The 215,727-nt window shown below is 35.9% G+C and overlaps 24 protein-coding genes across 36 annotated transcripts in view; 13 read left to right on the top strand and 11 right to left on the bottom strand.

The window, feature by feature from the left end:
* Positions 1 to 4,683: 4,683 nt before the first annotated feature.
* On the top strand, positions 4,684 to 22,819 carry LOC123317116 (centrosomal protein of 162 kDa). The gene is made up of 4 exons (XM_044903497.1): positions 4,684 to 5,719; positions 20,160 to 21,392; positions 22,021 to 22,278; positions 22,329 to 22,819. Exons 1-4 carry the CDS (start codon positions 4,829 to 4,831, stop codon positions 22,509 to 22,511), a joined length of 2,565 nt encoding a protein of 854 aa, XP_044759432.1. The 5' UTR covers positions 4,684 to 4,828; the 3' UTR covers positions 22,512 to 22,819.
* LOC123317117 (carboxypeptidase B-like) lies at positions 11,160 to 16,396 on the bottom strand. Of its 2 annotated transcripts, XM_044903498.1 has the most exons (6): positions 15,784 to 16,396; positions 13,561 to 13,746; positions 13,323 to 13,391; positions 12,159 to 12,573; positions 11,589 to 11,832; positions 11,160 to 11,532 (listed from the first exon to the last, which is right to left on the bottom strand). In XM_044903498.1, exons 1-6 carry the CDS (start codon positions 16,052 to 16,054, stop codon positions 11,299 to 11,301), a joined length of 1,419 nt encoding a protein of 472 aa, XP_044759433.1. In that variant the 5' UTR covers positions 16,055 to 16,396; the 3' UTR covers positions 11,160 to 11,298. The 2 variants fall into 2 exon arrangements, with proteins under 2 accessions (XP_044759433.1, XP_044759435.1); XM_044903500.1 differs by lacking the exon at positions 13,323 to 13,391 and having other exon boundaries at positions 15,784 to 16,393.
* Positions 22,820 to 24,370: 1,551 nt separating the features above from the next.
* On the top strand, positions 24,371 to 27,556 carry LOC123316287. Its single transcript, XM_044902278.1, has 3 exons — positions 24,371 to 26,596; positions 26,908 to 27,229; positions 27,320 to 27,556. Exons 1-3 carry the CDS (start codon positions 24,661 to 24,663, stop codon positions 27,360 to 27,362), a joined length of 2,301 nt encoding a protein of 766 aa, XP_044758213.1. The 5' UTR covers positions 24,371 to 24,660; the 3' UTR covers positions 27,363 to 27,556.
* Positions 27,557 to 28,110: 554 nt separating this feature from the next.
* LOC123316755 lies at positions 28,111 to 40,713 on the bottom strand. Its single transcript, XM_044902970.1, has 12 exons — positions 40,551 to 40,713; positions 40,239 to 40,457; positions 39,923 to 40,086; positions 38,057 to 38,388; positions 37,333 to 37,789; positions 35,396 to 35,828; positions 34,895 to 34,962; positions 33,888 to 34,113; positions 33,557 to 33,720; positions 31,407 to 31,747; positions 30,952 to 31,348; positions 28,111 to 28,706 (listed from the first exon to the last, which is right to left on the bottom strand). The coding sequence occupies exons 1-12, from the start codon at positions 40,613 to 40,615 to the stop codon at positions 28,261 to 28,263; spliced, it is 3,312 nt and encodes a 1,103-aa protein (XP_044758905.1). The 5' UTR covers positions 40,616 to 40,713; the 3' UTR covers positions 28,111 to 28,260.
* Positions 40,714 to 41,414: 701 nt separating this feature from the next.
* Positions 41,415 to 44,823, top strand: LOC123316288 (GILT-like protein 1). Of its 2 annotated transcripts, XM_044902280.1 has the most exons (5): positions 41,415 to 41,558; positions 41,694 to 41,832; positions 43,260 to 43,397; positions 44,085 to 44,264; positions 44,374 to 44,823. In XM_044902280.1, the coding sequence occupies exons 2-5, from the start codon at positions 41,761 to 41,763 to the stop codon at positions 44,617 to 44,619; spliced, it is 636 nt and encodes a 211-aa protein (XP_044758215.1). In that variant the 5' UTR covers positions 41,415 to 41,558; positions 41,694 to 41,760; the 3' UTR covers positions 44,620 to 44,823. The 2 variants fall into 2 exon arrangements, with proteins under 2 accessions (XP_044758215.1, XP_044758214.1); XM_044902279.1 differs by having other exon boundaries at positions 41,435 to 41,832.
* Positions 44,824 to 51,697: 6,874 nt separating this feature from the next.
* LOC123317248 lies at positions 51,698 to 113,587 on the top strand. Its single transcript, XM_044903681.1, has 3 exons — positions 51,698 to 51,918; positions 111,240 to 111,523; positions 112,953 to 113,587. Exons 1-3 carry the CDS (start codon positions 51,908 to 51,910, stop codon positions 113,273 to 113,275), a joined length of 618 nt encoding a protein of 205 aa, XP_044759616.1. The 5' UTR covers positions 51,698 to 51,907; the 3' UTR covers positions 113,276 to 113,587.
* On the bottom strand, positions 83,420 to 108,169 carry LOC123317247 (sodium/potassium-transporting ATPase subunit alpha-B-like). The gene is made up of 12 exons (XM_044903680.1): positions 107,923 to 108,169; positions 104,132 to 104,373; positions 103,835 to 104,073; positions 103,578 to 103,743; positions 99,750 to 100,153; positions 96,442 to 96,651; positions 95,219 to 95,522; positions 90,061 to 90,379; positions 89,346 to 89,485; positions 87,837 to 88,082; positions 83,947 to 84,162; positions 83,420 to 83,872 (listed from the first exon to the last, which is right to left on the bottom strand). Exons 1-12 carry the CDS (start codon positions 108,087 to 108,089, stop codon positions 83,454 to 83,456), a joined length of 3,072 nt encoding a protein of 1,023 aa, XP_044759615.1. The 5' UTR covers positions 108,090 to 108,169; the 3' UTR covers positions 83,420 to 83,453.
* Positions 113,588 to 115,475: 1,888 nt separating the features above from the next.
* LOC123316914 (cilia- and flagella-associated protein 57) lies at positions 115,476 to 120,683 on the top strand. The gene is made up of 12 exons (XM_044903226.1): positions 115,476 to 115,749; positions 115,810 to 116,089; positions 116,164 to 116,429; positions 116,581 to 116,824; positions 116,881 to 117,094; positions 117,191 to 117,456; positions 117,668 to 118,134; positions 118,204 to 118,783; positions 118,864 to 119,556; positions 119,683 to 119,811; positions 119,870 to 120,115; positions 120,409 to 120,683. The coding sequence occupies exons 1-12, from the start codon at positions 115,535 to 115,537 to the stop codon at positions 120,622 to 120,624; spliced, it is 3,816 nt and encodes a 1,271-aa protein (XP_044759161.1). The 5' UTR covers positions 115,476 to 115,534; the 3' UTR covers positions 120,625 to 120,683.
* Positions 120,684 to 120,982: 299 nt separating this feature from the next.
* Positions 120,983 to 123,336, bottom strand: LOC123316915 (exonuclease 1). Its single transcript, XM_044903227.1, has 6 exons — positions 123,027 to 123,336; positions 122,592 to 122,973; positions 122,320 to 122,535; positions 121,964 to 122,263; positions 121,262 to 121,909; positions 120,983 to 121,207 (listed from the first exon to the last, which is right to left on the bottom strand). Exons 1-6 carry the CDS (start codon positions 123,185 to 123,187, stop codon positions 121,079 to 121,081), a joined length of 1,836 nt encoding a protein of 611 aa, XP_044759162.1. The 5' UTR covers positions 123,188 to 123,336; the 3' UTR covers positions 120,983 to 121,078.
* Positions 123,337 to 123,448: 112 nt separating this feature from the next.
* Positions 123,449 to 124,761, top strand: LOC123316916 (ribosomal L1 domain-containing protein CG13096). The gene is made up of 2 exons (XM_044903228.1): positions 123,449 to 124,488; positions 124,601 to 124,761. Exons 1-2 carry the CDS (start codon positions 123,546 to 123,548, stop codon positions 124,741 to 124,743), a joined length of 1,086 nt encoding a protein of 361 aa, XP_044759163.1. The 5' UTR covers positions 123,449 to 123,545; the 3' UTR covers positions 124,744 to 124,761.
* Positions 124,762 to 124,940: 179 nt separating this feature from the next.
* On the bottom strand, positions 124,941 to 128,158 carry LOC123317272 (ankyrin repeat domain-containing protein 40-like). Its single transcript, XM_044903708.1, has 3 exons — positions 127,903 to 128,158; positions 127,543 to 127,850; positions 124,941 to 125,711 (listed from the first exon to the last, which is right to left on the bottom strand). The coding sequence occupies exons 1-3, from the start codon at positions 128,016 to 128,018 to the stop codon at positions 125,404 to 125,406; spliced, it is 732 nt and encodes a 243-aa protein (XP_044759643.1). The 5' UTR covers positions 128,019 to 128,158; the 3' UTR covers positions 124,941 to 125,403.
* LOC123317265 (lipoyltransferase 1, mitochondrial-like) lies at positions 125,873 to 127,519 on the bottom strand. Its single transcript, XM_044903699.1, has one exon. The coding sequence runs from the start codon at positions 127,495 to 127,497 to the stop codon at positions 126,382 to 126,384; it is 1,116 nt and encodes a 371-aa protein (XP_044759634.1). The 5' UTR covers positions 127,498 to 127,519; the 3' UTR covers positions 125,873 to 126,381.
* Positions 128,159 to 128,228: 70 nt separating the features above from the next.
* Positions 128,229 to 129,224, top strand: LOC123317274 (uracil phosphoribosyltransferase homolog). Its single transcript, XM_044903712.1, has one exon. It carries the CDS (start codon positions 128,341 to 128,343, stop codon positions 128,998 to 129,000), a length of 660 nt encoding a protein of 219 aa, XP_044759647.1. The 5' UTR covers positions 128,229 to 128,340; the 3' UTR covers positions 129,001 to 129,224.
* LOC123317266 (replication factor C subunit 4) lies at positions 129,216 to 130,693 on the bottom strand. The gene is made up of 7 exons (XM_044903700.1): positions 130,551 to 130,693; positions 130,221 to 130,496; positions 129,954 to 130,172; positions 129,723 to 129,897; positions 129,549 to 129,662; positions 129,410 to 129,493; positions 129,216 to 129,355 (listed from the first exon to the last, which is right to left on the bottom strand). Exons 1-7 carry the CDS (start codon positions 130,658 to 130,660, stop codon positions 129,269 to 129,271), a joined length of 1,065 nt encoding a protein of 354 aa, XP_044759635.1. The 5' UTR covers positions 130,661 to 130,693; the 3' UTR covers positions 129,216 to 129,268.
* Positions 130,694 to 130,928: 235 nt separating this feature from the next.
* LOC123317267 (heparan sulfate glucosamine 3-O-sulfotransferase 3A1) lies at positions 130,929 to 132,334 on the top strand. Its single transcript, XM_044903701.1, has 3 exons — positions 130,929 to 131,065; positions 131,122 to 131,386; positions 131,438 to 132,334. Exons 1-3 carry the CDS (start codon positions 130,943 to 130,945, stop codon positions 132,073 to 132,075), a joined length of 1,026 nt encoding a protein of 341 aa, XP_044759636.1. The 5' UTR covers positions 130,929 to 130,942; the 3' UTR covers positions 132,076 to 132,334.
* On the bottom strand, positions 132,326 to 133,906 carry LOC123317270. The gene is made up of 5 exons (XM_044903705.1): positions 133,750 to 133,906; positions 133,529 to 133,687; positions 133,319 to 133,466; positions 132,801 to 133,264; positions 132,326 to 132,466 (listed from the first exon to the last, which is right to left on the bottom strand). Exons 1-5 carry the CDS (start codon positions 133,764 to 133,766, stop codon positions 132,328 to 132,330), a joined length of 927 nt encoding a protein of 308 aa, XP_044759640.1. The 5' UTR covers positions 133,767 to 133,906; the 3' UTR covers positions 132,326 to 132,327.
* Positions 133,907 to 134,070: 164 nt separating this feature from the next.
* LOC123317273 (androgen-induced gene 1 protein-like) lies at positions 134,071 to 143,436 on the bottom strand. Of its 3 annotated transcripts, none has more exons than XM_044903711.1 (3): positions 143,105 to 143,436; positions 134,736 to 134,840; positions 134,071 to 134,578 (listed from the first exon to the last, which is right to left on the bottom strand). In XM_044903711.1, the coding sequence occupies exons 1-3, from the start codon at positions 143,255 to 143,257 to the stop codon at positions 134,126 to 134,128; spliced, it is 711 nt and encodes a 236-aa protein (XP_044759646.1). In that variant the 5' UTR covers positions 143,258 to 143,436; the 3' UTR covers positions 134,071 to 134,125. The 3 variants fall into 3 exon arrangements, with proteins under 3 accessions (XP_044759646.1, XP_044759645.1, XP_044759644.1); XM_044903710.1 differs by lacking the exon at positions 143,105 to 143,436 and adding an exon at positions 139,363 to 139,810; XM_044903709.1 differs by lacking the exon at positions 143,105 to 143,436 and adding an exon at positions 136,335 to 136,786.
* A 3,213-nt stretch (positions 143,437 to 146,649) lies between these two features.
* LOC123317268 (clavesin-1-like) lies at positions 146,650 to 152,786 on the top strand. 3 transcript variants are annotated; one of them, XM_044903703.1, is made up of 2 exons: positions 146,650 to 146,961; positions 151,150 to 152,786. In XM_044903703.1, the coding sequence occupies exon 2, from the start codon at positions 151,168 to 151,170 to the stop codon at positions 151,996 to 151,998; it is 831 nt and encodes a 276-aa protein (XP_044759638.1). In that variant the 5' UTR covers positions 146,650 to 146,961; positions 151,150 to 151,167; the 3' UTR covers positions 151,999 to 152,786. The 3 variants fall into 3 exon arrangements, with proteins under 3 accessions (XP_044759638.1, XP_044759639.1, XP_044759637.1); XM_044903704.1 differs by having other exon boundaries at positions 146,954 to 147,092; XM_044903702.1 differs by lacking the exon at positions 146,650 to 146,961 and adding an exon at positions 150,744 to 151,026.
* Positions 152,787 to 153,654: 868 nt separating this feature from the next.
* Positions 153,655 to 155,075, top strand: LOC123317271 (clavesin-2-like). The gene is made up of 2 exons (XM_044903706.1): positions 153,655 to 154,070; positions 154,288 to 155,075. The coding sequence occupies exons 1-2, from the start codon at positions 153,800 to 153,802 to the stop codon at positions 154,791 to 154,793; spliced, it is 777 nt and encodes a 258-aa protein (XP_044759641.1). The 5' UTR covers positions 153,655 to 153,799; the 3' UTR covers positions 154,794 to 155,075.
* A 195-nt stretch (positions 155,076 to 155,270) lies between these two features.
* LOC123317241 (putative leucine-rich repeat-containing protein DDB_G0290503) lies at positions 155,271 to 164,850 on the top strand. 4 transcript variants are annotated; one of them, XM_044903670.1, is made up of 9 exons: positions 155,271 to 155,517; positions 159,559 to 159,940; positions 161,133 to 161,356; positions 161,634 to 162,051; positions 162,265 to 162,461; positions 162,518 to 162,689; positions 162,852 to 162,947; positions 163,251 to 163,340; positions 163,974 to 164,850. In XM_044903670.1, exons 2-9 carry the CDS (start codon positions 159,581 to 159,583, stop codon positions 164,169 to 164,171), a joined length of 1,755 nt encoding a protein of 584 aa, XP_044759605.1. In that variant the 5' UTR covers positions 155,271 to 155,517; positions 159,559 to 159,580; the 3' UTR covers positions 164,172 to 164,850. The 4 variants fall into 4 exon arrangements, with proteins under 4 accessions (XP_044759605.1, XP_044759602.1, XP_044759606.1 ...); XM_044903667.1 differs by having other exon boundaries at positions 159,511 to 159,940; XM_044903669.1 differs by lacking the exon at positions 155,271 to 155,517 and adding an exon at positions 158,035 to 158,258 and having other exon boundaries at positions 159,511 to 159,940.
* A 240-nt stretch (positions 164,851 to 165,090) lies between these two features.
* Positions 165,091 to 166,191, bottom strand: LOC123316261 (60S ribosomal protein L11). The gene is made up of 3 exons (XM_044902232.1): positions 166,035 to 166,191; positions 165,450 to 165,774; positions 165,091 to 165,393 (listed from the first exon to the last, which is right to left on the bottom strand). The coding sequence occupies exons 1-3, from the start codon at positions 166,038 to 166,040 to the stop codon at positions 165,155 to 165,157; spliced, it is 570 nt and encodes a 189-aa protein (XP_044758167.1). The 5' UTR covers positions 166,041 to 166,191; the 3' UTR covers positions 165,091 to 165,154.
* A 184-nt stretch (positions 166,192 to 166,375) lies between these two features.
* LOC123316260 (dynein regulatory complex protein 1) lies at positions 166,376 to 170,916 on the top strand. Its single transcript, XM_044902231.1, has 9 exons — positions 166,376 to 166,850; positions 167,002 to 167,262; positions 167,672 to 167,879; positions 167,935 to 168,688; positions 168,747 to 169,139; positions 169,865 to 170,111; positions 170,165 to 170,338; positions 170,390 to 170,565; positions 170,699 to 170,916. The coding sequence occupies exons 1-9, from the start codon at positions 166,720 to 166,722 to the stop codon at positions 170,860 to 170,862; spliced, it is 2,508 nt and encodes an 835-aa protein (XP_044758166.1). The 5' UTR covers positions 166,376 to 166,719; the 3' UTR covers positions 170,863 to 170,916.
* Positions 170,917 to 171,027: 111 nt separating this feature from the next.
* Positions 171,028 to 173,958, bottom strand: LOC123316754 (elongation factor-like GTPase 1). Its single transcript, XM_044902969.1, has one exon. The coding sequence runs from the start codon at positions 173,956 to 173,958 to the stop codon at positions 171,028 to 171,030; it is 2,931 nt and encodes a 976-aa protein (XP_044758904.1).
* Positions 173,959 to 205,330: 31,372 nt separating this feature from the next.
* The window catches only part of LOC123317566 (protein drumstick-like), a 15,269-nt gene continuing 4,872 nt past the window's right edge, over positions 205,331 to 215,727 (top strand). Inside the window, exons 1-2 of one of the 4 annotated variants that reach the window (XM_044904153.1) lie at positions 205,331 to 205,476; positions 213,497 to 213,906. In XM_044904153.1, the coding sequence (XP_044760088.1) occupies positions 213,692 to 213,906 (215 nt within the window). In that variant the 5' untranslated portion in view covers positions 205,331 to 205,476; positions 213,497 to 213,691. Of the gene's footprint in view, positions 205,477 to 205,890; positions 206,027 to 207,072; positions 207,228 to 213,496; positions 213,907 to 215,727 lie in introns of those variants that run through there. The other 3 variants (XR_006538183.1, XM_044904155.1, XM_044904154.1) reach the window with 3 other exon arrangements.

Below are 215,727 nucleotides of genomic sequence, written 5' to 3'. Positions count from 1 at the left end.
GAACCATACCAACATGAACATAATGGAACAGCTGAGAGATTCAATAGAACCATACAAGAGAGGGCTCGGGCATTGCTCTTTGATGCAGGTTTTCCAGTAACATTCTGGGGCTTTGCATTTTCAACGGCATGTTATCTGTATAATCGCACACCTCACTATTCAATAGATTTCTTAACCCCGTATGAAAAGCTTTTTGGAAAGCAAGCAAATCTCCAAAATGTAAAAATTTTCGGCTCACAAGCGGAAGTCAAGATCGAAAATATACCCAAGGGCAAAAAGTTAAATCCACGTTCAAGTACAATGTATTTAGTAGGTTACACTGATACAGGCTATTTACTTTATGATCCTGTAACAAAGAAAACTATCACCTCCTGCAATGTGTTGTTTAATGAAAATTTGAATTATAAATCTTGCAAATCAAAATTATCTGTTGTTAGGGAAGAATTAGAAATCATATCAGAAAGTAGGTTAGAAACAATTGTGAATAATGTTGGTGATTCTCAAATGTTTTCTGAAAGTGATGCTGCTTCACAGCAAGATAATAGTCAACATACAAATGAAATAGAAATAGAAGAAATTTCTTATGTTGATAATAGTCAAAGAACAAATGATATAGAGATTGAAGAAATTTCTCAGAGTGTCGATAGTCAAAGGTCAAATGAAATCGAAATAGAAGAAATTTCTCAGATGAGCAGTAGTCAGTGCGATGAACAACTTACTGCACCGGAAATCAATGTCAACACATGTATTTTGAATCCATTCGGCTTTGTCTATGATGATACAATTTATAATACAAGTAACACGCCTCAAAGTTATCATGAAGCCATTACTTGCTCCAATAGCAGTAAATGGATAACAGCAATTCAGTCCGAACTTTCCTCAATGAAACAACACTCAGTATGGGAAATCGTAGAAAGGGATTCTAATATGAAAGTCGTCCCATTAAAATGGGTGTTTAATATAAAAGATGACGGAAGTTATAAAGCTCGTCTAGTTGTTGTAGGTTGTAGAGACAATGAGAATTACACTCCTGAAGAAACGGCGTCTCCCACACCTGCCCTGACGGTTGTAAAATTGCTCTTTGCATTATCAGTTACTAAAAATTGGCACATGGAGCAACTTGATGTAAAAACAGCCTTCCTGTATGGAGATATTGATAGATTAAAGTATGTAACTATTCCAGAAGGTATAAACCTAGATAGAAAGAAACTTGTCTGCAAGTTGCGCAAAGCACTCTATGGGCTGGCAATCGCACCAAAATGTTGGTACAATACCATTGATAAATTTTTAGTAGATCGTGGCTTTGAATCTAATCTGCGTGAACCTTGCCTTTATCTGAAAAAGATAAATAACAATATTATCCTGATTTTAGTATATGTCGATGATTTATTGGTGACTGGAGACAGCTATGAACTTATTCAAGATACAGTAATTATATTGAAGTCTCGTTTTGATGTCAAACAGTTTGGTTTTCCAACAAAGTTTCTTGGTTTAGAGATTACAAAATCTGAAAATTACTTGTTTCTTCATCAAACTCAGTTTGTGGAGAATGTTTTAAAAGAGTTTCGAATGGAAAATTCGAATTCTGTTGAAACTCCGTTGGTACCTCAAGGAAAGCACAAAGCCCCTGAAAGTACTAATGAAGCTAGTTTCCCGTATAAGAAAGCAATAGGCTCTCTATTATATCTAAGTCTTTTTACTAGACCTGATATTTCGTTTGCTGTAAGTTATCTGGCTCGTTTTCAGTCTAATCCGCAGCAGTATCACTGGACACTGGTGAAGAGAGTATTTAGATATTTAAAAGGAACCTCTCATGTAGGTCTAAAATACTCTAAAGGCTCACCCAGTCTATCCTGCTATTGTGACGCGGATTTTGCTGGAGATAAAGCAAGTCAAAAGTCTACAACTGGATTCGTGATTTTTGCATTTGGCAATCCAGTTGTATGGTGCTCGAAGCTTCAAGCTACAATTGCACAAAGTTCAGCAGAAGCGGAATTCATTGCATTAACACATGCTGTTAATGAAGTCTTATTTATAGCCCAGTTGCTAGAAGAATCTGTGAATATTCTTGTCTATCCTGTATCTATTTATGAAGACAATGAAGCCGCTAGACAAAATTGTTTGACTAGCACAAGTAAAAGTAGATTGAAATATATTGAACGAAAATATCTTCTCATTCGTCAACATGTAAGAGAGAAGAAAATTAATATAATCAAAATCAATACGAATGATCAGATAGCCGATATACTAACGAAACCTTTGCTTGCAACAAAGTTTCGTAGTCTACGTGACCGCCTAGTAACAAGCAACTATCTGATGCACAGTTAAGTAAAGTAAAGCATGCACCTGTCAGTAATCTATTGTCTGCCTAAGTGTTTGTCAAAGTTATATTAGAAGGGTCTTCGGTCCCTGGGGATAGGACTTTGGCGAATACTAGTATCTCGAATTAGAAGGGTCTTCGGTCCCTGGTGATGAGAGATGCGCTCTATATGGTATACAGGTTGGTCACACCTGGCCATATATACTAGTACTGTTTGTCTGAATCACTCATCTGATGGTTCAAAAAAAAAAAAATTGAGTTTATTTGCGAGAAGGGTCTTCGGTCCCTGGCCGCAGGTAAGTACTCTTGGTATGTCTACTTTACATTAGTAAAGGACATATACTGTGTCAGTATGTCAGTTTCACATTAGTGAACGGCATAAATAAATTCTGCTTGGTATGTCTACTTTACATTAGTAAAGGACATATACTGTGTCAGTATGTCAGTTTCACATTAGTGAACGGCATAAATAAATTCTGTTTGGTATGTCTACTTTACATTAGTAAAGGACATATACTGTGTCAGTATGTCAGTTTCACATAAGTGAACGACATTAAATGATTTAATTATGTTTGATAACGATATGCATATCAATACTGTTATGAGTAGAGTACGAGAAGGGTCCTCGGTCCCTGGAAGTAAATACTCAAATTAATTCAGAGCAAAAGTTTGGTTCACTTTGAGAAACCCTGTTCGTTTTGATCAGCAGCAACGACTGCCCAATTTTGAAGGTTCACCTGACTATCCAGTTAGATTAAGTATTATACATGTAATATTCCCATAATCCTTGTATATATATTATGTATCTATATTTTTGTATATCTAGTATAGTTTAAGACATAAGTCAGGTAAGCTGAATGTATTTTGTATCTGTTCAGGCTAAGTCGTCAGATGTCCGATTCTCAGTTTGGGAGGGGGTGTTAACGTAAGCAGTGCTGGCCCAGTGTGGCAGCCTGCTCATGGGCGTACCCAGGTAGGGGCAGGGGGGGGCAGCTGCCCCCCCCCTTGAAGGTAAAATAAACGTTAATTTTCCTGGCAAGTGGGAAATAAAACGTGTTACCTACTCTGCGCAAAGTGTTGGAAAGAAATATCTTTACAGTCAGATATTTTGATTTAAATTTTTTTTATCTATAATTAAATATTTTACAACACTCCAGATAGTATACTGTTGGCGACGCAGTATAATTTAAATTTCTCAGAAATGACCGCGAGTTTCCTAATAGAATGAGTGATGAAATGCTTCAAAGAGCCCGAGCTGTTGCAATGGATTTGAACATAGAAATTTCGATTCCACGTCTTGCTCACAAGCAAACACATAGAAGTAATCCGCCATCAGACAATGATAACGAATATTGGCGGCGTTCCCTGATAATACCATACATTGATTCACTCATTTCATCGTTGAATATTCGATTCTCCCAAGAAAATACTCCGGCGTTTGCTTTAAGTAAGCTACATCCCTTGTATATGACCAAAACCAGCATTACAGACTTACACAAGAACGCAGAATCATTCCAAGAATTTTATAACCTGGATATCACCGGAGAACTGAACCTTTGGCATAATTTACGGGTGAAGAAGGCTTCAACAGATGATCAGTTAAGGGACATAGAAGTAGTTGATCTGTTCAACGAAGCCAACATTTTTTACCCTGCTGTCAGAAAGGCATTGATTATTTTAAGCACTATCCCATGCACCACGGCGACCGTAGAACGGTCCTTCAGTACGCTGCGAAGGGTTAAAACGTGGCTCAGAAGCACCATGGGTGAAGAAAGGCTTACAGGTTTATGTCTGATGAGCGTACATCGCAATTATTTAAAAGAAAACAGTGAGTTTATTGAAAAGACCATCATAGACAAGTTTTCGGCAAATCCGAGAAGATTACTGTTAAATTAATATATATATCTAGTCAATTTTGATGATTTTTTGTTTCAATATACCCGACCGACCATCTTCTCAGGTATGAGCTGCCCCCCTCTTGCTGAAATCCTGGGTACGCCCTTGAGCCTGCTACGAAAAATATGGCAACCTCGCTATCGGACAACTGTGCACCTCTTGCGCAGGGGTTACTTAGCGCACTGTTGATGGTGGTAGGTCAGTTCTGTTTGTGACAAAGAACAGATAAGTTACTTACTAAGCTGTCAATAGTATATTCTATTGTTTAGTATATTCCACTATTTCTATCAGTATAATTTCCCTGTGTTCAATTGACATATCAATTTTATTGTGACTGAGCAAATATACGAAGAACGAAGGTGTTATTATTTTAGAACATTACATTTTTCCCCTAAAAAAAGTTAAAACACTCAAATAGATATTTGTGGCATTAGTTCATATTATCGGTAGCGCTGGCGTACGAAAAATGTCAATTCATGATTCCAAATAAACAAACAATAACAATATTCTAGATATCAATCAAACTCAACACCTTTTCGAGCGATTTCTGAATTAAACTTCCGAAGGTAATAATTAGAAGGGTTACTAACACATTGTGGAATCGATATTACCATGGAAGAGAAATCGTCCAATTTCTGGTGGCTAAAAAATAAATCAACACAAGAAATCGAAGAGCCAGATAACACAGTGTACGCTGAGAAGGAATTTAACGTGTCTACGAATTCATTAATGGATATTCTAGAAAAAGAATCTGAAAATTTTAGAGAAAAAGGTGATTTGGATGAAGATGTTGACGTGGGTAGTATAATTGAAGAGATCAATAGAGTGGCTGCTCAGAGTCCTTTGGGACCTTTCGACAATAAGTTGAGTGAAAGAAGTGTTGATGAACTGATGAGAGAGGCTGAGAAAATATATATGGAGAGTTCTAAAAGTTTTGAACAGCTCAGCCAAAGGTCAAAGACATCTCAGAATATTTCTGAGATCTCCTCAGGTTCAGAAAACTCAACTCCGACACCAAAAAGTGTCAGTCCTTTGCCTTTAGATACGAATCCTGATGAAATTTATGCTGACAAAATAATTGCAAAGGATGACCGAGAAGTGTTTTACAGCGAAGATTTTTCTGATGATAGCAAAATTGATTCCTCAGAATCTACTCCATCAGTTGAACAAAATTTGCCTTTACCTTCCAAAAACAATTTTAGTATTAAACAGAGCTTTTCTGAGAGAAACATCAATGGAAAAGTTGATTATTCTATACAAAATTCTCAAAAAAGTGTGACTGGAAATAGTGCCAAGAATTCTAAAATATCTTCTAACAAATTGATTCAAAGTATGAGTGATACTAATTTTCTAGTGAACAGAAATAAGGAAGTTGAAGAGAAATTAGAGTTTGAACTAAAAAGGAGGGACATCGAAATGAAACAAATGGACCTCAAAAATGACCTCATCCAAGCATTGGAAGAGGATAACAGCAGATTAAAAACTGATATGTTTGAAATCAAGGTGAGAGCACAATATATGCACTTGCATTTCAGGTTTTCCATAAGATTTGAAAAAAAAATTTCAAATTCTTCAATACACAACTCGCACATCATTTGGCTAATAATTATTCCTGCTACAGAAATAAGCATGGTGGAAATCTGTATTTTATAGTCAGACCCATGCAAAAAACATTTTTCACTTTAAATGAGATACAAATTACAAAATTTCATCCCATGTATACGAAAAAAAAAAGTTTTAATTCAAAATATAAAATACTGTAATCTGTATTTTATATTTTGAATACACAACTAACAAAAATATATTTTATTTTTTTTTTGTTAAATACTTGCTAGATTGTTATTTCTATTGTACCTATAGTTAGGTGTTAGATTATGTGAATAGAGAAAGACTAATCTAGCCCAGCCTAGTAGTGAGTAAAGCCCGTTTGCAACAGCCGAGAATTCTCTGGAGAATTCTCTACAAAATTCTCGCAAGAAAAGGGCGGAGCCTATTTAGTACGCAACTGAACAGAGAATTCTACCGAAAGTGCGTATGCAACGGTACATAATTCACGGCGCATGAAATCTCGAGTAAATTTTCTAGAGAATTCTCGGCTGTTGCAAACGGGCTTTAAAGGACAAAGTACATTCGTACTAATAAACTTTCAAAATGAAAATAATAATAATTAATAAACAAAAACTTCGTGGAAATAACCGTTCAAGAATGACCATTGTCAAAATACTGGAAAATGCTTATGTGATTATGGCAAATTGCATATGCATTTAGCGCGAGATGTAGCGCATTAGCGGACGCCATTTTGGTTGCGAAAGCTATCGAAATGTACTTCATTATAAATGTATTTTGAAGCTACAGTTAAGTACTGAATACCTCAGCCTGAGGCATTTGAAATACTTAATGTAAATTACATTTGAAGTTACTGAACTACAAATACCAAATATGTGTTTGTATTTCAATCCTGTATTGTAATTACAAGCAATTGAAATACATAGTTGATGATTCTATAGAGAATTGCACTCCAGAGAGCTCTTCGAAGTCAACTCGAAAATGAAAAGTGGAAAAACAAAAAAAATTATTTTCTCCTAAACAGGGCCAGATATTCGGAATTTTGGTATGAAAATATAGGTTTTCGAACACGCTGAATCTATTGCGAACAATTTCGAGAGCCTATCTCCCTTCGTTTAGATTTTCATTTTGAAAATGGCATTTTTCAAAAATTGCAATTTTCAATCTGCGATATCTCCTGTTATATTCGTCTGATCGAATTGGGATTTCCGGTTATATAATCAGCGTTGCCTAGGCTTCCACCCTAGCACAAAAACTCGATTTCTAAAATTTCGATTTTTTGGGTCAAAATCGAGCAAGGGGTTAGACCCCCCTAAAATGACATATTTGCTAGTCTGTCTGAAAATCAGGATGTTCTATTACTGTCTTAGAATATGGAGTGCATAGAATTTGTTTTGAAGATTCTAGAAAACCAAAGAGTTGATGATTCTATAGAGAATTGCACTCCAGACAGCTCTTCGAAGTCAACTCGAAAATGAAAAGTGGAAAAACAAAAAAAATTATTTTCTCCTAAACAGGGCCAGATATTCGGAATTTTGGTATGAAAATATAGGTTTTCGAACACGCTGAATCTATTGCGAACAATTTCGAGAGCCTATCTCCCTTCGTTTAGATTTTCATTTTGAAAATGGCATTTTTCAAAAATTTCAATTTTCAATCTGCGATATCTCCTGTTATATTCGTCTGATCGAATTGGGATTTCCGGTTATATAATCAGCGTTGCCTAAGCTTCCACCCTAGCACAAAAACTCGATTCCGAAATTCTCAATTTTTTGGGTCAAAAATGAGCAAGGGGTTAGACCCCCCTAAAATGACATATTTGCTAGTCTCTCTGAAAATCAGGATGTTCTATTATTGTCTTAGGATATGGAGTGCATAGAATTTGTTTTGAAGATTCTAGAAAACCAAAGAGTTGATGATTCTATAGAGAATTGTACTCCAGACAGCTCTTCGAAGTCAACTCGAAAATGAAAAGTGGAAAAACAAAAAAAATTATTTTCTCCTAAACAGGCCCCGATATTCGAAATTTTGGTATGAAAATATAGGTTTTCGAACACGCTGAATCTATTGCGAACAATTTCGAGAGCCTATCTCCCTTCGTTTAGATTGTCATCCTGAAAATGGCATTTTTCAAAAATTGCAATTTTCAATCAGCGATATCTCCTGTTATATTCGTCTGATCGAATTGGGATTTCCGGTTATATAATCAGCGTTGCCTAGGCTTCCACCCTAGCACAAAAACTCGATTTCGAAAATCTCAATTTTTTGGGTCAAAAATGAGCAAGGGGTTAGACCCCCCTAAAATGACATATTTGCTAGTCTGTCTGAAAATCAGGATGTTCTATTACTGTCTTAGAATATAAAGTGCATAGAATTTGTTTTGAAGATTCTAGAAAACCAAAGAGTTGATGATTCTATAGAGAATTGCATTCCAGAGAGCTCTTCGAAGTCAACTCGAAAATGAAAAGTGGAAAAACAAAAAAAATTATTTTCTCCTAAACAGGGCCAGATATTCGGAATTTTGGTATGAAAATATAGGTTTTCGAACACGCTGAATCTATTGCGAACAATTTCGAGAGCCTATCTCCTTCGTTTAGATTTTCATTTTGAAAATGGCATTTTTCAAAAATTGCAATTTTCAATCTGCGATATCTCCTGTTATATTCGTCTGATCGAATTGGGATTTCCGGTTATATAATCAGCGTTACCTAAGCTTCCACCCTAGCACAAAAACTCGATTCCGAAAATCTCAATTTTTTGGGTCAAAAATGAGCAAGGGGTTAGACCCCCCTAAAATGACATATTTGCTAGTCTCTCTGAAAATCAGGATGTTCTATTATTGCCTTAGGATATGGAGTGCATAGAATTTGTTTTGAAGATTCTAGAAAACCAAAGAGTTGATGATTCTATAGAGAATTGCACTCCAGACAGCTCTTCGAAGTCAACTCGAAAATGAATAGTGGAAAAACAAAAAAAATTATTTTCTCCTAAACAGGCCCCGATATTCGAAATTTTGGTATGAAAATATAGGTTTTCGAACACGCTGAATCTATTGCGAACAATTTCGAGAGCCTATCTCCCTTCGTTTAGATTTTCATCCTGAAAATGGCATTTTTCAAAAATTGCAATTTTCAATCAGCGATATCTCCTGTTATATTCGTCTGATCGAATTGGGATTTCCGGTTATATAATCAGCGTTGCCTAGGCTTCCACCCTAGCACAAAAACTCGATTTCGAAAATCTCAATTTTTTGGGTCAAAAATGAGCAAGGGGTTAGACCCCCCTAAAATGACATATTTGCTAGTCTGTCTGAAAATCAGGATGTTCTATTACTGTCTTAGAATATGGAGTGCATAGAATTTGTTTTGAAGATTCTAGAAAACCAAAGAGTTGATGATTCTATAGAGAATTGCGCTCCAGAGTGCTCTTCGAAGTCAACTCGAAAATGAAAAGTGGAAAAACAAAAAAAATTATTTTCTCCTAAACAGGGCCAGATATTCGGAATTTTGGTATGAAAATATAGGTTTTCGAACACGCTGAATCTATTGCGAACAATTTCGAGAGCCTATCTCCCTTCGTTTAGATTTTCATTTTGAAAATGGCATTTTTCAAAAATTGCAATTTTCAATCTGCGATATCTCCTGTTATATTCGTCTGATCGAATTGGGATTTCCGGTTATATAATCAGCGTTACCTAAGCTTCCACCCTAGCACAAAAACTCGATTCCGAAAATCTCAATTTTTTGGGTCAAAAATGAGCAAGGGGTTAGACCCCCCTAAAATGACATATTTGCTAGTCTCTCTGAAAATCAGGATGTTCTATTATTGCCTTAGGATATGGAGTGCATAGAATTTGTTTTGAAGATTCTAGAAAACCAAAGAGTTGATGATTCTATAGAGAATTGCACTCCAGACAGCTCTTCGAAGTCAACTCGAAAATGAAAAGTGGAAAAACAAAAAAAATTATTTTCTCCTAAACAGGGCCAGATATTCGGAATTTTGGTATGAAAATATAGGTTTTCGAACACGCTGAATCTATTGCGAACAATTTCGAGAGCTAATCTCCCTTCGTTTAGATTTTCATTTTGAAAATGGCATTTTTCAAAAATTGCAATTTTCAATCTGCGATATCTCCTGTTATATTCGTCTGATCGAATTGGGATTTCCGGTTATATAATCAGCGTTGCCTAGGCTTCCACCCTAGCACAAAAACTCGATTTCGAAAATCTCAATTTTTGGGTCAAAAATGAGCAAGGGGTTAGACCCCCCTAAAATAACATATTTGCTAGTCTGTCTGAAAATCAGGATGTTCTATTATTGTCTTAGGATATGGAGTGCATAGAATTTGTTTTGAAGATTCTAGAAAACCAAAGAGTTGATGATTCTATAGAGAATTGCACTCCAGACAGCTCTTCGAAGTCAACTCGAAAATGAAAAGTGGAAAAACAAAAAAAATTATTTTCTCCTAAACAGGCCCCGATATTCGAAATTTTGGTATGAAAATATAGGTTTTCGAACACGCTGAATCTATTGCGAACAATTTCGAGAGCCTATCTCCCTTCGTTTAGATTTTCATCCTGAAAATGGCATTTTTCAAAAATTGCAATTTTCAATCAGCGATATCTCCTGTTATATTCGTCTGATCAAATTGGGATTTCCGGTTATATAATCAGCGTTGCCTAGGCTTCCACCCTAGCACAAAAACTCGATTTCGAAAATCTCAATTTTTTGGGTCAAAAATGAGCAAGGGGTTAGACCCCCCTAAAATGACATATTTGCTAGTCTGTCTGAAAATCAGGATGTTCTATTACTGTCTTAGAATATGGAGTGCATAGAATTTGTTTTGAAGATTCTAGAAAACCAAAGAGTTGATGATTCTATAGAGAATTGCACTCCAGACAGCTCTTCGAAGTCAACTCGAAAATAAAAAGTGGAAAAACAAAAAAAATTATTTTCTCCTAAACAGGCCCCGATATTCGAAATTTTGGTATGAAAATATAGGTTTTCGAACACGCTGAATCTATTGCGAACAATTTCGAGAGCCTATCTCCCTTCGTTTAGCATTTTTCAAAAATTGCAATTTTCAATCTGCGATATCTCCTGTTATATTCGTCTGATCGAATTGGGATTTCCGGTTATATAATCAGCGTTGCCTAGGCTTCCACCCTAGCACAAAAACTCGATTTCGAAAATCTCAATTTTTGGGTCAAAATTGAGCAAGGGGTTAGACCCCCCTAAAATGACATATTTGCTAGTCTGTCTGAAAATCAGGATGTTCTATTACTGTCTTATGATATGGAGTGCATAGAATTTGTTTTGAGGATTCTAAAAAACCAAATACATACTGCCAAATTTAGGGATGGGATAAAAATAATGGTTTGTTTGATTCATTTATTTTCTTGATACAATATCACTTTTAATTATAGAAATAAATAACAATAAATATCTCGATGTACTCAACACGAATATCATGCACTAATAAATCAATATCTCAGAACGAAAAACGAAACTACGTATCAAGCTTCAGATACAATAGCTCTAACAGCTGCATAAGCTTCTTTGGCTGTTGGTTGAATATAAGTCGCAGGTAAAACGAACCCATATCTGCCATTATCTCGTAGCTCTAATGTGTAGGAATATTTTATGCCCATTTTCCCCTTAGCCCAATCATCTGATCCTCCCGATGCAGGATACAGAAGTCTACCAGATGATCCCAAGGAGTACCTAGGCCCTCCTGCTTGTTGAATAGCCTAAAACGATGATTTTTCAGACTTCATGAACTTTCGGCTACAAAATTTCCACTTACCGCTACTGCTTTCTTGCCCACCCTGTCTAGATCTTGGTAGTCAGCCGGTAAGGTTCTGTCGTATCCCCATGGGTAAAGAATATATTGGCCGTATGAGTGGAAAGATATGTATACTTTCCATGGTACCTTATTCTGACTGATAAAATTTCGGATGGCTGACGTTTCTGGCTCCGAGAAGGCAGTGGCTCCCCTGTATGTTTCAGTGCAAGGATTGCCAGAAGCTCCCTGACCTCCCCAACCATGCCTGAAGAGTTTTACAATTTTTAACGGTGCTCTACGAGTCCATCCCTTAATAAAAGTGAAAATTCCCACAAGGTTTGAATTTAGCGCCATTTTGGCAGTAGAGCGTTTGACAACTGACAGTTTTAAGGTTAGAAAAGATGGCGCAATATACCCACTCTCGTTGTTAAACAATATTTCAAGAATAATGGATTAAGTTTGATGGAAGAAATTCGGGAGAAATTGATCACTGAAGATCTGCAATTGGCCTGACTCAGGGAAGAGAGCTTTTGAATGGATTTTTGAACATCAAAAGGCGAATGCGAATTTTTCGAGGAAGCTTGTCCTTACCCGAAGTTCCTGTTCAAGTCTGTGCCAGCGCAAAACCCAGAACCCCTTCTGTTCTTCCTCCAAAGCCTATCCACGTTGTGGGAGTACTCGTAACCGTCAGGATTGACCACGGGTGTGATGTACCAGTCGACTCCTTCTAGAAGGGGGTCGTTATCGTAACTCAGGACTATCTGGTTGATGATGAACGTTACAGTGGCCGGGGATATCCATTCTCTGGCGTGTACTCCGCCGTCTATCCAAACGGCTTTGTTTCCCTGGTTCCCGTTGGATATTTTGAGCAGCTTGATCGGTCTGCCTTGTACCGAAGAACCGATTGTTTTAACCGTGCATAGTTGGGGGTAGGTTTCCGCTAAGTAGTCTAGATAGCCGTGAATATCGTACAGGCGATGGTAGGCCTGCCACGTCAATCTGTGACCTGTAGGAGAATATCTACATACAATTTCTATTATTCTATTCAAAGGTTAGTTTCATGAAAATGAGATTGTTTGAAGGTGGCGAATTTTCAGAGGTTTATATTTTTTCCTGTTACGTCTTATCTCGGTGAAACTGGCCCTAAAATGACAGTAGATGATGCAACTTGCGAAAAGCATGCTGTTGTCAGTTCTATCAAGAGATACTTATGGCCGTATGCACCGCACCGTGTCAATAATCGAGATTCTGAGCTTAATTTTCGTTTAATGAAACGGTGCATATCCATTAGATATTTTCATAATGTTTTGCTGAATTACCAGGTGGTATATGTAGGTTACTTTCGATGAATTATGTTTACGTATTATCTCGTATGCGACCTTAGTTCTTCTTTTGTTCTTCCGTTAGATATAGCTACGATCTCCGCATACAGAAAATCTATTATAGTGCGAAACGTTTCCTATGTTTCTGATAGGAATACTGAGAGGAATACAGGGTTGTACCTCCTCATAATTCAATATAAAATAATGTAGAAGGTCTGCCGCTGCCGGCGATGAAAAATAAATTTTTTAAACATGTTAAAAAATATTTAAGCCATGAAGTTTTGAGGTATTGCTCGTGCTGATGAATTTTAAGTGTTCTGTTTTACTGTGAACTACGCCCAAATTGCGAAAGTGAAATGATAAAATGATATGGGGTGCATTCTTGCAAGTGCACGCCGATAAAGCTACGACATTCAACACACCATGTACAAACCACTGCTTATGACAGGACTCAAGGCAAGTTTTCCGTTCCTTTGGTTTCTCTTATAAACAATTGGCGTTCCTGGAAAACGAGTATATTCAACAATTCAAACGCGAAAATAACAGTACAATTTGATATCCAAACCTTATTTCTTCTCTTACAAAAACGTAACGATGTGTACCAAAATTCTATAAATAATTGGACATTCCGAGATCATTTGTTTCAAAGTTTCCGAAGGGAAGAATCTTACCTTGTCTGTTATCCAATTCAAGAGCCTCCAGGGGTGGATTTTCTTCGTCTATTGCTTTTTGTAAATCTTCTATGATGACACTGTAGTCGACGTTATGACGTGCAAAAGATTCACTCACTTCTTCAATGTGCTGCCCCCTTACCATGATGTCAATGCAGGTAAGATTGCCTCCCCACATTGTTATCCCTGGGGAAATCGATAATTTTAATGTGAAGCAAAGATTCAGCCGAAAATATTTTTTGAGAAATATAACGCATATGAGCAAATTGTTAGAATCACTCTTCCATATCCGCGACATTTGTAGTGTTTACGTTCAACCCTGTATTGTATGACAAACTTCCTCCTTTGTTAAACTAAAGTGGGAAAATTGAAATTTAAAATTGTTTCTTGTCTTCAATAACCATATTTACCTATAATCATTGAGTATTAACCCCCATTTGAATTGGATTGGGTTGAATACTCAAAAGATATTATCAAAATACTGGAATAAGCAGTCATGAATTATTAATGACAGAGTTGTTATTTCAATTATTAATAGCGACCTTTGATGCTTATCCGACCTCAAAAATGCGTTGAAGTAATTGAGGAATACGGTGATTAAAAATCTATTATGAAGAATAAGGAGGATTTGCAAAATCGTTTTCTTCACGATTCATCGTATTATTCGTGAAGATGTAACGCATGCACTATGTGATCAAAAAAGATTGGCACAAATTTCCGGAGCAGCCTGCGATCTTCAGAATTGATATCAATAATCAAAAATATTTTGCTTCATAATTAAAGTTCATCATAAAATTTTCTACAAGGTTTGTCATCCAAATGTTTACTGATTTGTTTTACTCATTTTTCTATAAGCTTCGGTTCTTCAGAAAAATGGAAAAAATTAAGTTCAGTAAAGAGTATGGCCTCTTTGAACTTCAACCACAGCCTGACATTGCCTTTGCCTACTTTCGATTAGATTGTTCAAGTAGCCTTGTTCAATTTTTTTCTAAAGTAAAGCGGTAAAATTCGCTTTTGCACGATTCCAGAAGAACCCAAAGGCTCTCTACTGGCAGACATAGTCGACAACCGATCTTGTGCAGGAGTTGTGGATCTTGGGCGTCCACTTCTCGGTCTTTGAATCACATTAGACGAGCCGCACTAAGTTTATCTCTAGGCATTATTGCAAAACAAATTTTTATATTTTGAATCTTGAATCAATGTTGATCGATTGTAAGAAAAACAAGCAAAACACTAACTGATCCAAAATCAAAGACAAGACAACTTGCCTGGAACTGATGAAGCTATCAAAGAGAAGCAAAGAAACCTTTCAGATAAAAGAAAGTGAACATTTGATTTTGCATGGCTAAGCATTTGGTGGACAATTTCTGAACTTCCTTTTGTGGAGCAGTATATTCAAGTACCTATTGTTGTAGGTCGTAGTGCAGTACTCTAAAGACAGTAGGCGGCTGACCCTATTTTTAGTTGAAAATACTAAATACTATTAACATAACAAAACTTTTAACGAAATATCTCGTGCCTTTTTGTTTTCTGGTGTGAGCTCTGTACAGGGTGGGCGAAATTCGTTGTCCACTCAGGGAATCTCGAGAACTTTAAGAGCTAGAAGGAAAGGGATGACACATTTTCGGGCTCTCTGTCAGAGAAACAGATAATGGTGAAAATCGTAGCCTCCTGCGATTCTTCGTTTTTGAGTTATTAGCAAAATATGAGATTCTGACGATTTCGAAAAGATCTCATAACTTTTTTGTCTTTGAAGTTACAAATCTGAATCTTGAACCTTCCACAGGCACTTTGTACGTAGAATCCATGGACGAGATCAAAATATTCTTTCATTTCGGACCATTAGGCTAACTTTAATTTTTTTAAATGCAAACTTTTATTGAATTTGTTATTTTAGACTTGGAAAGAATCTTTTGTCAGTAGATTCTACGTATGAAAGTGCCTAAGAAGGCTCAAGTTTCAGATCTGTAACTTCAAAGACAAAAAAGTTATGAGAACTTTTCGAAATCGTCAAAACCATAGTTTTTCCTCATTACTCAAAAAGGTAGAAACTTAGGAGGTTACGGTTTTTACCATTCTCTGTTTCTCTGAAAAAGACCTTGGAAATGTGTCTTCTTCTAGCTCTTATAGTTCTCGAGATACCCTCAGTAGACAACGAATTTTGCCCACCCTGTACTTATCCTCTGTATGAATAAAATGATAAATATCCCCATAAAAACTTACTGTTTTCCCTCCGCAAACCGTTCAGCTCGATCAGGAACTTATCGTCCTCGTTGCAAGCCTTCCACACCTGGCTGTTGTTGTACATCACCCTCTCGAATGGCCCCTCGTCCATCGTCTGGTTCAGGTTCTTCGGGGTCGGCCGTGCGCTGAAATCCATCATGAGGTCCAGGTCCGGGTAGACTTGAGACCCCGGATTCGCGATGTTCCTCGGTCGCACTCCGGGAGACGCCACCAGCACCGTCAGTACCAAGGTAACAAGCCGCATCATCATTGTACGGCTGCGTTCGTGAGATTTTTGGTCCTGCGATCCGCGATACCGCGTTTTATAGGCGGCCCCGGTCGCGATTTTGACCTGAAATCGGAAAAGCAACGGGACATGGTCGATTTTTCGTGACCGCTGTGGATATCTGGTACTTGTGGGTGTATATTGTTACGGTTCCGATGCGATACATCGAAAACGCGGTTGTGCCGGGTTCATCCGACAAAACACACACGAATTCCCTGTCAATTTTGATGCCCAACCGTCCTCCTGCTCAACCACGTGGTGGACTTGGCAGTTGCTACCTCAAAGAAGCTGAGATTTTGCTCGAGATAGAAATAATTTACTTGACCCAAATACTGCTCTTATTTTTGGGTGCTACTGCACCAACTTCGTTCGCATGGCTTGAATCTATACAGAAGGGGGCTATTTTTCTTATATGTGACGCCAATATTACCAACGTTTTACTATTCTATAGATATATCGATAGGTTTAACGTTTTGATTTCAACCCAGATGATTAATAATTCAAATACTCCATTCAGTCGTTGCACTTCTGAACGAACCGACCGTTTGAAATATTGGATACTTGAACTACGAGGCATTTTAACTACAGCCTATTGTAGTTAACCTGTATTGGAACCATAGACATAGAGACATGGACTGAGCAATGCCAGCATGAAATTGGCTATTTATTAGAAAGAGAGAAAAGCTCGTCGGGACATACCTTTCTCTTTTTTGTTCACATAGAGGTGAGTGTAGACCAATCAAAATTCTAGAAAAAGACAACTGCATTCCCGACGTGTTTTTCTCTCTGTCACTTTTTTTGACCGTATTTCATGCATAGATATAAAGGGAAGGCACAGTCCATGTCTCTATGTCTATGATTGGAACTACCAGCTACTTAAACCTATCAGCTGTGAAACTTAGGGCTAATTTCAACAATTATTGGTGATTCAATTCCGATTACTTGAACTTAGATTAAAATTCAAAGGAAGTGTTTCAAACATCTACATCTGCTTCGACTAAAAAGTGAAGTAAAAGGGTGGTAGAGAGGCCACAGAACTCTGAGACACTCCATTGAGAAGTTGAGTTGTGTAATCGACTTAAATCTGCTAGGTACTTTCGTCAGTTACGTCTAATCCCGGTGTATATCCTTGAAGCCAATCAATTCTCAGTGTCGAATAACTATATAAGGCAGGTCTAACTCATCAGTCACCTAAGCGAATCCAGCTACTAGGATAGGGAATGAACCATCACATTGGTCTATAATACTTGGAGCGAACCGACCGTTTGAACTATTGGTTACTTGAACTACGTGTCGTTTCAACTACAACCCATAGTAGCTAACTAATATTGGAACTATCAGCTACGTTAACGTACCAACTTTGAGAAACTTAGAGCTAATTTCACCCAACGGTGATTCTACTCCGATTACTTGAAAGTGTTACAATCATCAACACTTACTTTATCTATGAAGTTAAGTGAGTGGTGTAGAGAGACCACAGAACATAGATACACTCAATTTTAATTGAAATTAAGATGCGTAATCTACATAAATCGGCGAGTTACTTTCCTTAACGCTAGTTACGTCTAATCCAAGTGTATATCCTTGGTGAAATTGGCCCTTAGCCGTTACCTTGACCGGTGGGTTAAAATACTGTAGTTAATCAATTAGCAGTGTCGAATTTTCCTGTGAGACAAATCTAATTAGTCACTTAAGGCGTGAAGCCACTAGTTTACTAGGATAGGAAATGAGCCATCCTGTTAGTCTATAATCCTTGGAACGAACCGATCGTTTGAACTATTGGTTACTTGAACTACGAGGCGTTTTAACTACAACCTATAGTATCTAACTAAACTATATTGAAACTACCAGCTACGTAAACCTACTAGCTAAAAAACTTAGACGTTAGACCAAAGGGTTCAAAACTCCCAAACGAAATGATCTAGTATACCGTTAAAATGTCTCATTAATATTTGGATAAAAACTTTTGAACTATTTAATTTCGGAGGTATATGGAATGGAAGCAATGTAGGTACCTTGTGAAGTTTGCAGCGCTTTATAATTCTGCTTTTCGGAATTTTGTTAAAAAAAATGTTTTCCTTCTCGAATCCTTCGGGGTTAGAACCTCTATCAGATTGCTTGAGTGGCTACACCATCGGCAGCTTGTCCTGTATCAGAATTCTTATGAACTACTCATGCACTGGTTTCTACAAGCCCTTTTCTCATTAAGTTGTTCCAGAGGCGGTAATATCCTGTAAAGAAAATGATGGGAGTGGGTAGGGTATTTTTGTATAAGTCCAAATAGTTCTTAGACCCTCTGTCTATATCATTATTCTCAGTTCAGCCTGTATAGTGCAGGCTGCCTCTTCGAATCAAGAGTAAGTAGTTCCAGCACATGAGTCCTGAATTAATTCTTATCTTTCTTTCACATCATGTTCCAGATCGAGACAATAAACCTCAAGGCATTAAAAATATCGTGATTCATATTTATTTCTCTATTTGTACTCGTACGACCCGATTCTTCTTTGTTAAAAGACTTAAAGAGGTCACGAATTGTGAGCTCTGCATTTTTAAAAGAATCGAATAGGGCAGGTAGAGATTTTCGAATCGGAACGAAAAATTCATCGGTAAATATTGGCTCTATTTCATAATGACGACTAGTTGTTTACATTATTTTAACTCTGAAAGCATTTGCAATAATAGTGGGTCATTTGTTCGTATGATCTGGTCCCTACAGACCAGTTTTCAGCTACTGGAACTAAACGTCTTCGCTTGTGCGGTGATTTCTTGTCAAAAAAGTTTTTTTTAGCAGCCTCTGCTCTTGCGAAGATGGCACCTGATAAGAAATAATTAAGTTAAGTAAGAGTTTAGACAAAAGTGAAGCATAAAACTCATATATGCAGTGAAAATGAGAAGTTTGTCATGTACCCTCCACTAGGGGTGGAGAGTTGTTAATTTTTTTTTGGAGTTGTATTTGATAAATTATCTGAAATATATGAACATGGACTTGATATGTTCTTTCATCAATTATCCTGCGGAAAAAGCATATTTTCGATCAAATTTAAAGTTATGTATTTCGTTTCTCATCAAATTTCATGCATTTTGCATTTCGTACAATAGCCTAATTCGCCACATGAAATAAATTTACCTGGAAGTAGTTTTTTCGTGATAATTTGAATACTGCAAATGAATTGGATTCAGAACTCGTAAATATTTTCATTTACTCTATTTTCACTCAGTTGTTACAAAAGAAATGCTCACACTCCTCTCCAATGACCAGAGTTCTTACAGTTCTTTTCTGAATCTTCTTCCGAAACTAGGTTAAAGTCGTGAATCGATGGCAGTTACAGATGTATCTTAAAAATATTATTGCCGCTTCCTAATTGGTCTTTCGGGTTATTTATGATCTACAAGAAGCAATAATGGAATAGAGGAAAGAGAGAATGAGTTTATTATTCCATCTAAAACGGTCTTTGATTTATTTGTTTTTTTTTTTAACTGGTTCTGCTTGTTTTGATTGGAAAGATATTGATGATGGTATGATTCCATAAGTGGTAGACATAGATTATATACTGTTCCACAAATGTTAAGTAAGTTCAGAAATGTTGAGACTAATGCTCCATGTTTTTTGCCAATTTTTTATATATGCAAAATCTAAATATTTTCTCACTTATCGAACTCATTCTTTCTCCAATTTTTTCATAAGTGTCACGGTGAGCAGCACAAAATCAGTTCACTAAAAGTTTGAATAAAGAAAGTGAAGAATATGGTTTCCATGAACATCAACCACAGCCTGACAATACATTTGGTCTAAGTTTACTTATAGGCATTATTGCAAACCAAATCTTTAGATTTTGAATCATAGCTGATCCAAAGTTCTTAGAAACGCAAAACTTGCCTGAAACTGAAAAATTTATCAAACGATGACAACAGATATAAGAGAGTAAACATTTGATTGTTCATAAATGAACATTTGGTGGACAAGAATCAAAAATGAAATCAAAATTTCAGAACACATTTTACGTTTCAGTAAACTAGATAGTTGTAAGAATTTATTTGGGAAAATGTATAAGGATTACTTATAGAAACGAATATTCGTATTTCGTTCCAGAATGAATTGGAAAAGACGCAAATGGCCCTCAAAGAGCTCAGATCATCATCTAAGGCCAGAACACCAGACGTTACTGTCGAACTCGAGAAAACTCTGGACGAGCTTAAAGACACCAAAGAAGTCAACACCGCGCTGCAACTCCAACTGGACACTCTCACGCAAACGCACGTTCTCCTCAAGAACGCTCAAGAAGACCTCCTCAACCAGAATCGAAACCTGGAGAGACGCCTCGCTGACGTCGACACCTCACTTGCCAAATACAAGCACGAGCTGCTCAACGTGCAAAGACACAGGGACAAGCTGATGGAGAATGAACTCAGCCTGAACAAACTGTTGGACATCGAGAAGATCCAGACCAGGAGTTTGAAGGCGCAGAACGAAACCGACGCCAAATGCATCCAGGACTTGAACCGGCAGATCAAAGAGATGGAGAGGATCATCGCCAGAAAACACCCGGACTCTGTTTCTGCCTTGATAATGGCCGCCAAAACTGACGCTACCGATTCCAATTTGACCGCGAGGAAACTGTTAGAAGATCGGATCAAAACTCTTGAGCTTGAATTGCAAGCCAAGGAAAAACAGTCGTCCCAAGTCTTCAACGATATCCAGGAGAAGTTCAACCAAATGAAGGCGAAATACGAGAATCACATCGAAGATTTGGAACTCCACGTGAACGATCTCAAGGACCAGTTGAAGAAGAAGAACAATTGCTTCGATATGTACACGCAGACGCCGCCTATACTCGTGAAAGCCCATGAGATACCTGAGAAAGAAACAACTTCAGTTTCAACCCAAACAGACTCCGTGCCAACAAAACCTCCTAAAGTGATAGCTGTGAAGACGAGCGCCAGGGTTAGCGAGGGTAAAAGCGAATCTCATCTGCTGGCTACCATAAGGGGACTCCAGTCGGATTTGTCGTGCAAAGAGAAAGCCATATTGAAGATGCAGAGGGAGATGGACGAGATCAGGAAGACCAACAAGAGGTTGCAGAAGGAGAGGGAGGGTAGTTTGAAGAGTATCAACGGGGATTTTAAGGCGGGAAAGGATTTTAAGAATTTTCCGGAGAAGTTGGCTGTGGTGGTTGCACGGACTAAATCGCCAACTGATTCTAAGGTGGATGTTACCTCTAGAGAAGAACTGGATTCGACCAAGTCGGATTTTGAGACGGTTAAGCAGCAGCTTTACAGGATAGAAATGGATTATCAGAACCTCAAGAAGAAGAGGATACATGATGTGAGTACAACTTACCTCCTTTTAGAAATTCGATTCTTGCTATTGCTGTAGAGCTCGAAATGTCTGTAATTTCACACAATTTCTGTCTGGAAATGGTGTCAAATTATTGTGGTGTTCAAATTCAATTCTGTCCGTTAACACTGTTACTTCCGACTGAAAAAAGATAGGGGTTTGACATATTTAGTTTAGGTTAGATTTGAATTTATTTCATTAATCAGCATAATCCCACTGGTGGTTTCAAAGTTATAGGCACCTGAAGCCCCATAGGAAGGTGGTGGAGTTCATTGCTGCCCCACTGGTCAACGGCGTAGGGTTTCACAATAGATTTGCAGGTCATGGTGTTTGCTAGGTTTGCACAGCCGTATTGCCCGTATAATTTCATTTAACCTATCCTAGAAACTAATATAATCTAAGAGGCCCTACCACTTCCACTAGTAAAACATGTATGCTGTATTAAATGCACTTTGCGAAATCCTAGCAACTTTTTGTTGAGGTAGACCTTCGCTTAACCCATAACATTGTCGAAGTTGGAAGGCTTTTAAACGCATGTTAAATGAGTAATCCACAATTGGTACTATAGATTACCATGTTCGTTAGCAGGTTTTTGATTCAACATGTCTGTCCGCAGCTTAACGCCTTGCAAGAAGCCCATGAGCGAGAGATAGCCGAATACATAAAAAATCTGCAACCCTTACGAGAGCAACTGGAGCTTCAGCAGCTGTCCATCAATACGCTACAGACCCAGCTCGCCTGCACCAAAGAAGAACTGGCAATAGTGACAGTTGAGCGTGATCATCTCAACGATCAGATGGCCGCAGTCGATAAAAGTGTTTTCTGTACGAGAAACGTTATCTCGGATACTGACGTGGTATCGTTACAGAAAAAAGTATGTCGCCTCACGCTCTTTTGGCGTTGCCTAACGTATATCTTTTTCAGCTTGCTGCTGTTGAGAAGAAGTACGAAGAAAGGGAGCATCGACTGAGAGCTATTGTGAACAGTTTGGCGAAAAGAAGTGTTATGAACGGGAACTGTGAACAGTGCGAGGAAAGGCAGAAACAGTTGATCGCGTACAAGAACGAATTGGACCATATTATGGCGTCTGTGAGAGCTTTAAAATGAAGTGTCAAAAGACGCTGAGTGAATGTTCTAGTCATTTTTCAATGAAATTCCGAGATGCGCTAGTAGGAAATATAAAATTGATGAATTTTTAAGGCGAAAAATTGTATTGTTGATTATTATTGATCTCTTCCATTGTAGTGATTATTATAGTTGTTTAAAATTGGTAAATTTTCTTTAGTACTGGCATCTAGAGATTTAAAGCTCGACTGAAAGGGATAAGTATAATCTGTAATTTAAAAAATTTATATTTAACACTTTTTTTTTATAGATGATTGTTTTTATACCTGAAATAAAGATTTTTATAAGCATTTGTGGATTTGATTTATGACCAACTAACTGCACTCTTTGCAGTACAAATTTTTGTTGAAAGGAACATATCTATGAACTGAATACTGAGAGGGAACTGATAAACTACCATCAATCAAAGTATCAACAGAAATTCCATTTTTTTTTTGAAAAAGCAGAAAATTAAGTAGTATTAATAATGATTTTTCGCAATGCAGTGGCCTTTTAAAGACAATTGAGAACAAAATTTTGCTGTCCTAGTGAAATTAATGTACCAATGTTTTTATAGCCAAAACGGCTCTGTTCCTATTTCATTATGACATCTTTATGCACATATTGTTAATAGTATATTGACTTTCCATCTAGACCTATTAAAGGGTTTTTTCAAGGGAGCTTCAACAACCAAACAAATATTTAAAAATTCACTGTTCAAGGTTCGAAAAATTTTGTTTGTCGATGGCGGTTTGTCGATCTACCCAAGAGACAAATAATCCCGTTCGTAACAAATTCAGGCAGATTTTATTTGCATATAGAAATGGCCATTCGAATGCTAGTATCGATTTTCTCATGACTTTGACGTCATACGTGGGTTTTATAAATGACAGTTGAGTTAGTTGAAGTGCGAAACGGGGTTATGTTCTTCTGTAATGGAAACTTGATGGAACCTGGTTTTGTATTGAATAATGGTCACTTCTTATCAGCTGCGACACTCTTTCCAGTTACGTGAAACGATGGTATATACTGCGCGAACAAGAAATGTGGAAAAGTTTGGGGGATTTGAAAATGAAACATGGTTATTTTTCACTCTGGATGTTATTTTCGAGTTCATGAATAGAATGAGGAGCATCAGCATAAACCTGATTTTCTCCTAACACCATAGAAAAATTCAGAAGCGTTAAATGACTTGATATCAGCGGTCAGTTGTAAACGCCGTTTCGAAAAATAACTCGGCGTGGAAATTGCCTAAAAACGCACTTCCTCAGCTTTTAGTCAATAGGGAATAAAAAAAATTACATCAACATGACTATGGAACCAGTCAATAGTCCGTTACTGTATCAATCAGTTAATCAGTATGAAACGTTTTTCTATATTCAATGAGAAGTGAGAAACTTTTCACAAACGTTGAATACGAAACTATTTAATAACCTGTCACTCCACCTAGATGAAACGTTTTTAACATATACGAACAATTCAACATATCACATCCTCAACATCCAATCGTCAAAGACTCAGTGTTGATGTTTGTTGATAGTTGTCAATATGTCTCTAAACGAAATTCCTCATGCAAAATAGGGCAGATTGAATTCTGGAAACGCTAGCTGACGAGAAATAGCCTCAAGACGCCGATGTGCGAGAAGTCTTCTAACTAAGCTGTTTTAAACGAACTCTTCGCCATTTTGTAGTGGTTGGAGGTTGAAGTTATCGTATCATTTACATAAATGGTATTTTTCCAGACATACTATATTCTAAATCTATGTCGTGATAAGCGAAGTTAACATTTACTCGAAAATAAGAGGCCTATCGTTTTCTTTTGTTTAAAACATTCAACATTTCAAAATCTTCCCATTTTCTCGACTCGCCCAACAATTTTTGAGGGTAGTCTAAACGCCAACGTAAAACACGACCCAAGTTTCATTGATACCCTTAAATTGAATTATGCGTTCCACACTGCCATCTCGAAATCGAATTGCAAGCAATCATATCCGCTCAAGTGCGAAATTGGCCTGTTGAACAACGAATATATAAGACAGAATATCCAGCGGCATCTCCAGACAGCCTCGTTGTCCACAGCGAACACGTTCTTAAACCGACGAACCATACAAGCCATCTCCAACAAGGGAACAAATTTTCATTTTACTCCACCATGTATCCGACAGTGACAGTGAAAGGTTTTTCTGGATTGATAGTGGTATTTTTAGTTGTTTCTGAAGTGAAGAGTTTCATTTTCCAAGACGACGGAGGTACAGATTTCTGTGCCAGAGGAGTTGATTTGCAGGAAGCATCTTGCAACGCCTTACCAAAAACTGAGTTGGCAGCTATTCGGCAGAAGGCTTTGCTCAAAGAAGGCAGAACATTTCAGAATGAACGTTCCAGAGAAGTTCGACAAACACGAATGAATGCTGAAAGATTCAGAAGCAGTTTGGGAAGAGTACGTTCTGATGAAGCTGAAAGGCTCTTCAGAAGAGTTGGGAATAGTAAACATATCGATAATAGAGCTGAAGGATCATTCAATCGACGAACAATAAGATCAGCTGATAGAAAACGTTCATATGAAACTGAAAGGATTATCAGAAGAGAAGAGGGAAGTGGACGCCTCGATAATAGAGCTATAAGATCATTCAATAGAGAAACAATGAGATCAGATGGGAGACGGGATCATCGAGTTAGTGCCAGAACATCTGATATAAGAGTTCGAAGGGTTTATGTTCAAGCTGAGAGATCTGATCAAAAACGAGCAGTAAGAGATATACGAGATGGAAGATCAGTTGGTAGTCAAGGTGAGATGTTCGAAAGAAATTTTGCTGAAAGTAATGGTTATTCTATAAACGGCAACATTCGTTTGAGTATTCAAAGAAAAAGGGATTTAGATACAAGAAACGAAAGAATACCTACAGTTAACAGTGTGAGAATATCTTCAGGTCATATAAGGCAAGGAAAAAGGTTTTCTAGAGGCACCCCATCTCAAAGAGAAAATACTTTGGATACCAGATCTGAGAATTTATCAGCTTCTCGAAGGTATACGGAAAATCATGAAAGAATTTCTAATAAAAGATTATCTAATGCTGGTAGAGAGATCCTAGGAGATACTGCAAGGAACCAAGAATCTACTCGTCGTCTTTTCGATTACGACAAGAATATTGGAAGAATCCGATCTGCTGTGGTGAATATGGATAGAAGGAATTATGCCAAATCAGAACCCGAGTCTCGAGTTAGCAGTATTGCCGCCAGGGGAAATTCGAATGAGAAGAACTTGCGAAGAATTGTTCAAGAACCACGAACTACTGAAGGATCGAGAAGGGAAGGCTACAGCATCCGCAGAATCTATTCATCTTCCAGATCAGGTTATGTTGAGAAAATTCCTCAAAGTTCAAGGCAGGAGCGTCTGAGAAACGTTGAATCAACACCCGAGGAGAGAAGAACAAGAGATTCATCCAGGTCTGAAGTGAATCGAAGGAGTTCCGAAAGGTTACGCGAGTTTGGGAATGATAGAAGGCAACGACAGAACTTTGAGCTCAGGAAAAGGGAAACCAATACTGAATATAGGTATAGGGTAGATTCAACACCATCGAAGACAACTATTATTGCACGAAGATCGCGTTCGATCTCCTCTAGGACTAGGAGAGATGTAGAAGAACGTAGAACAACAAAATCTGCCTCTACCTGGAAAAGAGAAATGGAAGAATCCCAGAGAAATGAAGTTGGTGGTACCAGAATCTCAACAAGTCCTTATAAATCGAGGGAAACTTTGATTAGAGACTTGAAAACCATTTCTCAAGAATCATTTAATTTCAGAAGGATGAATATTTTCTCTGAAAGAGATACGGAAAACGATGAAGCTAGACATAGGTTGAACCGGATTAACTATCGCAGAAATGGAGTATTTGAGGTTAGGAGGTATCCCGGTAGAACCTTCGATTCAAGGACATTGGAATCGTTTAAAAACTTGGAATCTCTCAACAGAATCTCAAGAGAACCACGATCCCAAAGGATGTGGAGTAGCGCAAAGAAACAAACTGAGGAAAAACTAAGAATTGTAACTAGAACTACGAGAAGAGATAACAGGAGTTTGAGAAAAACGAGTAAGCATTTGTAAATTCCACATCTATGAAATGGATTTAAGATAGAGAGTTAACTTCAATGACAGCTCTCGCTATCTCATAATATTCAGTTTTCATTTTGTTTGGCTTCAACTTTGCTGTATCATAGAGATGAGCTCTGTTACTTGTAACCTCATCCATTCTTTGGTTGAAGTTTTCTTTTGCTTGATTGTATAGGAATTGAATATAGTTCAAAGAAAGTTTTCAAGTGATTTCATTAGTATTGAGCTTATCGTAATGCTAATCAAAACGTAAATTTCTTGGTTCATATTTAAGTGCAATAAACTTTTCAGACAACTTCGAAGAAATCAGGCGTTTTAGGATGCAGCAATCTGTAGTTGAAAATCTCCGAAGATCAGATTCTAGAAAAACCCCTCTAAGGAATCTCAAAGTTGTAGCTTCAAGAGATCTATTCAAGGTTGATGGATATACCACGAGTGTTCCAGATACTCAAATGAAAAGACGTATGGCTAGTGACCTTTTTGTTTCAATCCCATCTGGGGAATCCCTTGGCGATAAGGCATTTGGTGATTGGCAAGGCCCTTTCCAACTAACATTAGCGAGCATCTTGGTTGGACAGTTGTTACTCTTCAGTGGCGACAATGGCAAAAAAAGGTGAATAGTTAGTTGAATCTCGAATTCTTCTCACGAAATATTTGAAAGTTTTTCTCTACATTCAATGTTTTTTCTACTTTTATCATACAGGTGTTTACTTGGAAGTTGGATGAGCAAAGTACAAATTTTCTAAACTCTTCTGCAAATGAAGGAATAGGCTACTGGAATTGACCCGGCATCTTTATAGGATTGATAATCAACTGGAACCTATATTATATCATTGTAGATAGTAGGTAATGACGTAATAGTCTGACATGCAAATGAGTTTGTTGTTATAGTTAACAGTTAATGTTATCAAAGAGCGAATAAAGATTAGTTATTGATGAATGTTGATTTTCTTATGTAATACTTCGTTTGTGTTATTGGTATGACATGTTGGTAGAACAATTTTATTCTGAAGACATTTTATATTCTGCTCAGAAACATTTTCTTCTCGAATAAATATACTTAGAGCCGATGCGGTTAGCGAAGAAGATAAAAAAAACTCAAAAAAAGAGGCATTTTTTCGAGATGCATATGAGGGGTTCAAAGCTGAAGTGAACCAAGTCCATTCAGCCTAGTTTTGAGATGAATGGCTTAGAAGTTGTTTATCACTCATTAATTCAAAAGTGACTTCTTTAGATTTTAAAAGGTTAGAATGGAAGCATATGCTTACATAAGAAAAATAATAAATGAAGAAGTCACTTTTAAATTAATGGGTGATAAACAACTTCTAAGCCATTCATCTCAAAATTAGGCCGAATGGACTTGGTTCACTTCAGTTCTGAACCCCTCATATCGAAAACTGCCTCAGAGGTGAAAAAAACTAGTAGCCAGCAATGGAGAATGAGCTGTTCATTCTTTGCATTTTTGACCATAAATTCGTATTGATGAAACAGATATATGTTTAATGGTTTATTCAATAAGAACTTTGGTTTTTCATCACGTGATATGATTATTCCGTCAAGGAAATATAGTTATATCAGTTATGAAACCTTCAGTGACACATTCTCAGGTTAAAATAAACATAAAACCTTCTTCTATCACGGGCTTCATTCTTCGGCGTAGTGCCTCTTCTCGAGGCCAAACTGGAAGCCTTTAGCGCTCGCCAGGCTAAAACTGTGCGACAGAGGAACGAAAGGAATCTCGCTTTTCTTAAGTGGAACAATCCTGAATCTCCTCAAGAGTTCGTAGAATAACACTTTTATCTCCATCTGGGCGAATCTAGCCCCCAGACAGCTTCTTGGGCCCATGCCGAAGGGAATATATGTTCCTTTGTAGATATTACGCTTGTTTTCCTTGGAGAACCTTTCGGGGTCGAAGACTTCTGGATTTTCCCAAAGATTTGGGTCGCGGTGAATGCACCAGACTGGTATCCAGATAAGGGTGTGCCTTTCGATCTCGACAGGACGTTCCCATGGCATCAACGCTTCGATCGTGTATGGACGAACGCACATCCTGTCCATGTTCAACAGCGGGGGCCATTTCCTGAGTGTTTCTGCAAGATGAAAATTGAATTGGTGGAATATCTTCATGAATACATGAGGGCAAGAGACAGAATTAAATATGGTGGCATGTCTTCGATGCAGTATCTAATTTCAACCTTTGATGAGTTGACATAAAAGTCCACTCAGTTTTGACTGAGTGGACCCTTTGTGGTCATAGCAGTTAAACTGTAATATTGTGACAGTCAATTGACATGAGGTTCCATCCAATATATTTTGATTGCGAGCATTTCTACCTGAAAGAGAATATCCAGTGCAAGTCTCTTTCGTTGTTTTGATGGTATTCTTTTTGAGAGCTGGGATTGTAGGTTCCCTTTCCCAGTCCTTTTTTTCTACTATGGTAGTGAAGGTTTTCTCGATGTTAGTTTTTCTTATCATCTCGTCACTGGAAAGGTTTGTTGATGGGATATATTCGATCAGAGATGATCAAGATCTCTGATTGTTAATTCTCTTATGGCCCGTACCTTCCCTGGGTAGTCTTACAGTCTTAGAATGGCCTCATGGGCTGATCTACCTATCACAAGATGCAGAGGAGTGAGATCTTGAACGCCCTTGTTGGGCTTGTTCTCATACAGTGATACAAACACAGGCTTTTACCTTTGTATTCTGTATAGGTCTCTCATCGTATTGTTCTGACTTGCCTTAGCATACCAAACCATTGCCCTATAAGTTATTTTCGTTCCCACAATCATTACATCTCCACATGCTCCACAGAAGCTATCTAGTTATCTAGTATTATTCTCAGATTTTTAACTTCAGATTTCCACTCCATGAAGTCTCCATTTAGAGAGAGGAATTTGATAGCTGGGAGTTCCTTTTTCAGGTAAATGGGGCTACTGTGGTTGAGTTTGGCATTAAAATTAAAAGTACCTACTAGATTCCTCATGTTTAAAGAAGAGTATGCCAAAATTCTGTTCATACTCCTCTACGTTCACCAAAAGCCTCACATGACTTGTGGTCATGTGGTATATGTCAGTCACATTCTGATCTTGATTGAAACAACTAAATTCTTCAGCTGAATGCTGTTTTGTACTGTGGCCCTATATTTCATTTAGAATGTATATCGAAAGACTACCTTATTTCTTAATGAGGTTTTGAAATGACGCGGACTATCATGTTCAGACCACACCAAGATGTGGAGTAAAAATCATGAATATCAACCCTTTTATTCACAGGCTCATTACTTAATCATATAGAGACGAGTTTTTGTTTATTTTACGCTCCACCATAATACATCTTCGATTTTTCTTGGTCTCTAAAACTATACAGGGTGTATTTGAAGGTGAGGCTGTTTTTCAACAGGTAAGACTGGTCAAAATGGAACGTTTGACCAAAAATCACCTATACAAAACTTACAAAATGAAAAAGTTGAAAAAAAAATTAAAAATTATTACTGAAATAGATCCTCATACGACCCTAGACCGTTTGTTAGCTGAATTATCGCAAAGCAATGGGAAAAAACTTAACTCCTGTTTCGACCATGTGGTTTCGTTTAGGATATTGGCTCGTTCGATATTTAGGTAATGAAAATGGAAACTCAGGATTGCCGAATTGTTCTCATTATTTTTTATACTTACATGATTTTAAGAAATGGCTCATTTCGATACCAACTGACAGAAGAGACTTAGGACACAAAAGTGTAAAAAATAGAACAATACTTCAAAATCTCACCGATAAAATTTGTCTAAATTATTCACGAATTTTTCCAAACTGGGTATCACAATCTTCTTCTTCAAACATTCCAACAATCGTCGTAAAAATGGGATGAAATGGGGAAACATCATAGCACTTTTTTAACATAACTAACATAAGCACATTCAAGAAATTTCCTCGAATTTCTTCATTTTTTTTCACCCTAAATTGCACGATAAAACAATTGTAGTTCTCTCAAAAGTGATCTGATGCATCTAATCCGATGAACTTGGTACTGAACCATTCATTGTCCAGCCATATGTTTATGTTTTGTTTCGTTTTTGCGATGCCGGAGTCACCTTCCACAGACCCTTACTTGAAAATCAATGAAATTTTGTCGAATTTCTAGGTGTTGTGTCTTAGCCATCTTGGATATTTTAAATAGACAATTTTTGATAAACGACTTATTTCGATGTCGTTTATCATCAAAAAAGCCTCACCTTTGAAAACACCCTTTATATTTCAGAGGAATAGTGGAACGTAAAAACAAACTTCACAAAAAATATCTGAATGCATGGCTGTTCAGATTCAGAAGGGTGAACTTACCAGATACTACCATATCCAAATAAGGCATCCTCTGGAGACCATCGTAGGTTAAGAGACCAAACTCCTCCTTGTAGGCATCTATCTCCTCAATGAGTTTGGTCTGGATCTTTTCGTTGGTGGCTAACTCGTACGCCATGAAACACATAGCGTTAGACGCAGTTTCGAATCCGCCCAAGAAAAATACGAGTGCTTGAGACGTTATATCATCGTGGTCGAGTTTGAGTTTTCTACGAATTGTGGATTCATCATCCTCAGGATCTGGCTCGTGCGCTCGCATGAGAAGCTGAAGCATGTCCGGTCTCTCGATCTTTGATTCTTGCCGATATTCGATGGCCTTCTTGATGGCATCCCTGAAGAAATCACTGACCTCATCGTCGAAGATATTCGCTCCCAAAATCTGCGAAAAGAATTGGTGAAATACTACAAGAACTAAAGTATTGTAAGGAAACACCTACACGTCCAAATATTGGAAATATTAAAGTCATCTGCAACTTGAAATTTTTCCAGTAGTTGGTGCTCCTCATCGCCTTGTTCACTGTCACGTAAAATTCATTTTCGGGATCGTTCAAAGAATCTATGTTTAGACCGAAGGCAACTGTGGCTATGACGTCTGTGGTGAACCTGGTGAACAGGTCTTTGAGCTCCACCTCGATTAAGTCTTCCTCTATGGCGTTCAGAAACCCGCAGAATTTTTCCGAATATTTTTCGACCAGACCAAATATTGTCCTCATTTTGTTGCCGGTGAAAGACGGGCTGAGTGTGTCGCGCATTTCTCTCCATTCTTCCCCTGAAAATGCTAATGAGCAATAACTATAATTGAGCCTATTTTATTACAATTTTTTCAACTTTTTCACTTTTTCTGGAGGAAATAATCCATACTAGGTGAAGAAACCTTTTTCTAGAGAGTAGGGGGAAATGAAAGAACAAAATGAAGAAAAAGTCGTGTCTCTACTGTTACTAATAGTTAATAGAAATAATTTTTTTTTTCATTCTACAGAAGGTAGAATTCAGATGACACCCCATATCGTCTATTTCTACGATATTGCAACAGAAAATGCTCTAAACTAGTGGTGGAAATGAATATACGAGGATGTATCGATATCTAGTTAGCCTAGACCAGTTCCATGCATAAAAAATATTGCGTTACCATAGCAACGAACAATTACAATTAGAAGTGTCAGTGTGAAGTTTGAGGTCAAAATAGTAAACCAGAGGTACGCAATAAATTAAAAGAAAGAAGATGTCCACCGAAATTGTGAAAATCGAAAAGTTGGAGTATCGAGCCATCATCAAGTACCTGTATTTAAATGAGTTAAGAGGTAAGCAAATTTACGAAGATATATGATTAATTCACTTGGTGATCAATGTCCTTCGTATGCGACCGTGAAAAAGAGGCAAATTTTCCTTTGAAGGTAATGACCGATCGGGAAGGCCAGTTTCTGTGTCAGTCCCCGAAAATATCAATGCAGTTCATGACATGATTTTATCAGAATTGGGCTAAAACGGATATCTGAAGCACTGAATATTTCATACGAACGCGTTCATCATATAGTTCACGTCAATTTGGACATGAAAAAAATTGCAGCAAGATGGATCCCCAAATGTTCGAATGTTGACCAAAAGCGTGCAAGGGTAGAAGCATCGCGTTCGATCTGTGCTCGATTTGAAAACGATGTAGACTTCTTAAACCGAATTGTTATTATGGATGAGACTTGGGTACATTTCTACGATCCGGAAACAAAGCAACAATCGATGGAATGGCGACACTCTGGTTCTCCAAGACCTAAGAAGTTTCGTGTCCAAAAATCTGCTGGAAAAGTTCTTGCTTCAGTTTTTTGGGATTGCCATGGAGTAATCATGATTGATTTTTTGGATAAGGGTAGAACAATATCCGGAGATTAATAATCGACATTACTGACCACTCTTCGGGAAAAAAGTGTTTTGTTTTTGCAGGACAACGCCTCTGCACACAAATATCATGTTGCCATGCAAAATTTCCTGATTTAGGGTTTGAATTACTCGAACACCCCCCTTATTCACCAGATTTGGCTCCATCCGACTATTATCTCTTGTCTCAACTGGAAAAAAGTTTAAAAGGTCGTAAATTTTCTTCTAATGAGGAGGTTATAAAAGCTGTGGAGGTCTGGTTTGCAGAGCAAGAAGAAACATTTTTTTCGAAAGGTCTAGAGACGTTACAGGTTCGCTGTAATAAATGTATCCAATTAAGAGGAGAATATGTTGAGTAATAGAATATTTTGACATTTTGAAATTTTGTTTGGCTTAGAATTTTTCAATATATCCTCGTAATTATAAGATTACCCTGTGAAATCGCCCAGTATTTGAATTTATCATATTATGAATTATATATAAAAAATAAATAATAAAATTAGAACGGCCCAAAAAATCTTGGGCAAAGGTGAATCATATAAGGTGCAAATTGTTGAATCAGTAACAATGTCGCAAAGTACAATTTCAAACTCATCTAGGCTTTCTTCAGCGTCTGGAATTGTCATAAAAAATTGTGAAAAGTGTTCTTTTAATTTTCCTTCATCAAATCTTTGGAAATATATGAACTGCTCGATTTTATAGCTCAATAGCGACTTACCTTGAAGAGCGAATAAATTCTTGTTCCATAATTCATCTGCAGATTTCGGTAAGAAAGATATGCGATCATGAAAGAAATGCTGGTCCCTTATACAAATCCTTTTAATCAGTTCAGGACATCTGATCATCAAGCCTGGTCTTAAGTACTGATAAAACCCCACATACCTGCCAAATTATCGATAATATGATTGAAAAATTAATCTAGTGACAAAACAACCGTAAGATAGGCACTTTAAACTTCTTATTTCACACAAATCTTATTATTCCTCATTCATATCTTCGAGAAATCGAAGCTACTTAAAAGTTCTATGTTAAGAAAGTTAATGGATTACCTTTTAAAACCTTTACTATTGTAAAGGGAAGTTAATACTTCATGATAGGGGCTGAGTCGAAAGAAATGACGAAAATTATCTCCGAATATTGGAAATGGCAATCTTTGTCTCACATTCCTTCTTGTCCAGTAACTATAATGCCAAATATAAAGTACAAAACCGGACAAAAGGACTGAAACTGTCACAACTGTTGAATCCATGTCTTTCCAATAGTAGTACACAAAATCTGAAAATTATTCTTATCAATTTGAATAGCTTCAAACGAGATGTGATATCTCTGAGTTATTTATACCTCGGTTAACATGGAATGAAAAATTAAAAAAATAATTTCGATGATATAAATATCAACAGTGGAAAATAATAAATATTTCTGCACAAAATCCTCTTGAACACAAGAAAAAACAAATCATTTTGTTACTCACCAAACAAACAACAAATGAAGATTCACAATCAATGAACAATTTCACAGAGTCCTGCGTTCATTCAGTAAAAAGACGAAATAGTTATATCGAATAAAATAAAATTGAACATCTGAATTGTTCAAAGACATAAAAGACACTGTTCTTCCCCAAGATGCGGAAGAAAAATTTATAGGCAATTTTTTTCGTCTCCAACATATTGAATGCATCGCCATATGCAATAGTTACATAGATTCCTCCTAATTCTGTTTACAATGATAGGTACAAGGTCGGAGTTATTATAGGAGTGTAGAAATAGATGCAACTGCCCTGAACAAGGATATCAGAGTTCGCTAGATCCTAGAAAAGTTGAAGGATGAATTTGAGGGGATTGAACTCTAGAAGCATCATATTGGATCAAATGATTATTTCTTGTTGACGAAGTTTCAAACTTTTTCGAGATATAAATTTCATCCTAATATCCTCTAATGCATTATTTTCGCCAGGACGTTTATGTACATAGGAATAGATTTGAGGTCATCAGTAGAGTGTCGCCATTCGATCAAAAATAAAATGGCCGCAATGTATACTCAGAAATTCGAGAGGTGCCATAGATCAATGTCATGGTGCATTGTACTGTAATGTTGATGTCATTAACATTCAACTGCAGAATAGCACTAGGTTCAAGGATTTTTTTGATGAAATCATAGGTGTGTAGTTAAAATGCAATTTAACAGAACAATTTGAGAGACAACCAATAATTTGAACGTTAAAAATTATTCACTTCTATCTATGATAATTCTCGATAGGTGAATATACTCATTAAACTCACAATATGAAAGGTGGTTTTATGGGTGTGATAAACCTGAAAACTGACTTAATACCTTTAGTAGATTGAGCATCGACTTATGATGCAGTAGGTAATGAATTTGTAGTTGCTGGGTATGTCGAAAAACTAATTCGAAAAACACTTTATTATATCCATATATTCACATGAATCACCTAATTTTCAATAATATAAATCGATAATCATTGGTTCATATACGTCATTTTCCATATCTGAATTCAAATAATCTTTTCATATTGTCATTCAACAAAACAAAGTTTCACATGAATCTCTTCTTGAGCCCCAACCAGATACCATCTTTGGGGGACAGATTGAAAGTATTATGATCCAGAACTACGTGTTGGGGTGTGTTTTTGACCGGAACCACCTCGAAGATCGTCAAAATTTCGCTCACGATTATTTTGATCTGCATTATGGTGAATTTAGAAGCTAGGCAACCTCTTGGACCAGAACCGAAGGGTATGAAGGTGTGATGGAGTATGGTGTTTTGAGTTTGTGGTATGAACCTATCAGGATCGAAAACCTCTGGGTTCCACCAGTACTTTGGATCTCGGTGAATCGCCCATATGGGTATCCAAACGTTGTCTCCGACAGAAAGGTGGACGTTTTTTTCGTTAGGTGACTGCTTCGTGAAGGTGAAGGATCTGTTGCAGCGTCTCTCAGTGAAGTAAATAGGGGGCCACTTCCTCAAAGTTTCTGTAAAATACAATTTTCAATCGGTTAAAATCTTCACCGAGATTTTCGAATGAATATTCCATGAGAGTGTAGCTAACAAATGTTATGTCACAGATACATCACAAGAAAAGCTTAGATACATCGCTGCGACATAACAGATCTTAAGTTTGCATTGTTGAAAGCTATTTTGAAAGAGCATCAAGGATACATATTTGTAAATTAAGGATATACAGGGATGTATTGATATCTGGTTAGCGTAGACCAGTTCCATGCATAAAAAAAATATTGCGTTACCATAGCAACGAACAATAACTCATTAGAAGAGTCAGTGTGAAGTTTGAGGTCAAAAAAGTAAACCAGAGTTACGCAATAAATTAAAAGAAAGATGTCCACCGAAATTGTGAAAATCGAAAAATTGGAGTATCATCAAGTTCCTGTATTTAAAAAAGTTAAGAGGTAAGCAGATTTACGAAGATATGCTTAATACCCTTGGTGATCAATGTCCTTCGTATGCGACCGTGAAAAATTGGACTGCAAGCTTCAAAAGAGGTAAATTTAGTCAGTCAGTCCCCGAAAATATCGATGAAGTTCATGACATGATTTTATCAGACCGTCGAATTGGGCTAAAACGGATATCTGAAGCACTGGATATTTTATACGAACGCGTTCATCGTATAGTTCACGTTAATTTGGACATGAAAAAAATTGCTGCAAAATGGATCCCCAAATGTTTGACTGTTGACCAAAAGCGTGCAAGGGTAGAAGCATCGCGTTCGATCTGTGCACGATTTGAAAACGATGTAGACTTCCTAAGCCGAATTGTTACTTTGGATGAGACTTAGGTACATTTCTACGATCCAGAAATAAAGCAACAATCGATGGAATGGCGACACTCTGGTTCTCCAAGACCTAAGAAGTTTCGTGTCCAAAAATCTGCTTCAGTTTTTTGAGATTGCTTTGATTGATATTTTGGATAAGGGTAGAACAATAACCGGAGATTACTATTCGACATAACTGACCACTCTACATGAAAAAATTGAAGAGAAAAGACGGGGAAAGCTATGGAAAGGTGTTTTGTTTTTGCAGGACAACGCCCCTGCACACAAATCTTATGTTGCCATGCAAAAAATTCGTGATTTAGGGTTTGAATTACTAGAAAACCCCCCTTATTCACCAGATTTGGCTCCATCCGACTATTATCTCTCTCCTCAACTGAAAAAAAGGTTAAAAGTTCGTAAATTTTCTTCCAACGTAGAGGTTATAAAAGCTGTGGAGGTCTGGTATTAGATATGTGGTAAAATAACGAATGCGAAAGTTTCTTGTTGAATCCTCCTAGGTATTTAAGTGACTATCTGGGCGGGTTGATTTGTGGAAAGGCTAGATATTGCTAATTAAAATGATCAAAAACATTTGCTGAGGGAAAATAAGTGAACTAAAAAACAAATAGCAACAAGGGTTCGTTGTTTTCCAAAGAGTCGAGACTCTTGAACTGAGTTTCACCAAATTTCATTTTTCACGATCTTACCTGATATCACCATGCTGAGGTAGGGCAGCATGAACAAGTCATTGAAAGGAAGCACTCTGTGCTTGGCCCTCAAGTTATCCAAATCCTTAATCAGTCTTTTCTGGATGGAAGGATTTTTGGCCAGTTCATAAAACAAGAAGCACAAGACGGTTGAGATGATGTCGTACCCGAAATAGAAGAATGTCATAGCTGTGGCAACTATAGTTTCCTCAGTTAGATCGATACCAGCTTCTAACATGTCTCGTTCGATCAATTCCTTGGAGATGTCAGCTCCAGGATCGTGTTTCATTATAGTCCTCATGGCGTAACTGTCATTCTCTTTAGTCCTTATATTCGTAAGGAGGGAGATCAAATCTGGCCTTTCAATACCGAACTCTTCTCTGTGGCGGATTATTTTATCTGTTATCTGGCTGAAGAATACGCTCAGATCTTCACTGAAGATACGCGCTTTCAGCAACTAAAATATAAGACGAGACTTTAGTGTGGCATAGGAAGGTTTGTCAATTTTTTATCAGCCAGCACTATCACTCGCTTTGAGAGGCTAATAAATTTATATCAACAATCTGTATAATTCGCTTCGAGAGGATAGAGCATAGTTATTAGCCATCGACGTGGCTATAGGAACTAGCTAGGAACGGCCAATAGAAAATTGTACCTACTAACCACTCAATGTTACTGACTGAATAATTTTCGAGTCCCAAAATGATTGTGGTTTAGTGCTCACCTTCCCAGTGCAGGGAAACGTCTGAACCAGCAGTACTTTGATCAGATTCCAGGTCCCGTAATTTTCACTGGCGTCCCTCAGCTTGGAGTAAAACATGCTGCTGACATTTTTGAACGACTTATTCTGCAGGTCGTAAACTGTTCGAGCCACAACTTCAGTGGCGCATTCCGCGAACAGTTCTTTGAAATTGGCCTCTAAAGTACTACTCTGGATGGGCACCAGTGAGTTGGTTAAGTCGTAGGCGTAGGATCTAGTCACCTCGTATAAATTCCGCATTCGTCCGTCGAGGAAGAAGGGGGTTAAGTGGGAACGAGCCCTAAGCCATCTTTGACCTGAGGAAAAATGAGAAAATCAGTTGAAAAATGAAAGGAACATGCAAAGTTCATGAAATATTGATGAGTACACTTGCTGAAGAAAACCTGGCAGATATATATGAGATAGTTCTGTGATCAACTGTCAACTAGAAGAAACTTCCCTTTCGTTTCTGTGAACCAATGAGCTTGCTTTATATGGCTGACGAAAGTGATTTATCTCAGCGAGGGATATTTCAAATGGATTCCAACTTTGAAATTTTTTCCATGTCAATATCTTAGAACATAAATATGTACATGGAATGGACATTGATGTGCTATGAATGTATTTGTTGTGGTACAAACATTCGATGCTCCTCTGTCTAGCGCGACAGTAAGGCAGTGGCGTAAAACAAATAAATTTATATAGCTCCTAGCATTTTGTACGGAAAATTGACGTGACAATGATTTCAGATTCAACTATCTCAATAGGGAATACTCCATCTGACGAAAATGATGTATTTTTAATGAAATATCTTTGAAAAGTCACATTTTAAAACAACCATTTCAACCGTTTCTCAAAAAAATTATTTTAAGCACTTGAAAATTAAAAATAAATATGGGTATTCAAAATTTAAAGCGTTTTATTTCGATTGCACAAGTTTGCAACATCGACTGATGTTGCAAACTTGACTGATGCAGACTCTGCTTAGAGGAAGACGAAACAATTGAGCATATCCTCTGTGACTGCCCGGCGGCAGACAGGGTCAGACTCGGAGTTTTCGGCTCTCCGAAGATGATCCTAGAGGAACTCAAGAATCACTCCCCCTCCGACATCATCTCCTTTTTGGGTAGGATGGGACTAGAGGGAGAGATTTAGCTCTTTGAGCATGCTTGTGTGCTACAATAGACCGTTGGTCGCGGTGGCAGGTTTGGGTTAGTCCGTCCAACACACCCAGCAATCAGTAATCAGTAATCAGTAACATCGACTGAAATATGCCTTGATAATAAAGGACAACAAATACATTATCTTGATGAGATAGATGGCTGTCTATGAAGTCTGCGACGAACGAGGAAGGTAGTAAAATTTTATGGGATTTTTATGGCCGGTTGCAGTTGAAGCTCGCCAGTAAGTACTGTAAATCAACAGCTGTTATTTTGTAAACAAGCTGATAGGACATTGTTCTTCTCATTGTCTAGTAGGCGCTGTTGCCAAATCGTAAACTCGAAACCAAGCGATTTAAATTTTAAAACCTCATATTTGAAAAATGATTTCGAATAGTTTCCGCGGTGCATTTGAAAAAATCATGAATGAAACTCATAATTATTCAGTTTAAACTTGCATATGCAGTGATAACCCAAATTGAGGAGAGTGATTGGCGACACTAAGCAACTGTCTCACTCCAGTGTTTGGACAACAACAAATGTTTATTTTCCATTCCTTGTATCTATGTTCCAAGCTCGATATCCTGCTGATATATTCTATTTCTGCCCATGACCAGAAAAAAGGCAATTATGAAACAATTTCAAGCATTATATGAGATAGATTGTAGGCTTTGCAGGCTAAAAATATTACCTTTGAGGGCAAAAATTGTCTTGTTCCATAGAGGATCACAGCCTCGTGGTACTAGGTTTGTGTGATCCTGGAAAAAAAGGTTACTTTTCGCGCATACAAATTTAATCAGATCTGGATCCTTCAACATTAGTATTGGCTTATGGAACTGATAAAAACCCACATATCTGCAAAAGGTTATGAAAATGTTGAATTCATAAATTGATCGTCCAAAATATGAAATTAAATGCATTCCATAATCTTTTCTTGCGATAAAATGTCTTGCGAAAAGTTTTTGTTTAACACTTCGGAAAAAATGGACACATAAGTGTACGTTTACCTTGTACCAGAAAACCTATTGTAAATATCCATCAACATATCACCGAATGGTCTTTTTTCGATGATTTTTCTACTCATATCATCCCTGAAAGGCCACGTACATTTCTGTTTCACCCCTCTTCTAGTCCAGTAAGTGAAACGAAGGTGGACCAAAATGGAAAAAAATATCAAAGAAGAAAGAAATAAAATCAAAGTCAGGTGTGGAAGGAGCTCCTTCACCCTGAAAATCATACAAATTTTGAGAAGGAGATAATAATAATAAAGAGTGTATAAAATACACCACAAACAGACGAAAACACAAAATTACACTCACAGTATGTGAGCGACTTGGCATATTTGGATCATTATAAAAGCTAAAAAAACGGTCAGTCCCCCCATTACATCACGAAACAAATATCAACAAAACACACGAACATATATCCAAATTGTGGTTCTTTGAATTTGTTTCGAACTACACTGATGAGAATCGAACACGGACTAAGATTGAGTTGAAGGAAATTAATAAAAAAATTCATATGTGCGAGAAGATACATCTGGCACCAGAAACATTCTATGGATTCGACGCAATACGTTGAAATATTTTGATAATATAGGATTTTTCCAGGAGAAAAATAGGGTATCCTGAGACAAAATTTGGCAATTGGGCACAACATTTGTCCATCCATACAATATTGGCTAGATTAAGAAACTCTTTATTCACTACTGAAATTGTTCCTAAATTTCATATTTGAGGAACTTTTTTTAGATTCATATTTGAGTGACTTGAGCCATTAGACTCTAGTCAAAGTTAGCATTACCACACATTCTTTGTACTTCTATTCGCCGGATAAAAAATTTCCATTTCAAAATCGGAAATAAGTAATTGTTGGTTTCAGTCTCTTGTTGATAGGTACCTGTTTATTCACTCAAGGATTTCCTCTTTCAGCAGCGGACCCCAGTGGCGTAGTAAGCTGTTGCATTACAGGCAGATGAAAATAAAAAAAAACAGATGTTACGGGACAACTGACAATTTAATTCTGCCTTCACTATTCTTAAGCCTATTACTTTTTCGCGCGTTTGATCTCAATGGTTCATTAGTGTAAAAATCCCTCAAAATGTAACCTCCACTTTCCTGACTTTCTATATTCTCTACGCCTCTGCCACAAGCAACGTTCTGATGCATTTGGAAATGGTTAAAACCCAGATATCGTTTATAGCCTCATCATACGCGTGTTACATATATACATTTATTCAACGCTTTGTTTATGATCTGGGGAAATCTGTTACTATCCCATTCAACCAATTCTTACACAATCGTAATTTCACTTTAACCAGATCGCAAGTAAGTACCTATTGCTGGTAATAGTGAGTTAATCCCCCTATGAGGAGAGTCGTATGAAATTATAGAGAGTGCTGTATTAAGATTACGGACTTAATCTTCACATTTTGGTGATAAGATTGTTCGAGTTTATTTCAGTTCATACGAACATTCAAAATTGACAGTAGACATCGAATGTTACACTACTGACGTCTAACTTCTCAGCATGGGTTTCAGCAAACAATATTTTCGAGGTATTTTCGCAGTGATTCTTATAGGATATGCTAGTAGCGAGCCAGTAAGTTCAAACTATGATTTCTACCTTCTTTAAAAATAACATTAACGAATACAATTTAGCTGAATTGACATCAGAAATCTCCATCAAATTTAGTGGACAATCGAATGTTGTAATGCCAGATTTTCTGAAAGAAGAAAATTAGGACATCACTCAGGAAAATTGCCAAAAATTCAATAAAATCGAAAGTTTTGTAACAAGGGAGTTTTTGGTTTGCTTTTTGTAAAAATTTCAAATGATTATACGCGAAAACTATCATGTGGTGAAGAGAAAAACTTTTTGTCCAGTAAATTTAGGATTTTATATTCAAATTTAAATTTTGAAGTTGAAATGTTGATCGCTCCATTAAAAAATGGAGAGGAAATATAAAAATATAATAATATATTGAAATATGAGATTTTATCGAAAACCAGCATAAAATTTATAAGTGATTTCGGTATTGTTTTATTCACAATAGTTTATTTCTCTTCGAAAGCTCCTTGCATTTTTCGCAATACAAATTATACACGAGTCAAATCGTAATCAATTTGGCATCAATTGTGAATTTATCAGTTAAATGAATATTTAAGTGAAGTTATCTATACATACATATCTGGATGGGTTAAACAGAATTCATCAATTCTGGAGTAGGTACTCGAGTACCTACTCCAGTTTGTAGATAAAACAAGACAAATTGGTATTCATACTTTCGAATCAAAAAAGCTACATGACGATAATGACGCTCGTTGAAATAGTTGAAAAATAATTAAATTTTTTCGTTTGGTTTTTGCTATATCGCTGATCCTAAACGATCTCATATACTCAGAATTAAAATCACTACTCAGCTCAAGTGCATGAAATTATAATTTTATATTGAATGGCCCCTTTTTTGCCATTATGTATTATAAATTTTATTTCTTTTATAAAGAAAGATAGAGTCAAAATTTCCATTCAATTAACGATTATCTGTTTACTTAAAATGTTCAACATATTTAAGTCATGGGTAGAATATCATTTACTAAAGTACCAGAGCTGTGAATTTTGAATTCAAATAAAAAGGAAAAAGGAATTATTTTCATTTTTCCAACCGTAACGAATATATATCTATATCTACTTTACGCTGCAAGAAGACGTGCAGACTCAATATCTCCCATGAAAAGATATCAAAAAGAATATTCATAAAAAGTTTAAAAAAAATATATTCAGTATTTTAACATTCTCAAACAAGCCATTTATAAATTCGTAGGTTTACACGAATTATTCATACAGTTGACGAATATGCTCTGATAATGAGGTATTATTAATTGAACTTCCAGTTCCTTAACTCAAACAGAAACAACAACAAACAATGAATCATAACCAATTTCTTGAAGATATCGAATGAAGAAAACTTCCACCATGATATTGGAAATCTTATCTGGAAATTATTAATTCTCAATTATCTTTTCCAGTCACTGACCAAGGTATCAGTTTATTACGAGAGCCTTTGTCCTGATAGTATCAATTTCATAGCTAACGAATTGTTCCCGAACTACGAGAACTTCAAGGGTAGGATTCTGGTGGATTTGGTCCCGTACGGAAAAGCTTCGGTAAGTGAGTAGGTAGCATGTTATCTGTGGTGAGTAGAAGCAGTACACCACAGAACACTAATGGGTATCTAGTATTCTAGTACACTTGTCCGACATATGTTTGAAATATGTAGTACCTATATCGGTATCTTTTACTTTATAACTTTTCTTTACTGCTAAAAACAGTAGCTCTTTCGTTTTTTTGCTTAAATAATTTCTCAAGGTGAATCAAATTTCATCCTGTTTTTATTGATAGGTTACCCAAAATACACGCATGGTGTAACGACTGTTGCGTACTGAAAAATATGCTCTTTGGCTATCCATAATACAGCTTTCATGTATTTTGTATTGCCTGACTAAACAAAGATTGAAAATATACAAAACTCATATCTTTGGTTGTTACTAGTTTGTAGAAAAATGCTCCTGAATTATACATGAAAAATTGAGGAAATTAAAATAAAAATTGACCTGTTGGAGCATTTTTCTACAAAAAAGTAAATACTATAAGATATGACTTTTGTGCGTTACTTTTTACTCACTCTGCATAACAAACCAAAGTTTAATTTTTCATCTTGTAATGAATCTAGTGAGTTCACTCTATTGTCTTCAATAGTTTTGAGTCTATATCTTCAAATCTCAAATAATCATGTTTGAAACTCAAATTACTTGTATATCGTGAATCTGAATTCCAATGATCATTTGTTTTAGCAAAGCAAAGCTGTGTCCGGAGATTGGATTTTTCGATGTCAGCATGGTTCTGACGAGTGCAGAGGCAACAAATATCAGGCCTGTGCCCTGAATCAGAAGAAAGGGCAGGACAACGATGTGAAGTTCGTGAACTGTGCCATGACTCTGGCTGATCCATCTGACCCTTCTGGAATTGAGAATGTGAGTATCTTTCACAGGAACATGAAATTTTTGAAAAGTTTCCAGACAGGATTATTACGTTGAATTCAAGTTCAATTCGTGAAAAATACAGAATTTTCCTCCATTTTAGTGCGCTAATCAAAATGGTTATAACTGGAACACTCTCACTGCTTGTTTTGAAGGAAGACAAGGTGGTGATCTCTTGGCAGCGTATGGAGACAGAACGCACAATTTGAAACCGAAGTTGAGATTCGTACCTACGATAATGTTAGACGACGAATTCGACCAAAGCGTTCAAAACCAGTGTTTGCACGATTTGGCAGGTGCTTTATGCTCAAAAATGTCCGAGCCTAAGCCGAAAGTTTGCGGGAGTTAGTTGTAAGGACCCAAAATGACCACTAGGTATCTTGTGATATTTTTCAGATTTATTTGGAAGAAGCATCCGGTCCTTAGCTAGAAAGAAAACTCATTCGATAAATTTAGCTGTTTTCGTTTTATTCTCTCATGTTTTATTACTGACTTGACGAAAAATGTTCTGATATATCTTAATTTTTTTTTTCAATAAAATTGTACAGAATTATTCTTTGTTATTACAACTACCCTGATTCCTCAACCAGAGTAAAACTGCCTCAACTACAAACTGCCTCAATTGCAATTTAGTAAAATGAGATGAGATTAGAAAATATACTCTTATAAGCATTATAAAAGCAAAAGTTTGTATGAATGTGTGGATGTTTGTTAATATTTCTAAGACAGCTGGATGAATTTGAATGAAGCTACAGTAATATAGCTTATAAATCAGAATAGGACAAAGGCTTCAATTCATGAAGATATTATTGTCTTCATGAGGTATGTGAGATGTATGAGAAAACGAAAAATATCGATTTTTTTATAAATAAGTCGTCAATGAATGAAGTCTTCGATTTCAGGCTTTTATGGCAGACGCTGGGTACAGATAGAGAGAAATGATCAAATACAATTTTGCAGAGCTCGAAAAGTTCTATAAAGAAGTCGGCGAATGCTTAGCCGATTTTAACATTTTCAAGTCAATCCGAAATAACTTAGGGCTTTCACTAGAATTGAATGAATATTGATAGAAGTATGAATATGACCCTTATCTGCAGCATCTGCAGCATTTATTCCTACTGAAAAGTGCTCCTTAGAGATTGGTGTTCTAATGGATATTTGGCGAAATAAACTAAGCAGTATATGAAGTGGGAGCAACTCTCTTAGTAATAAATCTGAAAATTTTATGGAGCTCGATGCAGCCGTTCGGTCTTGACAATTATTCAATTGGAAAATAATTTTATTTTTCGTTTCCGAATGCGGGACATATAGTTGGCTATGCCCAATGAACTACATACATTTTTCATGAAATATCCTTGAAAACCTAGGTATCGATAGGAGGTCTGTAACGAGAGGAAAATGTCATTTAAATTTGAATAGGGTGTAATGTTTTTGACTTTGTCTGATACAGTATACCATTTTTCATTTCTTTTATATCAGGAGGAGGGGTAGGGTTAGAATATGAATGAAAATGAACACTTTTGGCGTGAACATCGTCATATCAAAATTCAATCTGAAATTTTATAGGAAGCTGCGTTACAGATTGTGTTTATACTTCATTCACATTTATTTTAGTAGTCGGTGGGCCATGGAATAATTTTCTCAAGTTTCTGTAACTAGAACGGAGTAAGGTTGGCACTAATGAAATGTCGTTAATTTCATAACGCCGTTGTCACAACTAATCAATTTTTATTACGAAAATGCCGAATGTGATTGAAAAAAGAGACAGGGTTTCAGGAAGTGCTATTTATAATTCAGGTCCGCTCATTCAAATAGTTATACCCTGATATTCTTAAATCCACAATACGTCAGACGGTAGCGAACATATTCAATGTAAGGGAATTTATAGAATGTTTCATGTGAATCTAAACGGCTTATATTTCAGCTGAATATTTCCACAATCAGAAAGATTGTAAATGAAGAGGATGACGAAGAATTTCCTTCTATTGGGAGACCCAAAAAAGTGGTGGCATTTGAGAATTTTATGTTAGGGTGAATTAATGCGAAGAGTTTACTACAGGATTTTCGATGAATGTCATCGTAGAATAAGTTCCCGAATATTGATTTTTCTATTTTTCATTTGACTGGTCCTATAAATTGTAAATGTCTTAAGGTACTAATAAATACCTAATTATTATTATTATATTAATGTATTAAGATGAACAGCCACAAATACGAGCCAGTTGTCCTGTTAATTGTTTATTCATGTGAATTTTTTTTCAAAGGTGAAGTTCATCTTGACTTGAAATTTCCTTTAATTCTCTTGACTTTCATTGATGCGAGATGATTTTTGTTGAAGAATTTAACATTGTTGTATTTATCTGTTAATTCCTTCGAGAGATACCCATTCCCAACCACTGCATCATATGCATTTCATCTCCGGGTTAATATTTTTTAAATCTACAACTGATGTAACGTATTCAAACTTTAGCCAAAGAAGATAACGAACATCAAATCTTCGCAAGCTAGTGCATATTATGATATTATACTGATCTCTTGTATTTTCCATGCAAATAACTGGATTTGGTATGCCTTCAATCAGTTTGTGAAAACTTCAATTATGTTCGTCACATATTTTCCGAAGAGATTCGACATTGTGATAAAATACGTAATAACAGAAACTTTAACGTAGAACGGGCAACATAGCGTTGATTTAAAACCCAAAAATGTTTTGACAAGCGTCATAACCCCAGATTTTCGTACTATACAGAGTGAAATGTGCCAAGTTTCCATGGTCAACCGAGTGCTAAATTAAAAGTGAATGGAGTATAGGTACATGATTGACTATGTCTACGTTGCAATTGCAAACATCATTATTGGCCAGTGAATAATGATGATCAATTGACCAAGGTTTAATCTGGATTGTTATAATCTATTTTTACACCGCAACCACTCCAGAGAATGACTCGTTAAAACCGAGATGGAAGATAATTCAGGATCCCTATCTTCGCCAATCGGTAGAGGATTACACCTCATGGCCAATTTATGCTCAATTTGTATCGGGCGTTAGGAAAAACGACCTCAAAAAATTAATTGCAAACGAGACTTCTAATTAGTACCACGTTCCTCGACGGTTCTGGCCGTAAGGATCTTCGTTTTCTTCGTTCTTCCGGTGTCTTGGAGGAGCGTGCGATTCTTCTGCTGGAGATGCCAACGAAGATGGGCTGATCGGAATGATAGAGACGGAATCACGTGAGCCAGAGCCGAACGGTGAGAGATCGCATGCTGTATAAATATCGACACGAGAGGGGCAGGGGTGGCTTTTAGGGGATTCTTCAATACACTTCTTCATCAAACTCATAATGGGGTTATTACTGCATATGCAAGTTTAAACTGAATAATTATGAGTTTCATTCATGACTTTTTCAAATTCACCTCAGAACTATTCAAAATCATACTCCAAATATGGGGTTTTAAAATTTAAATCGCTTGGTTCCGAGTTTACGATTTGGCAACAGTGCCTACTAGAAAATAAAAAGAACAATGTCCGATCAGCTCGTTTATAAAATAACAGCTGTTGATCTACAGGCGCGTACTTACTGGCGAGCTTCAACTGCAACCGGCCATAAAAATCCCATAAAATTTTACGACCTTCCTCGTTCGTCGCAGACTTCATAGACAGCCATCTTTGTCTATCTCATCAAGATAATGCATTTGTTGTCCTTTATTATAAAGGCATATTTCAGTCGATGTTGCCACTTGTGCAATTCTCACAAAACGCTTTAAACTTTAAATACCCATTTTGATTTTCAATTTTCAGTGCTTAAAATAATTTTTTTGGGAAACGGTTGAAATGGTTATTTCAAAATGTGACGTTTTAAAGATATTTCATAAAAAATACATCATTTTCGTCGGAAGGAGTATTCCCTATTAGTACAAATTAACCGATTAATATTTGTCAACGAGTAATTTTTTTCCAGAAAGATCGGTAATCTCTCACACAAAGTGAACTTATTGCCCAACTGAATACTCATAGTGAACTGAATCTTATACAAATTTTTTGTGGAAAAATGCTCGAACATCAATTTTTCTTTCAAATCAGGCAAATTTTCATATATAAAAGAGGAATTTGTCATACACCTTCTACAAGGGATGAAGAGTGGTTGAGTTTTTCACTTGGCAACCCTTTAACTTTTTGTTACAGAAAAAAAAGGTACCAAGGATGATTTGATCATCACAATATTCGTATTTATATTTCACAAAATCTATTCTCATTTGTAAGATTTTTGAGTTTTCTCCTGAATTAACGACAATTTTTTTATTATGAGTGTAGACCCAATTAACGATGTAAATCTCATATGTTTTTGAACTATAAAAGTTTGCTGACCTCTGAACAATCTGAGAATTCCCACGAGCTGATTTTCGGACAATGGGGTATTTTCCTAAATTTCAAAATATATATCAACGAAATCCTCATATCAGAAATATATGGAAAAGTATTTTTTTTCTATTTTAACAGTTGTATTTTGCCTATTTTTAATTACGGAAATTCACATCGCGGAGGCATTCTCCCAGAAACATTCTACGTCACTTTTACAATCCGGCATCGTTGGAACACTTATCAATGTTTCTCATCAAATTTTCTGATCTCCATATATTATTGCGTCTATGGTTGTGTATTGCCATCAATGACTCTCATCAATGTTTTCTGATCTCCATAGACTTGATAATAACGTGCGTTCAAAAAAATTCGTCGTCAAGTAGGCTATGAAATTTTGAAGGCTGATGTTCGGTGGCTGAACGTATGTCTTTCCTTGAATTACTTCATCTTCCCAAAATGTAAACAATGATGACATTAACCTATATATCGTAATTTTGTACGGAAAGGCACTTTTCAGAAAAGGTTACCTGTAAATTTCACCCAACTTTCGAAAAGCATTTCTTTCATTGAGTAAGATGACAAGAATCCAAACAATCTGAGGCGGTTAGAAAAGTTCTTCGTAAAAATTTTAACCGTCCACTATTTTCATACGTAAGAGACATGAATCTTGAATTGATCGTGGTAGTATGTTTTTTGTAAGAAGGTTCTAGTTACTTCAGTCATATGAATAAATCACAGTAAGATTCTCAATAAAATGTTTATTAATTCTCTATAAATATTGAATTGATTCAGTCATTACTGAACTAAACTAAACTAAAAGAACTGAATTACATGAAAACAGCAATTGGACAATTTATTAAAATTCAATTCAGCTATAAAAAGGCATGATGCTTTCTCCTTCATAACGTTCTGCTATTGTTCCATAAAAGAAAGTAGGTCCACATTTTGCCTTTGACTGATGCATACTGTCAGTATGCATCAGTTCATTCATCAATTTTTCTCGGATGCTACAAGGTTAGGTAATCACAACCTTTTCAGTTTTCTGATAACATGTCATGGAAACAAATGGATATCTTTTTTTCAAAATCGGGTGGCATATGCCAACGGATACTCCATCCACTTGAGATAAAATCTGAAGAGAGGTTTGTCGAGCTTCTGTCACCATGTTTTCGTTATTACTGAACTCTAGAGTTTTCTTTTTTGGTATACCACTTCCTTTTTCGTTTTAACATACCTGTTTCGTCAACACATCGCAAAACAGTACAATGGAAAAATTCATTCTTCATAATCTACAGCAACATAGGCTTCAATGAAGTCGCCGGAACAGAATATTTCCATTTTCCTTCAATTTTCTTTCCAATTTTGAAGTAGAATTCAATAGTAAAAGTCTTTCACACGTCCGTAAAAATCATCTTTATAATTTGCTGATAATTTTAATTCAACAACAACCCAAAATGCTAAAATGACAGTTCACCTGGAAAATAGTAAAGCACGAGCTAAGAATTACGTTTAGACACGAAATATCGACGTTCAAAATTCCATAGCCTACTTGACGACGAATTTTTTTGAACGCACGTTATATTATTGAGTCTATGGTTGTTTATTGTCAGTTAATATTCGATCTTCCTTGGGCTGTTATTGTTGATGAAAGAAGGCTGATATATTTTATAGGTTCCTAAAGTCATCAATATGAAAAAGTAAATTTTCACTGCTTGCTTTTGAAAAATTCGACTCCATTTCCACAAGTTATAACAATCTGACAAGAACGTTTAAATCAATGTCAGAAACTGTCATCGGTTTCAGGAAGATATAATTCTGTATCTTGGAACATAAATACATAAATGCATTTATGTTCCAAGTTCTATATAATATCCTCTTGATCAGTTCCGATGTTGTCGAATTCACAAAAATTACTAGACTCTAGTAAAGGCATTCTACGTCACAAGCTCTCACAAATTTTTTTTCAAAGGCTATATTTTTTTTCCTACTGAATTTTGAGTGGAACCTTTTATGTGGTGACTAACCAATGGAAAATGGTTTCCAAAAATAATTTTTAATTCTTTTTTTGAGTTTTAGGAAAATACCCCATTTCATTCTCAACAATGACACATGTTTCCTTAGTTTTATTGTGTATTGAAAATATGGATTTTTTCAACATATTATTTTGTTTGCTCCCACAGGAGACATCAGGATTCAAGGAATAATTTCTCAAAATGTTGATGTTTCAGGTAGTTAAAATTCTTGAAGTTATAGAAAAGCGTATCTTGAAACATATAAATATAAATAAATTTGTGTGGGAAAAGTGGAATGAATTTTTCGAAATATAATATAAATATTGGATTATTTTGAGCAATTTTCGAGGTAGATATTCTATGATTGATTTGTCACAAAAATGTAGAATTTCTAATATTGGCCAGTAAAACGCTTGGTTCTGTGTAAGTATAGTGAAATTATTTGAAAATATCAAAGAGCGTTAAAATTTATTCGTTTACTCATTTATTTCTTATATAACATTGCGCAAAGAGATGTCTGATAATTGAGATTGTGAAAATTGTGATAGGTAGAAACGCTAATACTTTAGTCAATGACATTTGTGCGGAATTTATTGTACCTATCTGGTATCATTTCAACTTGAAGTTAAAATCAGTTATTTTGAAAAAAAAAACGCTTGAAGGATTGTTTCAACATAGTAAACAAATTTCTGGATATTATTGAGTCGAACCATGCTGAACTTGCCATCATCATCAAGGATCATAAAAGATTCAAATAAGAATGAAAAATAAGGATTAAAAGAAGTATGAAAATTCACCCCTTATGCTCTGTTTCGGATAAAGATAACTTGAGGTTTGCTGGAGTTTTTTTTCAACATTTATAGCACTTCTAAATTGTATTTTCATTTATTTTTTATGTGCTGAGTGTTATATATTTTGACCTCGAATTGACCTCTTGCCAAATACATTATATTTAACTTTTTGGGGATCTTTCCACCCTTCATGCAGAGGAATTCCATCGAATACAGCCCTGAGAGTGTGTCAGTGTGTGTGAAGCGGATTCTCAGAGCTGCATTAGGGACCCCGAGGAGCTTCGCCGGTGAATTTAGACATTCACGTTTCGAACATTGTGTAGTGAACATTGCCAGGGCAGGTGAACGACTGGCGCGAAAAATACGAGCGCGAGCTGTACTCAGAAAAATCTCGTGAGTGCTGTTTTTCTTCTGAATTCAAGGTTTTCCTCGGCTGATACACAGTGATTTTCTTGGGTACTGGTGGCAAAATATATGATGACGAGGTAAGTGTGTTTGATATAATTTTATCATGATCGTCTTCCCCCAAAAATTCTGAAATTGATTTTTGACTCAATTCAACCCATTTTGAGGTGTTAATTAAATGACTTTTTTGAGGTATTTGTACCCTTTCAATAAGAGGTTCACTGAATAAAAAAGAACTATATCTGAGGTTGCAAAATATTAAATTGATATATGCTATAAAAAGTGACAAATTTTTAGTTGATGAATTGTTTCTACTCACTTTGTTGTTGTTGTTTTCAAGGACGTTTTTGAATTTTCTATTTTAGAAAAAATTTGTCGTTTTTATACTTCAAATATTGATAAATATGCATTATGATATGTAATTATAATTTAAACATTCAATACTTTAATTGAATGAACAAGGAGATCAAAAAAATATTCGTTTTTGATTATGGATAATAAATTATTTTCAATGTATCAATTGGAGGATTTTGTAATTTTCCCAAAACTATTTATAATTATAAGTATTTCACTTTCAATATATGTTTTCTCGATTAATTATTCTACACTTATAGGTACCTATAGAATTTGTAAAAATGTCCTTTACCATTTATTGGTGCCTAGAGGTTGTATAAAAATTGTTAATGAATTAAAATATGTAATAATAAGTGAAAAATGAGACGAAATGGAAAAAAATTAAAAAGTTTATTCATCAACCTCATATTAACGATTTCACATCAAATAATTCTACCCCTGCCTTCTCAGGTAATTTTTGTCCCCCCTCAATAAATATTTGTGTAAAAGGTCATTGTTTACAGTATATTAAACGCATCAACCGGATAGATACGCATACGCACAAGTAATCACGTAAAACTGAAATACGATACAACATCAAAGATACAAAGTTCCTTTCAGCTTTGTTTTCAACAGTCACTCCAACAGTCAATTAGTAATTTGACAGGGGTTTAGTGCTGGGTGCCATCGCGTTATTGCGGGCCTTGTTGATTCAAAATTTTATTCCACGTATAAAAATACAGTGGGTGAAGGAATATGTTTCATTCGGACTGATAATTAAAAAAAGGTTGATAAAAAAATTTACAAGTACTTTCTTGTTGTTGTTTTTTTTTCGATCGATTTTATATCTAAGGTAGATTTGAATAAAAATCAACTATTTCTCTTTATTACTTCAATCCAAAATATCTCGTTAAGAAATTATTGATTTCGCTCTTTCATTCAGACATATTTTATTCGATCAGTCACAGATTTTTTTAATTCATAAGGTTCCACATGGAAGGATCTACACATAATTTGATATAATATCATCATGGCCATGAACGTTATTCATCGAAGATGTTACGCTATAAATGTCGATATAAACGTACAGAATAAAACTAAGTTATACGATGTCGATTAAAGGGGATAAAAAAGTAATAGCCATAAAAGCTTGGGGGGGCAATAACCCATTCGCAATAAAACTGTGGGTCTCGGTGATGGAAAAACTTATGAAATGACATGAGTTTGATTTATTGTTTTCAGTAATAACCTTTGAAATTGAAAGAAGTAATATGTGAAACTGGCAACTATACTGAAGCCTGTAGTTTCGTGCATTTGATGAGTGTCATAATTCGATAAGCTTTCAGCAATATGTACATAAAATTTGAATTTAGTCGATATCACTAAAGGTGAGTTCCTTGCAGATCTACAATTCGCAGTATTGTTTCTAGCGTTCTACATTCTTTCTCGGTGTGAGCTGAGTTCAAAAATTTATGGACGCTTGTCGTTTGAGGAGCTGGTTCAGATCAATTCTTTCTCGTACGCGGCATTCTATTTTTCACCGATACCTGTCAAATAATTTAGCCTTATACCGGTCTTGTCGGCGAACTGGTCGTTTTCCAAACATTTCGCATTATTTATTCATTAACTGTATCTAGACATTTATCGATCTGCCTGCACCTCCGTTAACTGAAAATCTAGCCGTAGCTAGCATAGCTAGAATTGAAAAAGCGAAAAGTCCTTAAAAATAATGTATATGAATAAGATTTTGATCAATATAATCAACATGATAGGATAAGATTGAAACTTGCATTATAGTTGGGGAGCCGAAGAGGGAAATTCGGGATTAATATAAGGGAACATACCTTGGACCCTGTAGAGTACCTCTACCAAAAATTAGACCTGTATATAGCGGGAATTGTCTAGGACAGCCTGTCAGAATAGTAAAAAAAAAAACGATCATTGTACATACTCCAGAGTGTCAGATTAAGATATATGTGGTTAATTAGATGCTGAACAGTATATATTCCCTTAATCTGACAATTTAAAGAGTGTCCAAAATGTGTGGGAGGGCGCCAAAGTTGCAAAAAAAAACGCCACGTGTACATTTTCGAGTGCGGGGGCGTTTTTTCTTATTTTGAAGCTAATGATTCAAGAATAACGGAAAAAATATAATCCGACAGTTTTATCAAGCCGAAACAATAAAAATTGGCCATAAAGGTCACAAAAATCAGTTTTTTCGAATTATATCCTCCCCTGGGCTCCAAATTTTTCTCGCATTCATTATGAAAGTTGTAGAGCATAACATTTCCTACAAATTTTGTCCTAAGCAATCTTTTCTGCGTTCAAACGTTTTTGAGATATATGACGATAAATGCGAGGTGTTTAGCGATACATGCTGAAGCGAAAATTCATACTCGTTGGAAAATAGTACATTCTAAGGTTCAGTCACAGACTAATTTCGAAATTGTTATCGTTGAAATACCTTGTCATTTTGACAATTGGATGAATGTAAATTAGTCTGGGATTCTACATTGACCTTGCCCTTTCGCATGTGTGGCTAAGCTCCCCGCCCTTATCGCCCACTGACTCGAGAACGGTTAAGAGTATGTAAAACTGCTTCAGACAAAAGTTTTGTAGAATTTTATTATCTACAACTTTCATGATGAATACAAAAACTATTAGAGGTACAGGATGGGGAATATTCGAAAAAAACGCATTTTTATCATCTTCAAAGTGTCAAAGTATAACTCTGAAACCCAATTTTGCATTACAACTGTATATTACTCCAGACTATCATACCATAAGAACGGCCTCGTGGCAGAATGCTCAATAGACCGTGCATCTTTAACAATTATCTCTTTGACATCGTGAAACGAATGGGCACTTTTTGTACTATCGGTTCCACAAGAGTCTCATCAATGAATGAACTGGAAAAAACTGTCTTTCTGTGTCAGACGACTAGATTACGTTTTGTCTATGAACGCTCCGATACAAAAAAGCAATGGAGCGTGAAATGAGCAAATAATCTCCTAGAATTGAGCGAATGCCAATGACGAAGGCTCAGCATAGCACACTTTTATAATCAGATGAAGAAGTTTCGAAAAACTGCTACCGTTATTTCGGCTATCTCTGAATTTTTCAAGTCCAGAAACTTGACCTGTGCCAAGTGATGAATATCGATATCTTAATCGTACTTTGAACGACAACTCTCTGAGAATTTTGAGTACTCTTGTACACACAAGTTCCTAGCTTTTTCAGATACAGAGCAACTTCGCAAACATGATGTTTTGATCACAAACTCAAGAAAAAACTGTTGAGGAAAAAACTGAGAACTTGAAATGTTGGTAGGTATATACGTTGTTATGAGGATAAGTAGAGAGCTGTCAGTTTGATGAAGTTGTCGAAAGACAGGCCCAATCATTGATGTTGCAAGTAATTGAAATCCACTACCAAGTTAGCAAAAAACTTGTGAATTCTTTGAATGGGAATAAATGTTTTTATCATCACTTCATTCATACATTATTGATGATAAGTGTACTAACGAACAAGCTTAAGGGTTAGCAATGAAGATGTTATTTACGATTTCAGTTTTTTCGTAAAATCTACTGATGAAGAACTGAATTCATTCGTATGATACCGCAATTTTCTAACGGTTGTTGTAAAGGTGGTCAAGTTGATCTTAAACGGTGTCTTATCTAATTTTACAGGTCCATAACAGGTCCTCATCCAACGAAAGTCTTCACTTTAGGAGTACAAATACTACGTAGCTATATTGACTGTTCATAGTTTTAATGATTATTCCTCAACATGCTTACTTGGTCTAGTTCGAAGAAACTACAGTAAAAATGCTTTGATTCCCGAAAGTTTTTCATCACATAGCAAAATTGCTCATGTTCAAAAACATCTTCAAATACTTCCAGTTTCAACACATATCAATATCGCTTTAATTATCTTGGACGTGTAATTTATCGAAATAAGGAATCAACGAACAACAATTTCATATTAAATCAATCAGATCCTACAAATTATGTCGAAGTCATACAGGCAGGTCGGTAATTATTAGCCATTTGATAAAGACACAGATTCCTTTCATTATTGATGGTCGTTCTGATTGATGGCTTTAAAGAAGAAACGTTTAGGCAAATTGTTGTACGCTAGGAAAAGCGGTACTCATAATAATTACGGTAAATTGATTGATGTGTAAGTTATGAACACGAGTATCTAAGTAAAAGGTATAATCGAGATGTAGAAAGATTATGAAAGTCATGAATGTTGAAATGGATGGGAAAAATTGTAAATTATGTATAAATATATAAATAATCTTTATTTGCTTCGATACATATTATACTCCATTCACTTTTATTTTAGCACTCGCTTGGCCATGGAAATTTGACACAACCCACTCTGTATAGTAAGAAAATGTGACGTTATGACGCTTGTCACTTGTCAAAACATTTTTGGGTTTTAAATCAGCGCTATATTGTCTGTTCTAAGTAAAAGTCTCAGTAATTACGTATTTTATCACAATGTCGAATCACTTCAAAGATGATGAAGTCGACAATTATGTGTGACGAACATTGATTGACTGATTGAAGGTATACCAAATCTGGTTATTTGTATAGAAAATAAAAGAGATCAGTTTTTAAATATATTTATTTATTTGCTATGGAAGAAAATTGAACTATAAACATAAAATGTAATAACTTGAGGAGAATTCATGTTGATTATCTCATTTGGTTAAAGGTTGAAGACGTTACATCAATTGTAGATTAAAAAAAAAAATCAACTCCCGAGATGAAATGCAATAATGCAGTACTTGGGAATGGGTATCGCTAGAAGGAATTAACGGATAATTACAAGACTGTTAAATTCTTCAACAGAAATCATCTTGCTTCAATTTGAGTCGAAATAATTGAAGGAAGTTCAATGCAAGTGGAACTTGCTTTGCTGTTTATTTTTAATACTTTGATATAATAATATAAAGTTCATATTTATTGATCCCATAAGACATTTATAATAATATATAGGACAAGTCAAATGAAAAATGGAAAAACTAATTTTCTGGAACTTATTCTACGATGACATTAATCGAAAATCCTGTAGTAATTTTTCGCATTCGTTCACCCTAAAATAAAATTCTCAAATGCCACCACTTTAGGTGTCCAAATAAAAGGAAATTCTTTGTCATCCTCTTCATTCTCAATCTTTCTGATTGTGGAAACATTCAGCTAAAAAATAAGTCGTTTGTATTCAGATGAAACATTATATAAATTCACTTAGTTACATTGAATAATATATGTTCGCTACTGTCTGATTTATTGTAGATATTAGAATATCAAGGGTTACCTACTCGTACCATTTGAATGAGCAGACCTGAATTCTAAATAGCACTTCCTGAAACCCTGTCTTCTCTTTTTTTCAATCACTTTCGGTATTTTTGTAATATTAACTGAAATATTAGTTGTGGCAACGGCTTTATGACATTAACGACATTTCATGAGTGCCAACCTTACTCCGTTCTAGTTACAAAAACATGAGAAAATTATTTCATGACGAACCGAGTGCTAAAATAAAAGTGAATGGAGTATAAATGTTGTGAATGCATACAGAATGTCCTTGAGGGTTTTCGAAAATGGAGTAATGAGAACTTAAATAAGAATAGCATGATATCAGTATCATTCCCAACTCCATAAATTTGTTCGGAATGATTTGTGACACACTGTAAAAGTATAATCCGTGAAATGATGCAGCTTTTAATTCGCTGGGATCCATTATATTCCCATCATCCAGAACACTGTTCTGAAAAAAGGTATAGACATACCTGATTGCTTTCATTACACTCGTGCCTTGTTGAAAAAACCTCAGATATTACACTCGTTTAAGAACTTGATTAACTAGTTGAACTGAACTTTAAAGCAGGCTATGAGGCTGTGGTTGTGAAAGAAGGTGAATTCATTGAGTCCTCCTAGATTATAATTACATCAGCTGAGATAAAATTCTTCCAGCATTTCAATAGATATCTTATTTTTTTGCCATTTGAAATTTTGACCATCATGATATGATATCCTTACAAATTATTTGGGTGGGATGGAGTAAGTTGAAGCCAGAAAAAAGTTCTGATAAGATGCAACGAAATCATGAACCGGTGTTTCGAATTGATTGCTCTTTTAAATTTGTGAAACACTAATTAAATAGCCCTGCATACAATATCACGTACACCAGCCTTTTCCACCGCTGTGGAAATGTTGGTAAAGTATCGTATAACTCAAATTTTCGTGCCTTTTGTATTATGTTTCCAATTATCGGTCTCATTATCCTGCATATGACTATTTACATCATGAAACCAATTCTGCATGGCTGATACCGAGTTTTGGAGTGACATTCCGTTTGATGGTAACGTTCCACGTCAAATTGCAGTCCAATCTGAAACTGAATACCAGAGAGGGACGTCATGCCTGCAGGAGAAAGATAGAATTACGTTAATTTATAGTTTATTGATTTCCGACTTACTTTGCAGTCCAATAATTCAATCCATTTGATTTCTATGTTACTAACAGTAGCCCTGGTCATGTACCTATGGAACAATTCGTTTTTTATTCCATTGGAAATGGAGTTTGGCGAAGTTGTATTCGCATTCGCTGTTTCGGGGATAATTAATGCATTGAAGGCCCTTTCAATCTTCACAAACCCGCGTTGATTTCACAAACACATTCAATCCTATATGACTTTTTCTCTTTCCCTTTCAATTTCATCTACGAAAAAGTTGGTGAAGTTTTTGGACCCCCATGACCCCATAACTCAAGGGGAGTTCCTTCAGGATATGTTTATGTATTCGAAAAAGGAACCAACTCCTGATTTTTGACCTGATCTTTGTTAAACACCTTGTTTATAAGTGGGGAAACTGCTGGTAATTGCCCCCCCCCCCTTAGAAGAGTTTTGCTCACTTAATCTAGTTGAGTTAGAATTTCCCCCCCATCCCCCACTTTCGCCCATTATTTTATAGATAGTTGAGCTCAGTTTCCTCTGATTTTTTCTGAATTTTCAGAAGTTCAACTTCAACACGCTTATCTCCCAGAAAAATAATCTTAGATTCAAAAGTTGTACATATTCTGAAAGAGCAACTCTTCTGGTAACAAATTTCGAAATTTCATGGATCTCAGTGCTGGGGCGCCTCCACGGGGGTACTCGTGGTAATTACCTCTCTACCTAAAAAAAAAGTCTTCACTAAAACAAGGTGACTTAAAATAAATAACCCCACCCTGCTTTCGCTCATTATCTTATGAATAGTTTAGTTCAGTCCCCTTAAGCTTACCCTCCAAAACGCTGACTCTGGATGCGCCACTGGATAATTGCTTGTTACGAAGAGAATAGAATTATTGGCAATCCTGTTATATTTAAAGATTCTTTCTTGTTTTATCAGAAAAAAGTTTACATCGGGCATATTTGCATTCTCCTAGTGTCCCTTCAAATGGCTGATGACAAAATATCAGTTCACTCCTTCCAGTCAATAAAGATCCAAACCCAGGAAATCATCAAAACAATGAATATAATAAAAATTCAAATTGCTCCGAAGTTCTTCGAAATGGAATTTCAAACTCTGATCTCAGTTAAAGTTAATTAATTCGAGGAAAAAACTTCAATAGTTACCATCTAGGTGGTCTGGAACTATTTCCCAAATTATACAATTTTTAATGGCTCTTATTAAGGAATGGGTAGTAATTTACCTCCTCGTTGCTTATATTCAATTCGATTATAACATAAATACTAACCGATCCAATGTGAAAGCTCCAACAAAAAAAGATTCAAAAGAGCCTTTAGGCAGTATAATTATTGACGTTAGAGTTGTATTTTTTCTAGATAGATACAAAAGAACATTTTAGTCGCACATCTTTCTCGCATTTTGGTGAAAAATTTTGATTCTTTTCAACTTCTGATCGTTGAATCTTCTATTCAACTTTCGATTGATAAGCAACCTTCACTGTTGAAATCCTTCTTCCTTATTCGCAAACATTATTCAATGGATATAATCATAAATCTCTGACTTATTACTGAGTGTGTACCTAAATGGACAATTTAACAAGTTCAATTCGATTTATTTTGCATATAAATATACTTAGGAAGGAAGTTGTCAAACCCACATGTTCCCATAATATGTTATATACTTGTATGTGTCGTTTATAAAGGGAAGATATAAAACGAAGGGGTCATAACATATCAGCGTGGGTTCATATATGAGTTATTCCATTACAAGTTCATTTCTCAACTGTATGATGAGAAAATATTATAGGAATGCTGAAGAATGAGGGTATAGCTCAGTTTTTTGATACCTGGGAAGGTGGAAAATGGAGTACCACAAGGTTCTGTTCGGGGTTTCTCATATTTTTATATTAATTTATCGCAGGAAAAAATTCATTCAGACAAAGTGTGTTTGATGATTGTGTCTGATGGATTAGCCCTTAATTCGAGTATTATACGATATTTCACATCGAATACTTGGATGAGTATAATTTTAACGGTTTACTGCGGAATTGCAATATAATTTGTCCGGATCCATCATAATTTATAGGAATGAAGATGCGAATGAGAAACAGGAAATAAACTTACTCTAAAAAAGCTGCAGAATCAATTTGTCTCGAATGAAATGGTCTTGAGAGAGTATTTATGCTGATTCTTTTGCACCATTTCCGCTTCGGTATTTTCATAACGTATTCCATCAATTATCTAGACGTATCCTGTTCTAAAATCCCCCTATAGAAGTGGCTAGAGCAAGATAAGGTGTTGCTGTCTTTCGCCGGATAAGTATGAAATATAATTACACTACTTCACAGAGTTGCTACTAGAAAATTACCCGTACCATTCTGATGATAGTCGCCCAAGCGCTAAAGAACTGTATTATGGCTTTTAATTTGATGTAATTTTTCTTCGATATGATGAGATAATCAAGAACGTCGTGTATCTAACCTTTATTGCCGGAAAAGGGAATGATGAGTGTAATTTTTTCGTCGACCTCAAAAACCTTACCTACTTACTACGTCCTCCCTAGTTGGGGAACCCAAGAGGGGATTTACTCGAGAGTGTCAGATTAATATAAGGGGGGAAACCTTCGACCCTGTAGAGTACCTCTACCAAAAATTAGACCTGTATATATGGGGAATTGTCTAGGACAGCCTGTCAAAATAGTAAAAAAAAATTGTATAATACATACTCGAGCGTGTCAGATTAAGATATATGTGGTTAATTACATGTTGTAAAGTATAAATTCTTTTGAACTGACTATTTCAGCGTGAAATGTGTGGGAGGGCCAGTGGCGTAGCTTGCGTTAGAGGGGCCCTGTATCAAAAAGTGTTGAGGGGCCCTAAGGAAGGGTGAAGTAAAAATAAACGTAGCAAAAAATGTTCGATTTGTATAGAAATAATTATATGTAGGTACTTATAATTAAAAGTTCTAACTCATACTTGATGCGAAAATAGCGAAATAATATGGAAACAACATAAAATGATGAACAAACAGATTATAAACAAATAATACAAACAATAGATACACTTTTCTAGCCTTTATTTCAGCAAATCTATTTATCAAATCAGCCATAGCTGATGATGATTTCAGTTTTTTAAGTTTTTCCCCCTCTGCCTCTATTGACAATAATGACATGAAACTTGGAACATAGATACAAGAAATGGAAAATAAACATTTGTTATTGTCCAAAGACTGGAGTGGGATAGTTGCTTAGTGTCGCCAATCACAATGAAGATAGTCGAATCTGACATCATTGTCACGTCATTTTTCCATACAAAGAGGTAGGAGTTATACAAATTTATTTATTTCACGCCACTGCCTTAGTGTCGCGCTAGACAGAGAAGCATCGAATGTTTGTACAACAACAAATACATTCATAGCACGTCAATGTCCATTCCATGTATTTATGTTCCAAGGTCTGAAAGCCGTTCCTGTCCCATAGAAGTCCTCAGATAATTTTTTATGAGTTTTAATTTTGAAAAACCCCTTTCAGCGGTTGCAGTTGTAACCGGAAGGGTCAAAAACAAAAGACATGCAGTAATAACGTCCGGAAAACTGGATGCAGACTATTGAATTTTATCAGGACAAATTCTAAAAGTTTTTTGATGGCACGAATTTTCTGAATTTCAGATTTTAAGTGTTCTATCTGATTGATCAATTCGGTTTAATGAACGGGATTTTGAAATGAATGGTTGTCCTAGCAGTTATTCTCAAAAATGCTATTGTAAACCTGTAAGAGGTTTTGGATAATATTTTCAGGAATTTTTTGCTTACAGACATTCGGGGGCCCCTAAAGCCTGGGGGCCCCGTATCACTGATACCGCGGTAGCTACGCCCCTGGGGAGGGCTTATTTTGAAGCTAATGATTCAAGAATAACGGAAAAAATATAATCTGGCAGTTTCAGCAAGCCGAAACAAGATAAATTGGCCATAAAAGCCACAAGAACCGTTTTTTTTAATTATCTCCTCTCCTGGAGTTCAAATTGTTTTCGCATTCATTATAAAAGTTGTAGAGCATAACATTTTCTACAAATTTTGTCCGAAGCAATTTTTTCTACGTTTGAACGTTTTTGAGATATATGGTGATCAATGTACATTAGACTGGGTTTCTACGTTGACCTTGGCCTTTCGCATATGTGGCTAGGCTCCCCGTCCTTATCGCCCTCTAACTCGAAAACGGTTTGAAGTATGTAAAATAGCTTCAGACAAAAGTTGTATAGAATTTTATCATCTACAATTTTTATAATGAATACAGAAACGATTAGAGGTACAGGAAAGGAGATATTTCAACAAAATGCCTTGTTATCATCTTTAAACCGTCAGATTAAGAAAACCCCCCCTAATTAGTGTCAGATTAATCGGTCAACACGTCTGCAACACCGAGAGTAACCAACTGTATGAAAATCTGACACGCTCGAGTATGTAAAGCTGACGATTTTTTTTACATCTTTGAGGACCTGCAGTAGTTTTCCTCACCACTGAAAGTGCATACATCATAGAACCTTTTTTTCTTTCTACCATCTAATCTTCCAAATCCACTAGGTCTCCACTACGCTCGAGTAAATCCCGATTCAGCATCGTCGGCTCCCCAACTACTCTCACGATTTAATAAAAAGATGAGTTCCTGTGATTAGAACTGTCATCTACTGTTGTCAAATTAATTCTATACGACATCCGCTAGTTTTGTCGGGTTAATTAAGAACGTGGTAACAGTAACACACTTTCAGGGTTGAGGGAATTGGCAACTACGGCGACGTAGCCGAGGCCAGCAAACAGGCGAGTTTTTACTTTCAAAAAGTGAGTCTGACGAAGAATGTAATGCATCCGCCCAAAAAACTGTTTATTTTCTCCCCTACTTGCTACTTGCACTTTTCAGACTCGACTAAAATAGACAGTTTTTCGTGCTTGGTACATAAATAACTATTTTGACCGGGAATCGGGATTGTTCCATTTGTTTGAGCACCACTTGTAGCTCTGTGAAAAATTCACCTTCTCACTGGACAGCCTGTCAGATTACTGAGTTATTGCATCTCATTTAAAACAACATAAATTCATTATTTGATAAGATCTGCCTCGCGATCTGTCCCCTTCTAACGGTCCGTACTCGAGCATCTAAGAACCTGCAGGGTAAAACTTTATAGTAATCCACTAATTGTCGGTGTCCGACTGATATTCAAGAACTATAATTTAACAAAGTGGCCTGTAGATCCTGATTAAATAAATTTCTACCTATCAGAAGGCATAATAATCCGTTGGCTACGAAATACAGTTGAATGGAAGATTTATTGCTCCATCTCGGATGGGGAAGTGGGGTACTGTGATTATCAGTTTCGGATGTTGGCCTATTGAAAAAAAAAAAAGGTTTTGTCAATATTTGGATTGATTTCTCCGACGGCGTGTAATTATCCTGATTGATGGAGAGCAGTGGGTCGATTTTGGATGCGGCTGACACAAATATGGCTCCCACAATATCAGCATCTAGTTTCACTGAGATTTTTTCTATAGTGATGAAGGCTTCTTCATGGAAGGACCAAAAAAATATGGGTAAATGTTCTAACTTCCACAAAGCTCAACAGTGTAGTAGTTCATTCGTTGATCCTGAAATCCAATAATTGGATTATATAGACCCGTTTGCACCAAACGCACTTAGTGTTAAGTGTCCCTTAAAATGAACCCTTAACTTCAATTACGTTGCACCAACTGTTAAGTGACATTTAAATGGCTAAAGCTAGCCTTAAATTTAAGCGCTCCTGTAATGACCACTTAGGTATTTAAGGGCGGGATTCTAACCTAAAATAATTTGTTGAACTCATAAACTGGCTGCAGAACTGCTGTGGTTTTTCTAATAACGTCAAGTACCTTTTATTTGACAATTCATTTCATTATCAATAATAATGCTAATTCAGCAACAAAAAGTTGTCACTCTTTGATAATAATAAAATATTATAGTTTACTTGACACTGACTGACAGGACAATAAAGTTAATTTAATGAAATGACAACGATCATCGGCAACCGGCCAACCAATGAAAAGGCTTTATTGGACTAGGATGAAGTTGCACCAAAATAAAAAACTGAAATATCACTAGATATAAAAACTTAAGGGCCTCTTACTTAAGATTCTGTTAAGCCGCAGTTGTCCAACTGACAATAAAATTAAGCGTCCATTAACTTTGAGCTACGCTCAGTTAAGTACTCATTTTAAGGGGGATTGGTGCAAACGGGCCTAAAAGTTATAAGTTAAAAAAGATGTAGAGTCAATTATTGCTCAGCAGAGAGACGGAGAAAACATTGATAGAATTTTACATAAATCTGAAGATGCTGAATAATTTCTTCTTGGTGAGTGAATGTGTAATTATACAGGGTGTATTTCAAGGTGAGGTAGAAGGTGAAAGTGAAGGTAGAACTGGTCGAAATGAAACGTTTCACCAAAAATCACTTATTCAAAACATTATTGAAAACACCCTTGAGCCATATTGCAAGAAATGCAAATTCAAAATTTGAAGATTGGCATCTATAAAAAATATATTCTCTACAATGATTAACGAATAGAATAATATAGGTAGATCACTTTTCAGTCAGTAATCATTTTGAACTCAAGAATGTTACCTTTACCACTGAAAAATGAAAATGTCAAGAAAGATGCAAGGTTCCAGAGGATACGGAAATTTCGATATTTTTCCTGAAACTGCAGAAAATAATTCAATTACATTCTCAGCGAAATAAGGGGAGAAAACACTGACCCCTCTACTATTATTGGATAACGACTGACATTTCTCTGTCTAGAGAGCAAACATTATTATAAGTGGTGTGTTGTCTAGAGGGGGAGAAAGATACCATAAGGTTCAGAGTTTTTTCGACATAAATCGTTGTGATCTGACGTATTTTGCAAACGCTGGTTCATGACCAACTTTTTAACTGTCGCGGCACGTGCTCTCATGTGTGCCAGTGATTTTTGGGGATTTAATGGATAGGAAAATCGAAGTTTTAACTTTTTCTTCGAGTATCAATGCTATGAGCTCATACAGAAAATGCAGGATAAATATTGGGAATTTTCCTTTAAAGAGACTGAAGAGAGCAAAATAGTACACTGCTCGAAATTTGAATTTGATTGAACGTGTCTGAACATCAATGTCATAGCAATACACCGCTTAACTGACCCACCGCTGACATAACAACAGCTCGACATTTGTCAAAACATTCCTCAATAGGAAGGAACCTTTTTTAAGCATCCAGATTACACCAGGTAGAATCTTCATTTTATTGGTTTCCTTACAATGTTGTCGATTTAAAGCCTTGTTCAGGGTAGGCTAGTAGTTCAGTAGCTGAAACACCTGCTTCTGTCCTATTCGACCAATTTCTTGAGCAGATGCAGACACGCGCACGACATTTCCTAATAACATTAGTCCCTTTCTTAGGTATTAGTTCTTAGTAACTCTGCATAAACTTCCCATAAATTAATCGCCACTCAAACTCAACTAAACTACTAGCCTAGTCTGAACAAGACTTAAAGCAGTCGTTTCTACTGTTGTAATTTCAGGCAAGTTGGACGTATGTGTATGTAGACACCTAACTTGATACATCGGTAAATATACAAATTGGTTTTTCACTTCTCTTCATAAATTAGGACATTTACTAAAATTATCTACTTTAATTTTGGAGCTGTGTATGGAAAAATAATGATTTCAAATTGTTGTGAGTCATTATTTAGCTAACATTGATACAGAGAAGCTGCGTCATTTGTTGTTTCTTTGGCGTTGGAGTTTTTTCAAATCTGGAGTTTGATCTAATGAAATGAATATACAGGGTTGGGGTAGAGTATGGAACCAAGTAAATAATAAATATTAACATGGTTTAGTGACCGATTCTGATGCAGCGTCATAGCCTTTAGATGAGAAGGCAGTGTCACATCCCTCAGTTTTCAAAACGCCAATTTACCCGTGGATTATCCACTCCAGTCGATCTGATTTACCCCGCCGTCCGTCTACTACAGCCAATGGTCCCATTTTTCCCTCCGTGCCGACTAGAATCGCCCCATGACGTGTCAGGATTGTTCTTCTGATTAATTTCTATGCCCTTCAAATCATCTTCCTCATCCTATCCCCCTGTGTAATCTTATAGGGCCGCGATCCATTTGCGCTTCGATGCAGCTCAATGCCAACGTGGAAATAAATGCGAATCCACATTTGTTGGGGTACACACAGGTTATTAGACGTTGTACGTAGGCAGCACGGGGTGATTCACACATGTTAAGATGATTTACGAGGGGTGGTTCTTCGGCTCGTCTGCCAGGTTGGTTTGCGGTTACGTAAAGATGGGAAAATGAGGAATTAGTCCGATTTCGGGTTGTTATGTTCGGTTAACAGGCAAATTGGGGTCTCTTGTGTGACATAATGGACCAAATTAATCAACTAGTTGTAAAATCACGAAAATACAAATAAGCTACACTGGGATGGGATGAAATATGCAATCGAGCAAAGGACCATAGTTTTCACACTTTGTGGTTAAGTAAATTAGGCATACCTTCATCTGGAATCTACAGAGCAGAGTGATATGTTTTTTAATTTGTATTTTTGTTTTAGCGATTTACACAGGGTCAGTCTTTGACTCGTACGAATATTTCTAATAGTACATTATTGAGGTTAAAAGGAACATTTTTTTCCTTCACCTTTTTTTCCGATTCGGCCCTGATAAAAAGATATAGCCATTTTAATAATTAGCTGTGCCACCCCTAGAAAAATAAAATTCCCTTCAGAAGAACTACACTCCATTCACTTTTATTTTAGCACTCGGTTGGCCATGGAAATTTGACACATTTCACTCTGTATAGTACGAAAATGTGGGGTTATGAAGCTTGTCAAAACATTTTAGGGTTTTAAATCATCGCTATGTTGCTCGTTCTACGTAAAAGTTTCTGTTATTACATATTTCATCACAATGTCGAATCTCTTCGGAAAATATGTGACGAACATAATTGAAGTTTATACAAACTGATTGAAGGCATACCAAATCCATTCATTTGCATGGAAAATACAGGAGATCAGTATAATATCATAATATGCACTAGCTTGAGAAGAGTTAATATTCGTTATCTTTTTTTGGCTAAAGTTTGAATACGTTACATCAGTTGTAGATTTCAAAAATATTAACTCGAAGATTAAATACATATGATGCAGTGGTTGGGAATGGATCTCCCGAAGGTATTAACAGATAATTACAAGAATGTTAAATTCTTCAACAAAAATCATCTTGCATCAATATAAGTGAAAGGAATTAAAGGAAGTTTCAAGTCAAGATGAACTTCACCTTTGAACGAACATTTCACATGAATAAACAATTAACAGGACAACTGGCGCGTATTTGTGGGTGTTCATCTAAATACATTGATATAATAATAATAATTAGGTATTTATTGGCACCTTAAGACATTTCCAATGTATTGGACAAGTCAAATGAAAAATAGAAAAATCAATTTTCAGGAACTTATTTTACTAAATGTGAATGGAGTATAGCCTGCACATCTGTGGATCTTTTAAACAGAGTTGCATTCTGACAAAGTACCCAATTGGTCGAATTTCACAGAAATTTTTTATTTTTGAACATCAAATCACTCGAAAACGGTGCATTATACGAGAAAATATCAGAATACTTTCATTTTACAAAACTTTCAAATATTCATTAGATAGCGTCCAACTTGTTTTCAAGAGTTGGATATTTTGAATTTTTGGTATTTTTATGGTGCGTAATGGTCATATTGAGAAAACTAGAAGACGTGAGTGATATCTTGTGTTCGAAAAAGATTCATCAAATAAACGAAAAACTATATTACGAAATTCATTTCATTCGATAAAACCGTTTCTAAGGTAGAACTAAAAATAACATTTTTTTATGGTTTTGCAACAGCCTGTATCTTTCAAACCGAGCCGACTCGGAAAAAATTGTAAAGGAAAAAAGTATTTCTTTTGACCTCAAAAATCTACTGTTAAAATATTTCTACGAGACCCACCGTGTATATTTTGCCTTCTTCTCATTAACTGATACCATATTATTTCTTGTTACTACTACTTCTAAAGGGTAACGTTAATGAAACTTGACCTATATACTTTTTATTGCAGACCTCCAGCAAAATGAGTTTGTGAGTGTTGAAAGTTCGAATATCATTATGTGGTATTTATACAGTATGTCGATCATACAACACGGTCATAAATCTTTTATGCGTATAATTTTTAGTGTACCTAGTGATAAATGTGCATCATTTTTATACGTTATCCTACACAACGTTCCCCAATAGAAATAATAATTTTAATTTGCTGAAAATTCATGAAGCTCTGTAAATGAAATAACAAATTATGCCTGTGTGAAATAGCTGTCATACGTAAATTGAATAATTCTTGCAGACCCCCTTTTTGAGCCTTCAGGAAAAACCATGATACCTTCAGTTCGTCCCAGGTTATTAAAGCAACAAACTGTAAGACGAATGGAATTCATGAATCATTCCAACATTAAACTGTAGGGGATATGCGAACATTTCCTAGGTAATTTTTGTTGTAAGCCTTGCTGTACGCACATAATATTCGCAAACGGCAAAGTGTCACAGTTTAATTTGAATTTCCGACGATTTAACTGATTTAAATCGGATTTACGAGCGGAGTCGTGAACATATCCTTCGTAGAAAGGAATCTCTCACCCTTCCGCAATATTCAAATACCAAAGAACCTAATTTAATCTGAGGGCATTATACGTAGATTTATTTTTGGTTCGAGTAGTAGTTCTTTGAGCTAGGGAGAGGATTTAGAAGACACAGGATTGCTTGCATCAACTCTTATAAAGCCAATCGTATATTTAAGGCATCTCGCACTGCAAAAATTGATCCTTTCCTCGAAGAAAAAGAAAATACATCAAATCTTCTCCAAGCTACCAGAAAATTTTGTCTGAAATTAAAAAAACAGAAAAATGCTAGGTTATATAAATTCATCAGGTTGGCCTAAAATTCACAACCCAATTCAAAAAAGAATCGAAAACTGCATGAATAGCTCCAAACCCATTCTGAAATTCATAATGACAATGATTAACCACATAATTTATGGTTTCTTTTAGTTCTCCGCATTCAACTGAATTCCACCGGAAAAGCATAATATTGCAACGTCCGTGACCTGTTCTTATACGATTCCGAATACACCTTATTTTCCTGGGAAGATCAAAACCAGGAACTCTATTCGAGGCATCACTAATTAATTCTTGATTGAAAATAGTGCACGTATTCCATTCAGACTGCCAAATGTCCTTGTCCTTTACCTTTGAATTAAGAAAAGAGTTGGGTTTACGGGACTGTATCTCAAGAATTTATAACTGCACTCTGTCTACGAATATGGGGCGGTACAATGTTTGAAAGAACTGGTAACCATTGAATAGGTGGAGATCTAATAGTTCCAGTAATAATTCTCATACAAAGCAGAGATTTAGCTATGCATCAATTTTTTGCACATGAACACTATTAACCCAAACGGGGCAACAATATTCATCAGCCGAAAAAACTAAAGCAAGGACTGCTGCATCAGCACTCCATGAAGTACCGGCTAGTTTATGCAGGATATTATTCCTAGTTTTCAACTTCAGGCGCAAAATTTCCAAATGATCTTTGAAATTCAGCGAGGAATTCAGCTTAACTCCTAGATATTTTGGATTGTTATGTTCGACACAAAAATTACCGAAAAGTATGATCAATTTTCTATATTTTTGATGATTATTTAAATGGAAACACGAAACCTCGGTTTTATTTAGGCTTATTTAGGACGGAAACGTTACTCGAAAAAGTAATTCTTCAAAATTTCTAAATCTGTAAATAGATTATTCTATATGCATCTAAACTCAGAATGAGAAGAGCAATATCATCAGCGTATATAAATTTCTCAGAAGAAGTAGAAGGGATATCACACAGGTATAAATTGAAAAGAAGTGGGGCTAAAACTGATCCTTGTGGAAGACCGCTTTTCAAAGTTTTGAAAAATTGATTTTTCTATTTTTCATTTGACTTGTTCTATACACTGTGAATGTCTCAAGGTACCAATAAATACCTACTTATTATTATTATATCAATGCATTAGGATGAACAGCCACAAATACGCGCCAATTGTCCTGCTAATTGTTTATTCATGTGGAATTTATGTTCAACGGTGAAGTTCATCTTTATTGAAACTTCCTTTAATTCCTTTCACTTATATTGATGCAGGATGATTTTTGTTGAAGAATTTAACATTCTTGTAGTAATTATCCTTCGGGAAATACCCATTCCCAACCACTGCAACATATGCATTTCATCTTCGGGTTAATATTTTTGAAATCTACAACTGATGTAACGTATTCAAACTTTAGCCAAAGAAGATAACGAACATTAACTCTTCTCAAGCTAGTGCATATTATGATATTATACTGATCTCTTGTATTTTCCATGCAAATAACTGGATTCGGTATGCCTTCAATCAGTTTGAATGAACTTGAATTATGTTCGTCACATATTTTCCGAATAGATTCGACATTGTGATAAAACACGTAATAACAGACACTTTTACGTGGAACGGGCAACATAGCGTTGATTTAAAACCCAAAAATGTTTTGACAAACGTCATAACCCCACATTTTCGTACTATACAGAGTGAAATGTGTCAAATTTCCATGGCCCACCGAGTGCTAAAATAAAAGTGATTGGAGTATACTATTAGCATCAACAAAAATACAATCTGACAGCATGTTTTTTAGAAAGCGAACCATCTTTCCACAGATGTGTGTAAAGTTTGCAAATCAAAACGTCCTTCCATACTGTTGCATATGCTCCAGATAAATCCACAAATGCTGTTCATGTCTTTAGTTTATCATTGAAACCTGCCTCAATGAAAGTGGGGAGGCTCAGAACCTGATAACAATTTCTATTTTTCCTGAAACCCCCTTGACGATTTTGGAAAGCCTCCTCTAAATTCGATTCAATCCTAAAAAGAATTAGTCTCTCTAAAATTTTGGAAGGACGCTCAAGAAACTAATGGGTCGATAACTACTAGGATCAGAATAATCCTTTTTAAAATTACCATGACTTTCGCCTTCCATATACAGTCTCGAAGACGGCTGAGGTCTTTCTTGTTAACCTACAATTAAAGATAAGACAAAACAACGTATTCTGCTCTCCCATCTCACAAAGTTAAAGGATAATCCGCAACAGACAGTACTGTTTTTCGTGAACAGCATTCTCGGTGTCTTTTCGCGTATACACGGCTCTCCTTGTATTATTGACAATGATTGATAATATGCCCACTTCCACTCCTACTACTCTTTGTTCCAAGAGATCGCGAATTGTCCCATGGGGATTTCAACACCGGAATAGTCTTTGCGTAGAAGGCATAACACGGTTCGCGTATTTGTTTTATCTCAACATTCTCGTATTCTTCATTCGCAGAATAACGGAGAACCTGTTTCCGAAATGGCATTCCCTACGTTGATTTCATCTTGTCGCAGCCACACGAAAAAATACCATGAGACATCGGTTATGTGCCATAAAAAATTACTCGATGACATCGTGCTAGTCACTGAGAGACACATGCTCTGTTTGGTTCGCTAGTGTTATTTCCAGAAAATGTAGATTTCAACAAAATACACTGCGCAAAAAAATTAACGCACATTCTGAAAATCTCAATTTTAATGGAAGTTAACTCTACATTGACTTTATAACTCATCTCTCGGGAAGGTTTTGAACGAAACAAGACACATTAAATGGAAGAAAAATTCAGGATTTCACCGAATCTTATGTGAAAGAAGAGAAATGAACAATTTTCAAAATACTGAAATGCTGATAAGTGATTTAATACTTGGTATTTCCACCCCTTGCGTTAATTACAGCTCGGCAACGACGGTTCATACTCAAAATGAATGATCTTGAAATGTTCTGATCTAATACTTCCCAGATTTCTCCGAGTTGGATTTCTAAGTCATTAAGAGTAGCTGGATGATTTTCTGAACTTCTCAGCCTTCTATTGAGGTTGTCCCAAACCTGCTCAATCGGATTGAGATCTGGACTTCTTGCTGGCCATTCCATTCGAGAGACTTCAACCTCTTCAAGGTACTCCTGAACGATGCGCGCACGATGGGGTCTGGCATTATCGTCCATAAAAATGAAATTTTCACCAATGTGCGGGGCAAATGGCACTACATGCTCTTCAAGAATGTTCCTTATATACTTATCAGCATTCATAGCTCCATTATCAACGACAACTAGGTCTGTGCGAGCACTCAAAGATATTCCACCCCATACCATAATCGATCCTCCCCCGAAACCAGTAGTATTCAGGAAATTCCCAGTGCATATCCTTCATGTGGACGTCTGTATACAAGGTAACGTCGATCACAATGGTAGAGGCAGAATCTAGACTCATCCGTGAAAAGAACTCTTTCCCAATCGGCCTCTTCCTAATGGATATGCTCTCTCGCAAAATCCAAACGCGCCCTTCGATGGGCTGGGGTAAGAGCTGGGCCTCTTGCCGCGACACGAGGCCTTAAATCATATTCTCTGAGGCGATTTTTTATTGTCTGAGTGCTAATTTGCACCTCATGAGTTTGCTCAAGCTGAATTTGAAGGAGCCGAGCGGTTGCAAACCGTTGTCTCAACGAAGAAACTCTCAGGTAACGTTCTTGAATGGCAGTTGTTACCCGTGGTCTACCTTTTCCTGGTTTTTGGACATTCATACCTGTCTCCCTGAATCGCTGGACTCACTTGTATGGGAACCTCCAAACCTTTCTGCAATTCATGTGTACGTCCACCCTTCTTCTCCCAAAACTACCGCTTGGGCACATTCCTCTTGGGTCAAATTGCATGTTTCGCGTTGCATAGCGATCGAGTGTAGAAAATCAAATGAATTAAAAACTATTGATCACTAGAATTAATCGAGAACAACTGATTTTAGAATGGAGCCAATACATTCAAAATCTGATAATATCATCTTTTTTATTCCTGTTGGAAAAAAATATCTGTATTGAAGAAAACCGTTGAAATTGGATAACATATGCATGCATAATTCTGATAAAAATAATTATCATTGAGAAAACCTTCAGTTGTAGAATAAATTTGAGATTTCCATAATGTGCGCTAATTTTATCATCAGGCTAGCTTAAATGAATGTAATTATAGTTATTTTTCAATTGTCTAGGATCAATTATATGCGATTTTTTCAACTTTTTTCTTTGGAGTTTACCCAACTGGAATTTGACCGAGTTGTTGTCATATTGAGTGATTTCTGCAATTAAAACCCATCAAGAGCATCTCTTATCAAAATTCGCATTTCTACTGCGATGAATGATTTATGAACCATCATCGTCCAATGCAAGATGAATGTTGCAACGGTACCTTTCTCATGACCAGTCATTATTTCATTCCTTATTCATAAACCTTTTCGAATCATCAACTATAAGCAGATACCGTTGTTTCCGATTCTGGATAGTATGGCACGCCACTCCTTCTTCTTAGTACTGTGTAGACGAAAAGGTAATGTTTAATGTAATAATTGTGGTAATACCACCACTGAGAAATCATACGTTATTCATGAAAATACCACGGAAATGAACGTTTTATTCGATTCACTTCTGCTTCATTCTTCCACATGTGAATGCTTCGCAGAATGTCTGATTGACGTAAAAAATTGTACCGTTTCTTGAGGAACAATTCCATAAGCCTTCTCAGAATAATAATTCATATCACTTCTCCTGAGTCTTTCTAAAAAAATACTTCTTTCAACGGCTCCAAATCTCCACTTGAGTTTAAAGTCCTTCTCCAAAATTCTCAAAGTTGATTATTTCATCAATGTCAAGACTGATACAATTCACAGTCTGAAAATAACATCAAATCAGTCTCTCCTTGGTAGTTATACTTTTAATGTTTCAGCCTTAAATAATCCAGTCATCAATCAAGAAATGACGTCCCAAGAGAAATTATACATTATTTATGATCAAACGGCATGTATAATTCATTCGTTATAAAATTATTACAGCCAGACATCATCGACTATCATCGCAAAGCTTCTGCTTCCATTGAAGAAAATGTCAGATGGACAAGGATGGGCATGATTATATCAAGTGTATCAATGCTGATGAATAAGATATTTTTTCTTGTTCATAGTAAGCTTCTAAATCCATTACCTACAATCGCAAGGCACAACAGAACATATAGACCTTATTATCACCGACTTATTTCAATATCATCCCAAGTTTATTGTCGTACACGCATGAAATGTTCCAGAAAAACGTTATGATAGATGGATATATCGAGTTTTAGTGAATTTTTCATTGTTTTTGGACTTTGAGCAGTATAGACGGGCCAAAATTTCACAACCTTCAGCGTTCCTGGTTCTTATAGAGAGATTCTCATTCATACTCTCCAAACGGGCCTTATAATAAAGGGCCCCTACAAACCGAAAGACGCCCCTGGCAAGAATTTGACGTCATTCAGCGTTTCTTAGCAGCCTTCAATCCTGGTACTTATATAGAGATTTCTCATTCATACTCTTCAAATGGGCCTTATACTAAAGGGCCACTACAAACCGAAAGACGGCCCTGGCAAGAACTTGTCTTCATTCAGCGTTTCTTAGCAGCCTTCAATCTTGGTACCTATATCAAGATTTCTCATGCAGACTCTTCAAACGGGCCTTATACTGAAGGACCCTTACAAACCGAAAGACACCTCTGGTAAGAATTTGACATCATTTAGCGTTTCTTAGCAACCTTCAATCCTGGTACTTATATAGAGATTTCTCATTCATACTCTTCAAATGGGCCTTATACTAAAGGGCCCCTACAAACCGAAAGACGGCCCTGCCAAAAGCTTGACATCATTCAGCGTTTCTAGTAGCCTTCAATCCTGGTACCTATATCAAGATTTCCTATTCAGACTCTTCAAACGGGCCTTATACTAAAGGGCCCCTACAAACCGAAAGACGGACCTGGCAAGAACTGACATAATTCAGCGTTTCATAGCAGCCTTCAATACTGGTACTTATGTAGAGAATTCTCATTCATACTCTTCAAACGGGCCTGGTATAAGGGGCCCTTACTTACTTACTTGAATACTTCAAGATCTCGGCACCAAATGTCAGATTTTTCAGACAACGATATCAAGAGAAATAATTTACACATCATGCGAATGATCTCGATCTGTTTATTCTGTCTTCGTCGTTTTAATACCAGTATGGCCCTGCCAAGCATCAGGAGATGATCCAGTCAGATGTACATCTCGCATATAATGCGAATGAAACAGAGATCCTAGAACTGTTTGATTTGTTTTTGTTCCATTTAAAACTTTCGTGAAAATCTATTAGTGAACATCCTGTGCGTTCCCAGCGTAATAGTTTTTTAAATCGAGGTGTCAGGGCTCGCGCTAATGGACCAATTAATTTCAAAAACTCATCAATTATTCTGGTATACATGTGCTGCGAGCGCACTTGGCTATTATTAAAATTAATAGCCGCGGTTTTTCTGATGTCCGATGATTTAACCGTCCGTTTCTTGCCTATAAATTGAATGATTTTTGATGGTGAGAGAATAATAGTTTGTAGAATAATCGGAATCATCGAAATGGGTCCACAGATCATTTTCCTTTGAATGAAGGACATTGAATTTTCTCATCATTAATCTTTCAATGTTTTCTTTGGGATTCTTTTCGGGGTTTCTGCCACACAATCTGAGAGAACTCATTTAATTTCATCAAAAAGTATTTCACAGTGATGTACAAATAATTATAGATATTCTTACCACAACATTATTGAGTCGAAAACTCCTTTTGTTTCTTGTACGTGGAAAAACTTTCCTCGTGACAAGAATTGTTTATTTCCCATTCTTCTTCTACCCTAGTAGTATAGCCGTAAGCTGACCTGAAAACAGATATATAGATAGGGTGGGTTGCCCCACAGTCGGCAGAAATAAAAAGAGAAATCCTAGCCAAACTGTGTTATTTCCGTTTGTGTCCAAACACGTATGGCGGTCTGAACAAATAAGGGAAAACGCCAATAGCTAGTGCAAATAATACCATTTCTAGCTTGTAACGCTTTGATTCCAGAGTTTTATGTTCTCCTCTGCACTTTTGTGACTTCCCGAACACGTCTATGTGTACAGGATACCTAAATTTCTCATCCGATCTGTATTAATGGTCTCATGCTTAGACCTAGACTATCACTTTTTTTGGATACTCAATTTTTTCATTGAACCTTTTATTACCTAACCTAAACGTGACCTGACCATATGGATTGAGTTCTAAGTGAGTTACTCCACTAAAATTCCTATCAAATTCCGTTTCGTTATAAGATGAATCAGTACCATGCTTTACGTGAGAGGAATCTTGGCCACCGGGTATAGGTTTGCTGATAAGAATCGCCCGTTCTTCGAGAACGCTCGGTTGCAGGTTCTCCTCTGTATTTCATAATCAATCAATGAGTTTTTTGTTCCGAGTAATTATAACTTTCTGTTCACGCTCATTGAACAGACCAAACCAGACAACATGATCTTATCGGAGATGGCATTAGGAGAATTTTTCTTTAATTAATTCTTAAAATATGCAGGTCTATGATCTGATAATTCAGTCGGATTTCTTAATATCTGAGGTTTGAGAGGAAATGCGATATTCGAAGAATAAAAGAACTGTGTCTATAAAAATGCTGTGTTTCTAACGTGATGTATCATTAGAAACACTTAGGTTATGCCTTGTCTCAAAATTCTCAAATGAAACTGGATAATAGTAATCATCATGTAAATTTTGATACAGTGCAGTTGTCTTCCACTGAAAAATAAGCACTTCATCCAAAAAAAAATGTTTGCAGAAGGAAGAAAATCTAATGAATTCCTCCAGAGTTTATCATCAAATATATTTTCGTGTCCAATCAAATCGAACAACTCGGGGACGGGTTCAACCCTCCTTCCCTCAGAATTATGACCTCAGGCATATCCTTCAGGAAGACTGGAGAAAGAAGAGTACATAAAAATGATCCCAGAGGATTAATAAACTGGTCCCGGAAAAAGGAAGAAGGGATATTCCAAAGTTGTGGCCAGAATATCCATCCGATTTTGAGGCATCTGATTCAATTGGAAAATGGAGGGTTAAACTTTCGAATCAAAGTACTAGGTATATTCTATCTTCGATAGATCCAAAATGGATCAAAATTTCCTCACATTCCTATTGAGAATCAAGCTGTAAACACAGTGGTTTCCTTGTTGAAATTACACTCCATGTAAATGACTTAATCTAGCTATTTCAAACCGCTGTTGGGAGTGCAAGAAGAGAAATAGTCAGGTTATTCACATGTTCCGAGCGAACTTTGAACGTTGGTTCTATGGAACCATAAAGAATTTCAGCATTTCCATATTGCTAACCGTCCTCGCAGAGAGGTATAGCTCAACTGGTCCACACAGACTTGTTATCTTACGATAATTCTCAATATTTTTGATACAAGGTAACATGTCGACAGAAAGGTAACATGGCCATTCAAAATACGAGCAAACTTCCCTTGATATATGTGCTATAAACTAATGGAAACATGCCAATGCTACGTGCATTTTTTGCGAACATAAAATTATGTTGAGCGAAAAGTTACCATTGAGCTTTACTCGATAAATAGATATATGCCTTGAAATGTAGAAGGACTATGGTGACCAAACGTTCAAAAACTAATCCGAATCCACTCAAATTGAGGTGAAGACAGTTTTATGCAGAAGATACAAACGGTTAACAAGCAATACTATTTGAGCTTTTTGCTGAAACCTCTCTAGCATCTTCTCTCTTCTTCTCCCTTGAAGGATCTTCTAATTTGTGAAATATACAACTCAGCACAATCATCATAATTTCAAAACAACTCATATATACGCCAGACCCATTGTGATCATCCAATTTTTCTGAAATGAAGGTGAAAGTTCTCGAATTCCACTAAATGAATCTTGCTCAATTGATGGTACACCGTAGCTCGTGTGTTGCTCTTCATATACCCAAAGTTTCAACGCTCTTTCAAACCAATCTCAAGAACAATGCCAGTCTCTCCTACGTGTACAGTTATCTGAACTGTTTGTATTTAACGTGGCTGGCAATTAAACAGAAGCTGGATACATAATTGCGATGTCTTCGATAATTGGAAAATTATAGGATGTATCAGTGTATCTCAACTTTCTTCTGCAAGCCTCAACTGGGTTTGTCAAATCCCTTCCATTGAATTTTTCAACACAAGTTTGAGAGAAAAGTGTTCAATACTGTATGGTATAAATACGCAATATTTCATAGTTTATTCTTGTCTTTAGCTCATATTCAAAGTTATACACAATACAAGCAAGGAGCTTAACAATCAGTGCCTTTCTCGCATCCAGGCATATTTCTCGAGCCATTAACACTGAAAATTAAACAGAACCATTCACAAAAAGACCCCCAGGTAAGCAGAATCGCATCAAAGAAAGCCGCAGACCGCAGCAAATTTTCTTTTCATCTAGCAATTCTTCACTCACACTGTTCGTCGTTTGAGCAATTACATTCAGCATTGAGTTATGCATACATTCGTAACCTTTCATTAGTGCGAACTGAACAGGAAATTGTACAAGATATGGACATTTGTCTACGGCTCTCGGAGGATTGAAATTTGCAGACGTTTCATGCCAATTTGAGAAGATTTTGTTGTTTCAGGCTTTGATGTATGGAATATGATTTTTTGGTCAATGAAAGAAAGGTTATTTACGACCCCGTCATTATGGAAAATGATGAACAGTTTTATGCTGCTAAGCATGGGTTGGAACTGTTTTATGGAGATGAGGTGTCAAAACAGATATGCGCTGAAAATTTATCTAGAAGATAAAAGAGGGATAACTCTCTATTTCATTACTACACTACACATATATGTAATTGTAGGTACCTATAGTATAAAACACATAACTTGGGTTGTTTCCAAACTGTTTTCAACGTCGCAATATGTTCATTTCACATACAGATACGAGTATATATTGAGGAATTCTTAGCCCACTATAGAACCAAACAAAATTTCAATATCAGAGTATTTGATTACTCAATATATTCTCCTCCTAATTGCCTACATTCATTACAGCGAACCTGCAACGTCTCTAGACCTTTCAAAAAAAAATGTTTCTTCTTGATCTGCAAACCAGACCTTCACAGCTTTCATTACCTCCTCGTTGGAAGAAAATTTACGACCTATCAAACTTTTTTTCAGTTGAGGAAAGAGATGATAGTCGGATGGAGCCAAATCTGGCGAATAAGGGGGGTGTTCTAGTGATTCAAACCCTAAATCACGAATTTTTTCCATGGAAACATGAGATTTGTGTGCAGGGGCGTTGTCCTGCAAAAACAAAACACCTTTGGATAGCTTTCCGGGTCTTTTCTCTTCAATTTTTTCCCGTAGAGTGGTCAGTAATGTCGAATAGTAATCTCCAGTTATTGTTTTACACTTATCCACGAAATCAATCATGATTACTCCATGGCAATCCCAAAAAAGTGAAGCAAGATCTTTTACAGCAGATTTTTGGACACGAAACTTCTTAGGTCTTGTAGAACCAGAGTGTCGCCATTCCATCGATTGTTGCTTTGTTTATGGATCTTAGAAATGTACCCAAGTCTCATCCATAGTAACAATTCGGTTTAAGAAGTCTACATCGTTTTTAAATCGAACGCGATGCTTCTACCCTTGCACGCTTTTGGTCAACATTCAAACATTTGGGGATCCATTTTGCACCAATTTTTCTCATGTCCAAATTGACTTGAACTATATGATGAACGCGTTCGTATGGAATATTCAGTGCTTCAGATATCCGTTTCAGCCCAATTCGTCGGTCTGATAAAATCATGTCATGAACTGTATCGATATTTTCGGGGACTGACACAGAAACTGGCCTTCCCGATCGGTCATCATCTTCAATGGAAAATTTACCTCTTTTGAAGCTTGCAATCCAATTTTTTACGGTCGCATACGAAGGACATTGATCACCAAGGGTATTGAGCATATCTTCGTAAATCTGCTTACCTCTTAACCCTTTTAAATACAGGTACTTGATGATGTCTCGATACTCCAATTTTTCTATTTTCACAATTTCGGTGGACATCTTCATTATTTTAATTCATTGCGTAACTGTGGTTCACTTTTTTGACCTCAAACTTCACACTGATACTTCTAATGAGTTATTGTTAGTTACTATGGTAACGCAATATTTTTTTATGCATGGAACTAGTCTATGCTAACTTGATATCAATACAAGATGTTATTCTACAGTCATTTTTTATCTTGCTCCGAAGAATACGTCTATTTCCGGTTCAGATTTTCTTTCTATCTATTACCCATTCTCTCGTGGATCTGCTCACCCTAAACATCATTCAATTCTCAACATCCTCAAGTTAAAATCGTTAGAACAGAATGGGCAATTTGCAAAATAGCGTAAAGGCTGTTAATTGATATGTCTCGTCCATCAAAAACGCTCACTTGAGAGCACATTCAATTTTCCATGAATGTGTTGGGAATTATAATAGGATGATCAACTGGTTAAGCTGTCCGACATCTGCATTAATGACTGTCATAAGGAGAAGAAAAATTGCGAGCTTACACTACGGTCGTTAATAATGGATTAATCTTGAAAAGAACGCTGTAAACATGTTAATATCGCTGATGAGTTCAATGAAGTAAGTGCTCTGATTTTGTGACCTGAAAGATGGGCTAAACAACCTTCATCCTTCGTGAAGAAAAAGAGATTGATTGGCGTGGATGTTGATTTCTCGTAAATTCGTTGAAAAATGGGTGTCAAGGTTGAAAGTCATTTCAACGACATACAGCATATCCAACGAATATTTCCTTCGAATGCTGACCTTTCAGGAAAAAAAAAATCATCTCATATAACTTTGGTACCTGTCGATAATGTTGCAGGATATATCTGGCATATCTCATGCCATTTCATATTTCATTCAGTTTCCTTTATAGGGCCGTATATCAGCCAGTAAACGAACCCCGAATATAGGGTTCATTTCCTCCCCTCAACGAGAGGGGTGTCGCGCTTTGAGATCAAGGAGTTTCCATCATTTTCCAGTTTCCGGAAAATCTGAACTTTATTACGATATTGCGCAACAAGCATGGAAGCACCAGATGAAGAGGTTGCTTGGATGGAGTAAAAAATGGACTAGAGATATCGATATTATCCCACTTATTTATTTTCAAATGAAATGTAGAGTTTATGCAGAGTAACTAAGGACTAATACCTAACAAAGAGACCAATCCCTTGGGCAAATGGCAAACACGTGCCCACCATCCGCCAAAACCTCCCTCAGATCTTGGTTCTCAGTAACTCTGCATAAACTCACCATGAGAACATACAATCGCATCCCATATAATCTTTTCAAAAAGTCTTCGGCAGAGAGAGCCACCTTTCGTCTTCGTCTTGAACTGGATGTCTCAAATTAAGTAAAGAAAGCCGAAATCTCCTCAACCCTAGGTGTTGGGGCTGTCACCCCTAAATTCTTAATAGGGAATAGGGGGTGACATTTACCTCAATTGAAAGATCACTTGTCCCTCTACATTAATACTATGGTTTGCAAATTTTTAATGATTCCTTGAAGTAGTTACAGGAGGTGACAATTTGAAAACTTGCCAGGCCCATTATGTTTCGACAATGATGTTTTCAATGAAAAAGCCAAGTTAATTTTTAAAGGGAAGGGGACATATTTTGAGCAAAATTGTAAGCCGAAATCTCCTCAAACCTAGGTGAAGGGTCTCTCCCCCATAAATTCTTCATAGGGAATAGAGGGTGAGCTAAACCTCAATTGGAAGACAATAGTATTATGTAGAGGGATATATTGTCTTCCAATTGAGGTTTATCTCACCCTCTATTCCCTATCAAGAATTTAGAAGTGACAACCCCTACACCTAAGATTGAGGAGATTTTGGCTTACAATTCTGCTAGAAACATATCCCCCTCCGAATAAAAATTGACCTGTTCCGGCGTTTTCTCTTAAAACATCCTTGTCGAGACATAATTGGCCTGGCAAGTTTTCAAATTGTCAGCCCCTGTTACTACTTCAAGGACTCAATAAAAATTTGCAAGCCATAGTATTCATGTAGAGGGTCCAGTGATCTTTCAATTGAGGTATAGCTCACCCCCTATTCCCTATTGAGAATTTAGGGGTGATAGCTCCTACACCTAGGGTTGAGGAGATTTCGGCTTACAATTCTGCTCAAAATACATAATTGAACTGGCAAGTTTTCGAATTGTCACCCTGTATATATTAATATTGATGTCGAAACGCGATTTTTATCTGGAAAGTATTGTTATTTCATTTGCTTTGGCTGTAACAACCCATTCTAATCTACTTTTTTTCTTGCAGGTACATATTACAAAGTATATTTCTGAATTTTCTCTGTATGGTAAGCATTTTTATACTATTTGAAACTCTGATGGTCCATCTGATTTGTGAATTTAGAATAAATATTCTAAAATCCTAATCTACATACCTGAGGTTAGGGATACTTTCATACTTTAATTTTATCTCTACTCTACAATGAACCGAAGGCAATAATACTTGAACTTTGAACTATTCTTTTAAGCCAGTATCCTTTTAATTTTTGTTTCTATATAAATTATTTCAAAAATTTATATATGTGCAAATCAACAAAAGAGTTCTTTTGTTGATTTGCAGTATCATTAATGAGTGAATAAATAAAAAACCAATAAATGAATGGATCTAGCAAGGAAAAAACAACAATCAATATCTATCTTCACTTTATTCAAAAAATATATCAGTAATAAGTTTCTCTATAAGCAAAACCATAGGGATACCTCCTGATTAGCCATTTTCTACACTCATCATAGCCGAAAATAATCAGCACGAATGGGATCGTGAGGATATAGGGCCAATAGTCAACTGGCTCAAACTGGAAGAAATCTCTGATGCCTGGGCAATACACAGCTAAGATCATGACCGACATAGCGAAACAAATGGAATAGTTCAAGGGTCTGTTCGACATCCCCTGCTGGAACAAAGAAAGCCTCCTGGTCTTGCATATCAACAGATCAGTAGTCTGGGTCATCACTATGGACACGAAGAAGCCAGCAACGCATTTTCTCTGCAGGTGCATGCGTTCTGGATAAGTCCATTCCTCGCCGTAAGAGTCTTGGAGGTCATTGATCGTCTCCGAGTCCCAGATAACTCGTATACCTAAACATAAGAAGATTATTGTTCCAAGTATAGACCCTTGAGGAACCCCCCCGAAGATTCAAACAGGGACTCGCCTACAAGTCGATCGAAAAAGAATCCGTGTTGGGCCATTATGAAGAAGTATACGATGAAGGCTCCCACGGACTGTATGAAACCTATCTGGCCATACGCCAGATAGATCAGTCTGGTGTTTATCAGGCGATCTGATACAGGGTCCCTGGGGCTCCTCTTCATGATGTCCGCTTCTGGTTTTTCGTAAGCAAGGCTGATGGCCGGCCAGAGATCCGTCCCTGTTGGGAAAATTTGTAACAATTCAATCATATCCAACTGATGAGCACAAGGTACCTCAGGAATGAGGTGCAGAGTAACCAAATTCTGATCAAACCTAGTTTTTTATGTGTTGATTATGTTGCTTCAGTGTCAGCCTTAGTTTCAAAAAAAGGGCTGCTGAAATGCATCGAATGCTTGTAAGTTGATGGTGACAATGATACAACTGATACATCACGTATACTCCATTCACTTTTATATTCATTTATATATTATATACATTTCACTCTGTATAGTGCGAAAATGTGGGGTAATGACGCTTATCACAACATTTTTGGATTTTAAATCAACGCTATGTTGCCCGTTCTACGTAAAAATTTCTGTTATTACGTATTTTATCACATTGTCGAATCTCTTCAGAAGATATGTGACGAACATAATTGAGGTTTATACAAACTGATTGAAGGCATACCAAATCCAGTTATTTGTATGGAAAATACAAGAGATCAGTATAATATCATAATATGCACTAGCTTGAGGAGAGTTAATGTTCGTTATCTTCTTTGGCTAAAGTTTGAATACGTTACATCAGTTGTAGATTTCCAAATATTAACCTGAATAAGAAATGTATATGATGCAGTGATTGGGAATGGGTATCTCTTGAAGGAATTAACAGATAAATACAAGAATGTTGAATTCTTCGACAAAAATCATCTTCAATCAGTTTAAGAAAAAAGAATTAAAGGAAATTTCAAGTCTAGAACAGCTTTGAACAAAAATTTCACATGAATAAACAATTAACAGGACAACTGGCGCATATTTGTGGCTGTTCATCTCAATACATTGATATAATAATAACAATTAGGTATTTATTGGCACCTTAAGACATTTACAATGTATAGGACAAGTCAAATGAAAAATAGAAAAATCAATTTTCGGGAACTAATTCTACGATGACTTTAATCGAAAATCCTGTAGTAAACTTTTCGCATTAATTCACTCAAATATAAAATTTTCAAATGCCACTACTTTTTTAGGTCCCCCAATAGAAGGAAATTCTTTGTCATCGTCTTCATTCACAATCTTTCTGATTGTGGAAATATTTAGCTGAAATATAAGTCGTTTAGATTCAGATGAAACATTATATGAATTCTCTTACATTGAATATGTTCGCTACCGTCTGACGTATTGTGGATTTCAGAATATCAGGGTATAACTATTTGAATGGACCTGAATTCTAAATAGCACTTCCTGAAACCCTGTCTTTTATTTCAATCACTTTCGGCATTTTCGTAATAAAAATTAGTTGTGGCAACAGCGTTACACATTAACGACATTTCATGAGTGCCAACCTTACTCCGTTCTAGTTACAAAAACTTGAAAAAATTATTTCATGGCCAACCGACAGCTAAATTAATGTGAATGGAGTATATATGGATTGCTTTTGACTTTTCAAGAATGGTGATTTCAGCGTTGAAGACAAACCTCAGCTTGAATAAATGTTGTATGCTTTCATTTGATGTAATGCTGGATTTTCATTAATTGTAGTTAGTTTGATTCTGACCATTCTTAACGTTTATCGGGATATCCTGTTTAGAGGGTTTTTCAAATCGAGAATTTTTTCTTATTCTCTCAACATCTAAGGTATATACTTTCAAAAAAAATGAAAATGCAGCTGTCCATAATGTCCTAACACATTCAAATTTCAGAATGATTTAAGAGGAAAATTCACTGGTGGCCATGTTGATGGTTGAGGCCTTAAAAAAGCATAACAAACCAATTTTATTCAAGTTTCTTTCCAAAACGCCCTGTATATTACACACAAATGAGATCCGCCACCATATATTCACCGTGAACAATCGGGGGTTGACCATAATCAATTAGGGGATAACCGTGAAGTCCATAGCTTCAATATTACCCATAACTAATAAACCATTTTCTTTATTAGTTTCTTTTTTTATTGGTTTCAGAACCTAGATCTGGAAACCGGCAATTAAAGCAGAATCTCAATTCTTTCTCGCCCTTTTTCGCACGGTCAAATTATTTTAAATGTCTTTCCGATAGAAAAAGGGGATTGGCTTCCAACTCCCCCACGCTGAAAATCAATTACAAGCCTGTCAAAACGGTAAAATTACGATAGAAGTTTGCCGGTCGAGAAGCGGGATAGTTCCTTTCTAAAACTCGCAAATTCGAACTGTAATTATTCCGCGTTTATGCCCGACAAAAGAAATTTATACCCGGTGCGCCATAAAATACAGTTCCGGCAAGTGTTTAATGTGGTATTTAGCTTCGTCGAGGTCAGCTTTAGGAAGTGAGTTTTTGAGTGTATAATTTCGTTCTGGATTTTCCTGTGATTATTCTGTGGACACAGAAGTATAAAAAATTTAGATGAGAGAAAGTGGACAAAATAAAGTTTCCCTAAATACGACTTCTTTCAGTTTCAATAATCTGTGGATGAATTGGAAAACTGGCGTAGTAGTCGGTGATTTTTTATACAAGGTGTTTTCTACTGAAGCTGTGGCAAAATTAAGGCTGTTATTACCTGTTTGAAAACATTAATATGGTGTCGAATATGCACCACTGAGATGTGAGGGATGTCAAAAATGGGTTTTCGTTGATTGAATTGAAAGGACTAGGGAGTTTCGGTAAAATTTTTAATAATATGTTGAGTTATTATAAAGAAAAAAAGTTCTATCGACTACTAGATAATTTAGTTCCGATTTTAGAGGTTACCGCCACTTTAAACCACCCTTACTTCACGAATCTGCAGCTAAATACATCATTCCCTGAAACCTGTTGAACATTTTTGTAATATTTTGGTATTTCTTATTCCGGTACATGAATATTTACATTTTTTTCCTGACTCTCTCATTTACATCAAAGGAAAGTTTCATGCCTCAAAAAGGGTGCATCGTATTTCTTATATTAATTATACAGGGTCAGTCTTTGACTCGACAAATATTTTAAGAGTAGATTCTTGAAACACTTTTTTTCCAAATCGGCTGAGTTTAAAAGGTACAGGCTGTTGAAAAATTATGAGAAATGTTATTTGTAGTTCTCTCCTACAAAGAGTTTCATCGAATGAAATGAATATCGGAATATAGTTTTTCATTTATTTGATTAATCTTTTTCGAACCCAAGATATCACGTCTTCCAGTTTTTTCATGATGACCATTACGTACCACAAAAATACCAAAAATTCGAAGAACCCAACTCTCTTGAAACTAAGTTGGAAGGTATATAATGAATATTTGAACGTTTGTAAAATAAAAGTACTCTTCGAGTGATTTGATCTTCATAAATTAAAAAGTGTGTGTGAAATTTGGCTGAATACAACTCTGTTTAAAAGATCCACAGATGTGCAGTGTCATAGATTTGGCTAGTTATTCTGAAGTTAATTTGGTTTTTCCAGGGGTAGCACAGCTCATTATAATAACTTGAAATGGCTATATCTTTTTATCAGGTCCGAATCAGAAAAAGTTGTATGGGAAAAAGTGTTTCTTCTGACCTCAAGAATCTACTGTTGAAATATTTGTACGAGTCAAAGACCTACCCTGTATTGTTTGGTAAAAATTGTTCCTATGTTTCTCTTTTTTTGTCTGTAGCTTATTTACCGAGGTTCTTAGAAATCGGTTTTATAATCTAATAATCATTTTCCAATAAGGAGGAATATATACTGAGAGAGAGCATAACTCACCGATGTCTATGAGCACTATTGCCATCACAGTCAAAGATTGCGGTAAGTTGAAGCCCACAAGTACTATGAAAGGCACAATTTCAGGCACGTTGGAAGTTAATACGTAGGCTATACTCTTCTTGAGGTTATCGAAAATCAAACGACCTTCTTCGATCCCAGTGACGATCGACGAAAAATTGTCGTCCAACAGAATCATATCGGCAGCGTTTTTTGCCACATCGGAACCAGCTATGCCCATAGCAATGCCTGCGGACAGAAGGAAAGATCCTCAAAAAATTCAGTAGTGCATATATGTCTGTAAGTCTCTTAGGCCCGTTTGCATCAATCCCCCTAACCTAACCTAACCTAACCTAACCTAACTTTATTGTCCTGTCAGTCAGTGTCAAGTAAACTATTATATTATTATCAAAGAGTGACAACTTTTTGTAACTGAATTAGCATTATTATTGATAATGAAATGGATTGTCAAATAAAAGGTACTTGACGTTATTAGAAAAACCACAGCAGTTCTGCAGCCAGTTTATGAGTTCAACAAATTATTTTAGGTTAGAATCCCGCCCTTAAATACCTAAGTGGTCATTACAGGAGCGCTTAAATTTAAGGCTAGCTTTAGCCATTTAAATGTCACTTTACAGTTGGTGCAACGTAATTTGAGTTAAGGGTTCATTTTAAGGGAGACACTAAGTGCGTTTGGTGCAAACGGGTCTAAGCAACTTCCATCCAAGCAGATCCATTGTAAGACCGTTTTTTAACTAGATTCTCCAGGTTTTTCGATGGCATCCACCGAAAAATTTAAGAGAATGATTCAGTATGAGAGCAAGTTTCAAAGTTTCAATTGTTAGCTTTTTTTTCTGTAAGAGCATTTTATTATAATAGTAAGACGTGAAAATGGTGATTTAATTACAAAATCCACAATTTTTTCATGCTATAAATGAATAAATGAACATCAAATGATTGATGAATCATAAACCTTCTCTCCTGTATGTACCCAACACAGCAATTCCGAGAAACTAACGATTCATAAGGTCAAAAAACAACAGTGGGGTATAATAAAAAGTCCGCGAAACTGATCTATAACCGTATAGACTTTTTGCTAATGTAATAGCTCGACATAACTCATCTCCTTGATCTCTCCATAGATAAAATTGGATTTAGCAGTCTCATTCATGGAGATTACGGTTTAAATAGGACAATCACACGGGTTTTAGCCGACAAAAGAGTTTGCGGCCAACGTGGATGCTAAAAGGGAATTATGTTTATCGAACGAATTTACATTCGATTCGTGTAAGCGAGGAATAATTCTTATTAATAGGGACCACACAAGGGATCAAACGTGTCGGTTAGAATCGCAAAAGAGACCAGTTTCACACGATCTTCAATCACTTATCCAGATATTTAAATGAGCCTGCATGGTATGTCATAAAACATGTGATTGGACTCTAGGACAAAGTTTTTATTGTATGTTATACGTCTTTCGAAGCAGATCGTCAGATTTATTTTATGATTTACCTATGTCAGCTTTCTTCAAGGCAGGTGAGTCATTTACGCCATCGCCTGTGACTGCCACAATGTTTTTTTGCCTCTGCAAGGCCTCCACTATCTTCAATTTCTGCTGTGGACTCGTCCTGGCAAATATGATCTCTTTGTATCTGGAAACGTACAGAAATATATTGTTTCAAAGGAGAAGTCAACGCTTCACCAGAACTGTAACATGCCAGAAATCTCCAACACTCGATACGCTTAAAAAGATCTTTGGAAGAGAATTCAGGGTTTACATCTATGATATGGAGCCGGTGCTTAGATGGTCCATACCACCAGGACGCTGTCCAAAATATTTATAATCGAAAGATGTGTGGAAAGGAACTATCAGAAATTCAAAATAGCGATACATTCTGACAGTCAGCCAACGGTCAATAAAATATAATAACTCTTCTGGTTGGAGATTGTAAAAAAGATTCTGGCAAAGATGCTGCTCTTGAAATTTCCCATTAGCTATTGGATGTTTTCGTAGGTGTTCCTCGCAACACAAAATTTTAAAAACTGAAAAAGGATGTAAAGCTCAATTTACGGCCACTTCTAGTTTCTTGTCTTCCTCAGGAATATCCTGAATGGTCTGGAAGCAATGTTTGTTGAGTTTGCTTAGCTATACCATAGATCCTCAAAGGTGCGACGCTCCCAACCTTGAACTGTTCAGATAATGTGAAAGTAAAGAACACATATTCACTTCATGAGAGTCATTTCCAGCTCCACCTCTGACATTTCTCTCAAGTCGCCTCCTGTCACCACGCAGGCGATGACCTGGTGCTTGGCTCTTCTGGATTGCCGACTGTCTATAGATTCGTCATCGCCCTTCAAGATGTCCGTGTGCACTATGCTGTCCTCGGAGATGATGCCGACCTTCTTGGCTATCGCCTCAGCTGTCACGGGATGATCTCCGGTTACCATTATCACTCTGATTCCGGCCTCTTTACACATCCTGACTGCTTCTGGTACAGTTGGTCTTGGTGGGTCCATCATGGATAAGAATCCGACGAATCTGTAACCTAATACCGATCAGTTATTTCCAGTTTGGCTTCCACCATTGAAGATTGAATTAATATGCATCAACATCAATCTATAGAAGATAGAGGTTGAACATATTATAAAGTTGAAGATCTGACGAGAATTCCTTTCAATTGAGGTGTATGTATGCAATACTTTCCACATAGAAATCTCGTTTCGAGATCAATATCAATATATACAGGGTGAGAATTTGAAAACTTGCCAGGCCAGGATGATTTCAGAGAAAATGCCGTAACAGGTTCTATTCGTAGGGGGACATATTGAGCAGAATTGTGAGCCGAAATCTCCTCAACCCTAGATGTAAGAGCTATTACCCCAAATTCTCAATAGGGAATAGGGGGTGAGCTATACCTCAATTGAAAGATCACTTGACCCTCTACATGAATACTATAGTTTGCAAATTTTTATTTAGTCCTTGAGTCCTTGAAGTATTTACAGGGGCTGACAATTTGAAAACTTGCCAGGCCAATTATGTCTCGACAAGGATATTTTAAGAGAAAATGCCGGAACAGTTCAATTTATATTCGGAGGGGGACATGTTTCTAGCAGAATTGTAAGCCAAAATCTCCTCAATCTAATCTAATAGGGAATAGAGGGTGAGCTATACCGCAATTGGAAGATCACTTGACCCTCTACATGAATACTATGGTCTTCAAATTTTTATTGATTCCTTGAAGTTGTTACGGGAGGTGACAATTTAAAAACTTGCCAGGCCAATTTTGTCTCGACAAGAATGATTTCAAAGAAAAAGCTGGAACAGGTTGATTTTTAAAGGGAAGGTGAGATATTTTGAGAAAAATTGTAAGCTGAAATCTCCTCAAACCTAGGTGTAGGGGCTATCATAGGGAATAGAATACTAGTATTATGTAGAGGGACATATTGTCTTCCAATTGAGGTTTAGCTCACCCTCTATTCCCTATTAGGAATTTAGGGGTGACAACCCCTACACCTAAGATTGAGGAGATTTTGGCTTACAATTCTGCTAGGAACATGTCCCCCTCCGAATAAAAATGGACCTGTTCCGGCATTTTCTCTGAAAACATCCTTGTCGAGACATAATTGGCCTGGCAAGTTTACAAATTGTCAGCCCCTGTTACTACTTTAAGGACTCAACAAAAATTTGAGAACTATAGTATTCATGTAGAAGGTCAAGTGATCTTTCAATTGAGGTATAGCTCACCCCCTTATCCCTATTGAGAATTTATGGGTGATAGCTCCTACACCTAGGATTGAGGAGATTTTGGCTTACAATTCTGCTAGGAACATGTCCCCCTCCGAATAAAAATTAACCTGTTCCGGCATTTTCTCTGAAAACATCCTTGTCGAGACATAATTGACCTGGCAAGTTTACAAATTGTCAGCCCCTGTTACTACTTTAAGGACTCAACAAAAATTTGCAAACTATAGTATTCATGTAGAAGGTCAAGTGATCTTTCAATTGAGGTATAGCTCATCTCCTAATCCCTATTGAGGATTTAGGGGTGATAGCTCCTACACCTAGGATTGAGGAGATTTTGGCTTACAATTCTGCTAGGAACATGTCCCCCTCCGAATAAAAATTGACCTGTTCCGGCATTTTCTCTGAAAACATCCTTGTCGAGACATACTTGGCCTGGCAAGTTTACAAATTGTCAGCCCCTGTTACTACTTTAAGGACTCAATAAAAATTTGCAAACTATAGTATTCATGTAGAAGGTCAAGTGATCTTTCAATTGAGGTATAGCTCAACCTCTAATCCCTATTGAGAATTTATGGGTGATAGCTCCTACACCTAGGATTGAGGAGATTTTGGCTTACAATTCTGCTAGGAACATGTCCCCCTCCGAATAAAAATTGACCTGTTTCGGCATTTTTTCTGAAAGCATCCTTGTCAAGACATAATTGGCCTGGCAAGTTTACAAATTGTCAGCCCCTGTTACTACTTTAAGGACTCAATAAAAATTTGCAAACTATAGTATTCATGTAGAAGGTCAAGTGATCTTTCAATTGAGGTATAGCTCAACCTCTAATCCCTATTGAGAATTTATGGGTGATAGCTCCTACACCTAGGATTGAGGAGATTTTGGCTTACAATTCTGCTAGGAACATGTCCCCCTCCGAATAAAAATTGACCTGTTTCGGCATTTTTTCTGAAAGCATCCTTGTCAAGACATAATTGGCCTGGCAAGTTTACAAATTGTCAGCCCCTGTTACTACTTTAAGGACTCAATAAAAATTTGCAAACTATAGTATTCATGTAGAAGGTCAAGTGATCTTTCAATTGAGGTATAGCTCACCCTCTAATCCCTATTGAGAATTTATGGGTGATAGCTCCTACACCTAGGATTGAGGAGATTTTGGCTTACAATTCTGCTAGGAACATGTCCCCCCCGAATAAAAATGGACCTGTTCCGGCATTTTCTCTGATTTTCCCTGTCGAGACATAATTGGCCTGGCAAGTTTTCAAATAAAAATAATAAATAAAAAAATATTATGGAATTATGCCCCTCTCTGATAACATAGATTTATGAACGTTCAAGAAGCTATGTGACGTCATAGCAATGCTGAAATAAATAGACTATACAATCTTTACATTCAAATGAACAGTGAACTTTGTGGTGAACTTCAAGTTTCTGGTTCCAAAATTAAATCTAACGAGTTTTAACTATTATTCTCCTAGTACTAGTACTTCGCCCTGTATATCAAAAGCTATTACATCCTATCCCACCTTAACCTACAAGGGAAATTTCATGAATTTTTTAGACAGTCGAGACATTTCGTCTCCACAATAATAGACCATAAATTTTCTATGCATCAAAGCCCTTCATCAGATAACGCGCAATCATTCCTATAAGTTAATTAATTCTCCATTGTCAAACATGGCCTGCGGTCCTGAGATAATCCCCGGGCCATTTAAACATAATGAAGGCCTCATATCTTGTCGGGGAAGACGATTTTTCGTCGAACAATGGCACGCTTACAGAGTGGCCAAGACGCATAACTTCACCCCAGGCCTGGGGTGGTTGAAGTGGCGACGTTTGTACAGGAAGGAAACCGTGAGGGAATGCCGCTAAACTGCTATTTCCAGGTCTTCATCGAGTGATTTACACGCGTCGACAGTAACGTTGAGTCTTACTCGATTTAAAAGGAGGGAAATGAGCTTGAGTAATTTCTTCCTTTGTCGCGGTTGCGATGCTATTTCTGGCATTTCGGGGATGGGATTAGATCTACAATACGAATTGAATAATCTCATTTTATCCAGCCTATCTTGTAGGGATTCCTGACGTTCTAGGGAAAGTTTATTTTGAGATAAATGTGTTCTTGGCACAAACTTTAATGGAACATTAAGTATCAAAGCTGATGTTATTCATATGATGGTTTAAGCAAATCTACTTCGATTTTCAATGATGAGATACCTCAACAGAAACCATAATAATCATAATAATAGAAATATGCGATGTGTTTCTGAATTATTTGTGACGGTTTAATTTTTTTCCAAATTTCGATTGATTACTTGCCAAACCCTAATAGTTGGGGAGCCCAAGAGGCAAATTAGGGAGTTACTCGAGCGTGTCAGATTAATATAAGGGGAGATACCTTGGACCCTGCTCTTCCAAAAATTAGACCTGTATATAGGAGAAATTGTCTAGGACAGCCTGTCAGAATAGTAAAAAAAACGATCATTGTCATACTCGAGGGTGCAAAAAAAGGCAGGTGTTTCTACATTTATGAGAGCGGTGGCTTTTTGGCTTTTTTCTTATTTTGAAGCTGATGATTCCAGAATAACGGAAAAAATATAATTTAATAGTTTCAGTAAGCCGAAACAACAAAAATTGGCCATAAAGGTCACTAAAATCAGTTTATTTTAATTATCTCCTCTCCTGGGCTTCAAATTGTTTTCGCATTCATTATAAAAGTTGTAGAGCATAACATTTTCTACAAATTTTGTAATAAGCAATTTTTTCTACGTTTGAACGTTTTTGAGGTATATGGCGATGAATGTACATTACACAGGGTTTCTACATTGACCTTGGCCTTTCGCATGTGAGGCTAAGCTCATCTCCCTGATCGCCCTCTAACTCTAAAACAGTTAAGAGTATGTAAAATTGCTTCAGACAAAAGTTGTATGGAATTTTATTATCTACAACTTTCATAATGAATATAGAAACGATTAAAAGTACAGAGAGGGAGATATTTCAATAAAATGCCTTGTTGTTATCTTCAGACTGTCAGACTAAGAAAACCCCCCTGATTAGTGTCAGATTAATGAGTCAATAGGTCTGCAACACCAAGATTAACCAACTGTATAAAAATCTGACACGCTCGAGTATGTACAAGTATCGATTTTTTTGCATTTTCACGTCCGAATTGTCAGTCCCTTGAAAAGTAGCTCCCTTTGGGTCCAATTAACATATCCTCTAAAAATCTGACACGCTCGAATATGTACACCCGACGACTCTTTTACATCTTTGGAAACCTGCACACGCTTTACCCACCGCTGAAAGTGCATACATCATAGAACCCTTTTTCTTTCTACCATCTAATCTTCAAAATGCACTAGGTTTCCACTACGCTCAAGTATATCCTGATTTAGCATCGTCGGCTCCCCAACTATAAGATTCATGTGCTCAATTCATCAAAACTGGTTGTTCTGTTCGTGTAAGTACCTAAAGTCTACTTTATCCACCATCTTATCGTCCTAAAACACACAAAACCGTTTAAACACCTCAATAATTGGCATGAACAAGAGGTGAGGAAGTGAACCCAACCAAGTGTATCCAGAAAATCAACCAGATTCACCACCAGCACCCACAGCAGCATCGCACACTCAAATTACTCACCTTCAACCGGAAAATTCTGCTTTTCAGCGTTGAAAACGTAATCTGCGCCGTAGGTTTCAGGTAGATGATAATCTGCAAAAGCCAGCACTCTCTCCCCCCTCCTTCCAAGGTTCAAGATGGCCTCCATCAGTTCGTCGGCAACGTCATCGTCGAGTTCGATGGTTCGGTCGTTCAGCAAGTACTTCTTGCACCTAATGATGATCCTTTCGGGGGCTCCTTTGATCACCAGGAGGTTCCTGCCACCGTCCAGCTTGTGTATGGATATTTGGAACTTATTGTTGGAGTTGAAGGGAATTTCCATTATCTGGAGAAACACAGGAAGAGTGTTTTGGTTGAAGGTGTCAGTGAGAAATGCTTTAGACGGAGTTCTAAAAACTAAAGAGAGTAGCAACGACAATAGGTACTTCATTTTGTTGAAAAAGGGCGATAGGGTTTGATCAAGCAAATCAACATCTCAGAGGATGATAGAAGTTGCAACAACTCCAAGGTATTGACCGCCATATTCACCATGGCAAGAACTGTAGCAATGGAATTCAAATAGACTTGTTGCAACTGTACAGATGAGTGTAAAGGCAGTTGCTAGTTAAGACACTCGGAAGAAGGCAAGAGTGGCAGAGGAAATTTCATCTGGAGAAGCCACCCATAACCCAAAAAGATCCTAAATTTAGTATAACCCTTTCAATCGAAAATTCTGGAAATGGGAAGATTGTTCGATTCAGTCAGGCGAGACAGTGCAGAAGAGCAAGATATTACATTGCTACAGATTTCCTGGAGTCCGTAAGGACCAAGTAGAAGACCTTAAAAGTCACCCGTACATCTGGCGAAGAGAATCTTGGTTGAATAATGGGATTTAGTTATCAAAGTTCGACATTTCTATGGATCCATTATACTGACATATCTCGCCTTTCAATTATAATGACCATTCGTGTATTTTGTGGTCCACTTAGCGGACAACAAGTTAGTATTGAGCTGCAACAATCAGCCGGCTGTGTTATTAGCAACTCCGAAATTTCCTTGAGCCTATAATGCTCGAGTCTCCGTCTTTTAATTGTGGGTATTTGGAAATTGTACTTCATAGCGGCTCTCTGAGCTGAGCGATATAAAAACCAGATGGACTCTCCCTGACAACGACGCAATTATGCACTCAAGAGATTTAGATAGCGCGTTCCTTATCAAACGTTCTCTCGATGTGAAGTGACACGACATGCAATTATTACGTATACCTTCGGCTTCAGTTCCCTCTTCTGGGCGACGTCCCCAATTAGGGCTTCGAGGAATTTCAAGATGGCAGATTCGCTGGCGTCACCTGCGACCGTCCTATTGTTGATTGGTATATTTTTGTCTTTGTCTATGAACGTCGCTCTGCTGCATAGCATTCCGACCTGGACCAGAGCCTGGAAAGCTTCGCTGTCTCTGTTGACCTCGTCCAGAGTCTGTGAACAGTGGATGTTCAGTGAAATGCTGGACCAATTCACATTGCGGGGTTACAATATTCATACAACTTGTTTCTTCAATAGTTAACGATTCCCATAGACGAATTTCTAGGAATAATGTATGGAACTAGTAGAAAATTAATAGCAATATCGACTCAAATGTAGCTACTGCTTCACAGAAGTTGAGTGTCAATTTTAAATTTTTAAGTACCACAATATCGGGTGGAAATTTATTTTTAGAGTTTTTAGTTCAAAAACGTTACTATGAAACTAGAATGGAACATATTTTTTATAGTTGGGGAGCCCATGAAGAAGATTTACTCGAGCGTATCAGATTAATATAAGGGTAGATACCTTGGACCCTGTAGAGTACGTCTACCGAAAATTAGACCTGTATATAGGGAGAATTGTCTGGGACAGCCTGTCAGAATAGTAAATAAAAACGATCATTGTACATTATGGAGCGTGTCAGATTAAAATATATGTGGTTAATTAAACGTTAAAAAGTATATATTCTCTTAATCTGACAATTTAAGCGTGACGAAAATGTGTGGGAAGGTGCCAAACTTGCAAAAAAAAGTGTACATTCTCTAGCGCTGTGGCTTTCTTCCTTAATTTATACTAATGATGCAAGAATAACGGAAAAAATATAATCTGACAGTTTCAGCAAGCCGAAACAATAAAAATTGGCCATTTAGGTCACAAAAATCAGTTTTTATGAAATTTATCCTCTCCTGGGCTTCAAATTGTCTTCGCATTCATAATAAAAGTTGTAGAACATAAGATTTTCTAAAAATTTTTCCCGAAGCAATTTTTTCTACGTTTGAACGTTTTTGAGATATAGGGCGATGAATGTAGATTAGACTGGGTTTCTACAATGACCTTGGCCTTCCGCATGTGCGGCTAAGCTCCTCGCCCTTATTATAACAAATCTGTCAATATTTAAGCACTATCGAAGGGTTCGAAGGAGTATTTACAATTCTTGTATTTATGAGGAGAGTAATTCAATATGATTTTATTAAAACACACTTGGTCAAATATCCAATATATTCAGTTGACGGAAAAGGAATTTCCACTATATCTACTCAGGAAGAAAATTTGAAGAACAGACTCGAATAGATTTATCTATTTCTGATTCATAATACATGCTCACATCACATTACGTATTTCCAACACAGTGCCTTTGATATATTGCTGTAGTTGCCATAAAACTCAGCTATATCCGTCCAGAATGTTCGTTCATCTGATTTGGTTCTGTCTCAAATTCAAACAACACCGAATTCTCAGCTGTGGTTCTTGATTGTCCTTACAGAAAACTGAACGACATGTTGAATAAATGAATGTTCTACACCCCTCCTCGAAACTAATACATTTTCACACACCAATAATCGCTTATAAATACAACATATTCGTAAGTCGTAAGAAAGTATTCAAATTATTTTCAAATATCAATTGACAATGCTCAGTCAAATTCTAAACAGCGCTACCTGCAGTGGGAAAAATGAAACTGATCCGATATCCCCGGCGAAAATTAAACAAAATCGAATCAGTGAGTACACCATAGTTTTAGACATCTTATCTTCAAAATCCACTAGGTCTCCACGACGCTCGAGTAAATCCCGATTTAGCATCGTCGGCTCCCCAACTATTAACGACATTTTGCCGTTCCTTCAGCGATAAATATTAGTAACGTTGTAACGTGGTTTCCTCGGAGAAACTTATATCGAGCGCCAGCTATTCTTTTCACTAGGAAGAATAGCAAACCTACCAGAGTAGCTGCTAGTCGGAGACAAGAGTTCGCTGTTATCTAGGGTGGTAGCGATAACGAAGTAGTCAAAATCAAATTATGTACCAGTTTATTCACACCTTCGGAAACTGATGATATATACAACGGAAATATGTGTAGGCATGAAATATGAGCGAATCGATCAGCAAACATACATTCGGGAAATTCGATCGGATCACGAGCACTTTACAGAGTTTATACCGGGTACAGTGAAAAATCAAAGTTTGTTCAATAAAATGCGCCAACCAGAACTGACGAAATGGACACTAAGGATGACCTCGCGAAGTGAAATGAGTTGCTATACGGTATCGGGATGTAATTAATTGTATTTCTCCAGAAATGAAAGAAACACAACCAGAGCGGATCTACTCGAGACTTTTATTCGCTACCCCAAGGGCTACGCTCCATGACTGATAGCGAAGAAAAGGTCTATTTTGAGCGCAACTATGGGATTTCACTGGCGACGAGCGGTACCTCTGATTCTATACCCCAAGGGCTTACGCACCATGACTGATAGAAAAGAAGAGATTTCTATTTCAAGACTTATGACGCGGGAACGCGAACAGGGGGGTTGACGGGACTTCCTCTTCACTACCCCAAGGGCTTACGCACCATGACTGATAGCGAAGGGAAAAGTCAGACTCGCGAAACAGGGTAAAGCACGATAAAAGATAACAGAAAGCGATACAGTACAGCAGTGTCAAAGAAGTAACCGGCGTATAGTAGGGGACCCACCTCCTTTATTCAAGGCACTCGCGGAAAAAAACGAAAAATAAATAATAATTTCTAAGAGCACTACCTTCGTAACACAAAATTTATTCTAAATTCGCTGATCGGCTCGTCGGGCACACAATCGCAGAGACAAGAGAAAAGAGATTAAAGAGCGTCAAGTGACAAAAGAGATTAAAGAGTAAAAGAGCCGTCGCGGGGGAAAATCTGCTTTTATAGGCAACTCCCCCCACACGTTAAAATTCTGAAAATTCCAGAATGCGACAACATCAGAAAAACGTCAAAACCTTCAACGGCATGCAAGGAAAACAACGTTAACCACAGACAAACGGTTTCTTACATTTACTCTGCCTATCGGAATGAATGTACTGAATATTTGAGAATTAAATATTTTCAAAGGCGGAAGTGTGAAATGAAAGGAATGCACTAAAATGAACTCCAATTTTCCCAGAAAACTGGGATTCATAACAACGTTTCTTGAACGTTTTTTCCACGTAACTGCACCTATTGAACCACCGAGAGTTGCTGAACTTCTCGGAAGACATCAAAATGCCCACGTTTTTCGAAGAACCCCCAATTTAACCTGCAAAACATCCCATTCCCGTCCGTCGAAGTACATATGGGAAACGGTCATCCTGTTCTGAGTCAAGGTGCCAGTCTTGTCCGAGCAGATGACGTTGCAAGCGCCCAGGGTCTCTATGGCCTCTAACTTCTTCACCAGGCAGTTCTTCGAAGCCATCCGCTTGGCCGTCAACGTCATGCAGGCCGTCAGGGTGACCGGAAGGCCTTCCGGCACGTTTGCTATGATCAGGGCTATGAAGAAGCTGAAGCTGACGAAGAAATTGTAGCCGAATTTCAGGCACAAGATGAAGAAGGTGAGACCTATCGCGATGGCCAGGACCGTGATTATCTTGATGAACCTCCGGATCTCCTTGTGTATCGGCGTTTCCTCTTTCTTCAGCGCCGTTGTGAGACCGGCAATATGACCTGCGAGGTGAAAATGTCAGATTAGGCCGTTGGTGAGAGATAAGGCCACAATCCCACGTTGAATCGAACAACGCGAGCTATTATATCCTTGTTTCTTCACACCGAACCAAACAATACAAGTACAGGACGACAAAATTTGCTACAAAATGTTTCTGGTGTTCGAAATAAACTAAATAAAGTCTATTACTCGATATTTTACTGGAAAAATCCACGAAAATGGAAAGAATTGTCTATTACTACTGTATAGGTATCCCAAATTGCTTGATTTTGGCTGTTTCTGGTACTGCTGGGCTGGAAATCTAAAAAATATCAAAATTTGGTAATATCTTCAAGACAAATGAAGATTTAGGCTGAACATACCTGAACCTGCCAAAATCAAGTAAATTGGCAATATTGGCATACCCTGTATCCAAAAAATAAGGTGAGTTTTTCACAGAACCAATGCGGAGAATGTGAAGTCATGCCACTTTGATAAATGGTTGGCATAACGATCTACGATACAGTAGTGTCTTTGTCTATATACGAGGATGTATTGATATCTAGTTAGCCTAGACTACTCCCATGCATAAAAAAAATAATGCTTTACCATAGCAACGAACAATAACTCATTAGAAGTGTCCGTGTGAAGTTTGAGGTCAAAGAATTAAACCAGAGTTGCGCAATGAATTAAAAGAAAGAAGAAGTCCACCGAAATTGTGAAAATCGAAAAATTGGAGTATCGAGCCATCATCAAGTACCTGTATTTGGAAGGGTTAAGAGGTAAGCAGATTTACGAAGATAAGCTTAATACCCTTGGTGATCAATGTCCTTCGTATGCGACCGTAAAAAATTGGATTGCAAGCTTCAAAAGAGGTAAATTTTCCATTGAAGATGATGACCGATCGGGAAGGCCAGTTTCTGTGTCAGTCCCCGAAAATATCTATGCAGTTCATGACATGATTTTATCAGACCGTCGAATTGGGCTGAAACGGATATCTGAAGCACTGAATACTTCATACGAACGCGTTCATCATATAGTTCACGTCAATTTGGACATGAAGAAACTCCTGCAAAATTGATCCCCAAATGTTTGAATGTTGACCAAAAGCGTGCAAGGGTAGAAGCATCGCGTAAACCGAATTGTTACTATGGATGATACTTGGGTACATTTCTAAGATCCAGAAACAAAGCAAAAATCGATGGAATGGCGATACTCTGGTTCTCCAAGACCTAAGAAGTTTCGTGTCCAAAAATGGAAAAATGCTGGAAAAGTTCTTGCTTCAGTTTTTTGGGATTGCCATGGAGTAATCATGATTGATTTTTTGGATAGTAGAACAATAACCGGAGATTACTATTCGACATTACTGACCACTGTACGGGAAAAAATTGAAGATGAAAGAGGCAGAAAGCTATCCAAAGGTGTTTTGTTTTTGCAGAACAACGCCCCTGCACACAAATCTCATGTTGCCATGCAAAAAATTCGTGATTTAGGGTTTGAATTACTAGAACACCCCCTTATTCACCAGATTTGGCTCTATCCGACTATCATCTCTTTCCTCAACTGAAAACAATTTTCTTCCAACGAGGAGGTAATAAAAGCTTTGGAGGTCTGGTTTGCAGAGCAAGAAAAAACATTTTTTTCTGATCGAACCAATATTGAGCCAAATCGCCTTAGTTACCATGTGTCATAACACACTCATATTTCCCTAGGGAAATATGGAATGTCAGTTCATATTTCCCTAGGGAAATATGAAACGTCAAATCATATTTCTTTCAAAACGTCAAATCATATTTTATTTCTTTATTCAGTAACAAAATGGAAACTGCAATTGTTGAAATTTCCACTGAAAGTTTTTCCACCAGATACAAAGGAAGAAGAAATATCTTGTTCATAATTATTCGTCGACGAGACTACAGTTTTCTTGAGAACATTCCGTGCAGCAGCAGTCTCGGACGATTCTCCCAAAAGGGTCTTCAAAGACTGTGATGCTGCAGATGGCTCTCCCTCCACACCTGCTATCATCTTCGCTACCTTATTTTTGTGCAGCATACTGTCAGCCAGATAGCCTTCTGCAACAGACGAACTTTTCCAACCACCATGAGTGTTGTCATTGAGGCTCCCGCATCGGCAACCAAAGTCGCGGATGTTCGTCTTCCACAATGGCCTGTATACATTTTCGGATTATCTAATCCCAACCATTCAGCAACCTTACTCGGAATTTTTCCGAAGGTATTTTTGCCGACAGGCTGAAGAGTACACTTCTTATCTCTATAAGCTACGAAGAACCTAAGAACGCCTTGCGGACGCAACGCCGAATACTCCCGCACCAAACGAGCAGCACCCAGATCTTCTTCATCAATTATAGTGAATATTCTGTTTATATCATTCTTAGTTTTTGAAACTTTAATTATGATACCGACCCACGATCTTCGATATCTGAAGATAGCATATTCACCAGCTCTTGTGTTCTGCAGGCGCCAAAGATTTCCATTATTAAAACAACTTTCAAAATTGTGAATGTAAAAATCTTATCAACAGAGGAAATCAAAATGAAACTTTTACCTTATACATCAAAAAAACGTCATTAGGAGCTTCACTCAAGAATGTCTTGAGCTGCTCCCGGGACAACACTGCTGATTTTTTAGGAACGTATCCTTTATTTTTGTTCTTAACAAATGCTTCGACTTCATCGAATAATTTGACATCAGTTTTTTCCTTCAAATGTAGCATTGATCTTAACATCGATAGTTTCGGCCATAACGTGTTTGGTGAATATTTCTGCGACTGGGGATCGAATGAATTAATCATACATCAATAATAACAAGAATCAGAGCAACATACCAAATCTTGGAAAATATTATCGCTCACACCGTCCACCAAATTTTTTCTTTTCCACTCCTGAAAGCAATCGTACTCTCTACTGTAGGCAGCTTGAGATTTGGCCGGAACCAAATATTCATGGGCTTTTGCCGATTGAGTTTCGACGTAGTTCGACATTATTTCAATAATTTTATTTCTGACAAGACGTCAAAATGAAACCAGTCAACCATGATATTCAGAAACATGGCCCATAGCAACGTAAAAAATTTAATTATTACAAAAATATACAATCTAACAATGATTTCCCCATAACAGATTATTTCAATCAGAAAAAAACTATTGATTACACCACGGGAAATATACTGTTCATATTTCCCTAGTTATAATAATAGCTATTTTTTGAAAGGTCTAGAGACGTTGCAGGTTCGCTGTAATGAATGTATCCAATAAAAAGGAGAATATGTTTGGTTTTATAGTAGGCTAAGAATTTTTCAATATATCCTCGTATCAGTCAATATTGCTAAGTTGTTCTTTTTTTCATCAAACTAGGAAATGGGAGCTATTTTCGTTACTCTAGTTTCAATAAACTTGTGATTTTGTCTTGCGTGTGGTAATTTTAGTTACCGATGAGTGTATCATCGCCGCAAGATACAACAATTCCTCTTCCTCTTCCCTCAACGATATTGGTGCTGTAAAAGGCCAAATTTGCTGTTTCCAAAGGATTCTCGCTAGTGCACTTTGGGTATTTAGGCTGAGGATCAGATTCACCAGTTATAGGACTGTTATCTACCTGTGAAATAATCGACATGGAACACATTAATCACTCTTCAAATAGAGTCTACCCTGATTTTGTTTCAACCGATCACTCATATCGTTATTACCTTCAGAGAAGCCGAATCTATCACCCTTATATCAGCTGGCACAGTACCACCGGCTTGCACTTCAACCAAATCGCCAACAACCACTTCTTCACTGGGTATCGTATACTCCACCCCATCTCTAATCACTATGGCGTAGCTAGGGATCATCTTTTTGAAGCTGTCCATTATCTTCTCGCTGCTGGATTCTTGATAAAACCCGAATATACCGCTGAAAGTTACCACAACAACAAGTACGCAACCTGTACACAGGAAGAACGTTGATGAAGATGCTGAAATATACTCTACGACCACCTTTACCTAGGTAGAGATGATCGTAGCTTTCCTCGCTAGTGGGATCATTGAGGTAGGACAATGTGAATCCAAGTAATGACAGCAATGCGCCAACCCAGAGCAGTGCCGCGAAGCCACCAAACATGAATCCAAGAAAGATCCACCATCTAGATTTCGTTTCGGAAGCTACAAGGCAATTGGGTCCGTTTATTTTCAGTAAATTGTCAGCTTTTGTTCGTGTGAGGCCTGTTTCTAGATTGGTACCAAGCCTGAAATCAAGAACTTTGGAAATAGGGAACCTGCCTTGGAAATAATTCAGTTTGTACTCAGAATCAGTACACGATAACTACACAGTTCTCATATCTCTCATGCACAACTGTTCTATCAGCATCTATCTAGAAAAAAGTATATTTCACCCATGAAACTTATTTTCAACCATCGGCCATTCTCGATTATATGAAGTCCTATATTTCCATCGTCAATTTTTCATCATCGATCTGCCTAGGTCTACCTAGATCTGCCTATGAGGTCAACATTTCTAACCTCAATCTTCCATCTCCTATAAATACCTTCACTTCCTGCACTGCCTATTAGAATCTATTGACCCAACACATCTCAACACCATCAATGATAATAATTCAAGGAATCCGGCAAATTCATACAATTAAATGCAACGAAAAAATCACAAACTACTGGTCGTTAAAGTAAAAAACGATGTCCGTGTTCTCACTTTGGTCATACGCATTTTGATGCCATATTACCGTGGTCCATATTTATGTCATTAAAGGCTCGTTAAGGTGATTACTGGCATGGCAGAAAATGACAATTAATTTGTGCTCCAGATTTCTACCCTTGGTATCATGCGATGCAGCTGAGAAGATTCTGAGGAATAATTCATGTATTGCTTTTTGGATGCATTACTCTGCTTTCTAACAAACTGTTTCCAGGTGGTGAAAGCTCATAGTTTTTGTGAAAAAAAATTGAGTAGGAAATGAGAAAAGTTTGCACAGGTTGTAGCCACTAGTTCAAATCATCAATTACATCGAAATAACGCTGATTCTACTTTCTCTAAACAATTCTCTTAACAATCCAAGCTTTCAAACAAAATAGATGTGTGACGATAAATGAAACAATTTCTTCCTATGAAACTCTTCATTCTTTTCTAAAAAAATAAGAATATCACCTAAACATACTCTAGTATCTGATCAAACCCAAAATCTTGAAGCGATTATTCCTTAAATAAATTGATGATGGAAGTTCAGTGATCCCTGCGCAGCATATACAGAGTGAGTCTTTGACTCATATTCTAGCAGTAGATTCTTGAAGTCAAAAGAAACACTCGCCTGTACCATTTTTTCCGATTCGGCCCTGATAAAAAAATATAGCAATTTTAAATTTCCATAATGAGCTGCGTCATCCCTGGAAAAACAAAATTACCTTCAGAATAACTAGCTGAATCTGTGACACTAGCTAGACATCTGTGGATCTTTTAAACAGAGTTGCATTCGGTCAAAGTACCCAATTTTTCGAATTTCGCAGATATTCTTTATTTTTGATCATCAAATTACTCGAAAACGGTGCATTATACGAGAAAATATGAGGAGTAGTTTTATTTTACAAAACATTCCGATATTCATTAGATATCGACCAACTCAGTTTCAAAAGATGGGTTCTTTGAATTTTTGGTATTTTTATGGAACGTACTGGTCATAATGAAAAAACTGGAAGACGTGGGTGATATCTTGTGTTCGAAAAATATTTATCAAATGAATGAAAAAGTGTATTTTAAAATATATTTCATTCGGTAAAACCGTTCGTAAGACAGAGCTAAAAATAACATTTTTTTATGGTTTTTCAACAGCCTGTATCTTTTAAACTGGGCTGATTCGGAAAAAAACAGTAGAGGAAAAATGTGTTTCTTTTGACCTCGATAATATACTGTTAAAGACTCCACGAATTAATCCTTGAGTAAATAAAGTAACTTCAAGAAAGCCGAGGGTACTGATTTTTTTTTGTTCGATCAAAGATATTGAGGAATGAAACAAACAAAATTATTTTTAGAAGTTTTTAATTTACTCGTAAAACTAGAGTTGTACATTTTGTCCCAGGATTAATAAGAATAAATTTGGATATTGGTTCAGAACCTCAAAATAAGACTAAAAGTTCCCATGGAACTTTTATGGAATTACTGTTATCATTATGATTCCAACTTTTCGTCTTATTTTGAGGTCTTGAACCTATACACAAATTGATTCCAATTATTCCTGGGACACCCTGTATGCCAAAATGATGCTTTTCTGTGCCTGTACTGAACTATAACCACAGTTTTTTTCCTTTTGAAAGTCTTGCTTCAACATTATGGAATAGGTTCTAGGTGGTTGGCATCTGAGGATGTTTTTGTCGTGTTTGATGAATGGTGCTTTCAGCTCGTGTCACAATACGATATTAGCTCGCATTTCATCACATAAAACGCAGACATTCGCGTGACTGACCACTCCATGTGTAGAAAATTGTATTTTCCTTCACGGCCGTACATACATACAGCAACCCTCATGAATTTATTTATGACGCCTTATGATAGTTGGTTATTATGAAATTTGCCACGTATAGCGTATGTTTTAAAACATAATTCATGCTCCGCCGACTGCTGTAGGTACGCTGAGCTTAAAAATTCTTGTGGAATACGTGGTGCATCTGAATGAGATCCATTTGAAAACATCGAGGAATACGAACATGAAGGAGTTTTTTCTTGTAGGTACACATGGTTGTCCATTGGAGTATAATGAATAACATTTTTCCTAGAATCTGGTTGTCTGTGGAGTTTATTTTAATCTTGAAACTTCTCCTCATTGAAGAGAATCAAGATAACTGATACGTGGTAATATTTTACTTCGACAAAAAAAGTATAACCTGCTAATTCAATCTGATTACAAAGACATGTGGTAAAAAAAATTCTATCGGAAAATTATATAATATTTATTTATAATATAAAGTATAACGTTATGGTCACAAAAGTGGAATCTGTTTTGGCCTAGTTCTTCTGCTTTTTGAGATACACATCGAATTTGGGACGAATTTTGCACAAAATTTAATAGAATTATACCATATTAGGTCCGGAGAAAAAACCTGATGACTAGGCGTATTCTTTCGTTCCTTTTTAAAAGCTTGAACAGAAATTTCAAGGAGTTTCAAAGTACTTTTCTCTGTAATTCTTATAGTTTATCGAAAAACTTTCATGGCAGTTTTTTTTCGCTGCAGTATTTTATAACGCCAAAACGTTAATTGTGCTAAATTATGGTGAGGTAAAAGTTTTTTGATGGTGCTCAATTCCACAGGTTCATTATTGGAAATAATCATCTAACTAAAGGCGCACAAGGAAGAGATTAAATAGGTACTAAATGGATTATGTGAATAATAAACTGGCGAAAAAATGAAAATTACAATCGAAAGCAAATTGAAAATTGCGCTTGCAAGTATAGAACTAATCGGAATTGTTGTGCAAGGTGTGTGAAATGGTATACCATAAAGTATTACTGGTAGATGTCATATAACATACCACCCATAATATCCATCGGACTGAGAAGTTTTGAGGTATCAAACTATCTCTGCAGACTACATAAAACCTCCAGAGGATTTATATTTAATGGTTTCTCGACAACAATAACAGTTACTATTGAAAAATTGTATCTTTTCCTGAGATTTTAATATCTCAATTATCCGAGGAATTATAGATCAATATTTCAATGAGATCTGAGTCCTCAATGACAATTTTCCTGTGGAGAACCAGAAGGGCTCGTATTTGAAAGAATAGTATTTACCTCTGCAATAATTCTTGAATAGGAATTTCATGTGCATCTGTACATATCTCTTTCCTAAAGTCTTCCAACTCCTGCTGCGTCCTGTGAACCACCAGGGGTTTTACATAGCTCACCCCTGTTGTACTAACCGAGGTGGCAGAAACAACACTCTGTCCGCGGGACCTCATCCTTCAACCTGAATATATTCAATTCACCAAAACATAAAAACAAATTCAGTGTCAATTTTCACAATTACTGACACTGTCTCATTTTGTCAAGCATCGAAGCATATTTTTCAATTTCGATAAGCTATTGGCATAAGGAACAAAATTCACCACAGCCTGAAAATGAATATTCCTAATCTGAATTATTCTTCAAGAATTCTATTTGCTACATTTGAAAATCTCGAAAAATAATGCTGTGTTTTCACTCAGAATAGTTATTTTTTGACATCCTCATAGTTCATTCAACTAAATTTCACTCTTGGTTTATTTTTATAATGACAATGAGTGATTTCTTTATCGCACCATTATTAACTCAAGTAATTACTTTGTTTTCACCTTAGAGACAATGAATTTCCATCTATTCTTCAAATTTTTCTCATTCATGAAGAAGTGTGAAGTTTCTTCACACAAAAAACACTTTGATATAAGCATGGTACAAACATTCTAACTCTTATTCTGCCTTTAACTCATTCCAATCTTATATACCAACACCAACTTCAAATCGACTTATTCTTCATTGTAATGTTGAAGCCTACGACTGTCGTATATTTTTTTGTATCACGAAGTCCAGATTGTCCAGCCTAACGTATCTGATCATTCTTCTTAGTCCAGATTATCCATTTTCTCCAGATCCCCTCAGCGAACGCTGCATCTTTCAATTTGCCCGAACAAAAGTATCTCTAGGATGTATCTTATGATACGATTACGTTCTACATAATGGCCTACACTGGCCTACAGATATTTCAATTTGAACTCAGAGAATGGTAGTAATTTTAGGCCTCATATGAAGTTATAAACTTGGACTATTATTTGTGAGAGCCGATACATTAAATATGCATGTAGTAAGTTGGGCATGTGTGTGTACAAGTCACTCATTGACCTATGGTAATTCCTCCATGCCTCCAGGCTTCCATTCCTGGCTTATGGTCAAATACCATCAAGGTACTTCCCACTTTCGTTATGCGATTGTTTGAAGCAGAGTTGAATATTATACAGTAATAAAATGAATTGCTTATTATTGCGATGGTGTTCGGTTTCTTAAGTTCTTGATAGGTAGTCAAGGGTATTATTGCAGGTTTGCATTTGCGTATTGATGATCTTTCAACGAACTTTCAGCGATAGGTAGTATATAAAATATTATGTCCACGAGCTATTGGTTCAGTGATTCAAATTATGGATCATAAATGAATATTCTTCGACTCTCAAATAAGATTTTATATGTAGTAAGGAGTAACTATTCGATATATTTACGCTTCAGCAGGTAATAATTATAACTGTTCTTCTATTCGAAGGAGATGGTCATCAAAGTTTTTCCTTAAACGAAACATACGCGGAAATATAAATATAAGTGTTTGGATAGTAATTTGTTGGTTACTTCTCTGATTATTCCTTTGGGATGAGGGTTTATACAAGATAGAGGATTTCAAACTTCATACTGTGATTTATTGTAGATGAACAAATATTTGGTGCAGGTGCAGCAAGGAGGAGTAGCATATTCTTGATAAGATCCAGATACTTCTTAGATTTCGCAATGTTGAAGTTCGCAAGGGACTTCTTGGAGTGTTCGTGCTACTCCTTCAGAGAACCTTTAATTCTCTTTCGATTTTTTCCTTCTCCTGAAACTCTTTCTTGTAGATATATTTGAAAGGAGTTTGTGCTCCTTTCCTAGAAAGTGTATTGGCCTCTTCTTTCTTTGATTTGAAATAGATCTGGTTATTCTCACCCAATTCGTTGAGCTTCCTTTGGCACTGCCATATCATCTTTGAAGATGAGACCAATAAAGTAATATTTTGGTGCTTTGCTACCTCACAGCTATCAATGGAACAGATACAGGGATATCTGAGAGACCTTGTGCATTGTTTTTTGGATAAGAGTATTTTGAGCTAACTTTCCATGAAACAACTCCTAAAGTCTCCTATTTGGAATCGTCTCATGTTTATTCATGGCCCAACCGTCTTAACCACACTGTAAATATTTGCTTCTTCCTCCTATCGACGACCAAGGCAAGCCTAATAACAATTTCACGAAAACGTTCTTCTACACAGTATTTTACGTTCATAACTTATTCATATCGGACAATTAAGTCGCGTTTGAAGTATATTCCCGAACGAATTTCCCACGTCTAAGTATAAACAGGCTCTAAAATAAAGAATCTCTGTTGCGCACATTATTCATATTAACATAATTCTAACAAATCCAAGAGGAGTACCGCTATATATGACCTCAGGTGTGTCAATGAATGTCTCGTTCATAAAGACAGCTTATAGGCAATAAAGGGCATGCCATAAATGGTCACAAACTGTTTTCATCATCATGTGCATGGGATTCACGGATTGGTTGTGGCAATAATATTCTCGAAAATGCGAGTCCAATAGATATAACAGTTATTTCCCATCAATGAAAGAAAATTTAATTAGGAAACCAAACCTACCTATAACACGAAAATATGTGAAATAGGTAGTTTTTATTTCTCGACTTAGTACGTGATTTATAATATATTTTTTCCATTCAGAACCTTCGTTTACGGTTCTAATATTTGACTATCCATTTCTTGTATAAATTTCCTTTGAGAAAAGATCTCAAGAACATCCTATAGAAATACCTTTTCCCTCAGACAACCTCAAATATTTGTTACGCATATTACCGCTTCTCGGAGTTGAAACCAAAGGTAAATATTATCTTATGCAGTATTGAAGGAGACAAAAACTACCTCCATTCAACCTGAGGTGACTTAGAGGATCCAGTTGAAAAGAATTTATTTGTACAACATACAGAACCATTTTTATTCTCACTTACCGCAAACTGGTTTGCTCTTCAAGTAATGGGTATTGTTAGCTTGCCTTTGAATGAATAATTCGTACTTACCAAGTGTGAAACATTCATAGCACAGATAGCTTTTCGTATTTGACAAGTTTGAATAATATCGACTAGAATATATTAGATAGATATTATGACGAAAAATCAGGATCATAACAGCATCTTCCCAACCCTCTAAATGAGACAAAAACGAAATTAACACTTCCGAAACACCTCCATTAAGTTGACCTATTCAAACATCATCCATACATCACTAAACTTCTTTTAACATCTCTCTAACGCAACAATTATTTCCAGGATACCTCAAGCCATAGTCATTTTGGCCATTCTCGTCGGTTCGTCTTTGGCAAGCTTGCAATCAACGTCGAGAAATCATGAACTTCTCTCCAAAATTGGACTGACCAGGGTGAGAACGCCACAGAGTCACCACAGGAAGAGATTGGCAGTGCAGTCAAGACATCATAGCAGATCTGACGACTCCCATATGTTCATCATCAAACTACCCCCAAGTCCGCATTATTATGGTTTCAACAATCCCAACAGCATAGAGGAGCCCTCCAAGAAGAAGCACCTTCCAATAGGTAGATACCTTATATTACTTTAAGGTTAAGCTGGTTAAGTTAGTAATTTGCTCACAGACAAATTATCCTAATTCTCCTGTGTACCAAAGTGGCATGTCTTATAGAAGCTCCCTAAAGAGCCTATAAGAATTAAGAGAACCAGTTGTGTTCAGTGAAGGCTTTGTCACTGTGTCCTTAGGACACCTAAGGCTCATCACTTTGAATTTTAACTTTAACAACTTGTACAAGAAAAACGCCTGAGACAATCTACACTGCGCAAAAAAATTAACGCACATTATGGAAATCTCAAATTTATTCTACTACTGAAGGTGTTCTCAATGATAATTATTTTTATCAGAATTATGCATGCATATGTTATCCACTTTCAACGCTCGCCTCCTTCAAATTCAGCTTGAGCAAACTCATGAGGTGCAAATAAGCACTCAGACAATAAGAAATCGCCTCAGAGAATATGATTTAAGGCCTCGTGTCGCGGCAAGAGGCCCAGCTCTTACCCCAGCCATCGAAGGGCGCGTTTGGATTTTGCGAGAGAGCATATCCACTGGGAAGAGGCCGATTGGGAAAGAGTTCTCTTCACAGATGAGTCTAGATTCTGCCTCTACAATTGTGATCGACGTTCCCTTATATATAGACGTCCACATGAAAGATATGCTCAGTGCAATTTCCTGAATACTACTGGTTTCGGGGGAGGATCGATTATGGTATGGGGTGGAATATCTTTGACTGCTCGCTCAGACCTAGTCGTCGTTGATAATGGAGCTATGAATGCTGATAAGTATATAAGGAACATTCTTGAAGAGCATGTAGTGCCATTTGCCCCATACATTGGTGAAAATTTCATTTTTATGGACGATAATGCCAGACCCCATCGTGCGCGCATCGTTCAGGACTACCTTGAAGAGGTTGAAGAGTCTCGAATGGAATGGCCAGCAAGAAGTCCAGATCATAATACGATTGAGCAGGTTTGGGACAACCTCAATAGAAGGCTGAGAAGTTCAGAAAATCATCCAGCTACTCTTAATGACTTAGGAATCCAACTCGGAGAAATCCGGGAAGGATTAGATCAGAACATTTTAAGATCACTCATTTTGAGTATGAACCGTCGTTGCCGAGCTGTAATTAACGCAAGGGGTGGAAATACCAAGTTTTAAATCACTTATCAGCATTTCAGTATATTGAAAATTGTTCATTTCTCTTCTTTCACATAAGATTCGGTGAAATCCTGAATTTTTCTTCCATTTAATGTTTCTTGTTTCGTTCAAAACCTTCCCGAGAGAACATAAAAAATAAGTTATAAAGTCAATGTAGAGTTAACTTTCATTAAAATTGAGATTTTCAGAATGTGCGTTAATTTTTTTGCGCAGTGTATTTAACTGCATACACGAAAATTTAATGGGTAAAAATTTTTTTCATCATCATCTTTTTCCAGGTTTCAAGAGCAACGGAAAACCAGCAAAGGTATACCACTGGAATCTTCCTGTCCTCAAGACCTTGGCAGCGCATAAACTGAAGTCAAGGAAGAACGACATACACGACATAACAATAAACGACTATCCAAACCCAGAGAGCTGGAACGAGGTCTTGGACAAGCCAGAGAGCGACCACTACAAGCCCAGAAAGCCATCTTATTACGTCCCAGCCAAACCCAAAAAGGGGGCGTTCACCAAATACTTCCCCGGAAACGGAAAACCACACTCTTTCTACGTGATAGAGAAGAGCAAAAAAGCTCACTATCACAGATTACTGCCATAAAAAGTACTTAAACGTAAGATTTTCTCAACATGGGCGTGACTTCGTCGAGTCTGAAAACGAGCAAAGATTCCCCTCTACATCTATTCAAATTGTCAGTTATAATGAATTTCCTCCCTCACGAAAATTGTGGAAAAATTTTCACCTTCAAGCCCATGTGTTGTGCAATAATGCCACGAGGTGGATCGTACCAGACTGATACAAGCTTTTGTATGATTTGATAGTGTTAAATGTTTATTATTAATATTGAATTATATTATAAGTGTAATTTTATTTATTTTCATCTTGAAATCATTTCAATAAAATAAGAATCAATGTGAGTTTTTTCATTCAATATAAGAAACCCTGTCCGTAACACAACCCAACAAATATCATACATTACAAAATAATTCAAATACCTGAGGAGAATGAACAAATTTCAATAAAAAGTGCACTCCCAGGTGATGGTGGAAAATGGCTATTAATTTTGATTTCATCAATATCTTACCTAAATAAATCGTTTGAATGTTGGCTAATCTTCAATTCAATGAATACTATACTCAAAATGCACTGCGCAAAAAAATTAACGCACATTCTGAAAATCTCAATTTTAATGAAAGTTAACTCTACATTGACTTTATAACTTATTTTTTATGTTCTCTCGGGAAGGTTTTGAACGAAACAAGACACATTAAATGGAAGAAAAATTTAGGATTTCACCGAATCTCATGTGATAGAAGAGAAATCAACAATTTTCAAAATACTGAAATGCTGATAAGTGATTTGATACTTGGTATTTCCACCCCTTGCGTTAATTACAGCTCGGCAACGACGGTTCATACTCAAAATGAGTGATCTCAAAATGTTCTGATCTAATCCTTCCCAGATTTCTCCGAGTTGGATTCCTATGTCATTAAGAGTAGCTGGATGATTTTCTGAACTTCTCAGCCTTCTATTGAGGTTGTCCCAAACCTGCTCAATCGGATTGAGATCTGGACTTCTCGCTGGCCATTCCATTCGAGAGACTTCAACCTCTTCAAGGTACTCCTGAACGATGCGCGCACGATGGGGTCTGGCATTATCGTCCATAAAATGAAATTTTCACCAATGTATGGGGCAAATGGCACTACATGCTCTTCAAGAATGTTCCTTATATACTTATCAGCATTCATAGCTCCATTATCAACGACCACTAGGTCTGTGCGAGCAGTCAAAGATATTCCACCCCATACCATAATCGATCCTCCCCCGAAACCAGTAGTATTCAGGAAATTGCACTGAGCATATCTTTCATGTGGACGTCTGTATACAAGGGAACGTCGATCACAATGGTAGAGGCAGAATCTAGACTCATCTGTGAAGATGCCTCTTCCCAATGGATATGCTCTCTCACAAAATCCAAACGCGCCCTTCGATGGGCTGGGGTAAGAGCTGGGCCTCTTGCCGCGACACGAGGCCTTAAATCATATTCTCTGAGGCGATTTCTTATTGTCTGAGTGCTAATTTGCACCTCAAGCTAAATTTGAAGGAGGCGAGCGGTTGCAAACCGTTTTCTCAACGAAGAAACTCTCAAGTAACGTTCTTGAATGGCAGTTGTTACCCGTGGTCTACCCTCTCCTGGTCTTCGGACATTCATACCTGTCTCCCTGAATTGCTGCAACATTCTGGACACACTTGCATGGGAAACTCCAAATCTTTCTGCGATTCTTGTGTATGTCCACCCTTCTTCTCGCAAAACTACCGCTTGGGCACATTCCTCTTGGGTCAAATTGCGTGTTTCGCGTTGCATAGCGATCGAGTGTAGAAAATCAAACGAAAGAAAAACTATTGATCACTAGAATTGATCGAGAACAACTGATTTTAGAATGGAGCCAATACATTCAAAATCTGATAATATCATCTTTTTTTATTCCTGCTAGGAAAAAACATCTGTATTGAAGAAAACCGTTGAAAGTGGATAACATATGCATGCATAATTCTGATAAAAATAATAATCATTGAGAACACCTTCAGTTGTAGAATAAATTTGAGATTTCCATAATGTGCGTTAATTTTTTTGCGCAGTGTATATCTGAAAATAAATGTTAACTTTAAAGTCAGAGATGGACATTACGGGCCAATATTTGGCCGAATCTTGGGCCAATCTGTGAGGAATCTGCCTCATAATTCAAACAAATACCTGCAAGAATGCAACCATGGTGACGCTTTAGTTATCGATCTAATTTTGACAATGTCATCTACCTCAATTCAACCATTCTAGAATAATATACTTTCTGCATAAATATGACAACTGCATCTTTGCCGATTCTTCAACCCAGACTCCTACTCGGCTTACAAACTCATCTTCAGGGAAACGCCCAGTTTATTTCCGATGAAGAAATCCTATATCCAGTCGGTTCAGTCCTGGCGTTACATAACATCAACCAAAAAAGGCAGAAATATATCCGGTTACCAGAAAAAGGAAAAAATGTCACTTCAATAGTGGTCAGTCCGAATAAGTAAGTTATTGTTTTAAAATTCGATCTGTGATTCATCAGATGTCCACGTTCCTGCCTAAGGAAACTCATCGCAGTTGTTGAATCTGGAGAAAAACCTCAGGTCACCCTTTACGACACTAAAACGTATAAGAGGAAGAAGCAAATAACCATACCAGTTGACAAAGGAGAAAACTGTTATGCCACAAGATTTGCCGCTGTCGCTTTCACACAAGACTCAAGGAATATAATTTGTGTGTCAGGAGAACCCGACTGGTTATTATATTCCTTCAAGAGTGATAAGGGTAAATTGGAAAGTACTGCTAGAGCCAATAATGCCAACGGAACTGGTACTGTGCTTGAGGTGGAGTTCCACAGGGATGCTTCTTAGGTCCCGCACACTTCTCGAGGAAATATTCACTCACACATTCTTTACAGATCGCAGGTAATCCAGTAGATTCAAACCAGTTAGTCCTCGTTGGTGAAGGTCTTCTGAGGATGTTGCAATGCGCGGATTTTCAGTGGAGACAATTCGGATACAGTAAGAGCGACCAAATGGTATTGAACACCGCTTGTTGGTTGTCCCAAGACAGAATCTTAATAGGGACCAAAGATGGAAAATTCCTATTCCTCGAGAGTGGCGAGTTGAAGACTATTTTTCACGCAAACGACTTACCAGTCATGAACTTGAGGATTAAAGAAGAGTAAGTCGATAATTTTAATATAGATGGTCTAATATACATTACATTTTTCTATTGTGCTTATGATAAGGATGTCGAAACGGTAAGAATTACCGAAATATTTGTTCCTTAGTATTTTTCTTGGGTACCTGGATATATTTATATTACTTATTAGGGCACAGCCACAGACAGGCTCCCAAACTAGCATTCCTTTGGACGCTTTCGTATCTTCAGAAGAGGAAGGTCAGAATTATTGCATCAAATCCCTAATCAATTTCTCAAGAGGCTTTGCTTTCGGCTACATGAACGGAACTGTACATCTTTATGAGAAAGAAACGCCACATAAATATCGAAAGAGGAACGTCTTCAGAATACCAGATCATACCATAGTCAGGGAATACGAGAAGGCTTCTGATGAAGTGAAAATATAATTCCGTGGTGTTGATGGTGGAATTTCAATTCGTCTTTCTTCCAGGTGATGGCAGAGGTCAACTGTATAAGCATAAACCCAGCCCAAGATAGACTGATGGTGAGTTGCAGGGAGAGTCAACTGTACTCTGTCAGGTTATGGCTCCAGGACATCAATTCCAGTGCCGAGGTTGCTTTTTCTGAGTTTGGTTACGTGCTTCACAACGGTCCTGTGGGTTCAATGGCAGTGTGCTCTTGGAAGCCGATATTACTTACAGCAGGTGACATCATTTTGTTGATTCATTGTCCCCTGATGTCCCATACTAGTGTGTTATTCGTTGTATGGTATATATAATACATGAAAATTTCTTTTGTAGGTCAGAAGGATCGTACTTTGAAGATTTGGAACTACGAAACGGCGGAATTGGAATTGGGCCAGAAGTACCAGGACGACATTTATGGCGTAGCCCTCCACCCAACAGGACTCTATTGCATCGTCGGCTTTTCCGACAAGCTCAGATATCTGACCATAATGATAGACGAATTCACCATCAACAGGGAGTTTCCCATCAGGGTCTGCAAGCAGTGCTCTTTCAGCCAGATGGGTCATTATTTCGCTGCAGCGAACGGTAACCTGATCCAGGTGAGTTACACGATCTGACTTGCCAGCGTTTCATTTTTGAGTGTACATTATCATTTGGTCTCAGAAGTGTTTGAAGGATTCCTTTCTTTTGGACTTTCTCCTTCGAAATGGCAGTTTCAAAATTGTACCATTTTAATTCTACCATAGTCTATTGAGACCCTAATGGCCTCTAATGACCACAAACCTAACACCAATCGAAAATCTTTTCTAGGTATACTCAAGTATCACCTTCGAGATGTTTTACACCCTCAAAGGTCACAACGGGAAGATAACAGGGATGAGCTGGACTGCGGACGACATAAAACTTTCTACCTGCGGCTCAGAGGGCGCTGTTTACGAATGGAATGTTACGGAATCCAAGAGGACTGCCGAGACCATCATCAAAACCTGCCCCTTCAACGATTGCGTCGTCTCCTCGGACGGTAAATCGACCATGGCAGTGGGTAAAGATGGCCACATCAGGGAACTGATCAACTCCGTCATCTATCGGGACGTGGTGCTGTTGAACACGGCCCTGGACAGCATAGTGCTGAGTAGACTGGATACGATGCTGTTCGTGACCGGCAACAACGGTGTCGTGTTCAGCGTGAAGCTGCCGCTGATGGAGAAATTGGACACTTTGGAGTTCAACATGCACAGCTCCACAGTAACAAACATGCTTATCTCCGCCAACGATAAGTAAGAGTCAGACTTTAGAGATCTCCAATTTAATCCTTGAGAATTCTCTGAGGAAACTTTAAACTACAGGTTCATCCTCACCGGGGCTGAAGATGGCAGCATCTGCTTCTGGCGCATCTTGAACACGGACGGCAAGGCGATCAAAATGGACAAGGAGTTTGCAGTGGCCCGAGAGATCCTCATCTCCCGGGAAGTCCTAGAGGACAAACTGAACCAGATCCGCGATCTACACCTGAGGATGCACGAGCTAGAGACCGAGTTCGCCTACCAGATGCGTCAAAACGACGTTGTCCACAACTTGAGGATGAAGGACGTCCATCAGGGCTACTGCAGCGCCATCGAGGAGCTCAAGGAGAAGAACGAGCAGCTGGAGTCCGATCACCAGCAGGAACTGCACAACATCAACATGGAGATCAACAAGATGAAGCAGGCCCACGAGCAGTTCGTCCACAAGCTGGAGGCCAACTACAATGAGAAGCTGATATACGAATACGATAAGTACATGAGGCTGGAAGAGAAGATGGACAAGATGAGGCTGGAATACGAGCAGCAACTGGAGGATCTGAGACAGGCCAAGGCGGATACCGAGGAAACCATAACGAACAGCTTTCTGGAAAAATTACAGGAGAAAGACGCTCAGCACGATGAGGTAAGACGAGCCAGATACGTGAGCGATCAAATTGGTTTATAAATAGTAGTTATAGATTATCAATTTGCTGAAAATTCCAGCTTATCGAACAAGCTAGGCAAAGGACCGAACAACACGAGCTCATAAAGCAGCAAATTGAGGACGATGCCGACAGAGAAATCTACGAACTCAAGGCTGCCCACGAGAAGGAACTCAAGGAAGAGCAGGACCTTAACGTGAGGATCAGGGGTGAAACGGCAATGGTCAAAAAGAAGCTGATCACGTCCCAGAAGGAAATCGACGATCTCAAACACACCGTTTACCTCTTGGAAAGCGACCATACCAAATTCAAGGGGGTCATAGTGGACAGGGAAAAAGACATAGCGGATCTGAAGAAGGAGATCGCTGAGAGAGACCAGACGATACAGGACAAGGAACGTAGGATCTACGACCTGAAGAGAAAGAACCAGGAACTGGAGAAATTCAAGTTTATCCTGGACTTTAAGATCAAGGAGTTGAAGTCGCAGATCGAGCCGAAAGAGAGGACGATACGAGAGCAAGTGGAGCAGATAAACGAGATGGTTCGAGAACTGGAAAACCTGCAGAAGATCATCCTCAGTCTGGACCTCCAACTTGACGAGCTGAAGGAGAAGTTGGCTGCCTCCGACAATGAAGTCAGGATAGAAGTCGCCAAAAATAGAAGAATGAAGGAAGCTCTGAAATCTCTCAGGACAGATATCCATAAGGCCAGTGGCTACATCCAGGATGTTCCTATGCTGATCAAAACTATAAGGGTGAGTCGATAATCACAAGACGTCTTCTGAGTGTGTTCGGATTTTTTGAAAAACAAGCTGAGTCGTCAGTTGCTAACCGAATGACACCTCATGTCAAAGTTCAGACAATCCTTCATTATCTTCCAGAACATATACCACAAGTACAACGCAGACAAGGACTTTGCGATGGCCCAGGAAGAAGACAAGGAAGCCAAAAGCGAGTTTCTTCGTCAGCGTGAATTCTTAGAAAGGACCGTCAGCAAGCTGAAGGAAAGGGTGCGCTTAGTTCGAATATTTTCATCGTTACAAAGCCATAAAACCGTTTCGTTCACAGGTAATCAGGAACCAATCTAGCGTGGGTGTTGACAAATTCCGATTGGTCGAAGAGAATGCCTTGTTATTGGTAGAAACCAACAATTTGAGATACAACTTGAGGAACGAACAAAGGCAGAATAAGAAATTGCAATCCGTACTGGGTTTCTCCAAGAAATACGTCCTCCCTAGAGTTGCGCAGCAGAAACTCCATAACGCCATCGCTACCCGAGAAGAAATCAGAGACGAATACCAGAATAAGCTAGACGTGAGCATTGAGTTCATACTTTGGGTTGGGCACACATGTTCAATAACGTTATATTTGGCATGTCTGCCAACTGCAAATCACCCCTAACATTTTTTCGCAACTATTCAATTGCACCCTGTATAAATTCAAACCAGAAACTGACAATCTACCTAACCTACTTATCGCGTTCATAAATTTCGCCACCAGGTGGCTAAAAAAGAACTTGAATCGTTTGTGTGTATATCATAGCGCGGGTAATTCAAAACAGATTCCAAATTTGAAAGCGAAACTGACTGAAATTTGTCATTATGCAGGCCGATGAAAAAGCCCTGGCGGTGATGGCTGGAGAAAACCAGCGTCTTCTCAAGATGGTTGCTGGAGGAGACGATGCAGAAGATGATGAAGATGAGGAAAACGGTGATTACAATGATGATGAGGCAGGTGGATCAATGCAATATAACACAATAGAGGGGGCGTTAGCTTTGAAAAAGCCAGAAAGCAAAGCAAGAGATTCAGAAGAATTAGACTGAAATTATTGAGTTCTTTATTTACTTGTATATGTTCTATAGATTTTTTTTTATGTGCAGTATTTGTATATGTCTGTTTTTATTCGAAAAAAGGGGAGTCTGACGATCTTCGTGTGATGAATTTTACCGGTTCTTTTAAGTCGACAGTATACTGAGGTCTCATATGAGAACATGAAGCAAAGAATACGCATATAATCATATGGTTCCCATAGAGTTCAATGCCAAAATGTTACAAAAATCTCTCTCTGTAGCCTACTCGACCACGAATATCTTTCTTTCAGAATATAGCTCTTTGGTTTGCCAGTTGAAAATCTCTCTGGATCATAGGATTATATTCGTTTAACAATAATAAAACATGCAATATATTCAACGCATTTTATTTCTTACTGATTTTTTTATTGAAAATAACTTGTTCATGTACAAAAAATATAAAACAGAATCTTAAAATGAAAAAAAATTAACTCTTCTTCGAATTCATACTCCCAAAAAATGCCTGTAAAGTGGGCTGGCTTTTCTTCGACTTGGGTTGCAAACCTACAGAACGACATCTGGACAACTTGGGTCTTTTAGCTGGGCTTACAGTTGGCTGAAAATAATCAGATTCAAGATTTTTCTACATCAAGAAAAAACAAGCATTCACCTGGCTGCAAAATTTTCTAGTCTTCTCCAAATCACTTCTCACCTCTTTCATTTGAGATTCATCATTTGTGGGGTCAATTTTATCATTCGTTAGGTCAACCTCATCCGATTCTGTTTTCCGTTTTCTGCTATTTCTTTCGTCATCCTCGATTTCTATAGTTTCTGAGGCATTTTCATCATTTATGACTTTTCTATCAGTGTCCACAATTTCGGAAGAAACAGATTCGGAGTGAAAATATTTACTTTTCACAATGACATCTGTTTTCAGTTCAGTTGAACCAAATTTACTGAGCCTTTTTTTAAGGAAAGGATTCACAAATTTTCTCGTTAATGTGGGAGATTCTTGTTTTATCACAGTATCTGAGGTAGATTTCTCTAAATTTCCCGACATATTCTCCTTTTTATCTTCAAATATTTCACTCTTAAACTCATGTGAAATTTTCCTATCTTCACCATTCTGGTAGTAAATGTCAAGTTCAGATTCAAATATTTGGGTGCGAGCTTTCCTCTCACATTCAATTTCTTGATTTTTCCTAATCATCTCCTTCATTTCCATCTCTTGTACTTTAGCCATCTCTGATTTTTCTGATTGTTTTTTTTCTGTTCTCGATATTTTTTTTACATAAGTGTTGGACCAAATGCTATGGAACTAAACAAACTTGAGTCATTATTATAGGAGTGTTTGTCTGAAATATAATCTTACACTGTTATTCCAATTTTTAGACGGCGACCAGTCATCATGCTTTTCATGAGAAAAAGGATTCAAATTCCCTATGGCAACCTGATAAGCAGTTTTTTCGTCAAAAAATTCTCCAGCATTTTTACAATGCTCAGGTCTAGTCCCACACAGGGCAGGATCTGTTAAATAAGTCAATTTTCTCTGCAGGGGATCATATACTACCTGATGTTTGAAGGTTGCTTCGGCGATAAGGAATTTTGTCTTATAATCATCAGTCATTACTATATTGCGCATGTTGAGATATCTAGGGAGCTTATCTAAAAACTATAATTTGTTAATTGGATTGAAAAATTCAAAAACTCACCTAATCCCTAATTTACCTTGACAGGATCCGTTTCTGCGGTTAAGGATATAAATTTCAATGCTTTTTTCAAGCCAATGCCAGGTAATGAATCTAAGTAATCACAGCCAGATAATATGCACATGTATCGAAATTTATCGAAGGTGTATTTGTCAGGTTTCATGTCCATACACAAGAGCAATTTATGTTTTTCTACGAGACGTCCATTTCCATTGACATCCATTTTATACAAAATCTACAAAAGCAATACAATTAGTATGATAAAATTGTAGAAAGAACTATAAAATTCACCTTATCACATCCAAAAAGTACTAAATCCGAATCTTCCGTTATCACTATATCGGCTATTCCTTTCATATTCAAATAAGCTAGTTGAGAGTCCGATTCATAAGGAGCAACAATGCAATCTATATTATTTCTTCTACATTCCTTTATGAGATTCAATGCCATAGCAGGTGTAATATCAATACTTTGTCTGAAATAATTCCATGCTTCATCTTTTTTGCCTAGGCGTAAGAGTTCGGCTGCCCGTACCTTTGCATTTTTTCTAGTTTCTCGCCTACGTTTCTCTGTAATGGCTTTAGCTGGTAGGTGATTACCATCAAAAACCATAATTGGTTTGATGTCATACTTCTTTAACATATTCAAATATTTCATGCAGTAATTCACATAGCTGAAATTTTATGTTACAGGTTTAGGATGAAGAAAGTGGAACTCAAATCTTACACATCAGATTCTTCTCCTCTTGCTAACACATCTGCACAAGCTGTTGCTCCTTTATGAAGCCAACAGTAGCTATCAATCGCCACTGTGGCTCCTCTGAATTCTGAAATATTACAATTTCTTGTGGCTTTCTCCAAAAACGGAAGTAGTCCTGTAATACCCATAATTTCCGTAGGAACAACTGAAAAACATGCACAACAAAATAATAATACTAAATTACTTCTTTTGCAGTAGACATAACTAATATATTCTCTCAGTCTATCTTGAAAAATTCAGTATTTTGTATTTTCATTGATCTTTTTTCATGGCGGGAAACATAATTTCAATTTGAAAAGGTTAGGTATCGAACTTCATATTATGATCCATTTCTTTAAAAAAAAAGAATGAAGAGTATTATATTTCTGTGAACTGCAAAGTCAAAAAATTCTCTGGTTATGTTAACCTAACTTTTTGAGTTTACACGTTTTGCCGTTGTGAAAAATATTGAATTTTTGTTAAGTGCTGAGTGTTTCCTTATACATCATGGCAATTGTGCAAACTAAATCCGTATCAAAGAAAAGTAAACTTGATGGAAAGATCGTGAGACCCTCGAAAACTAAAAAGGTGAAACCAGTTAAAGAGCAGAAGCAAAAAATTATCATACAAAAACCTGAGAAAACCAAGCCCCAGAGAAAGTTGAAGAATTTAATATCTCTGAAAACGTATGATCCAAAAATCGAAGTGATATCAAGCAAATACAATGTGCCAATAGAGTTAGTTGAAGCAAATGTAAGGAACATCGTCAAGTTGGTAGATGAAAATCCGAAGGTACAAAATCCCCTATTTGATAATAAATTTTCAATATTTCTTCAATTAAATGTTATCAAAGTACCCAAATGTTATCCAAAATTGGTCAGAGTAGAACTGGAACATTCTCTGTTAGATCCTGAAGATGAAGTCTGTTTTATAGTGCCTGATCTGAAACAGTTCAAAAATAAAGAATATGAAAAGCATATCGAGTACTATGAAGATTTCTTCAAACAGAAAGGAGTTGAAAATATCAAGAAAATCATTACTCTTCATCAATTGAAATCAGAATATGAAAACTTTGAATTAAAAAGGGGATTGGTAGAGTTGTATGATATGTTTTTAGTAGATGGTAGAATAAGTGGTAGAGTCGTTCATCAATTGGGTAAAATTTTCTACAAAAAAAGGAAAATACCAACACCCATTAAAATGGATTCTTTAAAACTGAAGAGCAATATAGAGGCTGCCATGAAAAAAAGCACATTCCAAATTCATGGTAATGGTGATAGTTTCATGTTACAAATTGGTCATAGCAAAATGTGCGAAAGGGAGTTGGTCGAAAATGTTTTCACTGCTCTCCAAAATATAGACAAAGTGTTTCCTGGAGGTATGAAAAATATGAGATCCATCAATATATTTGCGAGAAGAGGATCATCATTGCCCATATATGTGTCTTTAGGTAATACATTTTTAATATTTATCATTATTTAAGCTAGTTATTCATATGGAACAACAAAATCGAGATTGAATATTATTCAGCTTGTTCATTTCTATTTTTTATTTATTTCCAGCTAACCCCAATACAGTAAAAGTACCCAAACTTGCAGTGAAGAAACCAAAACTTTCAAAGGTTGTTGAAGGAGAACTCACCACCAAACTGAATGTAAGAGTGAAAGTTAAACCCACAGGAGAAGTAATTGTTAAAAAGCAATAAATATATTTATATGATAAATTTTTTTAATTGATTTTCAACCATTCATAATTAACAATTATTTAACTCACACCAGTTCTGAAAACACTTTGCCTGCAGCAACGTAACAGTTTGACGTTTCTTTGGGGTATACTTGATAATGAAATAGGTTAGGTTAGGTAGGGATACTCGATAATGAAATAGGTTGAAAAAATCACAAATTAGATCGATTTTTTTATTGAGCAAGTAAGCATGTATATTTTTCAGTTATATTACTGTGATACATATTTTTCTAACCTATTTTGAAAGTAGAGAAATTTTGAGAATATTATCAATATTCATAGGATATATAGGTAACTTAGTCAAACTTTTTTCATTAAAATTTCCGCAGAAAGCTTATTTTCAAAGTCTGGGGTATGGATCACTTATAACATTCTTCTATTATAATCACCAAATTTGAAAAACTTGTATAAATTTTTTTTTGTCAAAATAAAATCATACTTCACAATGAATACAGAAGAAATTGAGATATGAAGATATCACAAGGCGAGGATTATAAATCTAATCGATATAAATATTTTCAAGCTACATAAAAAGATATCTTAAATTATTCACAGTGATAATTTTATGCTCCATACTTTTGGAATGGTAAAACATATGTCCTATTACCAGGAACCGTATTTTTCAGTACAGTATAGTTTGATCCTTGCAAGTCGATATGCTTTGATAGCAATTAGTGGGCTTATCGCTTCCTGGTGGTCCCTTCATCACTATTTCAATTTCCTGAAAATTCACAAGCCTGCCAATATCATTGTCGGTCCTCAAACGAGTGTTAGGCAGCTTGCGAATCCTTTCAACTTGATCTTCTGAACATTGCAATTCTTCACAGCACAATTTTAAGAGATTTTTGTATGTGAGTTTCCATTTAGGAAGTTCCACTTCTATGAAATCTGGATCATTGCTACCAGATATACGAATTTTCAGAACAATATCTGAAAAAAATTTTACCTTTGTTTTGAATCATTTTTTCAATCAAGAATAATGAACTGAGAAGAATCCATAAGTTGAGTCCAAAAGAAATCATTTCAATATTAATGGCTCATTCATTAGAGATTTACAAAAGAAGAAAGGTTTGTGTAAAATATAAGATTCATTCATCATTTTTAATTTATTTTTTTTCAACTTCGTTATTTCCATGTAGAGATTATTAACATTATCAGAATATAACAGTATCCCAATTTTAATTTTCAAACAATAAAACACTTGAAGAAAATAACAATAATAATAAACAACTATTAAAACAATCCAACAAAAAAACATAAAATAATTTAATTAAAAAAACCAAATAAAATTCAGCATATTGTGACACAAGTTTTTCATTATTAACTTATTCTCACTGAAACTAATCTAAAATTTACCATTTTTTTAAAATCTATTTTGCATGGAACTCCACAAAACTATTTATAATTTCTGTATATTTAGAAATTTCTCTTTGAAGTTAGGCACATCTTTTTCACACCAAAAAAAAAGGAAAATATGGATATCATTATACATATTTCGAAGAAAAGCACTCATTTGAAGTGAAAGAATAACTTTGCACCTCCCAAAACATCTTGTAATGGGTCAAATAAATTTTAAATAATATTAGCAGAGTGAGGTATATTATACTACAAAAGAAACTTTGTTGTTCAGGGCTTCGTCGAATATTTTTTGCAGAACAATAAAGGTATCCAAATCAAACACACTGTTTTTTAGCTGACTGTCAACATTTTCATCGATATCCAAACCGTCGAGAAGTTTAGGAAGCACAAACTCAATTTTACAGATGAGCCCATTTTCTACAGTCAATATTGCTACGCATTTTTCACCTGAAGTATCCAAATTAGGAAGTGGAACGTCATGTTTGACAACAAATTTTGGCGTTTTTCCATAAATCCACTTCCAACTAGAAAAATGCTCTTTAATTTTATTCAAACCAGGAAATTCACCCTCAGATGGATTTATATACTTAAATCCTTGAGGAATATTGGGGTAGACGGCTTTATTTTTTCCCTGGAATGCAGGAGTCCGCATATACTCTATACCAATTGTTTTGATCAAATTTGCGATAGAAATTTGCGGATTTTTTTCACTCAAGTTCATTATTTTCGAACGAACAGATTGTGTGGCATTCGTTTCAATATTCAAGTCAAGTTTTTCCAATGATCTTGATAGATCGTCCTTATTTGCATTTATTAATAATGTGCAATGGTGATAAGCGTTTGGTCGTCCCAACTTTGAAGCAGTTCCAGACACTTTGCAGCCATCAAGGACTAGATCCTCTCTTTTATTAATTTCTATGTTTAACCCACATTCTTTCAAAATTGCTCTTGATATAATTTCTAAGTTATGTTTCCTATTGTAGCATTCATGTGTTGATAAAAACGATAAGTTTAAATTTCCATTATCATGGAATACTGTTCCACCTCCACTATCCCTCCTAGCTAAACTTACACCATCCTTTGTAATATTTTTTAACTCAGCTATGTTAGCCTCAATGAAAGGATTTTGATGTCTACCAATTACTACACAAGGGTCACTTTGCCACATTAACAACACATGATGACTTTTAAAATCATAATTTTTATACAGCCAATCTTCTAAAGCAAGATTTGTGAAAATGTCTTTGGAACTTGATATGAACACTGTCTTTCTTATATTTAGAGCAACTGAGCATTTTCTAGACAGAACTAAGTTATAGTACTTATTAGTGAAACCGAGCAATTTATATGAAAACATAGTAACTTCAAATACCCAGATACTTTCAAAAAAATATAAACATACCCTCATCCGGTACAATGGATGGCAACATGGTAGAAGGCATATAAGTTATATTCGAATGTTTAATTCTTGATAATGTTGGATCAGTCTGATTGGAATTTTTCAAGATATTGGTTCGAAGCTTGAACTCATACAAACGATTATTGGCTAGTGATATCCCATCCATAAATGAATTGAAAACTGAAGGACTTGAGCAAATATCTGCTGGTGTTTCATTCTTGTTATTGACAATGGTCGGATCAGCTCCCCTGCTTAATAAAAGTTTAGTTATATCCTCATGCCCCTTTTTACAAGCCCAATGTAGAGCAGTCCTATAAGGGAATCAAGTTAAAATAAAATGACACCTTCAAGAGAATCTCGTACCATCCGTTGGCTTTTTGTTTAGAATTTATATTTATATCTTGTTTGGTCAATTTTTCAACAGTTTCTAAGTCGCCCAAACAAGCCGCTTCCCGTAATTTTTCTTCTAGAGCCTCCATATTTCAGAATGGCTATTTGTTATTGATAGAAACATGTTTTATGAATCTCGTTAAGCAAGGTAAAAATATACAGGTACGAAATCGGAAATAAATGTATATAACCAAAAACTCTTCGATGAAAAATTTGGCAGAAAAATTAGGTTAGAGCACAAGAAGCATAGACCAAAGTCTTGATAAAAAAAGGCACTGTGTCGATTCTAACCATAGACAAACAATAATTCTAACCTCAAAGTTTGCGGCATCACTTGCACTTCCACTTATAAGTAAGTGGTAAAAATATAATATTGAACAAAACTAATAATTGGAAACTCAAGCTTCTTAAATGTCTAAAACTGACGAATCTCTAGACATGAAAAATTATTGCAAGGAGTATAAACGACTGACAATCCTACATCCTAATGATCAAATAAAGGAGTTGCAAACTATATTAAGGGATAAAAATACCACAAGAAGTGACTTCAAGTTTTATGCTGATAGACTTATACGTTTGGTGATAGAGGAAAGCCTTAACCAATTACCATTCACAGACTGCCAAGTGACTACACCTACGGGAGCTACTTACAACGGCTTGAAGTACAAATCAGGTAATTGTGGTGTATCGATTATACGGTCGGGTGAAGCTATGGAACAAGGTTTAAGAGATTGTTGTCGTAGTATTAGGATAGGAAAAATTTTAGTAGAATCTGACGCTGAAACTCATGACGCTAGAGTGGTGTATGCTAGGTTTCCAGAAGATATAGGACAAAGACATGTGCTTCTTATGTATCCCATTATGTCTACAGGAAACACAGTAAGTCAGGCTGTGAATGTATTAAAGGAACATGGAGTGCAAGAAGAATGTATTATATTAAGTAATTTATTCTGTACACCTAGGGCTGTAGATGCAATTCTACAGTCTTACCCCAAACTGAAAATACTGACCTCAGAAATACACCATGTTGCTCCGAACCATTTTGGCCAAAAGTACTTCGGTACAGATTAATTTTGATCACAATATTATGTATTATTTTTTTAAATCTTTATATATTGTTGCATTTTTAAATAATTTTTTTTACCTAGTCATATCGTATTGGTTCACATACAATTTTTACTCTTTTTACAACAATGAAAATAGAAAAATAATTGAATGGAAAATTCACAGCCAATATACACTAGTTCAAAAGAATTGTATTGACTTACTGAATAAAAGTTAGTAAATATTGAAAATAATTTATTATAAACTGCAGAAAAAAGTTACTTGTAACATATTTTTAAGAATAAACCATACAAACTGTTGCTGCAAGTGAACACAGTTGAATATATTCACTGCCACCATCTTGCACATAAAAGTTAACACTCTGAAAATTTAACGATATCACTTTGCCATTTTGTTTCTATCATGAAGTACTCACCCCTAATTTGTCTCCTATAATAGCTTTTTGCTCATCAGAAAAAATGTCTGATTCGATCAAATACTCATTGAACTGTTCCAAAAACTGTAAAAATATAAGTCAATATATTATTCAAGTTATAATTGAAAACAAAGTGTACCTGAGATGCAGAATATGCTTCATATCCAAATTTTTTTATGAAATCCACTGCCTCCATATAATTCTTTTTTTTACATACTTCAACAAATTCATTTAACCAATGTGAAGGAACAACCTGAAAACAATATTCATTCTTTAGATGAATTCAATTGGTCTGTGCTTAATTCAACTTTACCCCCGTCACTTCCAACACAGTTTTCTCGCTTATAGGTGAATCACTTCCTTGTAATTTTGAACAACTCTGAAGACAAGTTATGGCCCTTCTCATATCTCCTCCACTGGTTTCTACCAAGGTATTCAAAGTGGTGTCATCACAATTGATTCCTTCTTTGTCACATATTAACCTAAGCCTGCAAACAACATACTAGGGCATATAAAAAAATAAAAGCTGAATCAGGATAAGTACCGTTCATGAATCCTGGCTTCATTCAGTGGCTTAAATCTGAATTTACTGCAACGAGAAGTCAATGGTTCTATAATCCTCGAGACATAATTGCAAATCAAACAAAATCTTGTGGTTTTTGTTTCTTTTTCCATAGTTCTCCTCAAAGCTGCCTGAGCTGCATGCGTCATAGAATCAGCTTCATCTAAGATAACGATTTTGAAGGGAGGACAAGGTTTTCCACTGAAAACAGCATATTAGAGAAATTTACATCAAGGTAATAGAACATACTCAGGTCTTACTGCACTGGCAGTTAACTGAGAAAAAGATTTCACTTTATCCCTTATAACTTGTATTCCTCTCTCATCAGAGGCATTCAACTCCAAAATCCTCTCTCGGTAAATATCTCCAAAGAGTTGTTTAGCAGCAGCTAATATCGTACTAGTTTTACCAGTACCTGGAGGTCCATAAAAGAGCAAATTCGGTAAATCAGCTCCACTGATACATTGCTCAAGGACTGCCACAACTTCGTTCTGTTCCACAACATCATTTACAGTTTCTGGGCGACTAAAATGTAATCCATCTGTAAACTATGGAATAATCTACGTAGATTGTACTCACTATTTTTCAACCCATGGGACTAGCTTCGATTTTTTAGACGTTTTCGAAGTAGATGCGCCTTTATCAAGGCATGAGCTTCCCAGTTTTCCGGATTTCAAGAAAGACTGCATATTGGTAATTAATTAATTAATTCAGCGCCAATTTTGAAAACTGGACATTAACCTCACATTCCCTTCATAGAATTCAAGAAAACATAGAAATATCGCGATGTAAACAATTTGATAGCGGATGTTCTGAAGTTCATTAGAGGAATGAATAAAAATAATGTGAAACTTTGGGAAATAATTATGCATTAGTGCCTCGCAAGCATCGAATAATGGTTTTCCCAAGAGAAAACTACATAAAACTTCTACCTCCCACAAGAATTCAATGATTGCCTTTGTAGAATAGTGATGGAAGTAATTGTATCCAGAAAAATAATCTTAGCCCTTTTTTTGCTAACTGTTATATCTTTCTACATCACATTTACCTTCAATAGCTGTCTAGTGAAAAGTATTAGCAAGTCAATTCCAAGGGTATTAAATTGGAACTCAAATCCTTAGGCCCTCGTTATATTGCTTTTTGTTTTTAGTGGAACCCTATAAGTATTCATCAAAGTTCTTTAGATCATTATACAACCAATGTTCGCCTTGTTCCACTATTAGAGAGCAATGAAACAGACATATCTTCAAAGTATAAATATTTTCAAGACCAAGGTATGAGGCAATTACCTAGTGCTCTGATTATCGGGGTTAAGAAAGGAGGTACAAGGGCATTATTAGAATTCATTAGAATACATCCGGATGTCAGGGCAGCTGGTAGCGAAATCCACTTTTTTGACAAGAATTATATGAAAGGTATGTTTCTCAGTAAGTGACTAGATCATCATTTAATATTCATTATGTCAGGCTTTCAGTGGTACAGATCCCATATGCCCCCAACATTAGAAGGTCAACAAACTATAGAAAAAACTCCATCCTACTTCATTACTAAAGAAGCTCCAAAACGAGTTAATCACATGAATCCCTCCACTAAATTACTTGTAGTTGTAAGAAATCCTGTAACAAGAGCAATATCTGACTATACTCAAGCAGTATCTAAAAGGCCAGAAATGGATAAATTCGAATCATTGGTTTTCATTAACGGAAGTATAGGAAATCTGATAGATACATCATGGGGACCTATTAAGCTCGGAATGTATGCAAGGTATCTAACCCGATGGTTAAAGTATTTTCCACTTTCTCAATTCCTATTTGTGAGTGGAGAAAGATTAGTATACGATCCAGCTGCCGAACTCCATCGTGTTCAAAATTTCTTAGGCTTAAAGCAAGTTATAAATGAGAAACACTTTTATTTCAATGCGACAAAAGGTTTTCCTTGTCTTTTTAAAAGTGAAGGACATAGTGCACCTCACTGTCTGGGTAAAACAAAGGGTAGAAATCATCCCAAAGTTGACAGAATTGTTTTGCAGAGACTGAAAGATTTCTATAGGCCATTCAATAATAGATTTTACCAAATGACTGGAATAAATTTTGGCTGGTCTTGAGCCTAGTTTAAATTCTATCATTTCCTCATTTTCTGAGACCTGAGAAATTATTAAAACGGTTCATTACTAATGAGCTATTTAGTTAGAAAGATCTAGACAAAATTAGTGCCATTTTTTGTTGAATAGTGATAGCTAACAGTATTAAGTTGTTGAGTTTTTGTTATCTTGTTCATTCTTATTTATGATGTTCAGATTAGAATAGAATGTATTATCTTGTTTTTTCTATACTAATTTGTCATTGAAACACTGATTTTAAGTACCATGTTGTACGTTTATTATTGGTATATTTATATTTGGGTATCTACAAAACGTCACATTGTCATTTGTACATATAGCAAATATATTAGGAATATGCTCATAGTTATCGAAGTCATTCGAATCAATTCCTTCTCTGAAAAAAAAAACAATTAGTGAACGATCAACAGTAGAAGCAAAAAAATTAGTCAATATTTTATGTTTGTGAAGTTTTCCTAGCACCTTTTGATTTTCAGAAAAATATGAAAATTTTTTCATATGGTTCTTAAGATATTTCACCAAACCTAACACAATTAGGCACAAAAGTTTTTAAGTGCTGGGCCAACTTCACCTTTTGATACAAACGGAAAGCTTAAGACAATTTTTTTCCTGATTATATTTTCCAATTTAGTAGCATATTGGAACATTTTATTAATGGTAAATTGAATGAAACTTTCAGATCAATATCAAACAGAAAGCATGTTGAATACCTTATATACAAATTAAACTCATGGTTATGCTTTGATCTTGAGTTTGGCAAGAAACCAAAATAGTCTGGATGTTTTGATGTTTCACTTGGTAAAACAAGTCTTGGCCCCTGTTTCCTAAGGTTATCAAATAACTCTGTAAAATCAATATCTTGTTTATGATCATTTTTTTTTCCCACATTAAATCTCTCCTCATAATTTCTTTTACTTTTCTTCACTTCAATTTCTTTCTCAGTTGTACTGGAACTAGACTGTTTCCTTTTTTTGTTATTTTTCACTGAGCTTTGACTGCTTTTTTTCTGTACAGCATAAAATTTTCTGATTGCTTCTTTATTGAGAAGCTTATAACCTTGCTCAACCAAGTTTTTATATACTCTATACTTTTTTAATGTAATATTTTTCATAATTAAGGTATATGCCTCATATATACTAACTTGCTCAGTTTTATTCATTAGTTCTAATTTATTCTGAAATTAGGGAAATTAATAAAGTTATATTATTCAACTACTGCAGAAATGTACCTGTTCGACCAAGAATAAAGTTTCTTCAGGTAACAAATAAATACCACTCTTATCCTGAAATCCAAAGTTTTTCAGTATGTTTCCCACAACTTTAGTAACTCTACACAAAGCCACATCTTCTAACCAGATTCCTTTGCTTCTAGCACATCTGAAATACTCATTGAGCTACCTCAATAAAAGTAAATGACGATTGTTAAAGATCTTTCAAACCTTCTTTCTACCCTCACATATTCTAAAGATTTCTTGAGAATATCCTGATAGTGTTCTATTTTATCCTTGACTTCATTTGGAGATTCCAAAAAAAACTTACTAGAGGGCAATTCTATTTTCTTCAAAGGTTCACTGTGAAATTTGAAGTATTTCTCCGCTCTGGAACAATTTTCTGATCAATTAGAATATCTTCAATAATTAAAAGTGGTAAAAAAACTCACAATTCCCTGAAATCCATGTTGTCAAATTTTGAATTTTTTGAGGTTAGAGACTGACATACGAAGGAGACAAGACAGTAGAACTACTGCATAGAGTATTCTGAAATCACAAAGAAACAGCCATTATCGGCTTACTCTGGCTACCACCAGAGGGCGTGTCGGTCTTTTAGAGGGGCTTCATACAATACTTGTGAAATAAAAAAAGGGCCAACTTTTAAGTTGGTTTTTTGTACGTTGGATAAGAGGCCCATTCCCTACCATCAGCAGAAACCCTAGGCATTATTCTTATACTATTTGTGAGAAAATGAAATAAAACACTACGAATGAAAAATTAAAATTTTTATAACAACGTAATAGCTACCCTAGATCAATAACAAGTCTAATGTCTCTTCTTCGCCTTATTGCTTTTAACTGCTTTGATTTGGTTAGACCACAATATATTGTTCAGTCCTTCCCCTAACAAATACATAAATACTATCAAGACTAGCAGCGCTGCGAAAAATACTATTCGCAAGGGTAAATTAAGGACCTCTAGGACAGGATAAACCCAAATTCCGGAATAATGGTGGATGATGTGTATCCAAACTAAGTAGCAGGCCATGAACGCTGCGAGTATGGAAATGCCAGTTTTCCTCTTCGGATACGAACGGAAATTCATAATCATCTCGATAAAGACGAAGATCATGATGTTGGTGTGCATCACGTGATTCAGCCATACAGGAAAGTACTTGTCTAGAACCTTGGGGAAGACAAGTTCCCTGTCTACGGCGTAGAGTCCCCAGAAAGTCAGGCCTACAAACATCGAAAGCGGGAAAGCCAAGGAAGCGAAGAGCTGTAAAAAAGAATATGATACATATAAATACTGGTACATACATACATACAACATTGTTCTGGCGCAGTCGAGTAAAATTGATTTTTGTGGGTATTCATTTTTAGTACATCTTTTTTAAGATCTATGAAATTTTCTCTAATTTAAATGCTGAACTTACCGTATCTTTAACTTTCCTTATTATTGGGGTATTCTTCGGGTTTGGCTCATTAGTTCCTACTATATCGTTCAGTAGACATATCGAGAAGAATAATCCTTGTAGCAGCTGGAAAAAAAATTGCAATTTAATTTCTGAAGGTCAGAAATAGAGGAGAATGGAAGAGAATTGTTCAGTCAGCCAAACAATGAAATTATTGAGTTCCCTGAAGCACAAACCCAATAAAATGAGCTTATACTCTAACTAAGTATAAGCTCCTTATTGGCACAAAACCCACACGCGAGCAACGAGCTACAGGGATAAAAAGAAAAGAAATGAAGGTAAAAGATATAATAGTGGTCCAAAAGTTAGTTATTAATAAGTGAAATGTGGGATAATTCGAAGTCGATATAGGTAGTTATTGTTACGTTGAATTAAATGAGAAAAAAGTAAATGTATACAGAGAGTAAAATTCAAAGAGAGGAAATAAGGTTGTGATAACATGACGAGTATCTATAGAAGAAAAACTACTCAAGTGCTCTTGCGTATATATGTTTGAAACTGTGGTTAAAAGATTTAAAAATCAATTCCAATTCTAGTCAAGGTCGAAACAACGATTGAGATTGTATTTCAAACTCTTTCATAAATGATCTCATAATCAGATTTTTTTATCGAGTCAATTACACTTTTTGCATTGTATAGACAATATACTCCAAGGATTATTCATATTTTTTCATGAAAAATAATTATCGAATAAGATTGACTTAATTTTCATTTTATTCACCTTGAACACATTCGTTTGCAATTATTTTGATTGAAATCCAACTTTGTGTGCATTGAATAAAGTCGAAAATGTTTCTCTATTTATTTATTTGTGTTGACCTGATGAGTCAAGCGAAATATTATTATAAATATGTCAGTTTCATTCGTGAGCGATTTTTTCATGAATATGTATGTATGCTTTCATTTCATTTTCATAGCTTTCACACATCTACATGATGAGATATGAAAAAATCACTGTTATTATATAATGAATTGAGATCATGGATGTACGTAGGGTTCTTTTCGAATTTCATTACAAATATCAAACATTTTTGAAAATACAATTCACTGTCCTGAACTAGGTAGTTAAAAGTCATTTACTTATATCCTTTTATTTAAAATGTTTGGTACTCTATAGCATTTATCGACGTTTGGAGTCTGAACTTTGATCAGTATCATAATAATTCGTTTTCCCAAATCTTAATTGTTCATAAATGAAGGTTTCAGGTTTCGAAATCAGCCCAACTGCAATTTTTAAATAAATTTCGATTTTGAGAAACTTCACTAGGGTGCATACAATATTTGCTCATATTGCGCATCCACCATTTATATTTCGCCAAAAAAAGTTTTAGGATCAAGTTATCAATCAGAATGAATTTCGATTGGAATCCAAGGAATTTTTCAGAAAAGAAAGCAGGATATTATATAATCCATAAAAATCAAGATGAAATAGATTTTAATAATTGATAAATCATTGTGGGTGAACAGAGGGATAATGTGAATGGATAAAAGTGTTGGAGGTTCGAAAGGGAGTTGAAATTGGATGGGGTGGACCTTCCCATGATAAATCCCCATACGCACCGCATTCCAGAAAGTCAAAAACTTCAATTTCTCCGTGTTGCCGAAGCTGAAGCCCATCTGCTCACTCTCATTTTTAGGGATTCTCACGTGAAACCAATCATAGTAGCATCCGAACCAAAAATGCACAGCAAAAATCGCATGAACTAAAGTAGCTACTCCCATTTTCAACCAACACGAACGAAAACAAGACTGAAAACTGCACCGGGATCAACAGGACATGAAAACTTGGATGTATGTAATCCAATGTTAAGGTTACACGATCCTTCAAGGGGTTATCGACTCTGCTTTCGACGTGGGATATCGAAAACGTATTTTTTCGTAATTTAAAGCTATGCCCGGGAGGTGCCGAACAACTTGATCATGACGTCCGCTGGTCGCGACTGCTTCAAATTTTTAATATTCCACTAGAGTCTTTGATTCCACCTTTCACATCGCACTGAAGAGCTCGGATTTTATTTGTTGGCAATATGATTAGGGGACATCGTGGGAATTTCACTGAGGTTCCCTTTGGAGAATGGATTGGAGCAAGACAGAGAGACTGGTCTGCATGGTGGGTCGTTTTCCAATGCGCAAGAACAGGGACGGACTGGGTATAAGGAAATGGTGATTTCCACTATGATGATTTCCACTAGTCCGAGCCATTAATTCCTTATTCCATTCCCATATGTTTACTCAAACAAATTATTTTAGGGAAGCACCAATAAATATTAAAAAGGTGCTAAACAACGCCAACTTATTGGGACCCTTTCATCATAAACTTGTCAGGGCATCCAAAAGGTTAAAGACGTCCTCAGGGCCGTATTCAGATATGTACATGCCGTGGTTTTTTCGTACAAACGTTCGGCAAGATTTGAAAGAAACAAGGAAATGATGTCGTAAAAATGATAAAAGTACAGGGTGGGCAAAATACGTTATCTACTGAGGAGATCTCGAGAACTATGAGAGATAAAAGAAAAAAGATGACACATTTCCTAGCTCTTTTTCAGAGAAACCAAGAATGCTGCAAACTGAAGCCTCCTACGATTCTTCGTTTTTGAGTTATTAGCAAAAAATGAGATTTTGACGATTTCGAAAAATTCTCATAACTTTTTTGTCTTTAAAGATACAGATCTGAACTTGAACCTTATTAGGCACTTTTACACATAGAATCTAGAATCTATTAACAAAAGATTTTTTTCCAATTCAAAAATAACAAATTCAATAAAAGTTTGCATTAAAAAAACGAAAATTCGCCTAATGCTTCGAAATGAAGGAATATTTTGAGCTCGTCAGTGGATTCTACGCGAAAAGGTCCTATAGAAGGTTCAAGTTTCAGATCTGTAACTTCGAAGACAAAAAAGTTATAATAAGAACCTTTCAAAATCGTCAAAATCTCATTTTTTGCTAAAAATAATTCTCAAGATCCTCTCAGGAGACAACGAATTTTGCCCACACTGTACAGTTTTATGGAACAATGCTGATTATTTGAGTCCAATAAGATGAAAGTTTTTTGGATTGTCAAATTTAATAAGAATGGTACATTCCTAATGGTAATTATCAGGACGAAAATCCAGTATACCTATACTGGAGTTTTGATGTTCATCATGCCATAAAAAATAACACAATTTTTGATGTTCATTTTTACGATGGTACGTTATATAACTTCTAACAGTTAATTGAAAGGTTGTGTTTCATAATTCGAATACTTTCTAACATTTAGAATATAGATATTCAGAAATATTGATTGAAATTGATGAAACATGTTCAGAACTCATGATTCCAAAGAAAATAGTGCTTCTTCACATAACACAGAACACAATTGAAAATCTACCTATATAATATTTTGTATAGGTTTTTTGAAAACCAGCTTGGAGTGGTCGCCATGTCTGGCCACCACGTCCACCCGATCTAACGCCCTTTATTTGGAGAGGAATTGCAAACAAAGAGTCTGGTCAGGAGTTAGGTATATATTATTATGAACAGCTCTAAAGAAATTATTTTCGTTCTATTTGGACTTTTTGTAGTCAATTCATTTTAATTATTGCCCGAAATGAAATGATGAAACTCTGTTTCACCCCTAGAGGTCATATATAGGCTCATGAACTGGCCAAGTAGGTACATTTCAGAAAATTCAATTCATAGTGGGAACATTCAAAGTGATTATATAGTGTGAAAGATGTTCACTCCCAATCTAATTATTTTACATGGCGAATTATGAATCAAGTGATGAAATGGTTATTATTTCTGGATCAGATCGTTCAAAACATCGATAGTCTCTCATATCCGGAATCGAAAATATTAGGAAAGTAATTGTAATTAGAATAAAACAATAATTAATGGAGATAACACATATCCTAATCAATTCCTGTAGTTATAGCAAAGAGTAACAACTGCTGTTACTCAGGTTACTCTTTGGTTGTAGCTGCAGAAGCTGCTGGGAAATAATTTGATTCATCCAATTAAGATATCAATTGAAAAGAAAATGAAATGATTCATCAATGCTATTCTAGAAACAACTGCAAAATTGGTAGAGAATATTTAAATGTTTGTAAATCGAACCGCGCCAGTGAAGAGATTCAAAAAGCCGTGTTTTTCAATGCAAGGGTCAGTGGACACACATAATTTTGTTGACGTAACATCCTGGCGCTGTGTTTTTTTATTTCATAATGAGAAATAGGTGCTATTGTTCAGAGAAGAATTTTGAATATCAATTTGTAAATCGTTGATTAATAATATTTAATTTATTCGAAAGCAAATGAATTCAAGGTAATCATTTGGATGTAAAGATCATTTTCTGTTGTTTATTCTTATCTAATTTATCGAGGTACAATGTCAAGGATTCAGAGTCAAAGATGCAAATTTACTTTCGCTTTGTTATATCTACACTTGTGATAGAGGTACCTATCTGGTGAGAAAAATTTGAAGCAGATTGAAAATAACCAAAAGAAAAACCTGAAACTGATTCTACTGTCACCAAATAAGTACATACGAATGGATAAGCACCCTGCATCGATATCCTTTCGTGTAATCATTCAAAAGTCCATCTTACCATATCCCAAAACGTCAAAAACTTCATTCTTCCGCCATATGTGTTGAACCTTATCGCCTCAGGTGGAACCCTGACGTAAAGAAGATCATAACCAATACTCCCAACATAATTCAGCAGCACTACACCGTGCACGATAGTGTTTGTTGTAGGCATTTCACGAATTTTTCAAATTTTCCGACCGAAATTCATCCAATACAGAAACTTGTCGAGTATGCACTGCACAGATAGAATCGGTGATACCTTTGAGATAAGGAGAGGAAAGGTAGGTTGAAAAATGAAAATGGTGATAATCAAGGAGTCGATTGAACACCGCGTTTTGATAGATGCTCACTAGAGCAAGCACAAACTCCTATTGTCTATTTCAAAGTGAGCAGAAAGTTGGACTTTCGTAATCAAAGTTGCCAAACTTCAAAGGAGTCGTTGACCATGCTGTAATAGCCAATGCAATGAGGAAATTATACTGAATGTAATCATAAAAACAATATGATGCCTCCGACTAGAATTAGTAGAGTGAAACACGTGGCGGTTTGTGAAGAGAATAAACAACTTGATATGTGGAGTAGATTTGATTACATTTTTTTTATCACTGGTCTAGAATCTACGATAAGTGTTTTTAACAATCTAGTGTATAGATCGAAAATATACCTACTCACTGATATTAAAAGTTTTTCACCCAGAGACAATAATTTCTTCAATATTGTTTTTTCGCTTAGAATGACTAAAAGGACTATAAGGAGTAGCCAATTGAAACAGTCCAAGCGGATATTTGCGTATGACACGTTGATTTTCATACTGGCGTTGTTTAGACTCACTTATATTTCATTTTCTTGAAATTTTTTTTTCAGTAGGTGGTGTCTGAATGAATTAAGTATTTGGTTGTCCTTCACCGATACATGGAAAAAATATATTAATTAATATTTATATGTACATTAATTAGGCGATTCAAATTATTGGGAAGCAGTTTCTCACTTGTAATTGCAGGAATTCATCAAGATATTCATCTCTATTACACATCTTTAATGAATGCGAATAATTTTAATTAATTTTATAATACTTATGATTGGAGATTTCAAGCAGTATCGGGAGTCTGAACTATTGGGAATGAAGCGGTTGATGTCAGTAAGAGGAAGGGGAACGAATAGATAACAAAAACACTGGTTTCAGAAATTTTCTCCCTAATTATTTTTCTGCTCGGACCTCTAGTTCAACATATATTATTTGGACGACTGACTTAATGGGAAATCACCTTCCTTAAATCGGTTAAATCACTGAACTGAGGGCTGTTGGGTTTTAGTTGTTCCACCCCTTTAGGTAGTTATGTGTGTTTTTCATTTCCCTTACCATAAAGGTCACTAAGGTTCATCACAATCTCACTGCTCTACATTTAGTAATAGATAGGGTAGCCCATGAGACAATCCTCAGAATATGTAGGGAAGATACAGATAATGAGAGAATTAAGTCAGAGAACCTGGGCCTCTCTAAACAAAAGTGAGCATTGCGAAGAACTTTAACAAGATGCTTCGTGAAAGGGAGGATAGGAAAAAGAAAGAAATACACTGCCCAGAATTTTAAAGTTAACACCATTAGATAATAAAATGAATACTATAAGTGTATGGGCAGTCCGGGAGAGTTGAACCCCTTTTCACTCTGAATCCGCTTAAGTTGAATCTGTAAATGATAGCAACTCATTTTTTGCGTGAAGATATCATGCCCAAATAGGTAACGATGGATAATAGAAGAGTGATTGTGAGATGAACATTTTGGAGTACAGCAGTCTGTTTTTAGGAACTGAAAATTGGCTCATGTCTCCCTAACCCATAGGAGAGTTGAACAGGGGGTGAAAGAGACTTGACCATAAGTTTGTTTATCAGGAAAAACATTGAAAGAAAACAATTTCCAATGACCAACGATTGTCTCTGCAAGATTTTCATCATCAAATGTACCAGCGTATGAAGTACAGTCCCTGGCCAATTTATTAGACGCACTGAGGATTTTTTTTATATTTACTGGTATTGCTCGAGGAAAAAGCAGAATATTTGAATTTCATTTCCACAGAATGTTAGTTTCATCTACGACTCTCATTAAATTGTTCAATTTGGCATTTATTTTTGATGTTGTAGTATTAGTACTTGAGTATGAATCAGTACTATGTCTTCCAGTGGACGTCTTGCATTCTGCAGGTTCGGACGTTATTTCGATAATCCACATATGAAATCATTATTTTCGAATGCAGCAAACCGAACAATTCTGCTTTGATAGTATGAAGCTCTCATAGCTACACAGGGTGGCTCAGCAAAATATTAGAATTTCATGTTCAATCATCAATAAATCAATATTTTTTATTGAATATGATATATTATATGTGAAAAACATTTACAGATGAAGTATATGTAACATATACATTCAATTCAATAATTCAATATTGAGATTTTGCATCGAATCAATGCGTCTAATAATATGGCCAGGGACTGTACATATTTTCTATTTCAGAGTCACTCTCCCTTATTTCCGAGATGTTTTTTACTTTTCTGAACCTTTGTATATTTTTATGGTTATTTCAATTTTATTTTTTTTTTGAAGCAAACTATAATCTAAGATCAGTGAAGGAAACTTGGACCACTGATTGTATCTCCAGACCATAGCATGGGTCAAGTCTCCAGCACTCCCTTTTAGTATATTCAACAGATGTTTTCCAGAAACTTTTATAACTATTATTAAAAAGTCTCATCGTTTGTAAAACAATATTAATCAATGAAAGCAATAAAATTAATTAAAACCACGCACCTATTAAACCTTTCAGACAGTATAACAAACAAAAATTATTCAATTTCTTATTTCCTAACAACAAAATCACGTTCAACCCTCTCACTCCCGAACTGTTCTGATGGAGGCTAAAATGGAGCCTCCACTAGTTTTGCCTTGTTACGAGTATGTCGCAAACTATTTACGATACCGGTAGCTCGAAATTTGAATTGAAATATTTGAGGTGGTTCAAGTCTCCTACCTGAGCAAGTCTCCCGGACCTCCCCTAACCATCAAGATAATTTGATAAATGATTTTTGTGAAACACTGTTTCACTTCACTAAGCTCAGCTACTGAGGAAAAAGGTTTTTTTCAGTTTGGAATAGTTTATAATAGTCTTCTTTATTTGACTTAACGCATGCGTTGTTTTCATCAGCAATATCTGAAAGTACTTAATTTTCGAGTACAAACTCAGTGCAGAGAGCTATCAAAAATATTTGTTATTTCAACATCCAATCTACAATCTACTCTGATAGAAATCTCTACAATTCAAATATTTCAACGATTTAATCCCAATAAACTTGAGTTCAATCGTATTATTTTCTTACGCTATAATATTTTTAACGAGATTAGTTGCTGAAAACTCAGTTTAATGTTTAATGACATATTTCATATTTCAATCGTTAAGAAGGTTGATTACGATTAGATGAAATTCATTTGAGATATTTTTGTAAAAAAATTTCTGGTCCAATGCAAGGTTTGTCTCACGATAGTTTTTTCTTTTCATTCTTGCCAGTAGATTTGCTTTATACGAGTAGTTTGAAAAGTAATCAGATTGGGATTAGGATATTTTTGAAATTTTCCAAATATTTTCAGTAATGTTCCCATATATCTTTCTAGAAATACAAAATATTCAAGCATATAATATGATAATCGCGATAGGTACAGTGAAAATACTCGAATGCATATGACAAGAATACAACATTAATTTATGACTCACCAAATTCCATATTGTTAAAAATTTCCATTTTCCACCTATGCCACCCATAAAGCCCCTAAGAATTGGCTCCCCAACAGGGGTTGCTCCATAATTTATACCCACAACTCCTATGTACATAAGGGCCAAAGCCAGATGATACAATTTGCGCCACATTTTCCGAAATAGCCTGCTATGATGGTTAGAGCAGGCACGATATTTTTTTTATTGTTGCACTAATGTGAAGTCCGATAACACTTACACACGCGAATTATCTATTTTAATAGAAATTGATGTGATGTGTTGAACTAGATACGGATAATATGTGGTAAGCGTGCTTGGTTCAACTCCTATAAGAAACCGGTAAGGATATCAACATCACTTGGAAATTGGTTGAAAACGTAGTGGGGTATTGGAACGTCAAGAACTACTTCCTATTTTCCATGGTACTTTTTTTGAAGACGAACCGGTAATGTGTTATAAAAGTACAGGGGAGCTCAGAAAAATTCCAAGCTTTACTCAACTATATTCTGTCTTCTTGGATGGAAAGTTCTCTTAAGAAATTAACACATTTTTAAAAATTGTTCGATATTTTCCTGTGATGATTCAACTATCCTTCCCAATTCTATCATCCAAATGCTATAAGAATTCTGATTTCTCATAAAATTCCAACCTGCAACAGGAAGGAACATATAACATATAAATAAAACTCTTCCCAAAGTTGCAGAGGCCTGCAAATACTCTGTCGCCTATGCTTTTATATCATGATATTTGGATCACAGTGGAGGACTTTGGTCCACAGTTATAATGGAGACTCAAGAAGAATACAGCGGTGGCCAGATCTGGTTGGTGACTACCCATGCTCGCAGTGTGGAAGGTTCTGTAGGTCACGGTTGGGTCTCTTCACACAAAGCAAGTAGCCCTAAGAAATTATAAGTTTGATCGCACCGATAGTTTTAGTTTTGAGTCTCTTTGTAGATTTATTCTCGGTAACGGGATACAGCAATGAATGAATGAATGAAAGTATATCATGGTTGCAAGGATTCATTCAGGAATTTCAAACTCAACAACTCCAATAGCAGCGTTTGAGTTGAGGTCAAACTATGCAGTTAAACTGAGGTGAGATCTGGAAGGGCAAAAATACAACACCAATTCATTAAAAGAGCTGCTCACTACACATCATGACACAGCCAGGGTTATCTGCTGACTTTGGAATGCAGTTATGCCACATATGTTGGTATTGCAGGAATTGAAAAAGCCTATGAAATTGAGTTAAGGTTATCACCTGCTCGATTTGAACCATTCTGAGGACTTGTGGGTCCAGAACTGGGTGGCCTATACTGATAATACATATGGACTATAGTCCTGGACGCTCACAGAGTAACAGCCGAGGATTCTGAGGTCGTCTATGGGCTTTTCCATCGTCTCCAAATGGTTGAATAGTTAGGGTAGCAGAACAAAAGTTGCAAGTAGTCACAGAATGGCCGAGCCAAGGAGTCAGAGGATTCTGATTTATAATAATATCTGTTCATCACTAAACTATGTATTAGTGTCAGGTGAAGAAAAGCTTCTTATTATAGCAGTGAAAGAAACTCATGACAAGGTAAACAATTCTATGAAAATGACGAAAGACCCTTTGAAAAAGAAGTATTTGCTCTAAATTGCACATCAAACGATATATACTATGCAAATTTCAACATTAATTCCTTCACACGTGACTGACCATCATGCAATGTAAGATCGCTGACAACTCATTCCCGATAACAAAACTACCAACAATAAGCCACCGCTGTAAAATACTAATATGGCGGATATCCGGTCCTTGGCAAGAGGAAATGTTCCTAAACATAGCCAGGGCAGTAATGGTCCAAATTCGATTCAGAATCACCTCTACCATCGTTTCTGTCAAATAGGAGAAATTAAGTACAGAAATTTTTTCTCGAAAACTGCTTGAACAAACCTTTAGAAAACTGTGATATACCATAACAGAAATATCGAAATTAATTTTTTTTACAACTACTTTAGCTAGCTTCATGCATGGGAAAAAATTGTTGTTATAGTAACGTTTTAGCAATATATGCCCATATATTCAATAGTCTTACATCAACCAATCAATTTTTAGAAATGAAATTGTTAGAAAAACAAAGATAAAGATAAATTGAGCTTACTTCAAACTCACAAAATGGGAGAGTTTAACCCCTTTTCACTCGTAATCCACATAAGTTGTATATGTAAATGGTAGCAACTCATTTTTTTTTGCTTGAAAATATCATGCCAAAATAGGTAACGATAGATAAGAGTAGAGAGATGGTGAGATGAACATTTTCATTACAGCAATTTTTTTTAGGAACCGAAAATTGACCCATGTCTCCCTAACCCATAGGAGAGTTGAACAGAGGGCGAGAGAGATTAACCATGAGTTTGTTTATCAGGAAAGACATTGAAAGAAAACAATCTCCAATGACCAACGATTGTCTAGGTCAAGATTTTCATCATCAGATGTATCTGCGCATGAAGTACATATTTTCTATTTCAGAGTCACTCTGTCTTATTTCCGATATGTTTTTCACTTTTTTGAACCTTTGTATATGTTTTTATATTTATTTTAATTATTCAATTTTCTTTTTTTGAAGCAAACTATTATCTAAACTCAGTGCAGGAAACTTTTACCACTGATTATGTCAATGGGTCAAGTCTCCCGCACTCCCTTTTAGATTATTCAACAGATGATTTTTTTAAAGTTTTACAACTACAAGGCTCATCGTTTGTAAAACAATATTAATGGACTTGGAAGCAATAGAAAAAATAACACCACGCCCCTTTTAAACTTTTTAGACAGTGTAACAAACAAAAATTATCAAATTTCTCACTTCCTAACAACAAAATCACGTTCAACCCTCTCACTCCCGAACTGTTCTGATGGCGGCCAAAATGGAGCCGCCACTAGTTGTGCCTTGTTACGAGTATGTCGCAAGCTATTTACGATACCGGTGGCGCAAAATTTGAATTGAAATATTTGAGGTGGTTCAAGTCTCCTACCTGAACAAGTGTCCCTGATTCCCCCTACATCAATTACAAAACGTTCCACTTGACCCATCAGTAATTAAAACCCTGAATGAACAATCCTGACATGAATTATTCATCACCATTTTATCGAAAACACAACAATTGTACACACAAGGCAAATTTAAGTGAAAAAAATCACTAAATGTGCTTGGAAACCCTTGATGCCTTGTCAGGACTTCAACAGCATAGCATGATTGGAGCGTTGTTCGTAGAGCACATGGTAGCCAGTATATCTAACAAAGTGAACTCTGAAAGACTTTTGGAGTTCGCTGGTCTAACCACTCTGCTATGGGGAGTACACCCTCCACTCCTCCATACACTCTGCAAACACGAGCTTTTGCCAAAATATGGCATATTTCTGAATTTGTCTTTTAGGATCTATAGAACATTTCAGAACCAAGCAAAGGTGGAAATGTGAGATTCTGATCTTAACCTTGGATTGAAATCTCTGAAATGAAACACTTCCACCATGTATCTTATTGCTCTTCGAATTCCCTACCCATTAGTTGTCATTTAAATTACGGACCTGGCCACCGATGTGGTGCACCTTTGGTACCACAATCATTCAGACCAGCTATACACCGTTCGTTCCACCTACCGTACTACATCAGTTCCTTCGGCGGTTGAGTCATAATATAATAGAGCGTCGTCAGCCAGCAGCAAAACCAAACAAGGCGGTGCCAGGCGTCGATTAGACGTTCAAAACGGATGAACTGTCCCATCAGGGAAATGGAAAGGTTTGAAAAGTGCAAAGTGTGAGTTCCCGAATTTCCAGAAAAAATCCGGTTGCAGTCCAAGTTGCGTCAGTGGTTAAGGTGAGTAAGTAGCACGACCTTGCCGTGTTGGTTCTATTGGTATAAACTAAATTGGGTATGGGTTCTCTGTGCTGACTATCGCATCGTTGAATGTTCGAAAATGTTCACGAAATTATTGTTTTTGTTATCTGGTGAGTACGTTTTACGAGTTTTGCGTTTTCAGTTAATTTTTCTGTCATCCCACTGTATCTATCTGCCCATTTGAGCAGTTCTGGTCCATTGATCCAATAGTACAGTTTTTAACCCTCAGAATCTTCTCATTTCGATGTTTTTCGGTGCAAATTTCATTAATCAACCTTTAAAAACGTGTGATTGGTCTAAAAAAAAGTTGAAAAACTTGAGTACTCACTGTTAATTATACCCTTATTAGACTTTCTGAATAGCTCAATGGAAAGATAACAAAACGTGTAAATTCTACGTTAAAAAAAACTGCCATTCTTTATTCTACATTCCATTAAAGTTTTCACCATATTTCTATCTGAACTTCATAAGGTTTTCTTTAGTTTTCCCACTTTGAATTGCTTCATATTATTCCTCATTGAAATAAATGCTTTTTCCTGGATGGAATTCTGTACCAATATCTGATGTTGGAATAATTGAAATGAAAATATTGGTAGACTGTGAAATGAATAAACCTTGGTTTAAAATTTGCAGCTCCTCCATTTATCACCTTTCAAATCCAAAACAAATTAAGTGCATTAATTATTCGGCAAATGCCTTGCCGCAAATCAATATTTGATTGGAGGAAATCATGGGAAAATCTATTTTATGTGTATATGCTTCTAAATTTACTACGAAAAATTAATTAAGGTCAGGTTAGAAACTGCGAGGTCAAGTTAATTACCTTCTAATGAAAATCCATCAATTTTATTGACGAAATTACCTTAATTACTACCAATAAGTGTTTTCACACTTTAAATAGCGCAAATAGTAGACCCATAGCACGGTTTTCGACGTTTTGAACTCCTTTTTAGATCATTTAAAAAAAGTTTTTCAAGGAAGCTTGTAAAACTCAAAAGGCAAACAATTCAACAAGTTACATTTCTGTACAGACCATTGGTAATTAATAAATGAGGGTACAAATGCAATGCTTGTTGTGTCCTTAAGCGATTCTATATTTTTAGCAGATGTTTATGCAAATTAAAGATAAAAAAGGAACTTAATTATCAGACCAGTCCAGTTGACCTTAAGCAAGTCAACTGTCGTCCAATTTCAGGTTTCATCGGCTAAAATAAACTCGATTCTTCTGTAAATCGAAGAATTCCAAATCTTTTTTCGATTGAACGTTTAAACAAAGGCGATAGCTCGATCTGGTGAAAATTATAGGCGTAGAATTTTTTCTGTTGGTTATCTGAATGGTTCAAATGGATTCAAGGATGCTTATTATTATTGAGTTTTTTTTCTCATTGGAGATATCTCGGTTTATAACCTTTCAGATAGTTGTAGAATGATCTCAGATCGAATATTCTAAGAATGTGCAATCTATCCGTGAAATTCACGCATTTCCGTAAACTAGAAACAGTAGCTTTCTTGCCTATCAAGCGAAATTATTATTTTCTTAATTCCTAGACCTACTACAGTGAACTCCATCTTTGCAAAGAACATAGCATATCATGAATTGTCACGTTTTTCGTATTCTTTTCGTTGATACATTACACTTAACGTCAAAAAAGGTGATTATGAGTTTAATCTAGGAATTTGAATAATGCTTCGTTGAACCATTTGTAAAATTCCCATAACTTCACAGTTTGCTCCTGTACCTAGAGCAAATATGTGGGAAAGTGAGCAAACAGGATAAAGTGCACACTTCGTTTATCTGCACAAATATACCTTTGTTGTGACGGTTTTATGAGAGCTTACAAGTCAACCCGTATTTGATACTTCCGGTCCAATGGACTTGAAAAAGCGGTCAGGCAAAAAACAACCGTATAAATAATATTGCCAACATTACCATATCGAATTGTTGGATCAGCAATAAATAAGTACTATCAATTCCAATAGCCTGAAAAAGTATTGTCGTATTGTGAATAAGTTCGAAGGGAGAGAAATTATTTATGCAACAAGTTGCTGAATATTTCAATGGTCCTGTTTGTTTTTCTTGGTCTATATTTTGCCTCACATAAGAAGAGAAAGTTGTCAAAAATATATCTTTGAATTTATTCCATAAATGTTCTTGTAGTGTAAATTCATTTTGTTTTTAAATTTCTTGGGTACACTGTCATCAACCAAAAGTGTGTGCACTGTTCATGTTCGAAACTCCGGGTTGATTTACCATACAGTCAAGTATGATCATAAAACCCAAAGATAAAGGTCTCTAAACATCATAAAACAAGTCAATATAAATGCTTGGATAATACAAAAATAAGTTTGCCCTACTTTGTACGCCACTGTCATAAATAATTAACCTGAAGATGTGGCAGTTCATTATATTCAACGTCGCTTACTCGCACCGTTGATAAAAGCACTCAAATGAATATAATTGCATTTAAATTGTACCTACTGTACAAAAAACAATGATGAGTCAATTTGAAAGGTTTCAGCAACCACACGAAGAAGTGGGTATATAATTGCAAAGTTTGAAGTTTTCACCTTATTTAGCTTCAGTAATCAATATCGAAGGACCAAAATTAACTGATGCCTGTAAAACCTGCGTGAAAGATTATTTGGTCAGTCTATACAGGGTGAGTCTTTGACTCGTACAAATAGTAGATTTTGAAGGTCAAAAGAAAAACTTTTTTCCTATACCATCTTTCCGATTCTCCTCTAGTAAAAAGACTTTTACATTTTAAGTTTTCATAATGAGCTGTGCCATCCCGATAAAAACGAAATTACCTTCAGAATAACTAGCTGAATCTGTGACTCTAGACATCTGTGGATCTTTTAAACAGAGTTATTTTCAGCCAAAGTACCCAATTTTTCAAATTTCCCATATACTTTTTAATTTTTGAACATAAAATTACTCGAAAATGGCTCATTATACGAGAAGAAATGAAGAATAAGTACTTTTATTTTACAAAACGTTCAAATATTCATTAGAAAGCGTTCAACTCAGCTCAGTATCAAGAGTTTGATCCATTGGATTTTTGGTATTTTTATATTACGTAATGGTCATAATCAGAAAATTGGAAAACGTGGGTGATATCTTGTATTCGAAAAACATTCATCAAACAAATGAAAAACTTTATTCCGAAATTTATTTCATTCGATAAAACCCTTCGTGAGATAGAACTAAAATAATTATTTTGATGTTTCTTCGACAGCCTGTATCTTTTGAACCGAAACGCTTCAGAAACAGTTGTAAAGGAAAAAAGTTTTTCTTTTGACCTCAAGAAACTACTGTTAAAATATTTGTACGAGTCAAAGACTCACCTTGTATAGAAAGGCCGAATACTAACTGATGCCGATAAAACCTAAATTCAGAAAAATATATGTACTAAAAACCAAAGAATTTTCTCTAACCATTTGTTTTTACCACTTCACATGTTTAGTTATTACAATTTTTTTAAGGTGCTCAAAAAAATTATATGAAAGGCCTGCACTACTTTTTGAAAAATAATCGCTCCTTCAACTATTCATTCACATCTTGTGCATATTTTTGAGCGGTTTTAAAACACATTGGTGATTTTATCTATTTTGGAATGCAATTAGGTGTTTCGTTTTTCGTTTCCAAAAAAGGCCTTCAATATATCTTGGAAATCAAATCAGCAAGAGCCTCATGATACACCCATAGATCAATCAAATGTCAAAACAGATTACTGCAAAAAAGGGGAATACCTGCACGAGTTAAATATTTGAATTTGGTAACGGATTAGTGCGTGGATTTCCATGAAAAAAATTAGAATTGCATCGTTAAGATAACCAAAGCGCACAAAGGTTTTGTATGCAGATAAATAGTAAAATAGTACATTAAACACAGTTGATTATGCTCAAATTTCATTGTTTCACATTGGAATGAAAAGAGTGCTCAGTTTCTGTGAAAGTTTAATCGAGATTAATTTTGTTTTGTCGATCAAATTTTCCATAATGATCGGTGTGGCTCGTTTTGGATTGATTGGAAGGATGAAGGTGATTATTTTTTGATTTGCAACGAATGGAGCAAACAATTTTCATGAATTTTCCAAAATTTCGTCATTCTTTCCCCACAGTAGCCTTTGAAATTTCCGCATTAACGTTTTCTTTCCTCCACAGAAACCTCCCAATCGACAAATGGAGGAATTTCTCGAGATCAACTGGAACAGCATCTCCACGCTCTCAGGCAATGGTAGATCTCTGCTTCCTATATCTGCAGATCCCAAAGTAGCCTTGGACACCTTGAAGAAGGCTATACAGTCCACAGATGACAAAGAACTGAGGAGCAACTTTCCCCAAGACGACAAAACTCTCATGAAATTCCTAAACGCCCGCAAACTAAACGTGGACTCGACCTTCAAGCTCATACAGAATTTCTACTGGTACAGGAAGAAGAACGCTACCATTTTTGCTAACCTAACCATAGACAGCTGCGATATAAAAGACTGCATCAGGAGCTGTCTACCAGGTGTCCTACCTTCAAAGGATAGAAAGGGCAGATGTGTCCTTCTCTTTTTGGCAAATAACTGGGATTGCACCTATGGAATCATCAGCATATACAGAACGCTTCTGTTTACCCTGGAGTACCTCCTGGAAGACATCCACAATCAATCCAATGGTTTCGTGGTTATAGTTGATTGGACGGAATTCTCCTTCAGGAAAACCTCGCATTTCGGTCCTAGTCTTCTCAAACTGATGGTAGAGGGATTACAGAATTGTTTTCCAGCTCGTTTTAAGGGTGTACACTTCCTGGGACAACCATGGTATGTCGAGGCAGCTCTCATGGTTATCAAACCGTTTCTGAATGAGAAAATCAAGGAAAGGATTTATGTCCATGGCAATAATTTGAGTGTGTTACATGAGCACGTACATAAAGATGTGTTACCAGCTGAATTAGGAGGAGAAAAACCCAGCTACAATCCTGAACAATGGCTGAAGACTGTCGAGAATGGACAGAGAATCATATGAGGAATTGAAGCAACTTGAAATTAACCTTAAACCTACTTTTAGGGTGAATAAATTAGGAGATACAGTACCTAACTTAATTTCCTCGAGGATAAAACCCTACCTGGAAGGAATAAAATAATCCACTTCGTTTTAGAATGTGATCTCAATAATGGGCTTTATTTAATGAAAATGCATAAGAAGCTGAACACAAATCGAAAGCGATTTAAAAGTGCATGTCCGTGTTAACCGACTGTAACGATGGCATGGAAACTACGTCAATTTCTCATTGAATTATATAATCTTCAAAGTAGAAATTGAAAGTGATATCGGGTATATTGAACACAACTGTATCATCGAAATAGCCCTAAATTATACTTCACAGAAAAGAAATGTTCAACTAAATTATTCATCTAGCCTTGTCAACTTTTTTCATCGAAAAAATCGAGACTTTCCAAAAAATAGTTCTTTCTACATTCACAATAATAGGTTTTCTCTTTTCTAAATTAAGAAAATTCTGCTGAAGAAAAATATGTGTTATCATTTGCTATCTATACCATGAAAACAATCTGTACTAGATCGGTTGTTCATGATGATCATTTTAAAATAGTTCCATTTGAAATGTTTTTTAGTTTTTCTATTTGAATTAGAATCTCAGATTGGTGATTGTGATAGATCGAAGTCAGTATTGCAGGAATTGAAAGATGTTTACTGTGTTCAATTCTGCTGAATTATAGATACTTAGTCATTTTTGAAATCTGTTTATAGATTATTTTTTTATGTGTGTATAGAATAAAATATGCGTTCGTAACGTCTTGTTTTTCTCTTTTATGTCCAAAATTTGAGGGGAAATGAATTTTTTTGTGTTCGGTGTGATAAAATGCAATCGTTATCATTTTTAGTTTCTGGTTGTTGAATGATATTAGTATTTTCTTAGCTTTTATAAACACTATGAATGAAAAATGAATGAAGATGAACAAAATCTAAATGAAACAGAAATGAAAATGACATTTTACGTACAAATTTCCAATCGAAAAGTGACTATTTATGAAGGCCAGTATTTTTCGTCCGCAGATACTTTTCGTCAGTAAACTCTTTTCGTCTGCTAGCTGTCATCACACTAAGATAGAGCGGTGATTGAGCCAGAGTGCATTTAGAACGTGGTTGGAGTATATGAGTATTCATAATAATCAAGAATGGATAGCGATATGTATATCTTAGATTGGGGGTTATTTGGGATTGTATAAGCAGACAGTCGATACTTATTTACCTGATATGTATATCAGTAACACCCCTCCAGAGCTGAGGAAATTGGCAACAAGAGCTAGATACTTACTTTCATAAAGGTATGAGAGGTCGACGAAAAAATGTAATATATACCTCGGCAAAATTGTCTACTGTCTAGCGTCCTTGCAGGCTGAACTATACTAGACTATTTTTGTACTCTAATTTGGAATATTTCTTGTCAGTTCCACATATGTCACCTGAGAAAGCATTTTTTGATAAATTTGTTGTCATTTGAAGCAACTTTAATGTGAATATTTCATAATTTCATCAAAATACATCCCATGCAGTCGATTTTTCGATTACATATTTCAAAATACCTTAAAACGGAGCGATCAACTGAATTCAATCGAAAATCGAAGGATTTATATCATCTGGGGCGTATCGGATAAGATAAATATGATGAAAATATTACAGTTCCTCTATCTGTCCTAAAAATCGATAGATAACAGCATAATTCGCGTTTGCTTGTTAGAAGTTTCAAACAAACCTGATTTTTTCATCTGTCAAAGTGCGTTGTGATCAATAATGAATATCGAAAATGTTTCAGAATTCCCTGGAATATATAAAGAAAACTGAGAAAATCCCTCTTGGAAAACTTAAATTTAAACTGATAAACATCGATGATAAAAATTTTTCAACCTGTGATGAAAACTTGCTGAAGTTTCTGTATTCTCGAAGGCTGAGTGTTGAACAGACTTTCAGGCTTATTGAAAATCATTTGAGATACAGACGTGAAAACCCAGAAATTTTCACGAATCTCAGCATAAATGATCCGGAAATTAGGAGTGCACTTGAAAATTCTCTGCCAGGTGAGTAGGAGAGATATTAAATGAAGTTAATGAAATTAAATTAAATAAATGATTATTGCCTTGGAGTGTTCAACCCCCCACATTAATACTCAATGATATTGCTTAAGGGGTGATCTACAAGTATTGCTCAGGCTTTTATATATATTGCAGTCTGAATTGAATCTGAAAATTTCGAATTTTTGAGCCAAAATAAATTAAATTATTAAATATTTTGTAGGACTTCTGCCCCAAACAGACAGAAAGTGCAGGACCATCATAGTCTTCCACGCAAACAACTGGGACGGACAAATCAGCTTGATCTCGATATACAGGGCCTTGATTCTCTGCCTGGACTTCGCCTTACAAAACGTACACGTACAAAACAACGGTTTTGTCATCATAGTTAACTGGGAACAATTCACGTTTAAAAAGTCCACCTGGATCAACCCCAAGATTATACGACATATGATTCATGGCATGCAGGAATGTTATCCAGTGAAAATTCTGGAGTTGCACTTCATTGCCTCCCCATGGTACATAAATACCGCCTTCAACGTGTACAAATTGTCCTTTGAGGAAGATATAAGGGAGAACTTCCACGTGCATGGGAGAAATTTGAGTACTTTGCACGAGTTCATCCACAGAGACGTTCTCCCAACTGAGTTGGGTGGATCCTTGCCGAGTTACAATTGTGCCAAGTTGATAGATGAGTTGGAAAGCTATTGCAAAAATAGTGTTAGATGATGCAACAGTTTCTTTTCGAGTCAGTGTGGAGATAAGTGGAAAGATTTCGGATCAAAATGATTAATACAAAAATTGCAATGAATATTTAGTTTTTTTTTTAATAATTTCTACAGAAACCTTTGTTGAAAATATTTTTTCCCATTTTTAAGCTGTACATAGTAGCTCGTTTGCAACAACCGCTTCTTTTGTCGATGTTAAACGTAAACCATGATAATTTATTCTTTACCCTTGTAATTCCCTATGTTTTGATGAATATTTCAACAAATAAAGCCTGAAAACGTATATAATTCAATGATTTGACGTTCAAATCGTTTCATTCCTCCTCATTCGTCGATTTTAAAATGTATTATGAGAAAATAGAGCTTCCGCCATTTTGCAACCAGCTTGGGTCGTCAACCCAAGATACACGTGAAAGTATAAGCACAGCCTTCCGATCCCCGATTGCGTTCATGGTTAAAAGATTATGTCCTACTAAACTACTGCTTATTACAAAACTAACCGTCACGTTATATACCTGTAGAGCGAAAAGAAAAGGAAGTTATGAAACAGAAACTGTATTTCGAGAAATAGAACCATAATAATAAAAGTTCATTCATCGTGCGCCCACTCTTTCATAGATTCGCGGACAAACTTGGAAGAATAGTTGCGTGTAATGTTGCGGTTTAGTTTTTCCGAAGAAACGGTGGATTTCCCCTTTATTTCCGTGCTTTGAATCCAGCTAAAAGTGAGTATAATTTTGTCTGTTCGTACCATTTTCTATGTAGCAACGTTCGTGACAAAGATTGACTCTATTCGTACCTAATAATTATTTTTGTACCTCATTTCATCGGCTTATTTGTATCCTTGAACGAATTTCTGGAGTTTAATAACTCAAAATCGTATAATGAATAGCAATAGAGAAGCAATGCATTCATTATAAAGTAATAAGTCTTTCAAACTAAAACCATATTTTTTCAACGTATTATACCAAAAAAATAGTCATATTTCTGGCATTCATTACACATAAATTTGTGGAGCAAGTTTACCGTTTCTTGTTTATCAATAAAAATTCGGGATTAATATGATTATCAGATAAATGATAAGAATGATAGGTCAAAGATTTAGCAATCTAGATATTCCATGAAATTTTGTTTCAACCAAATTTTGCAACGCGCGTTCTGTATTATGAATCCTCAATTCCAAACTTTTGAGAATATTCTACCTACGTTTTGTCTAAGAATTCATTTTTCCATTTCAAGGATGAGAATTGCCTTAAATTTCTCACATAAATTTGCAATTCCTGGAATATTTTGCATAATTATCTAGGGTCTTTATATTCTCTTGTTTTTTCAAGATCCTCCATTAGTTTTAATCTATTTTACACTCAAGCAATTTAATTCATCATTATAAATAATGAATCATTTTGAAAATCATCATAAAAAATTAGAATTGAATTTTCATCAGAAATGATGGTCTGCCTGAATAGTGTATACAAATGTAGTATGTATAACGATAAAGAAATGAAGACATATAGTTTATCCATCCTTCAATTTCCTTTCTTAAACAGTTGAACATAACAATAGAAAAATATTAGTTTCAAGATGTCCTCATGTCTGCAAACTGTTTGAGTATTTTTTGTGGAATTCTATCATTTCCGTATATCCAATACCTATGTATCAGTGAAAGAGTGAAAAGGTTTCTTTTAGGTATCGTATATCCGGCTATTCCATTTAGGATGTCTCTGTGTTTTCGTGTTCCAAATTATAATGGATCGATTCTGGTCAGTGAAGGTCATCCCAATTTTGCGAATTAAAAATTCATCTCACTTTCTACCAAAATCGATACTCCTTTATCATTGAAAAGAATTATTCTGTATTTAGTAACTACGGAATTTAAAAAAAAACTGGGAGAATTTCATCAAGGAAAACTCATATTAGGTACCTAATTTCGATAAATAAAATTTAATTGGAAAAATATGTATTGAAGTTTTACAAACCAAGTTTTCAACAGGAATGAAATGAAAATTTTTACAATTTTCTTAATAACAGAACAAATAACAAAAGATAGATTTCTATGAAAGTAATTTTTCTGAAAATGACAATTCAACAAGAAATATTGCTATTTAAATATTAATTTAAATAATCCGTATTGCCACCTTTATTATCGATACAAGAACAGATTCACCGAGGCGTGCTATCTATCGATTTGTTTATTGCTTCTTGAGGAACATCTGACCATTCTTCTAAAACCGTTTGTATAAGTGGTTCTGTGCTACCAGAATTGTTTTGACGAGCTCTATAGGACTCAGACTCGGTGAGCAAGAAGACGACTGTAAAACTGTCACTTTCTTCCGTTTTTAGGAAAATTTTCGAAATTCTGGTGGTATTTGGAGTTGTGTTATCTTGCATAAATTTGAAATAATAGCAAAAACACCTCGCCAGAGTCTGATTACAAGTTACAATACTAAATGGACATACCTTTGACCTGTTAGGGCTTGTCAGATGAGAAGGTCCTTTCTCACCAATCATAATTTCACCCCAAAACATAACATAACTTTGTATTTCGGGATAGATTGAGCCGACTCTGGTTTCATCCGAAAATAAGACATTTTTTCAATTTTCAATAGTCCAATTTCTCTCAGGCTCTAAATACCAATTTAAATGGCCAGTTTTATTTGCCTTAAAAGTTCTGGAACCCTTTACTGTATTCTGCTAAATCACTGCGAAGTGTTTTTCTGATAGTTTCAACAGAAAAGCTTACACCTCTAGCCCTGTAGCTTGCAAAAGTTGACTTTGAAGCTCTGGATGAGATGTTGTGGGATTTTCTCTTGCTATTTGAGCTACAAAGCTCAAAAAAAGTTGAGCAATGTATCAATCAACGATACGATCTCAAAGTAAGCTTTGGGAGATCAAAAATTACTCGACAAATTGAGAAAGAAATGCCTAAAAACATTCATATATTTATATTTATTTATATATTTTTCAACACAGAAGCCTATATGAGTATTTTCCCATAAAAAAAATCTGGGTTTCAGATATTTGAGATTTCTGAGAGGCCAAATCCAGACAAATCTGCGATGTCTACCATGAAATCGATTCTAGTCCCATCCATTTCAGTTCACCGCAACGCGGATCTGCTTTGTCGCTCAATTTATAATGCAATTTGATTACGATTCAATTTTTTTCAGCCTATTCTTTCCGTTCTACCGTTACACGGATCTCGGATAGTGAGTAATTAACTCAACCCGATTCAATTCTGATATAATCAGGAAATACTTAATCTTACTTCAAGTTGAGAATCGTTTTGTACGCACATAACTACGCGCGTTATTAGTGAAAGCATTTTTTATATCGATTGATTCGATTAAAAGTGCATATATTACGAAATAAACCTGCCTCTTCGCGTACACGAGGAAGAAAATATTCGAAAGCTGAAAATTATGAAATTTGAATACAGTTAGAGTGTTGCACTAACCTCGTAAAGCAGGCAAGTATTGCGTTAAAACATTACTCCTTTATCGCTGAACGGCAATTTTCACGCTATCTCAACGAATTTTGAGAATTCGACTGTGTTTGAGTGACGCACAAAAATATACGTTAATTTTGAGTCCAAGGCAGAAATATTCAACAACATCAAAGTGCTCGATAATACCTACGGTAGTTGCTCGTTATAGGTATAAGACTGGTTCATCTGATGCCAAATTTTTGTTATTACTCTGCCTACTTCCTACCAAACTAACATTTTTCAGTTTAATTGGGGCAAACTGTATGTTTATACACACCTTATAATTTCGAGAGAAATCATTTAACATCATGTGGTGATTCCTCTTAATCAATTGCAATGTTGTGCTTCGTTCTTCGTTGGTTATGATCTTCTATTCTTTAGAAAATTTTTGACCATACCAGTTGCATTAAAAGGTTGTGATGTTTCAGTGAACGAAAACGTAGTTTTCAAATGTAAAGTGATTTTTTTTTTCGAACTATTTCAACCAAGCTTATTCAAGAACACAAAATAACAAGGAAACAGGGTGTCCAATTTAAGATGCAGTTTTAGATATCTGCGATGAAACCGGAAGTATAGTAGTAATTTCAGTTTTATAAATATCGTTTTTTTTTTGAAGATTTATTCACATGGTTCCATACTTTATAGTAGCAGTGTATATTCTTCATCACTAAGGATATCCTATAGGTATATATTATACCTATACTCGTACATAACAAAGTAAATCATAAGGCAGAATTTCCTGTGAAATTTTTGAGTTAATCATTGCTCATATTCCAAAAATTGCGTTGACACTTGTTGAGTATAGTTATTTATTCTCATATTATTCTATTATGGATCCAATTTTTTTTTAATTTAGTTTCCTTAACGCCATAGCTTTTTTTTCATCTTATCTCGTGGAATATTTCATGATTCATGAGTTTCAGTGGCCATATGTCCCCAAATTTCAGATTTCCTTCAGCTACATACATCAGGAATACTATACTAACCCTCTCTGCGAAATTTAAGGAGTTTCTTGAACTCTTCATGAGTTTGGCGCGTTGATCCGAGAAGCACATCGCAGAATAGCCCTGTGCGAGTAACTGGGAAGTGAGGAAGATAATAACAGTCGATTTTACGTGAAATAAATTGGATTTCTCATCCTTTCAAACCGCATTAATTGGCGAACGAACATGAAGAATACCATTCCTTTCACGCCTGGAAGACCCTGTGGACTAACTGTACATTTTATTTGAAGAAAAACCAACGAACCATCGATAATGAGTGCCACAACTTTCGTCACCAGGAATGACCACAACACTCTGGGTATGGACCATTCCAGAATACCAATTTCCACCTCCCCATTACCCTTAAGGAGATCGCACAGCTTGAGGTTGCGTGGTGAAAAGTTACCCTCTCACCAGGTACGTCTTTCCCAAGGCTCTGCCACGAAAATGAAGAACGGGGGAATGGAAACGATTCCGCAAAACGTGGGGTGTTCAACCCCCCTGAATGGCATGGCGCACACTCGTTTCAGGAGGGTGTCCATAGACCTGCGTGATGTGAAAAACCAGCATACGGTATCCAGAAAGGTGGTCGATGGTTGCAATCACCTAAAGACGGATATTCGATCTTCAAGTACCCCCAAGGGGGTACCAAGCCCCAATGCACCTCGTGCAAAGACCCTGGTAAGTCCTTATCATCGTATTTTGTCGCCTACTCATTTCCTTCGCGATTGAATTTAATCTGCATTTTTTACGGTACCTACTAACCTATCTACGGGGAAACTGTGTCAACATATTCGATTAAATGGGATTAGATTTGTCTGATTATCCTTCTAAAGTTACACACTGACTCAAAGCGCGCTTAATTTTGCTTTGAAAGTAATATGATTTGACTGACCTGTCTGGATATCAATATTTTCCCTTCATCTTTATTTTTGTGAAATAATTCGAGTATTGAAGTAAAAAGTGAAGCAGATCTTCCTTAATCCTTAATCCCACAGGATTTTTTAATTGAATTTGTATAGGTACTTTCTACTTGTGTTTAAGTGTAATAATTCATGTTTTTTACCCAGATTAGAAATTCCCAATTGTTTATAGTGGATCTTTGCTTCAATGGATCCTCCTTTTATGTGTTTTCACGCAGATTGTAGGACTTTCAGTTGTTTGCCTTGAAACTATCAGTTTTACGAAGTCAAAAAATTCGTAATTTCATTCTCTTTATCTGATATAAATATTATACGAAATCTTCAATTATCTACAAATTCAATTGGAATGATACCTACGTATTTAAATGGTATGTACCCTGAAATTTTGCATGGAGAAGACTTTTTCATTCAAAGAAAATTAAATGATGATCTTATTTGACTTCAGATATTTCGTTCATATTTTCGTACATATCTTCCTCTTTTTGTTAGAATAAACATTTCAAAAATTTTCAGTTCTGCTCATTTGTTATTGCAGTTTGCAGTTTAAAAATCAATAAGCGCATCCTTCAATTTATTTATCAGATAATAAAATTATCTTGAAATGCACTCTGAGTGATATCTTTGCATTATATTCAAAAATATCTACAGCAATTCGATTTCCTGATAAATGAGCAAGATCCACTAAATTCCATTCCCACTATTCACCACCAAAAACATCTCTCCCTCAGTTTACTCAATTTCAAACGGATAACCAAATTCGAAAAATTGTGTGCGCCATTATAAAGGATAGGCTTTTGTTATGCAAAGGGCTGAAATTATTTGATTTTGGTTTCAAAAGATGTCCCCCTTTTTGAACGATCACTGTGACAGGCCCTATGATAAGAAATAAATACCTTAACACAATATCTAATGCCACTGGTGTGTTCTAACGCGCTCCTAATTTTTTCTAGTCTTTATCCCTCTCAAGTACTAAACTCCATAACCAGAAGTCGCCAACATTCTCATTGCCTTCGACTACACCACCCACGTCTCCTTATGGTACTAATCAATCTAACCTAAACCATGACTGGGACTCTGAAAGTCTAGGCAGTACCACCAGTAATCTAAGCTTATCGTCCTGTGATCATGCTGCTATAGCAAGAAATGGCACTACATTCTCTGGAAGGAGTATGCGGTAGGTATACGCAGTAAAAGTAATGATTTTCACTCAAATGAGTGCAGCAAAAATGAAAGACGTTTAAGATCACTTATTTAGAATTCTTGAAGGGGTGGCTACTTGGGTCACTAAGATGACCTGACAGAGAGTCTTCCCTCATTAATACCAACCTATGTCCCTAATAAATTGTTTTCTAGTTCGCTAGGTACCTACCTCAGTCCTTGATATAAATATATGACATATAAAAAAATTCCAAATGGTTATTCTGCTTTCAAAAACAATTAAATATTTCCAGATACATATTCCACTGCAACCAAAATGCTGCTGTATCTGGTGAGGAATACCTCACACCAACACAAAGAGCTCATCGCCAAATAAAAAAACTAAAGAACCTATTGCACCAAGCCCAAATAGAGCTGGAACAGAAAGATAGTGAAATACTGAAACTAACCAAAGAAGTAGTTGAATTAAGGCTATACAAAGCGGCTATATGTTCACCAGAAGACAGGTCGAATTCCAGTGATGCTGTTACTGTCAGGGAGAACAATTCGGATGAGCAGATAACACCTGAAGGTGTCAATGAAAATGGGCAAATAGCCAACTGTTTGGATTCCAGTGGATCTCGTGTTGATTCTGGTCATTTTGAAGATTTGAACAGGAGTGGAACTCTGGAGGGAGGCTCATCTTTTGAGGAAACCGACACTATTCAGTCAGTGAGTATGCTTATTCCAAATATTTGCCCACTTTAGAATAGTTTCAAAGCCAGTAATGCACATTAGTTTGGTGAAATCAAATGTTGACTGATCATTATTCAATATTCTGCTTTCTCAAAAATACATTGTCCTCGTCTATAATACCTCTATAGCGAATGAAAGAAAATTTATCCAATTATAACTACCTAGACCTCATGTAATTGAAATTTCCAGCCTGAAAAAAAGGATAGAGCAGTAGATACCTGCGATTTTGGAGCAATTAGTAATTCTGAACAAAATTTAATCCTAGAGTATGAAAAACGAATTCAGGAACTCATAAAGCTCCATGAGGAAGAGAACTACCACCTGAAGCAAAAACATAACGATAAAATAGAAGAGTTACTCTCCAGAATAGGAGATATAAATCAAAGGTGAACATCTATACAATAAATGATTCGACCCCCTTGTACTAATTTTAGTTTTGAAGGTATTGGCAGATAGTTCCAGAGCTAGATACAGCAAAGGCACGGATAAAAGATTTAGAGAAGCAGCTCGAGGATAGCTGCCAGAATCTCGAAGATTTAGAAGCTAAAAAGAAAGAATCTTATATGGAAATGACAAGGCAGCATGGCCAAGGATCATCTAAAGTAGATAATCAGGTAGGTGATACGGACAAACTTTTAAAAATGATGTTTATATATCTACTAGCAGAGACTCTGCTAATGGTATTATTTTCTGACCGGAAAAATTTGTTGGCCTGGAAGAAATATTATCAAATTTTTTTTATATAACGCATATCTGATATTTTTACGATGTTTAAGGTTATGGACATAGCAAAGCGTAATCCATCCAGGCTTTCAGTTCCTGAACTACTTGAAGAACTGCAAGTTACTAAAAACGAACTGGAAAATTTGAAGGTGCGTATAAACACCCTTCCATGAGCAATTTTGTGTTACGTCACATTTTGTTAACATAATAAAGGCGTTAACAAACGGGTATAAAGTAATCTTTGGATCTTATTGTTAAATCTAAGTATTCAAAGAATTCCTCAAAGCTTATTCATTCAAATTTCCATAGATTACTTAATGAACTCTTTTGTTTAACGCTCAAATACTAACAATTTCCGATTCTTCCAATGTTTAGGTAACTTTAAACACAAAATTTGTGAATCAACCGCTAGTATCACACACTGCTAGTCTTAAAAAAATACCCGTTTTTAGGATACTGAGTATACATCGACGTCTAAGAACTTGCAACCATTGCTAAGTGCCAAAGAAGCCCTCTCTTTATGGGTTCTTGGTGCGAGAAAGGTAAAATTTGCATTTGTTGCCTAATTGGCACTTTTGGAGTTGGTTCTGTAGCTATTTCCTGCATGGACACTAGCTTAATTTTTCTTTATTTGCGAAATTTTTTCTCTTTACTATTGTCAGAGTAATTTTGGCTCTGCAATAAGCCATACAGTTGTACCCTAGATGTCGCTGGTATGCTCAAAGGCGTACAGTGACTCTAACAAGAGCAAAGATATTACATATATGTAATATCTTTGAACAAGAGTCACTGTACAAAGGCGTATTTAGAACTAGTTCTTACTGTATCCCTATATGAAATTTGTCTTGCCTATCTACACAATTCATTAAAACCTTACTCAGGCACGCTTTCTAGCACAGGCAGTTATAGTAAAAACTAGAAGTCGAATCAGTTCCATCTTTAAAAAGATTTGGCACTTCCCTTTAATCTTCACGCACCAGTGAATTTTATGATTATTTCAAAGTTTGGTTTGCTTTTGGACAAGAAATATCACCAAGAATATTGCATTTTTAGTAACTACCTGCAGTATTTCGAGCTGAATGCGAATTAGAATATCGCAAACGCAAACCAAACAAGCTATTATTTGGTCATTTCACAATAGTTTTTAATTGAATTTTAATTTAAACTCTTTTCAGGCGATGTATCGTCAGCTGATGGAAGCGAAAAGCAAGAATAAAATAGACCCAGAAATAACCCTTCAGTTTCTGAAATCCGCTATATATTATTTCCTTACGGATAAAGAAAATACATCTGGACACTTGAAAGCTATACAGAGTATTTTGGGTTTTAGCCAAAGTGAAATAACAAACATCGATAAGGCGCAGCTTCAATAGTTGGATGAGAATGTAGACATCCAATTTGTATACAAAAGACAACTGGTAACCAGTGGAAAGATGCCTTCAACCCTAGTATTCCGCAATAAACTATGAATGTTGCAAGAATGTAGAGAAACTTTCAGGATAGTGTAAATTGTTCAAATTCAAGATTGAAAATACGATCTTGGAATTTCTTAGCATAGGCGACTTTTAAAATTTTTCTAATTGCAGAAAGTATCTTCACATTTTTGTCTACCATAGCTTCGATATTCAAAATTATAAACCATTTACAGATAGAATATACAGTGGTGCTAACTATATCCGAGATTAAAAAATGGGACGAATATTTCGCCTCATTTAGATGTTTTCAATTTTTATAGCTTTGTGATATAGCACCCAAATCCTCATTCGTATTTACACATTAATTTTTATGCGGGGTATTTTGACGTGTTGTGAAAGATTTGCCATCCATAAGAGAGAATATTTTACGATTGACCTATATTATTGAGTTGAATACTCAAAGCATATTCTGAGAAAGTAGATATTTTCGAAAGTGAAGACTGACCGAGTCGTTTTCAATACTACCCACCTTGCATAATTCAAACTATTCCTGAGTATTTTAAATATAATTTTTGTATACTTGTATACTTTTATTTAGTGGTGTTGTAAAATTTGAAGTATTATATTTGAATTCAAACTTGTATTTTTAATGCAGTTTACTGCCCCCACAGTACCTACCCAACAATTTGGACACTTAAAATTCCTGTCGTTGATTTCTTGCATCAATTTTAATGAATGTCGGAGAACTTGACGACAATATAAAAAAATTAGTGCCCTTTCCTTCCCACAAAAGATAGAACTAGAATATTGAGTGCTTCGATAGTACTACCTTGGTAATTCATTGTTTTATTGTATAGCCTATCATTCAAAACAACAATATGGGTTATGTTTTTTATTAAACAGTAATACAAATATCTTTTTTACATAAATGTTATTACTGCTCATTTTTTACTTCCCAAAATGATACCATCATATTTCTGCTGGAACCATTTCATGGCATCTTCCTTGTTCAATCTGTGGGGTGCTCCTACTTTCCCTTGTTTCCTTCTCCTGTGTGCTACATTGAATCCTGGACGTCCCAAGACTACATAGAAGTCAAGACCGTAAATTCCTATACTTGGGTCATATTTGATTCCAAGATCTATGTGTTCCTGGATACCAAAACCGAAATTTCCAGATGCTAAAAAAGTAAACAATTGAACATACTTTCATGTAAAAAATGAAGTGGTACGTTACCTGAGAAATTATCTCTCCTCAATTCATATTCCCTAACTTTAAGACCCCTTTCCAAAATTTCTTCAGCTTTTGGGCCACGAACTGTACAATGTACAGCGATTTTTTCGTTCCTTCTGATACCAAAGGATCTGACTGTGTACCTAGCTTTAGAAAACACTGGCTGTTGGCCTGTGAGTTGTTCCAATACCTTTGCTGCACGGGTTAGCCTGTCACCAGATTCACCAACACATATATTCAGGCATAGTTTACGGATATGAAGTTCCCTCATGGGGTTCTTTGACTTATCCTTAACCTCTTCTTTGTTTTTCTTAGTTACTGGTTCGGGCTGAAACAAAATCGATAGGTAAAATAATGTACTGTTAGAACTGGAAAAAAGCTAGTTTTCTTGCAGTATCTCAATCATTAATTGATCGAGAAGCTGGGCATTATTGAAGACATTTGTAGGTTGGAAATGAATATATGCAAAAACTATGAAGGATGATGGTAAAATACCAAAATTGTAAACGAAATTATTTAGTGGATATAAAAAATATCTTTAACGAATTTCAGATAATTCTAGATATAGTATTTATTTAAAATACTTACCGCCATCTTGCCGTTAAAAGAATTTTAAGACAGCGCACACACTACTCTTCCACGATCCACTGTAAAAAGGAAGAGCAACAAAACAGATTGAGGTTAACAGTCACAGATTCTTGTCTACTTTTTTGTGACTACAAACACATTTGATTTTTTCGAACAAATTACGTTTAGTATACTATATAAATCTAATATTTCATATGAGATTTTTTCTATTGATGGCTTGGAATATTACAATTACTACCAATCTGTATTTAATATATCACATTTAATTCTCTCAGTAGTTCATAAGTACCACTAGGAGAAGTTCTCAAGTGCGATAGACACAATGCTCACTAATATTTTCAAAAAAATTAATATTTTTTGAGCAGACTTTGATTTTGAGACAATTTCTGATTTTGAATCACCAGAATCGAAAATGAATATTGTTCAGCGTAATATATCTAATATAAATATTCCTGAGGTGTATCCAAGATGAATAAAGTTATCTTTCTCTTAATAAACATATGAATATGTGAAAAAACATTTTGGCCATGAATCTCTCCATTCTCTTCGATTGTTGCTTTCGATCTGTTCTTATGCACTCCAAATAGAAATCCATGTAGCCATTTTATTCTGAAATATTTGAATTTCCATAGCAACAATCCTCACTGCTGTGACATTATTTTTTCCATAAAAAAGCTTCCAAAAAATGGATGAACTTTCGCAGCAAATTTCTGAAGCTTTAATTGAGTTGGAACCTCAAGTAACATCAGCTGATCCAAACGAAAGGAAGCTTGCTAGAACACTAAGAATTGAAAGACGTTTGGAGGCATTGAGAAGGTTATACAGCAGTGCATTTTTCTTACATGCTGTGTTTTTTAAGATGTGAACGATGCATTAATTTCCTGTTAATTTCCCAACATTAATAAAGTTATTAGAAGTCGATATCAATCAAGATTATGGTTTTAGTCATAAAGTATATAATTTTCAGACAAAATGAACCTGAACATGTTCAGGTTGAGGAAAGTAAGGATAAAAGTTTGACTCAAATCCAAATCGAAAAGAGCATTGATGTCCTGAAAAAGCTTTTGACTGAGGGAGAAGAAAGGGTAACAAATATTAGAGTGGCAAGTGACTCTAGAGAAACAGATCGTAGAGAAGCAGAGGGTGTTAATAGAGAGAAAATTATCGAAGCACTAGAAGAAGAAGCTCAATTGGCTGAAGAAGCTTTCAAGCAGATTTCAGAAAAATGGTATCATTCAATGCAATACCTAATTATTCAGTTAATTTATTAGTCAAGATCAAAAAAGTTGTTTGACTTCTAATAACAGATGATATATTATGATTTTCACGAAAATTAAACCAAGATACATGTTTACTTCCATTTACTTTCACCCATCTGAAGATACTAACTGATTTTTGTGAAAATCAACTTGTTAAATTATGAATTTTCATCAAGTATTGGTCACATCAATTCAATATTTGTTTGAGTTCTTTGCTGCTATGCTATACAGCAGATATTTCCCAGTATAGGTTTTCAACATTGGATCAAACTTCCCACCTTAGTAATAACACAATCTTTTGAATTTTTATCAGGGGTTTTTTCTTTTCATTATACTATTCCTCTCTATTGGAAAATGAGTTATGCCATATACATTCAGGTTCACAATTTTGAAATCGAATGATCCGCTGAATATAAATGAAAAAATGATGTTACAAAAAGATAAATGTGAAGAATTAATGAGGCAGAAAGACGGAATAATAGCTATGCTCAAAGACGAAATAGCAGTAGCTGAAAAGAAATTTAGTAATGACCAGAAGAAACAAGTCGACGATATTTGTTTATTGTCCAATAGGATTGAGAAGCAGGTAGAAAAGGAAAATTCCTAATATTTTATACAATCTACGCCTATATTAATTGCAGATTGCTCTCACTAGGAGAGCTTATAGGGAGCAGCTGAAACTTATCGAAGAGAGTATGGAAGCTGAACGAAAAGTGATGATGGAAGTGAATTCGAAGAAATGGGAAGATCTACACAAGAAACGAGACCAAGAAGAACAAGCCAATTCCGACAAGAAATACCTACAGATGGAACATTTCGATAATCAGATGACCGAACTGCGTAGAGAGTTTCAAGAGAAGTATAGGGAAACTAAAATAAAGCTGGAAAGGGACATCGACGATTTAGAACAAGAGCTCGAGAGAATAAAAGCGTTAGCAATATTGAACAGCGAGAAATTGGACTATAATTACCAGATTCTGAAAAAGAGGGAAGACGAGAATATAATAATAAAATCCCAACAGAAGAGGAGAATTAACAAGCTGCAAGACATTGTTAATAAACTGAAAAGGAGGATATCGGAGTACGGAGAAGGGACCAAACAACAAATCATCAAAGTTTCTGGAGAAATAGCTAAATTGCAAAAAAACATATTGGATATCGAATCCAAAGCTGACCATTTTGCCGAAATAAACGACGTTAAGTTCAATCAACTGTGGGATATGAATATGGAGAGGGTTCTTGAAGTTGCCCAGAGGATATTGACGATTGACAGGATATTACATGAACAACTGCTTGGATTGGAATGGGTTGATAAAGGGACTCTGAAGAGGAAGGAACTTAAGAAAGAGAGTTTGCCAAGTTATAAATACGCTGTTGAAGTTTTGGAAGAAGAAGGTTTGTTCTCTGACACTTCACTTGATTTTTTCAATACAGAGAGATGATACATTTTCAGCGAGAGCTCAAAAACCTCAGGAAACTGTCAAGGTCATCAGAAGTCAAAGGGTCGACCTTCAGTTAGACCAGAAGAAGGAAGAGGGAAGGGAGATTCTCCTCAAGCAGGTCATGAAACAAATATCGGACAGGGCCGGTTTCATCTTAGAAGACCGTCTGCAGAAGATTCTCGAGCCTTTCTTGGAAACCGAGAAGACTTTGATAAAGATGGACAACGTTTTCTCGGCGTTGAACATCACGAAAGACGCTGATATCGATCAACTCTTGGAGTATTTCCTCCCTTATACCCATTGCCCGATTTGTTCAACCGGTCCACTTGTGGAAAAGGTCTCGTTGAAAAGCGAAGGCAGCGAGGAGGAAATTCAGCAAATGTCGATATCGACAGATGCAGATGGTAAGGTCATTTTATAGGGATAAACACACTTACCTTTGGATACTCCCTGTGTACAGGGTGGGCAAAATTCGTTGTCTTCTGAGAGAACTATAGCACCTAGAAGAAAACGGATGACACATTTCCAAGCTCATTTTTGGAGAAACAAAGAATGGTGAAAACTGCAGCCTCCTACGATACTTCGTTTTTGAGTTTGACAATTTCGTAAAGTTCTCATAACTTTTTTGTCTTTGAAGTTACAAATCTGAAACTTGAACCTTCTACAGGCACTTTTTAACGTAGAATCCACTGATGAGCTCAAAATATTTTTTCATTGTTTTAAATATCAACTTCTATCAAATTTGTTATTTTTGAATTGGAAAAAAATCTTTTGTCAGTAGATTTTACGTATGAAATTGCCTAAGAAGGTTCAAGTTTCAGATCTGTAACTTCAAAGACAAAAAAGTTATGAGAACTTTTCGGAATCGTCAAAATCTCAATTTTTGTTTATAACTCGAAATTTAAAAATAATAGGCCGATTCTGTTTTCAGATTTGGATTAGTCATGAAAAAAGTACCATAGAATGTGTCATCCGTATTCTTCTAGCTGCTGTAGTTCTCGAGATCCCCCCAGTAGACAACGAATTTTGCCCACCCTGCATATTCTTTTCGAATTGTATAAGGATGATGACTTTATACAATAGTGAGATTTTTAGTTTTTATTTTGCGATTGAAAGGTTATTTTCGTAGCTGAAACTACTAGTGAACTTGACACCGAAGTGTCTTACATGTCTGAAGAGAGTAAGAGGACAGTTGAGAAAGAAAAACCAGCACATTTGTTGATTCCCGTCTCGCATCTCCCTGGACCTACTATTGCTTCTGTGATGAATGAAGTGCTTGATCCTAATTTGGATGAGTCTGAGTCTTCGGAAAGCGAGTCTGAAAATGTGGTTGCCACATACGAGACTTTAGACCCCTTAGAAAATATGCCCCCTTTGTAAGTTGTGAAGCGATATTTCGATATGCTATTGGCAACGGTTGGTTTTACAGGAGGCCAGGCACAGGCCAGAAGGAAGATATAAGCACCGTAGCAGTACCATCGGAACAAGCAGAAATCGAAGAAAAGTTATCTTGTCAGTATCAACATCCACTGGTTATCAGTTCGGTTTACGTGTTGAAGGCCTTGAGGAATTTCGTCAATAATTACTACAAACCAAAACCTGGGTGAGTTGTTGGCAATTTTTTTTCATGTGATTACCGATTTTAAATTTCCAGGCTTCCTACGATGGATCAACGATTGTCCAGACAAAGAAATACGATTTGTAGGTTGGTTGAAGAAAATGATATAAAAATGTTTTGGGAACAATTCAAAAATATATTTACAGAGGAAAATGAGAATGTTTGGAACGCTTTGTCTGACGGTTTAACGAGGTACCATGCCATATTGAAAGGTAAAAACCATTTCTTGAGAAACAAATCAATTGACAGAAAATTAATCCAAGTTATAGTCATCAGATTTTGCGACTTATTCAAAAAACTGTTGAAGAAATACCTTTTTTACTAATTAATCTTGTTGAATTTCAGATCGTAAGGTTTTACATGACGAAGTGGTGGAGTTGAGACAACAAAATCATGATCTGAAAATTCTACTTTCGAAATACTTAGACGATCCAGATAATCCAAATTTAGAGCCTCCTTGCGCTTTACAGAGAAACACTCCACCTGGTACTAGGTCTCGTAAACTATGATAAATATATACAACTTTGTTTATTTTCATTTTACACGATAAATATTTAAACTCATGATCTTTTTTATTTTTTATTGAAAACCTTTGTAAAATATGAAATTTAACAAGTCTTTTTACATGAGTCACCCGAGGGGAGGGCGATACAGTTATGTACAAAATTGCGAAATTATTTTTTCTTATTCCTATTCCTTTCTTTTTCGGCATGTATCACCACCTGGTCCTTAACAGGGAGTCCTTTTCTTTTCCTTGCATCCCTCAACATGTTACTCGCTCTAACAGCTTTCTTATCAATCTGATCCTCGGTCTTGTGTTCGTAAAATGGATCTTTGTCAATTAGTTGATAGTGGCTGTATTTCAGATTGGGAGAAGCCTGACCTGATGTCATTTTGCGAATCTCATCCACAAAATCTGTACTGTCGATAACAGGAAGGTGAGCCTTCACGAAGTATTTTTTTTCCTCCTCGTCCATACATACAGAGTTAACGATTTTGCCGTTTCTTTTTCCAATAACGTCGTGCACGTTTCTCAAAATCGAGGTGTTCACTTGAATTTCAGTAGTGAAAACTGGCTCCATCAATCTCAAGGTTCTCTTCTCTAACGCTTTCTTGAATAAGGAAGTAATATGCCCTTCGACTATTTGAAGATTTACCCTATTATTACCAGCCTTGGAACTATCGGAGTAATTTGGGTCATACTCAAATGCTTTTACAATGAAAGCGCAATTCATCAAGCGTTCTTTGCAAAGGGGGCCAGATTTACAAGTATATTTGAAGGGATTTTTTATACACCAATTGTAAGATTGTCTGGCATCGTCTGAAGCTTTCTTGAATATGTTGCATTCATAGTCGGGAATTCCATTTATCAATAAATTGATACTGTTCTTCCGTTCACCAACACTCCATATTTTATCATGAAGGGTAGCCCAAAGGTTGTTCTCTGTACTGAATACGTTTCTCAGGTTTTCCTTGAGTCTGGAAACTGCAGAGTTGATTTTTTCATCTGCGAATACCTTCTCACCATCCTCATTACTTTCTCCTACGTTCCTAGCTGAAAACTCCTCTATCATCTTCAGAAGTTCATAGTTATGTTCAACAAAGTTAGAAATATATGTTGGTAACGACACAGCTATCACTGAAACTGTAAAAGGTCCGGAAGTAAGACTGACAATTTTCGATTCATCGTATCCGCTGTCGTATCTATTTGACTCATGTATTATTGTTTCACGCAACAAGACCATGGGGGGGGAAACAGTGAATTCAACTTTAGCAAACTTTGTTTTTAGATCTTCCAGGCATTTTTCAAGATGTACACTACCAGAAGTTGATAGAACAAATTCTCCAGTTTCTTGAATATAAAATTGAACACAAGAATCGTTTCGCATCAATTCTTTCGCGCCATCAAGTAAAGCTTTATAGTCCATAATGTCAAGAGGTTCAATATAATTCCGTACCACGGGCTCTAAAGTTTGTTGTTCAATGAAAGGGATACATTTGACTGTGTTCGAAACTGTAGCTGTTCTTATAATAGAAGACTCTAAGCCCCCTATAGCACAAATGTTACCAGCTGGTATGTTATCAACAAGAGTTAGGTTCCTTCCAATTAACACGTACAGTTCTTTCACTGTGGCTTTTTTGATATATTTGTTTCCTTCAATAAAACTCCCGATATTTTCTTCTATCTTAGTCTTGTCAGGCATATAACCGTGATGTAGAACATAAACTTCTTGCCCCACTTTCAAATTTCCACTGAATACTCTAGCAAAAGCTACAGTAACAATGTCTTTCTCCTCTTTGACTTCTTCACCATTTTTCAATGCTTCATTTCTGATTCTTCTCGATTCTTCCAAAGTTCTTGACCCAGATTGGTTTTGCGATAAATTAGACTTATTCACACAGAACATTTTAGAAACATACAACACAACAGGAGCTGCATCATCAGAAGAACAATTTTTTAAATGGGATATCAATTCATCTTTGCATTCGTTCAAGTAGGGATCTTCACAGAGAATATTTTTGTTCAGCAAATATTCGATTTTCTCTGATGGAATGGCACAAGGGGCTGGAACAACACTGTAACATTGTTGGAGTATTGTTTCTGCTAATGATTTCCAAGTCTCTAAAATGGATTTTATTTGTATTTTGGAATCTCTGTGCTTCATATCCTTTGTCATTTGTTTAATACCCAATTTCTCCAAAATGACATTCACTTTTTCCTTATCCTCGTCAACTAATATTGTTTTATAAACATGTTTGAGTGTTTTCACACATAACTGAGTAAATACATTAGTTTTTGCCTTTTCTATAGCTCCTTTCTTTACTGATTTACTTTTTGCATCAATATACAGATCAAAATCCCACAGTTTTATGTTCAATGATTCTACAGTTTCATCAGGAAGCATACTGGTGAACATTGCTGCTATTTGTTTTAAAGTGAATCCCCATCCATGTATTGCACTTGCAAAAATAACATTTCCCTTTTCTGGTTGGAAAAGCAGATCAGTATTTTCAATATCGACTTCACTTTCTGTATACTGATACAACTGTGCGACTGCTGAATTGCAGTCTTCAATAATTTGAGAAATTCTGATGAAAATTTGATGCATGTCTTTGTTTATAAGAAGCTTATCCAATTTATTGAGTAAAAGAATCATTTTAGCTTTTTGTTCAAAAGCTTGCTTCATCGATTCTCTAGTTTGCACACACACACCTTCAACAACGTCAACTAATATAATAGCTCCATCACTTACTCTTACAGCTGCCGTCACTTCTGATGAGAAATCTATATGTCCAGGAGTGTCAATCATATTCAACAACATTAATTTTTCAGTTTTGGTAACATCACAATATACTGGATTCACAAGAGATACTGCACTGCTTTTCATTGTAATCTTACGTTCTTGCTCATCCAAGCGATCGTCCAAATATCTGAGCGTACCAGCTGAACGTTTGGTTATTATTCCGTTCGTTCCAAGAAGAGAGTCTGCAACAGTAGTTTTGCCGTGGTCTACGTGAGCAAGGATACATATGTTTCTTATACATTTCGGGTATTTCATACACAAACGGATGTCACTTTGACGGTGGACCGACGTCTCTTCCATTTTTTATAGAGTCTTCTAATTTTAAACGAGAAAAAAGCTGGATATAAGATGGTTAATAAAAGCATTACACTATCACAGTATTGTGAAATATGAATTTAAAAACATATAGGTTGACAAGAACACTGACAAAATAAATCCATAGAAAACGAGAATCTTCATCTTTATTATTAGTTTTTTGGTTCATAATGGCCTATACATTAGTATAGTTTTGGCCAACATTTGTATATTATAAAGAATTAATTAGGTTTTCAATAATTAGGCTACGAATTGACTATGAAGTGCATATACAATTGTTAAGATTTTCGTTATTTATACAGGTTATACAGAAGCTGTAAGTTATGCGAAAATGGTGGAAGCGCAAATAATTATAGAGGTAGTAAATTGACCGGCAAATACACAAACTACACAAGAGATTTTTACATTCGAATTCTTCAAAGGGGGAAAAATTTGACAAGTTCAATTTTTCATTATAAAAGAATAATATTTTATTATAAAAGAATAATTTCTCTGATGACATGGTCAATCTTTTTTTCAACCTACATTTTTTTTATAGGGCGTTGAAATCTCCAAACTCTTGTATTATTTGCCTTATCTTCAATGAAGAAATAGTGCAAAAATACCAGATTTCTCTGGAATTTTTTTATTTTCAGTTATTTTCACAGTGGCTATAGCTCACTAGTAAATATAAACTTTCTCATTATTGAAGAACTGCGAATCAGGTTTTAGTTCAAACTCGAAAATGAAAGACAAAAACCAAATTGTAATCTGGGAGGCAGTGTCAGATCAACTTAATTGGGGGCCTCAAGCACGGGACAGATTGTGGGCCCCTATTTTGTAGGATATATTGACAAAAATATGGCGGAGGATTTTGCTTCATGCAAACTTTTATTTAACCTCTCATATCATTTTCTATCGTTAATTCGTTATTTCATGATCCTTATTTCTTTTTCTCGTCACAAAAAATGAGAAGCTTCGCCACTGCTGGGAGGTACCTATAGGAAAAAACTTTTCATTCAGTCTAAGCACAATGGTGTCCTTGCAGAATCGGATTCAGCAGCTTATTTTTTCGCTAAAGCCTGCATTTCCTATATCAATCAACACCTTCTAGTTCTCACGCAAAAAATAAACAGGTACCAGCACGTTTTCGTCTCAAACGTCAATTTGATCCCTATAAGTAGTCTCTTTCTTTGGCACCTACCTATCCTATTTACTTGGGTGGCACCTTGTCCTTACCTAGCTGATAAAAACGCGGCGCTATCTTTGATAAAACTACAACTACGTGCCGTCGGTCAATTGGTCGACCCACCCAGGCAAATCGAATCAGTAAAAATAGAGAAGTGTTATCTATTTGACAGTAAATATTTAATGCCATCCAAGGAGATTGTTCTTGTCCTCCTGGCTCTTTGACAGGAACTAATAAGTTGGAGACAGGAAGTAAGGTGTCGAAACAGGATATTGACAGGCGCTAAAATTCGTGGTCCAACACTCCATTGTTGCCTTTTTATTGTTTGTTCAGTTTTATTGGATACTTTGGCGTTGTTCAGGTCACTTATCTTTATTACGCCGGGTAGTGTGCTGTGAATTTTGTAGAGTAAAACCGTTTTTGTGAATGGATTTGGGATGGTGTCAAGATCTGACAGAATACGAGTCATAAGGTTGCCAGCTTTGATGCGCCGACAATTCCGCATTTGCTAGAAACCATACTAAAATGAATTTCATGAATGTGTGGCCAAAAACACTACTCCTAGCTATCGATGTGTTGAATCTCTACTACCCACCCCTATCTGTGATCGTTGCTAACCTCACTTATGTCAAACTGACGACTGAACTGGATTTTTTACATCCATTTGCGTTTAGACTTAAAAATGTCGAGTTTCTGAAGCCTTTTTTCTTATTTCCGATTTCCCAACATTCTAAATCAACTGATTTTCCCCTTGCACCTCTATCACTCGGTGTTAACTAAATTTCTTATATGTATATACCTATTAGGGCGAAAGAAATTTGACCCATTCTTCTAGAATATTTTCGTACATTCTGATCTCTAGCGTTTCCTCAGAATCAATATAGGTTTCGATTAAATTTAGATCTTTAGATTCAAAAACGATCCATACTTCCTTCAGTTAGAAAAATATTCCACTCCCATAGATAACAAATTTGGGAATTATGTGAATTTTCCCGATTTTTCGAGAACATTTCCAAAATTGTGGTAACTGACATGAAACATTTTCTAAATCGATAATTATTCATAAAATCTAGATTTTGAAATACAAGAAAGATACAAACTTTCGTTAGTTTGAAAAATATTCCACCTCTATAACCATTTTTGGTGAAACAGAAACACATTGTGTCTATTAATATTCTCTGAATCAATCTAGCTAAAGAAATTACTAGACCCTTAATACTATTGTTATTCCACGAATTATTTTTGATTTTCATTCAAGGAAGTCATGAGTGTTTAGCACGAACACTATGGACAGTTCTCTCTCTATTAGTCTTTTATTATCTCTTATCTCTGTGCTAATAGAGATAGGTAAGGATACTTTCTCCTTTAATTTAAGTAGGTATTGCATGAGCTTTCTCCATAAAAATTGCAACTATTTCCTGATGACTAGGATCAATTGACAATGAATATATATTAATACCTACTTCATTTTTCATGGTGCACATTCTTTCTTTGGTTAACTATTGTTAATAATAATAATGAACTCTTTGAGGCAAAATATTATAACTGCCTATGAAAATTGAAGAGTGAAACAAAAAACCTTAGCATGGACTATTGTTCATAATTATTTTTTTATTCCACGAAGGGAAGTATTATGGAGGATTTCAGTCTATATTCTACAGGTTGGCCGGAAATGAATGCAACAAATTTTGCTCACTGATTCTCCAGACAAAATTGGGGGATCCATATTTTTTATTTTTTCAGAGTTGTAGCCCCCAGAATTCACCAATGAAAATAGTCTTTTATTTTGATCTCAGAATCCGGTCATAGGAGGAAAATCAGTGGATAGGCCACATAGGAGTTTTATGATTTGCCAAATCTCGTAGTACCATTCCTATTTTAACCTTTGAGAAAGGTTTTTATATATATACTACCCAACATATACAGGGTGTTTCTAAATTGGAGGTACAAACGAAGAGGGACGATTCCTTAAGTGATTTTAAGAAAAAAAGTCCCATAAACATGGGATTCGTTTCGTTTTCGAGAAACAGGATGAATTTTTGGATTAGTATAAGAACATATTGTGAAAACACATTAATTATTCGAAATACCGACTTTAAATTGATTTGCAAAAACTAACAATGAATTTATCCAGCATGCACAGCTTACTTACTGAATTTATATGAAAATCTGGAATATTCAGAGGATTTCGATAAAATCGCTCAAATTAACAAAACTACAGGACCCCATAAAGTTTGGTATAACAACAAAGCTTCTTTTTATGTTTTTTCAAATCAACAGTGGCTCACCAAAAAGAGGACACTGTTCCAAAACAAATATCACACTGTAGATTTGCTATCGAAAGTGACAGGTCATGTCACATAGTGTGCACTATCAATTTTAATATTTATACAAAATTTCAGTTGAATATCTTGTGAAGTGTAGATACTTCAAGAGAAAAACTCAAAAAAATACTTTTTTTCTTTAAATTCCTCAAGGAATCTCCTCTTTTCGTTCGTCCCTTCAGTTTAGGAGCACCGAACAGCCTGTATATGAGGATACCAAGACACGATATGAGTTCAAGACAAAGATAGCCAATTTTTTGTTGTATACAAATTAATGATTTTTGTTGGAATTTTGTGTGGAATTTTTGTGTGGAATTTTTACTACTCTAATTGCCAAATTCAATATCTAACTTATGAACATAATACTCCATTATCTTCTTTACGTGTTCGCTAATTTCCCTGTTCCTCACGTGAAATCAGCAAAAAAACCCGACTGTTTTGTACAATAACCATTCCGACGAAGGACAAAATATTTACCATTAATCCTACCATCAAAATTCATGGATTAATTGGCCAGAGAGCGAGGAATGACTGACGGCAAAACCCTAGAAGGCCTGGGAACGGAAATATTCACCACTGGCACTGATTTGATTCCGATATGAGATAATGTACATCTGATCCCAGGGCAGAAGAGCTGCCAGTAGACCGCTCTAAGTAGATCATAATAACTTGGCAAGAATTGGACATAATTTCTTGGGAATGTAAAATTGGACAGGGTAGGACTAGGCAAAGAGTATTTTATGAATGAATGGTTGTTGGAGTCGATCTTTTTCATAACCTTTTTGATGAAATGGCCACCTTGTGTGTGATGGTAATGCTTTTCAATTTTCGTTCAGTGGTCCTGGATATCTAGGCTCTACATCTACAATTAATGATTAGGTACCCTTTTTTTGTTCGGGGCTCTTTATACACGTGTAATATTCTAATGATTCTTTCATACGTGTTAGTGAAAAGTGAAATGCTTACAATCAATGTCACCAGATGAGCAATATTGCTCATATCAATATATCAATTTCACCTTATTTCTACTCCTGATGAAACCAAAGAAAATACCTCCCTGTCTTCAGATACCGATAGTAAACCACAATAATTGAATGTTCCAGAGATAATCTCCTGAATCAATACGTGAAAACATACGAATGGTATGTGGCTTCAGTTTCACTAATCATAGGTTAGAGCAAGATCGACAGTGAACGTTGATGAGTTGTGACTGTAGTGGCATCTCCTAAATCCCCAAATTATGGGTTTAGGGACATCTAAACTGCCAGGATAATGCTTCGTATAAGTGTGCGAAGTTTACCATCATTCGGATGATGATGGTCGCTCACTGATCCGAATTAATGCCCATTATTTTTTCTACCGTGCGTTTTTGTGTGCCGTGGGTCACAGAATGTTCGAACGGTGGACTATACTTGATGACCGATTATTATTTGTGCTACCCTAAACGGTTTTATCAGTTGATTCTCGTGAGAACAACCAACGTAAATTTCTCTGCGTGGATTATAAAAAATGGGATTACTTTGAAATGGAGCAAAAAATATTAAAATAGTCGCTAAGAACGCTATGGAATTTTGAAGGTTGACAATCTATGCTTGAAGGCATCATAAATCAACTGTTCTATGAACTGTCGAGTTAGTGCAATTTAGTAAATTATGAAGATTTTTCATTCGTAGACTGTTTCGTTAATATAAGATGTAACAAACTAGACAAATACTAAAAGAATACAAATTATTTTTAGAATTGTAGATATCATAACGACGTCAACATAGAATACGGTTCCACCCCATCAATGTGACATCCTATTGACGGACAGGAAAGATTGTATACGTGCAGAGAAAAGCATTCCGTCAATGCCATTGTTGAATAAACCATGATGCATACAGATTCTATGGGCATCGACTTCAGTCATTATCGACGCGCGTATGGGATATTTTAATCGGAAAGAGAATAAGATAAAAATCCAATCATAATGTATCTTAAAGGTCCCTTTACATACAATACTCGATAACCACTCCATCGTTTGAGTTTGGTGGGTAATGACATTCATGAAAGAAATAATACAAAAGGTCTAACAAAAGATCAGCGAAGACCCGGGACAATGGGAAAAAAGAAGAAGAGTCGGGAGGACAAAAAGGGATTCTTCGACGATTGTTCGGAACATAGACCGGACTCAAGGCGATTGACCGTGGGTCTTTTGACGTTACTTTAACAGGAATCTTAACTTTTGATGGTGTCAATATAAAGCAAATGAGTATGATCGGTATTTTAACAACCAATCTCAAAAAAAAATTGGACATAGAATTACCAGCTATAAACAACCCGAAATTTCATTTTCTTACAATTTTCAACCAATTAGTCCGTAATTTACGATATTCCAAATCAAATATTTTCATGATCAGTTCTTTTTCAATATTTGCATATTCTTTCGGTGTGTCAAGTGTATCACAATTTTTCTATGGTTACAAGATGGCCTCGGCCCCTTTCATCATCCGTTTGCTTCGCTCTCGGACTCTGTGCTCCGCGCGCTCTCCTCGAACATCAAAGGAATCTGTGAATTATTTCCCATCAACATTCTGATCAAGAATCTTCAATTCGACTTTATATTCTCAACCAATCGCTTATGGAGGCGTGTTTTATGCGGTACAGCCTACCGCCGCCTGTGATTTATCTGTGATAATGCACAATAAGTACAGTGAAAAAATCATAATAAAATCTTGACGTCGGAGGCCAGCTACAGGTTCGTCCGCCGGTTCCGATTCTATGGTTCGGTACGCGTGGGATTGATTTTTCATAATGGAGCTTGGCTCTTTTACAGTATTCTATGATCGTTCGTCGCTTGGACAGATCATAGAAGATGGTTGTTGCTCCAGAAGAAAGACAAACAATATGTCTGATCTAAAAGAAAACCATTTTGAGGATTTTCTACACTGGGGAGGTGTGATGAAAAACACTTCATATCCATGTAATTTTTTATAATTTTTCGATTGTCATTCAGTTAGGCCAGTTAAGGTATGAAAAACGTTCAACTATAGCCCTTTCTGTTTACCATGTATCTGCCAGAAGGTTATATAATCTTCTGGCAACAACTTGAAAAAGCCCCAAAGCCCTCAAATACTCAAAGCAAATTAATAGTGTTTTTCCTGTGTTCCTGTTTTTTCAAATTGGCTTTTCCTCGTTTTATTTTCAGTAATTTCATTCCTTAATTGCTTCAACTTTATTCAGGACATCTACAGGAAGCGAATTTTTCAAACCCTAACTTTCTTCAGCATAGAATTGAGGATAGCCTCATAATTTACAAGAATGAATAAGTTGTTTACTGGGTCATACACTCTTCAAAACCATTTAGAACTATTTCGAAGTATTTTCAGATATACCTAGGGGTAGGTAAACTTATTTGGTAGGTATTTGTAATTGAATAACATCCCAAAAATGAAATGGAATTGGAATAAGTATTTCAAATACCTCACGCAGAGTTATTTGATTTAGTTAGTATTTCAAACACTTTTAGAGATACATTTTTATATAAATACATTGAGCGATCATTTCAATGGCTGTGTTCTGCAGAAAATATAGCGTTTGATGGCTTTCGAAAGCAAAAGCAACATGGCGACCACTAATCCTCTAGATATGTCAATTTTCAAACAATGCAATACTGCACGTGTACTGTACGTCAAATTGCAAGTTATTTTATCAATTGTCATTCTGAAACAGTGATATTCACGAAGTTTCTGTGAATTTATTCTTTTATTCATTCCTTAAAATTTTAGATTCTTTTACTGATTATCAGGTTGGGCTGGATTAGTTCAATTCTATACAGGGTGACTCTTTGACTCGTACAAATATTTTAACAGTAGATTCTTAAGGTCAAAAGAAAACCTTTTTTTCCTATACCATTTTTTCCGATTTTCCGAAGTTTTCATATGAGCTGGAAAAACAAAATTAACCTGCAGAATAATTATCTGTGACACTATACATCTGAGGTTCTTTTAAACAAAGTTGTATTCAGTGAAAGTATACCCAATTTTTCATATTTCACAGATACTTTTTAATTTTAGAACTTTAAATTACTCGGAAACGGCGCATTATACGAGAAAATATGTAAAATATTTACTTTTATTTTACAAAACGTTCGAAGATTCATTTGATAGCGACAAACTTAGTTTCAAGAGTTGTTTTCTTTGAAATTTAGGTATTTTTATGGTACGTAATGGTCATAATGAGAAAACTGGAAGACGTGGGTGATATCTTGTGTTCGAAAAAGATTCATCAAATAAATGAAAAACTATATTCCGAAATTCATTCCATTCGATGAAACCGTTTGCGAGATAGAACTAAAATTAACATTTTATCCTGGTATTTCAACAGCCTGTATCTTTTAAACCGAGCCGATTCGGAAAAAATGCTAGGGCAAAAAAGTGTTTCTTTTGATCTCAAGAATCTACTGATAAAATATTTGTACTAGTCGAAGACTCAAATAACATCAACAATTTACTGTAATTTGTGTTTCAAATGAAAATAGTTTGAATACTTTTTTGTATTTTATACCTACAATTTCGATACATAACCCACCAATAAGTTGTATTTCGTTTTTTGAATACATTCGGGATAGTATTTGTAATTTGTATTTTAATTAAGGTTGAAATATATTTTGCCCATTTCTAACCTTCGTAGAGCAAATAAAGGGCTTTACTTTACTTTACTTATACCCTTTCCAGACATACCTGGAAAAGGCATAGCTCATGTCTTTCCATAAAGAACCAACCCTATAGGGACCATAAAGTCTGCAATTAGCTACTCCCTTGAGGAACAATGTGAAACGATGTAAGAAACCAGGGGAAAACCCGAGAAGAGTTTGGAAACCATAGCTTCGACGGATTCTCACCCCTACACACCAAAAACAGTCGACGACAGAGCCAGACTATCGTAAAATCTGTCTGCCAAAAAACCCCTGAGAAACTGATAAGATCCAGCCTGTAATGAACGGATTGATTGCCTACGCGACGTCTCTCCACGAAGAAAAAAAGTTTGAGAATCTTGAAGCTCACGAAATAAAAAGATCCCCGGACAAGTTATCAATATAATAAGTGAACATTCGGCGTCTCGTAAAGAAATATATGGCGGCAGCGGGCATCTTTGGTGGCTTGGGAGACCCCTAAGGGGAGATGTGGAGTAGGTGGAATGTTGGGAAGGCCCCCAGGTCCTGGTAGCGGCGATACCGCGCCCCTCCTGGGGGTCACAGGTCAAATTACCGCGCAACTCGCACATGGTTGCCGGCTTCGGGTCCACGAAAACACCGGAGGTCCGTATTTCGACGGATTTGTCGGGGTGACACCTGACGGTGTTAAACAGCGAGTGTTTGCGTGCTTGAGATTGGCCGTTATGGACTGCCAGATGGGGAATCCTCGGCTTGGTACCGATACCGCGTTCTTCCAACATAAAACGACGTGAAAACCTGACGAGCAAGACATTTCTGAACACAGATCCGGAAAATCTAGGAAAACTCGCGAACGGCTGAGTCGATTCTGACTGAAATCGAAGAGTAACACGCCCGAAAATGACTCGGAAACTGTTGTTTCGATTCCATTCGAAATCAACAGGCTTCCACAGACCAATAATCATAAGCCTGCAGAATGTGAGCTCGACTGCTTCAAAATTGCGACCTGCATCGTACCCACAACTCTAAAACGACTAGATTGATTTTGACTAAAATCTGTAGTAGTTGGGAAGCAGAAGGGGGAAATTCGGGATTAACCCGAGCGTGTCAGATTTATATAAGTGGACATACCTTGGACCCTGTAGAGTACCTAATTTTTGGTAAAAAATTACCCCTGTATATAGGGGGAATTGTCTATAGGACAGCCTGTCAGAATAGTTTTTTCTTATTTTGAAGCTAATGATTCAAGAATAACGGAAAAAATATAATCTGACAGTTTTAGCAAGCCGAAACCATAAAAATTGGCCATAAAGGTCACAAAAATCAGTTTTTTTGAATTATCTCCTCCCTTGGACTTCAAACCTTTTTCGCATTCATTATAAAAGTTGTAGAGCATAACATTTTCTACAAATTTTGTCCTACGCAATTTTTTCTACTTTCAAACGTTTTTGAGATATATGGCGATTAATGCCAGATGTTACGATACTTGCTGAAGCGAAAATTCACTCGTTGGAAAATAGTACATTCTAAGGTTCAGTCAGAGACTAAACTCGAAATTGTCATCATAGATTTACCTTGCCATTTTGACAATTGGATGAATGTAGATTAGACTGGGATTCTACATTGACCTTGCCATTTCGCATGTGTGGCTAAGCTCCTCGCCCGTATCGCCCTCTAACTCGAGAACGGTTAGGAGTATGTGAAATTGCTTCAGACAAAAATTGTGTAGAATTTTATTATCTACAACTTTCATACTGAATACAAAAGCGATTAGAGGTACAGGAAGGGAAATATTCGAAAAAAAAGAATTTTTATCATCTTCAAAGTGTCAGATTAATAAAACCCCCCCTGATTAGTGTCAGATTAATGGGTCAACACGTCTACAACACCGAGTTTAACCATCTATATGAAAATCTGACATGCTCGAGTACGTACAAGTAACGATTTTTTTTTACATTTTCAAAGGACAGCTGTGACCTTATCCAAATTGTCAGTCCCTTGAAAAGGAGCTTCCTTTGGGTCCAATTAACATATCCTCTAAAAATCTCACATTTTCAACTCTTCCGTACGGCCAGTCCTACCGCGCAAACTGTCAGATAAGCATGAATTCATTATCAGAGACTGGTAGGGCATATACAGTATCTTAATCTGACACGCTCGAGTATGTAAACCTGACGATTTTTTTTTACATCTTTGAGACCCTGCAGACGCTTTTCCCACACGTGTATCTCCCAGAAAAATCATCGTAGATCTAAATGTGATACATATTTTAAAAGAGCAACTCTTCTAGTAATAAATATCAAAATTCATTATTCATTGAGCTCGGTGCAACCGTTCAGTTTTGATGATTTCTTAACTAACCCCATCTTTTTGTCAATTTTCGAAGGTCATCTTTCCACACGTGTATCTCCCAGAAAATTCATCGTAGATCCAAATGTGATACATACTCTGAAAGAGGAACTCTTCTAGTAAAAAATCTCGAAATTTCATTTCGGTATTGTTGTTTTTGATTGTCATTACAAAGCACAAACTAGTAGATATCAAACATCTAACAATAATTATAGCATGTGTATGAGATACAGTTTTAGCAGAGGTTAGCGTATGGGGTTCCATATACAATTTTGCGTATGATTCAAGAGCTGAGGGAAAACCCTAATAAAAACCCATTTCCCGTCGTGAATCTAGTGAATTGTAAGGAAATAAACTTATTACAAAATAAGCTGGAATATTTCATATTGAACGGCATCTTGCACTTCAAAAATCTATCCTTTCCTCAAAGATAAAGAAAAGCCAGAAAATTTTATCTGAAATAAAAAAAACAAAAGCAAAAAAATATAAGATAATAAAATTAAGTTCTTCATGCCGAGTTTTTGATTCCTACAGTTTAACAGTAGTAGTTGATTCTTGAGGTCTAAAGAAACACTTTTTTCCTATACCATTTTTTCCGATTCGGCACTGATAAAAAGATATAGCCATTTTGAATTTTCATAATGAGCTGTGGAAAAAAAAATACCTTTAGAATAACCAGCTAAATCTGTGAAACTATCTATATATCTTGTAGAGTTGTATTCAACCAAAGTACCCAATTTATCAAATTTCTTAGATACTTTTCAATTTTCGAACATCGAATTACTCGAAAACGGTGCATTCATTATTTAATACGAGAAAATATAAAGAATAATCTTATTTTACAAAACGTTCAAATATTCATTAGAAATTAGATACTTAGTTTCAAGAGTTGGGTTTTTTGACTTTTTTATATTTTCATGGTACGTAATGGTCATAATGAGAAAACTGGAAAACATGGGTGATATCTTGTATTCGAAAAAGATTCATCAAATAAATGAGAAACTATATTCCGAAGTTCGTTTCTTTTGCTAAAACCGTTTGTGAGATAGAACTAAAAATGAAATTTTTTCATGGTATTTCAACAGCCTGTATCTTTCAAACCGAGCCGATTCGAAAAAAATTGTAAAGGAAAAACGTGTTTCTTTTGACCTCAAGAATCTACTATTAAAATTATCGTCCGAGTCAAAGATTCACCCTGTATATGCCAGATTGACCCAAAATTCACCACCCAATTCAAGAAACATTCTGGAACTACATGTATAGCCCTAAAACCATCCTGAAATTTATAAATGGGACAATGATTAACCCGATGATTTATGGTTTCTTCTGGTTCCCCACATTCACAACTAGGGCTTTCAACTGAGTTCCACCTGAAAAGCATACTATTGCAACGTCCGTGACCAGTTCTGGTAAGATCAAGACCAGGAGCTCTATTCGAGGGATCACTAACTAATTCTTGGTTGAAAATAGTATACATTGATGTCGTAAAACTCAAGAAACCTAAGCCAAAGTTCCTCTAGAAGCCACGAAACTCATAGCCATCCATATTAAAATCCTTCTTGAAGCGTTCTCATTAATCCAAGTTATGAAGTCACGCATCAAGACAGCAACGAGAGAACACATCCATATGAACGGTATACGCATCCGTCATTTGGCCCTTACGAGATCCGCGACTTCTTTATTGAATCGCGGACGCAACAAATCGAAGAGCAGACCGGCTAGCCCAATGGTTGACAATGCTTAAATCAAGACGGCCACACACAAACCGGGCCGCAGCCTTATACACCTACATCTGGCAGGCCGCGGAACGAGCGACCAAGCCTACGCCACGTCTGACTCTGATTGCAAGCAAGCAAACCCTGCCTTTATTTAGTTTTAACAATTTCGCAGTTAGCTTAATAGATTCAGGACTTATATGGCTGGACGCCATTAAACCATGGGCCAGTTTCCGTCATCGCGAGGATCCATCAGAGGTTGATTTAATGTTTCCTGTTGGGATAGGAAACGGAAAATACGGATATTAATCAACTGGTCGTCTTCTTTAGTTTTCTTTCTTTTACAGAAATGGGTAATCCATGCATGTTGGACCCAAATATGGAAGGTACCGTGGATCGACAGGGAGATGAAGTTAATCTGTTCATCTTTCATCAAGTCACTTGAAGGTCTGCAGGCCAAAGTTTTCGAAGAAAGCGTTCAGAAGAATTAGGCCTTTACAAACATCGTTGATGTGGCGAATTTTGCTAAAGGCTCTCAATCTTCACCCATATAAGATCAGCTAACTCAAGAATTGAAGCCAGCTAGTTTCTCAAACTGGTGTCTAGGCTGGGCGTTTTTATTGGAAAACTTTTTTTTTTCCAAGATGGAGGGTTCAAAACGAGCTCTGAACGAAAATGCCAGTGCTTTCTCAGCAGCAATTGTCAAGTCCACCAAGAATATTCCATGAATTCCGATATGCAACTGTGAATTCTGCCCTTTCATCTCAGAATTCTCCTTGCAATTCAGAATTCTCACATGCACGTTAGAATTCTGCCCCTCTTATCTCAGCATTCTACCTTGCATCTCCGTATTAAAACTTGTAAGTAGGTATTCTAACCTCGTATCTCAAAATTCCGACATTCAACTCAGAATTCTTATTTGTATCTCAGAATTCTGACTTGCAATTCGTAATTTTGCCTTACACGCATTTGAATTCCGACTTGCAAGTCAGAATTCTAGCTTGTATCTCAGAAATCTTACTTGTAACTCAGAACTCTTACTTACAACTTAGAACTCTGATGTGCAAGTAAGAATTCAGCCTTTTGTATCTCAGAATTTCTACTTGCAAGTAAGAATTTTGCCTTTCATCTCTAAATTTAGACATGCGACTAAGCATTCTGCATTTTTATCTAAGAATTTCCACTTACAACTCAGAATTCGCACTTGCAAGTAAGAATTCTGTCCCTTGTATCTCAGAATTCTACCTTCCATCTCGTAATCCCTACTTGCAAGTAAGAATTCCAGCTGTAAAACTCAGAATTCTTATTTGTATGTCAGAATTCTGACTTGCAAGTCGTAATTCTGCATTGCATATTGTAATTTCGACTTGCATATCAGAATTCTAGCTTGTATTCTAGAAATCTCAGAATTCTTTCTTTTAGCTTAGAATTCTGACATGCAAGTGAGTATTCTGCCCTTTGTATCTCAGAATTCTGACTTGCAAGTAAAAATTTTGCCACGCATCTCTGAATATTGACATGCGAGTAAGAAATCTGCACTTTTATCTCAGAATTTTCGCTTGCTACTCAGAATTCCCACTTGCACGAAAGAATTCTGGCCCTTGTTTCTCAGCATTAGAACTCGCATCTCGGAATTCCAACTTGCAAGTAGGAATTCTAACCTTGTATCTCAAAATTTCGACTTTCAACTCAGAATTCTCATTCGTATATCTCCGAATTCTGACTTGCAAATCAGAATTCTTACTTGTAATTCAGAATTACGACATGCAAGTAAGAATTCTTCCCATTACATCTCAGAATTACGATTTTCAAGTAAGAATTCTACCGAATCTTTTAATTTTCAACTCAGAATTCTGACTTGAAGTCGTAATTCTGCATTGCATATTGGAATTTCGACTTGCATATCAGAATTCTAGCTTGTATCCTAGAAATCTCACCTGCAACTCAGAATTCTTTCTTTTAGCTTAGAATTCTGACATGCAAGTGAGTATTCTGCCCTTTGTATCTCAGAATTCTGACTTGCAAGTAAGAATTTTGCCACACATCTCTGAATATTGATATGCGAGTAAGAATTCTGCACTTTTATCTCAGAATTTTCGCTTGCTACTCAGAATTCCCACTTGCACGTAAGAATTCTGCCCCTTGTTACTCAGCATTAGAACTCGCATCTCGGAATTCCAACTTGCAAGTAGGAATTCTAACCTTGTATCTCAAAATTTCGACTTTCAACTCGGAATTCTCATTCGTATATCTCCGAATTCTGACTTGCAAATCAGAATTCTTACTTGAAATTCAGAATTACGACAGGTAAGTAAGAATTCTCCCCATTACATCTCAGAATTACGATTTTCAAGTAAGAATTCTACCGAATCTTTTAATTTTTAACTCAGAATTCTGACTCGCAAGTCGTAATTCTGCCTTGCATATTAGAATTCTGACTCGCAAATCAGAATTCCAACTTGTATTCCCACTTCAACTTAGAATTATGAGATGCAAGTAAGAATTCTGTCCTTTGTTTCCCAGAATTTCTACTTGCAAGTAAGAATTTTGCCTTCCATCTCTGAATTTGACATGCGAGTAAGTATTCTGTACTTTTACCTCAGAATTTTCACTTTCAACTCAGAATTCCTACTTGCAAGTAAGAATTCTGTATATCTCAGCAATTTAACTTGCATTTCGTAATTAAAACTTGCAAGTAACTATTTCACCCTTGCATTTTAGAATTAAGTTTCCAACAGTGAATCATTTCTGTACACAGAACCACCTGATGCCACCCTGTTTTATGTAATATGTAGGTATTTGATATACCATAGATTAAAAAATTTCAACTCTGCTACGTTTCTCGCAGTTAGATTTTTTATTACATCACATCGCCTGCTACTGGAGGTCACAATACCCTGTATTATGTAATGACATTTCTTCGGACACTCCATATACCTCTATCTACCTTTCTCCATAAATTATCACCTTTTCGTATCTCGGGCGAGAGCCCGAGTGAAATCACTCAATGTAACTATTTGTCAAAGGGATACATTAAACCACCCTCCAACCCCTAAGAAACCCAACACGCCAATTCATTCGGCGGTCTCAGGTGATGGAAACGGTACCATCCCCGACGGTCATTATCTAATCCGGAGGACCTTCGAGATATTGATCGATCGGTACATTTTTAAGACCGAGGAAATCAACGAGCGCCTTACTCTTTGAGCGAATGCGACACAGAGGAGCTCCCAGCCTGTGGGGGGCACAGGATCGGCGGGGCTGGTCGGGGGGGCTCGGATTCTCAGACACTACCGTGCAGTTCCCACGCGACGTGGACGGGGCACTGCGTGGAAGCTCACAGTAAATGTTCGACTACCCCACCCATAGAGTTCAACCGAGATACCGGGGGTCTTCGACGAAAAATTTGACCTTGCGATTGACTCCGGTCGTCTTCGAAATCGACACTTGCGATCGAAGGCGTAGACGAGACAAGAGGTCGTCAACTATCGGCGAAAATAACACCGCGAATCCTCAATGAATTAATCGAGAATAAAATTTTTTTATGAATTGTTAGATAATTGAGTAGGAAAGCGTCGAAGGCAAAATTCTACGCAGCAAGTCATAATTCTGAGATACAAAGTCAGAATTATGAGTTTCAGGTCGGAATTCTGAGATGCAAGGACCAGAATTCTTGCTGACTAGTAAAAATTCTGACATTCATGCCGGAATTCTGAGATACAAGTCAGAATTATGAGTTTCAGGTCGGAATTCTGAGATGCAAGGACCAGAATTCTTGCAGACTAGTTAAAATTCTGACTTTCATGCCGGAATTCTGAGATACAAGTCAGAATAATGAGTTTCAGGTCGGAATTCTGAGATGCAAGGACCAGAATTCTTGCTGACTAGTTAAAATTCTGACTTTCATGCCGGAATTCTGAGATACAAGTCAGACTTATGAGTTTCAGTTCGGAATTCTGAGATGCAAGGACCAGAATTCTTGCTGACTAGTTAAAATTCTGACTTTCATGCCGGAATTCTGAGATACAAGTCAGAATTATGAGTTTCAGGCCGGAATTCTGAGATGCAAGGACCAGAATTCTTGCTGACTAGTTAAAATTCTGACTTTCATGCCGGAATTCTGAGATACAAGTCAGAATTATGAGTTTCAGGTCGGAATTCTGAGATGCAAGGACCAGAATTCTTGCTGACTGGTTAAAATTCGGACTTCCATGCCGGAATTCTGAGATACAAGTCAGAATTATAAGTTTCAGGTCGGAATTCTGAAATGCAAGGACCAGAATTCTTGCTGACTAGTTAAAATTCGGACTTCCATGCCGGAATTCTGAGATACAAGTCAGAATTATGAATTTCAGGTCGGAATTCTGAGATGCAAGGACCAGAATTCTTGCTGACTGGTTAAAATTCTGACATTCATGCCGGAATTCTGAGATATAAGTCAGAATTATGAGTTTCAGGTCGGAATTCTGAGATGCAAGGACCAGAATTCTTGCTGACTGATTAAAATCCTGACATTCATGCCGGAATTCTGAGATACAAGTCAGAATTATGAGTTTCATGCCGGAATTCTGAGATACAAGTCAGAATTATGAGTTTCAGGTCGGAATTCTGAGATGCAAGGAGCAGAATTCTCACTAACAAGTTGAAATTCTGACATGCAAGCCGGAATTCTGATTTTCATGTCGAAATTCTGAGGTACGAGTCAGAATTTTAACTTGCGAGTCGGAATTCTGAGACACAAATGGGAATTCGGAGTTGAAAGTCGGAATTCTAAGATGCAGGGGTGGAATTCTTACCTGCAGGTGGGAATTCCGAGATACAAAGGTCAGAATTCTTACTTGCATGTCAGAATTCTGATTTAAAAGTAAGAATTCTGATTGGCAAATCGGAATTCTAAGATGCTATGCAGAATTATGGCTTGCAAGTCAGAATATTGAGATATAACTAAGAATTATGAGTTGAAAGTCGAAATTCTGAGATGTAAGGGTGGAATTCTTACTTGCAAGTGGGAATTCTGAGTTGCAAGTGAAATTTCTGAGATAAAAGGGCCAGAATTCTTACTTGCAAGAAGAAAGTCCGAGATACTAAGGTCAGAATTCTTACTTGCATGTCAGAATTCTGATTCAAAAGAAAGAATTCTGAGTTGCAAGTGGGAATTCTAGGATACAAGTCAGAATTCTAATTGGCAAATCGGAATTATAACATGCAATGCAGAATTAAGACTTGCAAGTCAGAATTCTGAGATATAAATAAGAATTCTGAGTTGAAATTCGGAATTCTGAGATGCAAAGGTGGAATTCTTACTTGCAAGTGGGAATTCTGAATTGCAAGTGGAATCTCTGAGATAAAATGGTAGAATTCTTACTCGCATACTGAAATTCAGAGATGCAAGGCAAAATTTTTACTTCAATGTCAGAATTCTGATTTAAAAGTAAGAATTCTGAATTTCCACTTCTGGAATACGAGTTAGATTTGCAAGTCTAATATAAGACTTGTAAGTCAGAATTCTGAGATACAAAAATGAATTATGAGATAAAAGTCAGAATTCTGAGATATAAATATGGAATTCTTACTAGAATTTTGAGATACAAGGGACAATTCTGAGTTGGAAGTGAGCATTCTGAGATAAAAGGGCAGAATTCTGAGATGTAAGGGGTGATTTCTCAATTACATGTTGGAATGCTGAATGACAAGTAGGAATTCTGATTTGATTGTTGGAATTCTAGGATGCAAGGCTGAATTATAACTTGCAAGTCAGAATTCAAATGATAAAAATAAGAATTCTGAGTTGAAAGTCGAAATTCTGAGATACAAGGTTATAATTCCTACTTGCAAGTTGGAATTCCGAGAAGCACGATAGAATGCTGAGATAAAAGGGGCAGAATTCTTACTTGCATGTGGGAATTTCTATTTGCAAGTAAGAATTCCGAGATAAAAGGGCAGAATTCTCAGTTGCACGGGAATTCCGAGTTACAAGTGAGAAATATGAGTTGCAAAGCAGAATTACGACTTCAAAGTCAGAATTCTGAGATACAAATAAGAATTCTGAAGTGAAAGTCGGGATTCTGAGATACAAGGATAGAATTCTCATCTCCAAGTTGGAATTCCGAGACGATCTGAGATCCAAGACGGAATTCTGAGATGAACAGGGCTCAATTCAGACTTGTAAGTCAGAATTCTGAGATGCAAATCGGATTTCTGAAATGCAAGGTAGAAATCTGACTTGCAAGTCGAAATTCTGAGTAGTAAGGAAGAAATTTCCAGTATTTTAACCATCTCAGAATAATTCTGACTTGCTTAAAAATTCTGACTTGCTTGAAATTCTGACTTGTATCTCAGAATTCTGAATTTATATTTGGAATTCTGAATTCTCTGCGTCAGAGAAATACGGAGTTACACATTTCGAGGAAAATAAGCGGAAAACCAGTTTTGAATTATTTTAAAGGTACAGATATACTCGGACTCGGGACTTTCAGAACAGCTACACAACTCGAGTCCAATTGTATTCAGAGTCCCAATCAGTGAAATAATTCCCAAACACGCCTCGTACGACGACCAAAAGCCATCGACCATCTCCCGGTACCAGACACAGGTAATTATCACTGTACACATCTCCTAAATTAAGATATTATTCTGTGGTTAGCTCATCCCGTTTTGCTGGTACACAAGTCCACATTCCACGGAATATCGAAGTTATGCGAGTAAATAAACTCTGTATAGCTGCCCCACGACCATTCATAACATCTTCTCTGGTCGCATCGGACGAATACGTTATATTAATGCAGGAATGCACGGCGTAACACGGAGGGTCCCCGTTTCTATGAGTTATCACGTGTAATTAAACTCTATGGGTGCGTGGGTAGGTTCAGGAGATGACCGAACGTATTTTACAACTGGTGTTTGCAGTTTTGAACGAACGGAGGCAATAATATTCGCCCAGTCCGACAACTCCGTGTTGCTCCGATGATCTGGATTTTTACTTGGGACGACTGACGACGCCATTCGAACGGGCTTCCGTTCATTTCACGCATGCGTTGTGTTTTGCCGCCTTGGCCAATACGCGGTAGCACATACGGTAGCCAATATTGCTACTGTTTGCCCCCCTTTTACCGTGGTCTTACCCACATGTAGCACCTAGCCACGGACCATTCGGTTTAATTGCGCAGCTTGCGCATAGAGTTTGTGACGTGTGGGGCACTGAAGGGTTTTTCTTCGGGTCTCCTTCTTTCTTTCATGCACTTTGCATATTGATTCGGATGCAGATGCTAACTAATTAACTTTTTACACATAAAATGCAGCAGTTGACTTGGACGTTCTAGTTTATTATTCCTTTTGCTGAAATGATAGTCAAAAATTTCAATCAAAAATCTTTGTAGGGCTTATATAAAGTTTCCATTGCTACTCGCATCGTGTTCTACTCGTGTAGGATTTCATTCATTTCATTATTTCATGGAATAAGTTGGTGGGGAAAAACCGTTAAACTTAACTGTACGAGTTTGCCCATTCATGATTATAGGATAATATAAATTATCAGAGGGAATCGCCCACCAGTTTTCGAGTATTTCTCGAAGTTAATGTTGACATTCCCAGACTGGAAATTATAGGAACTAAACGCATATATCAGATTAATTTTCATAATTAAATTTCCATTCTCGAGTCCATTAGCGTATAAATCAGCAATTTCGAATTATGTTCAGTTCGAGGTTCTGTTAGAAAACACAATTTTGATGATATATTTGGAAGCCTGATGTCGTAGGTACATTAATTTTGTTCAAAATAATTCTGTTAAACTAATACGGATTACATTACAGAATTCAATAAGATATTTGAAGATCGAAGACGAGAATTATACGAAAAATTAAGTTGCTTAAGAAAAATGATGAAAATAATGAAAGAATAATAAATAAAAAAATATTAAAGAAATGTGAATCCCGGACAACCATCAAATCAAAAGCGTCATATTCTTCCATATTATTTGAATGATGCTTTCATCTACTGCTTTGAAAATGAATCTTCGAAATCGAATACGTTTCGAGACATTTCGGTTTACGAAAACTAATGAAAATTGTAAGTTCATGGTTTTTATCGAATGTGGTTCCTTGTCAAAAATGGTGTGGTGGGTTTTTCATATTATCAAAGTTTGGTTCATAAGAGGTATATCTTTTTCTTCCAGGATAAATTTGGTTTAAAAATCTAGTATACCATCTTTGGTCCTCAGTAGGAAGAATAATTTCTTTCATTTAACCTTTTAGTAACACAATGGGGAATTCTCCTCAATTTGGGTTATCACTGCATATGCAAGTTCGAACTGAATAATTATGAGTTTCATTCATGATTTTTTCAAATTCACCGCGGAAACTATTCAAAATCATCCTTCAAATATGGGGTTTTAAAATAAATCTCTTTGTGCGGAGTTTACGATTTGGCAACAGCGCATACAAGACAATGAAAAGAACAATGTCCGATCAGCTTGTTTATAAAATAACAGCTGTTGATTTACAATCGCGTACTTACTGGCGAGCTTCAACTGCAACCGGCCATAAAAATCCCATAAAATTTTACGACCTTCCTCGTTCGTCGCAGACTTCATAGACAGCCATCATTGTCTATCTCATGAAGATAATGCATTTGTTGTCCTTTATTATCAAGGCATATTTCAGTCGATGTTGCCAGCTTGTGCAATTCTCACAAAACGGTTTAAACTTTTAATACCCATTTTTATTTTTCATTATTAAGTGCTTGAAATAATTTTTTGGGAAACGGTTGAAATGGTTATTACAAAATGTGACGTTTCAAAGATTTTTCATAAAAAATACATCATTTTCGTCAGAAGGAGTATTCCCTATTGCAGAGTATATTCAGAGCAAGCAACTACAATGTCTTATCTCATATTTTGCGGAATTAACATATTTTTCTATTATTAGTGAAAGCTAATCAAAATTTGAAGGGCAATCAGCGCAATCAAGAGACCGCGGCACATCCTTGATGAAAATACGTAGAAAACCGGAATTACACAACCACAAAATGGTGAGGTCGAACGAAGAACTAAGAATATTAATTACGCATAGAAATATCTAAACTCATCGCGTAAGGCTGAGAATAACCGGACTTTACCGTCACTGAGGGGGGCCTTCGGCCAAGACATGAATCACATATTGAATCATATCTTCTTCGTTCGCGCACCAGGCGGATATAGATCTTATCTTAGATTTCGTCCTATAAGGAATTTGTTGACCAGGCTATGGACGTGAAGTACGAATCTCGGTAGTCGTGCCATCGTACGCGAGATGACTAATTTTTACGATCGAAGCGGCGTGTGAATGAAGAGGCACAGGTTATGGGCCCAGCGTTCATTGAAAAATGTCGGGGTGTCGCGTTCCCCAAAACGCGAGGACTGTTTTATTTATGTTTCCCAGAATTGGGGCCACTGGCGCTAAGAGTTGATGTTGAGGTCATGGATGTAAGATGAAGAATTGCCGTTACATTTATTATGAGTCAGTTATGTGCGGATGTTGCGAAATTTAATGAAACTTTCCTTTTTTCACTTATTTCTATGGAAACGGGGGATGAATTTTTATTTTTCGTTCATTTCTTCCAAGTCCAACTGTAGTCTACATAATTCTACCTATACTCCATTCACTTTTATTTTAGCAGTCGGTTGGCCATGGAAATTTGACACATTTCACTCTGTATAGTACGAAAATGTGGGGTTATGACGCTTGTCAAAACATTTTTGGGTTTTAAATCAACGCTTTGTTGCCCGTTCTACGTAAAAGTTTCTGTTATTAAGTATTTTATTCGAATCTCTTCGGAAAATATGTGACGAACATATTGAAGTTTATACAAACTGATTGAAGGCATACCAAATCCAGTTATTTCCATGGAAAATATAAGAGATCAGTATAATATCATAATATGCACTAGCTTGAGGAGAGTTAATGTTCGTTATCTTCTTTGGCTAAAGTTTGAATACGTTACATCAGTTGTAGATTTCAAAAATATTAACCCGAAGATGAAATGCATATGATGCAGTGGTTGGAAATGGGTATCTCCCGAAGGAATTAACAGATAATTACAAGAATGTTAAATTCTTCAACAGAAATTATTTTGCATCAATATAAATAAAAAGAAGTTTCAAGTCAAGATGAATTTCACCTTTGAACAAAAATTTCACATACATAAACAATTAACAGGACAACTGGCGCGTATTTGTGGCTGTTCATCTTAATACATTGATATAATGATACTTATTAGGTATTTATTGGTACCTTAAGACATTTACAATGTATCTATAGGACAAGTCAAATGAAAAGAAAAATCAATTTTCGGAACTTATTCTACGATGACATTAATCGAAAATCCTGGTAGTAATCTTTTCGCATTATTCACCCTAACATAAAATTCTCAAATGCCACCACTTTTTGGGGTCTCCCAATAGAAGGAAATTCTTTGTCATCCTCTTCATTCACAATCTTTCTGATTGTGGAAATATCCAGCTGAAATATAAGTCGTTTAGATTCAGATGAAATATCATATAAATTCTCTTAAATTGAATATGTTCGCTACCGTCTGACGTATTGTGGATTTTAGAATATCATGGTATAACGATTTGAATGAGCGGACCTGAATTCTAAATAGCACTTCCTGAAACCCTGTCTTTTTTTTGAATCACTTTTGGCATTTTCGTAATAAAAATTGATATTAGTTGTGGCAACGGCGTTATGACATTAACGACATTTCATGAGTGCAAACCTTGCTTCATGGCCAACCGACTGCTAAAATAAATGTGAATGGACTATAATTTTTCATCTTTTTTTTTTCGCGGAAAATCCTGAAGGCCTATCGAATTCTTTTAAATAATTCGAAATTCCACATCGAATACTCGAAACAACCAAAGATCTGGCTAAAATCTTCAGCCATGCCAGACGTAACATGATATCTCAATAAAGTAATTTTCATACATATTCAATACCTTCCAGCTCAATTATTCTCTTCATTATAAAAGCATCTTCTTATTGGTGTCATCTTAGACACCGAATTTTTTCTCGACGTGTATCTAGACTCCCATAATTTGTTTGCTTATCCTTTCTACAGGTTTCCCCATAATTATTCACGTGATTGCATAATTAATTGCGATATTTTTTTCGTTCCATTTTTTGTGCCACCCACATTGGAGATGGAAATTAGAAATTGTTCTAACCTTTCCTTGGCTTAACCTTTTTTTTAGTCATTGGCGTTGTGTATACGTTGAATTGAATTGGTGGGCGTGGATAATGTAATCTTTATTTCGATGATGTATATACATGATGAAATCAGGAAATGATTATAAATTGTGGAATGCATAGATTCTGGTGGTTTCGGATAATTTGAAATGCGCCTTTAATTTTCGTTCATGGAGAATATATTACAATTAAAAACACTCAAACACTGAAAACTGACAGAAATTAAATTGACAAGACATTTTATTGGAGAGAGAAAGCAATCAAAAAATTTTTGTGGTATTCCCTATTATAACGAAGGGCATAAAAAGCCATCCCCAATTTGTTTTCGCAAGGAACTATCCATATTATACCATTGGAAAAATTATTTTTGATAGCTTGATTCAATTGAACAAATGAATGTTTTTGTAATTATCTTCGAACTCAAACATACCTATATACCATACGTCATACGGTGACATGGTGACATTAATGTCAGTATAAGCAATGTCCCCTTTAATTATAAGTAGGAGAACATCAACTATATTTTTATCAATTGCATTTTTCCTCAATTTTAATCTTAAGGGGGCTGCTCAAAAAAATATACATACATGAAAGACCCACAGTATTTTTTGACAATGAGTTACCAATTAAATATTTTTGCAAATATTTATGTACAGCTCCTTTATAAAGAATAAACAGAAAATAGCTAATTGAAAAAGAAAACATTTAGAAAAAAAAATTCAATTCAATGAGATGGTTATGCAGATTTAAATAAATTATGGTTACCTATTACGCCTCAATATTTATAATAATTTTTTTTATTAAGATAATTTTCGGATAAAAGATTTGTCTTTATTTTTTAATTTTCGATTTATTCAAATTGAATCTAATTCGAGTTTCATTCGAAAATGTTATAATTCCGAATATGTACAATTCGAAAAATGACATTAAACCTGATCCACAGACTCGACAGATAACAGGAGGACCTAAACCATTATTGACTATGGCCCCGTACCATATATGAAATAAAAATAACATGTGTGACGTCTCAGGAATTCCGTCAGTGATGGCTTGGGCACGTTTCCACTCAAAAATTCACCGCAATAAATATTTTCGTTATCAGACTTTCCATATTTGCAGTTCTAGTTCGGTCGGCGGTCGGCCCCTTTGATCTTTTCATATTCCTAATTCAAACACCGTTTTCTGGAAAAATGGTAGTGATAAAGCGGTCGCAAACACGGTTATTTGTCGAAGATTTTATATACATCCACACGTCACAATATATATCGGCTTTGTAATGGAGGTAATTTATGGGGATAATTCTGTATTTTTGATTTATGGGCGAGGATAGTGGGATTAATTTGTGATGGGTGACGGCCCCTTGGAAGAGCTTTAATACCATCCGCTAAAATCCAGAGAAAATCAGATAAGGGGATTTCAATATGGAGAATATAGATCGTGATCGAAAAAAAAATTTTTTTGGCAACTTTCAATACATATCTAACGATTTCGAAATTATATTCCGATAATTAATCCTAGAGGATGAGTATTTTGTTCAATTTTTTATGAAATATACGCATTCAATCGAGTTAGATCCTACGATTCCAAATTGAGGATGAAAAAACTGAAAATGGAATAAATTAAAATAAAATATTTTTTAACAAAACTAAAATTTTTGTGAATAACCTAAGGGAAAAAAATATATTACAATTAAGACGTTAGGAAAACCATTTATAGTACCTATATACAATGGACCTACTTACCTTATACCTAATTATAATGACGACTCAGTCTTTAATTTATTTTTTTCACTTGGATTTATTCCCAAAGGTTTGGTGTTAATTTTTCTTATTCAATTTATTTCAGTCTTTTATGAATAAAAAATGATTCCATCAAAAGATATTACGAAATTATGTATGTAGTTATAAATATATATAGTAGGTATAATAACGACTCAACTTTTCATTGATTTCTTCGGTTGAGTTTGCTTTATGAAAGTTTAGTTTCAATTTTGTTTTTTATTTATTTTAGTCATTCATTAATGGAAAATAATTTTATTCAAAAACAGATATTACTAAAAAAAACAATCTTTTCCACACCACCCATGAGGTAGATTGCTAGGTGCGTTTTGTTTTTACATGGTTTCCCCTGTAGGCCTAATCCATGGTTGTGCGGTTCGTCAATCACAAAGGTTGGGCTCACTTGACCCTTTGAGATTTAACTCACCTCGGTTACCGATGACCCCCTAGCCACCTCACCAACCAATGAGGTACTACGAATGCAGCCTAATAGTTTAGAAGTGGCTCGGCTGGGTTTCGAACCCAGTGAGCACGGGGTAGCAACGGCAGGAGAGTGCCGTTCCAGCCTTCAGGCTACCCACGCGCCTGGTTGTAGATAGTTGATACACTTTACCATTGAATATTGGTAGGCTCTGTAGGTCGGCAAAATCGAATTATATAAAAAGGCTCACACAATTCGATTATTGATTTAGAGGGACCACTTCTAAAATAAAATTCAAAACCTTATCGTTTCAACCCTTATTGTTACAACCCCCCCCTATATTTTGAATAGGTCTACCTCATTGAAAAGTCTTTCCATGCCGAGTTCATATTTATTTTCTTTCATTCAATTTATTAGTTTTCGAGATACCTATTCAAATATTTTTTTTTCAGAATTGCTTATTTTACTAACATAGTTTGTGAATCAATCAAATTTTAGCTAATTTATTTCATGGTTTCGACGAAAATCGTTAACTGCCATACACCGAATATTGAAATAATGAAAATACTGTTCATTTCTTTTAATAACAACTAGTAGCCCATTGACCTTGTAGGTAGATTCACCTTGACCTGATTCGCCTTTCGTCCGTAGCTCGGGCCTACGGCCCTCGTGGTTTGACATTTGTGAGTAGCTCGGGCCTGCGGCCCTCGCTATTCGACTTGTATCAGTAGCTCGGGCCTACGGCCTAAGGCTCTCGCGATTCGCCTATATTCCGTAGCTCCGGCCTTCGGCCCTCGCGGTTCGCCCTTTTATCACTTTTTTTCCATTTTTAATCACGGAATTCACGATTTTCTCTCGCAATTTTCGAAAAATTATTAATTATTATTCTTATCAATGTTATTATACTGATTAAGGAAGATATTGTTAAGGAATACCATTTGACGCAGTAAAACCACTACATATACTATCATCATCCTCAGTATAGATTTATCAATACACCATAAGAACAAGGAATAGTTCGGAATGCATAATTGAGCCATAAAATTAACGATTTCTACCGTCAAAATACGAGTAGGTACACCGGAATCCTTAATGCAAGTTCTGTGTCCCAACAAAAACAGAACTACGTCCGCGATAAGCATAAAAACTTTTGTAGTCCATATTTCACGTGATTTTAATTTCGGGTGACATCATTTGATTTTTATTGGTCGTGAAAATCGGATACTGGCCAAACGGACAAGGTCCCCGAGACCATTCGTTACGAAAATAACGAAAACGAACATCGAGCTCGCCCTCCTTCACCTTGATTCAATAACAATTCCGCCATAAATAAAATGCATTAATAATTCATGGCTAGTCCGGAGTTTTTTCGGCTAGGCGATCGCGAAACTATCGATGATTTTTGGGAGCCGACGATTTGTTATTTATTAGCGTCTAATGATCGTCCAGATCCAGGATCGTCTGCCAGTTTTCTCACTTTTTACAGAAACGCAATACATTGATATTACTTAACAGAGAGGAAAAGGGATCAAAATTTTTTGAAATATGTATTTTTAAAATTGACAATAAACATAATTGTAATTTTTTGTACTGAATAATAATAAATAAAAAAAATTCATAAAATCATTCAATAATGGTGTCACAAAAAATTAAATGAATTATTGTTTGATACCTATTTGTTATCAATAAACGTATTTGTCCACTCGCATCTGGCTTTTTTCAACCCACCAAAGTAACTCTGGTATTCTCAGACACATAAATGATCAATATAAATGATAATTTTATTTTTCATTTGAATTCGAAAGCAAATTAAATGAAATAATTTAAAAATGAAGTAATTAAAAATAAAACCTTATGAAATATCATTTGCATTTTATTTACTATTTATATTTGTATTTTCCACTTATGATATTTTTTGAACCACACAAAGAACTATTTATTATTTTATCCTGTAGGTATCAATAAAAATCATAATTCTATATTTCATTCGAATATGATTCAAAATCGAATAAATATCTAATTAAACCATACAACATAATTTTATTATGCATTTAATTTCAAATGAAATTTTAATCCTGTAATTTGCTGATAATGGTAAATAAATTCATTTATAATATAATTTAAATTTATTTAAATTAAATTACATAATACTGGATCTGATGCATTGTTGCGTAAAGCTTTGAGGGGTATCCCGGGTAAAAAAATAGAGTGGTACTTTGATGGAAAAAATAATTTTTTATCACCTATATAGGGATCCCTAAATATGGCAACTAAAAAGCAATTTTTTTTCTTAGAAAGCAGTAAACACACTGTGTTGTTCCCTTATAATTACAAGGGGTAGGAAAAGCACCCCTAAAATTGATTTCGCAAGAATAATATTCTATTATTCATATTATACCATTGAAAAATCAATTTCGATAGTTTGATTGATTTTGAACCAATAAGGTTTCTTGTAATTTCTGGTTAAAGGTAAGGGTTTTTGAGAAAAATTTTTTTTGGTTGCCTTCCAAACACTAACAGCTCGATTTTTCCTGAGATTTTCTATTATCTAAGAAAACAAAATGAAAATTGGTTTTCTGGTATCATCTTTAGGGTGTTGTTGAAAAAACTATGAAATAAGTACTCACACAATTTTTAAACAAGAAAAAAATTTTTTCTCAACTATTCCTCATCATCAAGTATTCATATTTAATTTTTTGAATAATTTGGATATTTTTCAGTCAATCAAAAAAACTGGTTTTTCACAAAATAAAAGCCATCACACTATATAGCAATCTATAAGCATTTTACAAAATTCAGAGAGACAAAGGAATGTATTGTTTTTTCCATATAAGTGATCCTCTTATCCATTCATATCTCAAGATACTGCAGGATATATTGAAGCTTGGGATAGGAGGATAACAGTCTAAAAAGCCGTCATAAGATTGGACAAGTCCATGACTTGAAAATTTTTTATTGAAATGGTCCTCATTCTGCGAAAGAACCAGTTTGACGTCTGAATAAAGTAACAATAAAAGTGTATTATATTATTCATACCTACTTATTTTTGTGTCCATTCAAAAAATATATTATGGATACATAAAATAGATATAAGTATGAAAAAAATTTTTCATTTTTCCAATTTCTTGTATGAAAACTAAACATTCACCCAGAACAATTAAAAAACTACACTTCCTGATTTTTTTAATTCCATGAAAAATTTGGTAGCCCTCGCTTTAACCGGACATAAATCTGGCAGACATATAGGAAGGACAATGAGTTTCAGGTAAAAAGCTATGTTCTTTCGAATAAACTCAAACGTTTTCCGGTTTATCCAAAACACAGAACTTGTATTTGCATGGCGTTCAAATCCACGCCTGTCAAGTTTGTCCTCATTAAAATTTTCCGGTAGTTTTGCCTACAGTTTACGATTCTGTTCTCTGTGATTTAGCTATTGACACACGGTGACCAATTTAATAAGGCATCCATAAAGTTTTAAAAATCTATTCAGAATTACAAATTGGCCCAATGAAGTCACCATACTGTGATCGATTTCATCACTGAAGTCTATATTGCTTCGATATTCTATTTATAAATTCACTGTCATAGTTGAATGACGCTATAAATTAAACTTTAACACAGTAGCGACCACAACTCCTCAAAGATGCTGTAATATATGGCTGAAAGCTACATGGCAATCATGAGAAATCATTCGAAATTCTTGGTAAATACGTAATTGAATGATTTCATTCATTCATACCACAGGATATCACGTAGAACAGGTGTAGAACTGCAATTAGGTCTTACGTGAATATTTGGTATATTGGCGTATAGATACAGGTTCATCTGGATGTTTCGAATTCATGGCCAACTGCTTTTTTCAACATTTTAACAGGTCTCAGCTCGTCCTGGGCTATGGATATGCCCAATTTTTTCATCAATAGGTGTCGATAATTACTGAACGTCTGCGTTGTGTAATGTATTATGTCGACAACGTGCAGTTACAGAGTAAAGTTGTTTTGGGTCATTACATGTTTGCAGCGAACAATAAAATAATATTCGAGCTCTGTGTTCCAATATCATTTTGTGGTTAAACAAATAGACGACGAAAAATTTTGAGAATATTGTAAATTGAAAAAAAATATTGAAATTTAAAAAAATAGAAAATTTTTATTTATTCATTTATTTATTCAAAAAATAGGGGTACAAACAGGAAATATTCCCATAAAATCAAAATGTACTGTGAAATAATAAAAAAAAATAGAACTTTAAAAATAAAAAATTTAAAAAAAATAAAAAAATTTTATTTTTATTTTCTCAATTCTTAATGAGATGTAAGAAAAATAGCCCAAAGTGAATGACAAAAAAATCTCTCAGTTTATTCGTCGAACTATCACTTTTCAAGAGGACCTTTCGGTAGTCGATTATTCCTCGAATTAAATTCTTGGAGAACAGTTTCAATCGTTGCATCACAGTCCGAAATTTCTCATGTCGTTCTTCATGTTTATATTTCCATTTCAAATCAGTTAAAACGAAAAATCACCGTATAATGAACACGGTAACCCACGATGTTATGTTAATTGCCTAAACGACAATAAAATAAATAGAATGATGAAGTATTCAACATTAATAATTTAATGATCCACAATTAATCCAAGCATTTTCACGGTGAAAGGAGCGTCGTAAAAATGTAGGAACGGTTTTAATGTAAGGGTTATTAAGCCACGTACAGCTTCTGAAATCAGACGATTTCGTTATGATATCTTCTCATAGTATGTATTTGGAATGATGAGTGTTTAAACTTTTAGAGCGAAGCATCCCGAGACTATTTGAGAAGAATTAATGTCGAGAAAGCTTCGTCGGATATCATCAGATAAATATCTATTTGATGAAAAATATTTATACTGGTTGAAATAATTATTTTTTAATTTATTTTTCATTCATAAATGAAATAATGAGAAAAATTCGGCAATTTAGGTTATTTTCTTATCTTTGCTTAGTGATAATTCAGATAACACATAATAATTTTAAATTTTTTTCCATTTTGTCATTTTGAAAGTTTCGTTTAAGTTATTTTTGGTGAAACGCTTTATTTTGACCAGTTACACCTTTTGTTAAAAAAAACCTCAATTTTAAATGAACATTGTGTATATCAAATCATTAAATTCATTAACGTATTATTTTATTCAAGAACTTATAATGAATAGTGTGAAAATATGTAAAATCATTTGTTGTGTAACTGTTATTTTTTTTTGTAATTATTTTATGTAGGTGGCCATCCACATTCCTCCGATGGAATTCGAAAATGCCCAATAACCATCGTATTTTCTCGTGGTCCGTGGTTCAACAATCCCGAAATACCGAAAAGAACATCGTGAGAATCACCCGAACGTCTTCGGTAATTCGAGAATAATTCCTTTCTAATGCCCACTTTTTCGACGATTCCGCTCATCAATCAACGACTTTTTAAAAACTGACAGTAGACCAAAACGCGGTTCATTTTTACATAAATAATTACACATATCTAGACTCTTTTAAAATCTCAATTAAGACGACTCGGTACCGGTCAGACGGTGGGCTTAAACGCGTCGAACATAAGGTCGAGATTCTCTTAGCAGTCGGACGGCTTCTGGTCTAAGTTGGCTTGGAAAGGTGATCCTTATGGTAGTGCCTCTTAAGGGGCCTTCAAACGGAAGGTTGGACTTATAGTCGGGTTGCAGAAGGGGTCGGGGAGCTGAGGAAGCCCAGAGCTACACATTACTGCTAGGATCATTGGGCTACCAACTCTAGTTTGGTACAGAAGCAAAAGTTTTAACTATATCTTAAGGTTGTTCCAGTATCTTTGTAATTGAGTTCGGTTTGCGAGGCACAACACAACAGTTTATCGTTTTAGGTAAGTCCAACAATTCATTTACCTTCACAATATTTTTGGTATCGATTTTATCCAACTATCATTGAAACTTCTCTTGGAATTTCATTAACTGATGAAATAATTATATTGGTGATCCCCTTAGTTCATTCGTTGATGTAGATTCTCCACTTTCATTTTCCACAAATTATTTATTCAATTTTCACAATATATTCTAAACATCCACGAATAATCTGAATTAATCCATAAACATTATTTCGCTTAGTGAAAATCTTTCAGTTTCATTCATTCAGTCGCATCTTGTAAACCGCGAAGTTAATTCAACCTCTCATATTATAAAGTAGGCTATAACAGCTCATTCAAACGCGCGCTGATCTTACTACCGTGCTACGCATACGTTCGCTACCGGCCTTACGTACTCGTCCAAGCGTATTGAACAGGTGGGGATGAAGCCTTGGTCGGCAGTAGCAAATCGTCATTCAATGGCCTGTGAATTGTGTGTCTTCAAAAACTTTTGTGCTTTTACGACTCTGCATTCATTCCGAGTTAGAAAGTTCTGGTGACCTAAATCAGGGTATGTCGTAAAACTGTATTAGGGGATGGGGCGTAAAATTTGTTCATTCATTGTTTTGTTAGCGAGAATAATCTAGAAAAAGTATGTAGGATGTGTCGGATAAAGTACATCAAATTTTATATAAAAATATTATGAGTTGAAATCCACACAAACATATGAAATTTATTAAATTATCACATATAAAGATTCATTGTATTGTCCGTCAGTTTGAATTGAGGTATATTTCATGTTAATTAATTGCGTTAAATATTGCCCCTCCATAATTAGGTACCATGCTATATAATATTTTGTTTATAATTTTTTGCATAAAAAAATCGATAAAATCATAAAAAAGTTTTGTTTAAATCCTACACTAGATATATGGTCTTTTTTTTAAATATTTATGGAGCAATTAAATGAATCATAAATAATCAAGGCAAGTAGGAGGTAAAAGTGTGTTGAAAATATTCTGGATAAAATTCTTCACAACTGTTTGACTTACACGTCGTATTTATATTCTGTGAAATATTGTCTGTAACATCCGCAGTATAATATAAATATTACATCCTCTCTGTGAAAAAATTATATACCTACTACCTCATTTATTAATAATAGTAACAATCAGTTTTTTTAATGATATGAACGTTATAAATAATGCTGATAATATTTTTACCAATTTTCTTTCATTTAAAAAATTATATAAATTACTAATATTTTTTTCCTTTTACTACTTTTATTTTGAGTCGGTTTGTTGCGAGATCTATCATTTTTCGTGACGCATTTGATTAAATTTTTTTACAAACCACTGACTATATTCAAATGAACCAATTCCAAGGTGAAAGCCGAAGGTCCCCTTACCAGTATTTTGGTACCGCAGTGCCAGTCAACCAAGGCGAGACCATGGTCTCATTGCTAACGCTACTTCTGTTACACGCACCCTACCGACTTGCTACTGGTCGTTACGTAAGAAGAGTGGGGGAATAGGTAGCTCCATTGGTCGTGCAAAGAGTTCTTTGGCTACTGGTTACTGTGGCACCAATTATAAGTTACAGGAAAATGTGGTCCAGGTTAAATACGTGTTTGGTACTGCGGTCGCCGTCGGTTATATATTTTTGACGAATCCCAACTTGTAATAAGTGTTATTTCGTGTTATGGGTGGTTCATTGGGAGGATATTTGGCTTCCACTACCGCACCTTGGCTTTTTTCCGAAATTATATGATCGTAAGTAGTTATTTGCTCTGTTGAAAAAGGTTATTTCGATTTAAGGCGGTTTATATTATCGGGACCCACGCATAAATTTTCATTTTTGAGTGTTGTACGTACCAATCGGGGTTGATCGATCCATTTATTTTGTGTATAATTCATGCGTTTTAATTGTTATATTTTATCTTCACATATATTAGTATATTTGATTTTTTCAAAGAAAATTTACTTATATCTATCAGGTTTCCCGGAGAATATCAATTCCTGATGGTCCTATAATAATTGCCTAATATTTTGGTATTTTTAAGAATTTTTTGAAAATTTATTTCCAACTCCTCATTTTTTTTAAGTAATTTTGGAAAATAGTTGTATTTATACAACAATAAAATATCTTTTATTTGGTACAATTAAAAAGTCCAATGGAAGAGTAACTTATAGTCGATCTTGTTTTTGATATTTTCTAAAAAATCGTTTCGCTGAAAAAGTATTTTCTTTGGGGAAGAATTTAAGTAAAAATCGGAAATTTTGGTTGAATGTGAAAGTCTTCATTTAAGTTTAAAGATCGTAAACGTTGAGGAAGGATATAGGTATAAGTCGATGAGTGAATAGATAATAAAAATTAACAATTAAAAAATATGAAAATATAGATAAAAATCCACAGATTCATTTTTTAAAGTATACCTTCACAGAAAACTACTTATATATTACTATATGGACAATATCGAAATCTTTCCGAAAAATATATCTATATATTATACATATTTAATTTTCTATTTTCAAGTTGTTAGATACACGTTATAAGGATAAAACAAGATTAAAAAAAGTCTCATTATTTATGGCAAATATTATTTTTTCAAATTTAATGCATTCGTAGAAAAATCATAAAAGGATTAAGAGTTAATGATGTTGAAAAGAAAAATTATATATCCTGCAAATTATTTTGCAATATGCTCATCTTAATAGGCTTGGCAAAGTATTGCAACTAACCCATCTCATTACAAGAAAGTAATTATAATTATAATTGCTCAAAAATTAATCCCAAAACATCATAATGTTTTCGACCAAAGTTTAATGCGTAAAGCAAAAAATGGAAAAATTGTTTTATCCAATGAATATACATAATCCTATTGTTGAATTAAGTATGTATAACAAGAGATAATCGCCTTGAAATTTGTTCGTTGCTAATTAGTGTTTGTATTGCTAAAAACCGAATAATAAATTGAAAGATGACAAATACTTACACATAGATTAACGGTTCTAACAACAGTTTCCCTTTGAAAAAAGGTATTTTCGTACATATTGACGTAAATTGTTGTGGAATCGATGGCCACAGAAAAAGAAAAGAAAAAGAAAAACTATTTTGACTCAATATTGCTTCAGATTGAATGGAGTACCTGAGTACAGGATAATTTGAGAAACATCAAGTCGGAGAGTATAGCTTCAATCTTGTTCCGATGGGAAACTATCGAACAATCTGTACACTTTTATTATCTTCCCAGATTCAAGGCACACCTTGAACAGGCTTGAATGTCACCGATGCTTCACAATGTAACGATTATTTATGCAAATAATCTATGGTTCAGCCCGCCTCTCATTGTTGCATCCTATTGGTATTCACCATTGTCTGCTTTTTATGTTCGATATTTAATATCTTTAATATCGGTGTATTAGTTTACTTTCCTCGGACCTCATCGCTTATTACGTTTTCCTTACATTACGAGAACAATTTGTACATAACGAAATATCAACGAAGGGCGTAGGTTTCAGTGATTATAGGTTAGTTACGAAATTTCAGAAGTTGAAAAAAATTTCATCATCCATCGAACACGAATTTCATTAGGTTCGTTAGTGTACAAGTCGCTTCATCGATTTTGAGAGGTTTGAGGATGAATCATTGCAATCAAACACCCACTGTTTAACATTTACGATACCGGTGTTCATCGAAAATCCATTATCGATGATTTCACTCGTCTATGATCTATTATTCCGAAGTATATTGGAACGCATCCCATAAATAATCATAGAGCGTCAATTATATCTTGAGTTTGACATCGATCACGGAGTTATATTGCGTTCCGCAAAGAGAGATTTATCAACGATGAAGCTAGGCAATAAAGAAGCGTCATAACCTTTCTGTCAACGTATATTCGATAACACCACTGAAGAATATTCGACATACCACTGTCTACCATCTATAACAATGGGACATGAAATATCGAAAGATCTACTCAAGTGTTTGTCAAAGAAGAATGACAGCAATTACTTTATGTTAATAAGCTGATGACTTGCGAATATTATCATCCACCTTACGGTGATTTTTGGGATAGGAGGCATGTAACGGGCCAGCTAGGACCCTTTCAGGCGGTTTTATAACGTTGGAAAAGAATAAAATAGGCGGCGTCTGTTGTCGCCCGTCTTTTTGTTTGGGAAAAAAGGCCGTGTTCCATTGTGATGGATGATTTCTATGATAAATTGTTTCGGAATTTGTTCTCGTTGCCTACTGCGTTTTGTGCATTAAAATGCAAAGCGTCGGGTTTTGGTTTCTTCGGAATTCCTTTCGGTCCCTCAAAGATTTATTGTGTTTTAATTCAGGGCTATTTTTCAACGGGGGTCTCGTTCAATTATCGGGGTTGGGTGGTGTGGAACTCGCCCCCAAGCATAGAGCGCGCGACGACAATGTGATTCCTCACAAGACAACACACCGTTGTAGGTATTAATAAAATTTCACAACATTCTCGAGTATTCGAGAACTTTTGAATTTATGTTATAAATAGATGGGACATATCATAGAAAAGTAGACTATGCGATTTGGAAGATTGACATTTGACAAAACGTCAACTGTCAGAATTTCGTAGCCTACTAGGGGACCTAGTTTTTTTATTGCTCCTCACTTTCCACAGTGTGGTATCATCGCACTTCAATAGTCGTTTAGGCAACAAATAGGCTGCACAAAAATCGTGACTCGAAGAGCATCTGACCTGCAAAATCCACCGTCAGGAATCAAAGTAGGCAGGAGAGTAACTCACCTTTCACTCTTCGTTGAGCGAGATGGCAAAATAACCATTCGCAAGGCGCCACTTCTCTGCTTCCGAACTATAACACACACCGATCTCGGTGATGCCTAGATTCTGTGATCTTAGTTCTTCATTTGCAAACTTTGGCCTCATCGGTTAGTGTGCGGACCAGGGTAGTGCCGTCTATCGGAGATTCGTTCTGGTGGTGATTTGCTGAAGACCTTGTGTTACTTACGGTTGATGTATGCGTGCTACTGGTCATTGCATTTTAGCAGTTTACACGATAGTGTGTGTTTCCCACGCTCTTGGTGTTCGAGGTGAATTCTATGAAATTGTGAGTTTCGACTTCTTGTTTTTTCAGTGAAATTTTAGCATCGAATGTTTCAGAATGAAGAAAAAAGGTTTTGAATCCTAATTGTAATTTGAAAATAGTTATATAGTAAATGATGGGAAATATTTCAAGGGACTTGGGAAAATCTGCTTGAAAATAATATAATTTTTTCTGCTATAGAAGAATTTTTTCAATATAATAACGAAAAGTTATTGAAGAAAGTCGCAATATATTTCGACAAAAATATTTGTCCAAATAAATTGCCTCTTCTTCAATCATCATGCGGTATTATATTGGAAAAATTATCTTAACTATACTTTCTTTACATCAATTTATTTCAAGGACCGAAACCACATTGAAAATTTGATTACTTTCTTTGTTTCTTTCAACTTTAATCGCGAAAAAAGATTTTTACGATCTACCATTATTATCTTTAAAAATTTATGCTCTTCTCTTTGTTGCTTTGTTCTTATTCATTCTTTTATCACATAAGGAAAAGATTCCCAGTTTACTATAAGATTTCTCCTACTTTCATAACTGCTGATAAATAAAGTGTTGGTAAATGCCAAATTAAATTTCTTTCTGCAACAAAGTTCGCATAGTTTTTGCTAGTTATTCTAGTGAAATACAGTTTTCTTTCAAGGAGAATTTGTTTGAAAGACAAAGGAAAGCTATGGTTGGAGCGCAAGCAACTAATAGGTATTTCAAAGACTAATCATGTCTGCCTTCTTTAAAAAAATAACGCCTTGAACCATTACCTCCAACAAATTCCCTTACATTTAACATGGTATGCTGAAATGCACGACTACAAGACAAGATGATGGTGTTCCATATCATTTTGCGTGCTTTAATTGACCTTGATGCGGCTATTAAAAGTTCCTTCTTCTTCTTCACCTTGCAGGCTTCTGTTTTGAGCATATCTTAATGAAAGTGATAGCTTGCTGGGTACCCACTAATAGTTTCGTGTTTGGAAAGGTATTCCATCAATTAAGCTGTCTGAGATGAGTATAGGAATGTGTGTGTAATTAAAAATTCTGGTTGCGTAAAGATTGGGAAATAATTCGGATCGTATAAAGCAAAAAAGAAAAGTTTTTTCTGCATCTACTTCTTATCAATTATTGTTCTAGTTTGTGGATAATCCATTCGCAAAATGCATTTGCGTACACATTATAATGTTCTTCTAATGGAGTCATAAACTGTTAACAATTTATTATCCAATAATCGTTCAGTAAGTACGGAAACCTATACTTCATTCAAATTTATTTTAGCAGTCAGTTGGCCATGAAATAATTTCCTCAAGTTTTTGTAACTAGAACGAAGTTAGGTTGGCACTCATGAAATGTCGTTGATGTCATAACGCCGTTGCCACAACAAATATCAATTTTCAATACGAAAATGCCGAAAGAGAGTGGGTTTCAGGAAGTGCTATTTAGAATTCAGGTCCGCTCATTCAAATAGTTATACCCTGATATTCTAAAATCCACAATACGTCAGACGGTAGCGAACATATTCAATGTAAGAGAATTTATATAATGTTTCATCTGAATCTAAACGACATATATTTCAGCTAAATATTTCCACAATCAGAAAGATTGTGAATGAGGAGGATGACAAAGAATTTCCTTCTATTGGGAGACCCAAAAAAGTGGTGGCATTTGAGAATTTTATATTTGAGTGAATTAATGCGAAAAGTTTACTACAGGATTTTCGATAAATGTCATCGGAGAATAAGTTCCCTAAAATGGATTTTTCTATTTTTCATTTGACTTGTGCTATACAATGTAAATGTCTTAAGGTACTAATAAATACCTATAATTATTTTATTATTACATCAATGTATTAAAATGAATAGCCACAAATACGCGCAAGTTGCCCTGTTACTTGTTTATTCATGTGAAATTTTTGTTCAAAGGTGAAGTTCATCTAAACTTGAAACTTCCTTCAATTCCTTTTACTTATATTGGTGCAAGATGATTTTTGTTGAAGAATTTAACATTCTTGTAATTATCTTTGAATTCCTTCGGGAGATACCCATTCCCAACTACTGCATCATATGCATTTCATCTTCGAGCGAATATTTTTGAAATCTACAAATGATGTAAGCCAAAGAAGATAACGAACATTAACTCTCCTCAAGATGGTGCATATTATGATATTATACTGATGTCTTGTATTTTCCATGCAAATAACTGGATTTGGTATGCCTTCAATCAGTTTGTATAAACTTCAATTATGTTCGTCACATATTTTCCGAATAGATTCGACATTGTGATAAAATACGTAATAACAGAAACTTTTACGTAGAACGGGCAACATAGCGTTGATTTAAAACCCAAAAATGTTTTGACAAGCTTCATAACCCCACATTTTCGTGCTATACAGAGCGAAATATGTCAAATTTCCATGGCCAACCGACTGCTAAAATAAAAGTGAATGAAGTATACTTTAACTTTGCAGTGTTAACATTGAATGTTTATTTCTTTGATCACTGTTTCTCTATGTGCCTTGAATTTCGAGTCATTAATACTCGTAGTATACTGAAAGTGAAACCTGAGCATTAATGAGTGGATACATTGAGATTGTTTTAATTTAAGGAAAACGAAAGCTACAATGAAATTCTTCTGTTCTTGAAGCATATCTCTTTTTGTCAGTGGCATAGTTTCAAATTGTCATCTGTCAAAAGGTGACAGCTTTCAGAATGACAGCTGCCAAAAGAGCGGGCTATTCGTATGTAGAAATGTAACCTCTGACTGGAAAAACCCTTATACCTATAAAGATGATATGGAAAACGAGAAAACCTGTGCGCGTTTTATCCCATCAGGATTTCCGTTGATACTGACATTAAAAAATCCTTATCTCGAATCGAATCATCGATAAAGTCCACCTATAGGAAACCACTCATAGAATCAAACAATGACTAAGGAGCTTTCCTTTAATTTCAGGCAAAATTGACTCATCACGAAGCGAAGAAGTCATCAGGATATCGCATCGAAATTTCCATAGGAACGAAGGAGATAAATCAAGAATTGCCCGACGTAAGCGATTAAAATACACCGCAGCACGGACTAGGTAATAATCGAATAAAATTCACATCTTTGTTGATCCGCAAAACGAGATAAGGCACAAAATCGGGCAAAATGTTTGCGATCATGCAGATCGATAACGACGTGAGTGGTAGAGAGTTCCGTAGAAAAATGCGTTCCAAATGCGAATACGTTTGCAAATACTGCCAAAGAAGGTTCACCAAAAGCTACAATCTGATGATACACGAGAGGACCCACAATTCCTTGACTTTCATCTGCGAAGTTTGCGGGAAGAACTTCAAGAGACAGGACAACCTGAAACAGCACAGGTGAGAAGAACAATAAATTTTCATTTTAATCATAGAGTTTTTTTATGCTGCGATATTCACGTCAAATGGGTCACAAACTGTTTTATTTTCAATTTTACGCATCTAACATTCTCAAAATTTCAATCCGTTTCAGTTGAAACACAAACGATTCATAGTTATCCTGAAGAAATCTATGTGTTACAACTAGATGAAATTCGAACATATTTAATGAATGAATCGAATATTATGTCGACAAAAACGTGAAAAATATGGGAAATCATTTTTATTTTCTAATAATTCAAAGAATATTGGTGCATCTGTTTTTAACATGTAACTGAACCGCCGATATGTCATTAGGTATTTTGATTTCAAACGATATATTCTTTTATAAATTTGAAACTTTTTCTTCACTATGTCATCTTAGCATTGCGTAAACTCAGCCTAAGTACCTACTTTATAAATTGACATTACTTCCTTTTAACCTTTTATGTTTGATTCTCTCTTGAACTGAAACTCGAGGAAAAAAATTAAAAAAATTGTCAATAATTTTCTCCTGCATTAGATGTTATTATGCATTATTTGGAGGAGCAATTCTTCTCGATTATGTTAACTTACAACAAATGAAATCAAAACAATCTGAATTACTGAAAAATTCAACGTTAATAAACTGAAAATCTTCTTAAATGTTCTCTGGAATTACGTTAATATAAATCGATATTTTTGAAAATTATAAAACACGAACTCAGTTCAAAGAGTTTTTGTAACAAATCAAGCAAAATGTTTCTTGCTGTATTAAATAATTGATTGTTTGGAATTTTGTTAACCTAATGTATTTAGTCAAATATTAGAAAGTTTATTATTGTATTATATTATTTATTATGTTCGTCATTCAATGAAATAGAGCTCGACTTTTTAACTTCCTCTGGATAGGATAAGATTGCATTATGGTTTGACAACTGGGGTTAAACAACTGAATTATTAAAATTCCAAACTATCAAGAGTAGAAATCATGATATTGCAAAAAATTAATCTCTTATTTAACTTAACTTAACACAATTTTATTCGAAAGGTTGGGTAATTTTTCGAGGAGTTTATTATTACTATTCTCCTGTTCTAAAATGTGAAGAAACAGAAGCCCAACTGACCTAAAAAGATTACTGATTCCTACAAAATCAGGAAAACTTCAATTCGAAATACAAATGAGGGGACAGATTATGACCCTAAGTCAATCCATATAAAAATTGTGAAAATGCCGAAAACAAACTCATGAAATCGTGCAATTGCTTGAGCAAATAGATTTTTTCAGCTCATGCTTGAATGCAGCCCTTTCCTTTAAACATGGCACCTGAATAGCAATTTGTAATTTTTTGGGAGCGACAACGCAATAAAAAAAATTCTAGTGATGTTCTCCTACCAGGAAAATTTAAGTTCGAAGTAGTAGTAGATAAATTATTTTTCAGTTTCGGCAAGGCATTGCAAGAAACCTTATTTATTCAAAAAGAATCAAGCTTTCAAAATTTTAGGGGTGGCTTTTTCTACCCATTGCAATTATAATAGGACAACGCCAGTAATTTTTTTTATTGGCTTCTCACTCCCAAAGAATGTCTGTTCAGTGCTCAGTTTCATTTTTGTCAGTTTTCTGGTTTCTAAGAAAATAATTATATGAAAAATTGCTTTTCCGGTGCCATTTTTAGATAGCTGTATTATTATTATTATTATTATTATTAATAAACAAAAAAGAGTAGGGGTTTTGACCCATAAACTCAAAATTACAAAGTGAAAAAAAAACACTCGAATGCAATGGGCACAAAGAAATAAAAAAAAAAAAAAACAAAACCCGAG

Source organism: Coccinella septempunctata, chromosome 7, assembly GCF_907165205.1.
Source record: "Coccinella septempunctata chromosome 7, icCocSept1.1, whole genome shotgun sequence".
Lineage (NCBI taxonomy): Eukaryota > Metazoa > Arthropoda > Insecta > Coleoptera > Coccinellidae > Coccinella > Coccinella septempunctata.
This window is presented reverse-complemented; position numbering and strand designations above follow the sequence as displayed.

Bases quoted from the DNA above. Each gene is read 5' to 3' on its own strand.
- LOC123317116 (XM_044903497.1), top strand. From the start codon at position 4,829: ATGGAAGAGAAATCGTCCAATTTCTGGTGGCTAAAAAATAAATCAACA. The intron at 5,720-20,159 runs GTGAGAGCACAA...ATTTCGTTCCAG, and splicing joins CTGATATGTTTGAAATCAAG to AATGAATTGGAAAAGACGCA. The intron at 22,279-22,328 runs GTATGTCGCCTC...TATCTTTTTCAG, and splicing joins TGGTATCGTTACAGAAAAAA to CTTGCTGCTGTTGAGAAGAA.
- LOC123317117 (XM_044903498.1), bottom strand. From the start codon at position 16,054: ATGATGATGCGGCTTGTTACCTTGGTACTGACGGTGCTGGTGGCGTCT. The intron at 13,747-15,783 runs GTAAGTTTTTAT...CGATTTCCCCAG, and splicing joins CGGTTTGCGGAGGGAAAACA to GGATAACAATGTGGGGAGGC. The intron at 11,833-12,158 runs GTAAGGACAAGC...AAAACTCTTCAG, and splicing joins GACTTGAACAGGAACTTCGG to GCATGGTTGGGGAGGTCAGG.
- LOC123316287 (XM_044902278.1), top strand. From the start codon at position 24,661: ATGTATCCGACAGTGACAGTGAAAGGTTTTTCTGGATTGATAGTGGTA. The intron at 26,597-26,907 runs GTAAGCATTTGT...TAAACTTTTCAG, and splicing joins CAGGAGTTTGAGAAAAACGA to ACAACTTCGAAGAAATCAGG. The intron at 27,230-27,319 runs GTGAATAGTTAG...TTTATCATACAG, and splicing joins GGCGACAATGGCAAAAAAAG to GTGTTTACTTGGAAGTTGGA.
- LOC123316755 (XM_044902970.1), bottom strand. From the start codon at position 40,615: ATGGGGGGACTGACCGTTTTTTTAGCTTTTATAATGATCCAAATATGC. The intron at 40,458-40,550 runs GTGAGTGTAATT...TATGATTTTCAG, and splicing joins TGCCAAGTCGCTCACATACT to GGTGAAGGAGCTCCTTCCAC. The intron at 31,748-33,556 runs GTAAGTCGCTAT...ATTGCTCATTAG, and splicing joins GAATTTATTCGCTCTTCAAG to CATTTTCAGGGGAAGAATGG.
- LOC123316288 (XM_044902280.1), top strand. From the start codon at position 41,761: ATGGGTTTCAGCAAACAATATTTTCGAGGTATTTTCGCAGTGATTCTT. The intron at 41,833-43,259 runs GTAAGTTCAAAC...TATCTTTTCCAG, and splicing joins GATATGCTAGTAGCGAGCCA to TCACTGACCAAGGTATCAGT. The intron at 43,398-44,084 runs GTAAGTGAGTAG...CATTTGTTTTAG, and splicing joins TCCCGTACGGAAAAGCTTCG to CAAAGCAAAGCTGTGTCCGG.
- LOC123317248 (XM_044903681.1), top strand. The intron at 111,524-112,952 runs GTAGATACCTTA...ATCTTTTTCCAG, and splicing joins GAAGAAGCACCTTCCAATAG to GTTTCAAGAGCAACGGAAAA.
- LOC123317247 (XM_044903680.1), bottom strand. From the start codon at position 108,089: ATGAGGTCCCGCGGACAGAGTGTTGTTTCTGCCACCTCGGTTAGTACA. The intron at 100,154-103,577 runs GTAACTAAAATT...TTCACCTCGCAG, and splicing joins CGGCGATGATACACTCATCG to GTCATATTGCCGGTCTCACA. The intron at 95,523-96,441 runs GTATACGTAATA...GTGTTTCTCCAG, and splicing joins AGAGGGAACTGAAGCCGAAG to ATAATGGAAATTCCCTTCAA.
- LOC123316914 (XM_044903226.1), top strand. From the start codon at position 115,535: ATGACAACTGCATCTTTGCCGATTCTTCAACCCAGACTCCTACTCGGC. The intron at 115,750-115,809 runs GTAAGTTATTGT...TTCCTGCCTAAG, and splicing joins ATAGTGGTCAGTCCGAATAA to GAAACTCATCGCAGTTGTTG. The intron at 116,825-116,880 runs GTGAAAATATAA...TCTTTCTTCCAG, and splicing joins ACGAGAAGGCTTCTGATGAA to GTGATGGCAGAGGTCAACTG.
- LOC123316915 (XM_044903227.1), bottom strand. From the start codon at position 123,187: ATGGGTATTACAGGACTACTTCCGTTTTTGGAGAAAGCCACAAGAAAT. The intron at 122,536-122,591 runs GTGAATTTTATA...TTGCTTTTGTAG, and splicing joins TACTTTTTGGATGTGATAAG to ATTTTGTATAAAATGGATGT. The intron at 121,910-121,963 runs GTAAGATTATAT...AAGTTTGTTTAG, and splicing joins CTAAAAATTGGAATAACAGT to TTCCATAGCATTTGGTCCAA.
- LOC123316916 (XM_044903228.1), top strand. From the start codon at position 123,546: ATGGCAATTGTGCAAACTAAATCCGTATCAAAGAAAAGTAAACTTGAT. The intron at 124,489-124,600 runs GTAATACATTTT...ATTTATTTCCAG, and splicing joins GCCCATATATGTGTCTTTAG to CTAACCCCAATACAGTAAAA.
- LOC123317265 (XM_044903699.1), bottom strand. From the start codon at position 127,497: ATGTTTTCATATAAATTGCTCGGTTTCACTAATAAGTACTATAACTTA.
- LOC123317272 (XM_044903708.1), bottom strand. From the start codon at position 128,018: ATGGAGGCTCTAGAAGAAAAATTACGGGAAGCGGCTTGTTTGGGCGAC. The intron at 127,851-127,902 runs GTACGAGATTCT...ATTCCCTTATAG, and splicing joins AAACAAAAAGCCAACGGATG to GACTGCTCTACATTGGGCTT. The intron at 125,712-127,542 runs GTATGTTTATAT...AATTTTTTTCAG, and splicing joins ATCCATTGTACCGGATGAGG to ATATTGTTCTGAAAATTCGT.
- LOC123317274 (XM_044903712.1), top strand. From the start codon at position 128,341: ATGTCTAAAACTGACGAATCTCTAGACATGAAAAATTATTGCAAGGAG.
- LOC123317266 (XM_044903700.1), bottom strand. From the start codon at position 130,660: ATGCAGTCTTTCTTGAAATCCGGAAAACTGGGAAGCTCATGCCTTGAT. The intron at 130,497-130,550 runs GTGAGTACAATC...ATTACATTTTAG, and splicing joins GTCCCATGGGTTGAAAAATA to TCGCCCAGAAACTGTAAATG. The intron at 129,898-129,953 runs GTACTTATCCTG...TGTTGTTTGCAG, and splicing joins GAAGCCAGGATTCATGAACG to GCTTAGGTTAATATGTGACA.
- LOC123317267 (XM_044903701.1), top strand. From the start codon at position 130,943: ATGGAAGTAATTGTATCCAGAAAAATAATCTTAGCCCTTTTTTTGCTA. The intron at 131,066-131,121 runs GTATTAAATTGG...TTTTGTTTTTAG, and splicing joins TTAGCAAGTCAATTCCAAGG to TGGAACCCTATAAGTATTCA. The intron at 131,387-131,437 runs GTATGTTTCTCA...TCATTATGTCAG, and splicing joins TGACAAGAATTATATGAAAG to GCTTTCAGTGGTACAGATCC.
- LOC123317270 (XM_044903705.1), bottom strand. The intron at 133,265-133,318 runs GTACATTTCTGC...CCCTAATTTCAG, and splicing joins CTTTATTCTTGGTCGAACAG to AATAAATTAGAACTAATGAA. The intron at 132,467-132,800 runs GTATTCAACATG...TTTTTTTTTCAG, and splicing joins GAGTTTAATTTGTATATAAG to AGAAGGAATTGATTCGAATG.
- LOC123317273 (XM_044903709.1), bottom strand. From the start codon at position 136,496: ATGGGAGTAGCTACTTTAGTTCATGCGATTTTTGCTGTGCATTTTTGG. The intron at 134,841-136,334 runs GTGCGTATGGGG...TTTTTTTTCCAG, and splicing joins TTTTGACTTTCTGGAATGCG to CTGCTACAAGGATTATTCTT. The intron at 134,579-134,735 runs GTAAGTTCAGCA...TCTTTTTTACAG, and splicing joins TAAGGAAAGTTAAAGATACG to CTCTTCGCTTCCTTGGCTTT.
- LOC123317268 (XM_044903702.1), top strand. From the start codon at position 150,913: ATGAAAAGAGTGCTCAGTTTCTGTGAAAGTTTAATCGAGATTAATTTT. The intron at 151,027-151,149 runs GTGATTATTTTT...TTTCCTCCACAG, and splicing joins GATTGATTGGAAGGATGAAG to AAACCTCCCAATCGACAAAT.
- LOC123317271 (XM_044903706.1), top strand. From the start codon at position 153,800: ATGTTTCAGAATTCCCTGGAATATATAAAGAAAACTGAGAAAATCCCT. The intron at 154,071-154,287 runs GTGAGTAGGAGA...AATATTTTGTAG, and splicing joins ACTTGAAAATTCTCTGCCAG to GACTTCTGCCCCAAACAGAC.
- LOC123317241 (XM_044903667.1), top strand. From the start codon at position 159,533: ATGAGTGCCACAACTTTCGTCACCAGGAATGACCACAACACTCTGGGT. The intron at 162,052-162,264 runs GTGAGTATGCTT...TGAAATTTCCAG, and splicing joins AAACCGACACTATTCAGTCA to CCTGAAAAAAAGGATAGAGC. The intron at 162,948-163,250 runs GTGCGTATAAAC...ACCCGTTTTTAG, and splicing joins ACGAACTGGAAAATTTGAAG to GATACTGAGTATACATCGAC.
- LOC123316261 (XM_044902232.1), bottom strand. The intron at 165,394-165,449 runs GTAACGTACCAC...TTACTTTTTTAG, and splicing joins GAGGAGAGATAATTTCTCAG to CATCTGGAAATTTCGGTTTT.
- LOC123316260 (XM_044902231.1), top strand. From the start codon at position 166,720: ATGGATGAACTTTCGCAGCAAATTTCTGAAGCTTTAATTGAGTTGGAA. The intron at 167,880-167,934 runs GTAGAAAAGGAA...TATTAATTGCAG, and splicing joins CCAATAGGATTGAGAAGCAG to ATTGCTCTCACTAGGAGAGC. The intron at 169,140-169,864 runs GTAAGGTCATTT...TTATTTTCGTAG, and splicing joins GATATCGACAGATGCAGATG to CTGAAACTACTAGTGAACTT.
- LOC123316754 (XM_044902969.1), bottom strand. From the start codon at position 173,958: ATGGAAGAGACGTCGGTCCACCGTCAAAGTGACATCCGTTTGTGTATG.